Genomic DNA, 267,347 nt, shown 5'->3' with positions numbered 1-267,347 from the left:
AAATAAGGAACATTCCAAAAATGAGTACATCCAGTACTTCCCCTTAAACAATACCCCCTGAGCAAAGTCCCTTTCACTGAGCTGTAGGCTTAAGTTCTGCAAAGTTTAGTTGGTTTGTGTAAGTGGTTCTGAAAAGTGCACTTGCTAGTCTTGGTTGCAAACTCTGAGAAACCCACTTGCTTGTAAAAGTGCAGTGATAAATTAGTGTAGGAACCTTGGTGTGCTGTCCTCTTTCTTAGCACAATTAGCAACGCCTTCAGGTACGGGGGTTAGAGAAGCAGGGAGCGATCCACGGGGTTTCTGCACCAGGGAGCCATCCATGGATTTCTGCAGTGAGTTCAGGATTTGTTGAACTCTGCCTGAGGCACTCACCTTGCCCACGGCGTCTGGTCTGCTAGGATCATATCTGCCCTCAGCTGGACAAGGCGTGCACCGGGTCTCCTCTGAGCTCAGACCTCCAGCAGCAGGCGTTTATTGTCACCCACCCAAAGGTCCTGAGATTCCCATTCAGTACTTCAGTCATCACCAAAACAAACCGAGCAGACTTTTGATCCGTGTGTGCCCTGCTGAGACTAGAACCCAGGAACTCGGGCTCTGCCACTCAGCCACTGCTTTCTGCCTCTAGCGGACAATTAGACTAGATAATTCTTAGGAAGAATCACCCAGAGAAACACAAACAGGGCCATGCTTATGCCCCCCCCCCACCTCCTTAAGGACACAGAAATTTCAACTGTGTCTCAGTCATAGCTTGGGTTGATTTATGAGAGGTTGTGTTGGGTTCCATGGCTAAAAGCAACGGTCATTGTGTAACTGAACCCACACAGCCCTTCCTGGAGGTTGGGGAGCAGAGAAAGTCGTGAGTTAGAGAGATCCTGAGTGAAGGTGTCTTGTTGACAGCCATGTCACAGACTTCAGACTTAGACCCATGGGTAAATGGTAAACACACCCCATTCCCCGCTTCCCCTGCCAGGGTGTGGCTCTGAGGCATGGCAAAGTCTTCCTCTGATCCATGTGTGTACAAAATATAGATTAACACTACACATTACCCCCCTGGATATTTATGGCCTGAAGCCCGCTGCCCTGCAGAGACTACTCCTGCCCAGATTGACTAAACCCGCCTTCAACTTTAAACCATAAACCTGCCTCCTTGTTTATCTGTATGCGATGACCCCACCCCCCTGTTCAGCGGTATGCAATAACCCCGCCTCTCTGCTCATCTCTTTGTAATAAACACTCTGAGCTTCCAGGGTGCTGCGACTTCCCCATCAGAGAGCCCAGTTTACCCCAAGCCAGCTTTTCTGTGCCTTTCTGTTTGTCTTTTCTTCCTTCCCTCGCTGGCCCCACCCCAGTCAGATCTGTCCTTGGAGCCATGCTAAACACTGCTACAAGGCCTTTCGCCCCGTGCTCCCCGTCTCCCTGTCAGAATTGCTATCCAAACAGATCATTTAGTTTTAAAATCATTTTCTCCCCTCACCACCACCACCTGTAGGCCTGACATGACGGTTTTCCCAGCACACAGTGAAGGGCCTGTCAGTCACTGGGAGTTCAGAGACTGGGAGTTAGGGCGGCTCTGGGTTCAGGATGTACTGTATTCCGGGGAGGAAGAGTTTGTACAGTGAACGGTCCCTTTATGGTTCCCTTTATGCTCTGAAAAGTCAAGGCTGAGGCGGGGTCCTCAAAATTACTCTCCTGTATACAAGGTGAAGCCAGGGTTGTGTGCATGCTGTGTGGGCCCTGTACCACTGAGCTATATCTCCCTCTCTGTGTGTGTGATGCACTTATTATTATTATTTGATGATCTCCCTCTCTGCACATTATTATTATTATTATTATTATTATTATTATTATTATTATTATTATTATTTGATGATCTCCCTATGTAGCCCAGACTGGCCTCGAACTCCCGTCCTCTTGCTGTGTCCTGTACACAGGGCAGTGTTGCCACTCCCAGCTTGTCATCTTACCCTTCTAAAGCAAAGACTCTCGTCACCCATTTGTGATGTTTTCCTGATTTCCCCGAGTCCCCGAATACACTCCATCCTCTTTGCAGGCACACAAGACTTCCTTCAGAAATCTGATTGCGTGGAGTCTAATTTCTACACAAACTCTGCTCTGTCCCATGTCCAGTTCAATCATCCACGAACTTTCACCCCACAATCGGGATTAGGAAAGTTTGCTCCCGTTCCTTTGATTTCTCCTCCCTCCTCTTGTCTCCAGCCTGACTGACCACTGACCTGCTTTGTATCATTGTAATCTCATCATTATTTTGTCTAAGAATGTCATACAAATGGAATCACAGACTATGCAGCCAGGCTTCTTTTGCATTGCCTCACATCCTTTGATATTTATGCATGCTGTGTCTAGTGAGAAGTTTGTTCTTTTTCTTTTTCGACTGGGTAGTATTCCATTGTGAGGCTATAATGCAATTCCCATTCTTTAGATTATGTCTTTGCTATTTGTCTAAGGCTGCTAAGGACGAGTCTGTGCATGTCTCTCTGTGAGCATGTGTTTGAAATTCTGTTAATACCTACTACTAGGATTTCTGCATCATGGGCAAATACACGTTTGACTTCATGAGACTCTAGCAAGTGATTTCCCAGGGCGACTATACCGCTGCTCAGTCTCTGCAGCAAAGTTTGAACATTTCAGCTGTGCAACATCCTCACTCACATTCGGTATTTCCATAGCTTTAATTTTAGCCACTCTGTGTGTTGTATAACATTTTTGGAATCCTTCAGAAAACATGTTGGCCTTTGCTCCAGATGGCCCTTGCCCTGGCTGTGTGGATTTATTTATGCTCCTTCCTCAAGGGACCAACCTTCTAATGGGAGGTCACTGCCCTTCTCAAGACCAAACTGGTTCCTACCATCCCTTTCTATCCTATCATTTTTGTGTGGTCATTTTCTTTCCCTCCTCTCCTCTCTCTTCTTTCTCTGGCTTCTTTCAACTCCAAGTTTGGTAGGGAGAGGGAGAAGTATCTTTGAAATTCTAACCCCAGCACTGAGATGGAATTGCTTATTGGCAGAATGAAGGCATGAATCTTTTTTGAATAACTTATTTATTTTTACTTTTATGTGCATTGGTGTACATATATATCTTGTGAGTGTGTCAGATCTTGGAGCTACAGACAGTTGTGAGCTGCCATGTGGGTTCTGGGAATTGAACTCAGGTCCTCTAGGAGAACAGCTGGTTCTCTTAACCACTGAGCCATCTCTCCAAACCCCAAAGGATGAATCTTTAGACTTAACTGTGGTTTCTAGTTCATGAGACTCGCTGTCTTCTGTAACATGCCTTTAGTCTTTCTTCAAGGAATGGGTGATGGATGGGTGCTCTCCCTGCAGTGGCCTTTGGAAGAAGAACAGTGGCCCGTATTGCTGCAGACAGTGGGCCATACTGCTGCAGACAGACAGTGGCCCGTATTGCTGCAGACAGTGGCCCGTATTGCTGCAGACAGACAGTGGCCCATATTGCTGCAGACAGTGGAATGGCAGAACCACATGAGCCCTAGGCAGGACCGAAGCTCTGATTTTACCTCTCTGGGTCTTAAGGCCATTCATTCATTCATTCATTCATTCATTCATTCAAAAGTACTCCGAAGCCTTACCACATGCGGGGGCTCTGGCCAGACTCTGAGGTCATTGGCAGAGCCCAGGGCAGGGGTGATGTTGGTGTCTTAGGAAGCAGGAGTAATTTGAGGTAGTGAAGTGACAGGGCTTGAGTGATGGAGAGATGGGGAGTTGACAATCACAGACCTGAGGAGAGGACAGGAGTGTGGCCTGGGGGCTCAGCCCTGGCTGGGGGCTCAGCCCTGGCTGGGGGCTCAGCCCTGGCTGGAGCTCTCAGGAGATCTGGGACTCTCCAGCACAGCCCACAGAGGACCATGAGCAATGGGGGCCAGATGAGCCTCGGAGGCCTTCATCCTGCTTCCAGAACTCAAAGGTTGGGAAATTCAATAAAGAGGCTTATTTCTTACAGTTCAGAGGTTAGGAAGTCCAGGAGCATGGCGAGAGGGCCTGCTTGCTGGGTCTTCATATGGCACAGGGCATTAGACAATGGGAGGGCTAGAGAGAGGGGCTCAACTTTTATAGCAAACCCACTCTTGTGCTAATGAATCCACCACCGCCCGCCCCCCCCCCCAGTGGGAGTGACATTAATCCATTCCTGAGGGTGGAACCTTCATTACTCCAGGACTCTGCAATTATATTTCTTACACAGGACACATTCAAGCCACAGCAGTGAAAGGAAGTGAATTCTGCCTCTTGGGGTCCAGGGGTCGGCGCAGAGTCTTTTACTTATGTCTGTTTAACGAGATAGTAAAGTGATGAGGTCAGTATTTTAGGAAAGGATTCTGATCAACAAATGGGAGTGAAGACAGGGAACCAGGGCAGCTCTGAAGCTGCCACAATCACCTGCACCAGCTGAGAAGGCTTTCCCTACTCCCACACTCCCAACAAGCCCCCAGCTTTAGCAGCTGACTGATTTCTGCTCGCTAAGAACGCATCCTAGGGGTGTTTGGCTATCAATACCTTGATTCTACTCCTGATGTTCTGTGCCTCTCTTTCCTCCTCGACTCCCATCAGGGGACTGAGCACAGCTGTTGTATAGCAAGTTCAGCTTTTTACACCACACTAGTTGCCCAATAGGTAAGGAACAGCAGCACAAGGCTGGGGAGTGGCTCGGTGGCTAAAACACTTGGCGTGCATGCATGACCATCAGAGTTCAGCCCCTCAGAACTCTGGGAAATGTGGAGTATGTTTGGCAGCCCATCTGCCATTTTTGCCTCCTAAGGGGGAAACGGGAGGCATCCCCAGAGCAAGCTAACAAGACTAGCTGTGTCCAAGAGCTCTAGGTATGACTGAGACATCCTGCCTCAATGGATCAAGCAGAAAAGCAGTTGAGGGCAATTCCAGACATCAAGCTCGGACCTCCACATCCATGTGGACATATGTGAACATTCACCCACACAGGTTAGCCCTTACACATGCGGAATACGTATATCTACACCACACACACATAGCACACACATACACACACACACATGAAAATTGGGGGAAACAATTAGTGACAATAAGTACAGTGGTTCAGGGGGTTCCCAGGGAGGGCTTGGTAGGCATCTTAGAACAAGATAGCTCTGCCCATCCAAGGCTACCTTCACCGAGAGGCTTATAGACTCTTCCAAAGAAGTGGTGGAAGCCCCTGGGACTGGGTTCCAAGTCTGCATGACATGAAGTCCTTGCAACTGAGAACACGAATGATGCCTTGTTGGTTAATGCATTTAGATTCACCCTCACAAGGCACACACTGCCTTCCTCCCCAGACCTGCCGTAGCCTCAGGGACTAATCACCTTCACACAGTGCAGGAGGACACCCCAACCTCGGAGTCCTCTGTACAAAGCATCTGAGAAATCTCCACAAGGGCAAGGCTGCTGTTAGCTCCCACAGCTGGACACAGCAAGCAGTTGCTGGGGGCCAGGAAATGAAATCTCTCTTACCCCGGCAGTGGTCTCCATTGCTCTTTGATTATAAATTGTTAGAACAAAAAGATGGCATGAACTCAGACAACCTTGAAAGGGTCGCCATTCATGCAGGGGTCTGCAAGCCCTGGCCAGAACCCTGCCCTTGCAGCCGCCTGGGTCTGGTTCTTCTCAGACTGGTCATCCTTGGTGAAGCTTTCCTGGACCCCGAGGTCTCAGCCCCCGTGTGGTGTCTATTGGAAAGTCTTGCTATTCTCTTGACTTCCTTACCCCATGTCTTTCTCTCCTGTCTTCACCCTGAATGGAAAACAGCTGGCTGACTTCCTTCTCCCTTGAAGGTGGTTATTGAGCTCTGCCCATTTTCATTTCCTTCCACATGCACCGTGCTTTGTCACTTACTGGGCATCTGAGGTCCCGTGTCAGTGGGAAAACTCATTACTGCCACCGAGTCTGCTGCCTCAGCGCCTTCCTGGAGGCAGGTGGCCTCTAGGCTGTGGTTGATAAACACAGTTTAGAAAAAAAGAAGAGCGAGGAAGGAGGGAGGGAAGGAGAGATTATATGAAAATGATTTTTTTTTTGAGCAAATCTGATTATTGTTCTGACAAGAAGTGACTGAGAAAGGACCCCGGCCGGTTGATTAGTCACTCAGGGACATTTAAACAGTATTTTCATGCATGGGAAGGGGGCTTTCCTCTTTGAAGCCTGGAGGAAGTTCCAGGTCTGGGGACTTAAGTCTGGGGCAAAACAGAGACAAAGAGCAGCGTGGACAGAAGGAGCTCCTGGGAGGAGCCCTGACACAGCAGGGAAGCCTGACCAGGGAAGCAGGTGGCAGGGAATGTGACAACTGCTAACCCAGGCAGTCAGAGGTCCAGGTGGGATCAGTGACGATGTTGGGCCTGGAGAAAGTGAGGAACGAGGAAAGAACATTTCCAAATGTAGTCTGTGAGTTTAAAAAAAAATTAATTTCAATGACTTTGGATTAACAAATAACACTTCCCTTAAACCCCGGGGCCCAAGTTTAAGGCAGAAAGAATCTAGAATAAGGGTGAAAGGAGAAGAGAGGGCGAGAGAGGAGATGGACTACTGGACGCAGGCATCGGTAAAGTAAAACAGAATTACAGGGAGACGACACAGGCTTGAAAGACCTTTGAATACTGGGAAATGCCAGTTTGTATCAGGTATTTCAGCTCCTCAAACCTGCTGCCGCTGGGCAGTAAAGAAGGAGCTGTGTGCATTTTGGCTGCTTGATGGTCCTTTTTCTTCAAGCCTCCTTTGCAAGGTTCCATTTTTAACATAAACATCTTGAGCAATCTTAACATGTAAAACACCACTCAGGGCCAGTGCAGTTACATTGGGGTTTTATTTTCCCTTGCAGGCAGGATTTCGCTCTCTGCCGGTATTGTATGTGCTTGCCAAGACCATAAAAGAGCCATCACGGGGAACAGTTTCCAGTGCTGGGAGCCCATCCAGTCCTGTCCCAGAGGCTGATGGGAAATAGGTGTGAGGAGAGCAGCTGAGTGAGGACAGCTTGAGCGGAGACGGGTGCTTTTGGCTTCCCCTGTTCCCAGGCTTCTCGGGACGGCTGACAACACTTCCATTCACGGCAGCTACAGCTGGAAAGAGACACGTTTGTGGTGTTTATCTTCGAGTCTGGTAGGAGCTGCTTTCTGCCAGCAGGGACACGCTGCTAAGAGTCCGAACTCAAAACCCAACCTTGCAAATTGGGATGATCGGTATGGACGTTTGCTCGTTTTTACACAGAGTTATGCCAACACAAGCCATTCTGCCTCCCTTCCACCTTTAAAAATAGGAATTACATGCAATAGGATCAAGAACCCATTGCCATTGTTCTTCAGTTCTCAGTAGTCCTCATTGTCCATTATGTTCAGCGAGACCGGTTTTGTCCCATGCTTTTTCAGTCCCCGGCCAGCTGGCCTTGGTGAGTTCCCGATAGATCATCCCCATTGCCTCAGTGTGTGGGTGCACCCCTCGCCGTCCTGAGTTCCTTGCTCGTGCTCACTCTCCTTCTGCTCCTCCTTTGGATCGTGAGACTTCAGTCCAGTGCTCCAATGTTGGTCTCTGTCTCTGTCTTCTTTCATCGCCTGATGAAGGTTAATATTCAGGGGGATGCTTATATGTTTTTCTTTGGGTTCACCTTCTTATTTAGCTTCTTGCATGTAATGGCTTTGTGGGAGCCCAGGTAGTTTGGATGCTCACCTTAATAGACCTGGATGGAGGTGGGTGGTCCTTGGACCTCCCACAGGGCAGAGAAACCTGCTTGCTCTTTGGGCTGAGGAGGAAGGAAGACTTGATTGGGGGAGGGGGAGGGAATGGGAGGTGGTGGCGGGGAAGAGGCAGAAATCTTTAATAATTAAATTAATTAATTAATAAAAAAATTACTATCTTAAAAAAAAATAGGAATTACAGGGATGGGGATGCAAGCAATTATTTATAGTAAACAGTGTCTTTGCCTCCTTACCTCGCTCCCCTTATGCACTCTTCCCACGGCATTTGGAATTAAACCAACCCGCTCCAAGCTGACAGCTGCAGTGACGTCTTGTGACTTGGGCAAGGAGAGATAAGATAGGCAAGAAAGATAAAGATTCAGAAATCCTTCAAGATCATTCTGCTCACAAAAGCTTTTGTTTAGTTCCTGGCCGGGTTCACAGGACAATAGACTTAGAGGATCTATGCAAATGTGTCCTTTTCCCATTACAGAATGTGACCTTTATGATTAGATTGAAAATAGCAACATCAATTCCTGGGTTAATAAGACTTGCTGGCCTAGAAGGGAGGGCTGCTGGTCTCCTAGCAAGTAGAAACAGGGAAGGAGGCATTGGAACCTGTCCCCAGGAGATGTAGGATTTTTATGGGCTGCCAGGAAACCCTTTACTTTTGTCTGCCCCATTTGCTCTAAATCAGGGAATTCACCTGTTCAAGAGAGCTACGATGAACTTTTATTAAGAGTTTTGCACAGAGCTGGGTCTGATGGTGCATGCCTTTAATCCCAGTGGAGGAGGCAAGTAGAGGCAGGTAGGTCTTTGAGTTCAAGGCCAGTCTGGTCTACAGTGAGTTTTGGGGGTACAGTCAGGGTTACACAGAGAAAAACCTGCCTTAAAAAACAAAAACAAAAAAGTTTCGCATGAAAGTCAGAGCTTGTTAAAGTAATAACAAAGGATATGGGAGTACCACGCAGGGCACAGATTAGTTTGAGCTAGAGGCCCGAGACATGCATGTTGATAAAAATCAGCATTGAACACAGTTACTAGTTACTGTTCACTGTCAAGCCATCCTTGCTCATGAGAAAATACCAACAAAATGCTCATACGCGTGTGGGTATTGTAAGCCACCACCACGAGGTCAAAGGCAGTGAGTTTCCCTGTGATTACTTTCTCTTTCTGTACTCATCATGATTATTTATTTGACTGGTTATACAGTTTTGCCTTTCCAAAATGCCCGAAAATGCAACTTGAGCAGTCAGTAGGGAAAGGAAGAGTCTAAGGATTACGGAAAGCTAGCACACACTGACATGTCACCTGAAATCACTGTTAGAGAGTGGAGAGCAGTGTGGAGGAATGGTTTTCAGGGAGGCTGGAACTGTCGGGGTAAGACAATTAAAAGTGGACATACCCTTTAACGGGAGAGAGTTCTCGCTCCTGCAGTTAGGACACACCCTAGAGATTTCCAACTGAAAGGAAAGGAAGGGAGAAAGAGAGAAGAAAACGAAGAGCACCATGCATGGAGGTTCGTGCCTGTTATGCCAATAGTTGTGAGGCTGGGCCGGAGGAGCACGGCAGATCTGAGGTCAGTCTGAGCTACCGAGTGAGCCACTGCTGCGAAAGCCTGAACAAGGCTCAGTGAGTAAAGTGCTAGCTTAGGGGTCTGAGGACCAGGGTTTGAGCCCTGGAAATTACTTACATAAAGTAAGTGTGGTGGAGCAACGCAGAAGCCCAGTATTCCTAGAGTGGGAGGGGAGGCGGGGACAGGAGGATCTCCCAGATGCTGAGGGCCAGTTAGCGTGGCTACACACAGCGCAGAAGCAACAAGAGGCCCCGCCTTAAGGTGGGAGGAGATAACTATCTCCTGAAAATTGTGGCGTGGTCCGACCTCACACATCTGCCGCTCCTGCATCCGTGGGAGCGTGCACGCACACCAAATAAATGCAAAATTTTAAAAGGCCAAAACCAAATTAATTATTTACTAAAAAAATACTTAATCAAAATAAACTTGAAGACAAGGTTTGGAACTGCTTCTTCTTGAAGGCTGCTTTAGTATTTGCAAATAAAGAGCCATTTTCAAACTCACTGAAACCAAACCTGCCCAGAGAAGTTAAGACATCATTTTATTAAAAAATACCATTCTGTTTCTAAGCAGCATTTGGCTGGGATTCCCATTCCAGGGTTAAAGTGGGAAAATGTTTAATTGCTTAAGAAGTAATCCTATTATTGCAGATTTCATGCATCGTGAGTTCCTTCTTCTAATTTGAGGAATTAGGAAAGGAAAGTGAGATTTTTCTGCTAAGTACATTTTTGAAAGGGCATGTGATGGGTGCTGGGAGATGGCCAAGCAGAGCTTTTCAGCAGAGGATCATGGACTAGGAGGTGAATAGGAGAAACTCACCTGGCAGTCAAGAGTCAAGTGAGGTGGTGTCAGCCTTCAGTTCTGAGCGTGAAATCATTGTAAAAAACATTCTACATACTTCCATAAACTATAAACGAACATGTTGCCTCATTGAAGCCTCCAATGTTTTTCATAGGAATCTGCGCACTGAGCAACTACCTCAGTCTGAAGCACTTAATAGTAAATTCATACACTTAAGAGATATGATCAGGTGTTTAGGAATGGGTGGGTATTGAAGGGGCAGAGGTTGGGAAGATGGCTCGGTCAGCCTAATGACTACCGGGTGAACATGAAGACCCAAGTTTGGATACCCAGCATCCACAGAAAGGGCTGGCTTACATATGGTGGCCTGTGCCTGTAACCCGGTGCTACAGCAATGGAGACAGGGATCCCTGGAGCTCACAGGCCACACAGCTTCAGCCTCAGTAAGAGACTGTCTCAAAAATTAACAGTGGAACATGACTGAAAAAAGACACTGGATGTTAACCTTTAGCCTCCACCAGACAGGTATCACTTGCAGTAGCAAGTATACACATACACACTAAGAAGTGTGTAAAACACACACACACACGTGCACATATGCAGAAATGTCAACTACAAAAATGACACGTGGGTTAAAGGAGGTGTTGGATGACAGAGAAATTACAAGTGCCTTGAAGGAGCACCTAGGCAGGCATGGAGAAATGTGCCTGGTTTGGAAGGCTGGGTGGACAGAATGAGGAAAAGGTTTTGCCATCACAGGAAAAAAAAGCCATTGCTGTTTTTTCTTGTAGGAAGCCCCCTTCCCAAATGATTTCGATGTGGGGACTTCTGGTTAAATTGATGAATATGTCCTAAAAGACTCACCGAATTAAAAAAAAACAAAAACAAAAACAAAAAAAACCCAAAAAACAAAAAACCCTTCAAAGGCCTTAACGGCATTAGCACCCCACAGAGCAGCCAGCATGGTTTGTGTGACTCTTTGGTGAGCCACGGAGCCCTTTAGGATATGGCAGCGAACAGGCATTCCTCACTGCACAGGTCAGGAGAAGACTCTAGAGACTTGTTTCCGGATAACTTCCCTTTCTTGGTGTCCGAGTTGCTTTAATTTGTATCTGAACGCTTATGAAACTTTCTCTTATCTAATTTGCACTTAAATTTTGATGAAGAGAATCTTTCGGTGGGGCCAAAGAGTTGATCTTGGTTGATTGGCTTGATCTTTGTTTTGTTAAGTGGAATTCTCCACAGTGTGTACACTGGGTTTTGTGACCAGAACCCTTGGCAGGTGAGAAGGACTGGCTGATTTAAGCCATAAGCAAAACCCCTAAGGTTTGGAATTTCTGACACAGAATTTTCTCTTTGTTACTTTGACTCTACTCCTAGTCCAACCAGACTGACACTTTTCCCATTCATGTGCTGTTTCTTCTTTTCTCTTTAAAAATGTTTTCCTTATTTGTCTCTTGATGATATATCTAAGGATGACTTAGTCACAGCATCCAGGAAGCTGGAAATTCATCCAAGAACTCCCCCTCAGCCCTGTATCTCCCCAGGACAGGGCACGGTAGTCATGAGCTTTCCTGGATTCCTATCAAATGCAGCTTGTTTTAATCATTTATTTTGTAGAGCCACTGAGGAAGACTCCAGCAGAGTCTGCAGGCATCTTAACTTCACAGAAAAGCCACCCCTGAGACCACTGATGATGAAGCTGCAGGAAGATGTCAGACGAATGAGGAACTCGGAGATAAGAGAAAGGTATGTAAGGTGGTGGTGTGAACTCTTCAGGAAAGAATCTTGGTGATGACTAACTGCATACCCGAAGTTGGCCATCTGTCACGGCAGTTGGAAGTTTCTATGTTGTCTGTCTTTGGGAAACATCCAATTGGAAGGCAGATGTGGCGCCAACATCTGTCCTTGCTGCCCCACCTTCCTCCAGAGCTCCTCTTCCTCTGTCTCACCAGTTGTGAAATGTCAGAGCCTATTTGTTGCTGTTTACTACGCATGTCTGAAAAGAGCCTCTCTTCTTCTAGAGCACAAACCACTTCTGCTTGGGGACTCACCTTGGCTCCTCTTGTGTACCACCTGTCAGCAATTTGGAAGCCCCCAGACATTGACTCTGAACTGATATTTTATGGCAGATACAATGAATCTTACTCAGAGACACCCTGTGAGGATAGAGAGTCAATGCAGTGCACTTGTCTGTAAGGTCAGCACTGAGTTCAAGGTGGGCCTGGGTTGCATAGCTCCATTCTAGTCTCAGCTACATGGTGAGACTTTGTTTTCACAAAGTAAAGAAAATATAAGGCAGAAAGAATGGACGAGAGGGGAGAACACTTTTCTGATGCTATAGTTTATAGGAAGGAACGGAAACTAAGAACATTGGCGGGTCTGTCAGAGCAGCTACAGAATCCCACGAATCCTGCATGTCAGATGACGCTGTGAAGGTGGAGTCACTGAATCCTCTAATCACTAGTAACGAGTTCTGGTGCAAACCCACAGTCCTGGACAGTTTGGGGGACATGAACACCTACCACGTGCTAATGCTTGGCACTCAACAATCTATTTCATCACCAACAAAACCCTGTGAGCTACATACTGGTCCCTTCCTAGAATGTGAAAGTCCAGCTCTAAGACCACCCACAGGCACAGAGCTGGGATTCAAGCTCAGCTTTAAAAGAATCCAAGTATGTCCTCTTACGGTGGATAAAAGCACAAGAGCCCCGAGGCCTTCCACTTAGAAGGTAAAGTGTGCAAACAAGAACAGGAGCCCAAGCCTTACGGCACGGCACTGGAGCAAGCAGGCTTGCTGGCCTGGAAGCTTTGGCATGCTGACTTTCATGTTGTCACTGGCTCACACAGGCTTAACACATAATAGAAACCTAATAAAAGTTTGCTAAATGAGGTTATGATGTATATTCTGCAAATCAAGTCCCGCGGTCTGCCTTTTCTATTTATCTAGAGGTCTCGTGTCTTGGAAGCGTGTACTGTGTTAGTTCTGGTTTTACAAGTGTCTGGGACACCTGACTGACAGTCTGGACATAGCCTCCACACAGCCCCGTCCTTCTGCTGATTGTTATGGCTGCTGCCTGCAGACATGGAGCTGCTGCTGACGTCTGATTCACACGTCTGGCTTATTCTTGTCCCTGTGAGAATTATGGTTGGAGAATAACAAATAAATAAAAATAAGTGAGAAATAGGAATGAGGAAGGAGAGGACGGTGGGGGTGGGGTGGGTAGCTTTGCCATCCTGTCTTCACAGGCTAAGCGCTGAAGGGACATTCAATCCAAGACTAATGAGGAGGTAGGTTGACATCTGGTCCCACTTCTGCCTCCTGTGATTCAGAGCTGCTCTGAGACTGCCCAACCTGCCAGAGCCTGGGTGTTGCCAGATTTATGAAATCTGCCCAGGGTGCTGAGAAGGTGGGATTTTAACTCTCGATGAAACTATCACATCCTCTATAAATGCGGAGACTTGAAAAGCGGACTCGCTGCCCCCTGTGCTTCTTCGCACACCCGCCGTTGCTTATGTGCGCGAAGGAGAATTGAACTTGAACTTGGACCTGGGGTGGACAACCTCATGCCCTCCGTGTCCTCTGCACGTCCCCTGAGTTGTCGGCCATGAGTCTCTTTCCCACTCCAGAGCAGGTTCTGAGAAACGGAACTTTGTTGTAATAAGAGCGGCGGGGCTGTGTCCCGGCACCCAGCCGCCCACATGGCTAGCTTATGCCCCGAAATAATTACACGGAAACTGTATTCTTTTGATCGCTGCCTGGCCCATTAGTTCCAGCCTCTTATTGGCTAGCTCTTACATATTGATCTAACCCATTTCTAATATTCTGTGTAGTACCACGAGCTGGCTTACCAGGAAAGATCTTAACCTGCGCCTGTCTGGAGTGGGAGAATCATGGCGACTCCTCACTCGGCTTCTTTCTCCCAGCATTCTCTTCTGTTTACTCCACCCACCTAAGGTTTGGCCTATCAAATGGGCTAAGGCAGTTTTCTTTATTAGTTAACCAATGAAAGCAACAGATAAAATACAAGAACCACCTCCATCATTTCCCCTTTTTCTGTTTAAACAAAAAAGAAAGGCTTTCACTTTAACATAGTAAGATTACATATAGCAAAACAGTTATCAAGCAAGAATTACAGTTATAATATTTATATCTATTTTATCATAACTAAGGAAAACTATAACTATCTATCCATTCTTCAACTCCATCAAAGACTCCAGAAGGTTATAATATTACCTAAGCAAACAAGAGATCCAAAACTCTAGAAATGACAGAGACATCTCACTGCCTGGACAGTCACCCAAAGTTCTTTTGTACTGTTGGGGCATCCATCTTCAACCTTCAGGCCCATAGTATCCAGCAGACATTTTCATCAAGCAGGAAATTCCAAAGACAGTTCAGTCACTTTTTGCTGTGTCCTGCAGAATGTCTCGCAGATTCTTTTAGGAGTCAGGAACCCCGAAAAGCCATCTCACCTTTAGGCAAGTTCAGCAGTCCTCTTTCTGCGGGTTCTCTGTGTCCAGTTTATGCAACAGTCCAGGCAAGAGCAGTTTCTTGCCCAAATGGCTATCAAACTCCTTAAGGAGCCTCTTCGGTGCCCATCTTCCTCTTGAAGTAGATTGGTGCTGCCAGGAGCAGACGTGTCTCATTATCATGAAAAGCCCTAAGTTATTAAAACATTAAATGCCATATTCTGCAGTCTTTGAAAGATATGAAGAATGCCTATCTAGCTGAAATATATCTATGCACATCTAGAAAATCTAACATGACTAAAAACTTGACAATTATCGATGATTATCCATTAACAACCTATATACATTACATTTTTAAATGAACTATATAGTCACAATACCTTAATCAAGATTAGAAATATGCATATACATATAACAAAATTGACCTTCAAATCCACACCAAAGCAAATTATTCATATCTATATCATATCCCCCTTTAAATGTAAAAGAATATTCATAAACAATATTTGGGAATATGGGCGCAGTTTTTTCTCTCCAAACTGCTTCCTGCTGAATGGGGGCGCTGTATTCAGATCTTTCATGGTGTAACCTGTGTGTCAGGGTCATCTCAGTCGGCAGTTGAGTGAAGTAATTTTCTGAAGGTGTTCACAGCAACCTTTCAGGAGGGCGTGGTCTATCATACCATATTGGGATAGATGCAATCCACAGAGTCTCATCCTCTGTGAAAACAAAAGAAGACCCTCTCCAAAGCATCGTATCCTTAGACCCATATTCTGAAATCATAATACCCTTATATCCATTCTGGTTTAGCTTGGCAGCCCATATAATGAAATGTCTCTCTGCACTTAGCTCCTTTACAGTCAAAAATTTTAAAGAAAACACAATAATACAAAGAATCCAGACTCTCTGTGAATTTTCCATTTTTACGTGGCTTATTTTTCTTTATTTCTTTTAATCTATAACTATCTGTACTCTGTCTCTTTAAAGACTTTACCCTTTTTTTAAGACATTAACTTTATTCTTTATATATATTTTTCTCTCTCTCTCAAGCCTACGTACATTCATCCAACAGTGTCTGAATCAGTTCTATTGTGAATCTGTAATTTTTTTTACTATCCAGGAGCATTTCTTAAAATGTTAAGCACTTCTTAAAAACTTAAGTTGCACCGTGTACAGATAATACGGTACCATCTGTGTCCTGCCCAGTCGAAACCTTAACTTCGCTGTTATTATGGTAATTACGGTAGTTCCTGCCTGAGACCAGCACAGTTCAGCATGGCGGAGCTGAGCCTGAGCGGCTCCTGCCTCAGAGCCATTTGGTGCCCCTGAGCCACACACAGTTCCAGGCACACAGCAGTCCACATTGCCATCAAGCAAGCCGTAGCACTTTACTCCAAATGCTCCATTCAAAAGCTCTGTCTCCCGCAGGAGCCAGACAGAGATCGTAATGGCGGCACAGCCCAGAAAGCCGGCATTTTAAAACAGCCAGTTTTTTTTTCTGCTGCTGAGTCAGGACAATTTCTTTGCCGCATGCAACCCATAAACAGCAAAAAACTGCCTTGAATTTTCTCTCTCTCCTTTTTAAGCCCTCTCAGGTTTTACGTGGAGTTCATTACCACGCTGGGCGCCACTCTGTTGTAATAAAAGCGGCAGGGCTGTGTCCCGGCACCCAGCCGCCCACATGGCTAGCTTATGCCCCGAAATAATTACACGGAAACTGTATTCTTTTGATCGCTGCCTGGCCCATTAGTTCCAGCCTCTTATTGGCTAGCTCTTACATATTGATCTAACCCATTTCTAATATTCTGTGTAGTACCACGAGCTGGCTTACCAGGAAAGATCTTAACCTGCGTCTGTCTGGAGTGGGAGAATCATGGCGACTCCTCACTTGGCTTCTTTCTCCCAGCATTCTCTTCTGTTTACTCCACCCACCTAAGGTTTGGCCTATCAAATGGGCTAAGGCAGTTTTCTTTATTAGTTAACCAATGAAAGCAACAGATAAAATACAAGAACCACCTCCATCAGAACTTTCACTGTTTCTAAGAACACCTGGTTTTATTCCTAAGACCGGGTCTCACTGTGTAGACTGGCTCGGAACTCACAATCCTCCTGGCCAGAATGCAGATCCTCAAGGCCAGAAGTGAGAGATTGAAGCCGTCTCTAGACTTCGCTGAGTGTGAGAACAGACCTGCACGTGAACAGTAAGTGACCTTCTAGTGCTTCAGATGAGGGTGGAACTGTCCATAGCCCTCAATGGACATGCCACCACACTGATTCCCTATTGTTTATGTATGAGGGGGTGTGCATGTAGCATACACATGTGTATATGCCTGCTGGCATGTGTGGCCTTGTGTGTGTGTGTAGGGTGACAGCAGTTGACCTTGAGTGTCCTTCTCAATTGCTCTCTACTATATTTGCTGAACCAGGATCTCTTGCTAAATCCAGAGTTCTCAGCGCTGGCCAGCTTGCCTCCAGGATCGCCTGTGTCTGCCTCCCAACTGCAGGTATTGTGTGCAGAGGACCCCGCCCCCTCAGCTTTTATATGTGTGCCGGGGATCCAGATTCTGGTCGCACAGGCGTGCGGCATGTTGTGTCCACTGAGACACCTCTCTAGTGACTCCCTTTAGTTCTGTTTGCTTGTGTGTTTTGTTTTGGCCTTGAACTTCCGGTGATCCTCTTGCCTCTGCCTCCCCAGTGCTGCAATTACAGGTGTGTGCCAGCTAAGCCCAGCCTCCTTTTATATATTTTAAATATATTTTTAATTGTTTGACAAACTGAGCTCACCACTTTAGGTGCTCGGTAGTCACTGGTCATCACGGACGGTTTGCAGTCAAGGCTCCGGGGAGAGAACCTTTTCGGCTTTTCGAAGAACTCACAGATGAACGGGTGACTTCTGCAGCTGCTGGGCAGGTCAAAGAATGAACTTTTCTCTGGGGCTGGCCTTAGGACAGCTGCAAGTCCCTTTTGTCATTTCCAGTGGGTGCTAGTTTTCAGTTATTGGTGCTGTGAGAATGTTCTATTCAGCTGTCGTGTGGAGCAGTTGTCTGTGTGTGGAGCAGCTGTCGTCGTGTGGAGCAGCTGTCGTGTGGAGCAGCGGTTGTATGGAGCAGCTGTGTGTGGAGCAGCTGTGTGTGGAGCAGCTGTGTGTGGAGCAGCTGTAGTGTGAGCAGCAGTAGTGTGGAGCAGCTGTGTGTGGAACAGCTGTAGTGTGGAGCAGCTGTAGTGTGGAGCAGCTGTAGTGTGGAGCAGCAGCAGTAATGTGGAGCAGCTGTAGTGTGGAGCAGCGGCCATATGGAGCTGTATGGAGGCGAATGAGGGGGAAGTAAATCGAAACACAGAAAGTTCTGTGTGTTTTCTAGGTGTCAGTTGTTCTTGAACAGATCTTTTCGATTGTTGCAAGCTTCCGGTTGACGTCCAGAGCTCTGCCAATGTGGGTTATGACAAGTGTTCGTGTTTCCATTCCTTCCGCAGGCATGTGGATTTGCAGAGAATCTGCTTGGTTTTGATGTATAAACTGTCTTGCATAGGCAAGCCCTGGAGACTTACTTCTTGAACCTACTACCCGCAGTGCAGCCCTCATGGCCCATTGGCAGGCCGGCCCTGGACATGGCCCGGAGTGATACAGCCCCATGTGGGGGCCCACATTTTCAACTCTACACAGAGCATGTCTAGATTATTGGCTAAGATCTGGCTGTGTTCTTGTTTTATTTCATTTTAATTGATTAATTAATTGCATGTATGTCGAGTGTTGGGTGCATCTTGCCAAATGTGTACAATGGTCAGAAGACAACTTCTGGGAGTTGGTTCCAAGTTTGTTTTGAGGCAGGGTTTCCCTTATTATTTCTGCCTTTGGGCTGTGTGCTCTCGGTTAGCTGGCCTGTGAGCTTTCACGCAATTCTGTCCTTACTTCCCATCTCCCCATAGGAGTGCTAGGACACAGACAAACACCACTGTAATTGTCTGTCTACGTGGATTCCAGGAGTCCTCAGGCCATTAGACATTCGCAGCAAGAGCTCTACCCTAGCGAGCCGTACCCCTGGGCCCTGACTGTATTTTCAATCCTCCTGTCCCGAGAATCATTTCTCTGTACCGGCGACTCCTCTCAGGGACCTCTCCCATCTCTCAGAGGTAGATGTCCACTTTCCTCAACAAAGCACAAGGGCATCGCAGTTCTGTGTCGCTAACGACAAAGGCCATTACATGTTGGTGTGGATACAAGCGGAACCCAGTGGACTTTCCCAGGTCACTAGAGACAGGATGGTGGCAGCGGCACTGGCACATGGGGACCCCGGGAGGAGCTCACGGGACTTTACTATACCATCCACTGGTACTTCATGCTCTTGCTATAGAAGGGCCCACACAGAATGTGGAGCCGTCCACAAGAAAGCAAACAGACTGAATAATTTACATCAAGATCCTTGCTAAATAGGTTTTGGGATAGGATACTCCATTACTAATTGTGATTTCAGATGATGGTGGCACAGTCAAAGACCCCACACTTTCAGTGAAAAGCATGGAGGTGTATCAGCTTCAGTGCAGGCTTGAGAAACCTCACTTCCAGACAGAAAGTCCACGTTCTCTGTGGACCATGCAGGTCTCCAGGGACGGCTGTGGCAATGCAGGGAAATATATAATTACATGACCAGAGAATCTTGGAATTTGACATACACACGTGTGACAATGGTTCTGTGTGGAGTTTTATTATTATCTACTGTGAATGTGCTGAAGCGAATATCGAGTTAGTCAAGTCCGAGAGAAAGGGACTGCAGGAAGCGATGGGACAAGGTGCGATCACCTGCAGACTTTCCAAACATTCAGAGTTCTTTTCATTTCCTTCGATGTCTTTTAAAAAAAGAATAGTTCTTTATTTCACATTATCATCCCAGTGTGAAAACCAGGGCATCTCAGAACAGCCATTCACCAGAGTTAACCACTACGGGCATATTACCGATAGGGTAGTAACAAGCATACTTTATTCAATCCGAAAACATAACAGATTTTAATATTGAATTTTGCTGGTAAGTTTGGGAGTTATTTTCAAACTTTGTTTATGTCTTATCTGGGTGAGAGGTCACTGGAGGAGAGAGAGTGGATGTCCCTTGTTCCGAAGGGGTGACGCTGGAAGACTCAGAGCCAGTTCTGCTTTGGAGCTGCGCAGACTTCCGTAAAGGATGGAAGGCTTTGGTGTAGGCTCGGCAGGCTGTGAGGTCTCTGCTCCACAACGAACTTTGATGTTGCAGTCTGAGAGAAGCCATAGGAATCACTGCATGAATGGGCAGGATTGTGTTTTGATAAAACTTTGTTTATGATTTAATAAAAAAAGCAGCAGCAGGTTGGTGTGGCTCTCTGCCAGGGTTTTGCTGGCTTCTGTTATAATCAACAAAAAGCTGCCTTGTTTATAGGTTAGGACAAAGTAGAGAAAAAAGGGAGGGAAAAGATGCAGGTTGGAAAGTCTTTAAATGAAGGTGAGTGGCCTGGGTAGATGGCTTGCTTGGTAAAGTTCTTGTCAGGAGTGGTAGGTATGCTCACAGTCAGTACTGGGGAGAAGGTTCTGGGGCTTTCTGACCTAGGCAATGCGGCCTAAGCGGTGAGCCTGGGGTCCCATTAGCAGACCCTGCCTCAAAAATGAAGAAGATTAATTCTGCTCCTGTGGAATGACAGCCAAGGTTGACCTCTGCCCCCTATGCACGCATGTGAACCCACATACATGAGCTCACACACACACACACACACACACACACACACGATCAGTAGCAATCAGGTAGCCATTTAAATCAGTAGCTTCCAATGCCAATCACCATTGATACATCTAAGTCCTGCTTCCAGAGATCGCCGTTCAGTAGGCCGAGGAACACTTTTATATCCTTTAGAGAGACTTTTAGTTAGTGTTGTCAGCTTGACAGGGTCCAGAGTCGTCTGGGAGATGAAGCAGCAGACAGTATCTTGGTTGAAGATCTGCCTACTGTGTGTGGCACTGTCCCCTGGCTGGGATCTTGGATTGTGGAGGTGGAGAAAGGGGGTTGCTAGCTGCCTGCATTCACCACTCTCTGCCTCCTGAGAACAGATGTGCTGTGACAGTGACAGCTGCTTCAAGCTCCTGCCACCAAGACGGACTGTACCCTTGAGCTGGGGACAGAGTGGAGGGTCCCTTTCCCCCCTAAGCTGCTTTGTCAAAGTATTTCATCACAACAAAAGAAAAATATAGTGAGACTCCCTGATTAGAAAACAAAACTAAATTAATGACAAGAAGAAGACAGTTGGACTGAAGGGAAATGCTAGAAAAATCTGAGGGGGAGATCCCAGGCAGCCCAGACATGAACTCATCAGGGTGAGGGGGAGATCCCAGGCAGCCCAGACATGAACTCATCAGGGTGAGGGGGAGATCCCAGGCAGCCCAGACACGAGATGGGAATGGAGCTGAGTTTTCACCTTGGTTATGCCTCTGTTGTGACCTCAAACACCTCACTTAGATCCTTGCAAGGTTTGTGAAAGAAGAGAGTATGCAGATGGAGACACTTAGGTCAGACCTTAGCAAAGCGAGGCTGAGACCACCAAGGAGGTTCATGCACGATGCAGCTACGTTAAGTCACAGCCACCACCTATGTCCTTCATCTACAGAGCCTTTTCCAGCAACAGGTGTGGGATTTATGACAGGTTTATTGCAGCCCACACTATGAAATTATAATCTTCTGTCCCCTTTCTCATGATATTAAACTGCATAGTGTTGAGGACGGAAAATTACAGAGGATGGGATTTAACTGCGCCTTAGCAGAATTTCCGTGTAATTACAAAACAAACAGAACAAGTTTTGGAGGACATTCAGGCTGATAGAAAGGTACCCATTGTGCCCCTCGGGGCTTTCTTTTAAAAATTTACTTTGAACATCATTCTAGGTTAAGTAACGGACGTGTTTCTTCCTGGTACACTTCTGTGCTCACCTGATTTTGGATTCTAACTCAGAAAAGTACAAAGGGGTCCAGTCCAGCGGACGGCTGGGGAGAGGCTGAGCCAAGTGTGCTGGTGAGTTAGCTGCTTTCCCATTTCTGTGACAGAACACCAGAGACCATCACTTTTAAATTAGAAAAAGTGGATTTTAGTTAACGGCTTCATGGCTACCGGGCCCTGACCCTTCGGACCTCGTGTCACGGAAGCGCCACGGTACAAAGGGAGCCTGTTCACCCCCTGATGGCTGGGAAGCAGGCGGGGACCAGAAGAGGTTGAGTTCACACCTATTTTAAGGGCACCGCTTCACAACCTAACTTCTGTCTCCTAGGCCTCACCTTTAACACAATCAGAGAAACGACATTTGGGGCGTATGTATGCATGTGTGTAGGTGTACACGCCATGGTATGTCTCATCAGATAACAACTTGCAGGAGACAGTTTTCTTATTTCACACGTGGTTCTAGGGATTGACCCTTTGAGCCATCTTGCCAACCCCTGCCTCCATTCAGTGTACAGAACAATGGGAATCATGACATTTCCATGTACATCATGTATTTTGGTCATATTCACTTCCAATCATCCTCCTATCCCCTCCCTTCCCATTGCTCCTCTTCCACTTCTGAAATGGTTCCTCTTCCAGGCTAGTCTTAGAATAATATTCTTTTAAAGCCTAAATTATGTATATGAGAAAATGTGGCATTTGTCTGAGACTAATTTAATTCACTTAATATAGTCTACTGTTCCTTGCATTTATCTATAAATGACATAATTTTATTTTTATTATTGTGGAATAAAACTCCATTGTGTATAACAGTATATATTTTTTAAACCACTAGTTAATGGCTGGATTATTAACCACTACAGTTATCTTGACTATTATGAATAGTGCCACAGTGAACATGGGTGGGGCTGGGCAGACTGCTTGTGGGTAAAGTACTCGTGAGAGTTTGGACCCCCAGAACCCAAATAAAAGCTGGGCAGGTGTAGCAGCTGCCCGTACGCCCAGCATCCAGGAGGCAGAGTTCAGGGATCCCGGAGCAAGCTGGCTGGAGGGACTAGCCAGAATCCGTGAGCTCAAGGTTCAGGAAGGAACCCTGAACCAATAAATAAAATGAAGATTGATGGAGAAAGCCAACTCTGAGTCTCCACACACGGACAAACATGCACGTGCGCTTACACACATGTAAACATACATGCAAGCACACATGTGCACACACATGTAAACACACATGCATGTGCACACATGCAAACACATGTAAATGCACACATGTAAACACACATGTATGTGCACACACACACAAAGAGGAAGTTCAGGTACTGTGATCTAGCATTCTTTGAGTCCACACCTTGAGTGATAACCTGGGCCATGGGTGGTTCTGTTTTTAGTTTTTTGGGGAACCTTCGTACTGACTTTCACAGCTGCTGCACTAGCAACAGACAAGGGCTCATTCCATCTTCCCCAGTATTTGCCGCCACTTGTGTTCGTGATGAGAGCCGTTCTGACTGGGATGAGATGCAATTTCAATAAAGCTTTCATTTGTTGTAGGGGTAGCCCCAGCCAATCACCTTGCTTGTAGGGTGGGGTCGCCTGAGGATATTTTTTACTAATAAATATTGCTGGTGTGCTCTCCCCCCGCCCCTTCTGCTTTCCTGTTCTCTGCTAGAACCTCGGGGTCTGTAAGTCTCTTTCCCAATTAAGCTGAATATATTATTAAAATTTCTGTCTGCCTTCATTTACGCCGCTACAATCTGCATTTCTCAGAAAATTCCCACCTTCTAGTTTCTACCAATTCCAATAGTGTCACAGGCCAGGGACCAAGTGTTCCACACAGAGGCCTTTGTGGGAGAGTCAAGATCCAATAAGAGCAGCACGCGACTCAGGCACAGGAATTCAATACGTTCAGCAGAGCTTCTTCCCTATCGAAAAATATACTTCATGATTGAAATAAAACAATCTCCACATTATGTGACTAAGGCTGAATACATTGTTACTTAAGAAAATGAGATGTACGTTGGGAAGATGGCTCACTGGATAAGAGTGCTTGCTGTCCAAGTATGAGGACCTGAGTTCAAATTCCCAGTGCGCGTGCACGGACACACACACACGCACATGCACGCACACACACACACAAACAAAGGAACCTGAACTAAGCTGCTCCAATGACCATCAGGCACTCAGCACTTACATACTCAGACAAAGGCAGATCCAAGTTACCACTGGCTAAAACAGAAGACCACAGCAATCATTGAATTTCTGGGAAAATTACAAGTAGGGGTGCAAAGCCCCAAACCTCACCAGTTATATGTACTCAGGGAAAAAAAAAGAAAGGGTACTCTATAAAAATGGCGGTCCAGTTTCAAACATGCTAAAGGATTAAAAACATGCACATCAAAGATGTTACCTGCGGCAAGGCTATGGGAAACCTCGTAGCCCTTGGACACTACAGAGTGGAAGGGGGCAAAGATGACGACTGGTGTGTGCTGATGACTGGTGTGTGCTGATGACTGGTGTGTGCTGATGACTGGTGTGTGCTGATGACTGGTGTGTGCTGAAGACTGGTGTGTGCTATGACTGGTGTGTGGTATGACTGACTGGTGTGTGCTGATGACTGGTGTGTGCTGATGACTGGTGTGTGCTGATGACTGGTGTGTGCTGATGGCTGGTGTGTGCTGATGACTGGTGTGTGCTGAAGACTGGTGTGCGCTATGACTGGTGTGTGGTATGACTGACTGGTGTGTGCTGATGACTGGTGTGTGCTGATGACTGGTGTGTGCTGAAGACTGGTGTGTGCTATGACTGGTGTGTGGTATGACTGACGACTGGTGTGTGGTATGACTGGTGTGTGCTGATGACTGGTGTGTGCTGATGACTGGTGTGTGCTGAAGACTGGTGTGCGCTATGACTGGTGTGTGGTATGACTGACTGGTGTGTGCTGATGACTGGTGTGTGCTGATGACTGGTGTGTGCTGATGATGACTGGTGTGTGGTGTCAGACATAAGGTAAAGGCAGCGACGGAAAGCTGTGTCTTCTGTGGCTCGGGTCAGCAGGGTGCGGTTTTCTGTGTTGGCCTAATCTTCCATGTGGACCAATACTCACACTAACAACATAAAGTGTGCATTATGTTTAAATTACACCCTGCTGCATCAATCACATGCAAATTATAGTTTCGGAACACCTGTTACCGCAGCAAACATCGTGTTTGCCAGCTGGACACTCACGACAGCAGAACACGTAAACAGCCCTCTCTCCTCATGGTACAACGAAGGTTCAAAACATGCTATGACCAAACTAGCATGGGTTATTTGTAAATAATCGCACACCTTTACATAGTATTCACTGAGGTGTGTGTATATGTCTGTGCGGTGTACATGCCTGTGTGTGTGTGTAGACCTGAGATTTGACGTCAGGAGTCTTCCTCAAGTCAGGTCTCCATTGAGTCAGGTCTCTCACTTGAACTCAAAGCTTGCCCATATGGCTAGTCTAGTTGTCTCTCTCCTGCTTTCAGAGTGCTGGGATTAGCGGTGGGCTGCTATGCCTACCTAGCATTTACGTGGGTACTTGTGCGGCGAGTGCTGTGTGTGGCGAGCCATCCTCCAGTTCTGTGGTTTTGTTTTGTTTTACTTATCTATTGTGTAAGGAGTCCTTCTGTCATTTCCATGTCTTATTAGTCACTACAGATTGAGGGGCAGGCCCCAGAGTGTTAAAAGCTGTCACGTCCCTTGGCTGAGGAACCCCCAGTCCTACTCACGAGTAGTCGCCCGCACAGAGAAGCACAACTGTGTGAGGCGTCAAAGTGCTTTATTCATAAAGCCTGGCTCTTGCCTTGAGTGCAGTGTTAGCACTGGGACACCACACACATCCTCGCTTTTGTCCAAACAGTTTATCTGCATGACAGAGATGATTACAGACAAAAACCAAAGCGTTTTTTGTAAACGTCTAAGAGCGTACAGATTGGCCGCCGAGGAAATGGTTACTCAGATCATGTATGAGTACTTTTGGTTTTACTTTAGGTTTGTAAAGTTTTGGGCTCTTGGGTTTGTAAGTTTTGCAATCAAAAGCTACAGTAGAGCTTCAAACGCTGCAATTAATAGTGCCCGGAAACCGAATCACACAGCATCGATTATTTTAAATGCATCAAATACAGATTTGCACACCTATGTTACAGTGGAGTTAACACCATCAGCTAAGGATCCTGGCAGGTCAGTCTGTCGGAGTCCGATGGTGCTGATGCAGGATTCCAGACGCTGTGCACGTCGGGCACAGCTGTACCTGGAGAGGCCTGAACTGACGTGACTGGGAAGGAAGGCAACCTGCCAGGGGGCTTGCTGACTTCTAAGTAATTATTGAAAGGTGGACTTTTTTTTTCCTTTCCAAACTGCCCACAAAGACCATCTCACATATTAAACGGGGGTTTTAAAGGCACAGCTTCAGCACAGCATGTAAGCTGATAATGCTCCAAGCAAGTGAAGTGTTCTGTAACTTGAGGCCTTTTAGGAACACAGGGGAGGCGGTGGGAACATGATGGTGCTGGAAGGTTTTTAACCTGGTTAAACACAACCAGCACAGTTTAGGGCAAGGAACTTACAGAACCAGATTTGGGGTTTAATCAACATTAGGTTGATAAATACACATCTCGAGGAACAAAATCCTTTTGCTTTTATGTGAAAGCCTGTCTACTAGGTACTCCGAACAAAACACTCACTCAAAAACACAACTGCAAGACGCATCTCAAAACACAACATGTTCCTCACACTGCAAAATGGCTTTACATGTAAACTTCAAAAATCACATGCTGTATATTAAATTTTTAGATTCAAAAATATCCCTGTTTTTCTAACCATGTAAACAGTAAAACTGAGGGTTTCAGTTAAAGGGGATAATACATAACAAAATTCCACTCTTTAAACAATGGTTGAACATAAACCTCATTAATTGGGATTTGCCTTGGGTTACAGGAGGATTTTAACCCCTTGCTCATCTTTCTGCAGTGGGAGGTGTAGCTCCTATTGCCCCAAACTATGCACCTTTCAGGGCAGTTCTGCATCTGTTTTGCAGAATGCATTTCTGCGGCTCAACACCAGGGTCTAACGATGAGAGTCTCCAGGCGAGAAAAGAGAAGCAAGCGGTTTTCCTGGAAGCATTTAGGTAGGTGAAATTGTAGACAGTCTTGGCATCAGAATCTTGGAAGATGAAGGGCTCAGCCTGGGACACTGGGGAGGGGTGACACGGTTAGGACAGAGCCCTGAGCCAGTACACAGGGAAATGCTAGCATCCTTCTGCCTGGGGCTGTGTGCTTAGGCAACCATCACTCAGGAGTAGTCTCTGTGCGGGCCAGGAGTGTAACATTTGAAGTAAATCGATCATTCTTTTAATCATCATCATTGCTATCATCACCATCGTCATCATGAACACTCTCACATCTTACCTCAGCAAACGGAGCTGCAGTTTATCTTGCGGTACCTGCCACGGCTGCGCTGACATGCATTGCCTCTTTCCCTCCCCATATTCTGTCCCTTCATCTACCCATTCAGCCACAGCTGGAATCAGACGGGGTTGGCTGTTACAAGCTCTGATTCAAGCTGACTGGTTTTAATTAATTAATATTAATTAATTATTTTAAAATGTGTGCTAGAGCATGTGTACACACACCTGCGCACACACGAGTCAGAAATAGCTAGAACGGTGCTGGGGAATATCAGGTAGCTGTTAAAGCGAGTAGCCCCCCACTTCAGTCATCTCGGCTTGAAGATGTAAACAAGGAGGTTTGCTTCCTGCAAGGTGGGTGCTTCATCGGGTTTTGTTGTAACTTTCCCACGCCGAAGCCACCACCAGCCTTCCCGGGCTCATGTCCATGGGGGCCATGCAGGAGGTTACGTCAAGATGTGCCCAATAAAGTCCAAAAAGCGCTTTGAATACTGTTCTGGATTCACGGTTGAGATCTCAGCTCCAGCCTAGGTGGTTGTGAAGAAAACGGACATTGATGAGACGCTCATTAATCTCCTTCTTTGAATTACCACTCAGCATCTACAGCGATTTCCAAATGCAGGTGAACGCGTTTGACAATCACCTCACCACGAGCCAAACCCCAACCCTACAGTTAAGGACACAGCTGAGCAGCCCATGTCCTTAAACGGCTACTCACTTGTATTGCTGCCATTTGGACAAGCAAATCAGAGTTCTCAGGACCTATGACCGCTGCAACGTTAACATGGAAGACAACAGCACCAGAAATGGGCAGGAGAGGAGGCTCAGCAGTTAGAACACTGGCTGCTCTCCCAGGGGACCCAGGTTTTACTCCCAGCACCCAAATGGCAGCTTACAACAGTCTGTAACTCCAGTTCCATGGGATCCAGCACTCTTCTGGTGCCTGCAGGGACCATGCATGCATATGCTATACATGGATATGCACCAAATAAGAAGAAATAAACCCCAAAACACCCTTCCCCCCAAACAAGTCACATTTGAGACATTACCTTTCTACTCGAAACCTTCCAATGTACGGCGTTTATTTTAGATAAATGAAATAGTGTCTCCCTATGTAGCCTTGGGTACCCTTAAGCCCTAACCTTCCTGCCTCAGTCATCCAAGTGCTGGGATTACAGGCACGAACTACTACATCAAACTTCTGGGAGTTATTCCTGGGGCTGTCAGCGTCTCCATTATTAAAAAAGATCCACTGAGGAAGGGGTAGGGAGTGAGCAGGAATATACTAAAATTACATTAAATGCTCTCACACTCACGGCCTTATACAGCCCTATGTAGGAAAAAAGGTTTGGTGTAAAAGTACACTGAGGCCCTTTTTTTCCTCAAAAAAGAAGGAAGGGGAGAAACACAAGGGAATCTCCCCCAAAGGCTTTTAAAAGTGATGAGGGCGGATATAAGATGCTGGTCCTATACGCAAAGATCTCTGTGGCAGAAAAACAGATTACTGTGAGAGAAGAAAGTCAATCCTGTACATTTTGGAGCACCTGCTTCAGGCCGGAACATTTCCTAGGAAAACACTGAACTATCTTAAGTATGCTCGTCTTTGGGGTGTTGTTCAAACATGGAAGGACCTACAGATGCACAGGGCTATGAACTCTGTGTGGAAGGCTGAGTCTAAGCCGGAGTGAGCGCTCGTACTGAGGCTGGCCTTACCCCAGACAATCATCATTCCAGAACTGAGAACAGCTAGGCAGAATGACAGAGATGTGTTTACAGGCTACAGAAAGTACCAGGGACAGTACCAGGGACCTGTGGGGCGCAGGGAGGGGGGAGGGAGCAGTACTTACGCCATGTTTAACAGTTTTTGCAGCGTGGGCAGCTTTCTTTTTTGCATCGTAATGAGTAAGAATGTCAATAATGGCCATGAAGTAGACCTCTTTCCTGGGCGAGTCTGGAAAGGGAGGGGAGCAGAGGCTGTGGGACATGTGAGGACAGCTGCTCAGGGAGGGGACGCAGTGGAGGAATGCAGAACCCACATCCCAGAAACCACATCCCGCTTGGCTCCCCGCACCAAAACAAGAGCACCTGGAAGTCAGAACAGCGCACGAAGGCTGTGATTTTGTTTCCTAATCTGCATTTCTTTAATGACAGCGTAGTTTGTGTACAGAAAAATGCATTGTTAGAACTTTCTGCAAAACAAGTAAGATTAATAAGGCTTATTAATCCCTGTCTACCACCAACACTGTACATACCTCCACTTGGATAGAGTATCAGAAATGAATAAAGGATTTTATGCCTCTATTATCTACTTTCTACATAGTTTCAAAAATATATTGTTTCAATTATAAAGAGTAAGAAATGTATATTTAATTATATCTAATTTTCTTATGTTTAAGGAATGATTTTGGTGGGTAAAATTAAAAACATAGCAAAATACAACCTAAACCTGCTTGGCTGATATGCCAAGTTAAAAAAAAAGGGGGGGGGATGTGTGGCATAACAAATTGACTATTTTATTATTTAAATAAGCAGGGTTTTTTTTTTTTTTTTTTTTTACTATATCAGTAAAATCGTTTTTGTGATGCCCATGCAGCTAAGGCAGGAAGCAAACAAGCAAACACCTAGATAGACCCTGAGGACTGAGACAGGTGTGATTGTGTAGGAGGGTCGCAGGTGCCAGTACAGGGACAGCAGAAGGGGCAGTGACTCTCCTTGTGTGTCAGGGCCTGCCTCTACCTCCCTGAAAAGGTAGGCTATGCAATGCTAATTCAGCTTTCCCATGAGGTTACCTGAGGGGCACAGTGGGTGCACACACTTGCCTCACTCGGAACAGATCTGTGACATATTGGATCTATTTACAAGAGAGCCAAGTTGGATTTACCAGCTTCTGTCATGGGCTTGAACCCAGGACCTCACACATGCCAGACAAGGGCTTTACCAGTGAGCTACAGTCACAGACCAGCTTTCGTTTTGAGACAGGCTCTTGTTAAATTGCTCAGGCAGGTTTTAAACTTGTGATCCTCCTGTCTCAGCCTCCAGGACAGATGAGGTTTTCTTTGCCACTGAGCCTGGCAAGAAAAAATTTTTTAAAAAATTGCTTATGTAATCTGGGGAATCTAGCCTTTTGATGTTGAGGTACAACATTGAGATTGTGATCTGCAACCACGCTGGGCTGCATTGCTGTATACACCTGTCAGAATACATCAGATGGGTCTGTCATATCCATTATTTACACACGTGTATGTGTGTGTATAAAAAATGGTAGGTCAGGTGGTGGTGGTGACGACACATGATCTCAACACTTAGGAGGCAGAGGCAGGAGGATCTCTACAAGTCCGAGCCAGACTGGTTTACAGAATGAGATCCAGGACAGCCAGGGCTACACAGAGAAACCCTGTCTGAAGAACAAAACAACAACAAAAATGGTTTGTAGTTTTCTTCCGTCCTTTAACATGAGGAACCACTGTTCCCTTTAAACACGTAGGACTGTCTGCTATCAACACATTTGACCCAGTAGACGGAGCCCTGCACCAGCACCCTTGTAACTAGGGTCAGAATTACTGACAGACCACTTTCTAGGCAGAAGAGCCAACAGCACCGAGCTTACTTTCATGGCATTTAATTGCATAAACATCAATGTTCGGATCAAACTCGCCAGGAGCCAAAGGTGGTGAGCTGTTGAGCGTATTTCCAGGGCTGTCGGGCGGAGTCCCGATTGGGTGGGTGCCGTCACTCTCTCCCTCCTCTTCCCCTTCGTTCTCCTCATCCTCCACTTCTTCTTGCTCTGCTCGCTCCACGTCGTGGATCCCCACCAGGAGGCTGTAGTCCATGAGTTTTAACTGCGCAAGGAACTGCAGGGGAAGGGGAGAGGTCAGTTCCAGCTCAACAACGGCTAAAATTCAAAGAATTCAGGAGAATTTAGGATCTGAAGAACGCACATTGGCGGAGGCTGCAGGGAGTGCGCGGAAAGAATGCTAATGGGGACCCGAGAGCCTCCTTCATGTGGTTTCAACACCTTAGGCACCTAGGGTTATTGTACCTCACCCCCAAATGCGCAACTGTTTTCTGAGGCTGGCATCTATTATGTACAAGTGGAGGTGCTCCTAAGAGCATAGGTAGATGTCAGGGAAGAGCCCTGGGAGTGGGGGGGGGGGCTTATCTCAACAAGGAAGACTGGCTAATGGGGAGAACCAGGCAGTCCCCAGGTAGCTTCCAGCAGAGCTCCCGGGAGCCTTCTAGAAAGCACTTGGAACTGAGCATACTCCTAGCGGATAATTATCATGCTGTCTGTTACCAGTAAGGAAAAGCTTGTATGTCCCTATCAACCAGTGAGTGAAGGTGTCAGAGCTCAGGTAAGTGCCACGCTCCCTCTGTGCCCACTCCAGGTCTGGCTGATGACAATGCTAAGGTGCTCTGCTTCCCATGCGGTCCAAGGGGTACTGCCCCCTTTTCCAGACAAGGCTATGGTGAGGCAAGGCCCAGCTGTAGGTCTGGCCCCTCCTGCCTGTCAAACTCCCCGACTTTCCATGTTCTTTCTTCTCCCTTTCATTTTCCTAATTAATTGGGTGCACACAGATACATGACGTGCAACGTTCCAATTGATCCACAGAAGTGTGGACGGCTGCGCTGAGAGCAGCCCATCTGCTGGCTGGCTCTGCAGAGTGCAGCGGCAATAGGCGGAGGGCCACAGCTCCTTGAGAATGTGCCATCACTCTTGCGTGATGGAGGCCACTGGCTGGGTTGGAGGAAGTGTGCTTCCATACACAAAGGGCACGCCTGTGACATGGCAGGTCAGGAGGTTCCGGATAAAAATGAAACGAACTTGTCTATATAATTTAAGTCGGAAGACAGGTATGAGTCAAGAAGAGACACGTGGGAAAGGCTCCTGACTCGCTGGCTCTCGTCTCTCACTAACTTTATTGCAAATCACTTTGGTGGTTCAGTAGAATGAGGGGGGCAGTAAAACCAAAGCTTGTGGGTAGAGGAGAGTCCCAACGAGAAATCATAGTACAAGCCCACGGGCAGAAGGAGAAGGCAGGCTAGGGACCAGGGCTCCGTTGTAGGACTGGTGCCTGCGAAGGCAGGAAACACAAGACATATCTACTTTTCCCCTTACTTGCCCCTTTAAGCTTCATAGTACGTATGCATGTATGTATGTACATATATATATGTATGTATTATGTATTTGATTATGTAGTCTTGGCTGGCCTGGAGCTCAGTATGTAGACCAGGCTGGCCTCAAACTCATAGCCGTCTACCTTTGCCTCTTGAGTGTGGGGATTAAGGTGTGAGTCACCATGCCTGTCTTAACTCATGTATTTATCTTAAAAATATATAATATTTCAAAGTGCAGACTCAGAACTGCTTAGGCCCCGCCTGCCTTTTTAAATAAGCCTTGTGCTGCTAGGCCTCTGACTGTCTCTTCTTTCCTCTCATAACATCTAATCTAATCTGATCTCTTTAGAATAAATTCCTCATTATGCCAAATACATGTCTCCTAATTTTTCTTTTTAGTGTTGGGTTTTGAACTCAGGGCCTTGTACATGCCAAGCACATAGTCCATTACGGACTCAACCCCCACCTCCCGGTCTGTATTAATTCCTGGAGCTGATTTTTATAAGGACGGAAGCCAACTCTTCTACCAGGCCATGTGGTCAAGAAGCAGGTTAAACTATTCTCAGCAGCCTTAAATGAACTTCCTTACTTCCTCAAACCCACCTCCCAACTATATGAGACATGGATTAAAACTCTAACCATACTGTTCAGCATTTGACCACACTGCTAAAAACTGCACTCCCCATAAAATTCTCAAAAAATGAATAAAAAATTATATTAAAATAAAAACCGTAGTCATCCTCCTTTAAAGCCATATCAGAACACCAGGTCTCATCTGTGCTCCCATAGTTCCCGGTCTACATTTCATGTCAGTGTAGTTAGGAGTGTAGACTCTTAGTATTTAAATCATGGTCTGATTTGGTAGCTGTCTGTCTGTCAGCATCCCTGGATCAACTTTCCACTGGACAAAGAAGGAGAGTAACAGCACCCAAACAGAAGTAGGCGTTTTGAGGCTGAAAAAAAGTAACTTTAATGGGAAGGACGCCACGCTCCATAGATGCTGCCCACCCTGCCTCCCAAGTCTTTATGCATCGCCACAGTTGTGGGTCTGTAACACGAGAGGCTGAGAGTGGACTCTGGACACTCGGGAGAGCACAGATTTAAACTGCGATGTAGGGAGTTGGTGTCATTGACTCTCCTTTCTGTCAGAATCAGAGTTGACAAGAAACATGAGAGAAATGAGAATTTTGTTCTTTCTGAGATTCTTTTTAGCTATTTTGCAGGAAAGGGGTTTACACACATATATATACAGAATGTAAGTATGAAAGCTATCTATACTACTGGATCCTGCCTGGCATATAGGAACAAAAGAGGATTTTTGTTGCAGGGAATAAATTAAAAATAATTAGAATAAATTTTCAAATGACTATTATGTCTTTTTTTTTTCAAAGAAAAACACAGGCCGGGCGGTGGTGGTGCACGCCTCGGGAGGCAGAGGCAGGCGGATCTCTGTGAGTTCGAGACCAGCCTGGTCTACAAGAGCTAGTTCCAGGACAGGCTCCAAAACCACAGAGAAACCCTGTCTCGAAAAACCAAAAAAAAAGAAAAAAAAAAAAAAAAAAAAAAGAAAGAAAAAGAAAAACACAAGCCATCTACTGAGTTATAATAAACTCTGACCTTCTTTGCTTCTTCTTTACTTTTTTCCTCTTTTGAGGCAAGGTCTTGCTGTGTGGACTTAGCTGACCTAGAACTCCCTCTGTAGACCAGGCTGGCCTTGAACTCACAGCGATCCACCTGCTTCTGCATTCTGAGGAGCATATCATGTCTGGCTTAAACTCATAAATAGTTTATGGAAAGAAAATTAAAAATGAAAATAATATACACACAGACGCACAAAGTGGCACCCATGCACACACGACACGCAAACACACAAACACACAAGCAGGCATGCCTACTGTCGTCAAAATTAGAAAAAATGGAACTCATGGAAAAAGAAAACTGGATTAAATGCTAGTCTCATTATCAAGACCAGATGTCAAGTTGCTTCAGCCTAATTACCCGCTTAAAAATTTAATGATGCTTCTGCATTGTTTCCAAAGTAAAGACACTGTTAGCAGCCACTGAGGAACATTTTAAATGAATGAGCACTTTATGCTCTGCCTCCACTGCCCCTAACAGCTATTTGTGTGTGAGAGCCATACACAGGGTTAACCTATCTAACCCTTCAGTCACCAGCGTTACTAGAGACAACAGAAGCATGGAGCACTGTCACAGAATTTGACTGTGTCTGAACTGCCCAGGTTACCTTCTTCCTGGAGGCTTATTACCTAAGTGGTGTGCGGTCAAGGGAAATTTTTGGGTAGGTCACAGATCACCCTAAGAGCTACTTACAACAACTGTTAAAATGATATTATTTTCAAGATCAGAGATTTCTTGATTGGGAAGTGAAAATCTAAAAGAAATGTTTCCTCTATGCTGCAGTTTTTAATTATCAGATAGATCAAGTTGATTGTCAAGCAAAGAGGAAATACTTAACTAACAGATGTTTTTAAAGGAAGCACTGACAACCAAGCAAACTGTTTATTATAAAAGGTGAAAGAATGGTACATGAGAAAAGCAAACACTTACCTTACAAAACAAAAATCAAAAAAAAAAAAAAAAACCAAACCCACAAAAAACCTCACAAAACCAAACGACTCACTGTGCAAGTAAGTCATCTCCATACATATACCATGGAGCCATCTCCATACATATACCATGGAGTCATCTCCATACATATACCATGGAGTCATCTCCGTACATACACCATGGAGTCATCTCCGTACATACACCATGGAGTCATCTACGTACATACACCATGGAGTCATCTACGTACATACACCATGGAGTCATCTCCATACATACACCATGGAGTCATCTCCATACATACACCATGGAGTCATCTCCATACATATGCTATGGAGTAATAGCCAAGAGAAACCTAGTAACTGTCTGCTTTAAAATTATCATTGTACCGTCTCGACAAATTACAAGACAATAACTCCCCCTCCCTGAATTTATTTCTAGAAGAATGAAGTAAGGAAGCCAAACAGGAAAGATAAACAAAATGATAAAAAGAGGTTTTAATTCTTAAAAAAAAAAACAGTATTAAGAACAAATCTCTTTTATAATAGGCTAAAATCTCACTGAAACAATGAGTCCTATTTCTTGCCACCCTCACCGAGGACCATGAACCCAAACAGTTCCATGCTGGGCCCTTGGCATGGCAAGGCTGGTTCTTTGGCCTCATGGTGTCCACACAGCTGGTGGAAACAGTGAACAGAGGTGAGGTTGTCTATACCAACATGGAGATATGATTCAGAGGGAAGTGTGACCGACTCTGAGTCACCAGTGTTCCTGTCTGACATGCTCTGGGTAGGACATCTTCACTACCGAAGGCCGGGGACAGCAGGGCACTCTGGTTTTGTCGTCCTGACTTGACACACTTCATCATAAAACCGGATCCTGTAACGTGGGGTCTATCTATATGTGAGTCACAGCTAATGTGGAATATAAACAGTTCTGCCTCACTAGATTTGAAAAGATGAACTAAAAAGCCAGGGCAGTCGAGTGTGACCCAGTGGCACATCCTTCTTACCAGTTTTTCTTACCTCGACATCCTTTTTCAGCTTTTCCAGGAATATCTTTTTGTTGTTGTCATCAATATAAATCTTTTGGCCCTCATTGATGAAGTCATTATCCTTTAAAGTTGGAAGCTCTTTGGCCTAGAACAAATGAGAAGAGGGAAGAGCTTGACTAAAGCCTAGAAGCCATGTGTTGTCTCCGACCTGGACACTGAAGTTTGTTTCACCCACTGAGGCAGGGGCAAAGAAGTGTAAGGTTGCTTATCATCGGGGAGCCAGTGTGCTATGACCACTGGAAACATTCCTACCGGGGGTCAGGGGCTGGCATGCTCCCCATCAGTGACACTTCATGATTTCCATAGGAGTGAACCCGATGGCTTCCTTTGGCTCACTTTCTTACAAGAAACTCCCCAAGTGGTTAACATACATATCGTACAACCCAACACTACCCGCCGACACTCTGGGCAGCCTAAACGGAATGCTGACTACAGAGTGCCTGCCCTCTTGCCTCACAGAGTCCCAACCATGAGCTGTGTGCATGCAACCCGAGGCTCGGCAGTTGCTCTCCACCACAGCCAGGAGGGGAATTCCCACTGGACAACTCCAAAGAAATAATCTTGTACCACACAGTGGATTAAACTGGGAAATTTTAGCCTTTACAAGTAACCAAGAGAATGAGCAGGCGGGTAATTGCACTTCTGTTCCCCAATGCAAGAGGGCTGGAGAAACTCACAGTGTAGGTTACAGCGGAGAGAAAGCATTAGCCTGTGCCCAGGCACACAGAACTCAGGCATCTAGTTTTAAGATTATGTGGATTGTACTTCGTGCAATCTGCACTCTGGGAAAGTTCAAAGGCCAAACCACCTCCTCCACCCCAATTCCTTTCTGCTAACCATAGCTTATTTCTTTCAGCTGCAAGGAATCCAATATAATACACTGCCCCCTTTGGCCTAATACTGATCCCCAAATGGTCCTTTTTCAGCCATTTCTTGCCCTTCAAATGTCTGAATGGTACGCATCTCCCTCTCATTTTATAAAGAATTCAAAGGTATGCAAGTCATACATCGTCCAGTATGAATGCATATGTATACTGCATTTCTAAATTACTAGCTTTGCTTATTTTGCTTCACTTTTAGAAGACAGCATTTTGGGTATATTGTGACTGAGATCATCATCATCATTCTCTTCATAAAGAAGGTTTGGCAAGTTTTAGAAATTCAAGGATTCTATTCAATAGGCAGTTCCTGGTTACTGCCACAGGCAGGCTATCCTGTCTCTACCCCCCCAAATCCCCCACAGTGCAGAGGCTACCGCTATGCCTGGCTTTCACATGAGCGTGAAGAGGCTACCGCTATGCCTGGCTTTCACATGAGCGTGAGGGATTTGAACTCAAGTTCTCATGCTCGCATGGCACTTTACTCACTGCGATATCATCCCAGCTCCCCAAACAGTGTTTTGAGGTGAATGAAACATAAACCCTAAAGTTTTAGCAAACTTCACTCTGAAAGCACTAAGAGGAAACACCCGATTCTGACATGTTAAAAAAAACCAGGGCCCCCGAGCAGTCAGACCTCCCCATAAAGCCCAGGAGTCCGGGACTGAGACTCTCCAGGTAGACATTTTGAACGTCTTTGTGCAGTTATGCTTTGGGGTTATGGGGTGGGAGCTGGAGAGTGTTAGGGATTTAGGCATCCACTTTGATTCTATAACCCATTTATGTATGTAAAATCAAGACAACTTTAAGATACCATCTTACACCTGTCAGAATGGCTAAAATAAAAAACACCAATGATAGCCTTTGCTGGAGAGGTTGTGGAGAAAGGGGTACACTCATCCATTGCTGGTGGGAATGCAAACTTGTGCAACCACTTTGGAAAACAGTGTGGCGGTTTCTCAGGAATTTCGGGATCCACCTAACCCTGGACCCAGCAATACCACTCTTGGGAATTTACCCAAGAAATGCCCAAACATACAACAAAAGTATATGCTCAACTATGTTCATAGCAGCATTGTTTGTAATAGCCAGAACCTGGAAACAACCTAGATGCCCTTCAATGGAAGAATGGATGAAGAAAGTATGGAATATATACATATTAGAGTATTACTAAGCAGTAAAAACAATGACTTCCTGAATTTTGCAGGCAAATGGATGGAAATAGAAAACACTATCCTGAGTGAGGTGAGCCAGACCCAAAAAGAGGAACATGGGATGTACTCACTCATATTTGGTTTCTAGCCATGAATAGGGGACGTTGAGCCTATTATGCGTGATCCTAGAGAAGCTAATTAAGAAGGTGAACCCAAAGAAAAACATTTAGGCGATGAAAGGAGACAGAGACAAAGACCCACATTGGAGCACCGGACTGAAATCTCAAGGTCCAAATCAAGAGCAGGAGACAGAGCATGAGCAAGGAACTCAGGACCGCGAGGGGTGCACCCACACACTGAGACAATGGGGATGTTCTATCAGGAACTCACCAAGGCCAGCTGGCTGGGTCTGAAAAAGCATGGGATAAAACCGGACTTGCTGAACATAACGGACAATGAGGACTACTGAGAACTCAAGAACAATGGCAATGGGTTTTTGATCCTACTGCACGTACTGGCTTTGTGGGAGCCTAGGCAGTTTGGATGCTCACCTTACTAGACCTGGATGGAGGTGGGTGGTCCTTGGACTTCCCACAGGGCAGGGAACCTGGATTACTCTTAGGGATGATGAGGGAGGGGGACTTGATGGGGGAGGGGGAGGGAAATGGGAGGTGGTGGTGGGGAGAAGGCAGAAATCTTTAATAAATAAATAAATAAAAATAAATAAATAAAAAAGAAATTACTGGAGAAAGAGTTTTTGTTTTGTTTTTTTGCGGGGGGGGGGGATTCAAGACGTTTGAGGACTGAGATGATATGCCACAGATGACAGAGTAGATTACACACTGGAGGTGTGTTTGGAAGATAAGTCACATTTATGAAGATGAATGCCATTTCAGGCTCACCCCAGTAGCATCCCCCCATGTGACAGGGGAAAGTCTAATCCCACCTCATGAAACTCTGGGTACCCTGTACTATATTACTAAGCTTGCTCGCGAATTTCACAGGCACTAAGGATGTGAATTATCTAGACTGGATCAAGTTCGGAAAAGGGCGACCAGATTGGTCAAACGACTTAAGGGCTTACTGAAAGGGTCAAGAGGCAAAGGCAGGGCCTCAGCAGGGCAGCCGGGGTGGGCAAATGCCCCTTTCCTAGATGCTCTCCCTAGAACAGTGCTTAGTAACACACCCAAATCCAGACCCACTCAGGGCAGGCAAGATAAGGGCTGGATTCAAGGTGTGAGATCATCACTAGTATGATGGACAAACACACCAGCACGGCTAAAGACATACCCAGAGGGACCCTCCTCCCCACCATCGACCACTCCAGTGTCTGACCTGACATTCGGATAAAATGAATGAGCACGTAACCAGTCCTTCACTTGCGTGCTGGAATTGGAAAATGCCCAGCTATGGGCTGACTCTGCACCCCCACTTCTGTCCAGGGGATACAGACCTAAGCCTGTGGTTCTAAATACAGCTGGGCCCAGACTGGCTGTTAGGTTGATCTCAGCTGTCTAAATACTAGCTGTGTGTCTTTCAGCAGGTCACTCCTTCTGTGACTTGGTTCTCATCTTTAAGTAGCAGCAAGTAGAGGGTTGTCATGAGGATTTCATGTGTCACACACTTTGAAGGGGCAGAGCAGTGTATGCCACCCATGGTTCCTGTGACTGGCTTGCCATGTCTGCGGGCATGGTTCCTGTGACTGGCTTGCCATGTCTGCGGGCACGATTCCTGTGACTGGCTTGCCATGTCTGCGGGCATGGCTTCTTTAGACAAAGCTGTGACTGAGAAGTCCCGAGCAAAGCCATCTTTTCTTTTCTACACGATGTCACATCAAGCATTGCCTCACTAGCCATGACCCGGACTAGCTGCTTGGACAGCCCCAAACTGCTTCCTCAGCTGAGTAAGGAAGTCAATCATAGCTTCGCGATAGGGTTGGTGTGTGAGCTGGAAGGCTACATACAGTGCTTGCCCGCAGGAACTCACTGAGTGTGTTTTCTCTCGGCCCCCTTTCATTTTCCTTCCAGGATAGTAAAAGATAAGGTAAAACTTAGGCTGTCAATAATATAGACCGTGTTTAAGATTTCCTTTGATTTCAGTTTTTCCTCGGTAGTCACATATTGCACAAGGGTTTGCAATGCAGCCCTTTATGCTGAAGAATTGACAAACTCAGTGTATGCAAGGGCTGTTGTCCAGAGCACACGGTGGCCCAGGGCACACACTGGATAGATGCAGCCACGATGGCACCAGCCAGTGGCTCTTACCGCCCTGCCTCAGCGGCTTCAGTTCCACACATGATTGTCTCACCGGCTAGAAAACCCGAGCTCTGCAGCAGAGGTTACCCAGCAGAAAACCCTGACTAGTAATCTTAAAGAAGCAAAAAAGCAAAAACCAAAAACTAGAAACTCAAGAATAGAATGTGGCCATATAATAAAAATTAGCTAAGTTACTTCTTGGAATACTTATTTAAATTTACATAATATTTATTAAACCTATGGACTAAAATGTGATGCTTCTATACATACGGCCAAAGACAGGAATTTTTTTTCCCTCGTGTTACTTTTCTATGGGTTGGATTTTCTTGGTGAATGTCTCATCATAGCGTGTGTTTAGTGATTGCTATTTTGCTGACCTAAAGCAAAAGTCCATGTGTAGTGGCCAGAAAATACGACCGGAGTAGAAGGGATAAATTGATTCGTAGGAGGTAGTGAATTCCCTGGGAACACTGACCTTGCTATGAGCCATGGAGGACAACATCTGCAGAAACTGAAAGCTTTTGGCTTCTTCTACAGCCTACAGTAAACTCTCTCAGCAGTCAGCACTGTCCTCCAGCGAGGAGCAAACTATGCTGCAACACTGATCTAAGAGACAAACGAAGACGGCAGGAGAGGTGCACCACATTCAGCATGGAGGTAAGGTTTTAATTAATTCTTATCCCCCCTGGCTTAATAAGGAATATAAAGGATTCTCTAGGAGCAGATTTAGCCTGACATTTGAGACTTTAAAATGTTCAGAACAGCACACTCAATTTTAGATGTGACCACAAGCCTCTGTGGATGGCTTAGGAGACAAAGATGGCAGTGAGACAGACACCTGGGAGGTGGCAACCTCAGGGGAAGGAGGTGGGAGGCTCCAGACGCTTCCCGGGGAGCCAGGTAGACACGAGGCAAAGAGCAAGGCCCTGAAAATTTGTTTCGTATTACTTACCCTTTATTCTTAAAATGTAAAATTATGACTTTTTACAGAATCTTGGAATGTAAAACCAAAAATGTAAGGAAAATCTTTTTTTACCAATATAATATTTTTACCAATTTTTTCAACCAACATAAATAATTTAGGGAAAGTAATTTTTTCTAATGAGGATCAACTAACACATATACACATGCATGTATATGCTCAACTACTGCTGTTTGTACAGAGTTTAGTGCAGTCCATTTTAAGGCTTGTAAGATGAGAAGTTATATAGGCTTTTGTATTCAATTAAAAAATTACGTTATCTTTCAGATGATAATTTAAAAAATACTACAGGAAGTTAAATTTGTATGTACAGTCACAACTATAACTTTAAAACATACAGAATTCAAACTAAAACAACATTGGGTTTTATTTTCATTCTATATTTTATACAATCTAGCCAACTGTATTATAAATGGTGTTAGCAATAGGAAAGTGAGAAATACATGTTTCTTAAGATTTAAATGCACAGAGTCCACAATCACATAACACGGAGCCCGCTTGTTTCAGTCTGCACACAGACCTTCCTCGGAAGACGAGGGCCTTGGTCACACTTGAGTGTTTAATGCAAACAGGATTTGGTACCAGAAGGTTTTAATGCAGAGGATTAGATGTATCATCGTACGTTGCGATTAAGACTTGTATTTAGAATGAAATGAATTTTTGTTTGATGTGCTCACTTAGTAACCTACTTAAATGTGTTTTTCATCACCGTAAGCCTCAATGTCAAAGATGGCTACTTGGTGTGTCTTTGATGGCTATTTCCGGGACACTTCAAGTCAAACAATTTAAAAAAAACATGTAGTCACTGCTGTACCAGAGACTGCTTATGTTCCTAATTTACTTGTTATTCTAAGCTCACCTAAATGAAAATAAACTCATGTAATAGAATAAAATTCTATGCTCATCATAAAAAGAAAAAAATATCAGTCTACAAGGTAGGAAATTCCCCAGAATGTTCCTGGAAGGGAGAGAATGCAGGCGATTCTCGCACTGGAGGCAGGAAAAAAAGCAGTTGATGAAATAACATCACATGTATGGTATCAATTTTGGGTAACAAGAGATGCTAGGGATTTATAATAAAATCGGTTCCGCCTCCCCAAACAGCTAAGCCACAAATTTGATACATGAAAAGGCAAATTAGTGAATGTGGGTGAAGCTCACTGAGAAGAGGCGAAGGTAACAGGTGCTTTCCCACAAGATGACACGTAATGACCTCCCTCATGCACAGAGGCAGATGTTGACCTAAGCACCTACGTAGGGAAACAGCCTACGAGACCCTTATTAACTTTTAACATCCACAGTGGGGAAAAGGAGAATGGCCACATCTGTCAGCAGCGTCTGGATAGGACAGTTTCATCAGTTCAGACTGGAATCTGTTTATATGTAGACTGTGGAAAGAAAATATACTTAGCACACCTGTAAAACTATGTTGTAATTAAAAGCAAACCATTGGTAAGTTTAAGTGTCATATTGCTATTTAGAACTGTTAAACTCTAGCTATGGGCTATTTTCTCTAAGTATCTTAAGATGACATAAAAAGAATTATTACTTAAGAATACTTTTATAGCCAGGTGTACTGGTGCACACCTTTAATCCCAGCACTTGGGAGGCAGATGCAGTTTGAGGCCAGCCTGGTCTACAAAGTGAGTTTCAGGACAGCCAGAGCTACACAGAGAAACCCTGTCTTGAACCCCCAGCATCCAAGAAAAGATCAAATTGAAATAAAACAAACCACCAAAATACCCCCCCCGCCAAAACACAACCAACCAAGAAAAAAAATTCACATTTTAATGAATATTAAGTAGCTATATAAAAGGTGATGGTTTGATCTTCTTCCATAAATAACAACGTTGTTGTTAAACAGTGGTCTCTAAGATCTACAAAATAGGACCTCAAAATAGGTTTGTTCAGGGGTTGAAAAGTTGACTCAGTGGTAAAGAGCATGTGTCAGTCTTCCAGAGGACCTGAGTTCAAATCCCAGCCTTGACTCAGGTGGCTCATTACTGCCTGCAATTCCAGTTCTAGAGGAACTCAAGACCTTTGACCTCTGCAGGTACCCACATTCATGTGCACAGAACCACACACACACACACACACATACACACACACACACACAATTAAAAATTAAAAGGAAAAAATAATATTAATTAATTAATTTATTTATTTATTTTGGCTTTTCAAGACAGGGTTTCTCTGTAGTTTTGGAGCCTCTCCTGGAACTAGCTCTTGTAGACCAGGCTGGCTTCGAACTCACAAAGATCCGCCTGCCTCTGCCTCCTGAGTGCTGGGATTAAAGGTGTGTGCCACCACCGCCCGGCCAAGAATAATATTTATTAAAAGATAGGTTTGTTCCAATTCTATGTCATAAATATTCACTGTTAGTGACAATGTGAAAACTCTCATAGACTGAAAACGCAAAAGGAAGTTTCTTAAGTCCTCTTGATTCTGCCTTAACATGAACATAGTAAACTTTACATCTATTGTAAGGTGTGCACATCTGTAGCAGGCTGGCCTAAATTCAGAGCACATACTACATGTTAGACACGTTCTCTCTTCCCTAACTTCGCTGGAAGTAAGCTGGCTTACAGGCCTTTCCACCTCTAATAGCAGAGCTCTGCGTTTCCGATGCTTGGCTGAGTACCCAGCACTTCATGTCAAAACTGCTGAGCAATTTCAATGCTGCCGTGTGTGCCAAATCTGGAAGGATGCTCGTGAGGCTCAATGCATGAGCTCATCAGTTTTTCATATGCCAGCCTTACCAGTCAGGAAAAATTACAAGTAAATTAAAAGTTGGAAACCCCTACTTGTAAGCCAGGGATGCAGCTTAGCCATAGGGTACTTGCCTAGCACACAAAAGAACCCTGGGTTCCATCTCCAGTATCTCCCGCAACACAAGCAAAACAACTCCACTTCTTAGAATACTCTTGGGGTTTCCTCAAAGTCTCCCAAGGGGCATGCTTACACATTTGCTGATATGTCTCAGAACATGTTTTCATCAGTGTTATCAGTCACTTTAAGCTTTTCAAAGAACAAGTGTAATTTTGATGACACTTAACTGTGTTCTACTGTTGGCCAGTATTCCTAGAGGAATCTCCAGGAAGATTCCATTACTGGCATTTCCTTGCTTGGTCTTAAAGCTGGACTCAGATCCCTGACTCTCCAACGCAGCTGGTCCACAGGACTGAAGTTCCTGCTGTTATCTTTTAAGTTCTGTAGCAGGGGAAGGAACTCAATGACTCCATGCTTGCTTTGCATACAGGAGGCCTTGGGTTTGACTTGCCAGTATTGCAGAAAAAAAAAATTAAACACAATAATTTGTGCTTCTGTTTTGAAGGGAAAGTGTGTTCTGTCCTTTGGGTGTTTTTCATGCCACCTAAGAAGGAAGTCAATTCCTTCCATCCGGGAGAAGAGGAAATACAGAGTGTGTTTAAAGCATTAGTTGTCTGCAGAGAGCAGAGTCCCCAATAATCTCCCTGAGCCGACAGGGTGCCCAGAGTGGAAAGGCATGCTGGAGAAAGATTTCCTGAAGAGCTCACTGCTGCGCTTTTTGTACCCTGCTCAGTGCCTGGTACCCTCCGATCCTTGCCTATAAGGACTAGATATGGGTAGGTATTAGTTGTAATTGGGGGACCATTTAAAGACTTCAGAAGAAATGCTGAAAACTGGTTGGGGGAAGCAGTTTTAGGTGAGAGGGTATGGATGATTAATTCTACGATTAATTCTAGTAGGTAAAATGTCAGAGCCAGCGGCAGCCTCTTAATCGCCAGTGCAATTCGTGATATGTAAGAATCAACAAGGAGGCTTTCCGAGGCCCATTATCAACGACGATTACTGCCAATACAGCTCTGTAAATGCCAATTGCGGGGCAGCTGCTTTCTTTCCAATGGGTCCCGGGGAAAAAGTGGCGTGTTAAAAGGAATCTTCTTGTTCTGACCCTCTAACTCCCAGCACACAGGATTCACTTCACCCGAGTTTGGAGACCTGTGTGGAATGAGGAGTAAAATGCATTTGTGTAAATCCCGGGGACTCTCTCTCTCTCTCTGGAGAACACCGGCTTTTTAAAGAGTCAGGTCAAATCCCCTGGAGATCAAGTGAGTCCCTGCTGTGGGGCTGGCTAGCTGGCAGCATGCTAAGACTGTCATTTGTAAAAAGCAGTCTGCCCAGCTATAATTAGGAATTTGATGTCACACTGGAATTGGAGCGCAGCTGTGAAAAGATCGACCACCAGGGAGATTCGCATTTCTCTGTCTCATTTAGAGCGGGTGGAACTGCTGGAGTCATGAAAGGAAGATGCCCTTCCACTAAAAAGAAAAGAATTAGGGAATGAAACAAGTCATAGCAGCTGTCAGAATTTGACAATTTTTTTTTTTTTTTTTTAAAGAACTGTTCCTATAAAAAAAAAAAAACTCTCTAGACATCTGTACATGCATGCTCTGATACTTGTTGCCACAAAGTCATCCCATTATTGTTAGAATATGGGGACTTTATCTCCTCCAGTTCCATCCCCATTATTATGCTAATGCAAATCACACTAATTGTGTGTCAAGAAGAAATTCAAGGGATGGGACTTGTCTGCACCGATATCACTAAACACTGAAAATGACAGTTTCAAAACTTGTCATCAACAAGTTAAAAGTATGGGAAATTAAATAATGGCTGCAGTGAACAGGTCCCGGAGAAGGGGAAGAACTGCAGTCCCTAATGAAGCTGTGTCGGTGGAGAGTCTGGGAAGGGCGCTCTGCAGAATGGCAATCACTCTGAACAAGACAGGGACATGCGGCAATTACAGCGGCAGTGACGAGCTTTCCTGTCTAAGAGGCTGAAAGATAGGAAATAAAGCATTCTCGGCGTTACCCACGTACTTCAAACCACAGGTACCAGTGATTATTCTGAAGGTGTTTAAGGTTTTACTCAGGAACCCCCCAAGGGCTATGCTTTTAAAGAAGAGTCAAAACTATTAACTGATCCTGGAAGGAAGGAAAACCAATAGCTGGGGAGGGGGCAGGGGAGGAGAGGAAAGGAAAACAGTTAAAAAAAAAATACCCTAAAAGCCCAGTGTGTCCGAGTTCAGTTACGGCAATGCATTCCACTAAATGGTGGCAACGGAGTGTTTCTGGATTATCAGTAAGCTCCCAGATAGTGGACCACGATGGCCTTTGCATCCCCTATGTGCGGGTGATTTCTCCTCCCCTTCCCAGTTAGAATCTGAAACCTACATGGATAGGTAAGGTAGCCCTAGGAAGCATCCTCTGACCTTTTGGAAAAGAGCTGTCAGATCCCCAAACCTCCAACACAGTGCAAAGCCCTGGGTTCTTCCTCAAGGCAAGAGTGTCAGCCTCAGCGACAACAGTGTTTGCACAGCAGGAGGCCCAGGGCCCAGGACTGTCTGTGTACCAAATCAAACACTTGAAATCATGCATGAAGGTGGAGGAAATATAAATATATAAATGGGTTGTTTTGTTAAAAATAGTCTGAAACCAGATCATTTACTTAATTACTTAAAAAATAGGACCCTGGGTAAATTGTTTTAGCACCATATTTAGCCTTCATGCAGGATGTGACTGAGTGACCCATTATTTCAGTCCCTGAGGCTGGGACAGTAACCATGAAAACATATGTCCGTGCACACACACACTTGTGTGCACACATGCACACACTTCTGAATGAACACAGCATAGTAGATGTGCAAATTCATAAAATTCAAATTGAAACAAAATAATATTCTAAAAGAAATTAATAAAAAAATTTTAAATCCTTGAGTCTAACTTTAAAGAGATAGTAAAGAGAAGACCCTTCTGAGGCTGGTGTGTAGGAATATTCGAGAATCCAGGCAAGTCTTTCCCCCAGTCTGTCAATCAGTGCGTCAATCTGGGCTAGTTTAGATCTACATGCAGGAAGCCATTTCGAAATTCTTTTTTTTTTCTTAATTTAAAAGTATTTAATTTTGAAAAGGAATCACATATGAAACCATTTTTCCTTATTTTGCTTAGAATAGCAGTTTTTTTTAAATTTAACAGCCCAAAGCTTATTTCTAGTCTTTCATTAAATAAATGTCTCTAATGACCCGTGTTTCTGCCATAACCCAACAGATTTAAATTATCTATCCCTCTCTGTTTATTTGTGCTCTGATCTATTATAGTTGTTCAAAAATCTTTTCAACATGTAACCACTTAATCCTAAATTTCCACATCTCTTCCAAGTAATCACTTTTAACAAAATTGGATCCAATTCTTTATGTCTCCATCTACCAATCTGAACGAATTACAATCTTCAAACTGACTTAAAACTTAGATCTCTCAGGAAGACTTCTGCAAATAATCGCAACTATGAACTTAGTTTTTCATGATGAGCTGTTTCCTGTTAACATCTAATGTATTTACAAAGCACACACACGGTCCCTTTCCAGCTATCACTTGGAATGTTTCACTAGCATCTTACCAACTCTCTTTCCGCTTTATCAATCCTATCGCAGCCCGGATCTTATTTATCAATACTGAAATATTATACTTTTAACTTTTAAAACTGAAAAGTTACTTTATAATGTCCCCTAGAGACTGACCCTTCAAGTCTGTAATTCTATAAAAGAAAGCAAATGAGATTCAAGTGTTACTTGATTTATAATCAGTCAGAAGATATGGAGATATAGTCCTTTATAATCTTTTCATACTTCACTTTAAAAATCAAAACCAACTCCGACCTCATCTTACCATTGTATACTCAAAAGGAAATTTAAATCAATATGTAATGGCCGAGAAAATGAACAGAGGCAAAGACCACAGTCAAGGTTACATATGGCGAGCTGGGGTAAAGAGGCCTTGGGACCCAAGTTCCTCAACCCCTAGGACCCACATTCTGAGTTGGAATTTCCATTTCAGTTGACAGTACAGGCAGCTCTGTCTGTGCAGAGCCGGTTGTCTGTGACCCGTCTGTGTCAACTGCACATATAACTAGTAGGTACAGTATCATACAGTCACCAAGAAGGTGATGAAGGCATGCATCCCCAGGCTGCACGGGTGCTGGCTGTGCTGGCTGTGCTGGCAGCAGCAGCAGCAGCAGCAGCAGCAGCAGCAGCAGCAGCAGCAGCAGCAGCAGCAGCAGCAGCAGCAGGGGAATGGGAAGAACCACACCCAGAGCTCCCCGGACAGGGAAGAGGCGTGATGGCGCTTACCTTTTCTTTGTCACTAGCTTCTCTAGCCACTGTGGAGCCCTGAAACACAAATAAATGGTCAGAATGGATGGACTTGCATGAGGTGTACCCAGCATGAGACAAACCCAGCTCTGTCCACCCTCAGTGTGTTCCCCTGGTCCCAGCAGCCCTCACCTGGCCTGTGGCTCCCCCTACAAGTGTTCTTGTCCACTGTTCACTCTTCTCCAAGCCCACTCCTGTCATTTTTGTCTGACCCATCATTCTCTCTGGTCCTGACCTTCCTGCTTGGAAACCCGAGAATCTGGCACCACTTGAGCAGTCACTGGTTAAACACTGATCAGAACCGTACCAGTGGCTAGAAATGGCTGGTTTCACTATCTTCAAAAGGAAGATGTTGGCAACAAAAGCACGGAATGCCCCTTTGCCCATGTCATGACCTCCAGATGTGGAGCATCCTCGCCTCTGCCGCCTTCCTGGCACCACGGTGCTGTTCTCTCCCCAGGCAGTGACTGAAGGACAGTTCCACTGAGCTCCCAGCACACCCTCTGTGAGAGCACTCTGACTCCTTTTACTTTGGAGACTCCTTCAAAGCCACAGGCTTCCCGATGTCTCTTTTGTTCTAGGCCCTATGCTGAGCACAGGAGTAAAAAGTGGAAGAAAACACAGCCCTTGATCTCCGGGCACCTAGTCGGCTGCACCAGTTTTCAAAAGCAGCCTCTCAGAGCTGTGTTAGCCAAAATGTCTGATGGGAGATGGGATGTTACCTCGGAGGTCCACAGGAGGTTTGGGGGGCAGGCAGAGTTCAAGCAGACTGCCTTTTTGTGGAAGGTTTTAATTCAAAAGAAAAATCAAGGAACACAGACAAGTTGATTCTTAAATTAGAGTCCCAAATATGTGAATTCAGCAATCCTTACTCAATTCTTTGTGTTTTGCCCATGACAGAGTCTGTGTTTACTGAAGTGGGTGGAGAAGGATCAGAGTTACAGATTCCTTTTCCCCAGCACCAGGTGCCTGAACTGCTATGATATTCGTTAATTTGATCACTGTCAAATCCACAGCCATCATCCTGGACCATTAAAGTGGCCGATCATGAAGGGAACCCATATTTGACTTGAGCAAAGAAGTTGGTTAGCTTTGGAAAGAAAAACAGATTCTAAATGCATACAGCATGTCTGTTTAAGCAATGGGTGCTGCCCAGAGCCATTCTTCTGAAAGGAGCAGTTATGAATCAGTTACCTTCTTTTCCAGAAAACCATTTTATTTGAGAAAACCACAAATAAACTGGAAAACACCTGCTCGACAGTGGATGGGGCCGCAAGGGTCTGAATGCGCTGTGTTCTGTCATTCCACATGATTGACAGCATTTGAGGTCAGCGATTAAAATGCCATCAAATGAAAACCAGACTTCTGAGAAACTGTATTTGTCCTCAGTTTCCCCATGTGAAAGACTTTCAATGTGGCTGGTGCAGATGGTCACATGACTTTTGATACCGTATCATTCGATATGCTGACATTGGGATACTATGTTAATTAAGAAACACCTATGTCAGGGCAGGAGAGATGGCTCAGGAGTTAAGAGCACTGGTTGCTTTTTCAGAGGACCTGAGTTCAATTTCCAGCACCCACATGGCAGCTCACAAATATGTATAACTACAGTTCCAGAGGATCTGACACCTTCACACCGATGCACATAAAATAAATTTAAAAAGAAACAAATATGTCTTCAGTGAGACATGTATGACTAAAAAAACCACACATGCGGACCAGTGCATGCAACTGACAACAGATCTTAATGAACAGGGTACAAACTCCTCAGTGTAACAAGACTGGAGATATTACGAACTGTTAAGTTTTGGTGTATTAACAAACGATGTCTACAATTACCCCTCTCTTTTCCAGCTATATATCTGTATGAGCTCAGATTCTTTCCCACCAAACAATACCCAGCACACTACACTGACAGCAGGACCAGCCATGACATCCCCACTCTCCCACATTGATGCAGACACTGCAGAGATATAAAGTAAGGGGCGGGAGGGAAGCTGAGTGAGGATGGAAGGCACCACGTACACACATGAAACTCAAAGAATAGATTTAACTAAAATAAAATATGCTGGGTGGTAGTGGCACATGCCTTTAATCCTAGCCCCACAGAGGCAGAGGCAGGCGGATCTCTGGGTTTGAGGCCAGCCTAGTTTACAGGGTGAATTCCAGGACAGCCAGGGGTACACAGAGAAAACCTGTCTTGAATAACCACCCCCCAAAAAAAGAAAAGAAAAGCAAAATCATGTTTGTCTAATATTTCATTTTTTAAAAATAGCTGTTTTCATAAAAATCCATTAATACATAATACATTTTCATTAGTTAAGGTAGCTATTAATAAATATTAATATAAATTTCAATATTTTATAATTTTATGTTTAGTATTCTCATAAATTTCTTTTAAGCAAAGATTTTCTTTATTTAACTTATGTGTAAGATATGTGGGAGAGCCTGCGGCGACCAGAAGAGGGTATTAGATTCCCCTGGAGGTGAAGTCACAGGTGGTCATGAGTTGCTGGATGCTGGGAACTAGCCCTCTGGAAGAGCAGCAAGTACACAGAGCCACCTCTCCAGCCCCTGCATCCATTTCTAATACTGTAGACATCCACAGACAGACCCTATACAAGGCAAACCTTCTTAGGGTCCTCTTTTGTATATGTGAATGAGTTCTAAGATTAAAAAGAAAAATCCTGACACCCAAGTACCTCAGATCAAGAAAAAAACCCTTTTCTGGGGCCATAGGCTAAATATATTTAGCTCCGTGGTCCGTAAAGTCTCTGTGGTTCCTGCTGAACTGGTCACTATACTGCAAATGCACAGATAAGACAGACCACACACATGATACAACAATAAAACTTTTTTTTTAAAAAAATAGAAACACAACCCTCTCTTTGTTTTGCCATGCAATCACACTACAGTTGGCTGAGTCTAAACTTGTAAAACTCAGATCATGCCGCTGCAGCCAATTTTCCAGGGGTTCCCATCTTTCTGCCATCTTTGAGCTGTCCAGTCTTGGCATCTCCTGTCTCCTTTGTCGTGAAGCTTCCCCCGATTCTTACACGCTCTCCATTGGTGCCCTCATGGGTGCACCTTTCTTTACATCCTGCTTAGCAATGCAGGCCTTGCCAGCTGGGGGAACAGGCCTGCGATCTCAGCCACTCAGCAAGCCGCGGCCGGGATTACTAGTCAAGGCTTATTTTGACTTCAGGGTGAATTTAATGCTGGCTTGGGCAACTGAGTGAGACCCTCTCTGAAAATAAGAAGAAAAAGGGCTGAGGCTATAGCTCAGCAATAGAATACTTGTTTACTGTTAACAAAATAGTGTGGCCTTCCCTGTTCATTTCTACAGCACTCATCATTTCCCTAAATAATAATAGTAATATGTATATATGTTTATATATACACACAATATATATAAAATGAAAAAATTATAATATACATATATATAAAATCTTCAAAGATTTGTTCTGTTGTTTTTATTTATTTATTTACTGTAGTGTGTGTGTTCTGGGCATGTGCAGGTGGAGGTCAGAGGCCAACTTCTGGGAACCAATTCTTTCCTTCTACCATGGAGTCTGAGGTGTGAACTCAGGTCATCAGGTCTGTGGGGCAAGTGCTTTTGCCTGCTGGGCTACCTTGCTGCCCCAGTCTGGTCCACTCATCAACTACTCCCAGCACACAGACCACTGCACGGCACTGGCTGACAGACTGCAGCAGCATGGACTGAGATACGAACTCTAGGTGCATCTGAATTATTTCATTCACACAATTAACTATAACATATACAATATGGACGGGTACGCTTGAGCCACTTAATGCAAATGACCGAAGCCAATCTCACCTTTAAGTCGTATTTCCTATACACAGATAAACGGTGGCTGAACACATTCCTGGTAACAGTCACGTAGATTTCCACTCCATCGGCATTAAGCCGGTACATTCCCAAGAACTGAGGAAGAAGGGTGACCCCGTGACATTCCACTATGTACTAGACAGGAAAGAGAGAAAGGAAAAACAGCCGTCAAAACATGGCGGATCACTGTGAAACTTGGCCTTTCTAACTGTGGGCTTATTTAAAGTAGAATTTCTAATTCTTGAGGCTTTATTTTCTGAAAACAATCACTTGGTGTTGCTCACCCCTCAGGTCTGTGTTCTCCATATATATAAAAATTAGAACATTCAATCTTTAAAAAAACCTTTTTTATTAATTCTTTGTGAATTTCACATCATGTGCCCCATCCCACTCACCTCCCCATCCCTCCTCCAATTCACCCTCTGCCCTTGTAACTTCCCCTGCAAAAGAAAACAAACAAACAAACAAAAACAAAACAAAACCTCACCTTGGAAGCTGCGGTAGAACCCTCAATCTTATCACTAAAGAGATACTTTTTTTTTCAGTAGCTCAACTAATCCACTATGTCAAAATTGGATACAGAAGCACAAGGCAAGAAAGAAAATCCTTTTAGCTGCAGGGACAGCCCATCTAGGTCCTTCTTATTCCCCAGAAGGCCTGAGGATAACCTCATCCCTTGATCTTGAAGCTTGTGAGGTGAGGGTAACGAAGAGACCACTGAAAGCCTGGTGCTTGGGGCCTAGCTCTTCGGTTTCTTGTCTAGACGTCGGTGGGCATGAAGAGGCCTGAGCTACAAAGAAGCTGGAGTTGTCTGGCCAGGCGCTGCCTGCCATCAAGTCTCAGGGTTGCAGACACAACATGACTTGGGTCATATGCCAACGAGCCACAAGAGGGAGCTACTTCCTCTTGGAAGCAGTTATTGATAAACTATGGGTACCACCACAGGGGCCTTCCCTGTAAACAACGGGGGAAGATTCTAAATGAGCCTTTTAACGTCTATGACACAGGGATGAAACCTCCAGGATAGCATCAACACCACAGTTCCAGTGTTGTGGGTGCCCTACCCACTGTGCTCACCAACAGTCAAGGGTTGTAGTTTGGGTTCTTCTGGTATGCGTATGTGTTGCACACACGGTGGCGTGTGCCTGTGGGTCAGTGTACAGAGACCATAGTGGGCTTTGGGTGTCATCACCTCGAGGCAGGGTTTCTCACTGACCATCTACAAACTCACCATCTTGGTTAAGCTTGCTGGCCAGGAAGCTCTCAGGATCTGCCTGTCTCTGTTCCCCTCAGTGCTGGGGTTACAGGCACACGCAGCCTTGCCCGGCATTTTACATGGGCAAGGGGGGTTGAAAGCCAGGTCTTCACATCACCAAACAAGTGCTCTTGCTCATGGAGCCATCTCCCCAACCCCTATTTTGAGTCTTTGAAACATTAGCAAAAATGTTCTAATTGGACTTTTTAGTGGTAAACATTACTAAGTCTGGGGATATTTAACTCTCTAAAGAACAAAAAGTCCTTGGCTCTTCTCATTAGAACTGAACAGTGTCTATCTGGTTTTTGCTATTTAGAGTTCTGACAAATCTCAGAGATGCTCCGGCCCCTTTCCTTACAGATAACAACTGAGCTGTCTACTTGAGCTCAGTCTAATTTCTTCCATCGAGTCTCATCCCAGCTTGTTACTTTAAATAGACGAGCAGAGCCTAATTTGAAGCCAATAAATCGACTTGAGGTTTGCTAGTGCACAACAGGTGGTTAATAGTTCTTGGCTGAAAAGGAAATTTCCCACAGTGATTTAAGGGATTAAAAAGTGTGTTGTTTGCCAGTAGGGGAAGGTGGATGAGCGGATCTTAACTCAGTCTGGGGGCATCCGTACTGCGTGAGGGAGGGAACAGGCTTGGGAGCCAGGAAGATGAAGCACAAATCCTTGGGTAGCCATTTACATGCTGTGAGGTTTGGGGTAAGTTAACTAGCCCACTTTATGTTTTAGTTTCCCTTCCCAGAAAACGGAGTACCCAAATGCCCACCTAGAATAAAGTTGTGAGGATGGCAAGGGAAAGCATTCAAAAGACCCCATGCCACAGTCTGTACTGAACCCCACTCTTTCTCAGTTACCAATGATGGGAATGCAAGCTGTCATTCAAAACCTGGGAAAGAAACTGTTGCATCACTTCTATTTGCCCCCTGTTCCAAACTTCTCACAGCCACATCCTAGCGTCCGTTCTGGGGGTCGCTCTAGGACAGGAATTATTTTTGCAGACATGGAAAGTTATTAGAGGCCCCAAAGGCAGGGCAGTGGCTCATCACCTCTTCCACGCACATTTTTATCCTTAAGAAGGTGTCAGGGATGACAGAGTCCTTACCACAGATGCGTAAGGACAGAGGTTCAACCCCAGTACTACAGAAACCAAGGCATGCCAAGATGAAAGTCTTTGTAGAACCACAGAGAGCCTGGCTCCCAGAGGCTCTACCCATAGTCCTACTGACCCATGCTGAAGAAATTGAGTGGTACATGAAATCGCCAAGCTTTTGTTTCTGAACCTTAGAACCTTCATCTGGCGATGGATCGAGGTAGAGACAGAGTCTCAATTTGGAGCAACGGTCTGAGCTCTTAAGGCCCAAATGAGGAGCAGAAGGAGGGAGAACATGAGCAAAAAATCAGGACCACGAGGGATGCACCCACCCACTGTGACAGTGGAACTGATCTATTGGGAGCCCACCAAGGCCAGCTGGTCTGGGACTGAATAAGCATGGGTTGATTCCGGACTCTCTGAGCATGGCGGTCAATGAAGACTGATGAGAAGCCAAGGACAATGGCACTAGGTTTCGATCCTAATACATGAACTGGCTTTGTGGGAGCTTAGCCTGTTTGGACGGTCACCTTTCTGGACGTAGATAGAAGGACCTTGGTCTTCCCGCAGGGCAGGGAATTTGGACTGCTCTTCAGTATCGAGAGGGAGGGGGAATGGAGTGGGGGGAGGAGAAGAGGAGTGGGGATAGGGGGAGGGAAGTGGGGGGAGGGCAATATTTGGGAGGAGGGGAGGGAAATGGGAAATGGGGAGCAGGTGGAAATTTTAATTAAAAAAGAATAAAAATAAATAAATAAGTAAAAAAAAAAAAAAAAAAAGAAAATAAGCCCACTTTATATTACACACTACAGCTTCCCTGTCTCCAAGTCTAGATAACACAGCAAAAACAACCAACTCTGATGCATTCCATCAACAAGTGTCACGTGTCCTCAAAGGTTCCGTTCCCCCATGGGGCTCTTTGACGAATACTTTGAAAAACACAGATTAAATGAACCTCAAACTCCTGAGTGTATAAACATGCGCAAAGCCACAAGTCACATCAAAGTCCACCTTTTCCACGTCAGTGCTGCCAAAGTGCATTTGATGCTAAGAACGAAGGAAGAACTTAAGGATCAGCAATTCTGCAGGAGAAAGTTGTACCCACTGGCTGGAGTTCTGGATGGGAGTCCGGGAAAGTGTTCCAGGTACTGAGTGCTGGAGCCGACCCGGTAGATCCAGGCAGCTCTACACACAAACTCTCTCTCTCTCTCTCTCTCTCTCTCTCTCTCTCTCTCTCTCTCTCTCTCTCAAGGTTTTTATTTAGAGATTTATTTTATTTTATGCAGTGAGGTTCTTGCCTGGTGCCCCGGGGTATCAGAAGAGGGTGTTGCAGCTCCTGGAGCTGGAGTTAATGATGGTTGTGTGCCAGTGTGGGTGCTGGGAACAGAATGGAGGCCTCTGTGAGAGCAAGTGCCCTTAACTGATGAGACATCTTTCTATCCTTCTGCTCACAAACTCCTAACACCAAGGACAGAAACTTCTAGAGCACTGGTTCTCAACCTTCCTCATACGGTGATCCTTTAACATAGCTCCTCAGATTGTGACTCCCCACCATAAAATTATTTTGCTATGACTTCATAACTGAATTTTTCTACTGTTATGAATTGTAATGTAAATATCTAACACGTAACCCCGTGAAAGGGTCATTCAACCCCGAGCGGGTCATGACCCTCAGATTGAGAACCAGTGTTCTAGAGGCAACCTGCACACCAGTGATTCTAAGCCAATGTCTACAGACCACCGGAATACTACATGACCCAATCGCACGCTGCCGGGACCTATTCAAGAGCTGCAAGATCTCAGGTGAAATGCCCCACTTCTCTGACTCCTGCATTTGGAAAACAAAACCATTTCAAGGGAACAAAATGACTGACCACAGGGTTTTGATGAGCACGAGGTAGTGCGGAAGTAGTGTTTGTAATCTGGGTATTTCGGTTTCCCAGAAATCTTACCCCACCTGTACTCTCAACATTCATTTATAAAACATGTTTACTGAGTATCTGTTGCATGCCAAGCACTGTGTGCGCCAGCATAACCTGTAATAGAGAGACTGGGCTCTCCACTTACACAATCCATCCTACAAAAGGCGCCACTGGCGGGGAATGGCCTCTACTTCCTGTTGTCAGCTCTTCAGGTAGTCTCCAGTTTGGTTCTACTGCCTGCTTCAAACTGCAGCACAGGGTGAGGGTCCGGCTCCTTCCAACACCTCCCTCCATTTTATCCCAGGATCTACCTCAAGTTCCCAGGTACCACGACCCCCGGAAGTACCTAGACAATGTCTAAGTGGACTACAGATTCCTTCATGAAACTGAACAGAGACCCAAACACTCCCTCCCCCACAGGCACCAACTGAGGCCAACTGGGGACCTGTGCAGATGCCTTCACTAGGTATTTAGTGGTCATGAGGGACTGATTAATCGTCCACTATTTTTGTTAAGGGTTAAAAGACCTACGTTTTAGGGAAGCAAACAGAAGTATTTAGAGAGAAACACTATGTAGGTGTCATTTACTTTCAAATAATCATGCAAAACCTCAAATTGATTTAATTTCCTTCATGTTTGAAAAATTTTATATCAGAGAGTAAAATTTGGGGTATGAGGAGACGGCTTAGTGAGTAAACACCCTTGCTGTGCACGCATGAGCAGTGGAAGCCATGCAGGAATGGGGTGCATGAGTCTGCACAGGTTCCTCTCAACCAGAGGAAGAGCTAGAATTCTTGGAGGTAGAAGGACCAGATGGCCTTATAGAAGCTGTGAAAAAATAAGAGATCCTGCCTCCCACAGGGAGAAAGGCAAGGACTGAGACCCGAGACTGTCCTCTGACCTCCACTGTGGTTCTCACATACCCCTCCCTCCCGCCCTCCCTCCCTCCCTCCCTCCCTCCCTGCTCAAATGAAGAAGGTGAACTGAACCCACGCCTGTATTTGGCTCATATCCTTCTTCACCTATGACTTCTTGACCAGCTTCCTGACTGTCTGCATTTGGTTTATGGCTTTCCTTGTCTTCCATTCACTCTGGAACTTCTGTCCCCACTACATTTGCCCTCTACCTCTTCAGGGCACCTGCCCTCACTAAGATCATCATTGGCTCAGGGGTTGGTAAATGTGGCAGATGCTTCTCAGTCTTCCCATAGAGCACGTGACCTTCTTCTAGGTCTTTACTGTCTAATTTCAACTTGGCTTCTGAAGTACCTGTCTAGTTTCTCTCTCTTGGTTCTCTTTCATAACTTGCTGGCCAATTCTTCCTTCACCATGTGCCCAGAACACGTGGGTTTGCCCAGAGCCTTCTCATCCTCTTATCCTGCACTGCTTTGTTCTCATTCTCTCTGAATCCTAGCAGGTCCTTGGACTTTCTATTTCCAGTCAATAATCATCCTTTGAACTTCACTCACACAGGATTCAACTCAGGAGGTGCAGCATCTTTGTAAAATATAAGTCCCATGAAGGGGCCACTGTTTCTGTTTTGTTCACAATCAAATCTTGATGTGGGATTCCCCTCTGTATGCTGTGAATGCCATTGGTTAATAAAGAAACTGTCTTGGGCCTGTGCAAGGAATAGAGGTAGGCGGGGAAATGCTGGGAGGAAGAAGGTGGAGTAAGGGAGACGCCATGTAGCCCCGCTGGAGACGGACAGATGCCAGAACTTTAGTCAGTAAGCCACAGCCACATGGCCATACACAGATTAATAGAAATGGGTTAAATTAATATGTAAGCATTAGCCAATAAGAAGCTAGAGCTAATGGGCCAAGCAGTGATTTAATTAATAAAGTTTCTGTGTGATTACTTTGGTTCTGGGCAGCAGGAACCAACAAGCGGCTCTGTCCTCCTACAAAATCCCCAACACATGTCCCTAGCATGTAAAGTGCATTTAAAACGTAAATATGGCTGGGCGGTGGTGCACGCCTTTAATCCCAGCACTCGGGAGGCAGAGGCAGGCGGATCTCTGTGAGTTCGAGGCCAGCCTGGTCTACAAGAGCTAGTTCCAGGACAGGCTCCAAAACCACAGAGAAACCCTGTCTCGAAAAACCAAAAAAAAAATAATAAATAAATAAATAATAAAAAAATAAAAAAAATTAAACGTAAATATGTTGAGTAAATTCAGAAAACAATTCAAGGAGCTGGAGAGACAGCTCAGTGGTTAAGAGTGCTTGCTGTTCTTTCAGAACCAAATTTGATTCGCAGCACCCACAAAGCATCTCACGATTATCAGTAACTGCAGTTTCAGGGGTTCAGACACCTTCTTTTGGCTCTGTGGGTACCAGGCACACACAGCGGCAAGGACAGACATGCAGGCAAAACACAAATATTCTTAGGAAGAGTGGGGGGAGGAAATGACCCAAGGGATGTCTTACAAATGCTCTGCAGTGTGGACCTTCTCTCGCTTACTGCTCTGTTCACAATTACAGCAGGACTCTCAGTTCTTGAATTAGAAATCGAATGTTTGCATTTTGAAAGTAGAAAGAAAAGCTACAATTTGGTTTATGATGAGGGGCAAGGCCCAGGTGTTCTCCTGATGTCAGAATAAATGAAGCATATTACATAAGGAAAAGGAAGGCACGTGTCTGTGGTGGAATATTTAACTATGTAAAGATGTGTTAATTTGTTTATTTTGCAGAATATTACTTTATATAAAGGTGTGCTACATTTGTTTATGCTGTGGGATATTTGTTTAACTATGGAAAGATGTGTTACATTTGCTTATGTTGTGGAATATTACTATGTAAAGGTTGCTGCATTTGGTTAACTATGTAAAGATGGGTTGCTTTGCCTACTTAAGGCGCCTGACTGTCTAATAAAAAGCTGAGGGGCCAATAGCTAGCAGCAGAGGGACAGGCAGGGCTGGCAGGCAGAAAGAGTAAGTAGGCGGAATCTAGCTTCCCGAGGAGGGAGAGAGAATGAGGGAGAAGAGATGGAGACACCTGGGGTTGGCCAGCCAGCCAGACATGGAGAACATACACAATGAAAGCAAGGGAAGAAGCTCTGAGGTAAAACGTAGATGAAGAGAAATAGGTTAAATTCGGTTACAGGAGCTGGTGGGCCAAGCCTAAAGGAGGGCCAAGCATTCATAACTAACGGTAAGTATCTGGCTCACGATTTGGGGCTGGCACTCTGATAAAGCCTGCTACATGTGTCAGCCGTAGAGAGATAAAAGTGTTTCAGTTTCACCTCTGCTTGCTGGATAAATACTGTGAGTGGCTCACAACTCCAGGTTACAGTCCACCATGGCAGGGAAGTCAGTGAGTGCTCACACCACACTGGTTTAAAGCAGAGCACTGAACGGAGGAGCTCACTCTCCCGCTGCCCGAGGAATGGTGCCACCCACAGTGGGCGAGGACTAACTAGGAACTCCCGCAGACATGCCTCAGGCCAACCTAGTCTAGACAGGGCCTTATTGAGACCGCCTGGGCGGTTCTAGACTGGTCAAGTTGACTGAGGGAAACTGCCCATCACAGAGCCATGACAAAGTACCTGTGGACTGTGGAAACTACTATCCCATGGTTAACCAGGGTGGCTCTGGGAGGGCTACAGCTCACAAGCTGTACACAGAGCTATTGAGCTAGTCTCTCATTCTGTGCATATTAGGCACCGTGTGACGGTTACAAGTGCAAGGAAAGGCAGCTGAGTCACAGCCCCACAGACACAAATGTGTCACCAAACATGAGTCAGTAATGATACTTGATGACTTACACAGAATTCACAGAAGAAACTCTCCCAATGTCCCCAAGTATGTATGGACTTACAGAGACGGCAAATGGTGACCTTTCAAGTCACAGCACGATGTGCAGAAATCCACAGGGGCCTCCTTCCCTCCCCACCCTTGCTATCTTCACACTGACCAAGAAGGAATCTTGGGTCCTCCACAGGGACTAGGGAGAAACCTGGTGCTTTTGAACTGCTTTGAACAAGATGGGTGTGGTGGTACCCATGTTTAATCTCAGGACTAGAGGGGCAGGTGGCTGAGGTGAGAAGATTCAACGTCAGTTTGGGCTACACAGTAAGACCACTCCTCACGAAAAACGCGGAAAGAGGGCCTCAGGTAACTAAGGAAGAGACACACAGGTTGAGGAGGCTTAGGAGCGAAGGAACAGGGAGGAAGAGCGAGGTGGGAGGACCTCTGGGGGTCTTCCTAAAACACTCTCAGAGAAACTGTTATGCAGAGACATAGTATTTTTATCATGTGTGTGTGTGTGTATGTGTGCCTGAGTGCATGCCTGTGTGTGCGCTCATGTTCTGGGCACATGCATGCCACTGCACGTGTGTGGAGGTCAGACAACAACCTTGCGTGTTAGGTCCCGCCTTCCACCTTGAGGCAGGATCTCTTGTTCACCACTGGGCACCAGGCTAGCTGGCCCTTGAGCCCCTGAGGACTGTCCCATCTCCACCGTCCACCTTGCCAGAATGACAAGGGCTTTCCCACCTGGCGTTTTGTGGGTTCCAGGGATCCCAGCTCAGGGTCTCAAGCTTTCGCAGCAAGCCCTTTGCCCGCTGAGACATTTTGCTAGCTCAGGAACGGTTACATTTTTTAAACGTGTGATGGGAGATCCCTGTTTCAAGGAATCTCTGTAAATTAATTTCCAAAAATGAATAATTGATGGAGGAAGGTCATTTGTCAATAAACAAACTGCCTTGGCCCATTTGATAGGCTACCCCTTAGGTGGGTGGAGTAGACAGAATAGAATGCTGGGAGGAAGAGGAAGTGAGCTCAGATGCAGGGCAGCTCCTCTCAGAGCCAGAAGCGATGCAGCCAGCCACCAGGTCAGACATGCTGAATCTTTCCTGGTAAGACTGATGCTACACAGACTATTAGAGATGGGTTGATCGGGATATGAGAATTAGCCAGTAAGGGCTAGAGCTAATGGGCCAAGCAGTGTTTAAAAGAATACAGTTTGTGTGTCGTTATTTTGGGGCATAAGCTAGCCAGGCAGCCATGAGCCGAGCTGTGGGAAGAGGCCCGCAGCTCCCTACTACAGAATGGCGCCCAGGCATGGGGCACTGAATCTACAGAAAGCCTGAGAAAGCTTGGGAAAGAATAGAGTAAAGCATGTTTTTTTGGTAGCAACAATTTCTTGGGTCTGCTCTGCTTGCCAGAGGCAAGCAAACGCTCTCATCTAAGAGAGGCTTCCTGACTCAGCTTTAGCTGCAAACCTTGCTGCTCATTTAAGAGGTCCTACCACGAAATACTTAAAACGGTGTTGGTGAAAAGCTGAAGGCATGCTTTTCGGTTTTCAGCCATAGCAGGAAAAAAAATGTGCTGTTTTAAAATGCCGGCTTTCTGGGCCATCCTGCCAGGGCAAACTCTGACTGTTTGAGGCAGGAGGGCTGACTACAGAGAGAGGACTTGAATGTTGTCTGTGGATATAGTATTGCAGCTTGTTTGCTGGCAAGGACCTTGAAACGCCACAGAGTTGTGGTGATAAACATGGCTACAGCCGGTACCTCAGCCATGAGGCTGGAAAGCTAAGGAATGGCTGGATCCAGTCGTCGAAGCCACGGCTTTCGTCCTACTGATATTGCTTGGTAAATTAAAGACTCATGTGGTCAGAAAAAGAGAGAGAGATATACAGTAAAGAGAGATTCAAAGACAAAGAAAACTTTAAATGATTTACAGTGTGTTTAAAAATATATGCAGGCTGAAAGATAAAGTTCTTAAAAGTAAAAAAAAAAAAAAAAAACAAAAATAAGGAAGTAGTTGGGTGTGGTAGCACACGCCTTTAATCCCAATGCCTGGAAGGCAGAGACAGAAGAGAGTTCAAAGACAGCCTTGTCTAAAGAGTTATTCCGGGACGAAGATATACAGAAAATATAAAGTAAAAGTAAACAAAATAGAGTTAAAATAAAGCTGCACAAAGATGGAAATTACACAGAGAATCTTGATACTGTATGCTATTATGCTCTCTTTGAATTGTTTGAATGCTGAGGAAGGAGCAACAGATGCTAAAAGATATTTGTTTATAAATGCTGCTGAACTAATCCAAGATAGATATTTTCAAAATACCTTGACTTCAGAATTTGGATCTAAGGATATGATACTTTGGAAAAGAGTTTCTTCTTTTGTTTTCACAGAGGATGAGACTCTTTGGATTGCTTCTTCGATCCCAATATGGTATGATAGACCACGTCCTCCTGAAGGGTTGCTGTGAACACCTTCAAAAAATTACTTTGCTCAACTGCCGACTGAGAGGAACCTAGCACACAGGTTATACCATGAAAGACTTGATTAACAGCGCCCCCATTCAGCAGGAAGCAGTTTGGAGAAAAAAAACTGCGCCCATGTTCCCATATATTGTTTATAAATGTTCTTTTACATTTAAAGGGGGAGATGATATAGATGTGAATAATTTGCATTGATATGAATCTTGGTTTACTGATATTAATTTAAGGTCAATTTTATTATATGTATATGTATTTCTGATATTGATTAAGGTATTGTGATTGTGTAGTTCACTTAAAAATGTAATGTCTATAGGTTGTTAATGGATAATTATCAATAATAGTCAAGTTTGTAGTCATGTTAGTTAGATTTTCTAGATGTGCATGCATATATTTCAGATAGGCATTCATCATATCCTTCAAAGGCTAGAGAATATGATATTTTAAATGTTTTAATAACTTAGGGTTTTTCAAGACAATGAGACACTCTGCTCCTGGCAGCACCAATCTACTTCAAGAAGAAGAAGATGGGCATCGAAGAGGATCCTTATGGAGTTTGACAGCTATTTGGGCAAGAAACTGCTCTTGCCTGAACTATTGTATAAACTGGACACAAAGAACCCGCAGAGAGAGGACTGCTGAACTTGCCTAAAGGTGAGATGATCTTTTGGGGTTCCTGATTCATGAAAGAGACATGAATTCATGCGAGACATTCTGCAGGACACAGCAGATAGTGACTGAACTGCCTTTGAAATTTCCTGCTTCATGGAAATGTCTGCTGGAAACTATGGGCCTGTAGGCCGAAGATGGATGCCCCAACGGTACAGAGAAACTTTGGGTGACTGTCAAGGCAGCGAGATGTCTCTGTCATTTCTAGAGTTTGAAAGTTGCTTATTTTTTGTTTGCTTGGGTAATATTGTATCTTTCTGGAGTCTTTGATGGAGTTGAAGAATAGATAGATAGTTATAGTTTTCCTTAGTTATGATAAAGATAAAATAGATGGAAATATTGTAATTTTTACTTGATAACTGTTTTGTTATATGTAATTTTGCTATGTTAAAGTTAAAGCCTTCCTTTTTTTTTTTGTTTAAACAGAAAAAAGGGAAATGATGGAGGAAGGTCATTTGTCAATAAACAAACTGCCTTGGCCCATTTGATAGGCTACCCCTTAGGTGGGTGGAGTAGACAGAATAGAATGCTGGGAGGAAGAGGAAGTGAGCTCAGATGCAGGGCAGCTCCTCTCAGAGCCAGAAGCGATGCAGCCAGCCACCAGGTCAGACATGCTGAATCTTTCCTGGTAAGACTGATGCTACACAGACTATTAGAGATGGGTTGATCGGGATATGAGAATTAGCCAGTAAGGGCTAGAGCTAATGGGCCAAGCAGTGTTTAAAAGAATACAGTTTGTGTGTCGTTATTTTGGGGCATAAGCTAGCCAGGCAGCCATGAGCCGAGCTGTGGGAAGAGGCCCGCAGCTCCCTACTACACCAAAAATGAATAATGCTGCATGTGTGTACAAGGTAAGGCAGTTTCTTTGCAGATATAAAGTATTTAAACATGCATGCTGCATTCTGCGACTCTTGGCTCACAACTCCGAGAATTTCCCTTTTAAGATAGTAAAGATAGCAGGTGAATCAGGAAAACAGCTTGTCCAAATACTTCAAGAACAACAAGCAAGTGGACCAGGGCACCACAATGTTATGGTTTTTCTTTAATATCTACTGTTTGGTGCCCTTAAAAAAAAAGCTAAAGCATCTTTAGCATCCAGTCATTTCTTGGCACTGCCGACAGGCACAAGGCAATCTGAGCAATCTGGCTTTCTCCCTTTTCCACGCTTGATTTCCAGATTATAAGACTAGAAAAGTCATCACTCACGGTGGTGCACACCGGTAAATCCACCCCTGGGGAGGAGGAACCATGGTGACCTTGAGTTTGAGGTTAGCATGGGCTACTCCTGAGATCCTGCCTCAGGAAAAAAGAACAGGAGCGGCAAGTATTTAATCCTCAGAGCTAGTCTTTAAATTGCTCGTACAAATATTTACTTCATTTTCAAGCACTGCAGTATGGATGAGCAACCCTCCCTAACTGGCCAAAGGGCACAATTACCCTGGGTGTTCCCACGTGTTGTAGTGATGTACCAGTTTACCAAATCACCATGCTCAGAGCCCTCACAGAGCCAATAGATGTCTTTCTAGAGGGCAAGAGTCTCAGGACTCCTGTGCTGGGACCCTCTGAGTTCCCAAGGGAGTCAGTTGTTTTCCACCGCTGGCTGTCTCCCACGACTCAGATATTCACAGTATGTGGCAGACCACAGTTTACTCTCTCAGGCAGGACAGGGGCTGTCTACACAAAGCCTGACGCTGCTCTCAGGCAGGCAGGACCTGTCTACACAAAGCCTGACGCTGCTCCCAGGGGCTGTACAAAGCTAGCATTCTCCTGGAGGCACTGCTTTTGGGACCCAATGATAACGCTAATTTCCACACTTCTGGGCTCCCAGTGTCACCAAGCTCTTCTGGAACATCAAGGAAGCCCTGTCTGCCCCCGAATGCACCCATGACCTGAGCTTTCATTTGGACAAATGCTAAGTTTGATCAAGTGAACTTGTTACCTATTCCTGATGGCTAATTCGAGCAGTCACTGGGGTTTTCTTTTAACATGCAGCCAGTATGTCTGGCTGTAATGGTGTTTCTAACATAAACAACTGATGCTGTGTTCTTCCTTCTGCTCAAACGTTTATGTACACGTGATGTCATAGCATCATCTATAGAGACAGATTTCCTCTTCTTGGGTCTCTCACAACTGACTGTGGGCTTATTAGAACTGCAGTGCATTGAAGAAACGACCTGTTGGAAGCGGACTTGCAAAATATGTGGATGTCAAAGCCTCAAGATCACAGTTCCCCTTGCCCTTGGGCTGAAAACAGGCCCATGAATTTCTTATCTGCTGCTCTTCTCATGCAAAATGAATGGCATTCAAAGAGCCACAGCCTCTGGAAGGGTCCAGCAGAGAGGGCTGTGACGTGTGAACTGGATTTCAAAGTTGCTGTTAACATGGGTTCACTTTTTTTTTTTTAAAAAAAGAGGCTTGAACTGAGAGTTTCACATAACACCAAATTAATACTGCATTGTAAAGTCTTATTGTACTTAATGTTTCGGAAGATTAAATTATCTGTAATCCTTACTGTGCCTGTGGCTATGGTTTCTTTTAAAGGATTATTTTTGTTTAGGTGTATGTGGATTTGTCTGTTTTAGCATATGCCATCTTTGTAGAAAGAGAGATCTATGGAAGACAGGAGAGGGTGTCAGATACCCTGGAGCTGGAGTTACTGGCAGTGCTGAGCTGCCTGCCAGACATGGGTTCTGGGAACCAAACTCGGTCCTCAGGAACAGCAGGAAGCCCTCTTAATCAATGAATCACTGAACCACTGCCAATGCTGTCACCATCACCACCACCACCACCATCTACCCCCCACACATCAGAGGGACAGGAAGTAGGAAGGGAGAAAGGGAGGGAGGGGGAGAAACTTTTAGAAAAAACAACTAAATGAATGAATGAATAAAAAGTTTCCTTGAGTTCTTGGCTTGGGATAACAAACAATTTGTCCTTTAATACAATTTATTTTGGCTTTAAATGCTTTTGGGGTAAAGAAACAAAACAAAGGGATGATTACATTTACGTTAATAAACAAATGAAGCTCCCCCTTTTCTATGATGCTGGCTACAGCCCAGAGTCTTGTGCATGCTCGGCTAGTGCTCCACCACTAGGCTGCAGCCCCAGCGTTCTAACACTCTTCTTAAACTCCAGAAAATCAGGCTTAAAAAGGAATCAGTATTCCTCTGTAGTGTTGTGGGTGGCTCAAGACAATTTGTCCTCATGCAATGCGGTTGAAGACAAAAGGCTGGACCCCCTGGTTTACAGCACTTCTTGGAGCTGGGATGATACAGAGGATGTGCACATGCAGATGCTGTATTACATCACTTCCATCTGTAATACTAAGGCAAGGAGAGTCCACAGAGCATCACCATTCACAGAGAAAGAACTCAGCTCTGGGTGTAGTGCATGGCAAGGCGCTTGGCTGACATCCTACTTTCTACCTCCAGAACAGCAAAGAAGGAAGAGAAGGAGCAAGAGAATGAAGTAGAAAGTTTGTAAATAATCCCACAATCAATGGTGTTTACTGAAAGCGACAACAGAATTGGAGGCCCTGATGGGAAGCTTGGCTTGTACGTGGTCCTCTGGGCCTTGAATGGCTACAACTGAGGACCGGGTTGGGTGGGAGGAACTGGGGCAGATAGGCACTGCAGAGCTAGTGCCCTAAAAGAGGGCATGAAGTAGGGAGAAGGCATTGGATAGAACCCAATACAGAGAATTCAATGATGAAGAAGGGAGCTTGGGACCCCAATTCTCAGCTGCAATCCTTGAAGGGGGCTGGCACCCCTGTAGTGGATCTCTGTCTCCTCCTCCATCAGTGACAAACTTTGGAAGCAGTTTCCTAAAAGTCCCAGGCTTTCCAGAGAGTAAGCAGAAGCAAACTCCGTGAGTCCATCAGACACATGGGAAGCTAGTGGGGTGGCACGGAAGGAGAAGCAGTGATGCACAGATGCCCCAGGGATGACCCCGCCACTCTGCTCTGGCCAGATGTTCTTCCCTCTGGGTCTACAGTCATCCAATAGGGCATCCAGCTGTGCTGGGGCTTCAGGGATCATCTCAATGGTGCCCCACCAGCTTGCTATAGCACACGACTGGACAGTGGTGTGATTTTTCTCTCTGTCCAATCTTGCCTCTTTCCTCTGTCCCACATGGCACTGATACCTAGTGATCTCCAAGTCTGGTATTGGTTTTGATTAGTAACTGCATAAGCCACCAGACGGGAGGGCCAGAAAACTCAGGTCTCAGGAACCGCAAGCATGGACCTATCAACAGTACAGCATAAACATCTAAAGTATCAGATGTTTTAAAGAAACAAAGGCCAGGAGTGTTGGCTCACACCCCCAATCCCAGCACTTTGGGAGCTAAAGCAGGATTGCCATGTGGTTAAAACCAGCCTGGGTTACAAAGTGAGATTATGTCTTCAAAATCCAAGACATAGAGAATAAGCATGCAACAAAAAGCTGATGTGTTCCGCTACTGAGCTACCTCCCTGGCCTCATTTTTACATGCCCTTCTGACTTGCTTAGCAAACTAGCTGATCAGTAACCATCATTTGTAAGACCTGGGAGTGTTAGAGCCAACAGTGAGTTGAAGAAAAGCATATTTACAAAGTATTATTTCCCCAAATACACAAAAGAGAAAATCAAACAGAAGGCTCAGATTTGCTATGTGTAATATGACTTCCCCACTGGTCTGAGGCAGGATGCTGTCCTTAGCACAGAGTGGACTAGGGAAGACAAGGACATCACTGGAACTGTGAGGACCTCCCAAGGTCTGGTGGCCTAAACCTCTATCAGTCTGCGTCAGTGCCATCTGCTACTGGAACCAGGCCTCCTAATGGATTATACGAGTCCATAACCAAATAGAACATGATTCCAAGGGTGGGATATAAGAAGTTAAAGATGAGAACGGCACCTAATTAACTTAATCGATCTTTTATATAGTACTTATTCACCAGACACGGTCCTGAGCATGTTACAACTATGATTTTACCTAATTTGCACAACTCTTAACATAGTTTTATTATGTTTATTTATTTGTATATGTGGGTGGGTATATATGTGTAGGTTAGAAGACAGCTTAGGGAGACAGTCCTCTCCTTCCATCATGTGACCCTTAGGAATCAAACTCAGGTTGTCAGGGCAGCAGAGGCTTCTCCCTGCTGAGTCATCTTACCAGCCCTAATGAACGAAAGTCACTACTAACCCAAGGCCTTGTCATTGGCTAGGGCAAAGGCAGTGTGTGGAGGAGACTGGCTGGGCCAGATTCTTGTCCTGCAATGCCCTCCCAAACCACACACTGGCAAGGGGTGGCAGGCATAAAATAATGCCAGAAAGAATTTAGTTAGGATGTCTCCCGAGGCTGGCCTCTTGGTAGTTTCAACCTCAGAAAACTTTATGACTCACTCAAACCCTCGTGTATTGTGGGCCCACTTGGAGCAGGAACAGAAGGAGGAAGAACAAAGTCAATGACATGTGGAGATGCTGCAGCAAACCCCATCATTCTGTAAGCTAGCTTAAGAAAACGTTCGTATAGATAAAGGTGTATGAATTCTGAGCATCCCAGAACAGAATGAAAATGACGTCCCTTTGTGTCATCTGAAAGGATGGACCCTCAACTGACAAAAACGAATTTATGAGACCCAGCTGTAGGGCATTTTCTCCAAGTATTGAACAATGCGGGAGGAGCCCAGCCCACTGTAGGTGGGACCATCCCTGGGTTGGTGATCCTGGCTGCTATAAGAAAGCAGGCTGAGCAAGACATGGGGAACAAGCCAGTAAGCAGCACGCCTCCGGGTTTCTGCCCTGTTTGAGTTCCTGTCCTGACTTCCCCCAACAATGAACGGTGCTGTGGAAGTGTAATCCAGATAAACTCTTTCTTCCCCAAGTTTCTTTGGTTATGGCGTTTCATCATGGCAACAGAAATCCTAAGAGAAGTTGGCACCAGGACAGTGGGATATTGCTGAGACAGACCTGATCATGTTGTTTTGGGAGGACTGTAGAGGACTTTGGAACTTTGGGCTAAAAAGACATCAAATGTTGAGAGTCCAGTGAGCTGGTATACAGGAACTTGGAAGCTAAGAATGTTGAGAGCAGTTCAGACAATGGAGGCCTGGCTTGTGAAGCTTCAGAGGGAAGGTTAAAGACTCCAATGGGGCCATTTGTTATTCTGAATTAAGATGTTGCAGTTCAAGTTAGCTGGTGCTGAAGAAGCAGCCGTGGTTAACAAGAGACTGGCACCACTGAAGTGAAGCCTTTGTATTCCTGTAACAATCGAGGCTGGTCAGCTGGAGCTGAGAAGTCAGTGGTGCTTGAGAAGAGAGCAGCGTCAGTGAGGTGGAATCTTCTGGAAAGTGTTTCCTCGGGGTCAGCACACACAAGCTGTGGCCGAGGTTGTATCTTGTCCTGGCAGCCAAACTTGGCAGTGTAAGAGTCACCCAGGAGGTACTGGTTTTGGAGGCATGAAGGGGTCATGGAGGGCAGCTGAGGCTTGGCACTGTGAGGGGCCAGAAGAGGCCATGAGTGATGTGCAGCCTCAGACAGTTGAAGGCCCAGGACTGAAGGGGTCTTGCAAAGAAGTTGTCTTGGTACCATGAAGAGAACCTATGAGAGACCACTGGTGAAAATGCAGTCCAGCTGCAGCAAAAGACCCCAGCACTTTGGAGATGCCAGTGCCATGGGATGACCACCAAGAACAGCAGCAGCAGTGGAGTGCAGCCTGCTGGGAAAAGACAAGTTGTAGGCGCTGCGGATGCCAAAGCTGAGAAGGGTCCAAGCCCTAGAGGAGCCCAGAGACTGTGAGTGAGCCCCAGACACTGGGTCCTGAATTATTCACACTTTGGGGTTTCGTTTCATTCTGATTTGACTGTTACTATGTGCCATTATTCCATTTTGAAGTAAGAAAGTATCCAATTTATTTTCTATTTTACAGGAGTTCACAGTTGAGAGACTGAATTTGTGAAAATGGTGGGACTTTTAAAGTTTGTAAAAAATGTTATGTTGTCATGCTGATATTAATGTGTAATCTTGGGGAAGAACAAAAAAGGAAAAGCTATGTCTTAACAGTGTTGTGTTTATGTGTCAAGTTAACAATTGTCCCGGCTAGTTTTATGCTAAGTTGACACAAGCTAGCGTTATATAAAAGGAGGGATTTTTTGTTTCTCTAATCAAGTGAGAAAATGCCTTGTCTTAGTTAGGGTTTCTCTAACAAGCTGGGTCCTCTCCACTGATCACTAATTGGGAAAATGCCTTACAGCTGGATCTCATGGAGGCATTTCCTCAACCGAAGCTCCTTCCTCCTTGATGACTTTGGTTTGGGCCAAGGTGACACACAAAACCAGCCAGTACAATGCCCTCTGGCTGCCAGGTAGCTCAGCTCAAAAAGGTGGCCCTCAAGGTAGCAAGTGTTCTCCTAAAATGCTCTGAAGACCGATCAATAAGTTTTAGGTTGATTTCAGGTTGCAATTAGATTCTTTCCTTTTTATCCACCCTTCCGATTTTTTTTTAATTTGTCTTTATTTCTCTGAAGGCGACTTTGAATTTTTTCTGGAACACGGTCATGGGTAAGTGCCCAACTGAATGAGTTAATGAAATGGAGCACTGATGAGCGATGTGAGGTCACAGATTGCATAACCAGCAAAGGTCTATGCCATCTGACTCTGATTTAGTGTCCTGTAAGTACATTGTATCAACAGTGGTGGTTCCCAGTGACGAGATGCTTTAAGTTTTATCTAAAGCATACAGTTTCTAAGATGGGAAGAAAACACAGATGTTGACTAAGTGTGACTTTTCTGAATAAAGGACATACCAAAAGCAACAGTGTTGTAGTCGTGAGACAAAAAAAAAAATCTTAGCACTGTGAGTGATCCTGGAGTGTATCAGCAACGTCTTGATGCCCAGCGTGCCTACAGAACACTGGGGTGACATCAAGAAAAACACCTCGTGTTGGTTAGTTTTATTATCAACTCAACATAACCTAAAGTCACCCGGGAAGACTTCTCACTAAGGAATGAGATTGGTCTGTGGGCAACTCTATGGGGGATTGTCTTGATTGTTAATTGACCTAGCTCACGGTGGGCAGGACCATTCTCTGGAGAGGAGGCTCTAAGCTGCACAAGAAGGAAAGGGGCCGGCTGAAGGAGAAACGGCAAGCATGCATTTATTTCCCTCTGGTCTTGACTGTGGACATTATGTGACTGGCTGCTTTGAGACCCTGTCTTAAGTGTTCCCTGAGAACGGACCGTAACCTGAAACTAGAAGACAAAACACTTTCCTCCCCTAACTTGCTGCTGATTAGGGGTTTTCTCACAGCTTCAGACATGGAACTAGAACCCAGCTCGATCTGTGATTCTGTAATGCTGAAGGATTCACTCTGAGCCCAGGCTTGTCAAGAAGGCATCTTTGCCATTTATCAGAATATATTCTTACCGTCACAAGACACCACTTTGCTTTGAGTGGTTCCAAGATAAGTGAAGCGTAAGAAGGATGCACGGCTGTGACATCCAATCCCAGAAAGGGGGAAGCACATGAAATGGCGATGAGCTGGAATTCAGGCGGTTCAAAGTCAGTGTCTTTACCCTCACAGGGATTAGCCGGCACTTCAAAAGTTCTTTAATAATAGGCAGTAGTGTAAGCACGGCAGAACAAATTTCAAAAGCAATTGCTGTTATCAAAGATGTATTAGATGTTAAATGAACTTAAAGGTAGACTAATGCTTTCAGAAAACACATTAGAGGCAGTCACAGGTTTCCAGAAACAAAATGCAATGCAAAGGGTTTTAGACTTCACTGCAAGTGAAATGCGATCGGTTACATCTGCAGAGCCTGGAAGACTGACAATTGCTAAGACACGGTCTACCACATTAGGACACAGAGCACGACCAAAGGTAACACTTTCAACAAGTCATTTCAAAGCTCACAAACACACGAGAGCTGCCTTAAAAACACACAGTCCCAGAGGCTGATGCTTGACAAACGTGCCTAAACTCTCTGTAAATCCTAGCCTAATGCAGCCAGGGCTCACAAGCTCTGGGAACAGTCTCTGTGATAGCCAGTCTTTACTGCTGAGGGGAATTTAAAGGTGTTTACATTAAAGCAAGGTAAAAGCTAAATATTTGGGTTCCCTCAACATTCATATTTTTATATCCTAATCACAAGCTGGAACAATAGCTTAGCTGTTAAGGGTGCTCACTGCTCTTCCAGAAGACTAGAGTTGGTGCCTAGCATCCAGAGTCAGGAAGCCCGATAACCTATAACTCCAGCTCTAGAGGTGGTGGGTGGGGGTGGTCCTGATGTCCTTTCGGCCTCCACAGGCACCTACACTCACTTGGCACACTTACATGCACACTCGCTCACACATGTACCCACACTTGTGCGTGCACGCACACACACACACACACACAAATAAAACATTGAAAACTCTAATCACCATTGTCTGGTAAATGGGTCTGTGGATGGGTTCCTCACCATGTGATCCATGTACTTACTAGGAGGCAGCAGAGTTTCCCCCTCCCCCAAGTGAGGCGACAGAACAACACCAGCAGAAGCAGAGTCCTCTCCTGACCTCCACCATGTTGGTTCCCTGATCTCAAATTCCCAGCCTCTAGAAATACAAGATAAAAATCTTTGCATCTAAGTTATTCATTCAGTTTGTGTTAATATAGCCAAGCAGACTGAGACAGACTCGAAGGCAATTGTGTGTGTGTGTATGTGTGTGTGTCCATGTGTGCATGCATACATGTGGATTAGTTTGTTTTTTGTTTGAGGCACGGTTTCTCTGTGTAGCCCTGGCTGTCCTGCAACTTGCTCTATAGACCAGGCTGGCCTTGAATTCAGAGATCCACCTGCCTCTGCCTCCTGAGTGTTGAATGTTGGAATTAAAGGTGTGCCTCACCACCACCCAGCCCATACATGTGTTTTAAATACCACTTTTGAGGACAATTACTGCAATGGCAGGGACATTTGTGCAGTGAGACTACAATTTCTCAGGATGACTTACTATTATTGGGTATTGTGACATGACAGGCATTAACGTCATGGTCACATGACAACCATCACTGCCACTACTTTCTCATCTGCTGAACACGGAGTGTGTCAGCCACTCTGCTCTGTACTTGATATGTGTTCTCTTATTTAATTTTCAGGACTGGGGAGGTATTAATATTTTCATTGTATACGGGAGAAGACAGGTCCCCACATCCAGAAGTCACATGGTAAGGAGGTCCCTGAGCTGGGATTTAAACTGAGGACTGTCTGGCTTCTGGACTTGACGCTCTTCCTATTTCATAGTATGTCTCTTATGGTTCCGGCTGGACCTGTGGATCTGTGCTCTGGCATGCAGAACTAGGGCTTATTTCAGCAAGGAGAGAACACACCCCCGAGGCAGCTCTTTCTACCTCCAGGGTGACTACAAAATGAGAGTTGTTGGGGATGAACTGGCACAGGAAGTGACCAGCACAACTCTAAAATTGGAGAATTTTCTACGTAGTCCAACTGGGCAAAAGGTGGGTCCTGGACAGGAAGAGCCAGAGTGAGAGCAGCGTAGGAAGGACGCAGTGGTGTAAACAGACAGACGTGGGGGTAAACGCTAGCTCGTGGCACAGAGGACACTCAGTAGTGACTCAGAGGGAAGCACCCGACTCCTGGCACAGAGGGACTCTTCCGAAAAGCTGCCAGATCTTTAGGGAAGTGATATTTACCATAGTGATCACTGAAAGCACCACTGGATTAAATTTATTTTAAATAATTTAGATTATGATTATGTAAATGTGAGCATAAGCATTCTCATGTTAAGGGTCAGTAATCAGGCCAGTCATTCTGGAACACCAGGCTAGAAGACTCTCATGTCAAATGTGGTCCCATTTACACTGGCTGAGTTTAGAAGCTGGGCCTTGACGACACTTCAGCATGAATGTAAACCTGTTCCTAAGATTCAATAAAACAAGGGGACATTACCTGATGGTACTTCTTGAGAATATTGTGCATCTCTGCTACGTCCTCGCTGGTGATGGTCTTGATGACGTATCTTTTGTCATAGGATGTGTGAAACCGAGCCCCACTTCGTGCCTGGGAGTCATTGGGAAGGGGTGCACTTCTGGTCAAGGAGTTCTTCCCGGTGGGATGAGAGAAGAGGAGGGAAGAGAACTGGTTAAGGTGTGGCTTTTTGGATTTGGATCATCTGTCGTCATAGCAAGAACATTTTCATCTGGAGTAAACTGGTAAGTGGCTGACATTATTTTACAATTCTCATAACTCAATTGCAAGTCTCTTACATGAAATGGATGATTTCAATGTTTTTAAAGGAAAAAGTGCTGGGCATGGTGGTACAGAGCAGTCAGGAGGAAGGCAGCAAGCTCTAGGCTATCTGGTTTTGGTTTTGAGAAAGCCCTAGCTGTCCTGGAACTCTCTAGGTAGACCAGACTGGCCTTGAATCCACAGAGATCCACCTGCCTCAGCTAGGATTAAAAGCATGTACAACCTTATGCCTGGTTTGAGGCTAGCCTAGAACTCTGTATGTAGACGAGACCTACACAGGCCAGCATGGTCTACACAGAAGTTTCAGACTAAATTTTCTTCTGAATAGGACCAGGTTTTAGTCACAAAGCAAACCGCATAGACACGAAGCATCCCTTTCTAGTGCAGGCCACCAGGACGCTGCACCTCTGGTAAGAGCCTCTGCTCTTATCACTTCATAGATGACGAGATGCACTGAGAGAGGTTTAGTAACAGAGTAAAAGTCATAGAGTCAGTAAATGAAGAGCCAGAATTTCAGCTTGTATGGCTGGCCTAGAGCCTAGGTTCTCAACTAGTAGACTAGCAAAGTATTTAAGTGGCTAATGGGACCTGTACAGGAAACAGGAGCTTGGACAATTGTGAGTTCAACAAGACCTGATTAGACTCACCCCACCTCTCTGCAGTAGGTTCTGAGCATTACTGGGGTGGGTAGGAAAGGGCTCTCTGCAGAGACTCTTTGCAAAGCAATGTACCCCAGAATGTGGTTCAGGATGTCCACACGACAGCTAAGGCCCCCCGACTCTTATCTCATATGAGTCCTCCATCAGTGTCTCTGAGTGGCCAAGGAAGATCCTCTGCTTGGCTCACTCTTTTTACATTGGTCATGGAACTGGCGGCACTAGCGAACTCCTGCGTCTAAGGAAGTCTGGGCTTCAGCACTGCTAATTGCACCCTTGAGCAATGACATCATCCCCTTCCAGGCCTTGCTTGCGGGCTGTGTGGACAGGGATTCAAAGGCAAAGCTGCCGTCCCCCTTCAGTTTGCTCTCTGAACAAGGCTTCCATAGGAACCAGCGGGTTAAATAATTCCATGTAGACTCCGGAGAGGCAGGCAGCATCAAGGAGCCACAGATTCTCAGCTAACGGGAGACTCTGCCCCACATATTCAGGCCACTTTGTAGTTTTCAGTTTCAGGTGAAATACAGCAGGCCTGGACCATCCCTGGGAGAACCAGACCACAGGACAGACACTGAGGAGGGAAATGGCCCATCAGCTTATCTTGATTTCCCAGGTACATCCTGAGAGTGCAGCTCGGCTCTGGTGTAAGCAAGCACACCTGCCAAGTGCAGAGGGAAGTCTGCCAATTAACTAAGTCTGCTTCTCTTAGCTTATCAGAAAACTCGAGATGGAAAACATAAATCCATGTAATTCCAGCAGGACTTTAACCATCAAGACTTGGCAGTGTTAAATTATTGTTAAGATAACCGAAATTCATCAGGTAGACAGACTGTAATGAAAGGGCTTTCAGGAAGAAATAGGGACATTAGCAAACGTTTAATTCTCAGTTAATTATTTTTTTTGTTGTTAAAACAACAAAAACAAACCTTTATACTACTTCCTGCTTAGAATAAAAAGGAAGAAAATCAAAGTGAATGTCTCTTTTGTAGGTAAACGCTAGCAAAAAAGTTATTATTATATGTTGCTAATGGTCTTATTTTTTCCCCTCCCAAACATTCATATGCAAAAGGGTATTTGCTGCAAATAAGGACTGAAGATATTGTTAAGACTGTAAATTACCTCCAGCCATAAAATCAAGGAACAACTGACTTAGACAGGAGGAAGAGGGAGTGGAAACAGCAGGATAACTCTGGGGGCGGGGCAGGAACAGTGGAGGACTCTGTTCTTAGCCAGGGATTACCACCTAAGAGATACAACTTGTTGAAGGAGACATTTATTTTGAGTCATGATTTCCGTAGGCTCGGCTCATGGCTACCTGGTCCCATGAGCTTTACAGAACACAGTGGCAGGAACATGTGGGTATCATATCAGGAGGGTGTGGGCGGGACACGTGGACACGCCTCTGGCTTTGTCCACATTTTATTCTTCCTGGGCTACCAGTCATTTGATGGTGCTGTTCACTCTCAAGATGTCTTTCCCCCTCAGCTACTGCCCACGTATTAATCATTTCTGGAAACGTCCCCTCATATTCATCCAGCGATGCCATTCGCTAGCCCTGGACATCTTTCAATCCATTATACTGACAAAACAAGCCGCTTGAGTTTCATAGCTCTAGGAAAGTAACCCATTCTCTGGGAAACCGTGGAGGAGAACAAATAGAAAGCTGGTTAGTCAGTGCAAGCTCGGTGCACAACCAACTTAAGAGACCATGTGGGACCGCAGCTCCTGACTCCATAGGCTTGTGTCAGGACATTCCAGGACGTAGGCAATGCTGATGGAGGTGACCTGTGGCCCGCCTGTGATAACTGCGGCTTTCCTGAGCGATGGCTGCAATGTGTTTCATCTGCAGTGTGTGACAAGCACGTTTAGTATGCAGTAACACACACATGTTCTAACACGCTGGTCATTCTACTCCTTCCAACCTAAGCTCAGTAAAGCGGGAAGCTATAGCCACTCACCTCATTGACAACTGAGCATGGGCAAGGCTGCAAGTGTTTACTGATGTTAAAGCTGCATTAACAACATAGTGTAAGAACTTGGCTCTGATTGTGCCTCACGCCAGGATCTCTCCCTTTCCCTTCAGCTTCAAAGACATTATGAACATCTTTTATTTCATACTTTGTGTTAGGATACTGACCATGACTTCATCATGGCATATAAAATCTTATAAATTCTAATCTTGATTCTGCCTCAACTTACTTCGTTAGTAGTGCCACAAGTGTTCCCAACTTTCAGACTATGAAAACATGGTTCCTTAAGACTCTTGGTTTCCAAATAGTCGGTGAAGCTAGGGACACTTTGTCAAAATTTAGATTGTGCCTACCACACTAACATAACATGTATTAATCAAATTTAGTGAATGCCTCATCTAACAGACAGCTAGAAAGTCACAAGAGTTAAAGCGACTGTACACAAAGTGCCTGCTCCTGGGGCGACTGCATGCTCTGCAGAAGGCCAGCTCATAATTTTGAAGGTAAAACCTGGCACACAATGACGTCACATGACATGTCTCAGGTCCTAAAACTCCCCTGGGGAAACTAAAAGGACTAACTGACAGTCAAAACTAAACTTCGGCCATTACAAAACATAACTGTGGAATTTTTTTTCAGCCTTTGTTTGAGGTAGACATGGGATGAAGAGATGACAACAATTAAGGTTGCTCTTCCTCATGGTGGCTCACAGCTATGTCTAACTCCAGCCACAAGGGCTCCAACGCCCTCTTCTGGCTCCACAGGCATTGCACACACAAACATTCAGATAAACACATATATGAATACAAATAAAGGTTAAAAAGTAATGTAAATTTGTTTGAGTTTCTGGGCAATGCAGTGTAATGCTGAAGATGAGGGTCAGGTACCTAGAATGTTCTCTCCTTCATCCCACCTGACATTCCTCAGCCTTTGTGTATGTCACTAGCCTCTCCGAGTCTCAATTTCTGGTCTATAAAGTGAAGGGCAATAAGACAGACAGGGAGCTAAGTTAGCTAATGTTCAACCTCAACAAACAAACAGATAAACCTCCACCTTTCCTGGGCTGAGGAGACGGTTTAGTGGCTCAAACACTTTCCACATAAGCCTGAGTATGGGAACTGACGTGCATGTAATCCAGGTTCGCAGAGGCAAGACACAGGGTTTTTGCAGCAAGCTGGCTAGCTAGGCTAGCTGACTAGCTGGTTTCAGCCAGAAACCCTGTCAGGAGTGATTGAGGAAGAGAGCAGACATCAAGTTCTAGCTTCTACCGTACATGAATCCCAACACACATACACCCACACACCTGTAGACATGCCTACACACAGGCATACACACCAAATCAAAAACCCAACCCAAACCAAAATACACTAAGATATGGCTCTGGGCTTAAGCAAAGATTGGGGGGTACAGATCATAGAAGAGCTCAGAGCATGTTTCTCAAGGAGATTCTAGTCAGGAGATTATAAGGCTACCATAGTCTCGGTGTGATTAGGACATTTAGGTCACCATTTAAGAGAAGATGACAGTAACTCACAAGGCCATATAAGGCACACTTTACAGATTCAGATGTGTTCAGGACAGTATCTGCAAGGGTACGCATCAGCATTCAAAGCCTGTGATCTAATGGAATATGGAACAGCTTGGGGTCCTTGTTCTGTTGCAAAGGAAAATGAATGCCAGCACTGATACAGGAGGCTTGGACAGGAGGGAGGCCAGGAAGGCTTGTGGGAAATAGAACCTAGCGCTGACCTATAGGTGCTCTGAGGGCTCTTTCTCACCATAAAAAACACCAGAGTTGGAAGCAGCTTTTTGCAACACCCTCAACCTAGAGAAAAGAACACAGACCCAGAGGGTGCCAGCAAAGGTTCATCTGAGTTCTTAGGAACACACCCAGATGCTAGCACATGTATGAGGCCTCAGGCTCCAGCGTGTGCAGCCATTTCAATGGGACAGTCATATTGACTTTTCCATGGTGACAAACACCTTCCTTCTAATACCAATTTAGAGTGTGAACCAGCTGGCACAAAATCAAACGTGTTCCCATGTTTTCAATTTTGCCAAGTCAAGTGTGTGGAGAATATCAGCAGCAGTCATAGTGTTGAAGCCGCCCTGACTACTTTACGTATGTTTTTATTAACCTGTGTACAAAGTCTTGGTTCATTCATTCTTTGCTGAACAGCACCTGGAGGAGGTAGGAGTAGGAGCTGTCTTCTCTGCAGACAGGAGCTGAGGCACTTGTGTGACTGGGGGACACACTCTAGCAGGAGCAGAGTCCTGTGGTGTTGCACCTGGGAGCTGGTCTATGCAGCAAGAGGATGGGACTGGAGGATGCATAGGTTTATTTCCTATGAGTCCTGTCGGTATAATGGCAGTGCCAACCTTACGACTTCTTCACGTGTTTCTCGTCATGTGGCCCACTTTATCATGCCTATCTTATTAATTCACATAGGCTAGGAGAATTTTAATTCTCTTTCCATCACTGGCTTCTATCTGTCCCGCTCTGTCTTCCTTTGCTGAAAAGCATATAGGTTTCCCTAGCAGAAAATACTACGAGAGGACTCTTTTTTTTTTTTTTTTCCGCACTGGGAAGGCACCCAGGACTTGTAGCTTGCACTCCACAATATTAGGTTCAGAAACAGAAACAGAGGAAGAAGATGGAGTGGGCAAGTCTGGAAAAAGAAAGGCCAACAGAGGCATTAAAAAACCTTATTTTAATTAACGGAGGAGAAAAGAAAGACTGTCTCAGATCAGATCCAATCAAGGCTGAAAAGTGCCACTTCGGGGTTCTTTTAATCTTCATTATCTCCTTTCCCGAAGCCAAACACTTACATTTCAGGAATCATATCCACTTATATGTTTTCAGGAAAAGGTCAGACAAAACCACCCACAGACCCAGTCCAGGTGTGGAGAGATCTGCTGCTCCGAAAGCCCAAATTCCTGTCTGTGGACAAGTGTGGACAGGTACTCGCTCTGAGATAAGGTTGACATTATTTAAATTCTAAGTCTAGGGTTCTGCACAGATCAGTTCAGAAGTGACAGGATTATCTGCTTCCTACAACAAGTTTTTATCAGAGAATTCAAACCACTTCAGGGAGCAGCTTCAAGCTGAAAATCCCCAGCTGTTGGGAGACACTGTGGCACAGCATTGCCATTATCACGTTAGTCGGGGCAGCTGTGACTCCAAACAAGACAGTGACAAGGTGGGCTACTGGAGCTCCTGCAGGGAGGGGGGTGGACAGGGGTCGTAGACCCTCACAGGAGATCTCGGACACTTGTTTCCGCCCTCTCGCAGCTGTCAGTAATCCTGCCCTGCCTGGACTTGGGAAGTGCCGGCTAGAATCTATCGGAGTGGAGGGTTGACGACAAGGGGAGGAAGAAGGGAATGGGACTCCATTCACCCAGCTCTTGGCAGTTGTCAGGGACGCAGCTGTTTCTGGGTAAGGCATGCTCCTGAAGGGGCACTAAAACTCAGTGCTTCACCAGGCTGGACTCGGTAACTGCTTCTTTGGTTTGCTGTTGGAAAATAATTTATTGCCACCTCTCCAGGAAAGCTGACACAACTCTCCCCCACAAGGTTCTCCTTCTGTCCTTGACCTCTGCTTATAGTTCAGCATCTTCTCAAACTAATGGCTAAAGATGGAGGCAGGGGGACGTGGAGCAGGACAAAAGAGGTCTGCAACAAAAACCAGTGCAATAACAATCAGAGCCCAACAGCAATGGCCCCTACTCCCGCGACACAGCTCAACTGAATGAACTCCAAGCTTCCTACTTCCTCTTGTAATTATTAATCAGGATTAATTGGTACTGTTAATTCCCAGAAATTTGGGAAATGGCCAGTGATTTACCATTAATTTATGAAATAAAAAATGGATAAATGTAAACAAAATACAAAACATGCTATATTCATTGGCTATAGCTTTTCTTCTATACATTTGAAAATTTCTTTTCATAAATTCTATAATCCTTTAAAAGTTGTCATAAGTAGATATACCTTGTCCCAAGAAAAAGGCAGACAAAAACCAATATTGGGAAAAGTCTCATACTAAATACACACCAATTTCAAACTCTGAGTTTATTTTCAAAAAGAAATCAATTTTGCGTGCATGTATGTGTATGCCTGCATGTCTCTGTGTGTATGCATGTGTTTGTGTATATACATGTGTACATGTATGTAGGCAAGAGGTTGATGTTGGACGTCTTGGTCTATGCATCTTTTTTTGAGAGACAGTCTTTCCCTGAACCTGGAGCTAGCTCATCAGTTCGGCTAGGCTGGCTGTCCAGCCCACCCCAGCAGCTCCTTTATCTTTCTCTGCTGCGCTTGGGTTACTGGAACATTTTGTTTTTACATGGGTGCTTGGGACCTGAACTCAGGTCCTCATGTTTTCACGCCACACACTACACCTACTGAGCCATATCTCCTGTGTCCCTAAACATTCTTTTGTTTTTTATGTAAATACATAATTTATTTGTGCACGCGCGTGCGTGCGTGCGTGTGTGTGTGTGTGTGTGTGTGTGTGTGAGAGAGAGAGACACACACCCTGTGAGAGTCACATGATCACTTGTAATTTCTTTCTTCTATCTCATGGGTTTTGGGAATTGAACTCAGATCATCAGCCTTGGCACCAGATGCCTTTATCCACTGAGTCATCCTGACAGCCCCTAAACATTTTTTTTCAGTAGTTTTATTTAGAAACATCTCACAGACCATACCACTAACCAAAAGCACACAACTCAGAAGCTTTAGCGTGTTTACAAAGCCATGCAGCTACTGCCATATCCTTTTAGAGCAATTTTAGCACTCTGTACCCGTTCCTGCTTTGATTCCTTTCTCTGGCTCTCACCTGAGAACTTCGTGTGGTGGTAGATTTGCCATTCCAGACATTTCACACAGTACAAAGGTGCCGCAAGCAACCCACACACTGTTTCCAATGTGCGGAAACACAGGCATCCCTGCATGAGGCCATTGACCGCACAGTTCTGCAAGCTACTGACGCTATGCTGACTCAGGCTGAGCAAGGGGCACTATAGGGGATCTCTGCTCATTTTAGTGCCTAGCCATAATTGCAGGGGACACATCACAGGTAGCAGATGTTGCTTCCCGGGCTGCTCCTGGGCTGGCTGGGGCTAAGGGTAAAATGAATGTTTGGACTTAAGTTGAAGTTCTAGGACAAAGCTGATTGTGCTCTGAGACTACTTAATGATGCTGTCCTTTTTAAAACCAAGCACACAATTTGGTATATAAGCTCACTCTCCCATAGACACATTTCTGGTCTCGTGCTATCTGATATCCTGTCTCATCCTCAACAGCTGCCTTTGAAGCTCAGGGGCTCTAGCAGCCCTCAACAGGAAACAAAGCAAGATAATGAGAGAAGTCCCCTTCAGTGGCTTTTCTGCATTTATAATTGGAAATCGACTATCCTTTCCCTTCAGAAAAGGATTAAGAGTGCTGCCTCTTCCAACAGTGGGCACTGAAGATGTTGACCTCCACAGTGGGAGGCCCAGGATTAGTGGAGTCTCCAGAAGGAGGAGAAAGCATAAAGGTCAATTTAATGAGCTCATTCCAATCACCAATCCTTTAGAGTTCTCATGAAACATCCTGTTTTAGTAACTGTTACTTTCTCCAGTACCTTTTTAAAAAATACCAAGTACTTTCACACTTAAGTCTCTTGACCTAGTCTCATATTTGCATATATTTTTGTAGTTTTCCTCCTCATTGGTAGCCTGTATATTCTAGGAAAAGTCCCATATGAAGCAGGATGGCTCAGTGGTAAAGGTGCTTGTCACCAAGCCTGACAGATGACCTGAGAGGGGTGCCCAGGTTCACACTGTAGAAGAAAGAACTGTAAGTTGTCCTCTGACTTCCATTTGGATACTGTGGCACCTCAACCCACTCTTTCTCATAATATACACACAAAATAAATAATATAAAAATGTTAAGATCACATATGAAATGTTTTTAATGTTAGTCAGAAGGAGGAACACTTGGAAAATCAATCCTGCCAAGCTCAGACACAGGAAATCATTAGCTCCCTAGGAGAGTCTGTCAATATTAAAAAACATGTATTAGTTACAGTTTAGGTCACCGTGACAAACACCTTACAGGAACAACTCAAGTAGGAAGGGTTTATGAGGCCTGCACAGTCACCTGGGGCATCATGCAGGACATGAAGGCAGCAGGAGAGAGTGGTGGGCGGGCATGATGGACAGGAAGGAGAGTGAAGCTGGGACAAGCTCTGATCCTGAGACTTGCTTCTGCCACTGAGTCCCCACCTCATGCACCGCATCCTCCCTCATTTCACAGGTAACACGGAGACACGCTGTGGAGGGTCATGGCATCAGTCACGGAAGACCAAATTCCCAGGAGAGGCTCTCCCGCAATGTGGGCTACCTGTTTCATGGACCTGAAGCCTGGAAACCAATCCCAATTCTGTGGACGACTCAGGGTCATGACTACAGGCCTCAAATTCCACAGCCCAGGAGGACAGTGTGATCACGGCCTGGAAAGGCTATATTCTGGGATTACCCTGGACATACGTGAGCAAGCACAGGTGGTCTTCTGACATCACCACACAGTTAAAGACCAACATGTTAGCCGTGACCATCCAGAAGTCATTAAATGCATACTGTGTTCAAAGCCCTGTGTTAAGCTCTTGGGGAATTTCGAAGAAAGTCTGAACTGGGCTCCTAAGCACAGATTGGCTTTCACTTTAGAGGGGAGCAAAATACATTTAATGCTCATCAATAATGAAAAAATTCTCAGAAAAGGGAGGACAGCAATGGAGTCTAACGGACTGCAGAACGGAAGTGCAGGAGCTTCACAGAGCGTTGTGAGAGCAGCATTTTAAACTCCCAGGGTGGCACTTGACTTTGGAGACAGAAATACCAGACACCAGCACCCGAGGATCGTGAAAAGCAAACACTGTGTTTACCCCATACCCAGGGTACGACTAATTCTGACTAATAATTAGCCTGGGCTATACACAGTGAGGAACAGCTCAAACAGGCTCAGGGAAGGAAACACAGGCCAACAGGAAGCCTGGGCTAGATCGTGGGGGTGGGGTGGGCTGTGATAGGGAAAATCATATTCTGGGCGCTCAAAGAGGAAGCAAAAAATCCCCAAATCAGGGGCAGATTAGATTGGCTGTGGGGTGTGTGCTACTCTCAGAGTGTTGAGCACCTGAGACGGAACTCCTGCGTGTTTTAGCTCAAGTGCCTCCATGCACAGTTAGAGTCACCATCCAGAGCCCTGTGTGATGTAGAATGTGATTATCCTGAGAGAACAAGCTGCAAGAGCCAGCTGGGCAAAGCCAATGACCCAGGAGTGAAGAGGCAAGAGTAAAACTGCACGCACACACACCTTCAGACGGGGACACTGTCGATGTGGCTGTCAAGAGACAGAATCCTGGAAGAGTCCCACAAGGACTCCGGTGCTCACACTTCCTGGAGCTGCGCCCTTCCTGCTCACTCCTATGAGTACCACCAAGGGCACTCAGCTGAGTGGGTCACAGTCTCTTTTGGATACTTCATGGTCTTCTCCAAAGCCACAGGTCAGAAACTCAATTTCACTTCCCATCTCTTACACTAAGCTCCAAATTTCCCCGAGACCCACGTGACTTGTTCTCTGAGTTGCTGGACAGCAGCTCCTCCTTGGTGCTATTCCTTTTCTCTCACTGGCCATTGGCCCTGACTTTTCTGTTTGACTTTCTTTGTGTGAAGCTGTTCTCTGTCAGTGACAAACGACTTGGTTCTCTTTTCCTCTGTAAACACTGGGATTCTCCTAGCCTCCCATCTTCTTACCTCTCACGAACCATTACACTACCTTTAAAAGGTGTGTATGGGGTAAGAGGAGGCCTGGAGAGATGCTCTGGAGTTCCAGGTGCCCTTGGCTGCTCTTTCCACTCATGCAGGGTGGATCACAAGGGCCGGAACTCCAGCTTTTAGATACCTGATGCCCTCTTCTGTCCTCCATGGACACCTGCACTCATGTGGCATACATAAATATACATAAACAAAAATAAATCTCTTAAAAATGATTTACCAGCCCACTCCCAGGTTTCAGAGGCTGGGAGATGGCTTGGTGGATAGAGTACTTGTCATCCAAGTTAGGATCTATAGAATCACATAAAGCCAGACAGGTACAGTAGCCCACTGTAGTCTCGGCACTCAAAAGGTAGAGACGGGGTTCCTGGGGCAGCCAATGAGCTCCAGATTCAGTGAGAGACCCTGAATAAAGTAGTTTTCAATTAAGAACGATATCAGATATCAGTTTCTGCCTTCTGCATGTTTGCGCAATGCATACATGCATTCACACATGCATTCAAATCATATAAATCATAAAACCAAAAACAGACTTTGTAGCATTTCTCCTCTCCTGCACAAGAACCACAGACCTGCTTGCTAGATGCAGAATAAGCGTGAGGCATTCAGAGCTGTTGCCACACTCTCCGTGTGTGTGGCCATTCCCCATCTGTGTCTCCCACGGGTCCCTCTCTACCCCGTTGGTTTGACTGCATAAATGCCCCTACCCCTCTCTCTTTCTTCCAGAACTCTCAAGGGTACCCCAGAAGGGTAGGCAGTAATCAAGACTACAGTTTCTTCCTTCATATAGTTTGAAGTCGGCTTGAGAAATGTATACTGAAAACATCTTCATTCAACAGAGTTGACATCCCAGATGGATTGGTGGGATCCCCCTACTCCCTAAGTTTAGTGAACTGGGGAGTTCTCCAACTTAGAGCGTAAAACTTAAAACAAGAACATCAGAAGTTGAAAATGTTAGCCTTTAAAATGAATTATTTTTAAAATTAGAATTCTCTGTTGCAGACACAAAGAAGAAAGGGCATCAAACGTGAATAATGAGGGATTCTAATTCAGGAGGCGCGGTGGGGGAAAACAAAACCTGGTATTATCCAACACAATGAACAAGAGGGCTCGGTTTCAACTGTGCCCTGTATTTAGGTTGAACAGTGCAGGCTCCATCCTGGGCAACTTCTTGGTTTTTGGTGGGCAGTCCTCTCTGAAGCTCACCAGCAGATCGGAGCTTCCAGCTGACTTCCCAGGACTGTTTTAGAGGTCCCAATATCCTGCAAGGCCAACAAGGAGGCTGCAGATTTTCTCAGAACGAATTAGACATCTTTCGACTGCTTTATTCTTTCATCTGTATCCCAAGAATGTCTAGACCCTGGCTTCAAAACCGAGGCTGTAGCTCAGTTGGTAGAGTGCTTGCCTAACAGGCATGAAGCTATGGTTCTGTCCTGCGTGCATAAAGCCGGGCGGGATGGCACAGGATTATAGTCCCAGAACTACTGAGTAGGGGACATGTCTGGGATATTTAGATAGAATCTGATGTTCAGGAGCACAAATAGATACATGTAGAGTCAAATAGCTTGAGTGAAATCAGAATGGCAGAGGCCATGGCTTAAGGTATGAGAAATACAGAAAAAGTAGTTATCTTTAAACGCATCTAGAAAGAAAGGCACAGGGGATCACATGGACCTATAATAATCAGAAAACTGTGACTCAGTCTAGGACATCACAAACCGATCATATAATTAAACACATACTAGGGTACTGTAGTCAGACTGAATCTGAAATTACCATGTCCCAGGAAGGCTCGTGTGTAGAAGGCTTGATCCCCAGCTGGTGGAGCTCCTGGGGGCTGATGAGACTGTGTGAGTTCTAAGCCAACAGCCAACATCAAACTAAATGGAGACAAACTCCCAGTAATCCCACTGAAATCAAGTACAAGACAAGGTTCCATATCTATTCAATATAGTTCCTGAGGTCCTAACTAGAGCAATAAGACACCAAAAGGAGATCAATGGGATACAAATCAGAAAAGAAGTCAAACTCTCAATATTTGCTGATGATATGATAGTTTACATAAGCAACCCCAATGCAAAATATAGATGACGAGAAACAGGTTAAATTAAGACATAAAAGCAAGCAAGAAACGAGCCTAAGCTAAGGCCGAGCATTCACAGCTAATAATAAGTCTCTGTCAAGATTTGGGAGCTGGTTGGATCCAAAAGAAACCCGCTACAAATACCCACAGCCAAACATTAGGCAGAGTTTGGGATTCCTGTGGAGGAGGATAAGAAAAGGGTATAGGAGCCAGAAGGGTCAAGGACACCATGGGAAGACTCACACAGTCAACTAACCTGGGCTCATAGGGGCTCACAGCGACTGAATGGACAAACAAGGAGGCTGCATGGGACTGACCTAGGCACTCTGAAGACATGTTACAGTCGTGTAGCTTGGACCTCTTATGAAACTTCTAGCAGCTGTCTCCAACTCTTTCACTTGCTTCTGGGACCCTGCCTCTAATACTGGGTCACCTTGTCCAGTCTTAATATATGAAGAAGTGCTTAGTATTATTGCAACTTGATATACCATGTATTATCAATACTCATAGGAGACCTGCCCTTTCCTAGATGGAGGAAGAAGAGGAGGGAATTGAAGGGTGGAAGGGAGGTAATAGGGGAGGGCGACTCGGAGGGGAGGATGAGGAGAGGTTGTGTCTGGGATATAAAATACAGATGAAGAGAGCAGGCCTGAGGCAGTGAACTCTACAGAAGCAGGATTGAGCCAGTGCCCTAGGCCAGAGCGGCCTAGTTGCTATCCTAATATCTAACCAAATAGACTTCAAACTAAAATCAATCAAAAGAGACAAAGAAGGACATTTCATATTAGTCACAGGAAAATTCATCAAGAGGAAATCTCAATACTGAACATCAATGTCCCAAATACAAGGACACCCTCATATGTAAAAGAAACACTTCTAAAGCTTAAATCACGCATTAAACCCCATACACTAATAGTGGGAGACTTCAACACCCCTCTCTCACCACTGAACAGGTCAGTCGGACAAAAAATGAATAGAGAAATAAGGGAACTAACAGATGTTATGACTCAAATGGACTTAAGAGACATCTATAGATATTCCATCAAAACATAAAAGAAAATACCTTCTTCTCAGCACCTCATGGAACCTTCTAAAAAATTCACCACATACTCAGTAACAAAACAAACCTCAGAAGGTTAAAAAAAAAAGGAATAACCCCATGTACCCTATCGGACCACCATGGCTTCAAACTAGAATTCAACAGCAATATTAATTCCAGAAAGCCCACAAACAGATAGAAATTAAACAATGCTCACCTGAATTACTGAATTATCAATGGGTCAAGGAAGAAATAAAGGAAGAAATTAAAGACTTCCTAAAATTCAATGAAAATGACCACACAACATACCCATATTTCATTATGGGACACAATGAAAGCAGTGTTAAGAGGAAAGTTCATAGCACTAAATGCCTATATAAAGAACCTGGAAAAATCCCACACTAGTGAATTAACAGAACATTTGAAAACTTTAGAACAAAGAGAAGCAAACTCACCCAAGAGAACTAGACAGCAGGAAACAATCAAATTGAGAGCTGAAATTAACAAAATAGAAAAAAAGTAAATACTACAAAGAATCAATGAGTCAAAGAGTTGATTCTTTGAGAAAAATCAACAAAATAGACATTTACCTAAAGTTAACCAAAAGGCAGAGAGAGAGAATATCCAAATTAACAAAATCAGAAATGAAAAGGGGGACATAACAACAGACACAGAGGAAATACAGAGAATCATCAGGTCATATTTTGAACCTGTATTCCACAAAATTGGAAAACTTAAAGGAAATGGACAATTTTCTGGATAAATACCACTTACCAAAATTAAATCAAGACCAGATAAGCAAATTAAACAGACCTATAACTGCTGAAGAAATAGAAACAGTCATCAAAAGTCTCCCAACCAAAAAAAGCCCAGGATCAGATGATTTCAGCTCAGAATTCTACAAGACTTTCAAAGAAGAACCAATACCAATATTCCTCATATTGTTCCACACAATAGAAACAGAAGGAACATTGTCAAACTCTTATGAGGCTACAATTACCCTGATACCCAAACCACATAAAGACATTACCAGAGAGAGAATTAGAGACCAATCTCACTCATGAACATTGATGCAAAAATACTAAATAAAATATTGGCAAATCAAATCCAATAACACATCAGAACCATCATCCACTATGATCAAGTCAGCTTCATCCCAGAGATGCAGGGATGGTTCAACATAGAAAAATCTGTGAACGTAATCCACCATATAAACAAACTGAAAAGCAAAAACTACATGATTGTCTTATTAGATGCCGAAAAAGCTTTCAACAAAATACAACATCCCTTCATGATAAAGGTCTTGGAGAGAGCAGGGATACAAAGAACATTCCTAAATATAATAAAGGCAGTATACAGCAAGCCAACAGCCAACACCAAACTAAATGGAGAGAAACTCCCAGTGATCCCACTGAAATCAGGAATAAGACAAGGTTGTCCACTCTCTCCATATCTATTCAATAGAGTTCTTGAGGTCCTAGCTAGAGCAATAAGACACCAAGAGGAGTTCAAGGGGATACAAATTGGAAAAGAAAAAGTCAAACTCTCATTGTTTGCTGATGATATGATAGTTTACATAAGAGATCCCAAAAATTCTACCAAGGAACTTCTACAACTCATAAACACTTTCAGTAATGTAGCAGGATACAAGATTAACTCAAAAAAATCAGTAGCCCTACTATACATGGATGACAAATGGGATGAGAAAGAAATCAGTGAAACATCACCTTCACAATAGCTACAAATAGCATAAAATATCTTGGAGTAACTCTAACCAAACAAGTGGAAGACTTGTATGACAAGAACTTTAAATCTTTGAAGAAAGAAATTGAAGAAGACACCAGAAAGTAGGAAGATCTCCCATGCTCTTGGGTAGATAGAATTAACATAGTAAAAATGGCAATCTTACCAAAAGCAATCTACAGATTCAATGCAATGTCCATCAAAATCCCAGCAAAATTCTTCACAGACCTCGAAAGACCAGTACTCAACTTCATATGGAAAAACAAAAGCCCAGGCTAGCGGAAACAATCCTGTACAATAAAAGAACAATCCCTGACTTCAAACTCTACTGCAGAGCTACAGTACTGAAAACAGTCTGGTATTGGCATAAAAACAGACAGGAGGACCAATGGAACCAATCAGAGACCCAGATATTAATCCACACACCTTTGAACACCTGATTTTTGACAAAGAAGCAAACAATAGAAAAATGGAAAAAAGAAAGCATATTTAACAATTGGTGCTGGCATAACTGGATATCAGCATGTAGAAGAATGAAAATAGACCCATATCTATCACTATGCACAAAACTCAAGTCCAAATGGAGCAAAGACCTCAACATAAAGTCAGTCACATTGAACCTTATAGAAGAGAAATTGGGAAGTACACTTGATCGCATTGGCACAAGGAACCATGTCCTAAATATAACTCCAGCAGCACAGTCATTGAGAGAAACAATTAATAAATGGGACCTCCTGAAACGGAAAAGCTTCTGTAAAACAAAGGTTATGGTCAACAAGACAAAACGACAGCCTACAGAATGGGAAAAGATCTTCATCAACCCAACATCAGACAGAGGTCTGATCTCCAAAATATACAAAGAAGTCAAGAAACTGGACACCAAAAGAACAAATAATCCAATTAAAAAAATGGAGTACAGATCTAAACAGAGAACTCTCAACAGAGGAATCTAAAATGGCTGAAAGACACTTAAGGAAATGTTCAACATGCTTAGTCATCAGAGAAATGCAAATCCAAACAACTCTGAGATTCCATCTTACACCTGTAAGAATGGCCAAGATAAAAAACACTGATGAGAACTTATACTGGAGAGGTTGTGGGGAAAAGTGATCACTCCTGCATTGCTGGTGGGAATGCAAGCTGGTACAACCCCTCTGGATGTCAGTGTGGTGATTTCTCAGAAAATTAGGAAACAACCTTCCTCAAGACCCAGTAATACCACTTTTGGGTATATATCCAAAGGATGCTCAATTGTGCCACAAGGACATGTGCTCAACTATGTTCATAGCAGCTTTGTTTGTCATAGCCAGAACCTGGAAACAACCTAAATGCCCCTCAACTGAAGAATGGATAAGGAAAATGTGATACATTTACACAATGGAGTACTACACAGCAGAAAAAACGACATCTTGAATTTTGCAGGAAAATGGATGGAGCTAGAAAACATCATTTTGAGTGGGGTAACCCAGACCCAGAAATACAATTATCACATGTACTCACTCATAAGTGGTTTAAAAATATATAGCAAAAAAAAAAAAAACAAAAAAAAAAAAACAAACCAGCATGCAAATCAGTCTCAGTAAACCTAGACAACAATGGGAAAATTTTTTTAAAAAAAGATCTCCTGAGTAAATTGGGAGCATGAGGACCTTGGGAGAAGGTTGAAGGGGAGGGGAGAAGCAGTGAGGGGAGCAAAGAAAAATGTAGAGCTCAATAGAAATCAATAAAAACAAAAAGCAAAACAAAAACTAATATATAGATGAATTTTAAAAAAAAAGCTGCTACAATGAAGCATGCCAGAAATTCTTAGAAACATTTAACAAAGGTGGGTGGGGAACGGGAGCTGAATCTTTAGGAACGTAAGTTAGGCAAGCCGAGTTTGCCTTAATGAGAGCATTCAAGAGAAACCATAGAGCAAGCTGTGGCAATACAGCCCTTGTTAGGGCACCTGGAGTGATAATGTGTCGCTTGAGGCAGGTTTCAAGTTTAGGGCAAGTTAGAGAAAGTGTTTATTTATTTGAGAAGGCTTTCGACAAGTTAGACCTTAGATTTCTGCTTTAAAACAACAAAACAAACAAAACCCTTAGCACTTATAGCTCTCCTGACCACATGAGGCTCAGGACTCAATGAGAGGTGCAGAGTTTGAAATGAGAATGGCCCTCACAGGCTCACGTATCTGAATACTTGGTTGAAGTTGGTGAAACTGTTTGAGAAAGATTAGCAGGAGGTGCGTCTTGAGGGGCAGGCTTTGAGGTTCTAAAAGACCATGTCCTTTCCAGTTAGCTCCCTCGGCTTCATGCTTGTGTCTCAGGATGTGAGCTCTCAGCTACGGCTCCAGCACCATGCCTGCCTGCTGCCAAGCTCCTTGCTATGATGGTCATGGACTCAACCTCTGAAACTGTAAGCTCCCCCAAATTACCGTGGTCATGGTGTCTTATCACAGCAATGGAAGGGCTAAGAGAGCAGCAGGCCTTCTTCTGCAAAACTGACCAGGGAGCAGCCGCTACTGAAAAAGCCACATCACACGTCAAAGTCACAATTGAGACTGCGCATGCAGGGAGAGAAGTGAGAGCCTGTTAGTACATGGTCGGTAGATAGGAAGGCACAGCAACAGTCAGCAGGCTGGCAAGTTCCTGCAGGTGACCAGAGCGCTGTGGCCCCTACAGTGCAGCACTGTAGACACAAAGCAAAGCCCGATGAGAATCATGCGGAAGGAGACAAGAGTTTGCCAACCTGCAACCCTGCAAATTAGCAAGAACACAATCCCTAAGGTTCCTAAGTGGCCTCTGCCAAAATAGAGAAGCATGAATTTAACACACACCTACACGCTTGCATGGACTGATGACACACCCCACCCTAGAGTGTGGCTGACAGAAACTTGCATCTAGAAGTGACAGTGTTCACAGAGCTAAGTGCTCTGTCTCTTTGCACAGAAAATCCATGTCTTTTCCTATAGACATCTCACTGAAATCAAACCATGCAGAAACCTTAAAAACTTCCATTATGCCTAACTTCAGAATGATCACTGAAAACTGTGCATGCAAACTCTCTCAGGAGAACTGAAACACAAGCCCTATTTGATAGAGCAAACCCATATCACAAAAGCAGCTCACCTGGAAATCTTGGTCATCGATTCCAAACCTCTCCCGAAGATTCCGGAAGACCATTGGGCAGTATTCCTTAAATTTGAAATGGCTCGGCATGTTTTCCCTGCAACGGTCACATTGTGGAATGAGGCTCAGACAGACAGGAGGTTAGCAGACTTCCCGATGCCCCCTCGGATCTGTGCGTAACAGTGAAGGCGAGAATTCACTGCCCACAGCAAGCACAGATGGACTCCACAGGACCAGGTACAACCCAACCAAATCTGACAGACTGACAATGCTGTCTGTCTCATACTGAGATTGTGTTACTCTTCATCTTGGCTGATAATGCCAGCCACTCTCTAAGGCGAGGGGTGGGGAGGGACAGTATGGAAGAGTATGAAGGAAGAGCAGACAAAATGGCAGTGAAAAGTGTAAGCAGTGTCAACCTTACTGTGGAAGCAGCCATCAAACAAGCTGGCCAGACACCCAAGACCCACATTCCAAATCCACAGGTCCAAAAGAAACTCAGGACAAATGGCTAATGGCACTGCCTAACAGCACACCAAAGCGCATACTCCCTCCAGGCTCATTCAGTAACTGTGGCTCCCCTCAGCTCTTCCATTCCACCCTACCCTAAACTTCTCCAGATCATGGCTTCCTGTCCCCAGTTTTCCATTTCCATATAACCCTGCCATTTTGGCCATGTGCTCTAGTGATCCAGCTCTCTTGGTCCTTGCGCGTGCACACACACACACGCACACACACACACGCGCACACACACACGCACACACACACACACATCCCCCCTCTCTCTGCTTTCTCTCTCGCCTTCCTCTCTCACTCTCTCCCCTGCCCCCACCATGGCCCAGTTCAGTCCACGGACCATGTTCATTGTACCACTGTGTCTCTCCCTGCTCTGGAGTCAGCCAGATGTCTCTGGCTGCACTCTCCCTCACAGCTACAATAAAAACCTTCCCCTCAACTATACCTTTGTGCAGTCATATGTTCTCATTTATACACTCATGAACGCAACCTCTAAACAGTATTATGGGGAGAAACAAACCCATACGTTTGCAACAGAACAACAGCCTGCTTAAGACCTTGCATGAAGGCCTGGGGTGTAGCTCAGTGGTAGGGCACTCGCCTAGCATGTGTGAGTCCCCAGGTTCAATTCCTTATACTACAACAAAGAGAAAATGAAGAGAGAAGTTTCAAACTAACTCTGATATGGGAGGCTACTCTTGGGCTCACCCCACTCGTACAGAATTGCCCCTCCATTGTGCTCTCACAGAGCAATGGATACAAATTGCGCACACCCCTTTATTACTAGTTTACTTTTGTATACGTGTCAGTTTCCAGGTATTGTCCTGGCTGTGAGACCTTTGAGGGAAGGACCATGTTGTATCTCCAGTTTTTAGATGAAATGCCTAATATGTAATCGACTTTTCATAATGATATCAAAGGCATCCCATTTACGTGATGGATATTAGCAATGCCCAAACATGACATCCAGTTATGTGTTATAACACATCTTAATTATTTACTGTTTTATAACATAGTCATTTTTATTAATAAAGCCACTGTTTTCAAAGAACAGAAGTCCATAACTGCTCAAACAATCCAAGTAATTTACAGTTCCAAAAATTTAAATAGTAATGAGGATATCACTTCTAATACATAAGATACCCATAGGGAACAATATGCCATATGGCAAAGGGATATTATCCCAGGGGGCCTGCTGCTGCTTCTCTGAATATGACAGATGGCCATGTTTACCAAGGATTAACTTCACCAGCAAAACTTTACTCCCACCCATTGGAAAAAGTATGTGAATACAGAAAGTCACAAAAAGTCCTATTCTGCAGAGCCAGGGCAGGCTCCAGAGAAGCTGACTGTACTTACTTGTTAAAAAGGTGATTATCCACCTTTATCTTCGAGTAGGCTTTGAAGTCATCTGGCATCAACATGACAGGGATTTGAACATGGCTCAGTTCGTTGATCTGGAAAAACACAAAATAAACAGCACCGGTTACTACCATCCTGATGAGGATAACTGGACTCTTCACCATACTGGCAAAGAAACCTGGTGAACGTGGGCATTCTGCCCACCCTCTGCGTCCCACCGTGAACTCTGTCCTCCTGCAGTCCTCACTCCTCCAGCTCTCACCCTTGGCCTGGGTGACACAGGGGGAACATGGGGGCCAGAACTGAAGGCTATTTGTCCCTCAGGGACACATCCTCCTCCCTTGTCTTCCTCGTCCCTCCCAGACACTCAATTCAGAACTCCCCGACCCCATTTCTAGGACAACTTCCTCTGTGAACAAAGTGTTGTCTGAGAAAGAGAATTTTAAATCCTGAAGTAAATATTTGCTGAATTAACAGGTACCATTTATATACTGGGGCACCCGAAGGATGATGAAGGCATAAGTCATAAACAATCCCACACCAGTTTGGAATTATGATTAATAGGGTGGTACTTATTTAAAGGGGAAAAAACTTACAGATCACCGTCCCAGACAACAGCCCTCTGTGCAATTAGGAAGAAGTCTAGTCGCCGGAACCGGAGCAGGAAGTAAAGAGAGCGAGGAGGGAAGTAGCCGCTTTTTTAAAGGGAGAGAGACCACGCCCCAATGGGCTGGTATCTCAGCGGCTATTGGCTGGAGGAGCAGAAGGACCTCCCACAACACCTCCCCCTTTTGTTTAAGTAAGAGAGTTCTAAACCTACTATGAAATTATATACAATAAGTACAAATATCTATTCTAACTAGCTTAGGTCTTGTATAATACATAGCTTGGCCAAGTCATGAGTGGAAAGTAACTACATTTATATAGTCTTCAACCCCATCGAAGATCTGAGAAGGGAAATAATGTTACCTGAGTAATTAGGAAGTGCAATCAAACAACTTCCAAAACATGCAACAAATCAGAGACAACTAGCTACCTGGGCAATCACCCAAGGTCACGTTTGCAGCGTTGAAGCAACCAACTTTGGCTAAGGCCTAACATAACTGACATACCATTTTCAAAGGCAAGAAACTTGTCAAAACTATCTTACCCTGTCTTGGCAGGATATGACAGTCCTGTTTTTTCCATTCACAGATACTCTGTATTTCTGTCAGTGGTTGAGATATGGGCATTTCTTTGCCCAAAGGCCAGTTCAGCCAACAAGAAAGGCTCCAGGTGGAGTGTCTTTGGTGCTCAACATTCTCTCGGGAATAGAGCGGTGTTGCCAGGAGCAATTGTGTCTCACTATCACGAAACTCTGAGTTAGATTAAAGGCCATTTTCTACAGCTCTTTGAAGAGGCTGAAGATTATCTATCTATACTGAGTATAATCTCTATGTATCTAAAGAACCTGATTAGTCTAATTATAAATGACAAACTTAGAATACTATTGATCTATATAATTCTCAATACCTATCTAACTTAAAGACTAAGACAATAAACGACTGAAACAAATGAGGACAATGACCTCCAAATATAAACAATGTACAAATATACACTGCAGTATGGTAAATATATATCAATACACAAACAATATGTAAGTATCTTAATCAGAGGTAGAAATGTACACTGCAATATGGTAAACATATACAATATATATATCAATACAATATATGTCAATACATAAAAAATGTCTTTAAACAGAGGTAGAAACATGAATGTATACAATAGTCAATATAATTTCACTTTGTATCAATATATAAGAATCGATACCAATATATTTGTCTCAAAACAATAACTCACAAGTACCAACAAGTACCAATCTATTATCCCATCATCCCTCTTTTTTTTTTTTCAAATGATCCCTGAGCTTATAAAATTCCTTCCCCAACCCTCAACCGTATACCAATTATAATCAACCCCTAAATGATGTCCCTAAACCCAAGTCTTTCTCACAGGAATTGGGTTTAAACATGAACACTGGGATGGGGCTTGAACGTGACAGTTAAGGACTTTCACTGAGGAAGGAGGAAGACAGCTTCATGGGGTGATGTGAATGAGAAGCTCCCACGGGGTCAGGAGCAAAAGCGGAGTCAGCTGTGGACACTTCCACAGGGGAGTCTGGAAGAAGAGGAAGGAAGGTTTGAGGCTAGCCTGGGCTACACAGTCACACTATCTCAAGAACAGAACAAAGAGCAGAGGTGTGACTCCAGAGGACAAAGCATGGAATCCCGTTTCCTTTACAGCACAGGAAGTGACAGGGTGTTCTGACAAATGACTGTGAAAACCCTGACTTTTTTTCTTGGTTGTTTTCACCCTTGATCCCCATGCTATTTTCTCCCCCACTGATATCAATAAAAATACTTTAAATGTCTGTACTTCCTGTAGAATGGAAGGTACTCTGAAGGGTTCTTGGGTCCAAAAAGCAAAAACAAAACCAAGCAAAATCAGTAAGTTTCTTGGTAGGGCATGTATTTTAATGCACGCTGGACTCAGTGAGGCGATCAGCAGGGAGCCTGATGCTGGTTCCAATACTTTCTTAGACACAGCTCATGGGAGCTGGTGGCTCAGGGACTTAAAGAGAAAAGAAGGGGCCCGGTAGGACCAGTGTAAAAGGTAGAAAATGAAATTTGAAGAAACGGGGCTTGGCTTTGGGGCAGAGTCCGTTTGCATTCCAAGTTGTAGGTGCCATGCTGGCAAGGAATGGTTCACAGAGCAGGCATAGAGATCAATGGTTGGGTGGCTGGGGCACTTGGGGTTTGAGACTCTTGTTGACCAAGTGTGGTATAGAGAGGAGCAAGGGAACTGTAGGACCATCACACAGAAATGAGAAATCCATGTCACTCAATTCCTCAGGGAGTAATTCCTACTAGAGTTGATGGGCGGGGCATTTGAACCCAAGCCTCAAGTCCAAGGCAGTTAAAAGAAATGCTTGAGTCTAAACAGTGAGTGTTCTGGGAACTCAGAGCAGGGGTGAGCTGAAAGGCTTCTTGAAGGGTGTGAAGCTGAAGTCATGTTGCAGGGGCAGTGAGCTGTGATTTGGGTGCATATATATTGATTTAGGTATGTGCTGGGTTTGTGTGATATGTGTACTTGCTAGTGCAGGAATGTGCATACATATGTGGGTGTGGAGGCCCAAGATTAACATTCAATGTCTTCCTCAAGTAGTTCAGTGTGTGTGTGTGTGTGTGTGTGCACGTGCATGTGTTTGGGTAGACAGGATCCCTCTTTGAACAGAAAGATCATTCATTGGGTAGGCTGGTTGCAATGAACTTCAGGGACCTGTCTGGATCCGGTCCCATTGCTGTGGTTTACAGGAGAACACGGCACCCTTGGCTTTTTACATGGCTGCCGGGATCCTGGCGATCAGAGTCCAGGTCCTGGTGCTTGTGACATGCAGAAGTCACTTCACAGACCGAGCCTCTCCTTCGCTCGCTCTCTTCCTTTATAACTGAGGTTGATACTGAGTTAAAGTAAAAATTTCGGGGCCATTTTATCTTTCTTCTACACTGTCTTTCATTTACAGAGGCTTTACATTTCCTATCTCCCTCCCCTGTCAAGTTATTCTTTCAAACTCCTGGGGCAGGTGAATTAACCACCCACGAACAAAGTGATCCGGAGGAGCCGGCACTCAGAGTAGCTTTTAATTACTAGTCAATGTGTTTCCAACCGTGTCCATTGAGCATCTATTTTCTTCTGTAGGAATTGCTTCATTTGGGTACATAAGGTAAGTGTCCTTCATCAGCTTTACTGAAATGTATTAGCTTCAGCATTATAACCGGAAGCTCATCCAACTTCCCGGGTGACTTTACTCCCTTTAGTCTGTGACCTCGCCATTACACACTAGGAAAGATGCTTGCTTCTAGTTCAAAATCACAGTGGATACAGGCAATGATAATGAGCTCCCATCTCAGATGAGGACAAACTAATCCTCTTTGCTAACTTCATGTGGGGCTTCATCTGACTGAGCCTGCAGATTTCTTGAACAGTGGGTTTTGAAGTTTTAAAATTTGCTGATTTAGCATTCTACTTTAGTCCAGTCATTCCATGTGGCCCATCCCAAAATTGGAAATAAAACTGACAATGGTTTGTTATTGTTCTTCTATTATTATTATCATCGTCTTCATCATTATTATATGGTGTTGGGATGGAGTCCAAGGCCTTATGTATGCTAGGCAAGTGCTCTACCACTGGACTACACAGTCAGCCCTTTTCAGTATTTAAAAAGAATTTCTGTCTTTATAGATATTTAAATTGAGACTACGTACGTATTTATGTAGGTTATATAATATTCATGGAAGGACACAAAAAGATTTGTGTTAGCCACTACTATATTAAAAGTCCCCACCCCCTAGGAATAAGCATATGTTATAAAAATCTAAATCGTTTTCATTTTTGAAGATAATAATGCAGTCAAACAAACTGAAAGCATTGGTTATATTATTCAGGGCACATTTTATAGGGTTGCAAATATTGAATCAACTCTTAGAGCCACTTTCATACTTGTGAGTGCCATCGGGTAATCAAACAGCTGTATTCACCATCTTACACTTTCAAAACTTACACCATCAGAACTTTCTAAGCATATCAGACACTGGCTGCGTCTCTCTGTACCCAGAGAAGGATCTCATGGTTCTGTTTATGCCGTGCCAGTCATCCCCAAAACACAGGTGTTGCTTACTGCCGAGTCATTGGGAACAGAGCCTGACAGCACCCAGGCCTAACATATGACAGGAAATAAAGGAGCTCTGTTGTCAACATCAATAGAAGCAAGGCTACAGCAGGCTGGGGAGGGCTGGTACAAATGCTTGTTCGTACCAAGGCCCAAATGACCTGAGCGTATTAGAATTCAAGAGAAGTGGGAGGACAGAGGGGAGTTGGCATAGGATAATGATGGAGGAAGGGAGCCAGGGAGATGGCTTGTCTCAGCTCAGCTTTGTCTGAACTCACTTTAATACTTGGCATTAATGCCACAGCTAATACTAGACACCTGCCAAATGCCACAATGAGGTTTCTAGAAACAGCATCTTATCTGATATTTATAACTTGGTAGTATAGGTACTATCATTATTCCCATTTTCCAGATAAGGGAATCGAGGCCTTGTGAGATCACTGCTAGGTATTAACTGGGCAGGCTGTATCTGAAATCCAGACCATGTAGTTTAGACTCCAGCAGTCTGGCTAGATTTCCCAAACTCAGGACCTTTTTACATTCCTGCTAGCCTTGAGGTTGAGAGTTCACAGCAAGGAGCCATTAAGAGACTAAAATCTATGCCTCTGCTGTCTTACAAACTTCTAAAGAATTCCCTTTTTTAAATAACGAACCAATAGAAAAATGCATGTTTAATTGAATATGTACTGTAGTCTATAATTAGACCAGCTGTGGTTTCAACCATACAGTCGAAACTGGGATTTGTCACCCAACTGTCATCATTCCTCTGCTTGTCACTCAGGCTGCATTCAATTTGAATGCTCCCAACAGTTATTAATGAAGGACGGAACATTTATTTCCAGAGTAATTATTTATTACAGACAACTGTCCGTGGTTAATAGGAAGCACAGTAGCATTTTGTGAATGTTTCCTAATATACAGCTCTATTTGGGAGAGGTGCCTTCACGTTTCTCATTTCTACCACAGGCAAGCTAGCACCAACACCATAAAGCACAGGCGTGTGATTTTCCGAGAATTGGGGGAGGGAAGGGAGACTCATTCCTGGAGGAAATTCACACTGTAAGCAAGCAATTATGTTGGAAAAAGTTGGGACCAGCAAACAGATTCTGGACAAGAAATAGACAAGTAAGGCCCAATTCAATTGGTAATGGTCCTAAAATTAAGGCACATAAAAGTATCCTTACAAAGCTGCTTCATACTGAGGCGTTAAGAAAAAAATAAACTTAATATAAACTTTTTAAGCCAAGCAAAGGATACATTCATAAACAGTGAGGCATTATTTATGACAATTAATTTGGATACATTCATCCAAAATACCATGCTTTCACACTAATAGATAATTGGCAGATGTTTTTGGCTTTCATTTTTGTTTCTGCTTGTTTGTTTTTAGACTAAGTCTCACTATGTAGTGCCTGGTGGCCTAGAACTCACTCCATAGATCAGGCCGTCCTTGAACTCTCAGAGATCTACCTCCCTCTGGGATTAAAGGGGTGCACCACCTCACCTGCCTAGTAAAAGACTTTAATTCAGCCAAGAAAAAAAGGATCAAAACCTCAAAATCCCTCGCATGTAGAAGAGACCCTAAAACATTTACTCTGATTTTAGTAAAGATACTTCTCTAGAGCCAGGTAGTGTTGGCACAGGCCTTTAATCCCAGCACTCGGGAGGCAGAGGCAGGTGAACCCCTGTGAGTTCAAGGTCAGCCTGGTGTACAAGAGCTAGTTCCAGGACAGCTAGGACTGTTACACAAAGGAGAAAAAAAAAAGAAAACTTCTCTAGAGCTCATGACTCACTGAGTTAAAACAGGAAGCCAGGGTGAGCAGCTGTGGGCTCCAGGGCTCCAGAGCTTCCTGGGGCAGCCAAGGTACCTATGATTGGGGCAGGATGTGAGGTGCCGACAGGGGAATGGGAACGACCCAGAGGTGTCCATCCATTCACCCCTCCTCCCAATCTCAAGCCAAGCAAATTGAGCACCCACGTTAAAACACAGGTCAGTAACAGAAAGCAGAGAGACTACCAGGAAGTAAGTCTACAGAAAGTAGACTACCAGGAAGAGCAAGCACCCAGGAGTCAAGACCAACAAGGACCCAGCAGGAAAAGGAACTCCCATGCATAACTCGACACGGTTGTTCAGAAGGCCGGGTTACCGTTGACTGATGTCTTAGGGAGATCTGATCACAAGAGTACCACACCAGATTTCCTACACTAGGCTTTCAATTGCTTCTGGCTCTCACAAAACGATCCTCACTTCACAACAAACAATGCGATGAGTTAGTGTAGGAAAAACAACAACAAACAACAACAACAAAAAAAAACATGCGCCCTTCCTTCCAGTATCACTATTTGAAAATAAATATTTTCCCCTTACCAGACTCATCCTAAAAAATTCCTTTGCAGCTCTTTGATAAAGAATGCAACAATTTTCCTGCCAAATCACTTTTTCTGCCCTGAGGTTCATTCCACATAGGAAATGAATGAAAAGAGTATTTACATGGTATGGCAGGAACTGAAAGTCCTGGCTCGTTCTACTCAACTCCCATACCAGAGGCCCCCCCCCACACACACGGGAACTTTCACTGAGTCTCCCGAAGAGACCCCCCCCAAAAAAAGAAGACCCCAGCTGCATTTCTGAGAAAAATGTCTTCCCCTGTGTGACTTAGAAACACCATCAAGATTCTCTCCCCAAGCTCTTCTGAGCCATATTCTCTGCCCCAAGCTCTTCTGAGCCACCTACACTGTCACTGGGTGTCAGAGGACAGGACTGGATGAGAACAGACCAGAGACTCACAGCTTTCCAAGTTACAATGGGTTTCAGTTGCCAGAACCAGCAGTTTGAAACTAACTTGAGTTTCAACAACAAAAAACAAAGCAGAATAGAACAGGGCAGAATAAAGCAAAAGGAAGAAAGAAAAAGCATGTTTTCTATTTTCTCTTATGTTTTTCCTACTAACTTAAGTTTGGGAAGAATTACCTAAATTTTTAAAATCAGATTTTTTTTTTTAGTATCAATTTGATACCCACTTATAAGGCCCATGCAAAGGAAAAACAAACCTTCAATAATTTGCATATCATTTGTAAATATTTTTTAACAATCTTGTCACGGATATAGGTTGAAACAATTAAAGACTTCCAAAACAAACAAACAAAGAAACAACAACAACAACAAAAAAAAACCCCAAAACCAAACAAGGTCCCCGACATGGCATGTGGCCCACACGTGGGCTGGGGCGGCTCTCATGGCAGCTGACATTGCAAACTGAATAGCAATTTGAAAGTTCTGAGGTTTCTGTGGGGCAGGCAGAGCAAATTAGAGTCAATTACAGAGGTAGGAAAACCAGGCAGCTGAAGATGTTTGTGAAGTGTATTTTTATTTGTCACAGGGCAAGGGGTCAATTTTCTACAGCTGCTCCATCAATATTCATTTTCTGAAGGCATTTTGGAAAAGCTAACATTTCTGTGTTTGTAGATCAGACGGATGACAGGATCCAAGTGTGAGCTACCTTCCAATATCTAGAAAATAATATTTCATTTTGACAGGGCAAATGAAACCGTTCTGATAGCAGAGCTGCAATATAAGCAAAGACAAAAGTCTGTCCCTTCGCCTGCAGACTCAAAAACTAAATTAATCACTTAGGGGGTAATTTCCTCTTGAACAGGAATGACCAAGTCAATCTTTTGAATAGTGGCTACCTGATTAAAATGAAAATAAATGTCAGCAGCAATATTTAAACTCTGGCTTGGAATCTTACTTGAATTTATAAGGCAAATACGAATTCTACCATCTAACAACATAATGCCAAGAGTTCTATCATCAACAGTCCTCTCCTGCCTCCCCCTCCGCACGTGTGCGTGCGTGCATGTGTGTTGTGTGTGTTTTGGGAAAGGATCTTCCACTGACCTGGCCCTTGTCAAGTAGGCTAGGCTAGCTGGGAGTGAGCCCCAGGGTTCTGCCTGTCCCCACCTCCTCCAGGACAGGGACTATAAATGTGCACTTGGTTTTTTACTGTGGGTTCTGGGGAACGGACTCAGGTCTTCATGTTTGGGAGGCAAGTACTTTACCAACTGAACCATCTTCCCAGCACCATTCCAAGGAGAGTTCTGATGGACTGGCTCACTGGCTGACCCACTACCAACTTTACCTAAAGAATGGTTTCATGTTAAAATTTACCATCCATAAAACACAGAACCCAACATAAAGTTGCTGTATGAAGGCCAGAAATCTATAAGTTATTATAGAGGAACATGGGAGAAAAAACAACAACAACAACAACAACTAAAAAAGACTTCGCAGTGAAAACAAGCGTAAGAAAGCAGTTCATTTAGAAGGATCCCAGGCCTGAAGTCTAGAGACCCATGGCTTTGTCCAGCCCCAACGCCTTGATCTCACGTTATACTGTTAAAAATGAGTTTGAAAAGTCAAATGATGTGCTTTTTGGTTCAGTTATTTAGAAAGTGCTTAAATTAAGTACCTATCTTTATCAGACTTTGGAAATTTTATACACGAATCTAGATTTCTGGATTCTTTTACAATAGGAAGTGATAACGTGGCATGTGCCTGCATCCTGTCTCTGATGTGAGTGGCCACAGGGTGGAACCCCAGAAAAGAGCAAGAACCATGTGGCAATGATTCAGAATCATTTAAATCCCCTAGCATCCTACTAGATCAGCAGTTCTCAAACTGCGAATCTCAACCCCTTTGGGGGATCAACTATCAGATAGCCTGCATATCGGATATTTACATTATGAGCCATAGCAGTTGCAAAAATTATAATTATGAAGTAGTAATGTAATAATTTTATGGTTGAAGGGTCACCACAACATGAGGAACTGTACTAAAAGGTCACAGCATGAGGAAGGTTGAGAACCATTGCTCTAGACAGAGAAGTTGACTCTGCAACTCCCCTGCAGGCTCAGGTGTCTGTCCCCCTTAGCCCAGCTGGACACTTAGTGGCACTGTGCTAGGAGACTGTGGGGCTCCTCTGGGATGGGACACCTTGCTGGAGGATGTAGGACACTAGGCTCCCCTACCCTATTCTTGCAGAGACAAACCAACCTTCTAAAGACCTGAACCACAGCCACAGAGACCAGGCCCTTCAGCTAGAAAGAGACTTCGCTGTTGCTTGCAGCTGAAGATGTTCAAACACAACAGTGAAACACTCGGTGGTGTCAATGTACAGAAACACTGTCCCTCTGGGTGACACGATGCCAGCAATTATCCAGACTCTAAGGGACAAATCTGGAAAGCTTCAAAGGAACGTATGTTTCTTTTTTAGTCAGTATCTAATATGATCAAATAGTTTACCACTTCCTGGAAATTCATCTTGTAATGAGGGTACTTTCAAACCGTGTACCCCGTGAAGGTGGGATTCCATCCGGGATTAGATAATGGGGTGCAGACAGCCATTCTGATGGGGGGTCCTAACTCTCACTGCCCTCTTGGAATGGGGTGCAAATCGCCATGCAGAAGAAGAGTGGTCCTGTTAGCATCCCAGAGAGCAAAACAGATTTGCTGAAGACGTACGCAATGCGAGGTAGCTATGCCGTTCAGCATGCCAATCACACATGCATCATTAGTAAGACTTGCAGAAGATGGGGGATTAGCTTTGCGCAGTTTGGCGCGCTTTTTGTTGTCAGTGTGGTTGATTTGTTTGTTTGTTTTCTTTCAGAGAGGAGTTTTTAAGAGATTTCCCTATTGAACCTGTGTTAAGACTCCAGAGAGGAAGTGCTGGATTCCTGGTCTCTTAGGCTAAACTTCTGTTTTCCTTTCCAAGCACAGAGCAGAAGGGCAGCCGGCTCCACCACCCGAGATCTGCCCCCAGAACAATACGAGGAAAGCTACCATTATGCCGGCAGTGGTGCGTTCCTGGACTCCTGCTTGCAGTTGATGAATTGACTGCATTTTTCTCTCCCTTCCAGAAACTCCACTGGAATGACAAGAGAGGCGGTGAGGGATGAAAAACAAAACAGAAATCAGCAACAGACCCACGACAATGACATGGCCCATCAGACAGCAGGGAGGAGAAATCACAGAGAATTTTTAAAAGAAAGAAAATAAGCAGAGAGTCCTTAACTGACCAAAGAGAAGAAAATGACGTCCTAACACAAGGACTTGGACGACTGGGCTGTTACCAAGTCTCCATAGCTGGAATCTCAGAAGCAGAGACAAGGGCTGATTTATTGAGACCAGGTCCCAAGAGGATCTGGGTTTAAGAGCCAGGTACCAGCCTGGTCCAGGAGTAAACAGAACTTGTACTCCAATCCCCAGGACGACTCCTCCACCCTCTGCCTTGCTGCAGGCACACCCACAGTCCAGACCACTCCCTTGGGGGACACTGGAGCGCTCCACTCTGGAAAAAAGGCCTGGGGGGGGGGGTTCTCCACCATTGGCAATATTACAAAGGCTGCCTTGCTTATCACCCATACATCAGCCAATAGGCATTATGCTCCATGCACCCAGACCTCACCCACTGGCCAGCAATGCCTCAGGAAGGAAGATGAACTAATATGAACAAGCTGATTCTTCCCCCGTGAGTGTATGCAATGCATGTGCCAAGTCTCAGCCTGTGTTCTGTGCAGCTGTTTACATCAAACACACTGCACCTGAGTTTCTGCGTGCCCAGGTCCTCAGAGTCACCCATTCCTAGCTGAGCAAAACAAGCACCCACAAAGCAAGCAAGCACCTAAAAGGATGACTGCAAAGAAACCTTGGGCACAAGCTATGTGGAAAGCTGACCTTGGGTATTCCCTCCAGCAGTCAATCCAAGTGCTAAGTGCTGCATGGAATACAGGAGAGAGTTGTTCGGAACAACTCAAATGACTAGAAAGACTTCATTTAAAACATGGGTTTTCAACTACATTTGCCAATGCTAACCCTCCCCTAAACGCACACTATCTCGAGGGTTAGTTGAAGGTATGGGTGAAGAGCATATGTAGAAAGTGACTAGAGGATTTTGAATGATGCATTTCATGTGGCACCCAGCTATCAAGTTTAGTGCTTCACCAAACTTCATTAAATTTCGTGGCTAATGTACATATGCTTCATAAAGGCGCCATTAGCAGCAAAAGCCCAAACAAACAAACAGAACAATCCCTGTACAGCAATAGAGAAACACTCTGTACTCCTACTAGGGTAGGAGCAGCTAAAGGGGCACAAAAGCCAATGTGAGACCAAACTGGGATGGATCCCTCTACCAGCTAATATCTACTGTTGACAGATGCCCTCAAGATAGGGCCAAAGTTCAGGACTTAAAAATAGAATAAATTACACAGCCTAGGGAAGCATGCTTCATAGCTGCACCAAAGTAAGTTGATTCTAGCAATTCCCTGCCTGCATTGCTAAGCGAGCGCTACATTTGAAGAATGAATATGTGTGGTTCTGGGGAAAGCGGAGCACAGGCCCTCAACACTGTAGAATTTAGGGGATGAGTCATGCGCTTCCTGTAGACAAAGGTGCTGCTCAGCAGAATGCTACCTAGAAGCAAAACCCCCATAAATGCACCTTACACTTCCTTTCTGGGGAAAGGTGAGACTCCACAGTAAGTCAGAAAGTAACACCTTTTCAAGAGAAACCAAAGTTTTGGAAAGAGAGCTAAATGAAAAGCAAGTATTTGTAAGTTTCCACGTTTGCCAGCTTGTCAATAACTACAAACAACTAACTGTGTTTGGGCCACCTATGAACACTCATATCCACATTCAAAAACTCTAGAATGTTCTATCTAGTCCATGAGAAATGTGGGCAGAGCGCTCTGATTACTGATTAACTGGTCTAGAACACAGCGACTGGACGTTTAAAGACACACAAACCTCCTGGTCAGTTCTGAAGACTTCAGGAAAATAAAACTGCAGCACTTGAAAGACAACAAAATAAAACCTCAGTACAGCTGGCGTGGGATGATAAGAGAGAACATGATAATTTGCCAAATACAGGCAGTGGTAGCATTCCGTCATTATCTGGGTTTATGTATGTTTGTCAGGTGTAATTTTCAACAACGAAGCAATTAAAGCTAAGAAGCAAACTGCACAGAACTCAGAGATAAGCTTCAAGAAAGTCTGGGTTAGGTCACAATTTTGAAAAATAATTAAACAATTATAGTACTTGAACTAAGAAAGAAGAGTCTTTAACCAAAGCTACAGGTTCTTTGTAGTGTTCAAATTATTTAAATATTTAATTGGACTTCTGAAATTTGCTAATAGGCTACAGAGTGTATACTGGTATTTACATAAAAATACAACTCAGCCTACATGTTAGTATGCTCAGATCACACACTGAGCTACATGGATTAAAAACTCCTGCAGTCCACTGTTCTGAGAATTTTTACACATCTTTATTCATCTACCCCTGGGCAGAAAACAGAAAATCTGCTGGGCTTCAGGGGAATAAAGGGTTCCCAGATGTTTCTAATACAGCCTTTTTCTGGGTGTAGAGTTGGCACACTGGAGAGAGAGAGCCCATCTTTCCAAACTGGCTTGTGGTCAGGGCAACATCACCCTTTAAATAGTGTCACAACCTTTCCCATAAGACTGTTTGTTCCCTGTTAATGGTGTATGATGTACTCACCAAGAGTAATGCCTGAGAAACTGCACAGAAGGAAAATGGTGCTTCTTACGCAGTGAGCAGAAAAGGCAGAGTCAGGATCCTCCTGATTAGCCCTGCACCCAACTCCACAGGCTGATAAGGCCTTTGTACCAAGACTTTCTAGTTCTGAAGTTGGGGGCCACAGAGACTGAGGTGTCACCACTGTGGCCCAGCATTCCCACGGCATTTTAAAATAAAGCAAGAGTCTAGTACACTCTCCTGTGGGCTTGTGTGAGCAGTCATTCAAGGAGTTTCAAAAACCTAAGGGTGGGATACAAATTTATTTCAAGGGGCGAAGCTCAGTGGTAGCATACACTTAGCATGTATGATGTCCTGGGGGTCTATCCTTGGCAACACACACACACACACACACACACACACACACACACACACACAGAAAGAGAGAGACAGAGACAGAGAGACAGAGAGAATTAATTTTAAAAAGATACCCAATGATCATATGGGTGAGTTTTTAGTACATAAATCATGTTATATTCTATGATGGTTTCTTCTCCCTCAATTTTTAGAACATATTCTACTGAAAACCATTAACTAAGCTATGAACCTTCCTATTTGATATGCTGAACTCGTCACATTTTTCTGGCTGGTCACATTCTTTGGCCTAAAATTATCTCAGTCGTGTGTAAATGCACCGAGGAAAAAGCAAGCAAGCAAACCGAGAAGCAACTCAGATTCTGTCTAAAAAAGAAGTAATGTTTAGCAAACAGCATTCCCAAGCTGCTGTACTTGAGCGAGACAATGCTGTGTCTAAGGCAGGCATGCAGAGGACGAGTTTGGCATAGTTCTCTTTTGTGAAGGAAAGCATTTCTGAACAGAGGATATTCTACTCTGAAGAGTTATTCTAAGAATCTCACAGCTTGGGTCTTACCACGCCCACACAAGTCACAGTGGACTACAGAAAATCACTTATTTAGATAAAAATTTAATTAATTTATTTGTAGCAGGGTCTCATATCCCACATAGGCAGCCAAAGATGACCTTAAACCTCTGCTTCTCCTTGCTTCCACCTGATAAGAACTGGGATTAGAGGCTTGCACCACTGTGCTTGTTAGGGTTTTTGTTTTGTTTGTTTTTTGTCAAGTTGACACAGGTTAGAGTCATCTGGAAGAGAGCACCTCACTTGCGAATATGCTTCCATCAGATTGGCCTCTAGGTGAGTCTGGGGGCATGTTTGTTTGTTTGATTGATTGATTGATTGATTGATTAATGATTGATTTAGGAGGCCCAACCAACGTCTGAATGAGTGGCTGTATAAGAAAAGTAGCTGGTCAAGACAGTAAGCAGCTTCAAGAGAGTCATTCCTCCATGGCCTCCGCTTTAGTTCCTGCCTCCAGGTTCCCGTCTGAGTTCCTGCCTCCAGGTTCCCGCCTGAATTCCTGCTTTGAGTCCACCTCTTAATGGTGGACTGTGATATGGAAGTGTAAGCTAAATAAACCCTTTCCACCCACTCCCCACGATGCCTTTGTCCATGCTGTTTTATCACCGCAGGAGAAAGCTTGCTGGGACCCATCACCACACAGGATTTTCCGTGGTGCTGGGGCTGGGCCCGAGCTTCATGCATGCTATGCAGCACTCCAGCAGCTGAGCTACATCCCAACCCTCATTTTATATTTTGATGCAAAGAGTAGATATGTGGTTGAGAACAGGATTTGTTTGTGTGGGTGTGGGCATGTGGTATGGGGATCAAACCCAAGATTCTGCAAGCTCAGCAAATGCTCTGCCACTAACCTACACCCCAGCCTAAAATTGATACTTTTAAACTTTTTCTCAGATGCTTGCATACTCACTAATAATGTGATGGAGTGCTTTACAAATAACAACATGCAACAAGATATTTTTTTAAAAAACAAACAAACAAACAAGTGTCTCAGTTTAATAATTCGTTAATTTGTAAAAGCATGCCACAGCAATTAACATATGTTCTAGTCACAAATACTTCCATTTGCAAACTGTCAAAAGAACAAAAGTGCTACCATTTCTATTAATTACTGTATAAAAAAAGAGTACTTGCCTGCACACGAGTGTGGCATAAACATTTCTGTCCCTCTTCTCAACACATCATTCTACATATTCTATCACTACAAAAATAGAGGGGCTAATTCACCAGAATTAGATGACAGCTAATTCCTAGCTGATCAGCTGACAGTAATGCCTCTTTATCCACCTGCTGAGAACATGAATTTAGGGTACAATCTACCCAGATTCAGTTCAGGCCGTTCTCTGGATTTTAAACTTGGAATCTCTAAAAGTTTGAACAGGAAACTGGAAACTGTACTCTTAGCTATTACAAAACACCCAACACTTTCTCTTGTCGTGACAGATCAACTACCTTTTTTTCAGGAAAAATGAACTTTTTCCTGAGGCTTTCAGGGCTAATCTCTTCTGTCAAGATAATGAGCAAACTGCATGCATTTAAGGTAACCTTCCTCTGCCCCCCGCTTTTCCAACGTGCTTCTAGAACAAGCTACCCTTATCCTGAAAGGTTTTTGGAGAAGCCATGCATGGCTTCAACAGTCTGTTTTCTCTAACAACTTGTCATGAGCACCTGTCTCTTTTCCATCAACTCCAGGTAACCCAAAGAGACAGCACTGTCTCCTGTTCATCAAGGATGGAAATCTAAGAAATTACTTGAAATTTCTTGCACGTGTTAAGCCAAAATCTATGAAAAAGAAGCCACTTCCTGTGGCAGTGTGCAAATTTGTTATGATGCCTAAGAAGTTAAGTTTTTCATTGCTCCCAGCAAACCATGCAAGGGTTCTGCCTGTGTGAGCTGAAGAAGACCCACGGTGTTCAATAACAGCAACTATCTGAGAACGCTAATGACTCCTTATACAGACAGTCTGAGGAGAAGAGAACAAAATCAACACTTGTAGCTGCAGAGGAAACAAACACCCCATGATGACAGCAAAGTTGGCTTGCGGATAGCTTTCTTCTCTCCCAGATTACAAGTGTGTTAAGGGTGGAGACTACATATATCTGTCTTTTTACATTCCTGTCCATCCCTGGGGACACAGTACAAGAAAGTTGAGGGACAGTTTTAACTAATTTCTTTACTTAGAAACTGAAAATGTGACTTGATCATTATACCTAGAAGAGTAAATTTTAATATTCTTGTAGATCTTTCAGAAAGACACAGGATCAATCTCCATTTACCAGGCAAAAAGTTTGAATAAAAAAGTTAAATAAAAGCATATTTACTCCAAACAAGTAAAACTTATACATGAAGTAAAAATATTCACCAAGCACTCATTCCATTGGAAGAGAAATTCTTAAGAAAGATGTTTCCTTCTGTGTGTCTGCATTATGTTTTAAATTAAAGAAGAATGTCCACATCCAGTGTTAAAATAACTTTATAATCTTATGTACATTTGTGAGCCTTTATCACCTTCCCAGGCCCAGGAAATAACAAGAAAGTAGCACCCTAAATACTTTAAAGTGTATAGAAGGAAATAGTAGCTTTTTTTATTAACTCCAAACAACAAAAAAAGAACTTTCCTTGTGACTCCCAGTCTGTTAACAGCCAATCAAACAATGCCTACGGATGCATCCAGCTTTAATATATAAGCATCTTTGGGCCTATTATCTCAAGGTCAGGGGACGGAGTGCAATGGTGGACCTCTTGCCTGGGGAAAAGAACACAGCTTCACTCCCAAGCATTAGACATCCCTATTAATAATAATAATAGAAGAAACACATTTGCCATCTCTAAACACAGAGAACTGAAACTTTGAAAATGAAAGTGGCAACAGCTGCCAACAGCCCATTTAACTTAGTATCTTACGTATTCATGACTAGTGCGGGTTTTCTTCTCTTTCCCTTTTTGGTTTTTCAGAGACAGGGTTTCTCTGTGTAGCTTGGCTGTTCTGAAACTCTGTAGACGTAGCTGGCCTTGAACTCAGTGATCTGCCTGCCTCTGCCTCCAGAATGCTGAGATTAAAGGTGTGTGCCACTACTGCCCAGCTACCCATGACTAGTTCTCACGGCATTTTTCATGAATTTGGATAAAGAGCAGGTTAGACCCGTGAGGCTTCTCTGCCAATTGCAGAGAGCTCAAGAGGGCAATGATTTTATGAAAAACAATCTACCAGGCGAGCTCATTAGAAACAAGCTATCCTTTTTCAAACATTCCATAATACTATGGATTTAAAACCCGAGAGTGAATTTTTAAGTTTTTACTTCTGTGTATATGTGAGTGTATATGCACGCGCCCACGTGTCATGCACACGTGGAGGTCAATCCTCACCTTCTGCCCTTTGTCTCTTTGTGGTTCGCAGTGTGTGTGCACAGGCTGGCTGGCCCTCAAGTTTGGGGCTCCCTGTCTCTGCTTCCCGTCTTGCCACTGCTGCACTGGGGTTACCGCTGGGCATGACTGCACCCAGCTCTGCATGGCATGGGGGTTTAACGTCAGGTCCTCAGGCTTGCACAGCGAACCCTTGACTCGCTGAGACATGTTCCCAGCTGAGAGGGATTTTGAAATAGTCCATAAATAATATCCGAAGATAAACTGAAGATTCAAATAACGTAACCTATAACTTAAATTCCTAGTGGGTTACCACTTCTGCCAGAAGACAAACCCTCATGCACAGCTTTGGCAGATATCACCATCCCGGCCTGTGGGTTGGTTAACTCAGTCACTCCTATTCTCTTCTGTCGATTTGAATCAGCAGGCGGAGTATGCACGGAAGCAAACCAGGCCAGAGCATGCAGCTCCTTAAAATAATACAGATGACAGGGAGAAGAAAGCTTTCCCCCTTAGCTGACTGGACCACCTACTCAATGCTCTCTGTGTCGTCAGCAAGCCCTATGGGACTGCCAGCGCATGCCCACGGGAGCGAGGCTTCAGCAGCCCCCTGTCAGAAACTGTCAGAAATGTGGGCCATTTCCTCTTCCCAACTTCTAATTTCGATGATGACTTATTCTGCCCCAGTGATGACAGTATTCATTATGTGGTTGAGCCTGCTTCCTCTAACCCCTAGGGCACAGAACACTGTGAGTCCTGACCGTGCTTATTATATACTTCAAGGTTATAAACAGCATGTTAAGTGCACTATTCCGTAGTTATCTGGACCATATCAAAGTAGCTGCTTAGTAAGAATCACTAAACAACTGTTACAATATGAGGGACAGAACGACTCTTCTATGAGATGGAGATCTGGCCACGAAACCCCTTTCCCCTGGGGGTGAGAGTCCACTGACTCAGCAGTTTCTGGAACTGGTGTGCTTGCTCCCTTTAGATCAATGGCACTACCGTTCACCTTTCAGACATTAGCAGATAAAAGATTATCAATAAAACACTAGAACAAGCCACAGAGAACAAAGAAAAAGCACCCCCAAAGCGACAACAAAAACCTTATGTTCTAAGTGTTGGTTTCTGGAACTGCAATGGCCCCTAAGCCTCAGCAAGGACATGCAGACTGAGGGATGGCTCAGTGTCCATCAGTCAGCCTGGGTCCATCTAAGCCAGCAGTCAGATAGGGCAGGACACATCAGTTCTCCTCTTTAAAAAGAGCAGACGCTAGGCTGGAGCTCTGTGGGAGAGTGTTTGCACAGCATGGGCAAGGTCCTGGGTTCGAGCCACAGCACCATACACACAAAGGAACAAAAACAAAGGGCTAATGATGTGGAAATGGAGGCTGTGGGAGGTGGGGAGGAACTAAAATGACAAGTTACCACAATGCTACCACCATAAAGAAACGATGCCCGATGTTCCATGTGCTTTGTATAGAGGCAATAAATAGTAATCCTTACTTTTAATTTTTAGAAACAGCTTCCTATAAATAATAACAGTAATAGGTTATAGCTATTTTAGGCTTAATATTTGTCTGCTGTCTCCAGCCCTAAGTTGAATGTCGAATCCCTAATCCTTAATGTACTAACATTTGGAGATGGAGTACCAACATTTAGGAGGCAATTAAGGTTAAATGATGTCATAGAGCTGGGGGTCTGGATCTGACAGGGTTAGTGTCTAATAAGGGGTATTGAGAAAGCTTACTCGTTCCCCCCACACCCCCTATAACTCATGTTAAGTACGTGGTCTGGCGAAGGGCTGTATAAACAGAACCAGAGGTGGCCTGTGCAGGTTATCTCACCAGAAACAAACCCTACCAGGAATGTTGGGCTTTCCAGCTCCCTGAGCTGTAAGGAATCGGTATCTGGGTATCTGTTGTCTAAGACATCCAGACTACGGTCTCTAGTTATGGCAGCCCGTGCTGGCTAGCACGGTAACCTGCAAAATAAGAATACTTGAGTTTATGCTTATTTTTACAATTTTGGAGAAGTAGATAAAGGGGAAGAAAGAACCCATCTTCCTTACAGTGGAATTCCAACGCTAAGTGTGGGAGGGACGACAGAAACACGGAAATGCAGCAATGTGCAAATCTAACTATTTCAGGCTAAGAAGGAGCAGCAGGTGTTAAAATGTCTGATGAGAAGCAGATAGTGACAGGAGACTCTAGGACTCTCTCAAGATGCTCAAGGGCAAAGGGGACAATAAGTTCACCATGGAGACAGCTGATGCCACCCTAACCAAGCACTGCTGGTTATGTAAGGCGCGACCTCTGTGTGAGTGTCTGGGGACTCTTGGCCTTCGCTTTGTCACATTTTATATGACGGAAATCCTTTGAAAATGAAGATCCCGACGGTCTTTTAGTTTAATGTACATCATTTGATTCTCTCCCCAGTCTACAGCATGCTTATCAGTTCACAACTTAGTTGGTCTGAGAGGCTTCTGTGCCACAGAACGCGTCTCAGGGCACTATTTCAGGTCCCACTGGGTAAACCACATCTCTCCAAGTCCATACGCAGGAGCGGTGGAATTCACACATAGGAACCACATTTCTGAATGTCCAGCTCAATGTTGAGTGAATACTAAACCCCTACGGACTGTTTTTAAATAGAAATTATGGAGGGAAAGGACATCCAAGTATGGTGGCACATGCCTGCAATCCCAGCCTGGGCTACATCGGAACGAGGATGAAAGTGGAGACGTTTTCCATCGGGAAAACAGTTCCGCTTCACACACTGCCATGTATCTTTGCTTTTCTGTCCCTGCAACCCTTTTCATCATCAGCATCCACACTTCCCAAAAACCAAAGCCAGTGTCGCCAAGGCCAGCATTTATTCAGGGCTCACTACACACCAGGAATCTGCTCTTGCACTACAGTCTCTCCCACGGGGACATTAACAAGCCTGTGACACAGGTTCAGTTCTCACACACTGCACCCCTGGGGAAGGAGGAGGACAGCCAGGATTTAGGGGCATCACAGCCTCTGTGCTGCAGCTCATCACTGTATCCCCAAAACAGGGCTCCATGCTGCAGCCCATTTCTGTGCCTCTAGAACATGTTCTTCATTTAACCCTACATGCCCCTTAAATGTTGGCACGCCATCTGCACATGTCGGTACTTTAAGGGTCAGAGCTGGAGACACCGTATCTCTTAGCCATGGTGCTGGGAGGCCTCTTGTTTATATGCACATAAATAAATGAAAAGGACACACATTTTACAAAGAAAGAAAACCTGTTGGGTGGGCTATTAAAGGAGCCAGAAGAAAGCTGCTTACAGGTAGACAGCAACTAGGGAAGACACACACAAAGCTTCCAGGAAGACTCTCAGTGTTTGTAGGTCTACACGATCCTCTGCTCTTCCTACCGTACCTCCTCGCGTTGAGAACCAAGGCTTTCCCCCAGTTGCAGATAAAGAGACGGGGCACAGTGGTTGTGGTTGAGGATAGGGTATGGCCTTTAGCAGGGAGAAGGGACCAGCAGAAAGAAAAGGCAGAGGAACATGGGGAGCAAACCCTAGCAGGGAGCAGATCAGACACATGGTGGTGGCAGAGAAACATGGGGAGCAAACCCTAGCAGGGAGTGGATGAGATCCACGGTGGGGGCTATCATTGATTTCCAGGCCCAGGACCCCCGCACACACTAGGCTGCATTACCTATCTCCAATCCCCAGCTCCAGCTCTGCTGGCACAGGCTCGGACTCTGCAGCAGGCAGGCCTTGAACTCAAGCTCCTCTTGCTTGTCTCCTGAGAGCTAAGATGCTAGCTGTGCACCGCTAGGCTCCACTTTGCAAAGCTACTCTCTTTTCTGAGAGAGGGTCTCAGATTATAGCCCAGGCTGGGCTGGAACTCAATATGTAGCCCAGGCTGGCTTTGAATTTGTCACAATCCTCCTGTCTCAGACTCTTAAGTGCTGGGATTAAAGGCAGAAGCCACCATGCCTACTGCGAATTGTCATTCTTCAATGCTATACTCAGAAGTTGTTCACAGCATGCCCTGAAAAGAGTTCCTAAAGTGAGCACCACACGATGAGACAGACTGTGACTACGACAGTGTACACTGTTTCCCAAATCTCTGTCCCAGTATGGCAGCAAGTCAGCAAGTGAGGGACCAAGGGGTCGGCCCACACAAGTCAATCAAAGTCTTCGCAAGGCATCTCAGGTGGGGTCTCCAGAGCACAGGGCGTCCAGCATCAGTGCCCTAGGCTACTGTGTGCACACACTGCTCCTACAACAGAGTCTGCACAGGAGCGGGCCTGTCACTGCTGTCCACTCTCCATGCACAGGAGCGGGCCTGCCACTGCTGTCCACTCTGCATGCACAGGAGCAGGCCTGCCACTGCTGTCCACTCTGCATGCACAGGAGCAGGCCTGCCACTGCTGTCCACTCTCCATGCACAGGAGCGGGCCTGCCACTGCTGTCCACTCTCCATGCACAGGAGCGGGCCTGCCACTGCTGTCCACTCTCCATGCACAGGAGCGGGCCTGCCACTGCTGTCCACTCTCCATGCACAGGAGCGGGCCTGCCACTGCTGTCCACTCCGCATGCACAGGAGCGGGCCTGCCACTGCTGTCCACTCTCCCTGAGGAGACACTGACTCTATCTTTACTGACTTTTATTGAAAGAAAAATGCTGGTAAATCAAATTCAAATCACAGTCATTTGACTTCCAGGCATGAATTAGTGATGAAAGGAAGCAGTTGGCCGCCAACATGGCCACTGGAGACAGCTGAGATGGATACAGCCCTCCTGCAAGATGCTGTCCAGAAAAGACAGCGGGGGCAGAGGGGTCAGCTGAGGGGTGTGGGGAGGCAGCTGCGACAAAAACTGGGCGCCTGTTCTAGAACTGGCTTTGTCTCCTTCCATTTGTATCATTCATCACGGTACGGCACCTGGAGAGTGTACCGCGGGGCATCACGTCACTGGCCTTTCCTACAGTGCTTCCGTCTCCCTGGAAGTTGTTTCCTCAGCGACTCAGGTCTGGGACAACACCGAGGGACCTGCTCAGAGTGCTGCTCTAGCAACTTAGGGCTCTGCATCTTTTTTGGTTTCTGTTATATCCCGCACGTGTCACTGCCCGCTATATCCCGCACGTGTCACTGCCCGCTATATCCCGCACGTGTCACTGCCCGCTATATCCCGCACGTGTCACTGCCCGCTATATCCCGCACGTGTCACTGCCCGCTATATCCCGCACGTGTCACTGCCCGCTATATCCCGCATGTGTCACAGCCCCGCTATATCCCGCACGTGTCACTGCCCGCTATATCCCGCACGTGTCACTGCCCGCTATATCCCGCACGTGTCACTGCCCGCTATATCCCGCACGTGTCACAGCCCCGCTATATCCCGCACGTGTCACAGCCCGCTATATCCCGCACGTGTCACTGCCCGCTATATCCCGCACGTGTCACTGCCCGCTATATCCCGCACGTGTCACTGCCCGCTATATCCCGCACGTGTCACTGCCCGCTATATCCTGCACGTGTCACTGCCCCCATATTTACTTTGCTTATTATAATGAAACAGCATCTTTAACAGATTTCATTTATTTTTGTTTTATTTATGTGTGTGTATGTGTGTGTGTGTTTAAGCACACACAGGCCTGTGGGTGTGCAGGTAAATGCAGGTGCCCACAGCGTCCACACGGGCTGCCAGATCCCCTGGAGTTGGAATTACAGGCACTAGGGAGCCCGATGGGGGTGCTGGAACCAAACTAAGCTCTTCAGCAAGCAGAGCATGATATTAACTGCTGAAGGATCTCTCCAGTTTCTGAAATAGCACCTTTTAAAAGTCCAGATTTGTAAAGTTAGTTAATGGATAATTATTTAAATTATAAGAGATTGTTTAAAGGGGTTAATTAACTAAAGTGCTTCTTCCCAAGGTGTTTCCTCTGTCAAGCAGAAATGAAAACTGTCTTAAGAATTCTTAACTTTTAAATTTATAGAGAAATCATTCTGAGCACATACAAATCACATAAAGCAAAATTTACCTCTGATTTCACTCAATACATATTAATCTGTTGGGAAAATACCAAAAAAAGCCTGCTCTGTCAGGTTTGCAACCTGAAAACCTGACAGGTTTGTATCCTCCTTCAAAACGCCAAATTTCAGCAACTGCAGCCCCTTCCCCACCCGGCAGGTAACTATGCCTTATTTGCTTGTTTAGTTTGTGTTGGTTTCAGATAGAGCATTAACATGTAGCCCAGGCTAGACTAGCACACTCGATATTTGCACTTCCACCTCTTATGTCCTGGACTAAAGATGTGACGTATCACACTGGAATTAAAAACTGCTCTGTGATTCGGCTTTTAAATCTATAATCTCGGCAGGCAGGCCCAGGCGGCGGAGGCACCGGCAAGCAGACTCGGCGGATGCGGGATAGTACAAGCATGAAACAGTGAAGCCCACACTGAGAGCAGATCGCCCCGCTATAATTAAATCAAACCCATTAGATAGCATCAATAAGAGGAGATGGGCAGACGCCAAGGCAAGAATTCACCCAACAATCAGAAAAACAACATGAAAACACCAGAACCCAATGATCTTACAACACAAGGACTTGAACACCCTAACACAGAAGAAGAGGAAAACATGGACTTTATGAAAGCAATAGAGTCCCTTAAACAACATGTAAAAAATGCCCTCATAGAAATGGATGAGAAGTATAACAAAAAGTTTGAAGAAATGAGTAAATACGTAAATGATACCCTGGGAAACCAAGAAAAAAACGATCAAACAGGTAATGGAAACAGTCCAAGAATTGAAAACTGAAATGGAAGGAAGGAAGAAAACACAAACTGAGGACCAGCTGGATATGGAAAATCTAGGTTAACGAGCAGAGAATACAGAAACAAGCATAATCAATAGAATACAAGAGATAGAAGAAAGAATCTCAGATTCTGAAGACACCATAGAGAAAATATCCTTTATTGTATAAGATTGTTTTGGCTATCCTGGGTTTTTTGTTTTTCCATATAAAGTTGACTATTGTCTTCTCCAGATCTGTGAAAAATTTTGATGGGATTTTGATGGAGATTGCATTGAATCTATAGATTGCTTTTGGTAGAATTGCCATTTTTACTATGTTGATCCTCCCAATCCAAGAGCAAGGGAGATCCTTCCATTTTCTGGTGTCCTCTTCAATTTCTTTCTTCAAAGACTTAAAGTTCTTGTCAAATAGATCTTTCACTTCCTTGGTCAGAGTTACCCCAGGATATTTTGTGCTTTTGTGGCTATCGTGAAAGGTGATGCTTCTCTGATTTCCCTCTCTGCTTCCTTATTCTTAGTGTATAGGAAGGCAACTGATATTTTGGAGTTGATTTTGTAACCTGCCACATTACCAAAGGTGTTTATCAGCTGTAGGAGCTCTTTGGTAGAGTTTTTGGGGTCGCTTATGTATACTATCATATCATCTGCAAATAACGAAAGCTTAACTTCTTCCTTTCCAATATGAATCCCCTTGATCCCCTTATGTTGTCTTATTGCTATTGCTAGAACTTCAAGCACTATATTGAAGAGGTGTGGAGAGAGGGGACATCCTTGTCGTGTTCCTGATTTTAGTGGGATGGCTTTGAGTTTTTCTCCGTTTAATTTAATGTTAGCTGTCGGCTTGCTGTAAATAGCTTTTATTATATTTAGGTATGACCCTTGTATCCCTAATCTCTCCAAGACCTTTATCATATAGGGGTGTTGAATTTTGTCGAATGCTTTTTCAGCATCTAATGAAATGATCATATGGTTTTTTTTCTTTCAGTTTATTTATATGGTTGATTACATTGATAGATTTTCGTATGTTGAACCAGCCCTTCATCTCTGGGATGAAGCCTACTTGATCATAATGGATAATTTTTCTAATATGTTCTTGGATTCGGTTTGCTAGTATTTTATTGAGAATTTTTGCGTCGATGTTCATGAGTGATATAGGCCTGTAATTCTCTTTCTTTGTTGGGTCTTTGTGTGGTTTTGGTATCAGGGTAACTGTAGCTTCATAAAAGGAATTTGGCAATAACTCTTCTGTTTCTATATTGTGAAATACATTTAGGAGTATAGGTATTAGCTCTTCTTGGAAGTTCTGGTAGAATTCTGCATTGAAACCATCTGGTCCTGGGCTTTTTTTGGAAGGGAGATTTTTGATAACTGTTTCTAATTCTTCGCAACTAACAGGTCTATTTAGATCGTTCACCTGGTCTTGGTTTAGGCTTGGTATATGGTACTTATCTAAAAAAGAATCAATGAAACAAAAAGTTGGTTCTTGGAGAAAATCAACAAGATCGACAAACCCCTATCCAAACTAATTAAACGACAGAGAGAGAACATGCAAATAAATAAGATCAGAAATGAAAAGGGGGACATAACCACAGACACAGAAGAAATTCAGAGAATCATTAGATCTTACTACAAAAGCCTGTATGCAAAAGAAATGGACACTTTTTTAGATGGAGGCATTACCATCCCTGACTTCAAACTCTATTACAGAGCTACAGTATTGAAAACAGCTTGGTATTGGCATAAAAACAGAGAAGTCGACCAATGGAATCGAATAGAAGACCCTGACTTTAGCCCACAAACCTACGAACACCTGATTTTCGATAAAGGAGCTAAAAGTATACAATGGAAAAAAGAGATCATCTTCAACAAATTGTGCTGGCAAAACTGGATGTCAATCTGTATAAGAATGAAAATAGATCCATATCTAGTACCATGCACAAAACTCAAGTCCAAATGGATTAAAGACCTCAATATCAGTCTGAACACACTGAACCTGACAGAAGAGAAAGTGGGAAGTACTCTTCAACACATGGGCACAGGAGACCACTTCCTACGTTTAACCCCAGCAGCACAAACACTAAGGTCATCATTGAGTAAATGGGACCTCCGGAGACTGAGAAGCTTCTGTAAAGCAAAGGACACTGTCACTAAGACAGAAAGGCAACCCACTGACTGGGAGAATATCTTCACCAACCCCGCAACTGACAAAGGTCTGATATCCAAAATATATAAAGAACTCAAGAAACTAGACCGTAAAAGGTTAATCAATCCAATTATAAAATGGGGCACTGGGCTGAACAGAGAATTCTCAACAGTAGAAGTTCAAATGGCCAAAAGACACTTAAGATCATGTTCAACTTCCTTAGCAATCAGAGAAATGCAAATCAAGACAACATTAAGATACCATCTTACACCTGTCAGAATGGCTGAAGTCAAAAACACCAATGATAGCCTCTGCTGGAGAGGTTGTGGAGAAAGGGGTACACTCATCCATGCTGGTGGGAATGCAAACTTGTGCAACCACTTTGGAAAGCAGTGTGGCAGTTTCTCAGGAAAGTCAGGATCAACCTACCCCTGGACCCAGCAATACCACTCTTGGGAATTTACCCAAGAGATGCCCTATCATACAACAAAAGTATATGCTCAACTATGTTCATAGCAGCATTGTTTGTAATAGCCAGAACCTGGAAACAACCGAGATGCCCTTCAATGGAAGAATGGATGAAGAAAGTATGGAATATATACATATTAGAGTACTACTCAGCAGTAAAAAACAATGACTTCTTGAATTTTGCATACAAATGGACGGAAATAGAAAACACTATCTTGAGTGAGTTAAGCCAGACCCAAAAAGAGGAACATGGGATGTACTCACTCATATTTGGTTTCTAGCCATAAATAAAGGACATTGAGACTATAATTCGTGATCCTAGAGAAGCTAAATAAGAAGGTGAACCCAAAGAAAAACATATAAGCATCCTCCTGAATATTAACCTTCATTAGGCGATGAAAGAGACAGAGACCCACATTGGAGCACCGGACTGAAGTCTCACGATCCAAAGGAGGAGCAAAAGGAGAGAGAGCACGAGCAAGGAACTCAGGACAGCGAGGGGTGCACCCACACACTGAGACAATGGGGATGTTCTATCGGGAACTCACCAAGGCCAGCTGGCCAGGGTCTGAAAAAGCATGGGATAAAACCGGACTTGCTGAACATAGCGGACAATGAGGACTACTGAGAACTCAAGAACAATGGTACTGGGTTTTGATCCTACTGCACGTACTGGCTTTGTGGGAGCCTAGGCAGTTTGGATGCTCACCTTACTAGACTTGGATGGAGGTGGGTGGTCCTTGGACCTCCCACAGGGCAGGGAACCCTGACTGCTCTTAGGGCTGAGGAGGGAGGAAGAGTTGATTGGGGGAGGGGGAGGGAAATGGGAGGCGGTAGCAGGGAAGAGGCAGAAATCTTTAAGAAATAAATAAATTAATTAAAAAATAAAGCTATAATCTCCATAGCTCTGTGTTTACAGAGGTATGTAGTACGAAGAAACTAAGATGGAGGAGGGGGTCTTAACTAAGTGACAGAAGCAGTCGGATGAGCACAGGAAGGGAAAAGACAGTTGCTTACGACTGTGTCTGCGCAGAGACTGCAGGAGGAGATAATGGAAGGAAGCGGTCTTGGGCTTGGGTGAGGGAACACGTTACTGAGCACAGGAAAGGAATGACTTCGTGGGTCATACAATGAGCTGTAAGTGCCTGGATTCGGGGCTTTGACGAGGAACTCTCCAAGTCAACTGGTGGATGCCACAGAGTGACGTGGAAGGACGGAAGCTGGATGCCAGGTATCACGGAGCTGGCCTGAGTACCAGCTGGCGCAGGGCAGCGAGGGAGAGGGCAGACAGAATGGGGAAGAGGGAGCAGTGGCCAGAGCAGGGCTTTAGTTTGGACAGGAAGCTTTGCTACCACAGGAAAGGAACCGAAGTGAAGACATGAATGACCCGTTATTTTGGCGTGTGTGCAGACACAACCTGGGATGTCTGTGCAGTTACAAACACGATTCTGCAACTAGAAGTGCTTCGTAGGAATCTGCAAACTGATCTTCGCTCCCTCCAGGAAGAACCACGTTAGAGGAGCTGATAAAGTCACAAGGGTTCAGAGTCAGGGAGGTGCCACTCTTGCCTAGAATAGGACAGAGGATGCGGCAAAGAACTAAGGGTTTCTCTGGGAAAGAAGGGGGAGATGTTTCCCTTCCAGCCACGCCGAGGGACTGCAGGGCCCGCCTACCACCACCAGCTGTTTACTCTGTGTCTCTTATTCCACTGCAGGTACACACCTACTGTTACACCAGGGCCGCACTGTTACTTCCGGCACAGTTTCAAGGTGGAACAGGGCACACAAACACTTGCCTTCAAGTCTGAAGGGCAGACTACTCGAATCCAGGTTAAGGGTCCAGATTTAATCCAAATTTAGTCAACTCCATACTAGTAATTGCTAAGGAATAACAGTACCTCCACCTCCCACCCCAGCATGGACACTGCTCTCTGCTGTGAAGTTTGCTCCAGCCAGCAAGACATCAGCAGATGACGTCCAAACACACTCTGCCTGGACTTCTTGTGGCAGCCTCAGCAAACTCAGCACCAGGTGTGTGTGTGTGTGTGTGTGTGTGTAGGCAGTGCATTCTAGTTCATCTACACCCTATTGCCCACAGGTGGCTACAAGCTGGATGAGACCAGAATTGTCAGTCAACTGAGTGGCACTTTGAAGGTACGAAAGGGAGTGCAATGGTCCGGTGCACTCAGCCAGGCAGTGAGGCAGCACAGGGCACAAAGAGCTGCCTCAAATGACGCAGAACCATTCATGCTTGGCCCTGCTACTGCCAAGATGGCCTGGCTCAGAGGGGCACTCAGAGGATGCTCCGCTGGGGGTGCACAGCTCTTGGTGTACCTGGTCAGTCACCCACGGCAGTACTTTTAAACACGTGTTTTCTAATCCACAGAAGAAACCTGATTGGATAATTTGAAAATTATCCTGTAACAGATCTATGAATGAAAATAATCTCTGCAAAGTCTGCCCCTTTGGAGATGCTGTGTTTTACAGTTCATCAGCCGCTCCCATCACCCATTTCCTGAGCAGTCCCCCGGAAGCTGGACTGTGGTGTAACCTGCCTAATGAGTCTGGTGCGTCTCGGGGAGGCTGGGTCGTAGAGAACAGTGTGGGCTCTGGAGCAGGTTTCATCCTCCTGGTTGTCTGTACTTGTTTAGAATGGATATAATTAAAGCAGAAGAGCATTTGCTTTTGATTTTAAAACATCCTATAACATATAAAGTTGGAGTTCGGGACATTAAAAGTGCATCGTTCTAAATAAACGCCACTGTCTTTCTCACACTGCCTCTTTGCTTTTAACAATCTCTTGTTTATGTAAGTTTCCTTATTAAATCTCTCTATATACACGGTCACATGCTTTGGTTAATTGGACATAATCCTTTCTCTTCCCTTGGTTTTTTGAGACAGGATTTCTCTGTGTTGCTTTGGAGCCCGTCCTTGTAGACCAGGCTGGCCTTGAACACTCAGAGAGCCTCCTGCCTCTGCCTCCTGAGTGCTGGGATTAAGGACGTGTGCCACCACCTCCCAGCTAATTTGACCTAATGTTACAGCTTCTCTCAGTACTTTTAGGCAATTATTCTTAAAGTATGTCTTTAAGTATTCCTACTTGAACATTAAAACACAAGGGCATGGGGAATCTAGCAGAACTCATATCCCCCACTTTTTCTTGATTCCATCTAGTATTCAGCCCTGCTAGGAAGCAGACATGAGAGTGTAATGGGGAGAGAAGCCACCTTTGTTTGGTTACTCTCTATGTAGTTGAAAAAAATTTTCTGGCGAACTTGTTTTCCAAGACGTATGTTTAACTTTGAAGTTTACTGAAGGTCTTCAACTCACGGTGTCCTAGAATATCTGTGATACTGCTATTCCCAAATACGAAATGCAGCATTCCTGTGTTACACTATTTTGAGTCATTAGCCACATTTTTTGGTCCCCAAAGGTCTCCAGCTCACTTTTAAAACTTTTAAAAAGTATTCTCGTCTACAAGAGCTAGTTCCAGGACAGGCTCCAAAACCACAGAGAAACCCTGTCTCGAAAAAAACCAAAAAAAAAAAAAAAATAATAATAATAATAAATAAATAAATAAATAAATAAATAAATAAATAAATAAATAGTGTTCTCTGCGTTGCTATGCCCTGAGGGGACAGTGGTTGAGAAGCCACTTAGCTGGAAGGTATAGTCTGGAGGCTACAGCCAGAAGCACCAGAACTCACCTTCCAATTAGTCTGTTTATACCTAAAGGAAAACCAATTACAGTCAGAACTGTGGTCAGGAGGAGAAAGGGGTAAAAACAACAACAACAACAACAATTGTTCATGAAGTATTCACCAAACAGAACATGAGGAAGCAAATGAGTTAGGTGGATAGATCTGGTGGAGCTAAAAAAAAACAAGAAAGAACATGGAGAAGGTACTGCTGTCCTCCACACATGGAACAAAGACCAGGAGCAGAGACAATATGAGCTGTGCTTCCCAAAACATCAGAGACAATGCAAGCTGCGCTAAAAGCCATTCGAACGGAGTTTTAAAATGTTTGAATTAATTTAATGACACAAAAAATGTTTTTCTTCTAAATTATCAGGAGTTGTGTGAGGTGTCTCTCTTTCCCTCTCTTTATCTCCTTTGTTTATTTGTTTCAAGACAGGTTTTCTCTGTGTAGCCCTGAATGCCCTGGATCTGCCTGCCTCTGCCTTCCAAGTGCCGCCACTACCTGGCTTTTCTTTCTCCTTTTAAATGTGTGCATATTCTTACCACCACCGCCCTCAGGTCAAAACTGACTTGGAGGTGAAGAAGAAATAGGTGGATATAGCAGGAGTGCCAACTGGTAAGAAAAGAGCGGCAAAATTCACAGCATATTCAGCTCTAAATTGTCCTTGAGATTAGAGTACAATGTTTCATGACACAAGGTTATCTAATTTTCCTAATGAAAACTCCCCAAAAATGATAGCCATTCGTGGTAACAAATTCAGCTACACAGAAGGGGTGAATTCTGGTATTTCACAGTGCCATGTACACTAGGATAAATGATTTATCTTTCCAAAAAGCTAAACGAGGGTTTTAAGCGTTTTTACTGCAGAAAAATAACAAGTACGTGAGGTGATGGACATACTAATCACCCAGAGTTGATCATTCCATAGAGCACACGTGTACCAGAATATCATATAAATATGAAATTATAATTTTCCCAATTTAAAAAGTCATAGAAACCCTGTGGCTATTTATTACAGCAAATACAAAGAGTCATAGATTACAACTGAATGTGGTATTGAGTGAGTGTGTGTGTGTGTGTGTGTGTCTGTGCGTGTGTGAATGCGCGTGCATGCGTGCATGCACACTGTAAAGACAGGCTCTTACTGCATAGCTCTGGCTGTCCTAGAACTTGCTATGTAGAACAGGCTAGCCCTGATTTCTGACATCCACCTGCCCCTGCCTCCCAGGTGCTCGGATTAAAGGTATTTGCCAACAGGCCTGGCCTGAAATGTGCTGTTGTTACTGTTTAGTGATGACTCTCCTTCAATAAGCATACACGCATTTTCAAAGCACCAACAAAAGACATATTTAATTCAGAGAAGCAGGAACAATTAAGGTCATATAATATCTTGGTCAGCACAAATTCACAATCCCTACTTCAGAACATGTCAAGAAAATCATTATGCCAAATGTCATCCAATATCCAGCCGCACTTTAATTCCCAAACGTAATTAAAGCTGCAGTTGTATTAAGAAGAATCAAATCTCCACTAACCAGTCATTGCTGTCTTCATTTATTTTTTCCTTTTTGAAAAAAAGCAAAAACTCATCAGGCTATTCCAAGCAAAGGATTAAGAGAGCTTTGGTTAGAAGTTAAAGCCATGAGTTAAGCAGGTATTTCACACAGCCCTTTACAAGAAGCTTTCTGGATGTCTCAATATTATAGACTACTACAGAAAGATACATGGGTCTAACTTAACAGGGACTCACCACAGGATGATGATAGAACTGCATCCTGGGAAATGTTCTCCCTTAGTAGCACCAGGTATTGGTGACAATCAAGTGCTCTCTCTGTGGACAGAAGGGTACTCCCAGTGAAGGGGTGAAGGGGTGAAGCTAGGACTCTTCTGCAGAGGGCTGGGTTTGTTCACTGGCTCCAGGTCCTGTTCTTGAGACTGAGGCACTAAAGGGTAAGAGGAGCGTAACTGGCCTGCAGGGCAGCAGCTGGGGCAGAAACGCTGGCTGGATGGGACCTGCTGCCCCGCAAAAGACCCAAGAGTGGATTTTGCTGATGCTGTGTAATAAGGCAGCTCGCCCAGCGACCTGTGCAGAGCCTCAGGGACTGCCATCCTCCTCAGAATTCTGCTGAAAGAGACAATGATGGGCACAGCCTAATATTCAGCCTTCCCCCTAGATCCAATTTATTTACCTTCTCTTCGGCCTGGGAAAATGGATTCTAGCCTCCGTGATTGACACTAAGTTGCTTAAACATGCCTTGGTTTTGTATTCCCTAATGTAAAGGGGAAATGAAGGGCAGATGCAATAGAGAGGGACTGCTGCAGCTGGATTAGAATAAAGAGCATTAATACATTTTTTTTCCTAAACACACAGCAAGAACGTGGCGGCTAGCTTTCTAGGGGAAAATTACCAAACCAAAAAGCGATCAGCAGCACTAAGAGGCATAAGAAAGATTCAGAGAAAATGCCAAATTTTATTCATGCTCTAGCCTTATCGATGAGACAGAGCGACGTGGCTGCAGTTTCTTATATCTCCCCCATCCTCCGCGTTGCACATGCTAGTCTATCTGATACTATGGTGCTGCACGCACACACAGCAGAGGGACTTGGAGGGACCTCTGGAGACCAGCTACCCTAACTCCTTGTTTACAAATAAAGAGACCTAGGCCTGAGGTCATGATGGACATGGGGGAGAGTCCATGACTCCTCCAGAGGGCTCCACTTTTACCCACAGAAGGGCATGAGCTGTGAAGGGTCCCGAGCTGACCAAGGCCACTGTCATGACAAAGACTCTGTCTCAGAAAACAGATCCTTAGGGACTGCAATAAAGTGATGTCGGACAGACCGTGCACTCTCTTTAAAAGATTTTTACGGTTACATAATTAATATATAACTCAACCTTCTCTTTGGAATGCTCGGCCTGCCACGTGCATACTACCCTTCTCAATCCCCAGAGCTGTCTGGTTCTCACTGAAGCAGTAACTCTATGGCCACAACCTGCTCCCAGCCAGCACAGTTCCTCATTCCCTAGCCACAAACTGCCCAGTGCATGAGCGAGCAAGACTGGGCAGGTATACCGAGTCCTCTCTCTCAGCTTCTCCCAGGCCGTCCCCACCAGACAAAGTGGAGGCACAAAGGCAGAAGTAGACAGTGCTCCGTCTAGTTTGTAGGACACAAGAGGCAGAGGGAAAGGTCCTGGTCAGCGTCACCTCCCAACCTGGCTGCACTGCAGCCTCAGCCTGGGCTGCAGGACTGTCCCTAAGTCTGTAGAGAAACTCCCCTTTCTGTCGAGCGCACCTGGGTTTCTGTTACTCACAAACCTCTAGGCTTTACTCCATTTTGTTTTGAGGATACTTAACATCTAACCAAATAAAACTATACTAATAAAAGGCATGGAAGCTGGCAAAAATCGAGCTCATCACTCAAAATATAACCATGTGCACATTTTACTAGGATAAATAATAGAAAATAACTTGACCTTGTGTAACTTGAGAAGCTGTAGATGCGTAGTGTTCCATTCTCAAAGGACATGAATTTATAATAGGCTTCAACAGACCTGCAGCTCAGTCAGTTAAAAAGACAACACGTGCTGTGGACAAGATGGCACAAGCCTGTAATCTTGGAAAGGTGGGGCAGGAGCATGGTGAGTTCAAGGCCAACCTGGGCTACACAGAGAATGTGTCTCAAAAATAAAAATAATATGTAGGAAATAGTATTAATGAAAGTACCTAGAACTGGAATAGACCAATGAAAACTCTACACTCTGGCTCCCAGAAGAAAATTGGTCTTGTTCATTAAAGTCCTATAACCCTCACATTTTCCTAGGCAGTTTGTATTTTTATAATTATCACTGCCCTTTCTTTCATGTGACTTTAATGCATCCTGATTACACCTCAAATCTGTCTCCTCTTGTGTCACTACATATTGACTGTTCCACACTTGGAATGTAGAAATGAGACAGGCTCATCATGGGGACAGAGCCAGAACAATAGCTGGGACCCCAGAACTCTACTTTTCCTACATCAGGTCCCAGGCTACCACTTTCCACCTCCTCTTGGTCCCTCTCCCGTGTAACCAGTCTGACCCAGTGGTTGGCAATCTTCAGACAAACCAATAAAGACATCAGCATTTGCTTCCATGTTATCTTTATCTATATTCAAGCTATACACACAGAGGTAAGCAAAACATACAGGTAACAGACTGTGTGGGAGTCATGGCTAAAACAGTCACTGCCTTTTGACAACCACGGTTTACTCATAAGTCTGTCTCAGGAAAAGAATTAATCAAAGACCCTTGCTTAGTTTACAAAAGAAGCTCAGTGCATAGCCGCACTCATGCAGCCTGGAAGAGGTCTTAAGCCAGGGGTGGGCTTGGTGTCACATGTCCAGAAACCAGCACTTGGGGATGAGTGTGGAGCTGGCCTTCCCAGTGAGCGCCACATGAGGCAGGGCTACACAGCGAAACCCTGAATCAAAAGAAATGGGGAGGGGAGGGAAGGCGGATCTACACTAGGGCTGTCAAACCACCTACGGTTTATAAATGAAGACAGTTCCCTAAACTGACCAACCTAGGAGTCCTGTCTGTGTAATAACTCCCCGCTAACTGCAGAAGGAAAACAACTGCTTGGCAATCTCCAGATGGGTGTGAAACTCCAAACCTACAAGACAGCAAACCCCATGCAACCTTTTTTTTTTTAACCAGAGCTTGGGGATTCATTTTCCTGGGATATACAAGTAAGAGACAGGACCACAGACATTGCTTTGGGTCACAAGTAGAAACTGTGTTGAAACAATGAGCCCACCTGCTGTACTGTTAACAATGTAACAACTGGGCAAACCAAGGAGTCTGGAGGTTCTCAAAAACTAATAGGCGGCCGGGCGGTGGTGGCGCACGCCTTTAATCCCAGCACTCGGGAGGCAGAGGCAGGCGGATCTCTGTGAGTTCGAGACCAGCCTGGTCTACAAGAGCTAGTTCCAGGACAGGCTCCAAAACCACAGAGAAACCCTGTCTCGAAAAACCAAAAATAAAAAAATAAAAAATAAAAAAGTAAGAGGCGTACACTAGCCAGCATGCTCCACTCTGGCAGGAGCAGGCTGCTCTGCTCAGGGAAGGAAAGGACTTTCCTTCTGAAGGACCCACCTCTAGGTAGGTGTCTCTCAGCAAACCCCCAGCTGTGGCCAGAAACAAACCAAAAGAACAGAAGGGGAGACTAAGACTCCCTCCTGACTTTTGTTTACATTCTTATCAAACGGAATTCAGATACTCCTCAGCTAAGGGCTTGTTCCTCTTTTATTTCACAAAAATAGCTTGCAGTTCCAGGGCCTCCATTTCCGTTCAGTGTCTAGTCATCTCATTCTCTTCTCAAAGGTGACAGATTTCAGTCCACACATATACAACCTCCTGACAGACAGGAAGCCAACTGGTTTGAATAGCACACCATCAAGACCACCCTCACTTCTGAAATATGCTGCCTGTTAGGGTGAAAGCTGAAAGGCTCTTGCCACACCAGAAGTGCCAAAAGCGCTTTTTGTGCCCCTTCTGGCTCAGGCAGGGTGTCTCAGGAACAGGGATGTCTCCAGGATGCCGAGAGGGCTCTGTGGAGTCCCACCTATAGTGTAATATAGTTCGATCTGACCCAGCTTTAACCACTTATCAAAGAGACATACTGGAGCCTCGCTGGGTCATTCCTGGAGCCAAGAGCTGAGATAGTCAATGACTAGATGATCAAGGGGCATTTTTTTTCCTCAGAAAAGTAAACCTAGTATTTATTATAGACACCACAAATACTGTCAAACAGGAAGCTTAGAGAGGCTGGTGAGAGCAGGGTAGGAAATAGAATGCCTTTGTAATAATAATAAATATACCACTTTATTATAGATACATATTATATATAAATATTGTTATTATTATTTCATGGGCTCCAAGAAAGGGAGTGGGCCAGGGAGGACTAGACACCATGCGTAAGAAGGAGGGAAGGCATAGGGGATCTTCAGCACCACAGCATGGGCGGGTGAATGAGATGCTAAGCCTTTGCAGATAATTTCATATCTAAATGATAATGTGTGGTTCTTGTTCTGTCCTAAAGTAAACATGCCATTATTTTATAAAAGCTACAGGAGCAGAGGTAGAAGCACAAACCCAGATAAGAAAGTGAAAAGTGAATGAGGCGGTGAGAGCTCGAGATAACATGAGACCCATCACACCTAGAGATAACATGAGACCCATCACACCTAGCACCGTGAAGGGAAAGCCAGTGCAAACACAGCCCGCGGTCAATAAGAAAAGACAGCTGGTGTGAGAGTTGGCCCACACATCTCATTTTGGTTTCGGGCATCAAGAGACACCCCCTAACAGATCACAGGAGATGGTGGAAATCTTCTGCTCATCAGGTCCAGGGAGGGAGCTTGAAGTGCAGCGACCAGTAAGAGATTCCGTGTACATGGACTCACAAATGAACATGAGGACCCTTTGGAGTACTCAACAGCACTGCCAAGATGCTGCAGGAGAATCCTGATGTGGGACATTTGTACACTGTGTGAAGATACAGTGCTGTGATTGGTTTAATAAGGAGCTGAACAGCCAATAAATAGGCAGGAGGTACAGGCAGGACTTCAGGACAGAGAGAGGAAGTTTGATGAGATAATTGAGGTACAGTGGGGGGGGGGATGTCAAGACATGGAGGGAGTCTCGGACATACAGAAAGATAAAAAGCTATGTGGTAAAATGTAGACTAATAGAAATGGGTTAATTTAAGGTATAAGAGCTAGTTAGGAACAAGCCTAAGCTATAGGCTGGGCTTTCATAGTTATGAAGTCTCTGTGTCATTATTTGGGAGCTGGCTGGCGGGGCAGCGAAAGACTAGTTACAGAATCCAGCATCAGGCCTAGCAGAGGGCTAAGAAAAGACAAACAAATATCATATGTGAAAAGAAGAATGGCATTCCAGAAAAAATAACACAGGGAATAAAAACTCCAAGGGCACATCTCTCCTCTCTATGACCCACTACCATCCAGTTCTCCGGAATTCCTTCCTTTAAGACTGTTTAGATTTGATTTTCTTCATCCTCAAAGCCTTCCTGGAAAATTGTAGCCCCGTAAGATCTTCCGGTTGGGCTACCACCAGTTAGATCACATGATCCAGGGGTTACCTACAGTTTGTTTTCCACACCCCCTATCTTCTACAAAGATTCTATCTTATGATATACAAGTAAAAAAGAAAAATTAAATGCCTAACAATGGATAATATTAGGCATAGAAAATACTTAGAGAGCAAAAACCCATCACAGTTAGAAGTGTAGGAGAGACTATTAATTCCTTAACTGCGTACACTGTAGGCACTCCGCTGATACTGTTAGCTGGCATTACACGGGGCCTTGGGCTATCGCCTTCCCAAAGAGGAGCCCTCACAAAAGAGGTCCCCTCACAGGACGGCTTCTTTTTATTATTCCTCTTATTCTGATTTTTGCAGGTGCCTCTGAAAGCATTTAACCACACGTTTTAGATAATATACATTTTATCTGTTCCCAGCATTTTCACTCAGAATGAAAAACGGTCATGACGATGTGACTTTCCCCTGTTATTTCACACATAGCTTTGATTTTTATGGAAGAAACTCCAGCACATGTGATCTTTACTTAAGCAGTTTCTCTCCAGGAAGCACAGAAAGCAGATTAACCACAATCAAACACAACCCCCTCCTGGCTCTTGTGGTCTGCAAGAGGCACATTTCCTACACACACTCCCAGGCAACAAGTGTAATTGAATGTAGCTATTTAAGATACACTCCAGGGCTAATGAGCAAGTAGTAGCCTTGCCAGACCACAATGTCTTTGAGAGATCAATTTGGCCAATAAAGGCTGGAGACTACACACGTTCTTCAAACAGAAAGAAAGCAATTCAATGGGTTATCTGTGCTCGTCAGAGTATGGCTGAAGATGCGCCACACGCCTGGCGCGGCAAGCACATGCTGCACACCTTCAAGAATCAGTCTTCTGATTTCCCTCAAAATGCCAGTTTTATAAGTCAAATGGCCCTAATAAGATAATTAACTAACTAGACCATGGTAATCTGTTCATTTGTAGATCTAATTGGAGTTTAGTTGTCTGTCGTCCAATTTAACAGAATAAAAATTTCACTAAAACCTTTTGTTGTTGCACAATACATTTGTTTAATGGCTTCTCTAGAAGGCCGTGCCAAATTCTAAATGATCCGTCATGCATTTATTTACCAGTTATCAGGCAACTTATGAATAATTTAACATTTTCCGGTATTCCTTTATCAGATGGGTCTACAAATGTCTGAAAGATTCTTTCTCTTTGGACTGTATTTTTCCCACTCAATAAGAAAAGTTTCTTTATTGTTTAAAGTTAACTTTCTGGTTTTTTGCTGAGACCAGGTCTCACTGCGTGCTGCAGGCAGACCTCAAGCTTCTGGTCCTCTTACCGCAGCGTGGCCACTGCTGGGCCTACAGGTGTGCCACCACACGTGGCTTTAGAGCTCGCGTTCTTAGGCTATTCAATTGACTGTCGCTTGAATTCTCTTCTACACAGACAGGCAGTGATTGGCGCTACTCTGAATCTGTGGAGTAATACACAGTTATCTCTACTTCCCACGGAAGAGCCACTTTAGTGGGCATAGAGGGGGTGGCCAGACAGCAGTCTGAGGGTTGGCCCTTAGCGAAGTGACTGGAGAGGTGGTGAACAGTATGAGAGGCAGGAGGTGGAAGTAGGCTGCTAACGGTTAAGTGGGCAGTATGCAAGCTGGCTCACTTCCACGGGTATGCTATACAGCTGCAGCGGCAGACACAAAACCAGCCCTGAGTGAGGGGCAGGCCATGGCCACAGTGGTCCCCTCAGTGAGTGGTGTAGTCCACGCAGTACATTTTGTTTCTATTTTCCTAAGGCCATTCATATCACCTGCCTTGCCCTCAATCCTCACAGGAGCTCTCCCCCTGCACGCAGAAGACAGCTCAGTCTCTGTGGAACTTTCCCGTACCTGCTTTACTTACTCCTCTAAACTCCTTGGGGACAGGGTTGGCTCCTTAAATACTATATTAAACCACACATGGCCAGACTGTGTCCCAAACCTTTCTAGGCTAGCCCTCCAGCACAAATGGCACCCCTGTTTCCCAAGCCTGTAGGGACTTCTTGGACACTGGTGACCAGACAACCCATCACAGGAATTTGTAGGTGGCTGGGGACCACTCATTTTTGGTCCCCATTTCCTTAATTATAAAATGGAACCGGGAATACCTGCACTCCATACCTTGTCGTGGAGCACCAGAGAACACCGCTGGAGCACCATGTAGCAGGAGCACAGGCTTCTTTTCAGGTTCACCATTAATAAGGAACGTTTCCGGCCTCAGACTCTCTCTCATTTCAGTAGCATTTGGACATCAACACAGCACAGTTCTAATCTTTAAAATTAGTTTCGTATGTGTCTGTGGTGCACGTGTGCATGTGTGTGAGCACATGATGTTTAAAGAGCGTGAGCACGTTTGTATGTGAACATAAGAACACAGAAACCTGAGGCTCAAATCAGTTTTCCCCAGAGATTCTGTTACCTATAACTGAACTCAGTCTGATACAGGACTCAATATGTATTTAACAACCAGTAATTAATATTCATGACTTGATAAGCTACACGTGACCATTCTTATCTATTCCCTGCAGTCACTGTCTTCCAGCACTGAGCCGCGCCATTCTGGCAGCGATTTCTGCAAAGTAATGTCTACGTGGTGATAGACACCCTGACTACAGTAACCCTAAGAAATAAGTAAAATTGGAAGGTTTAAGTATCTATGATTAAAAAAGAAAATCCCGAAGCATATTATTTCATGAGTTGATGGTAATAATTACTTTCATAACAGCCAACGGGTATTAAAATGACGCATGGAAAGTCAATCTCCATCCCCCGCCTAATAAACTCAGGCAGCACTCAGATGACAGTCAGTGTGTGCAGCCAAAGAAGCGGGAAATGATATTTATCCAGTGAACACTATGTCAGAAGAAAATCCCAACTGAAAAAACACGTTCCAGCAACGGTCGTCCCGGGGGTATGAATCATCTGGTAAATTAAGCTCAGGGCCACATCCATGGACAAGTCTGTTTGCCAGGATAGATAAGGAACGTATGGAAAATGAGGAAACCCTCAGATATGAGGGGGGAGGGGACATAAGGAAATGAGGGTGGTCAAAAGGTCAAACTTTCTAGCCCAAGGGAAGCCATTTCCTTCCCACGCTCCCAGCCCTCTTCTGAGAACACCTCCATCCCCAGGCCACAGTGATGAGAACATTTATTCTTGAATGTGTACAAGCCTGAGTCCCCTGGTGACAGCAGGCTGTCTCGCCACCTTCTTCATTTTTCTCTTACATTCAATGCCACAAACACAACTGTCCATGCCCAGTGTGAGAATAAACAGGAACACAACGGTACCTTTCCTCCCACAGGCCAGCGGGTCACAGCACTGCCGCAGTGATCCTGTCCCAAGACTGTGTGCTCGGATATCATCCGAACTGACTTTGTGTTGGTTTGTTATGCTGGGTGTTTGGTTTTGAGGTGAGGTCTCGCTATCTCACCACTGTGCCAAGACTGGGCTTGAATTTGCGGCTCCAGTGGCTCTCCCTGTATCAACCTACTAAGAGCTGTGACTCCTGGGAAGGCCCCACAGCATCGGGCTCACCTACAGTCTCAACATTAGAGAGGCCTTCAGCAGATCCTGGGGTCCGAATGACTGCTGATCTGTGGGTCAGAATTCACAGGAAGAGGAAGAAGTTGTAGTGTCTGAGGTGCCTGGGCGTCTCTGTAAACAGTCACGGGATTCTGGGTGAGTATGGTGCTCCCGCCTGCTGCCCAGCCCTGATGTAATAAGCAGGAAGGGAAACCCCACAGCGAGGGGTTCTGGAATGGTAAATGATTTTGCTGGGCACAGATGCCCAAGGCCATTAATAATTCCAATTTAATTGTGAAAAACAGATGTTATAGTAAAATAAAAAAAAAAAACTGAATCACATAATTATTTCCAGAAATGCTATGAACATGTTCCCGGAGGATAAATGACTTTATTTCCTCGGGGTCGGTCGGTCAGCCACTCAGCCCTTACTGAACTTCTTCCTGGGAGAAGATTCATTCTTAAGAAAATGGAAAATACAGTTCTTACTTTCCAAGAATGTACTGGGGAAGGAGAAAGGGATGTGCCAACACAGGCTAGAAACAGACAAGCGATGCCAACACACACTGGAAGCAGACAAGCGATGCCAACACACACTGGAAACAGACATGTGATGCCAACACACACTGGAAGCAGACAAACAATCCAACTTACAAGGCATGAAGAGCCTAAAACAAGAAAGACTCCTTAGCGTAGGCCAAGAACTTTATTATATTTTTTGTTTTGGAGACAACGTTTCACTATGTAGCCCAGGCTGGCCTGGCACTCAGAGATCCGCCTGCCCCTGTTGTAGAATATTTCTTTACATGGTGTGAAGATATTTCACTGCAACTGGTTTAATACAAAGCTAAACGTTCAATAGCTAGACAGGATTTCCAGGGCAGAGAGAACACCAGGAAGAAGGGAGAGATTGCTAGGAGTTGCCAGGCAGGCACAGAGGAAGCAGGAAAGTAACATGGGCAGAGCAAAGGTAATAAAGCCACACGGCAGGAAGTAAATGAATAGAAATGGGTTGATTTAAGTTATAAGAGCTAGTTAGAAACAAGCCTAAGCTATTGGCTGGGCTTTCGTAAAGTGAGACAGAAAAGTCCGCCTACATACCTCTGCCTTCCCAATGCACCCCCATCTGAAAAGGCAGCAGGAATGAAGGTCGCTAACTAGACTGAACAGAGCTAGTTAGTTGTCATTCAAGTTCCCTTAGGTTGGTTATACATGTAATTTCGAGCAAATATGTGATCTTCTTGCTGGCCCTGGCCAAGCCTTCCCTCAGGAGCAAGGCAATGAGGACCATAGTCCAGGGCAGATCTGTGGGTTTTTTTGTTGTTTTTTGTTTTTTGGTTTTTTTTAATTTTAGGCACATTAAAATCACTGGGCCAAGGCTTTCCCTCTCCTCTTTAAGAAGATCCCACTATGTAGCTACGCTGTCCAGAACCTCACTAGATAGCCCGGACTGTCCTTTAACTTGTAATCCCCCTGCTGCAGTGGGGTGAATCCTGGGAAGGCTCCCCCATGCTCGGTTCAGCCTTCCTGCGTTTAACTGGGGATTATAACACTGTATCACAAGGTACAACATGAGATCTGAAGAGAAGGCTTTAAAGAGAGGCAGCTCTCCAAGGAGAAAGGAAAGGATGCCAAGCATGAGGGTGGGAAGGAATGGGATGCCCCCAGGGACACTGAGGAGGGAGGTGCACGTGGAAAGTCAAGACAGGATCAGCACTGATGATGCTGCCTTCGGAGACTCTTAAATGGCATGTAAGTTCTTACTTCAGTACACTAGTCTCGGCTCCTGTGTGTTCAGAAGCAGACAGCTTTCTGGGATGGGGCCTCTGCAGAAGCTGGAGGCCCCATTTGTGACAGTTGCTATGCCTTCTAGAACTGTCCCTGCAGAAGCCTGATGGTGTATGCTTCCGGTGCAGCCTCTTCTTTTCACCAGCTCACAGCTGTGTGGGCTTTTGTTTTGAAACTACAGGTAAAACATAAGGAACAGAAGCAACCACTGATCTTTTGATGTATTTCTTCTAAAGTAGCCTGCAGGTGGCTGAGCTCATGTTAGAAGCAATTCTGTAGCTTGGCTTATCTCCTTGAAAACTTGTCCAAAACATGGTCATGAGTGGATGCTCAGCAGCTAGTCAGTGAAATGTAAACACACTGGCAGGGTAGAAAATATCCCAGCGTGCATCTCTACCGTAACTCACTTTCTTATAGACTATTGATGAACCACTCCCCAGGCATTCACATGGTACAATATTTTAAGTCAAGACTTAAAATATTACAAATGGACGGAAATAGAAAACACTATCCTGGGCTGGAGAGATGGCTCAGTGGTTAAGAGGACTGACTATTCTTCTAGAAGACCCAGGTTCAATTCCCAGCACCCACGTGGCAGCTCACAACTGTCTATAATTTCAGTTCCAGGGGACCTGACACCCATGGCAAAACACAAATGCACAGAAAATAAATAAATTTAAAAAAGAAAAAAGAAAACACTATCCTGAGTGAGGTAACCCAGACTCAAAAAGATGAACATGGGATGTACTCACTCATAATTGGTTTTTAGCCATAAATAAAGGACATTGAGACTATAATTCGCGATCCTAGAGAAGCTAAATAAGAAGGTGAACCCAAAGAAAAACATATAGTTATCCTCCTGGATATTGGAAGTAGACAAGATTGCTGGGCAAAAATTGGGAACTGGGGGGTAGGGTGGGATGGGGAAAGGGGAAATGGGGAGAGAAAAGTGAGAAGGGGAGGATGGGGAGAGCTTGGGGGAATGGGATTGTTGGGATAAAGGAAGGGTGGATATGGGAGCAGGGAAGTATATATCTTAATTAAGGGAGCCATTTTAGGGTTGGCAAGAGTCTTGACTCTAGAGGGGTTTCCAGGGGTCCAGAGAGATGTCCCCAGCTAGGTCCTTGGGCAGCTGAGGAGAGAGAGCCTGAAATGGCCCGATCCTACAGCCATACTAATGAATATCTTGCATATCACCATAGAACCTTCATCTGGCGATGAATGGAGATAGAGACAGAGACCCACATTGGAGCACTGAACTGAGCTCCCAAGGTCCAAATGAGGAGCAGAAGGAGGGAGAACATGAGCAAGGAAGTCAGGACCACGAGGGGTGCACACACCCACTGAGACAGTGGGGCTGATCTATTGGGAGCTCACCAAGGCCAGCTGGACTGGGACTGAAAAAGCATGGGATAAAACTGGACTCTCTGAACATGGCAGACAATGAGGGCTGCTGAGAAGCCAAGGATAATGGCACTGGGTTTTGATCCTACTGCACGTACTGGCTTTGTGGGAGCCTAGCCTGTTTGGATGCTCACCTTCCTAGACCTGGATGGAGGGGGGAGGATCTTGGACTTCCCACAGGGCAGGGAACCCTGACTGCTCTTTGGACTGGAGAGGGAGGGGGAGGGGAATAGGGGTGGGGAGTGGGGGGAGGGGGAGGGAAAAGGGAGGCGGGGAGGAGGCAGAAATTTTTAATAAAAAAAAAATCCCGTTTCTTGGTTCTTGTCTTAAGGGCAGGATCTTTTATGTAGTATTGCACTATCTTCCTGGAAGGTTCCATGGGAGAGTCACGGGGTGCAATGGATGCCATCAGCTCTGCTATGGAGCATCCACACTCGAGCACTTTGGGAAAGTTAACCCAAAAGTTGTACCCATCCTCAAGAGTCAAGTTCATAATCATCTGCTCTACATTAATGCCTCAAGGACTCCAGTTCTCTCTGCACACTGAAGGAGGTAATGTATGATAGATTATGGCTTAAGAGTTCTGTTTGTTATTGTTGTTTCCTCTTTCTTCCTAGCTGCTGGACCCTAGCTGTTCTGCCCTGCTTCTCCTCAGTTCTCTGGTAACAACTTCCCACGGTCTCACCTTGTATGCCAGCCCCTTTCTGGTTCCAGAGCTGGAACTTGATCTGCGCCCAGAAAATAGGCACTCCTGTCCAGTGAGAATTTGGTAGCTCCTGCTGGGACAGACCAACTCCCAACTAGGCCAGCTACTGCCTTGCCTACGATGTGGACTCTCAGTTAGGGGGAAGTGAGTCTGCCCCGCTGGACTCGATCACGAGAAAAGAAAGGCTGGAGCTTTTGGACTATCTTGTTACCTTAAGGGTAAAGATAACCAAGCACAGGGCACAGAGGGACAGCTTGAAGCCAGCAGCAGTTACCCACGTGAGCCTCCGGCTGCAGCAACACCTGGGTTTCCCATTCTGATTAGAACAGTTCATTTTCTGCCCCTTGCAAACCCGATTTTGAAAACAGAGTCCCAAATGACTTGTCAATTAGATGTTAGAGTCCCTTAGGCTGATTAAGTGTGCCCTGGCTCCCAAGGGCATCAAAGAGTGTTCAGCATTCACTGTCAATGCACTCAGTCAATGCCAGGGTCAGGCTTTATTTTGTTCTTCATCTGCCCCAGCACACAATACTGTGTTGACACGGCCCGCAGTGACTGTCACTTCGCAGAGTTCAGGCCTCCCACAGGAACACAACACTCTCATAAGCACCAACAGTCCACGCCCACTGGTGGAGACAACCCTGCGGCAGTACAGGACTTCCTGCCTCGGTGACAGGAAGCATCACCTTCAGAAGTCCCCAGAAAGGCTGGGAACCGTTCTCAAACACTTATGGCAATGATGCTTTTTAGGAACACAGCCACCAGTTTTCCCTTGCCTTCGTAGCTGAAGGGGCTCATACCAGACTTTAGAGGGAACTGCATACATTTTGGAGTTTTCCTTTTGTAAACTTGTGACAATTCCTCCAGAAGCAATTTTAGATTTTCCCCTTTGTCCACAAGACCTCCAAATGGATGCCCTTAGCATCATCAATAAAACGGGTGCACCTATATTAAATTTAACACTCAGGATTTTGGGTGGACATAGAAATATACACGAACACTATTTAAGAAAATATTTTTTCAGCTGGCCTTAGAAAGCGGGCCTTACCTATTTGGGGGTACGACAACCTCTACCGAGGCCACATAAAAATGTGGCGCCAGAAGTGCAGGCAGAAAAAGAAACACATAATTTCTCCCTACGCAACCTATGAATAAAACACACTAGTGCTTTGCTCGCCCCTCAACAGAACCGTTTCCTCAGTTTTCTTTGTTGATCTCAGAATTACACACTGGAAGGTTTGCTCTTTGAAATGTAGTGGCACGGGCCATGCCCAAGACAAGTCACTCTGGAAAAATAGGACCAACTGGAAATCCTAAGCTGAGAGAGTGATGTAAACTGGGGCAAATAAATAAATAAATAAATACCTAGGCCAGCAAGTTCACTTCTGGATCAAAACAGTAACAAAATAATATAGCTGGGTGTGGTGGCACATGCCTTTAATCCTAGCACATAAGAGGCGGAGGCAGGCGGATCTCTGAGTTTGAGGCCAGCCTGGTCTACAAAATTGAGAAGTCTGAAAACCAATGTCAATAAATTCAAAACAACAGCAAGAACAAAAGATGTAACCTAGCAAAAGACCAAAATATGATGATAGTGAATTCAAGATCAGCAATCAGAATAAAAATCACACTTCTCTGATTTAAAAACAATGATTACCCTCTGAGCTATGCCAATCCAGCGGCACTACAGAGCTGTCTGCAACTGCAGACCCCACAGGGGTGAGTCACCCTCTTCTTAACTCAGCGGTTACTGTAAGTCCAGTAATATCACACGTGTTTTACAGACATTACCCCTGAAAGTCTGCGGAACAATCTCATTACAGGTGGATTTTTATCTCCATTTTAAAGAAGACAAAATTGAATTGGGAGAAATTTAATAATTCACCCAAATTTGGATTTAATCCTCTAAATATTGAAGCATCTAGCTCTGAGCTTTTTGTATCCTCTCCATAAGGGTTATATAATATCTCTAAGTAAGTTTCCAGGTGTTTCCAAACTCCCAGGGACAGCTCATGTCTGACAAGTTTGGAGCCAAGTCTCAGCTCTCTCCCTCCAATGTGCAGTAGGTAGATGGACAAGGCCTGCCCCTTCCTGCTATGAAATTTCCATTTGGAAACCCAACTTTCTCTAGCCGTCAATGCCTTATAGCCCATAGGCTATATATGCCCATATATGTCCTTTGAAGCTATAAGACGATTCAAGCAACATGAGCATTAGCTGGACAAAAGGCTTCTATTTAGCAGCCGTAAAGGATAGATCTGGTTCTGGAACAGCAATTTTCAACCTATGGGTACAGACTCTTTGGGGGTCAAATGATCCTTTCACAGGGGTTGGCTAAGACCCCTGGAAAACACAGATATTTACATTATGATTTAGAATAGTAGCAAAAACAGTTCTGAAGTAGCAACTAAAATAATTTTATGGTTGGGGTCCCCACAACATGAAGATTAAGGGGTCACAGCATCGGGAAGGTTGAGAAGCTCTGCTCTGGAGGGTGCAGGGTTGGTCATGAGTTGGCTGATGAAGCTTACACCCCTCCTATCCACAGCAAAACCCTCGGTGCTGTGGCTGCAAGGTCTCCTTTAAGGACTGTCTCCAGGACACTAGCTCCTAGGGAGGCATGAACCCCCTATTTCCTGTACCCCTGACTGTGGCACCTACTACCTGCCATAATGCCTGGTATATAATTAGGATCCCAGAAATGTTTAGAGGATTCTGAACTTTCTGTTTCGAAACGCAGGTAGGAAATTAGATGAGAGGGCGGATCTCTGTCCTCTGAGAGTCAGGATCCTAGGAAACCAATACCAGCACTGGCCCATCTCGGTCTGTGCAAGAGATATGCTCCTGAAACGTAACGAGATTTGTAAGCTGAGTCAGCCTTGTGCTGGCCCTCACTAGCCACGCCTTTATCCCAACCGCAGCACTTCATCGGGATTTTCTTTCATAATCTATGTGCATGCTCCCTTTCACATCAATACACTGTACCTTCTAATTCTAGAAACGTACATCATAGCTCAAATTAAAAAAAAAATATGTATGCTACTATGATGGTGATTATCTTGACTTACGCATTCAACAGGTAGAGAGCTGTCGTTATTTGCATTTCTATGTATTTGTCCAAATCCCCAGCATTAAGAGTGGACTCTAATGTGAACTTTGAACTTGGGATGGTAGGTGTCAATGTAGGAACACTGATTTTTAATAAACGTATCACTGTGGTACAGAAAATCAAAGTGAAGGAAGTTGTGAGTGTGTGGGGATAGGAGGCCCAAAGAAACTCCCCACTCCTCTTAGTAATTTCACTGAGAACCTAAAGTGGCTCTCAGAAATAAAGTTTATTTTTAAAGAGACACAGAACAGGAATCATCTCAGATAGTGTACCTTACTGAGAGCTAAGTGCTGGACCTTAGACTTTAGCCACCCTTGCAAACCTTATGCAACGAAGATAGGATCATCAGTAAACACCTGGAAACTAATCACACGGAGTTTTGTTATGACTGATAAATTCTTGAAAATTCACCTTTTTCTTAGTCTGAGCCATGGGTATTAGGAGGCATCTATCTGTCCAGATGCATTTTCTAAAGAGAACAATGGCAGGGAGAGTCAAAGCCATGGGCCTGGGTTGCTAAGGCAGGAAAAACAGGTGGTGTGTGAGAGCCAGCAGAGGGGAGTATTCTAGAAGAGATGACCTTTCTTCAGGATAATGGCAGGGTCAGCGGACGCAGCCACTGCTCACTAAGATCCTGCCGCCTCTAAAGCTCTGGGCACTGCCTTCACACGCCATGCTAACAGTGTGGGCTAGGCAGGTGTACACCCGAGGTGTACTTTTAAAACTGTAAGCTGCCCGAGGACAAGGGGCCTGCTTGTTACTGCTTTGCAGTCCTCTGACACAACTAATGGTGGATGACTGGATGACTGTCAAGTAAACATATGCCTTTTAGTGTTTGGGGCAGGAAGTTACAGGTGCTGGAGGAGAGATCCAGTGTGGAGAAAAGAGAAAGGGGCTGAGAAAACGGTGAGGTTCTGAGCAATGGGACAGGCAAAGTGAAAGAATACTGAGGAACTCGGCTAGACACCACAAGGGATCATAAATTAAAAGACACAATAACCTTGGCAGTTTAATACAAACCCAGGGTTTGGAAGGTGAGAGCAATAGATTACAAGAAGAAGACGCCAAGAATGCCCACAGTTCATGTCCCAGGGAGAAGAGACTGGCTGCACGACCAGTCTTGCCTGCTCCTTGCTCACGCCTGCAACCCCACTGGCTTAATGCAGGCACCAACATTCCTCTATTGCACTGCAATCTGTATCAGCTCTGCCTCTAGCTCCATACATCAGCCCCCTGGGGAAACCTCATAAACAATCCAAAGAACCTAGTGCCTTCCCTAATACAGAGGAGTTTCTCTCTGGTCTGGTTCAGCATTTCTGAGCAATTCCACTGAAACCTGGGGATGGTTTCTGAGGTGCTGTGTGTAAGCTCTCCAAAGGGCAGCCTCGATTTGCCATCTGTATGCATGTCAACAGACTCAACTGAAAACACTTTGCACGTAATTACAGGTTCCTGCGTCCTGTGCTCAGCTCTACCCTTTAATATGCAGGGTACACTATTGCTCAATTGGGAGAAATATATACTTTTCAGCTAGCTTAAAATTTCACTTGACAGTGAAGTCGAGTACATGAAAAAGGAGCCTGTAGCCTGATGTCCACTTGCATCATTTAAAAGCTCACAGACAGCGCCAGGAAATGCAGAAAACGTCACTGACAAATCCCAGCCTGGGCCTACTGGGGAGCACCAGTCTACTTGGTTTAGCATGGAGCTCTGCAGCCAGGTCATGTTGGCAGATGGGAAACTCCCAAATTCTGGAATCAGCTTGGATACACATTCTTTTTTGGCTTCTACTCTTCCTACTGACAGTCGGGTGACCATTGGCAGACCAACCATTGTAGCCTCGCTTCAGCAACTCGGGAGGATCCTGACAATTCTGGCTGGATTTAACCTTGGCTTTCCACTTCACTAGCTATGTGATTTCCAAGGGTAGATTTATGAGACTCTTTTCTTGCCTATAAAAAGGACTGTTTATTGGGACCAAAACGTAGCAACAGATGTCCATTATAAAATTGCTAAATTAGCAAATAAACAAATACTTAGCTAGAATAATGTATGTGAAGAAAGGGCACACAGTAAGTGCCTAATAAATGTTAAAAGTAGCTTAACCTTCCTCCTCTCCCCTAGCTGTAAAGAAATATTGTAATATGTAATTTTTATGTGTTTTGGAGTTGTTTTTTTCTTAAAGTATCAACTGATCATTTTATCTAATTATGAGAAGCACATTTATATACCCAGAATCCTATTTATTTGAATATCAACAGCATGGTTACTAAGAGTTTGGAGTTTTCTCAGAATGTCAAGAGAGAGAGAAGAGATTATCCAGGAATACCCACTGAGTTTATTATTGCTGTTATTCTTATTATCATGATAGTACTATTGTGCATTTGCACACACATGCTCATGAGCAAGCGTGTGGAAGTTGGAGGTCAATTTTCAGAAGTGGTTCTCTCTATCCACGTGGTTCCAGGGATCAGTGTTCTCTGCATCCATGTGGTTCCAGGGATCAGTGTTCTCTCCATCCACATGGTTCCAGGGATCAGTGTTCTCTCTATCCACGTGGTTCCAGGGATCAGTGTTCTCTCCATCCACGTGGTTTCAGGGATGTGTGGTTCTCTCCATCCACGTGGTTCCAGGGATCAGTGTTCTCTCCATCCACATGGTTCCAGGGATCAGTGTTCTCTCCATCCACATGGTTCCAGGGATCAGTGTTCTCTGCATCCACGTGGTCCCAGGGATCAGTGTTCTCTGCATCCACGTGGTCCCAGGGATCAGTGTTCTCTGCATCCACGTGGTCCCAGGGATCAGTGTTCTCTGCATCCACGTGGTCCCAGGGATCAGTGTTCTCTCCATCCACGTGGTCCCAGGGATCAGTGTTCTCTCCATCCACGTGGTCCCAGGGATCAGTGTTCTCTCCATCCACGTGGTCCCAGGGATCAGTGTTCTCTCCATCCACGTGGTCCCAGGGATCAGTGTTCTCTCCATCCACGTGGTCCCAGGGATCAGTGTTCTCTCCATCCACGTGGTCCCAGGGATCAGTGTTCTCTCCATCCACGTGGTCCCAGGGATCAGTGTTCTCTCCATCCACGTGGTCCCAGGGATCAGTGTTCTCTCCATCCACGTGGTCCCAGGGATCAGTGTTCTCTCCATCCACGTGGTCCCAGGGATCAGTGTTCTCTCCATCCACGTGGTCCCAGGGATCACTGTTCTCTGCATCCACGTGGTTCCAGGGATCAGTGTTCTCTGCATCCACGTGGTTCCAGGGATCAGTGTTCTCTCCATCCACGTGGTTCCAGGGATCAGTGTTCTCTCCATCCACGTGGTTCCAGGGATCAGTGTTCTCTCTATCCACGTGGTTTCAGGGATCAGTGTTCTCTCCATCCACGTGGTTTCAGGGATGTGTGGTTCTCTCCATCCACGTGGTTCCAGGGATCAGTGTTCTCTCCATCCACGTGGTTCCAGGGATCAGTGTTCTCTCCATCCACGTGGTCCCAGGGATCAGTGTTCTCTGCATCCACGTGGTCCCAGGGATCAGTGTTCTCTCCATCCACGTGGTTCCAGGGATCAGTGTTCTCTCCATCCACGTGGTTCCAGGGATCAGTGTTCTCTCCATCCACGTGGTTCCAGGGATCGGTGTTCTCTCAATCCATGTGGTTCCAGGGATCAGTGTTCTCTCCATCCACGTGGTTCCAGGGATGGGTGTTCTCTCTATCCACATGGTTCCAGGAATCGGTGTTCTCTCCATCTATGTGGTTTCAGGGAACGGTGTTCTCTCCATCCACGTGGTTCCAGGGATTAAACTTAAGTCATCAGGTTTGTGTAGCACACAACTTTATTCTGAGTCATTTCAATGCCCCAAGTCACTGCATTTTTGCTAAAGATTGATCGAGTTATTACGGGTGATACTCCCGAGAGTTTATGTGCACCACATGTGTGCGGGTGCCTGAGGAGGCCAGTGGGCTTGGATTCCTGGAACTGGAGTCATAGGCAGTTGTAATCTGTCTGATATGTGTGCTGATAATCAAACTTGGGTCCTCTGCAGAAACAGTAATTGCTCTTAACTGAGCCATCTCTCCAGGTTCCCACACCACTTTATTATATTTTGATATGTAGTCACTGGACACTTTTCTATACAATATTCTATAAATAATTTTACAAAAATCATATATGCATATTAACTAATTACTGATTTTAATCTTTTTCAAATATTAGATTAATTTCACTAAATTTTTCATCTTAATGCACAATTATATTGTGATTTATAACGGCATAAATCTCAATTGGATAGTTCTTAACATAATGTCATCTTGGTGGGCATGGTGGCACATATTTTTAATCCCAGCTCAGGAGAAAGATGCAGGCAGATCTACATGAGTTTAAAGCCAGCCTGGTGTACAAACTGAGTTCCAGGCCAGCAAGGGATACACAAAGGAAAAAACCTGTTTCAACAACAACAACAACAATAGAAAGAAAGAAAGAAAGAAAGAAAGGAAGGAAGGAAGGAAGGAAGGAAGGAAGGAAGGAAGAAAGAAAGAAAAGGGGGAAAAACCTAAAACAAAAACGAAAAATTCCAAAACAATAACAACAATAGAAAAACCACCACCAGCAGCAGCAACAACAAAAGAAAAAAACCAAACCAAAAAAACACAATATCACCTTATTTTTACACATTTGTCATTTCCCCTTCACTTTGGTCATTACCAACAGGCTGCATCATAAACAAGTTTCTAATTCACTACAGCATGATACGTCCTTAGGAAAGGAATTATGGAACTGGGCATATATTCTTGTGTATAAGATGTACTCCCAGCTTCTGTTCAATTAGCACCAGTGACATTAAGTATTGTTTCATTTGCACTGACATTGCTGAGATTGAGGGTCATTCACAGTTCTTTATTAGTGGTTTTTCCATCTGTGTTTTCTCGCCCATGTTCTACAGACACACTCTTCGTGTTGATCACACACTAATAAGCCTTTGTGCCACCAATCTGCCTGCGTCTTTTCACTGTCATGTTTTCTAACGTGGGTCAATCTATCAGTCTTCCCTCAATTTCCAGGTCAGTATCTGTGTGCATTACAGACAAAAATTCTGTAATACTAAGTTACCTTGATTTCTGACACTAATTGGTGATGTTTGAGAGACTCATCACACAAGAAATAGTTAGCTGTATGAATTCAATATATATTACTATTGAAGGACCATGGGTATTTTCTGAGTCTATTAACACTTTCTGTAGACACAGTACTGGGTTTTTGTTTGTTTTTGTAGGTATCACAGAATTCATCAGACATAATGGTTCTTTTGTCCCCTGATCAACAAAGCTTTATTTTTCTTTAACATTCTATAACTATGGGGTCTTCAAAAATTCATATAAAAGAAAATGAGGGAAAGCATAAACATGTTTCTATATCATTCATGTCTAAGATAATCACCATGAATATTCTGATAATTCTTGCACACATGCATTCATTTATATGTCCAATACACCCAAACGCAAATACACACAAAGTTACATAAACAAATGTCTCTTAAATACCTATCATCATCACTTTACTTCACAACCCATACTGTGATGAAGGAACAATGGGATGGGGGTGTGTCTGGAGACATTGTCCAGCAATGATGGACACCAATTGCTCTTCTAAAGGACCTGTGTCAGAAACCACTTCAGGCAGCCCACAACTGCCTGTAACTCCAGCTTCAGGGTATTTGATGCCTTCATCTGGCCTCCATGGGCACTGCACTTATGAGCAGTCATACCCAAACACACAGATGCACCTAAATAAAATGTTTTTAAATGAATCTTTAATAACACAAGAAAACACTTTGTGTGTTTAAAATATGATTAGAAGATATTTAAAAATACCTTATGTCATATGATTCTCCGAACCTTCCTTTTCCCCAAAAAGAATTTTATAGATTTCCTCCTATGCTGCTGGTCTAACTCAACTAACTAACTTAAATTTTCCCATTGATGCACTGTGGCCTAACTGACTATTTAAGTACTAAAAGGTCATTCGCTTTGTTTTCAATATTCTAATACTACACACAACAATCATTCACACACATACACAATTTTGTTATTAACCAGTGAACCAGTTCTTCTATTTCTATGGAATAGATTATCAGGTATGACTGTGGGATTAAAAGCTACATATTTTTTAAAAATTGATAGTTTTTTCCAATTCTTTTTTCCAGAAAGACTAAACACACAGAACTCTCTATGATGTTTGAGACAGAATTCCAAGAAATCTCATCAAGCAAAGACTTAATGAAAGTATCTTAATGAAAAAGAGATTAACCAATGGACACATTTTAATTATTCTCTTAAAATCCCAATCCCAATTGTGTTTCTTTTATCATTATCTGTTTCCCAACCCCAATTTATATCATTATGAATTTGCATGTAGAAGTGCGGAAGTGGAGTTTATCCGCTCGGTTAGGATGGATTTCAAAATGAACACCTAGAAATGTGGAGCTACACTGATGTCAACAGAAAACTTCCTGACTACCAACCACACTCTTCACGTTTGTCATCTAACCGTGGGGACAGGGCCCTGAGATAAAAATCCGAAGAGAACCACAGTCCTTCATAGCTTCCTTCCCCAACTCACCAACAAAAAGGTGGCGTTTTACACAGGTGGATCAGACGGAATTAATTTAGGAAGCTTATCAACCAAAAGCCATAATCAAATACTAAAAGAAAACCAAGAAGAAAGACGCTTCTAAAAGCATCTCAGACGGCAATTCTAGACATGGAGGAACCCAGCCATTCTGCACCAGTTCACAGCTGGCTTGTCTTCAAATGCTATATGAAGCCACACAACCTGCAATGTTCTAAAGTTCTCAGCACGCTGCTTCCAGGACATCTACGCTTTTAAAACGGGCTGGAAACAGAGCTTCAAACAGACACTCACATTTGATAAGATCCCTCAACACACATCTCCATTTTAACTTAAAAGAAAGACAATAATCCTCTGCTGCAGGAATGACACGCCGGCACAGTGTTAGAATAGATGGGATTTACTCCTCTCCAGGAAACTCAGTCCATGGCTGATGCATTTTTATGGGGCGTACATGAAGAAGACAGACTGGGGTGGGAGGCTGGGAGTGTGGCTCAGAGGTATAGTGCTTGCCTACCACATCCTGGGACCCGGGTTCTATCCCAAGTGGGGGATGTTCATCCATTCATTATTGTTCTCTCCCACCTGCCCCCCACACCCCTTCTCTGAGATCAGGTGAATCCACTCACTATTCATTACAGTATAACTAACTTCTAAGTAAAATATATGTTTCTAACCCACACAATATAACTGCACAAGGATAATAATGTATTGACTAAACTAGCTTTAGATAAAATGCATGTTTCCAACACACTATAACTTTGTAAAGATAAAAATGCAATGCCTACCGCAAAAATCCCTCATTGGAGTCAGAATGAAACTTTCCACCTTAATGTCAAACACATCAATAAACCAGGTAAACGAAGGTCCTAACGGTTTTATGAGATGCTGAAAAGGCCGGATCTTGACCAACAGCAAGAAAATGTAAGCAAGTGGTTTCAGGAGCATTCCATTAGCTGGCTTCAAATTAACAGCTCGCAAGGCGAAAGTCAGCAGGAAGTTGTGATACGTGTATACACACAATACAACACTGTTGAAATAGACCGCGATGATTGTGGACCATCGGGTCTTAAGCAGGGCAACAAATACGTTAAGATTTTACTAATGGCTCTTTGGCTCCACATGTGTTGTACTCGTCCAAAAATAAAAACAGGAATGGGACAGTATATTTGTGCAGTTTGACTTGTCTTTTTCAACAAATTGAGAATTATTCAGAAAATCAGCAGTCATAAAAAAAAATTGTCATCGGCATCTAACAAATGGAATTTTCCTCATGGCAGAATCCACGGGATACAGAATTTTCACACTCAAGTTAATCAAAATTATAAAACTGGACTCCCCTTAGACAAGTTAATACTGGCCTTTCTTTGTAACTCGAAAGTGTGTCTTTCACACACCTCTCTCTGGCGTGTGGAAAGACTGATACATCAAAGAACACACGGGAAACTTTTGTTCAGTGTTAACAATTTTCCAAAAAAGTAGGATGTTCTTTTCAGAATCGATAATGGCTCCTACATACGAGAAACTGTAGAGTTTTCTGGACTTCAGTGTCATGTGTAACCTGTCTCTGAAAGCCCCGCCTTGAAACACTGAAGCATGCAGGGGAGCCGTGCAGCGGTCCTTCACATTCCAGACACTGCTAAGACACAATGAGGTGATTCCAAAGCAAAGCCCCAATCGCTCTGGGCTGGTGAGCAAAAGCTACGCTGCATGAACTAGATGCTTCTAGACTACGTCTGAGCAGGGTACCCAGTAAGCATGCTGTTGGCTTATGAAGTAGGACCTGAGGAAACGGCTAGGCTATGTTTTAAAGTGAGTTTCTGAGCTCATTATTCAAAACTCAGAGTGCAAGATCCAGAATAGCCAATGTTAGGAACAGAAGTCACTTACTAAGCAAGTCCATAAAATTATAACCTGTAAAGTCTGATGCATGTGTGTCGAAGCAGAAAATGCAAGCATAATTTCCTCTTACATACTAATCCTATCTGCAAAGTTTAGTCATTACACAAAATATTTAAAATTATAAAAGAAAACTTTTCTTCACTTGGAGGTTGACGCTTGCAGAGAAACATGGGTGGGTTTGGCCTAAAAAGAGATGAGATAATTTGATAGTAAGAGTTGAGGCTGTAATCCTCATGACTTGCTGTTACTCATTTTAATATGCTTCATTTTCAACACAGCGGCCCTGACTTCAGCATCCTACACGTTGTTGTTATCTGATAATAAAGCATTATCCTTATGTAGCGCACTTTTAGTCTAAATTGAGGCAACCATTTGAGCATGTCACTGGAGACTTAAGAACAGCGCATGTAAGCCTTGTGCTTAACTACAAGATTCATGGTTGTGAAACTCCCTCACAGAAACTGTCATGGTTTTCAGCTATAATCAGAAGAAAATGAGTAAAAAGGAAAGAGAGACTGAAGACGGAAAGGCTGTGCGCATATACAAACGGAAGGGGGTAAATTTTCAGTAGGGAGGTGAGCTTTGTAAAGAGCAGGAGTAGCGAGAATTCATCAGTGTAGAGCGAAGAGGGCGGGCACAACGGTGGGAGCTTAGGGACCCCGCCTCCTCCTCATGCACTCACAGCAGAATCAGCTCGTGCCCACCCAATGCTGGTAGCTTCAGCTTCCAAGGGGAGGGCATAGGCAGTGCAGCCATGGAAGCTGAGACTAAGCAAGTCACCTCCACACAGGTCGATCAACCTATATTTGTAAATACTGATGGCTTCCGGATTTCTAACCTGCAAATGTATTTAATTACAGAGATGCGGTAAGGAAACAACTAACAAAGTACCCTGTGTGTCCAGTCTCCAAGTTCTGGACCACAGACAGGCTCCCAGATACAAAGCTGCGTCCTTACCTCTGTATGGCGGCTGCTACAAGGCCCATCCACCTATTCAGTGGGCTGCAGATGGTGTATGTCAGGCTCGATTCCTGGGCTACATAGGAAACTCAAAAATGGCTCAGTAAAAGCTTTTTCATATCCAAAACCACAGAGAAACCCTGTCTCGAAAAACCAAAAAAAAAAAAAAAAGCTTTTTCATAATGCTTTTTCATAATAAAACCATCATTTTTTATGGTTTTAAAGCTAAATTAGTAAAATGCATTTTCCTATTTCTCTAGCTTTTACATAAGTCATTTTAAGTAAAAATAAATAAATAAATAAGGAAGGTGAGACAGGAGAATTGCTGGGAGTACAAGGTCAGCCTGAGCTACATAGTATCAGATGCCAAGATTACATAGCAAAAGATCCTATCACAGAGAGAAGGGGGAGGAGGGACATCCACAAATAACCCTTACAGGTTGTCTCTGTGGAAGCAAACTTCAGGATGTCACTCCTAATAGAGCTTCTGTGCCGTGGTCCCTCAGAACAGACACAAGCGTTCAAAACTGCGACAGCAGAGGAAAGAAGGAAAGCAGACTTCAGCGCTTCCGATGGTTAAAGAGTGCGTGTTTGTGTTTAACCCTAAAATGGCTTCAAATTGAGAAGAAATATAACAGACTACAATTGGTGCAGTTGGTTAATTCTATGATATGTCATCTTTTCATTTATCTATCTTTGTGTATTATTTCTAAAATGGAAGTTTCTCTGGTGTTGCCAGCAGGATGAATCTGTCTCTGGCAGGCATTTCTCATAGTGTTCTCAAGAAGTGCCTGACATTAATGTGTGTGGACCCATGAAATAACACATTATCCAAAACAAACAAACAACAAAAAAATTGCTAAAGGCCGAGGATAAATCTCAGTGATAGAGTTCGCATGTGCAAGGCCCTAAGTTCAATTCCTAGAATACACATGTGTGTGCACAACCATGTGCACGCACGCACACACACACACGCACGCACACAAACACACACACTTGTTGCTAAGGGGTTTGGCAAGACGGCTAATAGATTAAGACACTTGCTGCCAGGTCTGATACCCTGAGTTCAAACCTTGGGGCCCACATGGTGGAAACAGAGCCAGCTCCCTCAAGTGGTTCTCTGATGTCTTCACAAGAGGATGGCATATGCTTCACCCCCTCCCCACTCATATATAAAAAAGCAAATGCAAAGGAAACCTGCTGTTGAAGATAGTAATACAATTCTAGACTTTAATTTTAAAGAAGGTAATGTATGTATTTGACCATAGAAACAAACATTAGTTTACAGTTACAGCCATAGCTGCAGTGAGAAGCAAGTTCCTGAAAGCTGGACTAACGTGAGATGGCAGAGAACCTGGGTGTTGGCGTCTTCACACTGGATTTTCAGAAGCCAAGGGTCCTAAGGGATACGTGCCCTCTGCCACGCACTCCACAGTCAGTCGTGAACACTGGAGGACGCAGTCACTTCTTTGTGAAGACCCAAGAAAACACACACACATATCCTTACACACACGAATATACATAAAATAAAAATACTGGTTTAAAAGGTTACCATATAACTAACAGACTACTGACCACTTTTTTTTTCTTGGCAAGAAAGAAATAGAAAAGGAAAAATGAACTTTATTAACTACAAAGGTGGAAGCGAAAGTAAGAAACCTTAGCTACTGATTGCCTATGGCAGACACAGGCATCTCCAATTAATTTTTAATGAGCAGCTATTGAATACACTCATCCTGGTCAGGCACAGCACTAACGGATTTAAGTGTCCCAGGGTCCTCGCACCCACACGTGTCATCAGGGCATGTGGCTGAGCAGGGCAGACCCACTGGGAGCTGTTAAGGACAGTATCAGCAACATGGCCCATGCCCCACGATGGAGCTGTAATTACAATGAGTGGGGTGATACAAAGTAGATGCAATGGGTCCAGGGGTACAGTCAGAGCTTAAGGGGCTGGACAGGCCTTCTCACAAAAAGGCTACTGGAAAGTGACAGTTCTCCATTTTAACTGCCTGGGTCTCCAGGTTTAGCTGGAGTCTGACAAGTGTGAGCATACACATTTGGTGCACACCATTTGGTGAGCTGGGTCTTATCTCCGAGAATATTTTTCTACAAATATTAAGAAATGGCTGCTCTTTCATGAGGTGGGCAGCCCCAATGACCATGAAGAAATGTTAAGGTTTCAAAAGTAAACAAAATAAAAAAAATTTAATGATTGAATTAGCATCTACAGAGAAGAGTTTACTAATCAAATAATTAGTAGTGTAACATTTGTTAATGTGTAATCATTTCTTCTGACAGCCAATTTTTTGACAAACATCAAAACCATTATAAAAATAAGGAGGAACATTTTACCTGTACTCAAGACCCTGCTAACATAATCTATGTAAGCTATGTCTGAGCCTAAGCCAACATCTCTTTCTTTAAAAAAAGAAGAAAAAAAAAAAACTCCCAGTATTTCTTTCTGGAAATCAAGACTAATTGATACAATGCAGCCAACTCTTTTGTTTGGGTTTTTTGTTTGTTTGTCTTAAGAGCCTAATCACTTAGCACACAAAGGCCACTCAACCCTGAGTAATACAAGAGGCCAGCCCTCAGGAACAGTTACTGACTGTACATCGGCTCACAGGGAGGACAGGAATGAGGGACAGATGGACAATAGAGCAACTGCCCTGAGCATCCTCACCTCTCTCTCCAGACTGTCACAAAATGCTGAGCGACTCCTCAGCTCCAGTGCTGTGACTCTAAAAAGATAATCTAGTTCTTAGACGTGCATATTTTTTTGGTAAATGCCAGCTTTTGGAAACACAGAATGTGTCTGCCAAAGGTGTACCTGAGAAGGGGTATCAGGATGGGGCCCAAGCCAGCCGTATCTGTAGGACATCTGAGGAAATGGGATGGAAATGGGGAAGGGTGAGAAATAAAATGTTAAGCCCTGAGGAGGTGGATGCAGAGATAAATTCCAGAGGGGTGATTAAGATGGGGCAGAAGGACAACAGAGGTCTAGACAAGGCAGACAGGGAGATAAGAGTCAAGACACTGGGGGTGGGGGGGGGGGAACGGGACTTTTTTGAGTCTGATAAACTCAAACCTGAGTCATGTCGACTTTCATTTGGACGTCTTTCTCTAAAACTCTGTCAAAGAGGCTATCCCATTCCCTGGAACAGTGGACCAAAGCTGTGAGAAACTCCAAGTTCCCCCAGAGTTCTGCAGTGTCAACACAGCTTCATGTTCAGGCACAGAACCAGGGTCCAGCCATTTCCTGGGAGCAGCCTCAAGTTCCACCACCTCTTGCTGCCAAGCGCCTCTGGCCTGAATGACCCGCTAGACCCATGCGTGGCTCACACCTCGCCTCTGGGGAGTCTTCCCCATAGTTCAAAACCAGGGCTGGCCTGAGTTTTATTCCCTTTCCCAAGCAAACAGTTCTGCCCCATTGTTGTGTGTGTGTGTGTGTGTGTGTGTGTGTGTGTGTGTGTGTGTATGCGGGTGCATGCATGTGTGCGTGCATGCATGCGTATTGCCTCACAGAATACTCATCTCCATGGCTGTCCAGCAAAGCAGGCTCCTTGACGCCAGGAACCGGAGCTGACTCACTTTTACATGTTCAAAACTTAAAGTAGGGAAATAAGCACAGCCGTCCAAGGCGGGGGAGGGGTTAAGTCAGCTGTCCTCGCTCCCAGCTAGAGGTCTTGTTTCAAGCCTTGAGCAGAGCTCAGAGAAGCGGGTGATGACATGTGAATGCAGATGCCCACAGAGCCCAGAGGCTTCGGATCCACTGGAGCTGGAGTTCCGGTGTTGTGAGCCTCCTGTGTGAGATGTGGAATCAGACTTGGTCCTCTGCAAGAGCAGTCTGCTCTAATGGCTGAGCATTCTCTTCAGCTGGAAAGTGATCTTAAAAGGTGTAAAATTATGGCAATGCAATTTAAACATATACGAAATAGAATGTCCAGCAATATAACTGCCCTCTGTTCTTGCAGCTCCTCACACCACACCCTCTGGGAAGGGGGAGAGCCCCCCCTCCCGCATGGTCTGCTGTGCTGTTATGTAAGGGAATGAGAAAGTGCTGTTCCCGACCCAACGAATAACAAGTCAGACCCTTACACAGCGTGACTGACAGGCCTTACAATCTTATCCCGGGGAGAACAATATCAGAGACTATTTTTATTCATCCCAGCATTTAATCCTCTTTCCTCAGTAATTACTGGATGGCACTAATTTCTATGGGTTAATTATATATTCCCACCAACAGAATAGGTTTCTCTTTAGTTTTGTTTTATTGAATTCATGAAGCCATCGCAGAGGAATATTACAGCCAAATGAAAAGTTGTTTCCCCACTGAAAACCGACTTATTTTCCTCAGAAGATTTGCTGTGCAGGAACACATCTTACCCCGCCCTTGGGGCTACAACAGAGTCTTTGTCTCTCTGTTGCTGCTTTTCCTGTTTCTAATTTGGTGGCGTATCTACTGCGCACACGCTAACAGCGGAGCACTCAGCCACGGAGACAGACCTGCAGCCTGTAAACGCTGCTGTGTGCACCACTGCCTGTGCTGACATAGGTGCTGACACTACACTGCTCTACTGACCTTTTTCAGTCTTTGGGCAGGTATTCCCTTAGAAAGCCCATGCTCCAGGGCTGAGAAGGGCTCAGTGAGCAGACCGCCTGTTACAGAAGCATGAGGACCTGAGTTTGAATCCCAGGCATCCGCATTAAAGCCAAGTGTGGTCCCAAATGTCTGGGAAGATGGTGGCAGGAGGACCACTGGATCTGGCTGGCCAGCCCGTCTAACCACTCAGGGAACTCTGGGTTTAGTCAGAGACCTTGTGTCAAAATGAGGTACAGAACCACAGCGGAAGACTCCTGACATTAACCCACCCTCCCCTTCTTTCTTCCCTCCTTCTCTCTCTCTCTCTCTCTCTCTCTCTCTCTCTCTCTCTCTCTCTCTCCCTCCAACACCTCTTCCCATGCTTAGCGCTCACCTCTCCTAAGAACCATACCACAGAAAACCAAGAGAGAGCATGTTTTGAGAGACTAAATGAGATCACTATGTTAGGTTCTGTCAGCCATCCAGCCGCACAAGTGTCTACAGTGCACCTACTTTATACCAAGACCCCGCAGTGGGCACAGTTCTCCACGCTTGTCCTCTGCTGACAGCAGATAGAAATACTTTCCGAAAATATAACTATAGTATTAAAGAATCTATTTAGACTACTGGCCAGTTTTGTTTTACTAAGAAATTAAGAGATTTCCAAGTAGAAGGCATGCCATGTAGAGAAAAAACAAACAACCCTTATTTAATTGTCTTGGAGGCCATGAGCAGACAGCCCGGGACGCGACACCGCCCTGGCCCCTAGCTCCCATGGCCGGCTCTGCTTACTATCTGTACACTGCTGACTGATGACATGGAGGAACACGGAAACATGGCTGGAGCAAGAGCTGGGGCAGCAGTGAGCAACTGAAAGACACAACCGGCTCCTGCCGCCTCAGCTCTACATGCCTTCTTAGAACAGTGTTGAGAAGTGTCTGCTGGGCACAGTGCTGTGTGGCTGAAACCCCAGCGCGAGAGAGTCATGAGTTTGAGGTAGCCTGAGCTACACAGTGAAATCTTGCCTCAGCAAATGGAGAGCTGGAAATGTAGACCAGCGGCAGAGCGCCTGCCTGGCAAACACAAGGCTCTGGGTTTGGTCTCTGGCACGGAAAGGCATAAAGTCAATCAACAGGCCTTTTTAATGAAACGGTGAAGAAGAAGGCTCCTGGTGATCAGTGCGGTATGCTGCTTAGGACATGAGAAGTTTATCACACACATGTATTGCCTCGTCCCCTCTACTCAGAGTCTGGGAGACAAAGACAGCACCACCAGTGCCTTAGTGGCTTATGGTTGTCAATCTTGGACACAATTTCTTTGTAATTTCTTAACTTGAAAAAGGAAACGGGCTTATCTTTTACTAAAATAATGTACTACACGCTCTCTGTTCCTGAGATACTGTGACACTGAGGTGCTGACTAGAATTTTCCAACCACCATTCTCGGGGAAGTGGGCAAACTGCTACCCCTCATGGCTTCTATTCTGTTTCCGTGTTTCATGTGAGTTGTTCCTCTTCTTCACCAAAGTGCTTCTGGTTTCCATCTCTTTCTATGTTCAGCATTTAAAACCTGTTACTGCATTGCAGCATGGGCCCCAACCCTGGGGTCCAGCGAAGCACTGTGGAAGGCACCTGTAATCCCAAAGATTCAGGAGGCTGAGGCAGGAGGATAGCTTGAGCCCAGGAGATGTAGCAAATTACTTGGGTGACTTAGAAAAACTGGATCTCAGAACCAGAAACTATGATACATCGTAAAAGATTTCTATTGCTTTTAGACTTTATACCAAGTAGCAGTTTCAGTAACTAAGGTTATAATAGCATCTAAATAAAGCAAAAATGTATTTCTTTCTTTTAAGAAATAGTATTGACAAAAGTTTACAGTAATGACACATCTTCCCAGCTAGCCATGTGACTCCCAGGAGACTTCAGACACCAGTCAGTTCTCCAGCAGAACCTCTCCCTCGGTCTTCAAGCTGATTGCCTCTGCCTCTGCTTCAGTACTTAAATAAAATAGCATTTAGTGTATGCATTGCCAAGTGTGAGATAGTGTGAAATCACAGGCATTGCTTCTTCCTCTGCATTGTCTCACTTCACAACACAAGGAGCGAGAGTAAGACACCCTTCAGCCGGAAAGTCTGGGAGACAGCTGTCGGCGATCCAGTGATTCACGGGCCCTTCTAGCAAAACAGCGGAGAACAAGAAAGGACTTGCTTATCCCACATAACCTCCTACAGTTCCAGGCAGTGTTCTGGGTGCTGAGGACAGTCAAGAACAGAAGATGAAAACATTCTCGTGCTTATGAACTTAGTGGAGAGAGAGAAGGCAGTTAGTATTGGGTATCCCGGCAAAGGCTGGGTCAGAAGTGGTGGGAGGAGCCAGACCTACATGGCTAGCTACTTATGGACTCAGTCAGGAAATGCCTGCCTGATAACTTATAAAAGGCCTGAGTGGCCCAGGGCCAATACTCCTCGCATGTGCACACACACACACACATGGCTGCATGTGTTCAGAGCTCATTCTGTCTGCACAGCTTGCAGGTTAGTCTGATAAAGTCTACCTGCCAGGACTAGAAACATGGGTACACTGCTGTATCACAATATATTCTTCTTGTATTTCTTCTATATGATAGTTAGGACAGTACGCTCGTTTATGATGCACAGACCACGGATTCAATTCTCAGCATCACAAACAGACAGTGAAAGAAGAGTATATATATGCTGGGGGTTCATTTCTTCTGGGTTCTCCTAGTGGGGTTCCCTACTCACAGTGAATAGGAGGGGTCAGACTGAAACGCAAGAAGCAATAAATTACTACAGCTGTAAAAGCATTACAAGGGAAGCCTCAGATATAGGCATGGAAGGCAAGGCATTTAGACAGAAAGGCCCGAGAAGAGCTCCCCAGGATCTCCAAGGTGAGCAGCCTTGAGGTGGTATTGACGCACGGCGCAGTCCATTCCAGACCAGACCAGCTGCTACACAGGAAGCAGTGGCCACATGGCAGTGAGCACCTACCATACGGGATTCTGCAGAATGACAGGCAGAACGGGCCTGAGAAACCGGAGGGAGGGAGCAAACTATTTTCTCTATCGTTGGAGGGTTTTAGAGTTTCCATTAACAAAAGGAGTTTTTAAAATACTTTCATCCTCCTTCCCCGTCAAGATTCCTACACATTCTTTGGCTCAGTTTAGCTAATGGCAAGCAATACCAGCACTCCAAAGCACTGGGAAATGTCCTTAAAATAAAGCTAAAATATTACTTAGCATCTCGACCCAGTGCTGCCGCACTAACAAGGTCCTCTCACTAATGCCTGCATAATGGCAGTGGTTTCCAGGTTTATTAAAAGGTTGGGAAGGGAATATAATGAAGAGTTGGTGTGAGAGGCCACTGAGGGCTCTTAAAAGAATCTAAAAATATGAAACACTCGTGGCTACTCGATTCTGTCTAAATGAACAACTGACCATGATTATATTGTCACAGATTTTATATGGCCAGGACATCAGTTAAAGTGTCTGGAAGGTTTGGGTCTCTTGATTAATTTATTTTTAAGATTTAGTGGGGTCAGGGGATCACACATGTATATGCAGGTGTATATAGAGGCCAGAGGAAAACACCAGTCATGCTGTTCCACCATCGTCTGCTTTTTCTCTTGAAACAGATTCTCTCACTAAATCTGGAGGTAAGACGGTGACCAGCAAGGCTGAGGAATCCTCCTGTCTCTGCCTCCTGTCTATGCTGCAATTATAGGCACAGTCATGCCCTGTATTTTTGTGTGAGTTTTGGGGGATCTTAACTCAGGTCCTCATGTTTATGCAGCAAGTACCCATCTCTCTGGCCCTTTAACTCCTTTTAAAGCATCAAAAATTAGTGGCAAAAATTATATTCAGCTGAGCACAGTAGCTTGCATCCTAGTTCTGGTTACTTGGAAAGAGTCCAGAGAATCATTTGCGTCTATGAGCTCAGGGTAATCCTGGATACCCCACAGTGAAAGTCAGGGGGTATCTCCAAATTTAATTGTTTCAATTTTTTAAAATGCCAATGTTTCTTATAGAATTAAGTGAAAAACATCAGTCAAGTTTTAGCCTTGCCAATATCCTGTTCAATAATACACAATGTTGAAGTGCCCAGGGGCACAGCAAAGAAACACTGCCTGCCAGACTTCCCTAGTGGCCCCATGACCTTTGACATCAACCAGTGTGGCACCACACTTTCTGATGGACCCTAAAGTGATATTATAGCAGAGCGAGATCACACTAATCCAGACTGAAGGCGGGGACTCCAGGGGACTTCCTCACTGACTATGTCACTCCAGTGTGCGGTGGGAAAACAATCCAATCTTAGGGAAGAAAAGCAGAGCAGCAGGTTCAAAGGCAGCCTGGCTCCACGCAGTGAGTGGTGGGATGGAAAGACCTTCTACAGCAGATTCAAATTTTACTCTAAAGCCAATCCAATGTCCAAGATAATACCTGGATCTTTGCACACATGTGCAGACAGGCCCCGTGTGCAGAGCACACCATCCACTCTTCTCTTAACTAAAGGAAAATGCAAACTACATACCTAGTGTATGCAAGATTCCTATTATTTTTGGTGCTGGGGGCTGGATCCAGGATCTTACGTTAGGTATACCCTCTACTACTTACCCTACCCATTGAACCAGGTACTCTTCTGTGGCTGGGACCAAATACCTTATGAGAGTTTAGGGGGCTGGGGCGACGAAGTGTTGCCTTATAAACATGCACTAGAGTTCAGAGTCCCAGCACTCACATAGAAACATGCAGGCATGGGAGCAATGCGGAACCCCAGCATTAGGAACAAAGACAGGGAGAACTTCATGGCAGGGCGGCTAGCAAAACTAAGTGGAATTATGGAATTAGTGGTGTCTGCATTCAGCAGGAGACTTCCCCACTGAGGAAGGCACAAGCTATCAGCTCAGAATCTATTCTCTCTCTCTCTCTCTCTCTCTCTCTCTCTCTCTCTCTCTCTCTCTCTCACACACACACACACACACACACCATGCACACATGCACACATGTACATTCACCCCACTTATGTACATACATGAACAAAAACAGAAAGCAGCAACAATTTAGGGCAAGAAAGACTTTTAGCACACAGCTTCATGGCAGGGGAGGAACTGGTGTGGTTTGAGTCTAGGACTTCCTGTTCCATGGAGGGGATAGGGCCTGAAGCCCTGTAGGTCTAGAAACACCACCCCCAAGTGCCACTTCCTCCAACTAGGCCCATCCCCTAAAGGTTCCCCAACCTCCCCAAACCGAACTACCAACTGGGGCAATGTGTTCCAACACGCAAATCTGTGGAGATATTTCCCACCCCAACTGTAATAGCTCCAAGAACCTTCACTGGGATTTTCCTGCCCTCCTTTGGTCCATCTGAAGTGTGGATGCTACCTTCCCGGAAACCCTCCTGCTAGTATTCTAAAGCTGTTTTGCCACTGCTGAAAGGCCTGCTCTCAAACACAGCTGCTCATACTTGCCCTCACTTGGTAAGAAGACTCCCTGGCTCTGACCACTTTATTCCTGATAAAATAAAAGATGTTTGCTGGAGGTCTGTAGTTCCTGCTTTGGCAAGCAGCATGCGAAAGGAACAATGGAGGCCACAGGAACAGGGAGGAGTTGGTAAGCACATAAAATATGACAGGATCTCAAAAATACAGACTCCGCCTTTCCTTTAAACATGACAAAAGAGTGAATCCTTCCCCCCATCCCTGGGCGCCACATGAACCATCAGCAGGACACCTGGAGCCCCCACCAGGGCCTGAAGAGACAGTGGCCCAGGAACCCTTACACAGGCATAGCTGCACGAAGAGTCTGGCACCAGTCATGACTGACGGCAGTAATTTAGGGGACGTCTGTGTAACCATCTTTCACAGGCTAAGCGTTAGGAGAACTTTGTGCTCCATCATGTCTATGCCACCCATAGTCCTGTTTCCACACGAGAATCATCCTTTGGATCATTTTGGTTTTTTTGGTTTTTGGTCTGACAGAGGCCATCTCTTTATAAACAGGAGTATGTTGTGTGGTACATATACAGAAAAATGAAGAGATTTCACGCTGTATAAAATAGAGCACCTTACTCCAGGCAATCATCACTGTGTCTAAGAAGGGCTCTGAGATGACACTTTGCTGTCCCAGACTCAGCCAACACAGGAAAGAAGCGAGGATCCTGTGAGGACCTTAGTAGATGTCACATTTTCTAGCTTTTCTTCATCCCAAGAGCCTGACAGAAGAGACAGTCTGACAACACGGTACCCTCGATCCTGTGTCCTCACCACCCACAGTGTGGCTCAGGACACAGGTGCAGGGCAAGTCAGCCGGCTGTGGTCCTGATCAACCTCCCTGAGCTGACTTCCACTCTGTCGAATGGGAACTCTGAGGCCTCCACTCTCTCCCCCTCACTGCTGTGTACAGAGGAGCTGAGAAAGTCAAACGTAGCAACTCTTAAACCACTTTACCCTTTCCCATGAGCCCCCGTGAGTTCCAGCAGCTCCCGAGCTCAGTTCTGCAGGGTTTGGTTGCAGAAGGCTACGTGCCCTTCCCAATACCAGCTTCACTGGAAAGATCTGTCCCTACGCTGGAGACCTCAGCCTAAGCCTCAGCCCTGTTCTGCAGCATCTTTCTCCACTGTGATTTCTTCTCATAACCACGGTGTCTCTTCTAACTCTTCCTCTTACCCTTTCCCTACAGTCTTTGCCGCTTGGCTCCTACCAGTGACAGAACATACACGTGACTGTGCACAGGGCACAGCCTGGACCATCGTGACATTGACCACAAGGGACACAGCACCCAAACCTGACAGAAGCTGGGTGACGTCTATCCAGTCAGAAGTGCAGGGTTCTGTGTTTGTGTGTAGAATGTAGTTTTTCCACACCATCATGAGTGCATGACCTCACTTGTACACATTTAATACACTAAATCCCCCAAGTTCAGTCTGGGGTTGGGGGCAAATCAACTTTTAGATTTACCATCACTGCAATGTAAATTTAAACAATCTCAGAGATATTACAGTATAGATTTTCTTTATTTTCTCTCCCATTTATTTTGAGGCAGGATCTTAGTATGTAGGCCAGGCTGAACTGGAACTCACAATCCTCCTGCCTCACCCACCTGAGTGCTGGGATCCCAGATATATACTACCATACTTGGCTGAATCCTCTTTATCAGACACCAGCATGAATGTCTACGGTACTGACAGTGCAGCTGGTCAAGTCCTCTCTAACACCCTGTTTTTCCCTTGAAGCAGCCTGCTTCTGCCGAGCAAAACACTTCATAAATCTTCCAGCTTATCCATCAACCCACCCCAAAGCTCCCAGATGATGTCGCTGTTCTCTGACGTGTAACTGTTTCATTTGACTCTATTGTATATATTTTTTCATAATTCAAAAACTGTTTTGGGCTGGTGAGGTGGTGCAGTGGGTAGTGGCACTTGTCACCAAGCCTAACCACCTGAGTTTACTCCCTGTAACCCCCATGGTGTACATGCTAAACACATACATATATACACACAATAGATAGATAAATGCAATAAACTCAAATAAAAATATATTCAGCTGGTTTTCCCTGCCCCCTTAAAAATATTTCTAGCTCCAAATAAACAAACAAAAACTTTTCTGTCAGAGGACCCTAATTTCTAATGGCTGAAGACTCCTTATATTGAAGGAATCACTTATCTGTAAGATGCCCAAGTCTCCTGAAAATCTTTCCTGTAAGAAGAATCACCCTTGAAAAGGGAACACTTCTGCATTGCTGGTGGGAATGCAAACTGGTACAATCCCTTTGGATGTCAGTGTGGCGATTTCTCAGAAAATTAGGAAACAACCTTCCTCAAGACCCAGTAATACCACTTTTGGGTATATATCCAAAGGATGCTCAATCATGCCACAAGGACATGTGCTCAACTATGTTCATAGCAGCTTTGTTTGTCATTGCCAGAACATGGAAACAATATAAATGTCCCTCGACTGAAGAATGGATAAGGAAAATGTGGTACATTTACACAATGGAGTATTACACAGAAGAAAAAATTAATGACATCTTGAATTTTGCAGGAAAATGGATGGAGCTAGAAAACATTATTTTGAGTGAGGTAACCCAGACACAGAAAGACAGTTATCACATGTACTCACTCATAGGTGGTTTTTAAACACAAAGCAAAGAAAGCCAGCCTATAAATCACAATCCCAAAGAACTCAGACAACAATGCAGACACTAAGAGAGACTTACATAGATCTAATCTACATGGGAAGTAGAAAGTAGAAAAAGACAAGATCTCCTGAGTAAATTGGGAGCATAGGGAACTTGGGGGAGGGTTGAAGGGGTTAGGAGAGAGGCAGGAAGGGGAGCAGAGAAAAATGTAGAGCGAAGAAGAAGAAGAAGAAGAAGAAGAAGAAGAAGAAGAAGAAGAAGAAGAAGAAGAAGAAGAAGAGGAGGAGGAGGAAGAGGAGGAGGAGGAGGAGGAGGAGGAGGAGGAGGAGGAGGAGGAGGAAGAGGAGGAGGAGGAGTCACCCCACCAACTGCCCTGGGGACACACAGAGAGACCACTTTCTGAATTTCCTTGGGGACACGGGGGGGGGGGGGGGCTGCCCTGTTCTATGCTTGCCCTGCATTCCATTGGATGGTCAGCCTCTTCAGAGGTGCTCTGCTGTGGGCAGCTCCTCTCAGGCCAGCCTGCCTGCAGCTGTCCACCCAAGCATACCACACGCAGCTGTCTAACCTTTGCATAGCTGGCAACTTCTGCAAGGGTCCAGCTGAGCAACCCTGTGGGTTTGTAGGATTACTGCCCCCCATAAGGAACAGGTGTAATGAAAGAACTTCAGAGTCCATGACAATCACTTCATTTTGACCAGGGCACAGCTGCTACATACACACATGTTTTTTTCAAGAATTCTGATGTTTACATTTTCAGCAGGCTTTTGAAAGAATGTAAATTATGAGGCTGCAATTAAAATGTATAATTACCCAGCATGAGAGGATATGTACACCAGTGTTATATGATCTTCATTTTTTCAAAGCCAGTAATTGGTAACCAGTACCAAGTCAAGTACTCACTGTGAAATAGGCAGAGTAGGTTAAAACCTAAAAATTAAAGTCTCTATTTCTTTGAACCACAATATTGATGGTAACAAATTTCAAAAGAAAGGTGAATCACTAAAATGAAGTTTTTCCTTGTGAAATTTGATCATGACAGAATCAAAGTCCCGGGGATTTAAAAAATAAAAATTAACCCAGATATGGTAATCCCTAGCATTTGGTTAAGAGGCCAGCATAGGCTACATAAGGTCCTGTCTGAAAAACTAGAAAGTGTTTAATTTTTTCACTCACCTAGTGTGGAGAACTTCAACAATAGCAGTCTTTTTTAAAAAAAATAATTTATTTATATTTATTTTATGTGCATTGATGTTTTGCCTGCATGTATGTCTGTGTGAGGGTGTCAGATCCCCTGGAACTGGAGATACAGACAGTTGTGAGCTGACATATTGTTGCTGGGAATTGAACCCGGGTCCTCTGAAAGAGCAGCCAGTGCTCTTAACCTCTGAGCCATCTCTCCAGCCCCAACAACAGCAGTCTTTAAGAGGTTAGAAAATGACAACTCCACTTGCACATATCTACTGTGTCATTGTTATAAAGGTGGGCACTCCAGAAGCCGAGGCAGGCACACAGCCAGTCTCTCAAGCTGTAGGTTCGTCACCCAGCTCATCACACTTGTTCAGGTGCAGTATTCGTCCTATTACATTAAGGTTTCATCAACTAATTGTTATAGTCTGATGTGTTGAATTGGTTGCTGTACCCAGGGCCTAACAACTCACAGTTCACGCAGCCAGAAGAGAAACTAATGCTGAGATCCTGACCTTTGCCACAACAGGGAACCTGGAGGACACTTTCTTAAGTGAAATAAAACAGAACCAGTATATTACAAAATCTCACTTATCTGTAGAATTACAAAAGACCAAGAGATGATAGGAAATAAGATAACAGAGGAGGAGAGATGGCTTGATACAGGACTAAGAGCACAGGCCTGAAGAGCAGGTGCACAGGACAAGTCTACAGCGCTGATGTAAATTATAAGCTTCATGGCATTTAATGTTTATCAAATAAGTAGTAATGTTTGCTTCCCTTGTCACAAAAAGTAATTATGGAAGCAAATACATGTTAATTTGCTTTACTATAGTAACCACTTCACTATCTGTATATACCCCAAAATACCATCATGTAAAACTCAAATATATAACACTAAATAAAGTTTTAAAAAAGAAAATCAGGACAGAAAAAAAGGAGAAGGAGAAACCATCTACAGGTTATTTACAAAGACAGGAGAAGCCCCCAGCATGAGCTTTAAAAAAATCTCAACATGTAGACAACATTTTATTACCAATAATAAATATCCCCAAACATGAAAATGATTCACAACAGTCTTTGAAGAGAAAATTCTTCTAAAAGGTGGAAATAAAACAAACATAAAAACTTGAAGTTAGTGACAGAACACTGAGCTGTTAACATCGAGTGCCAAGGGAGGACAGTACTGTAGACACACAGCACGAGAGTCCATCAACACGCCTGTACACACACACACGCACGCACACGCACACACACACGCACACACACGCACACACACACACACACACACACACATCAGGTCTCTGGTTCAGTTCACCCTAAACAGGTGGCTGATATTCTCTATCAATGTAACAGAGTCACTAGTGCAGATGAAGAGGTGTTCCTGTCCCCAGGAAGCTCCTCACAGGGACCCACACCCTGAAGCATGAGCAAAGTATCTGGGCTTTTCATAATCTGTCAACATTTCAAAATTATCAACTATCTAAACCAAATGTAGATTTGCAAAAAGAACCACATAGACTCATTTGCCTGCTTCTAACTTCATTTTTTAATTGTATTTACTTATTTTATGTGCCTGCGTGTATGCTGTATGCTACATGTGTGCCTGATACTTGCAGACTCCAGAAGAAGGCACTGGATCCCATGGAACTGGAGTTACAGATGGTTGTGAGCTGCCTTGTAGGTGCTGTGAACAGAACTCAGGTCCTCTGGAAGAGCAGCCAGTGAGTGTCATTGCTGAGCCATCTCTCCAGTCCCTGTCTGTCTATAAGTTCAAATGCACAGACCTGTCATTTTGTCCTCCCTAGGGAGGGTTTGAGGTTGCATCTGAGGGAAAGCTAGGTGAGACTGGGAGACCAGGCTAGCCCCTGATCTCTCCACACTCCAAGCTACACTCCCCGAGCCCCCTTCCTTGCCCTATATCAAACCATCTTGCACACACTGGTGACACATACTGAGTTTACTCCCAACTACTAAGAGGCCCTGCATATCTACAAGTATTTTTCTGAGAAAACTAGATTGCTGTGCCATGCTGTCATAGCACCAAGGATGGACAGCACGCATGCATCTTCGTGTGTAGGACAAACAAGGGATATGGGCTTCCTCTTGGAAATGCAAGCAACACATGAAGGCATTTCCCTGAAGAGCAGACCTATGAAAGGGAACCTAACAGCTTAACGACTATAGCCTGTCCAGAGGTGCAAACATCCCACAACATCTTCCCCACGGCAGAAGCCTAAGTATCGCTGTGTTGGGGCAGACCAGCGTGTAAGAGCATGGCCACCATCAGAACGTGCTCACTGTTTTCAAAGCTGGCATTCCACAGAAAGAATAAAGATGCCCCGTGACTGCTTATCCCAGAAGATTTTACTCGAAGGAGACCTTTCTTTAAACTTGCATCCATCTGGACCGTAATAGTATCACAGCTAACAGTAAGACAGTAACAAAAAGTGTGGGTGCGCGCCAGCCACTGTTCTAAAGGTCTGTGTGTCTTATAAGTCAAACTTACCTTGGTTAAGTGGGGAACACATCCCAATGAGTTATGTGCTAATTCTACCATCATCATAGAAAACTGAGACAGAGAGGATAGCTGGCTTGCTCACGGTCACACAGGAAGAGCTGCGGCCAGGACCTCAGCCGGTCCATCAGTTCTTAAATCTGAAATCAGGGTTCCCAAGAGGAATGGCTTCCCTTCCCCCACTCCTCTTGTTCTCCCCTTCTGAAAGCTGAAGTGTCTCCTTCCAAGAGAGTTTCCCTACAAAGGATACAAACCACAAAAGAAGTTAAGAGCCACCACCATCAACCCTGCCAACACTGTGTAACTTTGCCTCATTCTGTGCTACGGCAACACAGTACAAGACAACCATTTCAGGGAGGAGAAAAATTGGGCTTGGAAAGATTGGCAATCAGCAATTTGTCCAAGGCAAATGGCAGGCTAGACTTTTAACAGTCTGGCTCCAGAGCCAGCTTTTTGCCATTGCCGTTGTTTTAAATGCTCTGCCGCCCTGACTTTTGAAATCGACAATTTATATTTCCTCTGGATGGAAATGGGAAAATAACAAAGAGGTCAAATGCTATATTACAAAGGGGATGTGGAGCACCGGGCAAAAAAATTCTCCCTGCTCCACCCCCACTTGCTCAGAGGTCAAGCAAGGATTTAAACAGTTGGTTTCTCTGTGGTCTCCCATGGAGTCCCCCTGAGGAAGGCAGAAGAAGCAATGGCAACCCTGTTTTATAAACCTCAAAGTCATATAAACCTCAAGGTCAAACCCCTCAAGGTCATACTTCAGAACTCCCATGATAGCCCGGCATTTCAACTTCTTTTGGAAGTTGAGGCAAGAAGATCAAGAAGACTCGAGGTCAGTTCAGGCTATAGGGAGACCCTGTCTCAAAGCAAGCAAGCAAGAAAATAAATTCAAAAGAAAAAAAAAGAAAAGAAAAAGAAGAAAGAGAGAGAGAGAGAGAGAGAGAGAGAGAGAGAGAGAGAGAGAGAGAGAGAGAAAGCACAAGTCTCAACAGTAAGGTTTGTGGAGAATGTATTTCTATTGATGAAAGGGCTGCCCGAAGCATCTTGGAACTGCAGTTGAGTCTCCGTTCCTTGGCATGGCAGTCTGGGCCACACATCAGCTCCTCCGACATTGAAAAGTTGACTATCTGAGATGAGACAGCATGGAATATTCTTAATAAACATTATATGAGCTGAATGAAGAGCCTTCCAATACTGAGCACTTGATCCTTCTCTGCACACATTATCTTGTCTGACCTATAGCTGTGAATGCGGGGGCTTTCTATAAATCTGTAGGTCCTATGACATGACATTTCTCCCGTGAACTCACAGCAGCTGTGGTTATACACAGACAGGCCACTTAATGTTGCTGGGGGAGGCGAAGTCAACTTTCTCCAGCAGTGTGGCCACTGTTAAACTACCCGTGCTCTAGTAAATAATCCCTCATCCATGTTCATGCAAGCAACTCTAAACTCAGTGGGTCACAAGAAAAGAAAAAGAAAAGAACAACAACAAAAGTCAAGAAAATAAGAAGTAGGACTTGTGAAGAACGGGTTCAGTAGAGCTGAATAAGACCAATGGGAAGCAAAAAAAATACATTATACGTGTTCAAAAATGAAGAAATGCCCAGGATCTTCCTCTAGAAAGGTAGAGCAGACCCTCCCTCTTGTCCACAATCCAGGCTGTTTCTCCAAGGCAAGACAAGGAAGCACTTTCTACCAACATAGCACAGGCGGCTTCTATCTGTCAGCAGATAGAGGCCATGCTCCTCAAGCCCCTAAAAATAACCCCAATTTGCTAACAAGTCAGAATAGAAAGGCTGATTTTTGAAGGAATCATTTATTCATGCTTGCTCTGTATAGAAAGCCATACAGGAAGAAATCCACACTAATAGAGAGCTACCCTAGCATAGTACCACAGTCACAAAGGGTCACACCAGCAGAGAGACATGCCAGCAGACAGCCACACCAGCAGAGAGCCACACTAACAGACAGCCACATTAGCAGAGAGTCATACTAACAGACGGCCACATTAGCAGAGAGTCACACTAATGGACGGCCACACTAGCAGAGAGTCACACTAATAGACAGCCACACCAACAGAGAGTCACACTAACAGACGGCCACATCAGCAGAGAACCACACTAACAGATGGCCACACTAGCAGAGAACCATATTAACAGACAGCCACACTAGCAGAAAGCCACACTAACAGACAGCCACAATAGCAGAGAGTCACACTAGCAAATGGCCACACTAGCAGAGACTCACACTAGCAGAGAGTCACACTAACAGATGGCCACATTAGCAGAGTCACACTAGCAGAGAGCCACACTAGCAGAGACTAATACTAGCAGAGAGTCACATTAGCAGAGTCACACTAGCAGAGAGCCACACTAGCAGAGACTAATACTAGCAGAGAGTCACATTAGCAGAGTCACACTAGCAGATGGCCACACTAGCAGAGACTCACACTATCAGAGTCACACTAGCAGAGAGTCACACTACCAGAGTCACACTAGCAGATGGCCACACTAGCAGAGAGTCACACTAGCAGATGACCACACTAGCTGAGAGTCACACTATCAGAGAGTCACACTACCAGAGTCACACTAGCAGATGGCCACACTAGCAGATGACCACACTAGCAGAGAGCCACACTAGCGGAGTCACACTAGCAGATGACCACACTAGCAGAGAGCCACACTAGCAGATGACCACACTAGCTGAGAGTCACACTATCAGAGAGTCACACTACCAGAGTCACACTAGCAGATGGCCACACTAACAGATGACCATACTAGCAGAGAGCCACACTAGCGGAGTCACACTAGCAGATGACCACACTAGCAGATGACCACACTAGCAGAGAGCCACACTAGCAGAAGACCACACTAGCAGAGAGTCACACTAGCAGCCACATAATACCCAGGTTGCATTGTGCCTCTGCTTTCACAGAACTTAGTAATAGTTCTGCAAACCCAATACCCTTAAAAGGACTAACTTTTTAAATGTACTGGTGCCATTTATTTTGTTGCTTATGTCCTCATAGCAAATTTCTCTCAAAACCTGGGATAAAACAAAACTGGCAGTCTCCCGAAAGCTGGTCTACAACTTTGACCCAGCTGAGAAACTGAGTGCTAGGTGTGCAGTTCAAAGATCAGTCTCCCTCTCGAGAGCTCTGCTACTGCTATGGAGGAAATGTATCCTCTTCCCTCTCTGTCTACTTTGGTATTTTTATTGGATGCTCAGTGCCTTTTAAAAAACTTACATTTTTATTGTTAAACACTGCAAAGGGTTTTGAAGAATAAGGCTTTCACCATCACCTCTTTCTAAGGCTGATAACGGATTCTACAAGTACATGTTGGTCCCTTAGACAGCTACATCTCGGGAAATGAGGGCCAATCTGCGAGAACACGACCACATTCCAGTCCTAGCTAGATGAAGCATCATGTGTGTGATACGAAGGAAGCAAAAAGAGAACCAAGTAGATGATGTCAAGGCCATATGCTTGGATGCAAACACACTGAGCCAGAAATCGTGAGAAGGAAACCAGTTGTCGGAAGTCTGACTCCAGCGGAGCCCACTGGTTAGCAGGAGAGCCACCAGGCAGCCACACTACCCACAGATGCACGCGGTGCACACGGAGCACGGGCCAGAGCAGGGAGGTGCAGCAGGGAGGTGCTGTTCCAGGGCTCCTGTCTGTTCTCGAGTAGAAAATAAGGAATGGGAGAAGTAGTCCACAAACGCCATCTTGTTCTAGCATTTTAAGACTTTTGAAACAAATCCAGAACAGGGCGAAAGACGCACAATGTGGAGTCGCTTCTTCATTTACACACTGAATGGAAAAGTCTCTGAAGGGGTGTTTTAAGGAAAGGAGCAAGCAAGACAATCTATCAGGTGCAAGAATGTTGTGAGATATTTGATTACACTTTGTAAAGATACGCCACTGTGATTTGGTTTAACGAAAAGCTAAATGGCCAACAGACAGGCAGGAGGTATAGGCAGACCTTCTGGAGGAGGAAAGGCAGAGTCACCAGTCAGACATGGAAAGGAAATAGGAGGTGCAAGATGGAAGAGAGGTAACACCATGTGGCAGAACATAGATCAATATAAATGGATTAATTTAAGTTGAAAAAGTTAGTTAAGAACAAGTCTAAGCTAAGGTCAAGTACTGCGGAATATTAATTGAAGATGTGTGGTACATTTGTTTATGCTGTGAAACATTTGTTTAATAATACAAAGATGTGTTCCATTCATTTATGTTGTGTTTGTCTAACTCGGAGAAGCTGTGTTACTTTGTCAGTCTAAAACACCTGAGTAATCTAATAGAGCACTGAATGGTCAATAGTTAGGCGGGAGAGAGAAACAGGCAGGACTGGCGACAGAGAGAACAAAGAGGAGAAGAAGAAACAGGGAGTAAGAAAAGGAGGGTGCCAAGGACCAGCCACACAGTCACACAGCCAGACACGGAGTAAGAAGGAATGAAAAGATATACAGAGGCAAAAGGTAGATGGGATAAATTTAAGTTGGCTAGAAATAATTCAAGCTAAGGCTGGACATTCATAAGAAAGGATAGCCTCCATGTCATTATTTGGGAGCTGGTTGTCAGAACAGAGAAAGACTTGCTACATGAGAAGAAGGTATCAGAACACCTACTTGTAGCTAATTTTACCTTAGAAGATAAAATATGAGTCAGGGAGACAGCTCAATTGGTTAAGGGTGTTGCACATGTGCCTCTCCATGCACATACTCAATAAACAAATGTACTAAAAGGGCAAGAAACACAGAATTTATAAGGCACCAGCAGTCCACATTTAGGCTACACGTGGCAGAACTGGGCATGGTTAGTGGCCCCTCGGCCACCTCTTTGGTGCACTTTGGTAAGAATCTGTGACAGTTTGACTGTAATCTGTTCCCCCACAGGGCTGACCATGGGTCTGGAATAACCAATCGCTGTGCTTTTCCCCAGGGAAGGCTGTTTCTCCCACTCACAACTCCCTTGGTTGCCTGCAGTTCTTTGTCTAGGGCTGAGGTCTCCTGAGCTTCCCCACTTCCATTCCATAGCTCCTGGTGTCACCCTGCAGGGTCACGGCAGCCCCTTATGTACCTCCTCTCATTCAGTGCACCTGAATGTCTCAGCAAAGCTTTCTAATGAACTCGACACACCACCGCAGGGGTCTCTTCTTCATACGAAAGGTCCAACCAAGTGTGTTCTTTAGTGGCATCTTGTTTTGAAGTTCCAAAAATGGAACTATATATATTTTAAAGTAGTATCTGGTAATTCCAGCTAAAGGGAAAATAATCCATTCACAACATTCCTCTGAAAACCCATGAAGCTCTTGCAGGAGGAAACAAGCTACATTCTTGTTCATTTCTTAAAAGTAGAAAGGGTACAAGAGATTCATACCCATAAATTTTAAAGATTCTGTTTCCCACTGGGAAGTCCCATGCTTCTCGAAGCCGATGCAGAATGGTTCATTCTGCGCCAGTATTTATAGTTTTAAGTGATAATAGAATAAGGCATAATTTGTCATTAGACGCATCCAAGTAAAATATATACCATCATCTTTACAAAAGGTCCTTTAATTTAATTTTAAACTTTAAAAAATAGGAATCAGGGGGTTGAAGAGATGGTTCAGTAGTTAAGAGGACCCAAGCTGGATTGCCAGGACCCACATGGCAGCTCACAGTCATCGATAACTCCAGTTCCGGAACATCATATCCCCATTCCAACCTCCACAGACACCTGGCACACATAGACACACACGCAGACAAACACCCATAGATGTAAAAATAAAAAACAGAATCAATTAAGGTTTAGATTTAAAGAAATTGTTTCCCAAGGGCTTTATTTATATCCTGTATTCAGTTCCTGAAGTGGCAATGACAGTCACCAGGTCGTAGTATGGCATCCTAACAGTGGGGGTGTGAGTGGCGGAGGAGCCTTAGAATACAAGCATCACTTTCTCACTGCTTCCTCTTCCGCTAGCTGGCGATGTCAGGCTTGGGGAGGGCTGTGGTGTCAGGTGACTAACGTGTTAACACCGGATGATGCAGCCAGCACAGCAGGCACACACCAAATCAAACAGCCAAAGCTGACAGGACCACAGACGGCAACAGCATCCAACCTCTGAAAGCAAACATGCACACTCTAATTATGGACCCAAAGGGATGTCATGTTAAATTTTCTGAACACTTTCACCTGAATCATGTGAAGGTCAGGTGTAATGGTGAATGGTCAGGCTGGATTACCAGCTACAAACTTCTGTCATCGAATGCTCTGGCCTGAGTACAATAAACATCACATAGGCTTAGACCATTTGACATAAGCCAACTGTAAACGGTGCCAACATCCTTCCGGAGTCTGGGCACCATCTGCCCGGTAAGTTATCAACTCATGCTGTCCCACCAGCAACACCATCCTGCTTCACCTCCAGCCAACTGCCAGGCCCTGGGCTTCCAGGAAGGCTTATGCTCAGTCATGTTGTTTACACGTGGTGGTGTAAACAACCACAGCAACCACAGGAACGTGCTTTCTGTTTAGAGAGCTTGAGAGTCTACAGGAGAGCCCAGGAAGAACTGCACAGCTCCCCTCCGGTCAGCCTCCGGGCCAGGGGGTTTTCTGGAAGAAGAGCTCACACCTCCAGCCCTGACAGTCCCATAGCACACACACGTTCCAATTTTGTGGAGCTGGAGAAAGTTCCTATAGACATCTCAGTGTATACAAGTCTGCCTTCCATCACCGTGACAAAATATGCAAAATAATCAACTTCAAAAGAAGGAAGGTTTACTGGTTCCTGGTTATTTAGCCTGGTACTCTGGGTCTATAGCAGCACGGTCAATTGTGATGGATCATCTCTACCTGGAATCTGGTAGAGAAAACCTATTTCCTCCATGGGAAAAGAGGGAGCTAAAGAGGAGAAGTTAAGAGAGAAGGGTCCGGGCCACAAACGCTCCTTCTGGGGCATATCTCCCATTGACCACACTTCCTTCTACCAGGCACCATCCACACAGGGCAATAGCTGGTAACACTAGGTCTTCAGAGGTCACAATAGATAAGAGTATAGCTGTTCAACTTTGAAATACTTAAAGCAAGACACAGGATGAAGAAGTTCGCCCCATTTTACTCCCATTAAAACTGGAGAAACTTTTTTTAGAATTTGGCAGCACATATCAAGACCCTGTAATAATCTCACACTTCAACCAAGTAATTCCCTAGGAGACTGTTCCAGGGAATCAGAGAAAACAAGAATAAATGTTACCCAGACAACAGCAAGATCTGCAACAGCAAAGACTAGAACCACTGGACAGAATAGGAAAACTTTTTTGGCATAAAGCTATGCACTAAATGTTAAAATCTGCAGGGTGTGGTGGCATGCAAGTTTGGAAGACAGAGGGGGGTGGATCTCTGTGAGCCAACCTTGTCTAAAAAGCGAGTTCTAGGCTAGCCACAGCTACATCGTGAGATTTTGTCTAAAAAGAAAAACAATTAAAATTTCATCAATCCTGGATGCTGCATGTAGGATAGTTACAGTTACTGTTCTCTATAGTTACAGCTAGGTGAACTTCCAAGTTTCTCAGAAAATATCCCACATAGCAGTACCTCGTGAAACTTAGATTCTATTCATACTATGTGAACACACCACTTAAAGACACTTAAGAATATGTCTGTAACACTAAACAACATTCCCATTGGCTAGGGACTAGATCAAATATTCACTAGCGTCTTTTAAACCTAAAGAAAAAAAGCAAGACAAAGGGATGCATTAGCTCCTCTAATCTATTTTTTTCTTTTTAAAATGTCACTTAAGTTTATGGCTCTCTTCCTGCTTTGGCTCAGGGTGGGGCAGGGAGGTGTGCCTCACTGATTTATCATAATCATTGCTGAAGAGACCTTTCTATGCCAAAGCACTTGGACTTGTTGCCTCGGTGCAGGGAGGACCTAATTTATAACTGGGTTCTGTTCCAAATGTACACTTGCAAGCTGGCTGCAAGGGTGGATTTTGAAGAAGGCAGTGGCTTACCAGCACAGAGGGTCATTCTGGGGCACAGTAATGGAAGGGTCAGAGCATGCCCGTGAGAGATCTGAATAGTGTCTGCAGTGTGAGACGCTGGGACAACAGACCAGGCAGAATTGAAGATTCCTAGGGAAATCCAAGGCGCCCATGAAGAAATCGTTCTCAGGCTGGAGGTGCAGCCTGCTGTAGAGCAATTGTGAAGCATACACATGGCTGTGGTCTCAGCCTCAGGGTTAAACTCTTTAAAAAAAATTCACGTTTACTGTGTGAAAGTCTCCGCACTTTTTACTCATTCATGTTTAGAGTGTGTCTCCACACTTTCTAGGCAAGGGATCATTTAGACAGCAAGGCCTCCAGTCCATGGAACCAATCACCTAACCAACCATGACTACTTGTTTGGAAGGATGCCGGGCTGGGCACACAGCTGACCACAATAACTTGTAAATGCAAATCCTTCTGCTGTGATGTGTGTGTGTTCCCCAAAAGCTTTATATTCTACACACAGGGGAGGGGGATTTTAGGGAGACCTTTATTAAAATCTATAGAACTCTATCACTAGAATAAAAAATACAAAACAAACAAAAACAACTCTAAAAACATAGTCCAAGATGGAGTGTCTGGGCCATGTGCAAGGGAAAGCCACTGCCAGCTGAGCAAGGTGCTCCATCTGGTCTACCAAGCTCCCTCCTGCCTCTCTGTTGATGCGCTTTGCATCCAGCTACAACTACTTGAGGGCACTAAACAGTGATGGGCCCCAGGGAAACCATGGAAGGAAGGATTCCTGCATCCCAGGCTCCATTCTCAGCTCTCCTAGCCTCTACAAGTGAATTTGAATGTCTAACAAGCATGGGGCAGAGAAAATCACATAATCCTGCATTTTCTGAAACAGAATCAAATCTGCCAGAGAACACTGCACGTCTTACTTTTTTTCCCTTCTTTCCAACAAAGGCGCCTCTTGAGAGCTTCCTCAGAGATACAGATACTGGTGTGAGGGTTGGTAGTGTCAGCTTAACAACATCTAGACTCACCAAAGAGACGTCTCGGGACTAAGTGGAGTGGAAAGGCCCATCCAACCCTAAGCGCCAGCAGGGCACCTGATTCAACAGCTCTGTCCGTGGGCTGGGGGTATGGATGCATAAAAGGGAGGAAGTGAGCTGAGCCCAGGCATTCTCTCTGTCTCCTGAGAGCAGGTGTAACATGATCACCATTACGTAGCTCACATTACTTCAACTTCCCTGCCATGACGGAAAGTACCCCAAAACTATGAGGCAAAAGTAAAGCCCTCTGTCCTTCAGGTGCTTTGGTTGGGTATTTTGTAAGAGTAACAAAAATGATTACATCTGAGAATATGATTGAAGAATGCTGGACTCAAGGAAGACAGGGTGAAGTGGGGTGCTGGCAGTGCCTCTGGGCACATCAGAAAGCCAGCTGGGTTCCTGTAAGCAGGTGAGAGAGAGGGCCTGGCTGGCTAAGGCAGCTCTGGACACAGTGTACATGAGGCAATGCTCAAACCAGCTCCCACCGATTCCCACAGCCAGGGCCTTTGTGTGGCACCCTGGATAACTCACCCTGAGAGTTCACTGCTGCTGGGCACCTTCAAAACAAACGACCCTCAAGCAAGCTTATTACAAATGATATTCTGTATAATTACAAACAACCTCAAACTCTAAAAGTAGAAGCGTTTGGCCATTTCCAGACGGGATTCAAGTCATAAATGACCAAGCCTATGGAAACAAATGCAAACAAAAGCTATTTAAACAGTGGTGTGTCCTTAAAAAATGGAAATGACTAAACCTATACATGCAAAAGAGGAGGGGCTGGGAGATGGCTCAGTGGTTGAGTGGACTTGCTGCTCTTGAAGGAGACCGGGGTTTGATTTTCCAGCACCCACATGGTGGCTCAGAGTCTGTAACTCCAGTTCCAGAGAATCTGGCAATCTCTCTGGCTTTCCAGGGCACCAGGCATTCAAGCAGTGCACATACATACATGCAGGCAAAGTACTGTATCATGCACAGAAAACAATTTTCTTAAGTAGAAGAAATGCTGTGGGATGTCTTTCTGTACACTGTGAATATGTGTTGCTCTCATTAGTTGACAAATACAACTGCTTTGGCCTATGGCAAGGCAAGATAGAGCCAGGTGAGAAATACAAGCAGAGATACAGGAGAAGAAGGGCAGAGTCTGGGAGATACCAGCCAGACACTGAAGAAGCAAGACATGTAAAAAATAAGGTAAAAGTCAAGAACCACGTGGCAAAACATAGATTTTAAAAAAAAAGGTTTTAATTTAAATGTAAGAGCTAGTTAATAATAAGCCCGAGCCATTGGCCAAGCATTTATAAGTAATATTAAGTCTCTAAATGGTTATTTGGGAACTGGCTTGTGGGAGAGAAACCTTCAAATTACAGAGAAGCAGATTTGCACCTGAAGAAAGGTTCAGCAGTCCCTGAGCCAGTCATGTTTCTCGCTTCTGCATTTGCTAACTGCCGTGCCTATGCCCCATTCTCTCTAGCTTCCCCACCATGTGAGCTCCAACCCAATTCCTAAGGAATTTCAAGATCCCACTCAATACCAGAAAGTCTCCCCCGACAGTGTATGAACCCTCTGCTGCTCTGGACATCTGTGCATCGAGGTGTCTGAGTGGCTGGGAGTGCCCCTCCCAGGATGACTCTAAGACTTGAGAACGGTCACACCCACTTGGCACAGCTACCCAGCTCCAAAAGCCACAGTAGGTTGTCTCTGGGTGTGCACCAAGGCTTTGTCTCATTTTTAATAAACCCGAAACTAGGATTCAGCGTGACTGATTATAATCTAAATGTACCCAAATCCGGGACGAGTAAACCTGGCACTGTGTGGGTTTTCATCTACAAACACCTGGAAAATGAGCACACTTGGAGAAAGGGTTCAGAGAAGCTCAAGCTCTGGCTAGGAGGTGGCTGTGTGGGTAAGAATGCTGGCTGGGAAGGTCAGAGAACGTGAGCTCCAAATCCCCCATTCCCCCAGGCCCACATTCAACCAGGCGCGGCCACACGTCCCTGCTATCCCAGGCAGTCTAGCCGGAATGCTGTTGCATGTTCAAGAGAGACCCCGTCTCATCTCAACACAGTGGAGAGCAACAGAGGAAGACTCCGACGTCCTCCTCTGCCTCTGTGCTTAGGCACGCACATGCCAACCCCCCCACACACTGTAAAATCTGTGTGCAAAGATTAGAGACTGTAGATTGCAGCACCCCAAGAGAAGGTAAGTAACCTGCTTTGAGTCCTGATTTTGGGTGGGGTGCTGGTCAGGCTCCTGCCCCCTAGCATCATGGGTTACTCATCAACTGTACCTCCCCACCCCCACTTTCCCTTAGCTACTCCGATTAGTAACTGTTACATGTCACTAAATACACAAAGAATGAGACACTTCAGTGACCCCACCTACTTCCTGTCTTACAATCCGTTTATTTTCCCAGTCAGAATGTGGATTTGTTCATTACAAGCAAAGACTTTGCCATTCATCTTTTCTTAAGGCCTTGATCAGCATCTAATATTTAATAAATGGCTAATAAATTGTGTGGAATAAATAAAAAGACCTTATTCTTAAGAATCTGGTTGAGAATATTTGTTATGACTCATTGAACACGGAGAGAGTCGAGCTGGTGCCCACATAGAGCCTTCCCCCTCAGTGAAGGATCAATGCATGTATGAACTCACAGAGACCGAGGCAGCATGCACAGCACCTGCATGGGTTTGCAAGAGATGGAGGTCCCAGAGCTGAGAGAGGCGTACACATGCCCTACCCCAATCCAGAAGCTATCTCCAATCGATAACCACTTGCAAATGAAAATTTTGTTTTCTCCAAAAGACTCTCACCAGAGAAGCAAACTAATCTTAAGGGTAGACTAATGCCCAGAGTAGATGGTGACCAGAAAACAAACTCAATAGCATATTTGGGGGTGCCCATCTCATACTGTATCAGGGTCTTTTTTCTAATGTTATATTTTATTTTTACTTTATTTTATTTCCATACACTCTCTCACATGAGCACTCTGTTATCTCACTTGCTCTCTCTTCTACAGGTTCTTTGTGTATAATCTATGCCTTCCAGTTCAGAGTTTTTACAGAATTCCTGAACACGTAATGAGTAGATCTCTGCCCCATACCTCTTTCTTGTGCCTTTTTCTGGGCTCTTTGCCTTCTGAATCGTTAGTTTGTGTTTTACCATATTATATTTTATTGCCATCTCTCAGAAGCCTGCTTGTTTTCTAATGACAGACAGAAAGGGGGTGGGACAGGATGGGAGGGGAGGTAGGAAAGACCTGGGAGTAGAGGGAGGGGAAATCATTATCAGGATATATTATGTGAGAAAAAAATCCACTGAAAATTTCTCCCTTTTATTGAGTGGGGGAGACTACTTGTTATGGTTTGAATCTGAAACTTCTCTGTAGATAATGTTTTGAACACTTGGTCTCCAGCTGGTGGCTATTTTAGGAGATTTCCCAGGCTCTAAAGATGGGGCCTAACTAGAGAAGGTGCGCTGTTCCCAGCTACTTCCTGCTGCTCTCCTTCATGTGTGCTTGAGGCGAACAGCTGCCCTCTGCTACACACTTGCACTACTATGATGTCTGGCTCAGGCACAGGGGCCAAGCAACTTTGTATCGAATCCGTGAGCCAAAAGAGCCATCCCTCTTACGCAGTTGTTTTCAATGGGTGTGTGACTCAGGCATCCCAAAACCAATGCTATTTCTTGAAAAGGTAATAAAAATTCCTCTCTCGATATAATCAGTAGGAACCCTTGGGTTAGTTCTAAAAGCCTCGTCTCCCTGTCCAATTCTGGGCCTGGACTTAACCAACCACACTCCTGGCGTTCCCCGTTTAGTAACCCACTCACAAGGCAGTCGGCTTGGACAGAAAACAAGGAAAAGTATTCTGCACTGAAATAAACTAAAATATATGCACACTTAAAGAAACCAAGATGAAGATCTCCTGAGTAAATTGGGAGCATGCAGACCTTGGGAGAGGGTTGAAGGGAGGAGGGGAGAGGCAGGGAGGGGAGCAGAGAAAAATGTAGAACTCAATAAATATCAATTTAAAAAAAAAAGAACCCAAGATGAATTTTCACCCCAGAATGTTGAAGTTAAGAAGGGGCCTCTACGTACGTCTTAACAGGTCACTAAACAATGGGGGGGGTGCAGCTGGAGCCCAGTCAGTGAGGTGCCCGCCACACACATCAAGGCCTGAGTTCCCAGCAGCCATGAAGGACACAGATCTAGCTTTTGTCACCCTGACAAGCTAGAGACATCTGAGAGGGTGATCTCAGTTGAGAGAATGCCTCCCTCAGTTTGTTTGCAGGCGAGCGTTAGGGTGCTTTCTTGATTAATGATTGATGTAAGAGGGACCAGCCTACTGTTGGTGGTGTGACCCCTGGGCAGGTGGCAAACTGAGTGAGCCATGAGGAACAAGACAGTAAGCGGCCTTCCTCCATGGCCTCTGCTTCCGTTCCTGTCTCCAGGTTCCTGCCTGACTTCCCTCACTGATGGACGGTAAACAAGAGCTGAAATAAACACTTTCCTCTCCAAGTTGCATGAGCACAGAAACAGAAAGCAAAGACACCAGGATGGTGGCCCAAGCTTGTAAGATCCAACTACAGGGAAAGGAATGGGAGGGGAGAGAGTAGGGCAGCAGAAAGGAGGGGTGGGGAAGAAAGGAAGGGAAGGTAGTTAAGGCTTCATTTTTTTAATTCTGCCAATAGAGTTGTTCCAATCAGTTCTGCTACTAAAAACAAGCAGGCACCATGAATAGTGTTCTCAAATTACCTTTCTAAAGGCATTACAAACAAACAAACAACAACGGGGGAGCTGCCTGCCAAAGCCATGATCAAATGTACAAGCAAGTTAGTGACTATCCTTGACTGTGTCGGTCGAAACAGGGGACAGAGTCTGAACAAGGAGTCCATCAGGATCCCCCTCCCCACATGTTAAAGACTGACAGCCTCCAGGTCAGGAGAATAAATCCACTCCTCCCACAAAGGAAGCAGCCCAAATTCAAATTACCAAGAAGTCTAAATAGGACAAGTTGTGAGTTTATGTTAGTGTGTTCAAAGTCCAGAGTTCCCAGAGGCACTGGACAAAAACAATCTTCCATCCTAAGATTCAAGAAATCCTCCCTCAATAACTGTCCAAGGGAAATGGACAGATCACAGTCAAGACGATCAAGAGGGCGTGGCAATAAGGAGCCTGGGAAGACTCAGCAGAAACAATACACTGTAGAGAATACCCACAAACACCTGGGACAGTGGGACTGCCACCGCGCCTAACACGCTGATGGACTCTAGCTTACACACACTTCTGGGGACTGAACATCTTAGAGGCGTGTCTGAAGGCCTCCAGAGAGGTAAGCCACACGGACTAAGCTGTGACCACACTGCAGTGAGACTCTGCCACATAATAACATCACATACTTAGAAACAGCTTCAGTCTTCACAGGATTCACTGGGTGGACCTTTGCTTCATCAGCCTTTGAGGAAGTTGCTTCTCTGAACACTGCTCTGTGCACGAGGCAAAGTTCCTGCCTGCTCTGTGAACACAGGTCTTGTTTGGGTACAGCCCTGTGGTTCCCCACATCTCTTATCTCCACCCTGCAGCAAGTTCCCCCACTCTCAGGACACTGCACAACCAGCTCGGCAGCATGTTCTAATACCGTGCTCAGTCACACCAAACAACCTTCACATGCGACGAGGACTGAGTGGAAGGGCATGGACGGCCTGCTGTATGCAACAAGGGCAGAGTGGAAGGGCATGGATGGCCTGCTGTGCCCTCAGTCAACAACAGTGTTCTTCAAATGCCAACTCTGTGTACAATCGCCTTCTCAGTGCAGAGAGCATAGCTAAGTAGACATGACAAGATATCAGTTGTTCTGCAAACTAGCACTTTATTAAAGAGGGGAGAATAAAACCAATGTATACAACAGTGTCTGTCAAAGAGACAACGGAAGAGCATATGATATTGGAGGGGCTGCCTTAGATTAGATTAGAGAGGCCAGTTGCACAGGAACCATTTGAGAAAAGAAGAACACTGTAAATGGACCAAGAGGAAATGAACACAGAAGTGCTATGCTTGCTCTGAGCAGTTGTCTAAGGACCAGAAAAACGCCAGTGTGGGTGTTCTCATGTGATTGCAGAGCAAAAAAACCAAGGGAGGGAACCGACGGTGGCAAGGAGGGAAGTGGGGCCAGGCCAGCAAGGCCTTAAGAGATGATATGGCTAGGATACAAAATGTCCCCACACGCTCACGTGTTTGAAAACTCGATCCCCAGCTGGTGGTGCCTGCTGTTGGGGAGTTGTGGAGCCTTTAGCAGACAGGTCCCAACTGCGTCGCCAGGGGCCAAGCCCCATTTCTGGTCTAAGTGTGTGTCCCCACCCTGCCTCCCCTCTCTCCTCCCTCTCATCACCTGGAGACACCGGTCCAGGTACACCTGTGAGTGATTATCTATCCAAGATGTGTGCAGGTAGCCTCCCTACCACCACAGCCATGGGCTGCTCTCTACACAATGTCTTCTGTGTCTTCTCTGGCAAACCCTGGGCCAAAATCAATCCTTCCCTTAAACTGCTTCTTGTCAGTATTTTTTTTTCTTTGTCACAACAATGAGAAAACTAATAAAGCAGCCAAAGACAAGAGTCCAAGTTTTGTTCTGGGTGTCACAGGACACCTCGGGAGGGTTTGACTGGGGAAGTGACAAGCGATCACGTACATGTCAGGAGTTTTTGCCACGTATCTAGAGAATCTGGATTCATATGGGAGAATACAGGAAGGCTGTGCAGGATGGCACATAACAAGAGCAGCATGCAGACTCTGCGCTTAGAGGAGCCTGAGCATGGAGCCGTGAAGAAAAGGACCCTGGAGCCTAATGCTGAGGCATTGGCTTGAATACCTGTGTAGGCAGCAGTCTGTTTACAGAGGTGAAGACACAGGCTTAGACAAGACTGGAGTGGAAGAGTGGAAGGATGGGGACGCTTGTCAGGGATTCACATGAAGACAACCGGTCAGGAACTGAGCAGAGAGCTCAAGACAGAGAGGGCTGCTGCCCAGCTCCCTTCTCCATTTGTACTGTCCAGCATCCCAGCCACGCACACACTGAGCAGGTCTTCTCCCAGCAGTAAACCTGGAAGAGATAAAGCACCACAGGTTCGCCCAGAGGCTAAACAGGTGTGCCTGGACCTGTGTTTCCAGGTGATTCTGGATCTCACCAGTAACAACTGAGATCAACCATCACGGTAGAAAAGAAGGAGCTTGAGATGGATGGGCTGGAGCAAGTTCAGGACAAGGCTAGTGAACGGGTGGGGCACTGCGGCCGTTGGGGACAAAGGCAACAGCTTCAGCACCGGTTTTTCAATCTTGAATGTGAAAATGGACAAGACGCAGAGTACATATTAAAGTGAGAGACACCACAGCAGAAGTGTGCTTCTGCTATCACCTCAGATGGAAATTTCTAGTCAGCATCACCCAATGGCTGAAGGGGATATGCCTCAGCTACAATGTCCAATCAGTAGCCACTAACTACAAAGGGCTACCGAGAAATTGAATTTAAGGTTTATTAACTGCAATCAAGGCAGCAATGTGTGACTAACACCTACCAAAGTAGGCAGCTCCCAGCATATCTGCGGGCATATCTGCAGACTAGACTGGACAGCGGAACGACCAATGCTTAGCGGGTTTTGTATGTCCAGTGAAGGATAAGCCACTGCGCGAGAAAAAAGAGACACGACTTTAAGTCTATGCTGAAGAAATAGGGGGAGTTATCTCAGTGCAAAATGCACAATGGAGGGTGAGTGCCACTGGAGACTCACACAAACTAGCAAGTGACCCTGTCGGTACTGTGACTTTCTCTAAAATCAGCTTCTCAGCTCTTCAAACTGGAGCCCAAACTGTTTTTCCAGCATTCTCCTGAGGATCCCTACAACTCGCCCCTTGGTTTTCAATCCTCTTGGCAGAAGATTGCCTGGATATTTTATATCCAGTGCCTCAAAGAAAGGAAGGAAAGAAACCAACAACCTCTGGGTGAGGATAGGGTAGGGTGGGGCTAATTTCCACAGGCAATCTGCCCTCCCCATCAGCCTCTGGGGCACACCAAAGAGCCCTGAGGACTTGAAAGCAGAGTGCTCTAGTTGGTGCTTTTCCAAACTATTCACAAAGTGCCTGCTGGTTAAAATGCCCATTGTGCTCCAGGAGGCCCACAACCCAGCAGTTTCTGGGGTAATATCTAGTGTCACCATTCCATGAGCCCCAGAGTAGGAGGCAAGGCCTCGGGCCCGACAGCCAGAGCCAACTACTTACTTCATTCCTGTTATCTTTGCCAGCTGTTGGCCCCTTGGCCAGGCAGACCATGTTTCATCTTTTGTAACTTCCCCCTCAATGTCACCTCTCCTGAAGACTTCTTCACGAAGCAGTCATGATCCAGCTCTTGTTGTTCAGCCCCCATTTCCTACCACCCCCCTTCGCTCTGCTACAGCCATAAAGCCTTCCTTGTGAGCTTCTAGGCCTTTGCAGCAGCTGATTCCTCTGGCTGGAGTGGTCTTCCTCCATTTTCAGGCCCTTCAAGCTCTTCGCCTTCTTTGCGACTGTGCTCAGTGTGATCTTTTTCACAACGCTTATGCCTGCCCACACTGCTCAACAGCCTCTGCCCCAGAATCTCCAATACTCCAGATGTATGTGCATGTGTCTGTCCTGTGTCTATTTTTCCTGAGGTTATGAGCAGTTTGAAGGTAAGGCCGATAGCGTGTTCAATTTGAAGCTGAAGTGCCTTAAAGTGTCTCATTTTCTTTTAAAAAAGGTGAGATATCAATTCAAGCTCATATAATTTATAATAATGAATGTGAATTAGATTTTGACACCTTTAACCACCCAGTCACTAATGAAGGCATTAAAGATACAAAAATGAACATAATAACAAAGAGATAAAGCAAAGTTAGGGCAAATGGAAAATTCTAAGATAATAATTCATAACTCACAGATACATAATACCAGATATAATGATAATCTGATACTATGAGCCAGGATGAAGTAACAATTAATTTAACTTTTAACCTAATAACTTACCATATCTTAGCACTTATGGTGTTTTTAAAATAATAATGAAGTTACCATTTAATAAGAACTTAATGTGTGCCAGCAATTACTTAGGCATTTTACAAGTACAGTCCAAAGCACTGGTGATGATGCAATTTTTCAACCTCCAATGGTATAAGGCATACTCATATACCCATTTCAGTTCTCACTTTCAGGTAATATTAAATAAATTACTTGACAGTCAACACTTTATTTCAACAATATAGACTCTGTCTCACATCATGTGATGTTTGACCTCGGTTTTAACTTGATGAGATCCAGAAACACTTTTGTGAAAGGTCTCTGGGCATGCCTGTATGGGATTTATCTTGATTAGACTGAAGCAGAAGACGTATCCACTGTGAGTGGCATCATTCCCTAGGCTGCAATCTTAGATTGTATAAAGAAGTGATCTAGAGAGAAGCATTCATCCCTTTCTGTTTCTGAACCCATACAATGTGATAGATGAATACAACGATTGATGGATACAATGAATACAATATGATGGAAGGATACAATGATGTTATGATTCAATGGATACAATGATGTGATGATACAATGGATACAATGTGATGAATTGATACCATAGATACAATGTAATGGATGGAAACAATGGACACAATGTAACCAACAATCTTAAGCATCTGCCTCCACAACTTCCTGTTGTGATGGACTACAACCTGGAATAGTGAGCTGAAATAAATATTTGCCAGGGTATTTTACCATAGCAACAGGAAAAATAACCTTGCCTAAATGTAGGCCAGTGCTAGTGTGCTGAACACACTTAAAATAGGTTAGGCTGAGCTAGATGTCCTGACAGAGTAGTAAAAGCATCCAGGATATTTTCAACTATGCTAGGGTTGTCAGGACATAATCCTACTGCCAGGTCAAGAATAGCTATCTTAACAGTCCACATCACAATCTCTAGAGTAAGTGTTATCACAAGAGGCTCCAGGCCACAACATAGCTCCTAACTACTTCCATTTGAAAAACTATTAAGACTTACACTCGAAACACTTAACATGGGGCTGGAATAATAGCTCAGCAAATAAAAATCGCTTGCCAAGCAAGTCTGACACCTGAGATCAATCCCCTGAGGCCATGTAAAGGTGGAAAGAGAACAACAACTCCCCAAGCTCATCCTCTGCTCTCCACACAAGCCATAGAACACAGGTAATAAATACATTAATTTACCTAAAAAACCCTCTGAAACTGTGAGCCAGGACAAACTTTTAAAAATTAAAAGAAGAGACAGACAAATTCATCTTTGAGTGTGGGGTTAATTTTGATTGTCAGATTTACTAGTCTAAGAGATGAGTGAGTCTATGAAAATATTTCTAGAGAGGATTAAAGTATAAACGCTCTGACATATTCAACAGTTTAACCCCTGAGAGATTCAAGTTTTAAAAGACTTTTGGGAGATGGTATCTGTGGAAGGTAGGGCCTCATTTTAAGAAGTGGGGCACTGAAGCCACACCATTGAAGGGGGTAATTTTGCCCTTGACACATTCCCGTCCTCCCCCTCTGCTTCCAGGAGGCCATAAGCTGAGCAGCATCAGTCCCCTGCTCCCAGCACTGCCTTCCCTCAGGCCCAAAGCAACATGAGCCAAAAATAAACTTTTCTCGTTTGTAAATTGTTTCTCTCTCTTTAGGTTGTCGCTTATCAAAGTGACAAAAATTCTGACCAACACAGTAAATTACTATTCTAAGACTCTTCAACAATGTCTTACATGAATAGATTATATATTTATTTTTTGCCTACACACTTTCCACAGAAATGACTTTCTCTGTCATGGAAAAAAGTGTTTTTAAACAGTTTTACCCAGTATCAATAGCTCACGATTTGTCTACCCAAGAACAGCTTTTAACACTAAGTATAGAAAAGATCTAGAAGAAATGATAACAGACTCCTGGGCTTATGGTTAGGGTATAGGGCGAAATCCCACACGTACCAGGCACTCAATGCAGCAGTTCATGGATTCAACCTATTTGAGTTCTCTGGCTCAGCATCCAGCCCACTGCTAACTGTGCAGTATCACTTACACCACCGTGTTCTCCGCTAGGCTCCCTGAATCCCTGCATGGTCCATCGAAAGAATTCAGGAACTGTGAACCCGATAGGATTCATTTAAGAGCATTATTTTAAGAGTAGGAGTTGGGCTTCTATCTCACTACCATGAGACCCCATGGAGCAATAAAGGAAAGAAATGGTAATAAAAGCACACATAGAGACCTTAGCTAATAGGCTTTAATAATAATCTAGGAAAAAGGAATAAAGCCAACAAAGATGAACAAGAAATAAAAAACAGAAGAATGAGATGTAAAGCTGGGTGGTGGTGGCACATGCCTTTAATCCTAGCACTTGGGAAACAGAGGCAGAGGCAGGCGGATCAGAGTTTGAGGTGAGTTCGAGGTCAGCCTGGTCTACAAGTCTACAAGAGCTAGTTCCAAGACAGGCTCTAAAACTACAGCGAAACCCTGTCTCAAAAAAAAGAAAAAAAAAAAAAGAATGAGATGTAGTCAAAGAAAGTACATTTCTAAATTGGATAGCATTTCTCACCTTCCACTCCTAATCTTCATAAAAGAAAATTTCTTTACTCATCCACAACTTTGATAGTTAATCTTTCTATCTCTCTTTCTTCCTCCGTCCCTGAAGCAATAACCCTCAAAATGCACATCCACAACCCTGTATTATCTGGAACAGCCTCACTAAGTTGTTTCTTATTTCCTCTTTTTTCTTCCTCTGTCCTGCTCTCAAAGCCAAGCCCCACCATTCTCCTTCCCCTTTTGAGATCTAATTTACCCTTTGGTAGTTAATCTTCATTGTCAACAAGACAAGATTTTGAATCACAATAGAAACATATTTTGGGTTGTGTCTATGAGAGTATTTCCAGGAAGGTTTAACTGACCAGAGAAGATCTACCCTGAATGTAGACAGCACTATACCATGAGTTGGGGGTCCCAGACTCAATCAAAATGGAGAAAGAGTTAGCTGAACATCAACATCAATTTCTTCTTAAGCCTTGACTGCAGATTTGATCTCTCCCTCATGTTCCTGCTACCATGGCTGCCCTGCCATGCTATGGTGTTGCCTCAAACTGTGAGCCAAACATGCAATCCCTTAAATCGCTTTTGTCACGAATTTTATCACATCAATGAGAATAGTAAATAATACAATCCTTGACGGCTGTCTTAGTCACTTTTCTATTGCTGTGGAGACATTTCTATGTTTAATGTTATTCCTTTTGCTGCCTTGCTTCACAAAGTACGGCCCAGAGAGACTCAAACCATTAGCATCACCTCAGATCATACTAAAGGTGAAAGACTCAGCTGTCATCCTCACCAGACCTGCCGAAATCAGTAGCTGAAAAGCCGCAAGTGAGCTGTGGGATTTATAGGCACAATAAATTTGGAAAACCGTTGATCTAGTGATTAGTAATATGTTACCAACTTGACTGCATCCAAATTTGGTACTGACTCCTTGTTACACATCACTAGGTTTCTAATAGATTGTTTCATTTCACCTTCAAAATAGCACCCTGAGGCAGTCATCACTATCTCCATGTTAAGAATGCACAAACTGAGGCTCAGGTGGATAAACTAACTGCTCAAAGACCCATGAACAAACAGTGAAGCAGGAATTGAACCTACTCAACTTGACCACAAACCATCCTGGCCAAACTGCACCAACTCATGTCAATGTGAATTTATATATTTCAAGTGCATGCTGGCAGAACTAACTTCTCACGACCGCCGCATGCTCTGTCAACTTAACAGAGATCTTGTTGGTTTTTACAGTTCTTGCTGGCAGTCTTTTAAGGCACAGCAGCTCATTCTGCCTTGGGGCAGCATTTTGCATACTAAAGACGTGCTAAGGTGTTTGATTAATGGAGAAGAACATAATAATCATGTCTTTGAAGGGAGCAGTAGACCACTGCCTCAGCAGTAAACTCCAGGATGACGGCTTCTTTCCTTTGAGGAGTAAAGGGGAAAGACGGTGTGAGACTAGCCCCGGAATGCACGGCTAGTCGGGGTCCACTCGGTGAGTCCATGTGATATCCAGCCACTTCAGATTTTAATTGCCTCATTACGTCATTTTCAGTCATTATCATTCCATAGTAATCCAAATCACTTTTACACCTAGACTCCCCCTTCTTTTGTCTATATCCAAATATAAACCCAGAAGAAATTACATTTCTGGAATACAATATTATCTATCTCCAGGCCCTACCTTGCTGCGAAGACAGTGCGTGTTTCAGATGCTCCACACGGAAAACTACATACTCTCCAAACCACACATGACAAGGCACGCTGTCCTAAGATTGGCACGTATAGATTCCCACAGCCATCAAGATCAACACTAACTTTATTATACCAGGGTAGATGTCTGCCTCACACTGATGCCCCTTTCCCCGCCCCAGCTCGTAGAACTCTCTGGGGAACTCTTCCCCTTACACTTTACAACTCAGTCCACGAGGAAACTACCACTGTCTGAACCCAGACAAGTCAAGAGGATTGGTGGTATTCTGAGGCCTAAACTGGAGACAGAAAGCCCTTGTGGGGAACAGAAATGACAAGCTGAAATTAGGAACTCTTCAGTTCCCAGACCCATGGAGTTCCTCAGGCAGCTATGAACAGGGAAAGGTAAATGAGTCAGACGGCAAAGTCAAACGGTAGCAAAGTACCTGGTTCTTCCCATGTTCTGGTTCCCACCCTCCCCTCCACTGTGACTATCTCCAAAGTTACCATCATACTTAAGGCTTTTCCTGTAACCTGACTATTTCTAAAAAACAATATTTGTTTTACATGTTTCTCTAAACAGATAAGACTGTGTCTTCCTTCTTATATCTAAATAGGGGTGGAAATACTAATCCAAATAGCTCACATTTCACACTGTATAAAAATCTTTTAGAATATCTATTTAAAACAAGTCTTGGCGCATAGCATTCAACATACTCCCTACACTATTAAAATCCCATTTTAAGAAGCTAACTGCCTGATCATTTTTAGTTTAATTTCAAACATAACAAGATAAAACTGCCTTCCTAAGTCATCTTTTCCTTTATGTATTCAATTATATTCTCTGCTTAAAATAAAAGTTGGCACGGATCCACTCCCTGATGGAGATTTTAGGCTAGAAAGCAGTAACATATCAAATTAAGCGTACAATGGCAGGTTTATTCTCCACACTGTGCATCGTCCAAATCAAGATTTTCATTTCCACTACAATGGACTTGAAGGTTTTGGCCTCAATTGCAAGTTTCTACATTTCAATCAAATAGACTTTGACTCAAGAGATGGCAATGAGCTCAGCTACAATCAACCTGGCACACTCCGTGCAGCCTTCTAAAACCACCACAGACTTGTCTTCCAGTCAGGCTTTGAAACATCCCCAAAGCCTGCTGCACATTCTGGGACTCCTAATAAGATGCTATTTGACCATTACCTGGAAAAACAGTTAAACTGTCAACTTAAAAAACAAAAACAAGAGCTAGTTCCGGGACGGGCACCAAAGCTACAGAGAAACCCTGTCTCGAAAAACCAAAAACAAAAATTTGCATCCCATTTCCCAGGTATAAACACTGATCCCCAAAATTGGCTAATATGCCAAGGTGAATAGTCACAGTTAAAGACAGAATTCAGTCAGGTGGTGATGGCACATCTTTAATCCCTGCACTCAGAGGCAGAGCAAGGCAAATCTCTGAGTTCTGAGTTCAAGACCAACCTAGTCAACAGTGCAAGTTCCAGAATAGTGTGGGCTACACAGAAACCCTGTCTTGAGAAGCCAAATAAATAAATAGAATTCAAATAGACTCAATGAGCTTTTTTCTATAGCACACAGAAGAGGCCCAATTCCACCATAAGATGTTCACGTGATAAAAAATGTACGGTTTCCTTCAGTGCTCCAAGTTATAGTTACTTTAAATATCCAATTAAAGGTCTGATGAAAGCCGGGCGGTGGTGGTGCACGCCTTTAATCCCAGCACTTGGGAGGCAGAGGCAGGCGGATCTCTGTGAGTTCGAGACCAGCCTGGTCTTCAAGAGCTAGTTCCAGGACAGGGTCCAAAACCACAGAGAAACCCTGTCTCGAAAAAAACCAAAAAAACCAAAAAAAAAAAAAAAAAGTCTGATGAAATTTTAAAAACAAATTACATTATAAAATTGCCCCTGCTGATCCTAGAACCACAGGGGAAAGGCTCTGATTTGAATTACCAGCCTCTCTGCCACACTTTCTCAAATGTCCCCATTTATACATGTTCATTATTGATAATGTGGACTTACTTATTCTAACATTATACTATAAACTTTGGTGCGCAGCAAAGCATGATAAAATATCCTTCTGGCACCAATAATCATTTGCTAAAATAAAACCAGCCAAAAATACATGCCTTCCAAGTATGTGAGTTTTATTATTTTTTAAATAATACATTGCTAAAAAGATGAAGAAACAAAACTTTCTTGTCAACCCATGCTCCAAAAAAAAAAAAAAAAGACACATGGGCATTGATGAGAGAGGCATTTTAGCAACCCTCTCCACTGTGGCAGGCTCTGCATGCGCTGGTATGTGTTGCATTAATAACATGCTTACATGATTCTGCCAGTGTATATTCTTAATATTCTTAGAATTAATTAGAAACTGTTCTTGAGAGCAGCAGAAAGTAGTTCTACATGTCCTGCCATCATTCATTCAGTATTTTCCAAGTAGAACGACTGGAAAACAAAAGTAGCAACTCAAAAATAAACACAAGGTAGCAACCCAACTGTTACAGTGAAGCATGCCCAAAGACAACTTTTTTTAAGTGGACTGGAATTCTGACTAATTCCCAAACAGCTACTCTTTTCCCCCAGCAGCATAATGTTGAGACTACGTTACTATATTAAACTTGATCTCTCTCTCTCTCTCTCTCTCTCTCTCTCTCTCTCTCTCTCTCTCTCACACACACACACACACACACACACACTCCTTACCAAAACACCAGAACAAAGGAAGGAAGGAAGGAAGGAAGGAAGGAAGGAAGGAAGGAAGGAAGGAAGGAAGGAAGGAAAGAAGGAAGGAAGGAAGGAAAGAAGCCCATAAACACGGGTCCACAGCCAGCAACCTACTTGTATTTATAGGGCCCCATTGCAGTAATTTGGGAGCTGCAAATAGCAACGGAAATAGAAAAATAACTCTACAAAAGCAAACATAACTAAATTATAGGCTTATTACAACGGAAAACTGTAACTTCATTATCTGTAATAAAACTGGGTGGTGGTGGTAGGGTGCATTGGTGTCTGCTGTTTTAACAATTGACATTCCTAACAGCTAAAGAAGTCAGGAAGTTAAAGAGAACTTCAGTAGACCAGGCAGTAAACTGGTAGGAAATAACAATTTCTCAACTTTTTAAATCATTCCAGGCAAACACAATCATCTTTATATTGTTTCACCTCTCTACAGCTCCGCTTGGGAAAGAAAGTACAAATAAAGATATGGAGCCATTTTAAACAATTCCGTTAATTTGAGAGTGTAAGAACCCACGCTGGCTTTCTGTCATTTCCATTACACTGAAAAGAGCACCTGGGCATCCACCGAAATCAAAAGCAGGGCAGCAGGCTCAAGCTCTGCCTCCCGAGCTGGCTGACTGCAGTGGGTAAGGTCATGGTCAAAATTCACAAGCTCATTGAAACTTCACGGCTCAGCCAACAGCGCCTATCATGTTTCTTGATCCCATCTAAGTAGATTAAAGCTGCTGGAGTTGTGTCGCTGTCAGATCAGCAGGAGGCTATTTCAGCCCCTCACACCGCAGTCTGCAGAGTCCGCAGCCGCGCGCCTTCCTCCACCCCTGGCTGTGCGCTTGGCTAACCTTCCCAACGCGCTTCCCTCCAGCCTTTTAAACAACCCTTCAAACGGATGTAATTAACTCTAGACCACCTCCAACCCGCGCCCGCCGGGTCCCCCTCCGTCTGTCACCACCCTGGCTGCCCTTCCGCAGTCGGTGACTTCTGCCTGGCTCCCCGAGGTGGGGGGGGGTACTCCCCGCCAGGAGATTTGGAGCGGGCACAGCAGCCGGGCGATGCGGGAAAAGGACGAAGACGCTCAGTATCAGGGCCATATTTACGTTGCCTTTTTCCATTGTAAAAAAATAAAAAATAAAATTCCTCATTGAGTCCGATAATACTGCCTTTAAAGGAAAAAAGAAAGCTACGCTCTCAAGCTGCCGCCCAAAATCTTCTGGTTCACTCTAGTCCTCCCGCGGGAAGCTCCGGACGCTCCCTGGCAGGGAGGGACAGGTACACCTGCCCGCGGGCCCAGGACACGCGGGCCTATCGGTCCCGGAGAGGGGAGCGATCGCTCGGACTGGGCCCTGAGCATTCTCCCGCCGGGGCTGACAGCTGAGGCGGAGTCGGTCCCCGCACAAACTTCCCACTTCCCAGGCAGCGGGCACCGACCGGCGGGAGGACGGATGCGGGGTAGCACAGGCGCAGGGAGGCTCAGAAGCACACGGAACGCTTCTCATCCCGCACCCATCCTGGGTTTCAAAGGGGGCGCAAGCAGCACCGGAGGAACCCAGGGAGTGGACGCATGTCGTGGGGTAAGGGGCTCCCGGAGAGGCGAGCAGCCGGAGGGCCCGGGACCGGTCGAGCCAACCGGCCAGAGGTCCCCGCCCTGCCACCACTGTAGCTGCAAGAGAAGCAGAGCTGGGAAGGCTGAGCCCGAGGAGCAAGGGGAGCGCGCCGCAGAGCAGACTTACCGAGTGGTTGACCCCCCACATGAGCACACTGAGCAGCGGGTCGCTGGCCCGGAACAGCTTCACTTTCTGAGCCACGAAGTGCTTCTTCTTGGTCTTGGTCTTGCTCGCCAGGACAGAGGACCCCAGGTTGCCGGGGGTCGCCATGGCCGCAGTCTCGGTCCCCTCCACTGCCTCGCCGCCAAGGCCGGGGACCCGCCCTCCCTACACGCCGGCCCGGGGAGGCAGCCGCATCCCCCGGGGCAGCCGCCGCTGCGCCACTGCTCCAGCCCCGCTCCGCCCGCGCTCGGTCCCGGGCGCTCGCTCCGCCCGCTCCGCGCGCTCAGCCGCCTAAGCTGCAGCTGCGCTCGCCTCGCGCCCCCGCCCGGCTCCCGCCCGCCGCGGCTCGGCGCACAGCCCGTGGCTGGTCCAGGCGGCCGGCGGCTTCCGCGTTGGGCGCCGGCGTCATGACGCAGAGGCGGGCGGGGCAGCGGCGCCGACGGGCGGGGCGGGTGTGGATGCAGACGCCGGACCGTTAGGCTGTTCTCTGCTCTACCGCATCGGCGCCAGGCGAGTTTCCTTGGACAGCCACGACTGACCCTCAGCGGAGATTGCTAGGGAGTGCGGGCACTCGCGCAAGCATCCCTCCCTTGGTTTTAGGAGGAGCGAGCAAAGGATACGGAATGGAGGGAACCCCAAGGAGGGAACCCCCAGATGCTCAGACCAGCGGCAGGCAGGAATATCCTGGAACCTTCTCTTCCTGTGCCAAGGGCCAGGAGAGTTCATGGGACCGGGAGCATTTTACTGGGACCGGGGCTTTCCCAGCTTCGAGGGAAAGGACCTTGGCTGACTCCTCTTTGTCAGCTGTCTGCCAGAGAGTCCCTGCTTTGAACTTCTAACCTTATGTATTTTGGTTTCTGGTTGGGCCTTCCCTTGCTGCTCAACACTAGACCGTCAGTCCCAGCCAACCCTGGGATTCCTCCCTGAAAGCCCATGCTTTGGATAGGAGCGCTCTGTCCCAAACTGTACAGTTTGCTTGGAATCCATCAACCACTTTGCGTGCTACCCCTTCCTTCTGTTAATCAGGATACTCACCTAACTTGAAAATGTTTTCATCTTCCGCCACCACCACTCCCACACTGAAATTTAGCCTCATCCTGACATTTGCCATACCAAGTAAGTCTAATATCCTACTTTGGTCTTTCAAGAAGACAAAGAAGAGATAGCGGGAACCAAGGGAGGTGGCAGATCCTGCGGTGGCCTTCCTTTGCTCTTTTTCATTTGACCTTCCAACTCTGAGGTCTCCCCCTACATCCTCTTGGCCGTTCTAGCTCAATCATACTCTGAATGATACCTTGCTTCTATTAATGGCTAAGAAGAGGATGGAACAAAAACGGCCCAAATTGATGCTTAGAAGTCGTGGGCTTGACCTATAGTTCCTCTAGCTGGTCAAACTGTTTAAACATAGACGAGTTATTTGTGTTAATAGGTATAATCTGACATATGCCACTTTACAGACTAGACTACACATAATGTTGCAAATCCATATTCCTGACACTTGGGAGACAAGGCAAGAGGATCAGAGGTTCAAGATTATCCTCAGATAGTTCAGTCGAGGCCAGCCTGGTATACATGAGACCTTGCCTCAAAAAAAAAAAAATGTACAGTCCTTACCTTGCTGTTTGCTGCTTTGCTGTTTGCTGCTAACCCATAAACTCTCCCCTGGCCTCAGAAAAGAGCTGGTCTAAACCAGTGTACATATCCTTCCCACAAGCACCCTTACACACATATCCACAACCAAATCCAACATCCTACACAGCTCCCAAGTTGTTTTCTCATGCTCTATTGGAAAATAACATTCATAGTGGTGTTAATCCAGTTAGGAGTTTATTTATTTAACAAATTTTCATTGACCCAGACTCAAGAACTTCTCATCATCGATTATTGCTCTTCATTGCCACTCCACATAAACCTGTAGCAGCCCTGACCCTGGGAAACAATGACCTCTTGCCTCCAGTTGACATGATCCCTCCACTTCAGTGCCTCTAAAGCTCTGTATTTGTTCATGATGGCTGTAATGTACTTAATTGTATATTAATAATGCAAGACAATGGGCTTGCTGAAAAACCAAATTCAGTGAGGGCGAAGAGCTAGTTGAGCCTTCAAGAACAGGAAATGGACACCCTTGGACATTGTCAGGCGATCCTTCAGAGAGAAAAATGAACACAGATGGGGCAGAGGTCATTTTTCCTGAGAGGAGCACAGACAAGGACAGGAAAGCACAGGTAGAATCATGAAACCTTGATACATCCTGCTGAATCCTGATTCAGCACCTGAGCAGGCTGCCTCCACTGTCAAGGGAGTCACATCTATTTGCATTTGGACTGTCCTGCTGTTTGTTCTGAGATCAAGGTCATCCTCTATGCCAGGAATCTTCCTGAAGCCAAGTACTAAGACAGGGAAATGTATGGTATTGAAAAGTTCCTGGTGTTGAGTTGTTACGGCTTCTTTCAGCTGTTGCTTTGTTTATTCTGTCTTTTACTGTAACCAACTTGATTCACACACATAAAACAGTAATGAATCCTTCTATCAAAGCAACAAAGATAAAGGTGTCATGATGACTAAGACGTCCAACCAGAAATGAAGGTGGAGATAGGATGAAGGCTCTTGTCGTTGTCGTCATCCCTAACCTCCCCCCCCCCCGCCCTGGAGAATGACTGGCCTAGAACTCACTACATAGACCAGGCTGGCCTTGAAGTCACAGAGCCTTTTGCTTGTACCTCTTAAGTGATGGGATTAAAGGTGTGCATCACCACATATGGCTTGATTTTAATTGTACTACCCTTTTGCTAAGAAATATTTCTTCAATTGAATAATTCCAATTCCTTGGTTTAATATTATCTGGTTGTATTTATGTGCCTTCTTTTATTTTATTTGAAATAAGATCTCATGTAACCCAGTCCAGCCTTGAACTTTCTATATAGCTAAGAATGACCTTGAACTCTTGGTCCTCCTTCCCTACCTTCTAAGTGCTGGGATTATAGGTCCATACCAAACAACCCCTATTTATTTGGTATGTGGTAGGCAAGTGCTCTACCAACTGAGATACACCCCAGGCCCTTCTTACTGCTTTATGTACAAGTCACAGTGAGCTTATGTGGTATTTTCTATAACATTGCTATTCAAAACACTTGGAAGACCTTTATTAAAGTTAATATACTGATATTATTAGGCAGCTAAAAGCCAAATGAGGTCCAAATACAGTTAAGTAGGCTCCCGCAACTCAGTGACGATACTTTGAGTTCCTTTCTGTAGGAAGATACTGTTGTGGCATGGCAGAACTTACTATCTGTGAATCCCTGGCCTATGATATCCAAACCCCTTCTGGCTGGGATTTTACACAAGCTAGGTGGGGATTCTTCACCCTAATTTAAATATCTATGGCCATCCTCTGGCTTCCATAGTTCCAAGAATCTACTATTGAGTTGGTAGCAGCATGGCTAGTGTGGTGTGGGGAGATCAGACTTGGGGAAGATAGAGCTTAAGAGATACAGCATAAGGGCCAGTCATTTCCTGGGTTGTCTTTATTACCCAGTTTCTATTCAGAGAATAAAACTTTAAGCCAGAGCCACAGAAGACAGGAAACTGTAGTGGACAGGAGTCAACACACTAGGCTTAGGTCTTAGCAGATAGAACTTTATAGCAGAAACAAACTTCCAATGCAGGAAGAACCACCAATCTCTCTACAGAGCCCTGGCTGTCCTGGAATTCACTATGTAGACTAGGCTCGCCTAGAACTCACAGAGATCCATCTGCCTTTGCTTCCCAGTTGATAAAATTAAAGGTGTGCTCCATCTAGCACACACACTCAACCAAAAAAGTTTAAATTGTGACAAAAATAATTGATCCAAAAGGGAACTATAAAATCAATAGCAATAGTAAACATGACTAAATGTCTACAAAACACAGCACTGTGGAGTGGGAAATTTTTATTAAATGTAAATTTGGGCAATATTCACAAGCAACTTGTGGATTGGTTTTTCTTATTGTACACATGCATAATGATTGATGAAACTCTTCTAATACAGAGAAATGTATTGAATAGAGTCTATAAATACATTCTCATGTGTTACTAGGAATGCTTAATCTAAACTTGGTGCTCCAGACATATTTGGGGGCGGGGCAGAAGCAGGCAGATGTGTGAATTCAAGAGCAGCCTGGTTAGCAAGGACTAGGCCCGCCCAGGCTACATAGTGAAACTTTGTCTCACAAGGACCAGGAAAGAATGCCTAGTAACAAAGGTAAGGTGTTTATTGGCTGTTGTGGTGCTAGATCAAACCAAAGGCCTCTTGTGTAAGCATGCTAGGCAAGGTCTCTGTTACTGAACTATATAAAGACACAATTCTTTTATTTCTTTTATTGTTGGATTTTGTGTTCGCACGTGTGCATGTATGTGGTGTGTGTCTATCTCTGGCATACTTGCAGAGACCAGGAGACTAGGCGAAAGCCCCAGAGATCCTGCTGCCTTCATTGTCCACAGTTTGGGGTTACAGATGTATGTTCCAGGCCATGTCCAGCTTTCTCTGTGAGTGCTGAGGGTTTGAACTCTGCTCCTCCTCGTGTCTGCCCAGCAAGCAGTCACACCCATGCAGCCATCTCTCTAGCTACTGTATTAGTTTTGCTTTTGTTTCTGCTTTCGCTTTTTTAATGCCCTGGGAGGAATGAGGGAGGTGGTATGACTTGAATGTGTCCCCTCCCCGCCAATTTCATGTGTTGGAACTTAACCCCTGAAAGTATGTGTCGAATTTGAAAGGTAGTACCTTGGAAAGGTGAATGGATTGTAAGAACCATCAAGAATACATCAGTCCATTTGTAAGTGAGAACCGGCTTATAAAAATGCCCTTTCTCCAGCATGTTTGCCTATATCACCGTTGATGCCCTTCATCCTATTGGATAGTGTGAGGCCCTCACCAGATGTCTGGCAGAAAATAAGCCAAAGCCAGGGGTTGTGCATGCTTGTAATCCTGCACTCAGGAGGTGGGGGCAGGAGGACCACAAGTTTAAAGTCAGCTTGGAATATATAACAAGATACGAGTGGGGGAAGGGGAGACTCAGAAAAACCTCTCCAAGGGAAAAAGTATGCAAGTCTGGAAGAAAAGGAGTCAGCTACGTAGAGTGGGCCGGCCATCAAGAGGGCTTCTGCCATGGCACAGCAGAGGGGAGGCAGTCAGAGCACAGGGCGAGAGGAGCTATCCAGGCCAGTGACCAAGACCTAGCAAAGAATGAATGTGGCAAGAGCTTGGGAATTAGAGGGTTTGTTTATTAAATGATCCCAGTGCCTCTAGGTGGCAAAGAGATGAAAGAGACCTAAATGTCAAATAAAGGAATCAAATGAGGAGACTGTTACAGAAATCTGGAAGCTTGGCAGTGATGCTGATGGGAGGGGGCAGAGTGCTGTAAAGTGGGGGTGGGGTGGGGCGGGGTGCAGCTACAAACCTGAACTCCCTGCCAGGAGGTAGTTTAACAAAGCAGTTAAAAGTCTCCTTAATAGAGTTGGGTTGTTTTTGTTATTTATTTATTTATTTGGTTTTGACTTTTTGTTTGGTTTGGTTTGGTTTGCTTTTTCGAGATAGGGTTTCTCCGTAGTTTTTTTGGAGCTGGCCTGAAACTGCTAGCTCTGTAGACCAGGCTGGCCTCGAACTCATAGAGATCCGCCTGCCTCTGCCTCCCGAGTGCTGGGATTAAAGGCGTGCGCCACCACCGCCCTGCTGGGTTGGGTTTTTGTTTGTTTGTTTTCTTATTCTTTTTTCTGAGGAGGAGTATATGTCACATTGATTCTTCACTAGGCCCCCAGTAAAGTGACACACACCTACAAGCCAGCACTTGAGAGATTGGAACAAGAAGATTCTGAGTTTGAAACCAGTATGGACTTATATTGAAAGGAAGGACATGGGAAAGGGGACCAGAGAGAAGACAAGGAAGGCAGGAAATTGGTGCATATATTTGGAATAAACCTCATGCAGTGTGACATGAGGTTACCAGGACAGCTCAAGGCTGTCTTCAAGGTGCTGGGTGCATCAGAGAGAGCTGCCCATGCTCTGCATGCCTCTGGAAACTGAGTGGAGGAGCAAAAGCAAAGAACAGTGGTCTTCCTTCTGTCCTGATCAGACCAAGGGTCTGAGTTAATGTCAGGCAGTTCCCAGCCACTAGGAGGAACTAGGGATACCAAAGTGGTCTCCACTGCTCCCCTGGTGGTTTCTACTTCCTCTTCACCCATTCTCAGTTCCTGAAAGCTGCTGAGGCCTCCTGCAGAAGCAGAAGTAGCTCCAGAGCCATCAGTCAAGGGATACATGCTGTCACAGCGGCCCAGGTCCTCCCACGCTCCCAAACCTTGAGCCCAGAGCAGCTTTGTTCCCAATAAGTGTATCATAGACTAAGAACTCACCAAGACGTCTCTGCCCCTGTCCAAGGCCCTCACAATTCTGCTTGTGAGTGTTTTCCATTTGGGATTTAGGTGTCATGGGCTAGTGACTTTCTGTTAATAACTTAGTGTCTCAGACATGCCCTAGTCGCTTTGTAAGTCTTGTAAAATTTGGCAAAGTTAAGCTTCATAGGTTTTACATACTCAGAAAAAACATCTTTTAATTTTTAAAAACATTTTTAGGGCCAGCTAGCAGTCTGTATTACACAGAAGGTGCCAAACACGTCACTGTTACATAAACGTTAGGTCTGGACTTTAAGGACTAGGGATCGTTGGCTATTGGTATTATTTCTGTCCTGCCTGCATCATCTCAATCATGGTACGGTTCTTCCTCAGTGAGTTGGTGTTTGTCAAAATTAACCCTTAATGAAGGTTTTTTTTCCCTCTCTTCATTGAAGCCTTTTCTGTTTTAGCTTTCAAAATCAAAATTTAAGTAGGTCATTGAACTGGTATTTTAGAACCTTGGTAAAATAGAACTCAGAGAGACTTATCCAAAGACAGAAATAGGCTTGTTATCTCTTTTCCTTGTTGTTCATTGCCTATGCACTAAGAGTTGACAAGATTCTCAGAGTAAAGATGAATGAGACACATTCCTGGCTCTTCTTGGTGGAGAAGATAAACCCGAAGTTAACTGGGTTTTGTGCTATTTGGGGCGTGCCATAGTGGGATTCTAGGGGTGGCACTCTGAATGCAGAGAAAGGAAGGAGGAAGCACTGTGGGCAGATGAAGGAAGGACTGTGGGGTCCAGAGGGAGCCCTGAGGTGATGGCACTTGGGGTGTGCCAAATTTGGCTTTTCTGCCATTGCCTTTGTACTAAATTGGTCAAATCCGTTCCTATAAAGAGAGAAAGGGGCAGAAAGCGAATGGACTAAACAGGGGAAGTCCCCTTCCCCCGCTTCCCGCTCCTCTGCCCTCCCATTTCCCCTTTACTCCCCTGCCCTTTGCTCAGCATCCCAGCATACGCCTCTGACCTCATTTCTATGCACAGCCATTAACCAGGCTCTCATATGCGTTGCTTTTATGTAGACAGGAACATACTGCACACACGGAACATACTGCTTCCTCTCTCCGTAACACTATGCTTAGAGCGTTTTGCACATGGGAGGAACAGTGACTGATCTCATTATCACAAATGTCATGTATACAAAGTTCTTGTAATTTCCTTCATTCACCTTCAAGTTCATGCAGCTGTTTACTCTGCAGCAGAGAACTTGATGGGGGCTTTTCAAGATTAAATTGGCATTCTTTGTCTCCATTAGGGACTGCTCAGTGCAAACTCAATTCCCTTCTGCTAGGAGTGACAAGGGGACAGAGGCTTATGTCTCTGGCTTTGGAATGGAGACCACAGACAGCTGTTAGCTACCTCCATCTGCAGCAGTCAGGCCCAGGGCTCCAGAATCTTATCTGGATTATAGCTCCTTCAGAGAGAGCTTTTCCTTCTCTCACCCTGGCTACAGAAGAGCATCCTGTGAACAGGGCTGTGCCACGCCCTACCCCTGCTCCCTTAGCCTATCAGGGAGCATTGTTGCAAATCTGGTCCTGCCAGCACCTTCCTGCCCTCTAGCCTTCAGGCTAGGTCTCCTGTTCCTTACTATTTCCCCAGTCCTGAACTTCACTTTTTAACCACTTCCTGGGTCCCTGGAACAGCCTATGCCCATTTTTGTAAATTAAGTAGAACTAGCCACACCCATGTGTTTAGGAATTGTATATCGCTGTTGGGGGGCACCCCAGCAGTCGAGCTACACAGCTGGGGCACAGGGCAGGTGACCTGTGCAGCCTTTACCTTCAAAAGCCTGCTGACTGCTGGTGCACAGCGCACTATTGTTTAGTTAGGTACTCTTCTAATGTCCAACTCATGGCTAATAATCCTGTGGTGGAAAAGTGTGGGTGTTTTGGGGGGGGTGTCATTTTTGTAGGGATGGAGTCTAGGTCCTCCTGCACATGAAGCAACACTCTAACCTTGAGCTACGCAGGAACATTCAGCATACTTTTGGTTATTGTTTCTTTTGAGTTTCATAGATCTTGATTAAATCTGGAATGTTGTCTCAGTCTTAGTACTGCAATAAAATGTATTGAAAAACATTAAAATGTGTAATTCTTTAAGTATAATAAAAGGCAAATAGCAAAACTTACAGAAGACACAAGAAGTCAAATTTTCTCTTCCCTTCTAGAGAAGGTTTTGATTTTTTTTTTATTTTACCTTTGCCTGGAGGAAAAATTAGCATGCCCGCACTTAAAATTGAATTTTCCCTTAAAAAAATGTTTCTCTTCATTCATTTAAATTACCTTACAAGACAACAGGTTTTCTTGTGTTATTTTAATTCATATTACCTTTGGATTAGTTTCTAACCACCCCTCCCTCCGGTTCCACTTTTCCTGATGTGCTCTCCACCCCATTATTCCCCTTGGCTTTTGTACCCCATGTGCTCTGTTGCCTTCCTCCCTACCTACCTCCCTTTATGAAAGCCACTTTTTCTGTCTCATGGGCCCTTTTCTAGTTTTGTGGCTTTTGCTCACATTTCCTCCCACCTAAATACATACTCAGCAATTAGCAGCTAGGCTCTGCGTCTGGGAGAAAACACGCTGTTTGTCACTCTCAGCCTGGCTTCCCTTTATGACATTTCCTAGTTCCATCCATTTTCCTGCAAGTTCCATGATTTTGTTTTTCATTACAGCCGAACACAATCCACCACCTTTTCATTATTCATTTATCCGCTGATGGTTATCTAAGCCGGTTCTATTTCCTGGCTGATGTAAAAAGAGCAGCAATGAGCATGGCCGTGCGAGTGTCTCTAGGTGGAGGTCTTGAGTTATCTGCCCGGGAGTGATAGCGTGGGGTCACATGACAGCTCTCCTTTTACTTTTTCTGAGGAGTTTCCACACTGATTGCTAGGGTGACCACACTAGTTCACCATCCCACCCACAAGAGATGAGGGCTTGCTTCTCTTCCTTGCCCGTCCTCACTAGCGTGTATCCTCTTCACGATAGCCATTCTGGCTGGGCTGAGATGGAATTTTAATGTAACCTTAGTTTGCATTTCTCCAATGGTTAGGAATGTTGAACACTTTATATTTATTGACTTTTTATTTCTTCTTTTGAGAACTGTCTGTTCTGTTTGATCACTTGCTCATCGGTTAACTGGCAGACTTTGTTTCTGTTGTTTTATTTGGGGGGTGGGGTGCGGGTATGTATGTGTGTTTAATCTTTGCTCAATATATAAAGAATCTTTGGTTCTTTATGTATTCTAGAGATGAATCCTTTGTCTGACATATACTGGTAATGATTTTCTATTCATTGCATTGAGTTTATTTAGCTAGTCAGGAGTCTTATCATTTCTTGGGGGCTTTTCTTATGCTATTGGGGTTCTATACAGAAACAGCTAGTTTTATTACAACTGGTGAAGCTATTTGCTTTAAGTGCAATGGAGTAGCAGGCAGAGCTGGGTGGCCCCACCCAAACCCAGTGTTTGTGTGTGTTGGGTTTATCTACAGACATGTTCTCTTTGTGTGCTGGGACAATGGCCCCTGGGTGTCCCTGACTTACTGATCTCTCAGCACTGACATTCTGAGCTCCATGTTCCTCCGTCAGTTTTACGACAAGCTGAGACTGCAAGCCCTTGGTGAAGAGTCTTTTCCACAGAGGGAAACGCCTGAAGAGGGCTGACACGGGAATAAATCAGCAGAAGAAGTAAATACCTCAGCCTAGCACCACAGCTCACGCCTTGCATCCTGCTTGTTAATTTGTGGTTTGTTCAGTCTTTCCGCTTCCTTATATTTTTTTAGCAGAGGAGCTTTGTCCTACACACCAATCATCTGTGTGGTATATATATTGGAAGTGTTATTAAATTAACTAAATCACAGGGTGGTGGTTGGGTTTAATCCCAGTATTCGAGAGGCAGGGGCAGGTGAATCTTTGTGAGCTCAAGGCCAGCCTGGTCTTCAGCGTGAGTTCCGGGCCAGGCTCCAAAGCTATAGTGAAACCTTGTCTCTGAAAAAATAAATAAATAAAGTGTTATTTATTTTAAAGTTATGGTACATTTCAAGATAGTCAAATTTATGTACCTCCCTTCTCTAATATCACACAAATATTTTACGTGTTCTTTGAATACTTTTATGCTTTTAATAATGCCTTTTTATTCAATTCCTCTGGTGTAGTTTATTAATAGGGTCTTCCCTGCAGATTGATGTAAAATACCACTTTCTAAGTAAATTTATATGTAGATGAAAATGTGTGATGACTATTTCAGTAGTCTGTCATCTATTTTCCCATAATCACTCATTTTAAAAACCACAGTATTTTCATATTTTGGCCACTTGTTGGTTGGTCAAATCTTCCATTATCATATTCTTATTTCTAAAAAAGTTTGATTGCATATAAGCTTTTTTCTTTTATGAACTTGAGAATGAACTTCTCTTCTTGGAATTGCTTTAAGTTTACAGACAAAGTTGAGCTTAGACAGTCGTATAGCACTGGGGCTTCTTACCTAAGGACGTACTGTGGGCGTCTGCTTTATTTGCTACAAAGCTTTCTTTTATTGTCTTCGGTAAAGCTGATCATTTCCTTCACATAAATCTTGCATGTTTCCTGTTAGGCTTGTCCCTAAGTATTTTGTTCTCCTGACAATTTTGTCAAGGGAATCTTTTTGTTTTCTTCTGCCAACATCAGACATTACATAGTCAACAGTTTGGTAAGTGCCATTGCTGGCTGCTGGCATTCTAATTGGTTTAGTTGTACCCCTTTCCCTCCTTCTCTTCTGATTTTTATTGGAGATGGGGGTCTCACTGAATAACCCCAGTTGTTCTGGAACTCCCTATGTAGACCAGGCTAGCCCCAAACTCACAGAGATCCGCCTACCTCTGCCCTTGCCTTTTGAGAGTTGAGGTTAAAGGTGTGCACCACCACATCTGGCTCCAATTTTAGTTTTAAAGTCTCTTCATTTTTTAGATTTCTTTAATCCTTTTCCACTTTCTTGAATAATTTGGTGTTTTGTGTATTTAATTCTTTTTTTTGAGAGTTGCCACTATTGTTTTATGTTCAGTAAACATCAGTCTTAAATACATACAGTAAATATATTCCTTTATAATAGATGCCTTTCAGTCTATAAATGTTTACTAAAGTACAGCTTCGCCTGCATCTCATCTTGTGTTTCATTTTTGCCCTTTACAAATCAGGTTGTCATGTCATTGTAAATCTATTTACCCTAACAAATGCTTGGAAATGAAGGAGAAATATAAAATATTGTCAATAAATGATTCCGCTAAAATAAAAAAAGAATTTTCTAAAAGCCAAAGAGGTAAAATGGAGGGGAGAAGATACCATGCTTGACTAAGGGGAGGGCTGGCAGGACCAGAGCTGGAGGGATGGTTGGCTAAGGAAAAACTTCTGGGATGTCTTTCCCAGGAGTCACAGCCTTGAGAGCGGGAACTGAGCAGTGAGCTTAAACCCTGCCTTGTCCACAGAAGGGCAATAGAAAAGAACACTGCCCAGCTGCCTGGCACAAGGAACTCGCCATCCACACAGATAGACTGCTTTCCGCAGACTCTCTAAGGTCTTCGACTCTCCGCTGAACCCAACTGCAGTAAAGTTAGCAGTGTGGCCTGGCACTTTCTCGGAACCGACCAAGGGACGGGTCCCTGCTAGAGACCTTGGCATAGGATTTGAGGGGAGCAACAAATTACTTTAACTTAGTTTAAATCATTCCAAGTTGATTCTTTCCTAGCTCAGAAAGTCAGCAGTCTGAGATGGCTTCCAGGGATTAAATTCAAAGCCTAGCAGGGTCGTACTCCAGGGGCTCTGAAGGAAACCCATTTCCTTGTCTCTCCCAGCCAATAAAGGCTGCTGCGTTTCTTGACTCCACCCTCCACGTTCATAGCCAGCAGCTCAGCGGTTTGGAGTCTCTCTGATTCTGATTGCACTTTCATCTTCAGGGCCTTATCTTTCTGCCCCAGCTGTCGCAGGACCGTCTCTGATGGTGGCTTCCCCCCTTCATAAAGTCACCAGAGATAACGTGGGTCACACGGACAAAATAGGCTCCACCTCAGGATCCTAAACATCCAAGAGAAAAAAAAAAAATCCTGACACTAGTAATATCTGCAAAGCTCTTTCTCAGATTTTTGACAATTTTAAAGAAAATGGCCATCCCAATATGTTCATAAGAAAATGAACATCTCAATTTTAAAGTTCTTGGTTTATTTTAGAACATTCTTTTACTAAAGATATCTTCTGCCGTTTTTTTCTTGTTGTTTTTCTTGTCTTTGGTGTGTCCTTTTATCCTCTTAGCAGGGTCTCTACCAGTAGATGTTTTACATTTTAATGAAGCCTTAGGTATCCATGGTTTTGTGTTGTATCTAAAACCTTACCACCCAAACCAAGGGCTCATATGTTTTCTCCTAGAAAAACTTAAGAGTTTTCTGTTGTGTGTGTGGTCTGTGCTCTTGTTGAGTTCGTTTCTGTGAAAGGTATAAAGTGTCCACATTTCTTTCTTTTTTTCTTTTTCTTTTCTTTCTTTTTTCTTTTTTTATGATAGGGTTTCCCTGTGTTACCCTGGCTGTCCTGAAACTCACTCTGTAGAGCAAGCTGGCCTCGAACTCTGCCCGCCTCTGCTCCTGAATGCTGAGATTAAAGGCGTGAGCTCCACTGCCCAGCTGGGTCCGTGTTCTTTATTCTTTTCTGTATTCGGTTGTGACAACACCACTTACTGAAGACTGTCCTTTGTCCATCGCACTGCCGCTGCTCCTTTGTCAAAGATCAGGATTCTTTTTCTGAACTCCGTATTTTATTTTCTTGATCTGTATGCATATAAAATTGCCAACAATACCTTGTCTCGGTCACTATAGATTTTATAGTAAGTTTTGAGGTGGTAGCTTTAATTCTCGAACTTTGTTCTTCAGCGTTTTTGGTGGCTATTCTGGGTCCTTCGCCTTGCTGAATCAACTTTAGAAGTAGTTATGTCAATATCTGCGAAATAGCTTTGGGGCTTTGGGTTGGAATTTTGTAGACTCCATGGATTCAGTAGGGAAGAACTGATATCTTAATGTGGAGTTTTCCAATCCATATTTTCATATGAAATATGTTTGTTTGGAGATTTAAATAGATATTTCATCAAAAATTTGCAGTTTTTAAACATAGATCAGGCATGTAGTCTAGTCCCTTAACTTTTAAGTATTTCATTTGGGGATAAGCTGTTTGTGAACCATATTGTATTCTAGCTTCAAATTTAGTTATTCATCATTGCTGTATGGAAAAGCAGCTGTGCATTCTACTTACTATTGCATATTAATCTTGTATCTCATGAGCTTGTATCTTATCCTCAAGCCAATATTCCAGGTGTTAGTTTCCTTTTTTTTGTTTTTTGTTTTTTGTTTATTTTGAGACAGTGTTTCTTTATGTTGTCCTGGCTGTCCTAGAACTCACTATGTAGATCAGGCTTCCCTTGAACTCACAGAAATCCACCTGCCTTTGTCTCCTGAATGCTGAGATTAAAGGTGTGCACCACCAAACCCAGCTATTTCATTTTTATTCAGTGGAATTTTCTACATAGACAGATACCCCCATCAACAAAGTCATTTCCACCTCCTTCTTCCGCATGTACTCTTTACTTATTTTTATTTTAAATTGTTCCAGCAGGACTTCTGGTACAATGATGGACCGGTGTCATAAGAGAAAACTTCCTTGCCTTACACAATGATAAGTTTTTTGGTAAATGTCCTCTAGCAAATTGAAAAAAAAATCTCCTTTTTCCCTAGTATGCTGAGTTTTTAATCAGGGAAAAAAAAGTTTGATTTGTGCCAGATGCTTTTTCTTCATCAATTTTAAGCCTGTTAACATGGAAGATGATGTTGCCTTATTTTTGAATGTTGAACCAGCCTTTATTTAGGAGGGAGGTGAGCTTCACTTTCATATGGTATATGATTCCTCCTACATGTTGGACTTGATTTTCTAATGAGGAGCACTAGTCTAGTATTTTCTGTACGTGTCATATTGCTGTGTAATCTTGCTGACAGAGTCATGCTGGCCTCACAGAATGAGTTAGGCACTGCTTCCTCTGTGTCAATCTGGAAAACATTTGTTGAAAACGAATACCATTCCTTTCTTAAATGTGGGTGGAGTTTATGAGTGAACCCACACTAGCCTGGTGCTTTCTTTTATGATAGGCTATTTGTTACTGATTACTTTAATAATAAGTACCTAACAAGAATATATGAATTTATTTAATTTACCTGGAAACTTCTTCATGTTCTAGTCTGCGTTGTCTGAGATTGATGAAACTGTTTCAATATTCTTTTGCTTAATAGTAGCAAAATGTCTTTCTGTATTGCTTTGCTTTTAAATTATGTATATCTTTATATTTAAACCATAGTTAGGGTAAAATATGACCTTTTAAGAATTCACTTTGACAAACTTTGCCTTTTAAATTTTGTTTAGTTTTTACTTTTGTTATTCATTTTTTTCTATTCTCATTGAAATAAAATTGACAAAAATTTTATATGTACTTATTTTAAATTATATGTGATGTTTTGATGCATGTATGCATTTTGAAATGGTTACAATAAGTTAATTAGCAAAACTATTAGCTCACGGAGGACCTACTGTGTGTGAGCATTAGCGGTCTACCCTCACCTCATGGAGGACCTACTGTGTGTGAGCATTAGCGGTCTACCCTCACCTCACGGAGGACCTACTGTGTGTGAACATTAGTGGTCTACCCCCTCAGCAGATTCCAAGTCTGCCATAGGGTGCTACTGTTGCTGCTTCCGTGTTGGGCGCACAGCACTCAATGTGGCTGCCCTGCATTGCCGTGCTGTGGGCAGCTCTCCAGTGTGCCTCCATCCTGTGTAATAGGAACTCTGCACTGCTGACCAGTGTCACCCCTTTCCTGACCTTCAGCAACAGTCAGTCTCTTCTCTGGGAGCTGACTTCCTTAGTTTTTGAATGTAAATGAGGTTGTGAGCTGTTTGTTGTCCTGTCCTGGTTTTCACTTAGATGTCCTCCAGGTTCATCCAGGCCATTGTCAGTGATGGAATGAGGTTCATTCCCACCTGCTCCATCCCACACTGGCCTGGAACTGTATATTCCAAGCTGCTTGTAAGCTCACAATCCTCCTGCCTCAGCTTCCTGAGGACAAGGATTACAGGCATTGCTATCAAGACCAACTGATTGATGCTTTCTCTCCAGATCACTGGTTCCCAACCTTCCTAATACTGTGACCCTTTAATACAGTGCCTCACATCATGTTGACCACCAACCATAAAATTATTGTCATTGCTACCTCATAACTGCAATTTTACTTCTGTTATGAATCGTAATGTAATATCCGTGTTTTCCAATGTTCTTCGGTGACCCTGTGAAAGGGTCACTATGCCTAAGGATGCATCCAATTTTAGTACATAAGCCCCTTTAAGTCTGGGATGAAACACAATGGTAGACCTCTTCCTGGGCAAGAGTGAGAACACAGCTTCACTCCCAAGCATTAAACATGCCCTTTAATAATAATAATAGAAGAAACACATTTTCCATCTCTAAACAGAGAGAATTGAAACTTTGAAAATGAAAGTGGCAACAGCTGCCAACATCACGTATAACTTAGTATCTTACTTACCCATAGCAAGTTTTTTTTTTTTTTTTCAAGACAGTGTTTCTCTGTGTAGCCTGGCTGTCCTGGAATTTGCTCTGTAGATCAAGTTGGCCTCAAATTCAGAGGTTCACCTACCCTCTGCCTCCCTGAGTACTAGGATTAGAGGCATGCACCACAACTGCCTGGCAAGAAAAACAATTTTTAAAAAAGATATGTCACTAGAAAAGATAGCAGCTAAAGTGATAGTAGATTTCTTATTTGCAAAACTAAATTGCCAAGTTATTGGAGAGGGGCTACTGTCACTTAGGATAATACTCTGAGTAAATATACACAGCACTCCTAGGTGATTGGCACATATCTTCAAAATCTAACAGTACAAACTCTCAGGCCCTGATGGAGAAGTGGGACTCAGTACAACTTCCTGATTCAAGTGAAAATATGTGTTACCTATCCTGCATCCTACATTCCTGGGAAACATCTTAACATCCATTCATTAAAGTATGAAAAAGGCAGAATTATCACAATAGTCAAAAAATTTAAATGTTACTTTGGTCAACAGTAGGAGAATGGATTACTAAATCAAACACTCAGAAGTTGCTAAAATGACTGTGTTTGAGTTCACATATTTAAATGGACATGATGTGGCTCTTAAAATTTGCATTAAAAACATTGCAGAATGATTTGTGTCAATTTAATATTTTTCTGTTATAGAGGATCATACTATGTAACCCCAAATACTGTGTGTTGGGATAGGACTAATTTGAGCTGAAGGCAGTAAATGACTGTTTTCCTTACCTCTGTCTAAACGTAGGCTGTCAATTCTCATTAGGTACTGTTTCCTAGCCCAGAGAGGAGCCTGCAGAACAAGCCTTAGAAACCAGCATTTACAGCCATGGTGGCACATGCCTTAAGTCCCAGCACTCAGGAGGCAGAAGCAGGTAGATCTCTGTGAGTTTGAGAACAGCCTGGTCTACAGAGTGAGTTCCAGGGCTGTTACACATAGAAACCCTGTCTTGGAAAAACAAACAAACAAACAACAAAAAGAAAACGAAAGGAAAAGGAAAGAAACTAGTACTTCGTCTTACTTACCCTAAGATTCCCCTTTACTATCTAACTAGCTTGCCACCACAAAAATCCTAAACCCCATTCATTCCCTTCTTCTGCTGCCTCTGTATAAATTGAATCTTACTGAAGAGGCTACATGAGTCCCAAGTCCAGACCAGTTCCTTGGATTACCTGTCATTGAGTTTCTCCTCTGGGTATGTGCTGATCATGTCAACAGAGGGAAAGCGTTTTCTCCCCTATAATGTACATCTAATGTATATACATACACCCATTGCTTATAGAAGCAAACATATACAATAAAGGTGTTAAAACAGGGTGTAAGTTTACTGTGTGTGTGCACATGTGTATGCATAGTGCTGAGGATTGAACCCAGGGCCCTCCATGGTGGGTAGGTAAGTGCTCTACCGCTAGGCCACACCCCCAGCCTAATTTGCTGTTTTAATAAGAACGGCTGTGCTCTCCAGAAGGCAAAGTAAATGAGATAAGAATGGCTATTATAGTGTTGCATTTCATCACTTAAAAGGAAATGATCTAAACACAAGCTCAAAGCAGTTAACCTTCAGCTCTCAGTGGCAGGTACAGACTATATATCATACTCCAGACTTATGCTGGAAATAATACAAAAAGCTCAGGAAGACTAGGTAATGAATTTCCCTTTATTTAATAGAGAATTGATTCAGATATAATCTCTTCAAATTGAGTTTATTCAATAGTAAGGTTTTGTTTGGGAGTAGGAAAGCCTAGACCAGCATGTGGGTCTCAACGCCTTTGGGGGCGTCCGACAATACTTTCACAGAGGTCACCTAAGATCATTGGAAAACATGGACATTTACATAACAACTCACAAGAGTAGCAACATTACAGTTATGAAGTAGCAATAAAAATAATTTTATGATTGGGCGTAAGCACAAGATGAGGAACTGTTTTAAGGGTCACAGCATTAGGAAGGTGGAGAGTCACTGGTCTAGAAGGAGAAGAGCTTGTTGCTTTTATATTTTTCTTTTAATTGGTGGTACTGGGGTTTGAACCCAGGGTTTCACATATACTAAGCAAGCACTGTCCACTGCTACATACACACTCCGTATTTACTTCCACTAAGCTTACGGCACTCTGGAGCCAAGCCCTACGCACACAATGTGTCTCCTCACGTCCTTAGGTCTGACTTCTCATCTGGTAGGTACTACGTTGTTCCTGTGCTGGTAACCTGGGATCATGTGGAGGAGAATCAACCCAATCTCAAAGCCACATTCACCACTTGGTGTTTGTCTAAAATTTTGTCCAAATAATGATGTTGGTAAGCTTTATATGTGGCAAGTTGGATATTTTAGAAACTGTATAAGACTGCCACACTTTAAATTATTATAAATGTGGATTTTTTTTTTATCAACTTGGAGAGTATATTACTGTTGGGACCATTTGGAGTCCTGGCCTCCAGCTGCTCTTCCCCACTAGTGACCTTTTCTTGCCCTTCTGATTTGAGCTTCTGAAAGCTGTGCCAAAGTTATTTACCAATCCTGTTTCCTGAGCACATATTGACCTGACCTTGATTGAAGATCAGGCGATGAGGTCTTTGTTGAAGGAGCTGCGGGCTGCGTTCCTGCCACCCGGCTCCCGGCCACCTGGCTAGCTTATGCCCCAAAATAACAACACACAAATGTATTCTTTTAAACACTGCCTGGACCATTATATCTAGCCTCTTCTTGGCTAATTCTCACGTATTAATTTAGCCCATTTCTAATAATCTGTGTAGCACCACGAGGTGCGCTTACCGGGAAAGATTAAGCATGTCTGACATGGTGGCTGGCTGCATCGAGAGGAGCTGCCCTGCATCTGAGCTCACTTCCTCTTCCTCCCAGCATTCTGTTCTGTTTACTCCGCCTATCTAAATTCTGCCCTATCAGATGGGCCAAGGCAGTTTCTTTATTGACCAATGAAATCCCACATCAGGTCTTCACCTGTTGGTCCACCTGGCTGTGTTAGGTATAAAACCTCTGTGGTGCTGCTCAATAAAGGGCTTCTTCTACCAGCAGCTTGAGAGGTGTATGCGTATTCAATCCTGACGTCCTTCACTCGGTTTCAGTTCCAGGCCGATTACCATAAAAACTGCTTGCTTCAGTTAAATGATGATTCTTGGGGAAAAAAAAAAACAAAAAACTCTTGGGGCTGGTTTAGGGAATGACGACATTTGCTACCAGGTCTGGTAAGCTCAGTTTGATTATTGGGACTCATGTGGTGGAAGAAAAGAACTGACCCTTCTGAGCTGTCCTCTGATCTACATAAGTGCACTGTGGCAATCCTCCCACCCTGGAGAAGTCTTTTAAAAATAAAAGAAGAAAGAAAAGAAGAAAGGAAGGAAGGAACAAAGAAAGGAAGGAAAAGAATTAGACAATTGTCCAGCTAAATGGTAGAGATAGCCAGGGATCTGGCTTTATTTCTCAACAGGCCTGTGGCCCTCTGTGACAAGCAGAGGATGAGGGTTAAATATGCAAATCATTCCAAACAGAAGGCTGATTGCTACAGATTCAGGTCTTGCCAGTTCCCATTGTCCATTGTCTTGCTGATGTTTACTCTGTTTAAAGCAGGTGGGAACCAGTGACTTCTAGACTGGTGGCTTCCTTGGCTTGTAAACCTCTAAGAAGATAACCCCAACAACCCCACCCATGCCTTGACTTACAGAAATAGAATTCTGTCCCAGTGAAAGCATCGCCAGTTGAAAACTGAAATAAGAAAATGCATTCAGTGAATCATAATTTAGTGAAGAGTACACGGAAGAGACAGCGTGCTTCATCTAGTGGTTTGCATGGGTAGTGACTGCGGTGCCCCCACCTCCAGTGACGTGAGCATCTCCTGTCGCTTATGGCTGGCCCAGGAAAGGATTGAAATGCACACCTGGAATAATGACTTCTATTGAAAGTATAGCATTTTTGTAACGTTGTAAAGTAAAACAAAAACAAATAAAAAAAAACCTAAGAGTCTAACTATTGAAAGTCCAGTAACAACTAAATCAAGATTCTAGAACACTCAACATCAGCAAGGAAAAACTTCCATATTTCCCACAATTTTAGAACAATAAAAAAATGAACACTTAACATTCTAAATGTAGACACATACCCTTTCTCAGCTAAGGAAGCACTCCTTTTAACTGGTTCACAGAACAACCAGCTGTAGCCTAGATTATTTAGAATCTGTAGTTATAATAAGAATTAGTGCACTACAGTCCGAATTAGGTTGTAATAATCTGATAGATAAACAGCACTTCAGGTTGTCTAGGGCCATTGCAAGGTAGTAATCACAACATAGATTTTACCTTACTTGTTTAGATTGTTTTTATTCAAAATCTTCACTGAACAATGTGACTTTTAACAAAACTATGAGATTTTTTAGCCATGCTTTAGCTTCGTATATTAGACCAATGCATGTAATATTCTTACATTTTTAATTTAGCCTTTAAAAAAACAAACACTAGTAATATAATCTCTGAGAGGCTTTAGTTCTTTCTTCCTGTGTCAGTTAGCTTTCACTGTGTAACAAATCATCTTCCAGTTTAGTGTCCTCAAATACCAAGCATTTCTATAGCGTGTGAGCTTGTGAACGGCCCTTGGAGCTGATCTTAGCTGGGTAGTTCTACAGGTGGGGTCGGGTCCATGCAGGGGGTCTGTGGCTTGCTTCTAGACAAATTGAAAGCTTATAGGTTTTGGGAGTTCCATTGGAATAGCTCATTCTTCGGCTTCCTAGTCTCTCAACTTCTAGGAGACAATCCTAGACTCTCCCACTGGGTGAGGGTGTTTGCAGGAGCTCAAAAGCCCAGGTATTTATGTACAAATGGCTTCCAAGGTTCTACTTGTGTGATGTTTGCTAATACCGTTTTTGCAAAGTCAAGTTCTTGCCATCTATCAATTCCCTGAAAGATTAACATCGCAGGGCTTGGTGAGATGACTCAGAGGTCACAAACCCAGCAACCTGAGTTCCATCTCTGAAACCCACATGGTGGAAGGAGAGAACCAACTCCTTCCTGCATGTTGTCCTCTGACCTCCACATACACCCAGTGGCACACACACACATAAACATGTGCACACAGAATAAATAAACAATATGTAATTTAGATGTTTTTAGTAAGATTTTCTTTGCACCAAGATGAATGGACTGTTCCCACAGGGCACCACCAAACTCTCAGCCATGTTGGTTTTATTTTTGTTGTTTGTTTGTTTTAAAATTGTGCTGGCAGTGTCTCTGGCTGAGTACAAATTCCGAGCTGTCTTCCAGCAAGCCCCTCTGAACATAAATTCAACATGACCTTCTATTGTTATGCTAACTTAAACAGCTTAACAGAGTCAAAATCACACACAAAAAATTAAATTTTAGTATGGACTTTTCTTTGTAAAAATGGTGCTTCTCTTAGATAATAAGATATTGTTGATTAAAAATTATTCAATCTTTAAACTTCATTTACATATTACTATAAATGTGCAAATGGAGAGGTAAGGAAATAGGGAAATTTAAGAGTATGCTTAGTAATTTTAGGAAAATTTTAAGCAAAAAATTTTAGACAAATTTTGAATGTTCTGGTTTTTTTGTACTATAGATAATGTTGAGGAAAACCCTCATTATTGTATTTTAGTAGTAAAAATTATGCATTCTTTTTACAGGAATGCATCTATGACCAAAAAATGCAAATACAAAGGATGGAAATACCAAATTTTTAGATAGAATCTCAATTATTAGGAAAACCCATCATGTAACTGACTGATCATAGGCAGAAGTCAGCTGTGTCTCTTTCCTGACAGGTCCTGCATTGATGCCATTCAGTTCTATTTAAAACTTAAGACTTTACATTAGACACCAACTGCCAAGCCAACCTGGCGCGCCTCTCTCTTCTCACAGGGTTTCTGGACACAGACCTGGCTGTCTTGAAGCTCACTATGTACACCAGGCTGGCCTCAAACTCACAGGTCCACCTGCTTCTGCCTTCCAAGTGCCGGGATTAAAGGTGTGTACCATGCCTGCCCAGCTATGACTGTTCAATGACAGAAAAGCCCCTATAAGGGAACAGATGGGCACACTCACATCTTGGTACATTTAGTATTTCCTGCTTGGTACCCTTGACCACCTTATTCTATGTCTATTTTTATGTTATCATCCTCTGAAAAGACAGACTCCAAGGAGGTGTCCTACAGTTGAGGCGATCCACTCAAGTGAACCTTTATTTAACAAATTAACAAATGGGAGGATATCTTCCAGGCTTGGCAGCTATGTTCTTGCTTGGCGGTAGAATCCAGCTTGTCCTGTCTGCTTCACTAGATATTCTTTTTTTGTTGTTTTGTTTTGAAGTGTTCTTAGAAGTATTCTGACACAAATGATATTTTATTAAGATTTGGTGGAATATGGGCTTAAATTAAACTTAAGCTAAACTTTTCTTTGGGTGGTGCTTGCAATGACGCGGTACATGCTTTATCACTGAGCAACAAACCTGGCTCTTGACTATTTTTGAGACAGGGTCTTGGTATGTAGCCAGGTCTGGAATTAAATTCATCATCCTCTTGACTTCAGTGATGGGATTACAGGCAACTTTGTGTGTAGTTTTTACCATCACAAGAGGCAGTGACAATTACTAAAATAATCTCACATGTTCATGTAAACGAAGGTCATGCCACACATTGGGAGGGGAACTGGAATCTGATTAGGTCTTCCTTAATCATTTGAGCTGGAAGTTCATCTCCAGAGTAACACGGTGTAGATGGCAGTACTTCTACATTACCATCTGCATCTAAGGAGTTTTCAATTTACATACTGACACTTTGAGAGAAAGAATTCATAACATAGACAGCATAGTGCTTCATCCAGCATGGCTTCAGGGACAGATATAACTGAGTGGCCTGGGAATGAAGAAAACAGACAGACAGACAGACAGACAACTGAGGTCCGGTAGACAGACCTCTTTGCTGGAGAGACCACAACCTCCCCCAACCTCTCCTCCGTGTGTCTACTATATGGAGTTGAATAGGAAGAGATAAACTAGGAGGCAGGGTTTATGGTGCACAGTTGGATAAGGAGGCAGGTCTAGCTGATCTCAACAGGCGCAATCTGTGGGGAACATTCTTCAGGCTATGAATATCTGGAGGGACAAAGCTATACTGGACATTTTCTACACACACATCAGCATCCACAGGCGTGGACCAGAAGGGAAGGCTTTGCCATCCTTCTGTGGACCTGAGGCTCTGAGGTCCTTACACGGCTGTGCCCGTGTCACACACACATTCTCTTAGGACTCCCCCTCAGTGCCTCCTCCGCTCTCTACAGCACAGGTCATTTTGAGTTTTGTCCCTATCTCCCTGACCCCCAGCTGCTCAGAATGTCCCTTTTAAGTCGCTTGGGGGAGGGCAGTATGAACGTAACCTAGGCTTTGCACATACCAGCAAAATGCTGAACCACGGAGCTATATCCCTGTCCCCAAAGATGATTTTTTTTTAAAACTTTACTTATTGTTTTTAATTGAGGTATACATTTTTCCCCACTCCCCTTTCTTCCTCCCCACTCCCCTTCCTCCCTCCCCCCTGCCCTCCACATTCCCAATTTGCTCAGGGGATCTTGATTTTTTAAAACAAATAAAACCATTTTATTAGGGAGACAGAGTGTCTTCTGAAAATAACAAAATGGGAAGTGCCATCCCTCATCAAATAAGTATTTACCAAGGAGCTACTTTGTGCCAGAAGCTAGAAATACCACGGTGAGTACAAAGAGAGGGTGGGTTTCCTCCCGTTCTATTCTTGGAGCAGGTCAGTGTATGGCGGGGGAGAAACAGACCATAGGCAAACAATCACATAAATACACAGGCAATTCCAACCGTGACACATGCTGGGAATGTGTTCACAGGGCGAGCCTGTCACAGCGTGATCTTCTCCAGGTAGGAGGCTTGTGAAGACTCTCCTGAATAATCTTCTCTCCATCCAAAACCTAAAAGATGATGTGGTAGCTGGACAGCAAAAATTGCTCGGGTTATTTCCAGATTTTTATAAAGTCATGCGGCAGCTCCTCCCCTCAGGGGTGTCTATTTCATGCCCCTCTCCCTCTGAGCTGACTCTAGGACTTAATTTAGTCAATAGATTGTAGAAGAAGTAACTTTGAATCAATGCTGAAGGAAGGTTTTGATAAGCTTTGATGAGGCACTCCCTGACAATTGACGCTGTTATATAAATGAGCTTGGCTGGGCCAAAGAAAGATGAGACACACAGGCGCTTGCTCCCATGTCGACACCTTAGCTAACAGCCATGGAACCACCGGACACCAGCCAGGCCACAGCTGCTCCGCTAAATGAACAAGCCCAGCACCACGGCAGCACAGCCTGGACAAGAACAGCTGAGCCACCTCGCTGACCATAGGTCTCTAAGCTGTAATCAATGTCTATTGATTGTAAGAGAGAGAGTTTTGCAGTTGGTTGGCTGATAACAAATGAGAAGGGATTACCTAGGCGTGTGCAGAGCCATAGGTCAGGAGGAGGGCATGGTGAGTCCCCAGAAGACCTGTGTGGACGCGTCCTGAAACACCTTGGGAGAGCTCTGGAAGCAGAGTGTGTTGGACAGCGCAGGGCATTTTTTTTTTCTTTCTAGGTGTGGTGCTGAGAATTTCACTTAAGGTTTTATACTCTCTATTCCCAGACCTAGAACACGTTAAAGACTTAAGTCTTACATTTTACTGTTGTGGTCTGAGAACTAAAGCTAGGACCTCATCCATTCTAGACAAGTATCTATTCCTGAGCCATAAATACAAGCCCAGACTCGAGCCTTTATTTTAAGAGCAGCTAGAGACCACACAAGGAAAGGATGCAGAATTAGACTTAGACTATTAGAATTTTTGGAGATACAAAGCAGTGTGGCCAGAGGAGAAGAAGAAACTATTGGGGAAAGGTTTCCGTAGTCAGGAAGGGTGTAGACTCACCCGACCACAGCAGTGACAGGAAGATCACGGCCTGTACAACTCCAGGAGGCTAACGATGTACAACTCCAGAGCTGCCCAGTACAGATGTCAGACATTGGGAAGATTGAGAGATTCGATGAATTTGAAAGAGAAGAAGATGACAGATATCAGTGATTAATAGGACACTGGGAATGACTATGGTCAAGGATAATGGCGAAGGTTGTTGCTAGCTAGTTTGCTGTCTTGGTGGATGACACCAATCTCTGAACTGGAAAGTAATTGGAAAAGTCAAGTCAGCAGTTGAAGGGGATGGGGTGGAAGGGGTGAGGGGGAAGAAAGCAAAAGTTCGGACTTAGGTATGCTACCTCTGTGTCGTCTTTGATATTCCCAAGATGTTCTTGTAGCAGCTGGGTGCGGTGGCGTTCTGAGGAAGGCTGAGTAGAAGCTAGTCAATTGTGACTATGGGGAGACAGTCTCCCTAGGAAGGTCTCACTGGGCTTTAGGTTGATCATTTTGAGTTCCAGGCTCTTCCAGAGATGGTTAGAGAGCTCCTGGGACTGGTTCCCACCAACTCTCTCCAAATGCGAGGCTCACATACCACCCCTTCCTTTCCACAAAAGGGGAGATAGGTTTCCCTTCTCTTTGCAAAACATTCTCGTATGAGGAAATAACAAATAAAGGTGTTCTGTGGGATGGGTGGCCTATGTCTGTAATCTCAGCCCTGGGGAGAGGGAGACAGGAATCTTGACATAAAGCAAGCCTGGGCTTCCTAGTGAGACCCTAGCTCAAAAACTCCCAAACCCAAAACCACATAAACAAACATGGTTTTATCTTTTTCTTTTTACGTGACAGAGTTCTATTTGCGTGATATTTTAGGGTCATTCAAACCACACTTCTTGTACTTCGCCTTACTAGGGTACCAACAACAGTCAGGAATCATCTTTTGCTTTAAGTTTGAATCACAGCCCAACATCTAAGCTCTTATAAACAGATCCCCTTCTCTTGTGTTTCCCATAGTCTGATTCTAGTTTCTTCATTCACCTCCTCATTCTCTCCCCGTCCGTTCACTAGACAACCGCCGCAGTATTTCTTCTAAAACGTCAGCTGACCTGAACCAGTCTTGTGAGGAAATGGAACCCTTGGAGACAGCTTCCAAACTCTCTGACCCACGACTGTGGAGTATAAATACAAAAGGTGTTTTATACCCACTCCTACCTTAGAGAGGTGTTTTTAGTTCCTTGACACCAGGATGCCTTCAAACAAGTTTTTTTTTTAAATATTTATTTATTTATTTATTTATTATGTATACAATATTCTGTCTGTGTGTATGTCTGCAGGCCAGAAGAGGGCACCAAACCCCATTACAGATGGTTGTGAGTCACCATGTTGTTGCTGGAAATTGAACTCAGGACCTTTGGAAGAGCAGGCAATGCTCTTAACCTCTGAGCTATCTCTCCAGCCCCTTCAAACACGTTTTTAAGTCAGAAAACTATCCCGACAGCTGTGCTTGCTTCCGTGATGGGATAAATCAAAGCAACAGTTCATGGCTTTGAGCAAGCATAAAAGCCTCGCTGGGAAGGTCCTGTTCAATAATGGCCAGTGCCACATGGGCTCACGGCAGTGGATGAAACTGAGAGTAGACAAACTGTTTTCTGTAGCCGGAAAGTTAGTTCCATGTCCGCTTCTACCTTGTGCTTATGAAATTAGCACATTCGATTGCTGCTGCATTGAATGACCTGTCCCATTTAGTGTGGAAGTCACATTTCTGTTACAGTGACAAAAGACTCGAAGAGATAAAACCTAATGAAGGAAATACTTTGGTGCAAGGTTTCAGCCTTGTTCCTTGGCATCATGGCATCAGGCGCAGGGACCTGGGTAAGACAGAACATTGTGGTGGAGCTCATGTATATGTGGAGGGAAAGAGAGATTAAGGGGAGGAGGAGGAGATGGAGAGAGAGAGGAGAGGGAGAGAGAGAGAGAGAGAGGGAGGGAGGGAGGGAGGGAGGGAGGGAGGGAGAGAGAGAGCCCTTCAGTCCTCAGTGATCTGCTTCTCTTTATTAGTCCCGCCTCTTCAGGTTTCTACTCCCTCTGGATAGCCACCTAAATGTGTCAATCAATGTGCTAATCCACGAGCCAGGTTAGAGGCCTCGTGATGCCCCAGTAACACCTCTGAACACCGGAGACCAAGGCGTTGGAAGCCAAACCTACAATTCAAGAGTCTTAGGAGAATTTTTTTTTTTAAAAATTAGGCTACAAGAAATCAAAACCTCCAACGATAGCATCTGCTGGAGAGGTTGTGGAGAAAGGGGTACACTCATCCATTGCTGGTGGGAATGCAAACTTGTGCAACCACTATGGAAAGCAGTGTGGTGGTTTCTCAGGAAATTTGGGATCAACCTACCCCTGGACCTAGCAATACTACTCTTGGGAATATACCCAAGAGATGCCCTATCATACTACAAAATTATATGCTCAACTATGTTCATAGCAGCATTGTTTGTAATAGCCAGAACCTGGAAACAACCTTCAATGGAAGAATGGATGAAGAAAGTATGGAATATATACATATTAGAGTACTACTCAGCAGTAAAAAACAATGACTTCTTGAATTTTGCATGCAAATGAACGGAAATAGAAAACACTATCCTAAGTGAGGTAAGCCAGACCCAAAAAGAGGAACATAGGATGTACTCACTCATAATGGGTTTCTAGCCATAAATAAAGAACATTGAGCCTATAATTCGTGATCCTAGAGAAGCTAAACAAGAAGGTGAACCCAAAGAAAAACATATAGTCATCCTCCTGGATATTAACCTTCATCAGGCGATGAAATGAGACAGAGACAGAGACCCACATTGGAGCAACGGACTGAAATCCCAAGGCCCAAATGAGGAGCAGAAGGAGAGAGAGCACGAGCAAGGAACTCAGGACAGTGAGGGGTGCACCCACACACTGAGACAATGGGGATATTCTATCGGGAACTCACCAAGGCCAGTTGGCCTGGGTCTGAAAAAGCATGAGATAAAACCGGACTCGCTGAACATAGCGGACAATGAGGGCTGCTGAGAAGTCAAGAACAATGGCACTGGGTTTTGATCCTACTGCACGTACTGGCTTTGTGGGAGCCTAGGCTGTTTGGATGCTCACCTTACTAGACCTGGAAGGAGGTGGGAGGTCCTTGGACTTCCCACAGGGCAGGGAATCCTGACTGCTCTTAGGGCTGCTAAGAGAGGGGGAGTTGATTGGGGGAGGGGGAGGGAAATGGGAGGCGGTGGCAGGGAGGAGGCAGAAATCTTTAATAAATAAATAAATTAATTAATTAAAAAGAAATTAAAACCTAGAATTTATTTCATGGTGCTCTAATTGTACTCTATGTTAGCTTCCACACTATGACACTCAGTACTTGGTTGTTACCAGAAATATTATCCCATTCATCTCAGGAAGTAGAGAGCATATTTACAAGAATGGCCATTATCTATTTTTAAAATAAACAATAGTTATTTCTCTCTGGGAGAAAACATTTATTTTAACTTAGAAAAAAATTAAAGATTATTTATCATTATTATGGTTTAAAAGTAATTATTTTTTGCATAGTAAATCACAAAATACTGCTTTAGTTTTTAAAGCATAAGGAAATATCTTTAATTTACTTTGAAGATCTTTAGAAAGAATCTCTATAACACTTAACACATAATAAAAATCTAGAAACAAAGAATCATACCAAATTTTAAAGGGAGTTCTCAGGAAATGATCTGATACAGTTCTCAGAGCTTAATTTTTAATATTTGTTTCTTTATTTGTGTGTGTGTGTGTGTGTGAGAGAGAGAGAGAGAGAGCGAGAGAGAGAGAGAGAGAGAGAGAGAGAGAGAGAGAGAGAGAGAGAGAAGCCGTGTGTGTGAATGTGGAGCTTGCTCAAAGTATGAGGAAGCAGAGGACAGCCGCAGGAGCCAGTCCTTGCTGTCCATTTTGAGGTCTTTTTGTTGTATTCCAGATTGTGTGTGCCAGGTTAGCTGTCGCTCAAGCTTCCTGAGATTCTCCTGTCTCTACCTTCCTCTCTGTAAGAGTGCATTTATTACAGACACTGACATTTAAAATTGTGCTCTGGGGACTTGAACTCATGCTTGCACATCAAGCGTTCTTACCCCTGCCCCCAGTTTCTTCCCTGACTTTTTTTTTTGAAACAGGGTGTTTTGCTAAACCTGGGGTCCAGTCAATTGGTTAGATTAGCCCTACACCTAGCCCCAGAGATCCTCCAGTCTACCTCACAGTTCTCAGATTACAGGTGCAAGTAAGAAAAAATCTGGGGTTAGGGAAATTCCTAGGAGTCCGCAAGGATGACCCCAGCTAAGACTCCTAGCAAGAGTGGAGAGGGTGCCCGAACTGGCCTTGCCCTGTAATCAGATTGGTGACTACCTCAACTGCGTTTATCCAGTAACTGATGGAACCAGATGCAGAGATCCTGGAATCCAGTTAAAGAAGGGGAGGAGGGAATATATGAGCAAGGGAGGTCAAGATCATGATGGAGAAATCTACAGAGACAGCTGAACCAAACTTGTGAAAAAAAATTCATGAACTCTAGACTGACAGCTGTGGAGCCTCCATGGGACCTAACTATGTGAGAGACAGTTGTGAATATTGGACTATCTGAGGGGCCCTTGGTAGTAGGACCAGGATCTATCCCTGGTGCATGATCTTGCTTATTGGATGGAGCCATTCCCTAGAGTGGGATGCCATGCTCAGACTTAACACAGAGGGGAGGAGCTTGATCCTGTCCCAACTTAATATGCCAGACTTTGTTGACTCCCCATCGGAGCCCTTACCCATTGGAAGGAATGAATGGAAAGTGGGCTAGGGGGAGGCGGGGGGGGGCAGGAAGAGGGATGGGAAGGAGAACTGTGGTTGGAATGTAAAATAAAAAATCATTAATTAATTTAAAAAAACCCTAAGCCATGCCCAGCTTTTTATGTGAGTGGGTGCTAAGAATGTGAACTTAAGTCTTAATGCTTACATAGTCACTTTGTACAATGAGACATCTCCCCAGCTCCTGGTCTCAGGTTTTAAATAATCTCCAGAAACTTCAGCCACAGCTGATAAGAAATAACAGCATAGCACCCAATGTGATTTCACTGAAGTATGCTCAATTTTTTATAGCTGCATTTCACATTTATTTTAAAAACTCAGCCATGTCTTTACAGATGGGTCAGTATTGTTTATATGGAACTGGTAGCATAAAGAACCTTTTTAAAATACCCTTACAAGTCCTTGGCATGATGAGATACCAAGTATGTGCTTGACAATGTTTATTTAAAGCCTTGGCTCTTCTTCCTTACACTTAACTCTTGGACTCTTCCCTCCCTTGCTGTTACATTCATTTGCAGCCATCTGCTGTGATTCACATCTTGTCCTATTTGCTGCAGAAGGCTTAAAGCCTCATAAGCCAGCCGCACTATGATGAGCCTAATAATTTCACTTCATTATCAGAGGCTTGGAATGTTCTAGGCGTGTGCAATATTGACCAACAACTGCTTCTCCACTCCTCTAACATTGTCTCATCTCGTGTCTTTGGATAAGCTTGGTGGTATCAAGTTCATTGATATTGCCGTGTGATGTTTCTGTCTTTATTAATCATAATGTATTATTTCAAAACTTTGTACATTAAAAATTATATTTTATTCATATTTGTGTATGTGTATGAGTGTGTGGACATGCCACAGCATCAGTGTGGATGATCAGAGGACATCTTGCAGGAATAACTTGTCTTTTCCTCTACCATGTGGGTCCCAGGGATTGATCTCGGGTCATCAAGCTTGGCATCAAGCATCTACTGAGTCTTCACCTGCTCTGTTTTACACACACATGTGGTCTCAGACAGCCCTTGACTTCTGAAGCTTTGTCCTATGATTGTTGAGCTTTAGATGTTGTGAGAGTGATGTGTACACTGTGAATTTTGTGCTTTGAGGATAGGCATATAACCCCATTTTGTGATGTTGAGGGTAGGGATAGGCATATAACCCTATTTTGTGGTGTTGAGGGTAGGGATAGGCATATAACCCTATTTTGCAATGTTGGCTGTGGTATGAGCCACAGCCTCCCATGAGCTGTGCAGTTTTACACAGAAACAACTCTCTCTGTGGTACTGTTTGCTGCTAGCACTTTCATGAACAGGTTTTACAATCATACAGACAAAATGTTTTTGAAAGTTAAGTTTTACTTCATGAATCTTCCCAACTATAGGCTAGTATGTCCTGAGCAGCCTGGAGATGAACTAGGTTAAGCTGTAATATTCTATAGAATAAGTGGTTTAAATGCATTTTCACCTTTTGAGACTTTCAGTTAATGATGGGTGTAGTAGTTTGAATAAGAATAGTGCACATAGGCTCATATATTTGAATACCGAGTAACCAGTGAGTGGCTCTATTTGAAAGGATTAGAAGAATTGGGAGGTGCGGCCTTGTTGGAGGAGGTGTGTCACTGGAGGTGGGCTTTGAGGTTTTAAAAGCCCATGCCAAGCCCAGAGTCTTTCTCTCTGCCTACAGATCAGGATGTAGCCCTCATCTACTGCTCCAGTACTTACTATATGGCACCAGGTCCCCACTACGATGAAAGTGGACTGACCCTCCGAGACTGTAAGCAACCCCCTGATTCAATTATTTAATTGTAATAGCTACCTTTGTGGTGTCTCTTCACAGCAAAGCTAACACTAAGGCTGTGACACCAGCATATCTTGAGGAGCATCGGTTCACCCCCGACATTTCTTGATTTCTTATAAATCTGTACTTTTATTCTTAGCACTGTGGTTTAATTGCGTCTCCTCCAAACTTCAATTGTTAAAACTTAATGGCCAGAGTGACAGCATTAAGAGGTGGGGCCTTGAAGAGGTGGTTAGGTTGTGAGGGCCCCTCTCCATGTAATGAGTTCTTTGTGAGATAAAGGAGCTTCCGATGGTATTTGGTAATATTTATTCTACCATCTTCTAGCCTGTTGGTTCCTCCTGCAGGCATGGAAACAGGTGCATGGTATGGTTAAGATGTTGAATAACACCCGAAACCCTTGTGATAAAGACTGCCCTCCCGGCAGAGCCCTTTAAGAGTCTGGGCCTAATAAAAGGTGTTTAGATCAGTGGGTGTGTGCCCTCGAATGGGATTGTGGGATCTTGCCACTGCCTTCTTCCTTTCTGTTTTCTAGCCAAGTGTTGAGAAGCTGAGCTCTGCCTAGCTCCATGCTTCCGCCATGCTGAGCAGCCTTAGCCTCTAAAATGGGGGTGGGGGACAAAGTAAAAATTTTCTCTTCATAAACTGATTAATTTCAGATAGTTATTGGGATGGAAAGTTTACTAACAATGCAACTATCTTTGGAGCAGAAAATAGCCCTCACCTGACAACCAAACACCAAACTTGCTACTGAAGGTTTTCTCTTTGTAAATCCCCCGCCTCTGGTGTTTTGCTGTAGAAGTTCTGAACAGACGCCGACAGCTTTCATAGTTCTTAAAAGCAGTTGTAAATGTGTCCAGTTCCGAGCTTCAGGCACTTCAGCTTCCAAATGTATCAGTCATGATTCATTGCTGACTGACCTGGAAGCCTATGCATCAATACTCGGAAACAAAATTGATCACTTTCATGGTTTCTGAAATTGAGGCCACATTCAGTTTTCAGTGTAATGATGCCTGCCTCGATGGTAAACTCTGGTTGCCTAACTTTATGCTTCGTGGCTGTGTGCCTCCAGACAGATGAATTAGCTTCTCTGTACTTCCATTTTCTGATTTATCAAGTGAGGGACAATATACTAATACATCATAGGATTCGCTCACTAGCATTCTCCTTGAAGACTAAGCTCGAAAAGTCCTGACAAGTTTTCTGGCACATGACAAAGACTATCTAACATTGGCTTCATGTGTAATATTGTGTTTTAAACATAGAAATCAAAATACAGAAATTTTGTAAAACTTTTTAAATCATTGAAACCCCTTTGCACCTGAAGGTGATTTGTGTTCAATATGATTTCACTTGTTCAAGTGGATTTCAAACCACGGCTAGGACAAGCTTAAATTGCACAATTAAAATCACTTAATGTAATGTTTGCTGTTTTCTGCTGTTTCTTTTGGGGACTTGTGATAGCTAGTCTTACTTGTCACCTTGCCTGGGACTAGAGTCACCTGAGAAATGGGCCTCTGGGCATGCCAATGGGGAACTGTCTTGATTGAACTGAGGAGTGGCAGCATTTCCTGGAGGGGACCCTGGGCTGCAGAAACGGAGAAAGGAACTGAACAACAGCGTGTGGTGTTCATCTCTCTCCGCTTCCTGATTTCAGATCCAATATGACAGCTGCTTCAAGCTTCTGACGCTTTAACTTTCCTGCCATGACCGACTGCACCCTTGAACTGTGGGGCAGAATGGTCTTTGTCCCTTGTGCTGCTTTTGATAGGGTGTTTTTATCACGGCAAAGAAAAAAAATAAAAAATAAAAAACTGGAAGACAGGCTCCACTTGACAAGCAACGGGCCGAGGAAACATAAAAAAAAATGTAGAATATAAATTATTAGAAATGGCTGGAATGACAATGTAGTGCTGACTAAGAATTAAAGTTACTAGAAATCAAAATAACCAGAGAATATTAAGAAAGCTACAAGCCAGTCAACACCAAGCCCTACACGTCGGCACAAATCAGCAGGGTTAACTTTCAGGTCAGCAAGACAACCCTGGGCAGGATGAACAAAGTCCCCGTGCCACCCCCAGTTCTGCTGCAATGGAGGAACAGCAGGAAAATGAATGGTGTCAATAAGCCCAGAAACTTCGGGAACTTGCCACATTTTCCGCAAACAGCTGATTCGTCTACAAGTGGAAATTCCTTTTGCATCTGACTGGTACAGATTTTTTACTTAGGGAAGATGGAGTATCTCGTGCCCTGTTCCCATACACACCCGATTCTAAGTTTGAGTGTGTATGTGTGTTTTTATCTATGTTTGAGTGTGTATGTGTGTTTCTATGTTTGAGTGTGTGTGTGTGCTCACACTTGTATACATTGAGGCCAATCAGAGTTTAAGTATATTGTCATGATATATATATATATATATATATATATATATATATATATATATATATATATATAAAAAAGCAAAACCAACCAGCCAACACAGCTGTTGTTTTGGTGATTCTAGTATTTAAAAAAAAAAAAACAAATAAAATTTCTCAATCTTGAGTAGAAAAACTTTTCTAATGAAACCGAGGTCATTGCTGAGTGTGGCACAGAGCACTGGGAGCCAGAGAGCTAAACAAGGCATACAGAACTGTGCACAAGCCCAGGGGCACAGAGGCTTTTCCACCAAGCATAAAACGGTCATATTTTTTTCAAAAATATCAATGTCTTATAAAAATTGGTTAGCTGTTTGAGGGAAAAAATAAGATTGCCGGCCATGCACTAGATACCAAGCTGATTCCAGCTGGCAAAGAGTGAGTGGGGAGCCCTGCTCAACCAACACAGTACGGGGAGGAGCAGAAGTCTGCGCAGTGGAGATGAGAATGAGCCCCACCTCAGAATTCAGTCTGCACGAGAGTCAGAGAATGAAAATGTAGGTGGGTTGGGTTTGGTTCCCAGCACCCAAAGCACAGAAATAAACAGAAGAAAATATTTTCAGTGTGTATTTCAGAAAATAACTTTTCAGACATTGATAAGGTAGATGCACCAAAGTGCTTTCATAAAAATGTGCAATAAAACACAATATAAATTCTTACAAATGCCATAGAGATGTACGGCAGAGTGTCGATGATGAAACTGATTAGTCAGGTAGAGGAGTAATCAAATTTGACTTTTGTGTATGTTTTAAAGCACTCTTCTAAAATGATTTTGTGTGTGGGGGTGTTTACTCTGCATGTATGTCTGTGTGCCACATGGATGCCTGGTGCCCTCTCAGAAGCCAGGTAAGGGCATCAGATCCCCTGAAACTAGACTTTCAAGGGGTTGTGAGCCACTGTATGGGAATTGAACCTGGGACTCCTGGGAAGAGCAGCCAGTGCTCTTAACTGTTGAGCCTTCTTTCCAGCCCTTAAAGCGTTCTTTAGCAAATATGTGATAATAAAACCATGTAGTATAAGTATAAACAGCAGCAGGAAATTGCCACTCTAATACGCACCAGCTGGCATGTTGTCTGAAAGGAAATTCTGCAATCATTACCACCAGTTTTGTTACTTCCCATAGCCCTTGAGTGACGGGTAATTTGTTCTGAGCCAATGAGGTAGCGACAAGAATGCTCTTAACATTGTTCACAATAGAAAGAAAGAGGACAGACAACATAGCTCAGAGCCCAGGCTGGGTGAATAAATAGCAGGAGGTGTGTTCAATGTAATATTACAGTCATTAAATTACTGCTGTCGCCATGGCATGAAGGCATCCGAGGTATGTTGTTGAGCAAAAAGACAGACGATGAAACCTGCAGTCCAGAGAGCGTCTTTAACTCTATAGTTCATATCTATGTCTCTGTGCTTCTAGGTACATATTGACACGGTTTTACTTCTAGTTATTATTGCTATGTGTGTTGTATGTGTGAGTGTGGGTTTGTGTTCATATGTTCATATAGATGCCAGAGGCAATGTTAGGCACCTTCCTTTATCACTTGCTACCTGATTCTTCGAAGCAGGGTCTCTCACTGAATGGAGAGCACTTGACTAGGCTGCTTGGCCAGCATGTTCGGGGAACTGCCTGTCTCTGCCTGCCTAGTGTTAGGGTCAGAGACACACACCACCACGCTGGTGAGTTCAGTTGTGGCGTCTGTGTTTCCAGGACAGGCACTTTGTCCGCAGAGCCATCTCTTCAGCCTCACGCTGTCATCCTTTTAAAAAGCAGGACTTTGTGACCTAAACTAGTGATGGCAGTTACCACTGAGAAGCAAGGTTCACACAACCTGTATGTGTTTTGAAATAAGAAAAGAAATGCATTGTTAAAAGGCAACCATCTCAACAATCCTGGGAGCTCTTTGGTGAGATCGTTGGATTCAGTAAAGTGTAAATATAAAAAGCTTTCTGTATGGCATGGCAAATCTGAGAATGGGAGCCACCCCGGCCCTCCCCCCAGATAATGGGCCTGATCCACATACTACATCCCCTTAAAATGACATTACAGAGATATTTCATTATGTAAATGAGCCTCGATGAGCTCTGAGAAAGATCTGCTTTGCATTAAATTTGATGACAGGGAAGCAATTTTATAGCAAGGTTTGAGCATCATTGTTGAACAACTCTAATTTTTGTAACAGATATAGTCATACTTATCTAGAATGTACAGTTTGCAAAGCTCTTTTATATACATTATCTTATGTTGATGTTCAAGATAGCTATGAAAGATGAGCATGACATTAATGTATAAAGAGAATGGAGGTTTCAAAATGTAAGTGAATTTGTTTTTAAGTCTACTTTATTCTATAGACTATAGACTATAGAATATATGTTTCAAAATGTAAGCGAATTTGTTTTTAAGTCTAGTCCATTCTATATTGCTGTAGAATGCCATAGGCTGGGGAATTTACGAAGAGAAGAGAAGTTGTTTATTTCTGACAGCATCAGAGGATGGGAGTCTAATATCAAGGTGCTGGAATCTAGTGAGGGGCCTGTGCCCTGTGGCAAAGCATTTTGAGGAGGGAAGGAGGGAAAAGAGAAAGAAGAAAGAATAGGGATGGAAGGCTGGAGAGGAGGCTCATGAGCACAAAGGCAGCACACAGTGTAATCAGTCCTGTGACGACCAATCCACCATCGTGAAGATGACATCAACCACTCAAGAGGCCCTGTGACTCAGCTCTTGAAGGCCCTGCCGCTTGTGTCATGGCAAGCTTCAACACAGGTTTTGGCCACTGATCTGGTCACTGGAGGAACTAAACTAAACTTAAACTTGCTTCTACCCAGGGGGTAATTAAGAGGAACCAGATTCCATTTTCCTTGCCAAGTTGTTTTGCTCACATTATACATGTTAACATATTAGGTAAACGTTCAAGCTTTATTCTCCATCACCACATTAATACACACACACATAGATAATAATACATACTAATAATACATATACACACAGGAATATGTACATATGTATGTATTGGGTAGGACTAAGTCACAGGTACATAGGGGTTCGAACTATAACCCAAGAGGAACCCTTATCTATTCAGAATCATACTTGTCTGTCTATGATGAGAATGTTGTTGATTCCATCCTATGACAGTTTGCCCAGAACAGTCCCAAATATAAAGAGTTCAAAGTTCATATAAACTAGAGAAGATAGGTCAGGGTGGATGGGAGTTATTCTTTCATACCTTGGCCATTTAGTAAGATCTCCAGCTACTGTTGCTGCTGTACCAGAGACATAGCATATAAGTGGTTCACAGATCACCTAGGGGTGGCTTCTGCTACACTCATTATGTAGATGAGGAAAGGTCAGAACCAAGCCCTTGATCATACAGCTAGTGGGTGGCAAATATAGGGCTGAGATTCAGTGGTATTGACTCTAGAGCTTCAACCTTCCAAAGCTGTGACCTTTTAATACAGTTCCTCATGTTTTGCTGACCCCCACCTATAAAAATGTTTCATTGCTACTTTGTAACTGTAATTTTGCTACTTTTATGAATCGTAATGTAAATATCTGATATGTGACTGCTCTGGGGTCATGACCCACAGGACCCACTACTCTAGACTATAGTTTCCATTGGTTTAGTCTGTGATGGGTCTTACAGGACATGCCTTCCATTTCCCCTTTGTTTTGTATACATTTTCCCCTACCAGTCCTTGTCCAAAACTCCTTAATGTAGCTTCCATCACTTATGATGAGACTCTCTCCCCCAAAGAAATACTAGCAGGAGCCGGGAGGTGGTGGTGCACACCTTTAATCCCAGCACTTGGGAAGCAGAGGCGGGTGGATCTCTGTGAGTTCAAGGCCAGCCTGGTCTACAAGAGCAAGTTCCAAGACAGGCTCCAAAGCTACAGAGACATCCTGTCTTGAAAAACCAAAAAAAAAAAAAAAAAAAGAAAAATAAATACTAGTAGGAAAAAGACTATACAGTCTTCAAACCTGTGATGCTATTGCTCTACCTACCTTCCTCCTACCCAGGAATCTTTCAGTGTAGATTAGGATGATTTTAGATATTTAGAATAATGTGGGTTACACATCTAGTTATTGCTACTATGCCTGTAGTCAAAACAGGCTTTGTCAAGCCACGGGTTGACATAGCTCTGAAATCAGGCCATGAGAAGTAGTAACTGAATGTGTTCTTTGGGAACTTAAACCCGTCAAGGTGGTGGGCTCCTAGAGCTGCAGGCGCCACAGTGAATCCTTTCGCTTTCTGTTTCTGTGGTGCTAACCCTATCAGCTATTTTTCATGACCTGTGTCCAGTGGCAAGTTGTTAATATTCTAATGTGGGAAAGTCAAAAATGATCTTCTTGAGCCAGTGAGATGGCTCAGTGGGAAAAGACACTTATTGCCAACCCTGATAATTTGGTGTGTGACTCCTGGAACCCACATGGTGGAAGGAAAGAAATGATTTCCACAAGTTGTCTTCTGACCTCTACATTAAACACTGGCATTTATGCACACACACACACACACACACACACATACACACACACACACACGTAATACAAATTTTAAAATTTTAACTGAAGTGTGTTAACTGAATGGCAAAGTATATAGATTTAGAACAAAATCCAACTATGTAGATGTGTGTATATTTATCTATGTACATGCCTAGATACATATACAGTTTGTTTACAGTCATATGTTCACACATCTGCTTGTTCACATGTGTGTATGCACAAACTTTCGTAGATACTAAATAGATGTGGACCTTGCTTTAATTATTCCAAATCCACTTTTATAAATCTCAAAGGATATAGAGATATCACAGCATTTGGGACCTCCCAAATCCATGTGCTTGTAAACCTTTAAGTGAGCGAACACTAGGAATCTCTTCCAGGCTGGGCATAGCGGTACAAGCTTTTAACCCTAGCATGGAAGAGGCAGAAGCAGGCAGATGTCTGACAGTTTGTCTACAACAAGGAGCTGCAGGCCAACAGTGCTACGCAGTGAGTCCTGTCTAAACAAAGAAATGAAAATCAGGAAGTAAATGAAATAACGCCTTTCAGAACTGGTGATGCAGCTCAGTGGCAGAGTGCTAACCCAGCCTGCCCAAATGCCGAGTGCCTTCCTCAGGACCACCAAAACCACACAGCTTTTTATCCCACGCCTTCCTTTGTGTCTTCTGAACAGTGCAAACAAGCAGCAAATAAAATGCCTCAGAACAGGATGTGTTCCATTTCTTGATTTGATTTTCGGCATTAACTTGGTGTTTGTGTTATTGCTTCAAATGTGGTGGTGGAATTTTAGAAATCTTACTAACATAAACAGCTTCCAACTTATAAATAACAGACAGTTACAAATGTTTATCCCTCTTCCCACTGCCAGAATCTCAGCCTATCTCAGCCTGGGAATCTGCTGGCCGGAGGGGAGGGCCAGCAAGAACATTCCAAGTTTCTCTCTGGATTCAAAACAGAAGGAATGGAAGGAATTGTGTAAAATAAGTGTGTAGCTGAAGGCGTAAAAGGGGTAAGGAGGTTCCCCATCATAGGTACATATCTCTAACTTCACAATCTGACCTGCCTGTACTCAGATACCCCTCATGCCAAAAGCTTGCTTAAGAAAACTGATTTTGGTGTACTTGCTTTTCCCTTTCTACCCGTTCATCAAAGTGATGATATCCCTCTCCACACTCCCTGAGAGATGCTATTTAAAATGCAAATGACTTTAGGATGTGAAAGAATTATGGGTCACCACAGCTTAGTGTAAACTGGCTCAATAGGGTTACTTTCCTTAAAAGTACCTAAAAGAGAAGAGGAGGCCTAAGTCTAATGCGGCTGTGGAACAATGTATGTGTATTGTTTTGCTGCTTCCCTCACCCCTGCTGATTCTCTGATGAGGTAACTGAGCCTCCTTCCACCCCCAGGGCAGTCACGGACTCATTCTGAGGTGAGGGCAATTCAGAAGATTGGCCTACAGAACAGCAGCCGAGCTGTAGTAGGTGGCGAAGAGGGTGGAAGAAAGAATACGGCATCCGAGGCGGCAAGGCTGAAAGGGACTGGGTGGTGCTGGGAATAAACAGCTCCCTTTGTTGATTGGTTCCTGTCTGGCCGTGTCTTCCGGCTCTCAGTCTTAGTATAGAAGGAAAAACGAATTGGATCCATTCAGGTTTTCAGCTCTCTCCTTCATCCTAGAGGAAGCAGAGCGTGATCCCACTGGATTTGGTCCAAAGTTTCCTCTTCCTAATTCTGTTGTACAGCTGAGTGATTTTTCATACATGTCTGCTGTGCCTTACAGTCTTCCAGACGGTTAGAAAGACTGATGATGTCTCATTAAGTCCCAGAGAGACATTCTTGAATTTCAGAGCTAATTGGTGGCAGATCCCAAGCCAGAAATTACCTTGCTGAGTCTGTAATATTAACTAATAAACACTGCAAATCAAAATATAGAAAGGAAGTAATAACAATGGACAGAGTAAACTAATTTATCATGATGCCAGTGTCCTAAAATGTCCTGTCTATGCCAATTTTCTTCTTCTTCTTCTTCTTCTTCTTCTTCTTCTTCTTCTTCTTCTTCTTCTTCTTCTTCTTCTTCTTCTTCTTCTTCTTCTTCCTCTTCCTCTTCCTCTTCCTCTTCTTCTTTTCTCCTTCCTTCCTTCCTTCCTTCCTTCCTTCCTTCCTTCCTTCCTTCCTTCCTTCCTTCCTTCCATCTTTCCTCCTTCCTTCCTAACCTCCGACTTACATAATCCCTGCTTAGCTGGCTAAAGCACCTTGCCTTGAGCAGAGGCACCCCCTTCCACACACAAGCCCCCCTTTAAATTCTCATGCTGGCTACCCTGCGTCATCTATTGCTTCACTTTTCTCCTGGGTTTTTCTCGAAGCTTCTCATTTTGGGGGGAAGAGAGTTGGTGGTGGGTAGTGAGGTTCTGATTCCTTTTACAACTTCCTTCCTTTTTGTAGGACGTTGACTTGTGAATGAAGGGTTCAGTTCTGTCATGTTTTGAGTCCCATAGCCTGCTCGATATGGTCTGGCACCGATTTAATGCAATGATTAGGGCATAATTTCATCTGATGGGTGAAAACAAACTTCTCATGCATTATTCAGAGCTCCAAGGGGCGGGATAATGTCACAGGTTTTACATGGCAACATGCTTTTCTTGTATGGTTCCCTTCTGATGGATTTGCTTGAGATGAGTGACTTCATTGTCCAAGGCCCTAGGTAATCTTTGCCGCTGATGGATTCATTCTAAAGTTGTGCTGCCTCAGTAGTCAAGATTGAGGAAATTTGTGTTCACCAAGTTCCTAAGGGCATCCAAAGAGCCCTTCACTGGCACCCACGGATATTTTAATGTTTATATGAATTTTATACTGAATAAGATGAAGCTTAAGAAGCTCCAAAACAGCAATGTGTGTGAGATCCTTTATCTCCCTGTAGGCTTTTGTAAATATTCAACTTCCTAGCTGTTGTCAGAGTCTCGAAGGAAGCCATGAGCCACACAGAGATGAAGAACAGTGGAGTCAGGTGATAGATGTATGGTTGAAGCTGTCTCACCCAGTTCCTAGCTTCCGTGTCTGTGTCATTTAGATACATTTCCTCATTGATTTTCATTAATTTATGGCTTAAAAGTCTTGCACTGACAGGATCAACCCACAAGTCCTTTATCTGCCTTCAATCAACTGCGAGCCACGGAGAACACAGAACCCTGCTGTTGCAGTGAATTAGCTTCTGCTGTGAGAAAAATTACAGGCTTCGAATGAACACACTGGGGCTCAGCTCTACCTGAGAGGCCACTTAAGATGGATTCCTCAATTCCTTTGAGGTCCTACTTCCTGACCTATGCACTGTGAAAGAGCAGCTGTCTCATGAAGCATATGACGTAAAATGACAAGTGCAAAGGATCCGCCTGCCATAATCATGCCACCAAGGAGATACCCAATAGATAGGACTTTCCTTCTTGTGTACCTCTGTCAGACTGAGTGAAGCTGTATGAGACACACAGTTCATGCCCCTACTGGTACTGTACTTGGCCATGAGTGCCCATCCTGTTTCTGTGCTCAGAACACAAATCCTTTAGGTTGCAGCCTTCAGACTAGCAAATGCTCTTTCTGCAACATTCCCACCCACACTCCATTACTCCCATAAGCCTCTTGTCTCTGTAAATCCTGCCCTCTTCTATTCTCCACAGCAAAAGTCAGTCCAGAGTCATCTCACTGTTCCCAGAGACCTATGAAGAAAAAAACGGTCCAAAACTATCAAAGAGAACTATAATATGCTTAAGGCATGACAATAAGTTACATAACTCCATTTCAAATCTTGCTTTGGGGGAAGGGTTGACAAGGGACGTTTGAAGAAACATGAAGCAGATCCTAAAGATGGATGATTTTTCACAGAGAAATACATCTTTTTTTCTACAAGCTTCAAAGTTGGAGTTCCTTTTGCCATCCCTTGACAGGTTATTTTTGACAGGATTTAACGTATTAAATTATTCCACTGCCCTTTAGAAGAGTCTGGGCACAGGTTTGTGCTAGTGAAAATGATGAATGTGTGTTCTTAATTGAAAATTTAAACTGTCCATGTGGCACTGAATCTGCTCTTTTGTAAAAGTCTCAACAATAAACGCCTTCGAAAGCAGCACTTTTAGTATCCATACGCGATAGTGGGGTGACCTGAGAGGCAAGCGAGGAGAGAGATGCCTCTGGGTCATTTTTCTTCTTAAAGAGTCTCTCACAGCTGAGACTCATCAAACTTCAAAGACTGCCTCATTTAGACATAACTCTTTGCTATTTCATTAATAACCCTCAGCGCTGTACAAGTAAAAGGAGTGTGTCTTCCTATGGACTTGTTATTTATAGTAACGGGGAAATACAGTGTAGTTACAAAGTGCCTGAAGTTTTTTTTTTCAGCATCAGTTTTGATTTTAAAAGATTTCCATAAAATTGTATTAAGCAGAAATTTCAGCAACCTATCTATGATAAAGGTTGAGGTATTTTGAAAGTGTTGCACAACATGTATTGTATTGATACAAATATATTAATTAATGAATTATACTTACAGTCAAAACAGTCTAATAAAGCATTATTAGATGCAGTAAGAATTGTTCAGCATTTTAAGAACCACTCTCAAATGACCATCACTTCCTATTCCAGTTGCATCTTACTCCATGCAACTAAGGTCTCTGAACACGTTTCTATATGTTTTATTGCTATAAATGGAGTCATACAATTGCACTACAGAAATTTGTTTCTTTTAAGGCGCCATCAAAGTACATTTGATAGAAAGTGATTAGCTACCACCTAAATGTCATCTTACCATATGACACATAAAAAAGGAGGAAAGCTGGAGGGAAAAAGTCACTGACATTGACTGGAGACCTCTTAAGGGCTAAGCATACCAAAAACAACCAACCCCAAATAAAAAATATCCCACAAATTAGATGTTCTTCTCTCTTCTTACAGGAGAGCAAATGTTCGCGCTCCCACAATGAGCAGGGAGGAAACACATCAGCACGTGATTGCAGAACATTAATATTACATTCGCATGCCTTCGTTACCATGAACTCTAAGCACATGTATTTCTCTCCATCACCAGATTTAAAAATCCAAATAGTCTTTACATCCCATGTTCATCTTCCGGCTTTTGACATTTACGTCTCTTGAGATCAAATGTGAGATATATCATTTAAATCCTACTCAAGCTGGTATCCATCACTGAAACAGATACCTTATGCTAAATAATAATGCTGTTCTCACGCTTAATAAGATAATGATAATTCCTTGACATCCTATGACTCAATTCTTACTCCAATGCTTTAGAATTTTTTTCTTTTTGTTTGTTAAAATGAACTTATGACTGTACACGATGGTGGAACACATCCCCGCGGCGCCAGGAGCTGAAGCCATGGTGTAGATGAGAACTTCAGTTCTCTAGTGGAGATGAAGGCACAGTGATGTCTGCACACACTTGGACTCTAGAAGTCATCGGTTCAAAGGAAAGCTGGCAAGATCCATCAGAGGTTTTTTTTTTTTATATTTGAAATGAACAAATAGGTACCATCTCCTACTAGTATTATGTTTTTTAGGCCATTTTCTTACCCAAAGTTGAGAAAATGTCATTTTACAATGGTAACTTTTCCCAGGAAAGGCTAGGTAGTACCATCTTATAATACAGATTTAACAACCAAAAACTCCTTTCAAATTTGCATTAAATGTTGTTGTGGCTGCATAGTGACAGATACCATCAGTGTTCCTAGAATGGAAATGGGCACACAATGCAGTTGTTGAACCAACAAAATCTAGGGTCAGACAGACCTGGCTGGGTCCTCTACCCTTTCCGGTTTTTGCTTCCTTTGTGAAGCTGGAGAGTAGCCCTGTTCTCAAGGATCCTGTCAAGAGGTGTGGAAATATCAGCACATAACTTGGTATAGAGAAAGCATTTAAAATTACTGAATTAATTGCTAACTTTAAGCTTTTCCAGACAGTTAACCAAAATAACATTAATAAACCCAGTCTCTTTCCTGAACTTGGCTTTCATGGAAATTTGGAAGGTTGTGGGGAAATGATCTTTCTGTCTTTTCTCAACCTGTCAATGTGAAGAGCAGTTCGAGCTGATGATACCTTTAGGGAGGTACATTTGAAAGATGTGTGGACAAGGTGCTGTCCTATTTGTTTGATGCTTACATGGTGTATTTTACTAAACAGTTCTCCCAAATCACAGACTTTTTCATCCTGCCCTGCCAAATTTATTTTCTCAACTTTCCCATCATGTCTTCTCTTTTCTAAAAACTATGTAGACAATCAGACTTTCTCATTTCTATAGATTAATAAATTAAGGCATGCAATAAGTAACTTGAAGAACACAGGAATAGCTAACAGTTACTGAGATTTAATCTTCTGAGTGGTTGATCATAAATCACACGACCCTTTGAAGTAGTTCTGAGAGACTGGTTGACTTTACCTTCATTTTAAAGATGAGGAAACCAAGACACAGAAACTTCTAGAATCACAAAACTGCCAGGAGTGAAGGAAGTACTAAGATCGACCTTGGGCTCCGGTGTGTGTGTGTGTGTGTGTGTGTGTGTATGTGTGCATGAATGTGTGTATCTGCATATGTGTGCTGCATTGCTAGCTTTTCTATGATTACAAGGGTGTTTATCACTTGCATGTCTTTCTCACATTTAATTTTTTGGCCTATAGTTGTTTTACTTAATTAAAATGTTATTGCATCATTTTCCCTTCTCTATCTTCCCCCCCACAGTTTCTACCATTCTCCCCTCCATTTTAAATTCATGCCCTCTTTTTCTTTAATTATTGTTGTACAAGTTTGTGAATAGATATATAAATACAACCTGCAGAGCCCATTTATTGTTGCTGGTATGTATGTTTTCCTGGTTGACCACATGGTATTAAATAACCATGTAGGGGGCTCATCCTTGGGGAAGACGGTTTTCCCTGCTTCAATATTCTTCGTAATGCCTTCATCTAGGGGTGGGATCATGTGAGAATCCCCCATTTATGCTGGCATGCTAACTGGTGTTACCATTATTCAGGCCTTGTCTCTACAGCCATATCGTTGAGATTTCATGTGTCTAGGTCCCTGTCACATCTAGAAACACTATTTCATGGCAGATTTCTTGGTCCTCTGTCTTTTTCAATCTTTCCACCCCCACTTCTGAGATATTCCCCTAACCTCAGGTGTAGAGGTTGGTGCTTCATCTTTGTGCTGTTTAATTTGAGAATCTGACTATGTCACTCAGGCTAGCCCTAAACTTCCACCTTACTTAACTTCCTCGGTGGCTGGGACTATGGACCCCTATGCCTGATTCGTCTGGAGATTTTTAAAAAGAAAAATGAGAAGTAAGATCTTTTTCATTTGTCTCATATGCCTACCATTATCTCTTTCCTTAAGGGTCACATTAACAATGGCAAATTGGTTTTTTATAAAAGATACTAGAAGGGGAACCCTCACATTTAAAGAATGACTCTGGACTAGAATGGGGTGACATCAGGAAAAGAGAAGCCCTTCCCAACACCTAGGAGCAGTCACATGACCTTCCATTCACCTTCATCCCTGAGCCAGAAATGCACACCTGAGGTCTGCTCTATCCTTCTGCCTACCCCAAGTTGACTGTACCTCTTTATTTTCTCTTCATTTTTCTATAAGGATTCATTTGTTTGATCTTCCCAGCTCCTCGTTGTTTTGGTGTAAATAGAGAGAGAAGGATGAGAACCGGAGGAGAATGAGCTGCAGCCAAGTCCTTTGAGGGCAAGAAAAGAACATGACAGCGGCTGTTCCTCCAAATCCACATTCCTTCACGGTGTCTCCTCACTTCAAGCACGGCTCCCCCGGTGCCTTTCGGTCTGATGGGTGCTGTGGACGTCAACTGCTTGTTTATTTGGGGCTGCAAGGGACTCATTTTGACCATATAAAGCCATGAATGTGGCTGGGTCATACACATAAATCTGGGCTTTTGTTTGAAGATGGGGTAATAAAACTTTTTCCACACATTCTTATTTTGTAGTCATTTGGAAGAGAGAGGAGCAGGAGAGTGAAAAGACAGACAGGACATACTGGAAAGATGCTGTGAGTCTCGTACTTATCATTTATTTGAGTAGAAAGAGTATTGTTGACATTAGAATTGCAGTCAAAAGTCCCTGTTCTTTGAAATCTTTGCTTTCATCTGGAGTGGGGATGGTATGTCTCCACAGTGACACCTGCTATGCACTATTCTGAGTTAGTGTGACCAACTTTCCATTGCTCCACATGTATGCTGCTCTGGGGCTGTGTGTCAGGGAGGTCCAATTGGGTGGGGAGGAACAAAACAAAATCTTAGTAAGCCAAAATAGTAATGAGATATTTATTTATTTATTTATTTATTTATTTATTTATTTATTTATTTATTTATTGTCAGCTTGTTACAAGTTAGGGTCATCTGGAAAGAGGGAACCCCAACTGAGAAAATCCCTTCAACAAATTGGTCTTCAGTAATGTCTTTGAGCATTTTCTTGATTAATGATTGATGTGGGAGGGCTAAGCCATCTGTGGGTAGTGGTGCCACTGGGCAGGTGGTTCTGGGTGGTATAAGAAAGCAGGTTGAGCAAGTCATAGAGAACAAGCTAACAAGCAGCATTTTTCTGCTTTAATTTCTGCCTCTGGGTTCCTACTTTGAGTTCCTGACTGACTACCCTTCATGATGGGCTGTGATTGGGACATGAAAGTCAAATAAATCCCTTTCTTCCCCCAAGTTTCTTTTGGTTCCACTACAAAATGGCACGCCAAAATGAGACAACTATATCCACATAAAACCTGAGAGAGCTTGGGAAGAAATGCTAGACACAAAAGAACAGTCTTAAACATGGATTTTTGGTAGCAGCATTTTCTTGGGTAGGTTCCACTCACTAGAAGCAAGCAGAGGCACGATTCCTTTAAGAGAAGTCTTTCTGACTCAGTGGTAGCAGCAAAATTTGCATGACTCCTTTAAGAAGGTCTCCTGGTTCATGCTAGTTGCAGGAACAGCTCTGGCTCTTTCAGGAGGCCAAGTATTTGATTGGGGTTCGTGAGCAGAGTACAATAGGTTGATGGATGGCCAAGTGGACCTGCTGCATCCCTGGAGCTGGGACAGAGAACATGACTTGTAGAACTGGAGGTAAACATACCTTGGCCATATTGGACTGGACAGAGCCAAAAGGAAAGCAGCCGAAGTCTTAGCCATGCCTACTTAGCATTAGAATTTTTTTAAAAAGGTGCTCCTAGTCAGAAAATGATTACAAATATGCAATAAAGACAGATGAAAAAGACCTCTGAATGGGTCACAGTGTTAGATAAATGTACATAGGCTTGGGAGAGAGAAGAAAAAGACTATAGACAGTTATAAAAAGAAATAGTTTTAAAAAATAAAACAAAGTCTTTAAAGAGACAAAGTACAGACAGCCATAGATTAAAAAGAGTAAAGATAATAAAATAAACATTAAAAAGTAATAGAGTAAAAAATAAGCCATGTAAAGATGGAATATACATGGAGAATCTGGATTATGCATACTATTGTGTTTTCTTTGTATTTTTTGACTGTGAATAAGCTAAGTACAAAGAGACATTTCATTGTACAGGCTGCGAAGCTAAACCAACATATATATTTTAAGGGAATCTTGACTTCAAAATTTGGGTCTAAGAATATGTTGCTTTGGAAAGGAGGTTCTGCTTTTATTTCCACAGAGGATAGAAAACTATGGATTCCTTACTGGCTAATATGGTTTGATCAAAAAGACCCCCTGAAGCAATGGCCCAAATGATCCAACATTCATGACAGTTTCAGGACTTCTGACCGATATGGACCTAACACACAAGATATCCCATGAAAGACCTGACTAACAGCATCCCCAATCACAGGAAGTAGTCTAGAGAACAACACCCAAATTCCCCAAATGATTTTTTTAATAAATGTTTGTTTACATTTAAAGGGGGATATGCTATAGAGATTTGTATTGGTATGGATCTTGGTTTATTGATACAAATTTAAGGTTAATTTTGTTATAGGCATATTTCTGTTCTTGATTAAGGCATTGTGTTTGTGCAGCTCATTTAAAATATATAATGTATAATTAAGAAATACAGGTTAATAGTCAATTATAATAGTCAAGCTTGTACTCATGTTCATTATGTTTTCTAAAGGTACAGAGATATATTTCAAATGGATAGTTATTCTTCAAACCTTTCAAAGATATACAGAATATAGCATTTAAAATGTTTTAAGCACTTAGACTGTTCTCGACAGTGAGACATGTTTACTTCTGGCAGAACCAATTACTTCAAGAAGATGATGGGTATCAAAGAGGCTCCTTATAGAGTTTGCTAGCCATTTGGGTAAGAAACTGCTCTTTCCTGGACTGCTTGATGGTATGTTATATAAACTGGACATGAAGGACCCACAGAAAAATGACTGCTAAAGTTGCCTAAAGAAAGTGAAACAATCCTTCAGGGTTCCCATTTCATGAAAGAGTTTGCCAGAAATTCAGCAGGACACAGAAGAAAGTGACTGACAAACTGTCAGCGTAGGCATAACAACCTTTCAAATTTCCTGCTTCATGGAAAAGTCTACCAGATAGTAAGGGCCTGTAGGCTGAAAATGGACGCCCAACAAAAGTTACAAAAGAACCTTGAATGATTGTCCAGGCAGTGAGATATCTCTAGAGTTTTTGAAGTTGCTTACAATGCACTTCCAATGTACTTAGGTAATATTATATCCTTCTAGAGTCTTTTATGGAGTTGAAGAAAGATAGTTATAATTATAAAAGATAAAGTAGTTATAAAACTTTAGACTCATAAAGATAGGATAGATGATAGAGTATTTTTCTTGATTTGCCAAATGTAAATGGACTAAATATTGTAACTATAATTCTTGTTCAATAACTGTTTTGTTATACGAAATTTTACTATGTTAAAGTTAAAAACCTTTCTTTTTATTTGGACAGAAAGAGGAAATGATGTGGAAAGTCCTTTTGTATATGTGATGCTTTTATTGGTTAAAGAATAAAGAAGTTGCATGGGGCTATGACAGGGCAGAATAGAACAAGGTGGAAATTCCAAGCAGAGCTAGAGGAGAAAAGAAGACAGAGTCAGAGAGACATCATGTAGCTACTAAAGGAGACAGATGCCAGACCCTTACCAGTAAGCCACAGCCTCGTGCCAATACACAGATTAATAGAAATGGGTTATTTTATGATATAAGAGTTAGTTAATAAGAAGCCTGAGCTAATAAGCCAAGCAGTGTTACAATTAATATAGTTTCTGTGTTATTATTTGGGTCTGGGCAGCCAGGGACGAACAGGCAGACTCCCACTACAAACACATGCACACATGCACACACACTCACACATGCACACACACTCACACATGCACAGAGAAAGAATATCTCTACTTGAAATTAACTACTACAAACAAAACCATATCAGTTGGTGCTTGAAGCTGGTACACATGTATCTGGGGGCTTTTTAATACCCAAGAATCTTTGTCTCTGCGGTATGTGTGTGTATGTGTCAACTTTAACATATTTTCCTTCTATTCTACATAGAAGGGCAAGTCCAAGACTTTTTACCAGAAGGGAACATGTCCAGGATAGCTTTTTTTCTGGGGTCTCTTTTTCTGCTATCTCAGTTTAGTGCAGATGGGAAATCTCATTTAGCCTTTTCTAGAAACTGTCTTGCTCTCACTTCAAAGCACCAAATACTTTGATAGTACCAATCAATAAGAACATGATTCATTTCCTCTACAGCACTCTATAGAAGAAATAACTAGAAAACAGGCTTGATGGCACATATCTATAGTCCCAGCACTTGGGAGGTGGAAGCAGAAGGATTATGAGTAAGCCAGCCCGGTTTAATTAGTGAAACAGAATTAAGATCACTACCAAAAGTTAATCAAACAAGCATGATGCTAAAAAAGGTCATATCTGATGTTACACAGAATGTTTTAAATGTGAGCATCTTCCAGACCCAAATTCCTAGTGTCTCCAGAGCAATAGTATAAATAATGGTGCTTGCTTTCTAACTCATAGGAGCAATGACAAGAGTAATGAGTTTCTAATCGTGCTGTAATTACTCTCTGGAAATAATGTGAGTGTATTTGGGGTTCCTTTAAAAAGTGCTTCTGTGTAGCTTCAGTGAGCATGTTTGTCACCTAGTGACTTATAAAATTCACCATCTTAGGGCCTCTGTTGCTGTGAAGAGACACCATGGCCATGGCAACTCATGTAAAGGAAAATATTTAGTAGGGGCTGGTTTGCAGGATCAGAAGTTTCATCCATTAGTGCCATGGCAGGAAGCAGGGCAGCCCTCAGGCGGACATGATGCTGGAGGAGCTGAGAGTTCTGCATCCGGCTTGGCAGGCAGCAGGCAGAGAGAGTGTGTGACTGAGCCTGGCTTGAACTTCTGAAACCTCAAAGCCCACCCACAGTGACAAGCTTCCTCCAACAAGGCCACGCCCACTCCAACAAGGCCATACATCCTCATCCTTTCAAATAATGCCCCTCCCTATGAGCCTGTGGGGGTCATTTTCATTCAAACCACTACCTGCACTCAGTGGAGAGATCAAGAGAAATAAATGGTTTGCATGGATATGAATGCAGGCATGAGAAAATTCCCTATTCTAAAAGGTCTGCCTATCTGACCATTCTGATGTCACAGTATATTTGCACAAAGGTAAGGAGGGATTAAAAAACAACAACAACAACAACTAAAGTGTATTATTCTGTGTCCAGTACTAGAACTCCTCAGGTTCCATTTTAGTGGTGTGTTCTTTGTGCCTACTTCTGAAGATAAAGTTGTCTCCATCCACTTCCTTTTCTTTTGTTCCTAATCTATCCTCTGAAGTGCACCGCATGCGGCTGATGGTAAGCATTTCCTCTGCACTGGCCAGTGGTGCTGGATTTGAGTCTTACCTTCAATGTGGGGAGTCAGGAAGAGGACACAACACATTTTAGGATTTTTATTCTCCTTTGAAGTCAGGAATAGAGGGGGGCAAGGTACTTTGTAGCAATCTATATACATATATATGTACATACATCAGCATGCATATATCAATGTCTGTCACAAGAAGCTCCTGTGAAAATTTGCCTGTTTTCTTAGTTATTTATTGTTCTCAATTCATATTTTAAGCAGCTGTTGTCTTCTAAAATAAGAATCATCAATGTTTAAATTAGGCTCTGATTGTATTTGTAGTAGGCTGGCTGTTTGAAATTAGTCCAGAATGTTACTGGGACATCTAAATTTTTAGTCTAACTTAGTACTTCCTGAAATGTCTGCCAAAACCCGCAGAGTTTGCCCATTTTTAGTGAAGGTGTGTTGGGGGTGGGGGAAGACTTATTTTTCCTTCCTGTTCAAGATTAGGGTGTGTGAACAGTCATGTTTATTCTGGGATGTCCTCATTAGAACTGGGCAGCCCAGACAGCCGGTGGCCTTGGTGGATGGTGGCTCCAGGGGACACCAAATAAGGATTTATGATTGTAACCACCTGACTCAGGGCTCTCCTGTGCAGGTCTTCAGGGATCGTTCCCATGCTCAGACAGTTGGCTTCAAAGTGCTTGGGAGTTGTGGCTTAGTCCCTGCTTGGTGGTCCTCCCGGGATGTGGGCCCTCTTCTCTGGTGTCTGCTGTGTCGCTGGTATCATCTGCTGTGCCCCCTCCACTGGTTCACTGATTGCACCTGTGTAGTACATCTTTAGACTCCTGCTCTGCGTGTCAACTCGGAGCATTAACTGTCTTCCCAGTGCCTAGGCTAACACTGGACTTTCTTTCCTCTGCTAACTACACAGCCACAGCATCACTGTCTCCAAGGCTCTGCCTAACCATCTATAGAATGTGGGCCATTTTAGTAGTTCCCTGTAGAACTGCTGTGAAGTTTCAGTGAGAACATACAGAGTATTCAGGAAGCATGCCAATCCCAGGGAAAGCAGACAATACAATTTAGCATCTCCGTAATCACCATCTCCATCATCATCTCTTCTTCTGCTTCTTTTTTTTTTCCCATATTATTTGCAGTACTGGGAATCAATGCCAAGGCCTTGTGCATGCTTAGCTCTGCCGCTGAGCTACAGCCTAAATCAGCTGGGTTACTTTGGTTGCCCTTTTGATAAGAAAGATGCTTTTACTTTAACCGAGGGCAGAACACCTGTAATCACTTCAGTCGTAAACCTCAGAATGCTCTTTTTCAGTGAGTCAAGTTGCCACAGCACTTAGGAGCAGGGAGCAATGTGAATCTCACAAGCTGGTTTCTCTCACTTAACTATCTGTTCTGGGACAGACTGGCCTCAGACTCTTGCTCCTCCTGTCTCAGCCCAGCAAGGGATGGGATTACCGGTATGGGGAATGCTTTATTGAGAGGCGTGAGGGTGTGTCTGGTGCTGGGAAACAAACAAACAACAACAACAACAACAAAAAACCCAGGTCAAGTTCTGTTCCGCATTTAGACACTGTATACATGCACCTTCCAATCCCAAAATTCCTCCTTGCAGGCTTTCTTAGTGAATAACCAAGGGGGATTTTCTCATGCAAGGCTTACCCAGATTTGCTGTGGAAGAGAAAGGCAAACCATTCCTATTTTTGGCTTTATGCTTAGACAAAGGAACAAACAGCTTATTTCAAGACACTTACAGAGACATTGAACATTCTCTGTCTCTGTCTCTCTGTCTCTGTCCGTCTGTCTCACTTGTCCCTGTCTCCTTCGGTCCCTCCCTCCATCCTCTCTCCGAAGGAAGGAAGCCATTTAACAAAGCACCAGCTCCGGCTGCCCTCTAGTTCATCTGTCAGGCTAAAACTCTCTCCTGCCACTCTTCATTCTTAGACAGAACTGCCTCGTTTCTCCTTTATCACCGGTATCTGTAAGAAACAGCAGGTAGCAACAGGAAGCCACTGTATCTTTCCATTCGCTTTTCGGTCGGTGTCTTGGGGCCCACAGGAGACTGTGGTTGAGGTTCCCCGCAGGAGCGCAGTAGGCAGGGTGTGGTTGGATCTGTGGGTCCTGTAGGGCACTGGCTGGTTGGCGTGAAGCGGGGAAAACATGCTGGCAGGATGTGATTTCTGATCTCCCTTCACACAGCCTCAACCGCACCTCCTCCTCAGAGGCCTCCTCACACCCTTCTGCTTTTGCTTTTTAGTGCTGGGTCTGAACTCAGAGCTTTACGCAGCTGGGCAGACACTCTTCAGTTTAGGGTTTGACAAGAATGCAGCTCAGCTTTGCAGTCCCACCTTGTCTCGCCTGCCATTGATGGCAGTGTTCAGATCTCTTACTGCTTCAGAATTCAGATCACAGACTGAACACTGCTCTTGCTTCTAATTTGCCCAGTCTCTTGAGGGGCATTTCTGAATCTCCTCCTACCTGTTGTCTTCCTCTCTCCTCTGGCTGCAGACCCCCCCCTCCCCGGCAAACCCTCCCCATGCCCAGGCTCCTGCGTTAGGGCTTGGAGACTTGCCCCAAGGGGAAAGTGGTGGTTTTAGTCAAAGCAGACAAATGCTTTCCCCTAGGAGAACAGCAATGAAAGCAGCCACACACGCAGTATTGTGAAGAATCGACTCCATCCATGGGTTTTCAATGTCAAACAGTATCCTAAAACTTGGTCCAAGCACTGAAATCAGACACGAAAACTTTGCTGCTTTGAGTGGTCGTATATAAGATTTCATAAAGATAAAACAAGTCTTCAAAGCCTGAGGCTAGATTCCTCAAAGGAATAGACTTAAGTCTTCTCATTCCACGACCTCATTTACCTAATATCCACTTATTTTCCTGGAAAAACCTAAGTGTTTGTTAGAAATCCATACAGCATCTTTCTTACTAAAGGGCAGCCTTTGCGATCACACTAATTTAGGTTTAATTTTTTGCCTTAGCTGCTTTTGTGGCTCTGGAACAAGTATCATTTGGGGTGAAGGTTAAGTGAAAAAAGTATGTACCAAACACGTAGTACGGTAGGCAGCACTCAATGAAAGGCAATCTGTGTATGCTGTCACACTGTGTGCCTATGATAGCGATCTGTGTGTGCTGTCCCACTGTGTGCCTATGATAGCGATCTGTGTGTGCTGTCACACTGTGTGCCTATGATAGCGGTCTATGTATGCTGTCACACTGTGTGCCTATGATAGCGATCTGTGTGTGCTGTCACACTGTGTGCCTATGATAGCGGTCTATGTATGCTGTCCCACTGTGTGCCTATGATAGCGATCTGTGTATGCTGTCACACTGTGTGCCTATGATAGCGATCTGTGTATGCTGTCACACTGTGTGCCTATTATAGCGATCTGTGTGTGCTGTCACACTGTGTGCCTATGATAGCGATCTGTGTGTGCTGTCACACTGTGTGCCTATGATAGCGATCTGTGTGTGCTGTCACACTGTGTGCCTATGATAGAGGTCTACGTATGCTGTCACACTGTGTGCCTATTATAGCGATCTGTGTGTGCTGTCCCACTGTGTGCCTATGATAGCGATCTGTGTGTGCTGTCACACTGTGTGCCTATGATAGCGGTCTGTGTGTGCTGTCACACTGTGTGCCTATGATAGCGGTCTGTGTGTGCTGTCACACTGTGTGCCTATGATAGCGGTCTATGTATGCTGTCACACTGTGTGCCTATTATAGCGATCTGTGTGTGCTGTCCCACTGTGTGCCTATGATAGCGATCTGTGTGTGCTGTCACACTGTGTGCCTATGATAGCGGTCTGTGTGTGCTGTCACACTGTGTGCCTATGATAGCGATCTGTGTGTGCTGTCACACTGTGTGCCTATGATAGCGGTCTATGTATGCTGTCCCACTGTGTGCCTATGATAGCGATCTGTGTATGCTGTCACACTGTGTGCCTATGATAGCGATCTGTGTATGCTGTCACACTGTGTGCCTATTATAGCGATCTGTGTGTGCTGTCACACTGTGTGCCTATGATAGAGGTCTATGTATGCTGTCACACTGTGTGCCTATGATAGAGGTCTACGTATGCTGTCACACTGTGTGCCTATGATAGAGGTCTACGTATGCTGTCACACTGTGTGCCTATTATAGCGATCTGTGTATGCTGTCACACTGTGTGCCTATGATAGCGATCTGTGTATGCTGTCACACTGTGTGCCTATGATAGAGGTCTATGTATGCTGTCACACTGTGTGCCTATGATAGAGGTCTACATATGCTGTCACACTGTGTGCCTATGATAGAGGTCTACGTATGCTGTCACACTGTGTGCCTATGATATCCTAGCTACAGCAAGCAGGACCTTGGTACTCACGATGGGAGTGGCATGGCTGGCTCATGGCTGAGTGTGGGAGCCCATGTGTGACTCAGTTTCCATCTGGAGTGGGCTCCTACAGCTTAGGAAGAATCTCATCCTTTCTGGGATCTGTCCGGAACAAAGCAATGTTTAGAGCATATAGGCTCATTGTATTGTCACAGTTAACTTGGCTTAGGAGGAATATTTTCTTCCTTGGTGTCCATCTGACACAGAGGACTGTCTATAGGTGCACAAAACAGAAACACTGACCTACTATAGATACCTAACAAATTGATCAGCAGAAAATAGCATCTCTCTTCTTGCACAGATTATACCTGCTAGGTTTCAAGGAAACATGGGACAAATGGCGAACTGAGGGGCCTATTTAACATTTCAAAGTGGCCACTGGTCTCATTCAGCATTGTCAAACCTGTTACAATCATGATCATCTCAGCACTTTTCACCTGCCCCCTACCCTGACCCGCCCCTCTCCACCCTACCCCTGCTTCCTTTCCCTTCCCCCAGCTCCCCTGACTCCTATATAACCCAGCCATTTTGGCTACAGGGGTCTTTTGAACTCCTGGCTCTCTCCAGATCTCTTGGCTCCTGGTTCTCTCTCCTTCCCTCTCCCCATCCTCTTCCCCTATTGTTCTCTGCCCCCTTCATGGCTTGGTTCAGTGTAGACCCTTCTAGATGTCTCTGGCTGTTTTCTCCCTCAAATCTACAATATCCACAACCCATACCTTGGGGCAGTCATGTCCTCATTTTTTTAAATCAATACTCAGTGGTCTTTGACCAGACATTGCACCCAGATGCCTGTGAATGACATTTGACTTGTTCTCTGTCACATGTTTAATTAGTCTCCAATGCCAACACAGTCCTTTGAAACTTTTCTCTCTCGCAGTATCATCTGCTTGTCCCAACTGACCCAAATATCCTGAACTGGCTTACTCTTAATCATTTTTTTAAGTATTTATTTTGTGTCTACCTTTGCACCAGGTGCTGAGGAGAAAAATGGAGATGTGTGATGTGAGATTCCCCTCTGTATGCTGTGAATATGTTTTATTGCTATTGCTTAATAAATAAAGAAGCTGCTTTCAGCCAATGGCTTAACAGAGTAAAGCCAGTCAGGAAATCTGAACAGAGATGTAGAGAGAGAGTAGGCAGAATCAGAGAGATGCTATGTAACTGCCAAAGGAGACAGATGGTGGAATCTTACTGGTAAACCACGAGCCTCGTGGTAAAATACAAATGGAAATTGGTTAATTTAAGATATATGAGCTAGCTAGCAATATACTTTAGTGATTGGCCAGGTGGTGTTGTAATTAATATAGTTTCTGTGTGATTATTTCGGGTCTGGGTGGCTGGGAAACCAAAGAGCAGCCTCCATCTACAGATGTGTTATATAAGATGAAAGTGATCCTGGGAAACCAGGGGACACCTGACACACAGGTGCTGTTCTCTGGAGAAGATCTGGGCTGAAGAGACGTGGCATGGGCTGCAGGAGTGTTCCAAGGAAAGTGTCCAGAGGGAAGGGAAAGCCTGCTGGCCTCTGGACTGTAAAAGGAAAAGGGACAGAGTCACAATTTAAGTTGGGCATAAAGAAAAGAACCAAGGATATTGAGAAACAATAGATTGTGGTAGAGAAAGAGAAACAGAAATTGGAAGTTGTCAAGAACTAGGGCAGGGATATTGACACAAGGAGAGAGGAGTCAGGCCACTTTGAGGTCATAGTGGCCATTATGACAGTGCTTCTGTGGTTGCTATGGGTGCAGAAGCTGGTTCTAGGGGAAAGACAACTGTATTTGCTACATTTCTGTTACTGTGATAAAATACCATTGCCAAAAGCAGCTTAAGGAAAAGTTCAGTTTGGCTTAATGTTCCAAAGAGTTAGAGTCTTCCATGATGGGGAAGACACAACATGGCAGCAGGCTCAGGAAGTTGGCTGATCACATTTTCATCACACACAGGAAGCAGAGAGGAAAACAGGAAGTAGGGCAAGACTATAAACCCTCACTGCTCACCTCCCCCCTCTCCCGTAGTGTACTTCCTCCAGCAAGGCTCTACCCCCTAAAGGTTCCATATCGTCCCCAAACAGCACCAACAACTGTGGACTAAGTGCTCAAGTATATGAGCCTACGAGGGACATTTCTCAATCAAACCACCACAATAAATGAGTAGGTGGTGATGACATAAGCTAGCAGAAGGTGACTCTGCTTGTGGAGAAGGGAAGAGATAAGAATGTAAACAACTTAGTACCCTGTGCCACATGACAACCAGTGGTGTATACTGTTGAGAGCACAAGCCCACATCTGGGGGCGCTGGAGCCAGTTTGCCTGTCTATCACTTACTGTGTGTGATTTTGGACACCTTATTTTACCTTAAGTATCCTAATCCCTTCATTTATAAAGTACTAGAAGTATCTTCTCTCCTCAGAAATCACAAAGGATAAAGCATAAGTGCTCTCGTTTCGCATGTGTTCAAAGTGTACTAACCTGTGTCACTCGGTTTCCAAGTGTCATGGAAACAGTACAAGACTTGACCCTTTCCATGCAGTGAGCAGGACTTAGCACTTGGTGCAGAGTTTGTATAACTGGATCAAAATAGGTAGAGAGAAGGAAAAAAAAAAGAAAGAAAGAAAATCTTATTTAAAAGTGAACACAAATCACACAAAGAGAAATAAATGTGAAACCAGAGAGTGAGTTTGGTTAACGCCTACTGGACATTTGAAAAGACTGCACTAATACCCAGACTTTTGGGGTGCAAGTCTGCATTTCATTACTTTTACTTCTTGAAAAATATTGTGACCTAGGTCATGACTGCAGACAAAAGTCAGTTATTATCTTCAGTGGGAGGAAACATGATGGTGTATTTATGATGTGTTTTTGGCTTAGCTTCCTATTTCCTAAGCAATTTGCTGGGCTTCACTAACACCTTCATTCTTCCTTATGGCCCTTGTATATCTGGCATGTCACTGTGGCCTCCTGGACAATTGCTTTAACTACATTGTGACTTAACTAAATTGGACCATTTGCCCATGTCAGCGGATCAGTAAGAAACAGCCTGGAGTAATTCATCATCCATTTACTGTAAGGATGCTGTGGGAAATGGCCTTCATTATACAGCACCATGTTCTGTTTATGAAGATCTTTATGAGGCTGTCTTCATAGTGTTAATTTATGTGAAGAATATTGTACTTCGCCTGGCCAAATGGCTTTATTTTATAATACAGGCACCGTATTCTCGCTGGGTCCTTGAAATGATTGCTGGAAAGCTCAGAATAAATTCAGAGCTCAACCTAAGCAGGCACATGCATTTCAGGTAGAGGAGCAATTCCAGGCCCTATTTAAACTCCCATTCCCTATAGCTTTTCTTATGCATCCGTAACTCACGCTCCTCTAATTTATAACATGTATTTGCAAGCCACCTTCAATTTCTTTTTTAAAAATGTGTTTATGTGTATGTGTGTGTAGGATGTGATGTGTGTGTGTGTGTGTGTGTGTGTGTGTGTGAGATGTGTACATGTACCATAGTGCACCGGCCTGTCCTCTCCTGCCATCCTGTTTGAGGGAGGTTCTCTTTGTTGTTAGTAACTGAACACGTAGACTCACTGGCCAGAGTTGATCTGGGGGTCTTCCTTCTCCACTTCTCACTCACCTTATGACACTGGTGTTACTGTTACATGTTACATTCTACATGCTACATGCCAGCTTTTATGTGGATTCTGAGGATCCAAACTCAGGTTGTCACACTAGCACAGAAAGTACTTTCCCTGACTGAGACATCTCATGGCCCTTTACTATATTTTGGTGTAGACAGGTGGCATAGGGGCATGAGACCTGGGATCTCAGGGTTTTTGGACAGACAACATAGGGGCAGGAGACCTGGGATCTCAGGGTTTGTGGGCAGAACATAGGGGCAGGAGACCTGGGATCTCAGGGTTTGTAGACAGACAACACAGGGGTAGGAGACCTGGGATCTCAGGGTTTGTGGGCAGAACATAGGGGCAGGAGACCTGGGATCTCAGGGTTTGTAGACAAGGCGGCATAGGGACAGGAGACCTGGGATCACAGGGTTTCCTTCCATACTGGCTTTGCACACCTGTGCGTATGTGTGATGATTTGGAGCTGAGAGTCCCGCGAAGTCCCATGTCATAAGAGCTTGATAGGTCTACTGCAGGCAGTAGAATCTCCAGAAGGTAGGATCTAGAGGAAGACTATTGTGTCATCAAGGGTGTGACCTTGAAGGGGGTGTGGAGATTGATGTTTTCCTCCACCTCTGATTCCTGGATGTCACGGATTTCCTCTACCATGGCTGCCATGTTGTGACGTGCCACCTTGCCACAGAGCCAAAGGCAACAGGACCAAGTAACCATGAGTCAAAATCCATTTACTTGTCTAGGTATTTGTTATAGGAATGAAAGGTGACTAACTTCTTAATAGTGCTGAGCCTCGATTTTCTCATTTGCAGAGTGGGTATGATAAATGATGGCTCATAAAGGAATGATCTGGAATAAAGCTTGAATCGGTGGTCTGGCACTTAGAGAGCGGGTGGAGACGCCACTTTGGAAAGCAATATTTTTTTTCTTCATAGTAGGGAATAAAATATAAAACACATTTGTGAAAGAAACCTGATTTTAATTCTTATGAAATTAAAATAGTTGATGGGTGTGGTGTTATACACCTGTTTTCAACACTCAGAAGGCAGGAAGCGTGAGGCCAGCCTGATTTACATAGATAACTCAAGGCCAGTCTGGGTATATAGTAAGACCTTGTCTTGAAAAGAAACCAAAGCAAAAAATAAAAATAAAGTAAATCAAAGCAAGATAAAACAAATAAGAAAAGCAAACAAAAAACAAGACAGTGAAGTCCAATAGCTGTTTTTTTGCAAACTTTTTTGAAATTCAAACACCTTAATATTCATGACGAGGAGCCAATTTCAGGAAATCTATTTTCAGATGTGAGGAGCTCTCATCGGGCAAAAGCTGATCTTGAATTGGCACCAGGAGTAGAGGGCTGAGCAGATGCCTGGTGCTTTCTCATCTGCCTGCTGCGGCACAGAGACACTTGTCTTCACCCCTAAGTCTGCCTATTTACAGAGCAGTTCTAGACGTGCTATCGAGATGGGGAAGATTGTCTTGTCATTTAAATCAAACAGTGCAGAGGAAATTTCAGAAAGGAATTTTCCAGGCAGCAAAAAGAAGTTCTTATCTACATGAAAAACAACAACAACAGAGACCCCGTTAGATCTAATTTCACAAAAACACAGGCAAGCTGACAGTCCACCGTTTCGTTTTTAAGGACACAGATTTAATTTCATGTGACAATCTGGAATCAAAGTCTTCCTCTGGTCTTTCCCCCACGTAGTCCAGTAAATATGAAAATACAATCTAATATTAAAAGATTCAATTTGTCAGACTCCACTCGCAGGGTTCAGGGGCCGTTATAAAAGCAGCAAATGAACAAACTGCATTAGGGAACACATGGGTGATTTTTGTACAGCAAAAACACAGCTAGCACATAACGGACGAGAATCCAGTGAGCTCCAGGAAACGTCACCCTGTGTATCCAGCCTAGTGTTTGCTGCAGCATTCAAGTCTAGCAATGCTGTCAAAGAAGTGAAATAACTTTCAGGCTACTATAGCAATCTATGCTCTTTATCGAGGCCCAAAATGGGAACCATTCAGTGTTAATAACAGAGTTTTATTTTCATCAATACTACCTAATAAACACTCTGGAATCTTTCTTTGTTTAAAATAGTTCAAGTTAGCATATAATGGTTATACTACTCTTAACTTATAACCAAATATTTAAATCCTTTTTTCTTGTATAAGAAAAGAATTGACAAATTTTGATTTATAATACAAAATTTAACTTTTAATTTCATTCATTTATATTCATAATGTGTTCAATTTTTGTATTGTCTAGCTTTTTAGCACTTATTGTGCTTTAAAAATAGAATAAATATTTATGTGCTTTAATAGCAGCTATTAAAGCGAGCCTCCATTTATATTTGTTGATATAGAATTCCACATTGTAATAAAAAGAAAAGCTATGGAGTTGAGGTAAGTCCAACATTATATTCTCCTTTCCTTCTGTCATTCTGCTCAATAAGTTAAACAAATCAAAGGAAGCAGCTCAGGGAGTCCTCTGTCGGTGTCCAAAGTGTTTGGTGTGATACTGGGTAGCGTCACAGACATGCCCTCCTCAGTGAGGAGCAGTTGTGGAGACCTCGGCGTTCTCCAGTTGGCCAGCTCCCTGGCTTCTGTACCATCTTGTCTCTTACATGTTCCCAGAGATGAGGAGTTCTTGTCTATTGAAACAGCATTCATCAGCTTTTTCAAATGACTTAGAGGAACATGGTCAAGGGTTGCACAACATTGTAGTTTAAAAGGTATTGGTTGTTGTTAATTTTTTTTTAAATCCCACTTTCCATACAAGTCAGGGCCATTATTGCAACTTTTATTTCAAAAGAACACGGAGTAGCAAGAATTATTTATTTTCTAAGGAGTGAGGAGATGGTTCAGTAGGGAAAGCCTCTGCTGTGCAAATGTGAGGGTGTAAGTTCAAATTCCCAGAACTCACATAAAGCCAGGTGTGGTAATTCATGTCTGTCATCCCAGTACTCATAGGTGAGATGGGGGCCAGACAGGAGAGCATCCAAAAGCTTGCAGCATAGATTGATGTATGCGTGGGTAAACAACAAAGAGTTTGTGTCTCAAACAAGGTGCAGGATGAGGGTTGATGCTTGAGGTTGTCCTCTGGCCTCCACACACACTCCATGACACATGTCCACTCTCATGTACACAGACCTGGGAACTGCCCTCCCCCATTAATGGTTTCCGAACATCACTGTGAGGTGAAAACACAGGATGAAACCCTGCCCTCTAATCCCTTACTTTAAATAAAGTGTTTTGATTTTGCCTTTGAAGTGCTGAGGTCTGAACCCAGCCCTCTCTGCATGCGAGGCCAGTGCTCTACTGTTGAGCTATACCCTCATCAGCGACACCCTCAGACCTTACTTGCAGAAATCTCGATGGAAGCCTCTGTCTGGAGTCAGAGACTGACCATGTTTCTTTGCTGTTTGTCTAAGCTGTCCCGCAATGCACCCCCGAGAAAGCACATTCATTCAGTGCAGCTCTTATAACATCCTCGTGTGGTGAATATTGCTGCCTCTAATTTATGAATTATGAGAAGAAACAAGAAAACAAAGATAATGATCCAAAGAGAGCTAGGATGCATACCAAGTTTTTGGTTTAGTCTTGGGATCAATATGCCAAGCAGGAGGGGGTCGTTTCATAAAGTGTTGTGTGGAATATTGTCAGATTTTACTGTGAATTTCGGGTACACCGTGGTGTTTTAAGTCTATTTTTAAAGGCAGTGTGTGTTGGTGAGGAAGGACACTCTCTCACTCCGGTGTTTACAGCCTGCTCATTCTCCTGGATCAGCGATGGCTGTAAGGTTGGATGCAGCGTTCTGCTTTCATATTAAAATAATCCCTGAAAGATTATACCCTCAATGCCCAATTCATGCAGTGCTTTGGAAAGAGACATTACAGAGCAATCTGTGAGCACTTGGACTGATCTCTCAGTCTGTGAGGGCATGGTTTTGCCCCGTGCTGTTGTTGGAGAGCTGGAGCAGAAGTTGGACAGCCCTGAGTAGGGCTTGTTCTAATTATCACAGTATTTTCCTGATTTGCCAAGTCACTGTGTGGCAGCATTTCAAAGCAAGTGTTTATTTCTTAGAAAAATCAACTTTGGAAATGAACCCTGCTCCCTAGCAAGATAGCAGAGCCCATGTAAGAGAAGTGAAGGTCTTCCTTTTTATAAATAACTGGGTGGTTGCACGCACTCATTCCCACAAACCAGCTAGCAGGAGGGGATGGTTGACATCGGCAATGAGAATAACAAATGTTTTGGCTCTGCCTGTCTACCAGAGAAATGCAGAATCCTGGATGCCCACCCTGTGTTTTCCTTTGGCAGTGTCCAGAGAGCTTCGGTGGTCTTGGTATGGTGATGCCCTCCTCAGCACCCTGAGTCTTTCTCAGCCTCTTTTTGTGGTTGGTACTGAGCCTGGTGTTTGATTCTGGACCTCTCCCTATGACTTCCTACCCCAATGTCACTTTATCTAGCCCATAGTGTCCTCCTGGGATGCAGTGTTGTTCCTGTGGTGCCCAGCATTCCCCAGTGCCTCCCTCCCACCACACCTTGCTGTGGTTGCTGACTTAATAGCCTCCCTTTTCTTTCACGAGGTAGAGTCTGTTGCTGTCTCTCTAACTGCAATTCAGAGCTGCTTTGGTGTTCTGAAGGAATGGCTCTTCTTTATCAGAAATGTCAGCAGGCTCTGTTCCCACCAGAGTTACCATTCTTCATAGGCTCCTGAAAAGTCACCAGCGTCCTTCTCACCCTATAGGATCCTCAGTCAAGTTCTCGTGAGTCCATGTTAGGGGGATGTTTGAAAAAAGACAAAACAGGTGCTTCTAGAAGCAATTAGCCAGCGCCTTAAGTCAGAGTGTAGATTCTGGCCCTTAAAGGAGATCAGTGGCTGGTCCACAGTCACCAGTATGAAACAGAGGTCACCATTGCCGCTCTCTGTCTAATAGTCTCGACCCGAGGACTAAACCACTACCCCCAACACACAGGATAAAAAGCCTGCTTCTGGTATCAGATTTCTGAGGTCAGAAGAGAGCCCTGTCATTCCCAGAGGTGTGACTGAGGACTAGTCCCTCCACCTTGGTAAATCTCAGCTCATTCGTCTGTGTTTTGGGGTTCATGTTAGCCAACCTCACATGGGTATTGTAATATTCAGGGAGATAAACCTTGGAAAATATTTAATACATTGCCTGTCATATAAGGTACACTAAAAATGTGATCTATTTTGGATTAATTTAGAACATTCTTGTATTAGAATTTTACTGTAGCTAGCCCAAGAACCTCTGATATTGGAACCCCTTAAATGTGTGTCCCATGGAGATTACCCACCATCCTTTGCTTATGTGCACACATATGCATACACACACACACACACTGCATACATGTACACACACCAGTTAATGTCATCTCAAAGATCAACAAAAAACTAGAGTGCTTCTCCTGAAAAATGGATTAACTGAATTAGGAAAAACAAAGGCTTGTTTATATTATGAGTCTCTGACTTAAACGGAAAAAAGAGAACAAAAAGCACACAAGCAGAAATAGCAATCTTTCCCAAGAAGCAGCAATTCACTTGGCTCCTGACCCACTGAACCACAACACCCTCTGCCCACAAGGACATTACTCTATGACTTGCCCTCCTTCCTAACTGCTGTGGGCTGTTGGACTTGGGAACAAGCCTTTAACCAAATGAAAATTACATTATGGTCCTACTGAAAATTTCATGTCTTCCAGGTGGCATGGATTCTAGGTGTTCGTCTTTGGAGAGCAAATGCCCACACCCAAGGATGAAACGTGTGCTCGTGCAGACGAAAGCTAGGAACAGCTCAAGAACTTCAGAGCAGAGCAATGTGGTATACACCTTAATCCCAGCTCTCAGGGCTGGTTGGTGCAAGAGGTTTGTGAGGTTGAGACCAAGCTGGACTGAATAGCAAGCATTAGGGCTGGTGTCAGTAGCAATAGCGTCCGATCAGTGCTGACAGAGCCATGGGGCTGGAGAAAACCCGCCGGCTGCCCGGGAGTGCCAACAGCCTCCTCTTCATGGGCTTTTGAATATTAATGAGCCAAAACTGTACGAAAGATTCAGGACTTACTGCAAAAGCCAAATTGCATGTTGGTGCCTACGGCTTGGCTCAACTAGCAAATGAACTGGATTCTGGGGCTGGGGCTGGCACTGAGCCTGAACCTACAGGATGGCTGTGAGAGGCCTCAGCTCAAACCTCTCAGAGATCAAGAGGAAGGAATAAAGGAGTATAACCAAATCCAGGAACTTTCTTTAACATTCTTGTAACTCAGCCAAGCAGTCTACCAGAGACAGAGTGAAGACCTCTTTGGAGAAAGAGTTCAAAACAGAGCTCACGAGAAAGAATCAGGGGGATGAATATGGTAGGCAAAAATGAGAACTTTATGAACATCAAGAAACAACACGTCTCTGATTCATCATGTTATTAATTGGCCACCTACTTTGTGTCAAACCCTGGGCTAGAGAGTAGGGACCAGGAGAGAAGAGAGGAAGGGACCTCTGCAATGGCAGAGGTGTGTGCCACAGGCGGGGAGCTCAGGAAGAATCACGCAGGCTATCACTGCAGTACGGTAGGTTGCTGCACGTGCCCATTTGTTCTGTGTTGTCAAGGCAGAAGCACACATTCGTTTTCCACTAACCTGCTGATGATACATACATATTGTGTGTACAGTTTTGGAACATTGTGAAGAAAGTCGTGATGATAGAGAGATAATAGCTGAATGCTCCCGGTAGCCCACGGGAAGTGCTGGAGAGTACAACTATATTGTTCTGTGGTAGAAAAAAACATACCATATTATACTCTACTGTAATACTACATGAAGCTAAGAGTATCTTGAAAATATCTATCCAGTGTCTGGTTATTATTATGAATGAACATTTATCACATGCAAGAATAATTAAATCAAATCCTGTGGTGGGTGTCTAGGTTAGGTTTCTGTTGTTGCGATAAAACACCAGGAGCTGATACAGAGACCATGGAGGAACCCTGCTTGCAAGCCAGCTCGACATGGCTAGCTCAGTCTGCTTTGATCCATACCTTAGGTCCACTTGCCCAGGTGAGCACCACCCATGGTGGTCTGGATGCTCCCACCGTCAATCACAAATAGGAAAACTGCTCCACAGGCTTGTCTGTAGACTGATCTGAGGGGAGCAACTCCTCAGTTGATGGTCCCTCTTACTGGGTTGCTTTAACTGGTGAAAGTGACAAACAGACTAACCAGGAAAGTGAGGATTTAGGTGTTTAGGTAGGCATTCCTTTCTATTTATCTGGGATTGATAACTAAAAATGGAGTTTCTGGTCCTCTGGTAAATGCACATTCAGCTCTACTAAGAAAACAGTAAACTGTGCCCCACACGAGTGTGTTGTTCTCTTTCCTGCCAGAGGAGTGTGTCGTGTATGGGTCTCTTCAACACCCGGTGCCACTAGTTATGTTTTGGTCATCTGGGAGGTGATAGTGGAGCCCGTCCTGGTTTTATTTATGTTTGCTTAATCGCTGACAATCCCAAATATTTAAACATGCTCTGTGGCCATTGATGTATTTCTGGTGAGGCGCCCTCTTGTACCTGCTCCCTTTTAGATACACGAGGCAATTGGAAATTCTTTTATCTCAACCGTGTCTTCCCTTTTTGCTTTCATAACCGTATTCTCAGGAACAAAACTTCTAAATTTTGATATCTACCCTTCAAAAGTTTATGGTGTGCTTTGTGTTCTAAGACATTTTCGCCACACCCAAATCAGAATGGTTCTTCCTTTTTGGTTGCTGAAGTTTTGTAGTCTTGCTTTTCTATTTTGGTCTAGAATGGGTTTTGAGGGCATTTGCCTGATGATCTGAGTGCTGAGGTGGCAGAGGTAGCTCTCTCCTCCTTATCCTTCTTTTCAGTTTTCCATTTATGGAAAAGTTTTTTTCCAAAGTGATTTGCCCATGATTCCAAAAGAGCAACTTTTTTCCCTAGTAATTTCTGTAACTTTTGTTGAAACCCAATTGACCATGTAGGTGTAGGCCTATCTCTGGATTTCTGAGTCAGCCACACTTTTCTTCCTTCAGCACAGCATTAAATGGAGTCCCATATAATTCGTATTTCATAGCACACTTGTTATGAACCCTTCCATGCCAAGCTGTTTGCTGCTAGCATGTAGAAACACAGTTGGGTTTTGTTGCTCGACATTAAGCTCGACGGCCTTGTTAAGTTTATTTGTAGCTGTGGCATTTTGGAAGGCTCCACCGGATTTTCCACATGGATGGGCGCACTGCCAAGGTGCAGAGTTTAGATGGCCCTTTCCAAATGTCATGGCTTGGATTTTGCCTTTGTGTCTTATCACATTAACTGGGCACTCCCATGGAAAACAGCAAGGGAAGACATCCTTTTCTTTCTTTTCTTTTCTTTTTTTCCCACAGTCATAGGGAAAACAGGTCAGGAGCAAGTTACAGTGTTAGCCAGGTTTCGGGTGGATTTTCTTTATCAGATTGAAAAGGGTTTCTGTTCTTCCTGGTTTGCGGGGAGTTTGTCTTAAAGAACATGAATGGATATTGAAATATGCGGAGTTTTTCTGTACCTATGAAGAGGATCATTCATTTGCCACCCCCTTTTTAATCTGTTAACATGTAGATTTTCTTTATCTATTTGCATGCTGAATCAATTTTATAGTTTTAGGATAACTGAAATTTAGTAATGATGAAGTTTTAGATAGGTAGCCTGTTTGGGCTTGCTGAAATTTTGTTAGAGGATTTTGTGTCTGTATCCTAAGGTCTATATTTTGTCTGGAGTTTTTTGACTGGGTACTGGCTTATTTCACTTAACGTAATGTTCTCTGGGTTCATCCGTGTTCATAACATTGGCAGGAATGCACAACGTGGTCCTCCCATCTCCCTCTCTCTCTTTTCTTTATACATAGGCCTGTCAGCAGGCATTTAGATTGTTTCTGTATCTTGGTTACCAAGAGTCTGAGATGAACACAGTGGTGCAGCTGTCGCTTGGGCATGCTGCCGTGACGGCCACACCTTCCAGCACCTACTCTCCATCTTTTTGATAGTGACCATGCTAACCCAGTGCATATGTCATCTCATTGGAGTACTGAGCTATGGCCCCTGAAGATTAGGGGTGCTGAGCATTCTTCCTGTTCCTGTTGTCTGCTTACATTTCTCCTTTTGAAAAAATCTTTTCAAGTGTTGTTTGTTTTTAATTATGACATTTTCTCATTTTTTTAGTTCTCTTTAAATCTTTTCTTTTCTTTTTTTTCTTTTCTCTCTTTTTGCTTTGTAGACCAGGCTGGTCTTGACCTCACTGAGAGCCTCCTGTCTTTGCCTCCCTGGTGCTGGGGTACAGACATGAACTACTGTGCCTGGCTTCTTTGTGGATTCTTCTTCTTCATCAGATTTATGGCTCGCAAGTAGCTCCTCCCTCTTTAGTCTTTTTGTTTGACACAGTTAATATTTTTTTTTCATTTTTAGCCTGTGTTTTGGAGTCATAACCCCTGAAATTATTGTCTAGGACAAGGTCATGGCACTCCCCCTATATTTTCTTCCAGTAGTTTTATAGTTTCAGAACTTAAAGTTGAGTCTTTAATTCATTTTGAGATGACTTTTATGTGTGGAATGAAGTGAAGATCTGAGTTAGTTCTAAATGTGGCTAGTTTTTCCAGAACAGAGTATCCTTGCATTGCTGCCTGCTCCTAGTGTCTTTGTTAAAGATCAATTGAGCATAATTCTGGTGCTTGTTTCTGGACTTGGTGTTCGGGTCTTTGGCTTATGTGTTTTGCTATTCTGGTGCCGAGTTACACACAGTATCATTGTTTTGCACTTGATTTTGAAATCAGGTAGTATGGTACCTTTGGCTTTGTTCTTTTTGCTTAAGATGACTTTGAATATTTGGTGTTTTGTGGTTCTGTATGCATTTAAGATTTATTCTATTTCTATGAAAGATGTTATTGAACTTTTGATAGGGATTGCATAAAATCCATAGATTGCTTTGGATGGTGTCTTAGTTAGGGTTTATATTGCTTCGATAAACCACCATGCCCAAAGAGCAAGTTGGGAAGGAAAGGGTTTATTTGGCTTACACTTCCACATCACTGTGTATCGTTGAAAGATGTCAAGAGAGAAACTCAAACATGGCAGGATCCAGGGAGAGTCCCTTCTCCCCATGACCTCGGTGGTTCCCAGCAGCCTGGACCCCAAACTCTCACTCTCACCCAGGGGGACCAGGGAGATCCTGCTTTCCCCTGGACCTCAGTGGTCCCCAGCAGCCTGGGCACCAGGCTCTCAGACTCGCACAGGGCCTGACCCCAGACCCTAGCGAGCCTCCCTATACCTCCACCTCTTCTCTCCTCCCTACACTGATGTGCTCCTCATGGTAGCGAGGGTGACAGAGCAGACAAAAGGTCCAACAATGGACAACCATGATGACAAAGCACCTTATGTTAGCTGGCGGTGGTGGCGTACACCTTTAATCTCTGCAGAGGCTGGCGGATCTGTGTGAGTTTGAAGCCATCCTGGCCTACAGAGCAAGTTTCGCAACAGCCAAGGCTACACAGAGAATCCCTGTCTTGAATAAATAAAAAAAAAATAAAAAAATATAGATAGATAGATAGATAGATAGATAGATAAAACAAAACACCCCGAAACAAAAACACCTTATCTGTCATGTGACTATGAATCTGTGTTGAATCTGTGTTAACCTATGTGCTACCTTGGGGGTCTGTCCTTGTGTCTGTGTACCCATGTGTGTTTGTTCCTAATGAAGGACATTACTCCCTCTTTTGTTGGCCAGCACAGACAACATCGCATAGAAAAGGAATCAAGGCCACTTCACAGAAGTCTTTAAGAGTGTTACAAGGAATTATGTCACTGACCCAGATGATAAACGCTATCAAGCAGTATTCTTATGCTGTTTCAGCATTTATGGTAGATATTTGTTTAATAGAGTTTGTTTTCTAGCCACGGTTGGGAGGTTCCAGGTGAGGGGGGCGTGCACACCTTTAATTTCAGTACTCAGGAAGCAGAGGCAGGTGGATCCCTGAGTTCGAGGCCAGCCTGGTCTACAGAGCAAGTTGCAGGACAGCCAAAGCTACACAGAGAAGCAGTGTCTAGGAAACAAAGAAACAAACAAAAACAATAAATAACGTTGCTAAAAAAAAAAAGACAGGTCGACAGTGTTTATTCTGACAGTTTATGAACACAAAATATTTTCCATTTGTCTGTGTCTTCTTCAACTTCTTTTTAATCAATATGTTATGGTTTTTAATGTATAAATCTTTAACTTCTTTGGTTGATTGTTTCTATTGTAAATTTTTTTTCTTGATCTTGCTTCTGGATAGTTTATTTTTAATGTATAAAAAGGATTAACTTCTTACACTTTTTTGTATCATGTAATTTTTTTGCATTTATTCAGCTTTTGGTGGAATCTCTACGTCTTGTTTTGTTTTGTTTGTTTTTTGTTTGTTTGTTTAAGACCATGTCATTTGCAGAATCAATTAGATTTTTTTTCCAAATTAGGTGCTTTTTATTTCTTTCCTTGTCTAATTTTCTGGCTAAGATGTCCATGATTTGGTGAGACTGTTATTTTGCCTTACTTCTTATGTTGGGGGTGGCACAGCCCTTCACCTCAAGTGGTATTCACATGGCTTGCATGGCTTATTCACATGGCTCGTATGGCTTATGTGGCTCGCATGGCTTACATGGCTTTCCTTTCACTGCTAAGGTGAATTCTTTCTACAAGTAATTTTTGAAGAAAAATGTTTTATCATGAAAGAGTTTTAATTTTACCAGTGCCATTTTTCTACATTTATTTAGGTGATCATAGGGTTTCTGTTGGTATGGTATATAACATTTATTGGTTTGTATATGTTTAACCATCCTGGGTCCAAGGATAAATCCCCCTTGATCAAAGTGAAGAATCATTTTTAATATACTATTGAATTTGGTTCAACAATATTTTGTTGAAGATTTTTAAATCTGTCTTGACCAGAGATATTAGTTTATAATTTTATTTTCTTGTCTGGGTTTGGTATCAATTTAATGCCAACTTTGAAAATCAGTTTAGATCTTTTCCATCCTCTTATTTTTTTGATAAAATTTTAGAAGGATTGGGGTTAATTCTTCCTTAAATATTTGCAGAAGTCAGTCATGGAGACATC

General features: G+C 44.1%; 1 protein-coding gene across 3 annotated transcripts; it reads right to left on the bottom strand.

Annotated features, from left to right (window-relative positions):
• Nucleotides 1-24,901: 24,901 nt before the first annotated feature.
• On the bottom strand, nt 24,902-196,159 carry Pip4k2a (phosphatidylinositol-5-phosphate 4-kinase type 2 alpha). 3 transcript variants are annotated; one of them, XM_057787807.1, is made up of 10 exons: nt 195,757-196,157; nt 94,664-94,761; nt 92,789-92,885; nt 74,067-74,219; nt 51,956-52,102; nt 48,094-48,132; nt 35,628-35,741; nt 30,530-30,773; nt 28,770-28,873; nt 24,907-27,449 (listed from the first exon to the last, which is right to left on the bottom strand). In XM_057787807.1, the coding sequence occupies exons 1-10, from the start codon at nt 195,898-195,900 to the stop codon at nt 27,369-27,371; spliced, it is 1,221 nt and encodes a 406-aa protein (XP_057643790.1). In that variant the 5' UTR covers nt 195,901-196,157; the 3' UTR covers nt 24,907-27,368. The 3 variants fall into 3 exon arrangements, with proteins under 3 accessions (XP_057643792.1, XP_057643790.1, XP_057643793.1); XM_057787809.1 differs by lacking the exon at nt 74,067-74,219 and having other exon boundaries at nt 24,902-27,449; nt 195,757-196,159; XM_057787810.1 differs by lacking the exons at nt 92,789-92,885; nt 195,757-196,157.
• Nucleotides 196,160-267,347: the final 71,188 nt, after the last annotated feature.

The sequence above is a fragment of the Chionomys nivalis genome, chromosome 13 (genome assembly GCF_950005125.1).
Source record: "Chionomys nivalis chromosome 13, mChiNiv1.1, whole genome shotgun sequence".
Classification (NCBI taxonomy): domain Eukaryota; kingdom Metazoa; phylum Chordata; class Mammalia; order Rodentia; family Cricetidae; genus Chionomys; species Chionomys nivalis.
The sequence above is the reverse complement of the archived record's forward strand: the minus strand, read 5'-3'. Positions and strand labels throughout refer to the sequence as shown.

Excerpts from the sequence above, each read along its gene's own strand:
- Pip4k2a (XM_057787807.1), bottom strand. The coding sequence starts at position 195,900 with ATGGCGACCCCCGGCAACCTGGGGTCCTCTGTCCTGGCGAGCAAGACC. Across the intron at positions 35,742-48,093 it reads AAGCTAGTGACAAAGAAAAG|GCCAAAGAGCTTCCAACTTT; the intron begins GTAAGCGCCATC and ends CATTTGTTCTAG. Across the intron at positions 28,874-30,529 it reads TGCAATTAAATGCCATGAAA|ACTCGCCCAGGAAAGAGGTC; the intron begins GTAAGCTCGGTG and ends CTCCCTTTCCAG.